The sequence below is a fragment of the Hemiscyllium ocellatum genome, chromosome 17, assembly GCF_020745735.1.
Source record: "Hemiscyllium ocellatum isolate sHemOce1 chromosome 17, sHemOce1.pat.X.cur, whole genome shotgun sequence".
NCBI classification, from domain to species: Eukaryota; Metazoa; Chordata; class Chondrichthyes; order Orectolobiformes; family Hemiscylliidae; genus Hemiscyllium; species Hemiscyllium ocellatum.
In genome coordinates, this window is record NC_083417.1 from 62,501,075 (window position 1) to 62,729,646 (window position 228,572).

The following is a 228,572-nucleotide window of genomic DNA, read 5'->3' on the forward strand; positions in this document are numbered from 1 at the left end:
GTGATCTCATTACAATCTACAAAATACTTAAAACGGATATTCAAGATAGGTGCAGATGTTTCTCCTGGTTAGAAAATCTAGAACCTGGGGTACAGTTTAATAACAGCGGCATTCCCCTTATTTTTAAAGGTCTGTTTCCGTGCTGTACAACTCCGACTATAGAGCAAGCTTAGTCTTTGAGACTGTGTAAGGTAGATGTCGTTTTCTTTACCTCAACATCTTTTTCTCACCTTATTCCATAACCCTTGATGATAAAATGAATCAGCCACGATGATATTGAATGGGGCAGGCTCGACGGGCGAAATGGCCTGCCCTTGGGTTCATCTTTCCAAGAGAGAGGAATTTTTTTTATTACCCCAGCTACAAAATGAGCGGTGCTTGGTTTTCCAGGAGGCTTTTGCCTTTTTGAATCTAGGGTGATAAGCATGTCTGACATCTATGTCCATGATTGCGTGTTTAGTTCAGATTTATCATTTGGCAGCGTATTATTTTGTTCAGGAAGGGGTGTCGAGGGCTCCTCCTTCCGTGTGGGTCTGTGTGTATTACTTATTATCTATTTTGTACAAGTTTTCTTGGAGTTTAATTTCCATGAATGACCATGGAGTTTTCCGGAACCCTGCTCGAACGGTTGCTAGGATGGCAGGCAGCGTTGCCTAGTGACAGCTGTCGCATGTTTCGGTTTCCATGGAAATTAGCCGCCGGCCTCGTTACACGCGCGGCTTGTTTCCATGGCTGCACGCAGAGACGCTACCTCGTGCGCGCACCTTGTTCTCGGATCCGCAGAAAGATGCAAATAAGCTTCTGTGGGTTTTAGTCCTACTTGAACGAAATACAAAAGGAGAACTCTGGCCCAAGGTCACTATTGTGTTTCTCTTTTCCCACAGCTATTCACTGGGCGCCTCTGGTATTTTCTGTTCTTGGTCAGACGACATTGAGCAATATGCAGTTCTCTGTTACGAAAAGGTTATTGAGGCATCGGAGAAGGTGGGAAAACCAGTTTCAAAGGGAGTGTTACCACCTTGTGGGTGGTTAAGTTATTAGCACTCTTGCCTCAGCACCAAGGACCCAAGTTCGATTCCAGCCTTTGGCGATTGACTGTGCTTTTCCTTCCACAGCCCAACCATGCGCAGGTTCGGTGGATTGGCCATGGTAAATTGCCCAATTCTCCAAGGTTACCAGAGAGAGTTAGGGGTTGGGGCTGGGCAGTTAGGTGTGGATTTGATGGCCCGAATGGCCTGCTTCCACAGCAAAGGAGATTAGGTTTATGCTCCATATTGTAGAAAAAAGAACGTTGCGGTGAGATTAGATTAAATTCCCTATAGTGTTAAAACAGGCCCTTCGGCCCAACCAGTCCACACCGACTCTCTGGAGAGTAACCCACCCAGACCCATTTCCCTCTGACTAATTCACCTAACACTATGGGCAATTTAGCATGGTCAATTTTATCTCACCTACACATCTTTGGACTGTGGGAAGAAATCGGAGCACCCGGAGGAAACCAGAGTCTGAGAAAGATCCATGACAAGGAGCCCCAGTACAATTAGAGTTGATACCTTAGAATCATAGAGATGTATCACATGGAGACAGACCCTTCGGTCCAACTCGTCCATGCTAAGTACCAGATATTCTAAATTAATCTAGTCTCAATGGCCAGCTCTTGGCCTATATCCCTCCCTATTCAAGTACCCATCCAGATGCCTTTTAAATTCTGTAATATTACCAGCCTCCACCACGTTAGCTCATGTCATACACGCAACCACCCATTGTCTGAAAAAAGCGACCTAAGGGGCAACTTTAAATCTTTTCTCTCTCACCCTAAACTTAGGCCCTCCAGTTTTGGACTCCCTCCCTCACCCCCCAACTCAGGGGAAAGACCTTATCTGTTTATCCTATCCATGCCCCTCATGATTTTATAAACCTATACAAGGTCACCCTGCAGCCTCTGACACTCCAGGGTAAACAGCCCCGGCCTATTCAGCCTCTTTCTTTCACTCAACCTCTGCAACCATGGCAACATCCTTGTAAATCTTTTCTGAACCCTTTCAAGTTTCACAGCATCCTTCCTACAGGAGAGAGATCAGAATTGTGCACAATATTCCAAAAGTACAGCCACATGTCCTCCCAACTTCTTTTACTTCATGCTCTGATCAGTAAAGGAAAGTTTACTAAACACTATTTTCACTATTCTATTTACCTTTGACTCCACTTTCAAGGAACTGTGAACCTGCACTCTTTGGTCTCTTTGTTCTTCGACATGCCCCAGAACCTTACCATTAAGGGTATAAGTCCTGCGCTGATTTGCCTTTCCAAAATGCAACACATCACATTTATCTAAATTAAACTCCATCTGTCACTCATTGGCCCTTGCAGTCATACATGGCACAAAGCAAAAAGGTTGTAGTTGTTGGAGATCTGTCTTTCAGCCCTAGGGTGTTACTGAAAGAGTTTCTCAGGGTAGTGTCCCAGTGTTTTCAACTACCTCAAACCTTCCTTCCTTCAAAGATTATAAGTGGGAATGCATGCTGATCGTGCTATACTCAGAGTCGTCAGGTATTGAAGCAGTTTATAGCAAAGCTTATCAACTCCCATCTGGATGTTTAAGTAACAATGATATTCATACCCACAAGTGCCAGGCAATGACCATCTCCACTGAAAGAGAATCTAGCCATCATTCCACTGACATTCAAAAGCACTACCATTGCTGAAGCCCACACAATCAACATCATGGAGTGACCATTGACCAGAAGCTGAAGTAGATCAGCCATAAAAATACTGTGGCTGCAAGATCAGCTCAGAGACCAATAATTCTGCAACAAGTAACTCATTTTCTAACTCCCACCATCTACAAGGCACAAGTCTGGAATGTAATGGAATATTCTCCACTGACCTGCGTGCATCTCCAACAGTACTCTAGAAATTTGACAACATCTAGGATAAAGCAACTAGTTTGATTGGCATGCAATCTGCCACCTTGCGCAGTCACTAAAGACAGTATTATGCTCTCACTGCAGTAAGTGTCGATGTACTGCTGTAACTCACCAAGGCATTCGACAATATCTTCCAAACCCACAACCTTTTGCACCTCAAAGAATGGAGGCTGCAAATACATGGGAACACCACTACCTACAATTTCCTCTCCAAGCCTTACAATACCCTAACTTAGAATTATATTGTTGCTCTCTCATAGTTTCAGGGTCTCACCCCAAAATTCCCTTTAAAACAGCATTCTGGATGTTGTTATGCCACACGAATGGCAGCAGTTCAAAAAAGCAGCTCTGCAACACTTCCAGGATATTTGCAGTTGGGCAATAAATGTTTGAGTGTGCAATTAACAAATGAAAAAGAAACTATGCTTGTTGACATCAATAAACATATACATTAGTAGTGCAGTGATATTTCATAAAAGTAAAAAATATATAATTTTAAGGTGTGTGTATGGGGTCACAGAAATACTAAATAACATAGAACCTTCTCATTTGAAAAATTGGCACACAGCCCTCGGCAGTTATCATCAATGCATTGGTGCCAGCAAATGGATCCATTTAATTTAAAAAAAAAGTTGCTAAACTTATGCAACTAAGTGGATAAGGAATGAATTACAGGTGATCTGTAAATGAGTGAAGAAAAGATAAATAGCCTTCCTTGTCCTCCTTGATCTTGTGTAGATCAATTTAACCAATGAAGACAAACCATGTTCTCTTATCCTATTTTTAAAAGTGTCAATGGCAAGACCAACACTTGGTGCTCATTGCTTATCCCTAACAGCCCTTGAGAAGGGTAAAGTTAGCTTACACCCGGACATCATATAACCACAGCAGTGAGGAAGGGAGTTTCAGCATTTTGGCCTCATGACAGTGAAGGGAATATGACACAGTTCAGGATATATGAAGTTCAATATGAGCAAGTGCGAGGTCATGAACTTTGGAAAAAAGAATACAGGCATGGACTTTTTTTATAAGGTTAAGAAATTCATAAAGCCAAAGTACAAAGGGATCTGGGAGTGTTAGTTCAGGATTCTCTAAAGGTTGGTTTGCAGGTTGAGTCCGTGATTAAGAAAGTAAATGTAATTAACAGGCCCTTCGGCCCAACAAGTCAACACCGACCCGTACATTTACCCCTTCACCTAATACTACAGGCAATTTAGCATAGCCAATTCGCCTGACCTGCACATCTTTGGACTGTGGGAGGATACCCACACAGACAGGGGGAGAATGTGCAAACTCCACACAGTCAGTCGCCTGAGGCGGGAATTGAACCCAGGTCTCTGCCGCTGTGAGGTACCAGTGCTAACCACTGTGCCGCCCACCATAGATTACCCATAGTGTGGAAACAGGTCCTTCGGCCCAACAAGTCCACACCAACCCTCCGAAGAGTATCCCACCCAGACCCATGAATGCACCGAACACTATGGCCAATCCACCCTAACCTGCATATCTTCAGACTGTGGGAGGAAAACTGGAGCAAACCACACAGACACCGGGAGAATGTGAAAACTCCACACACAGTCAGCCAAGCTGAATTGAACCCATGACCCCGGTGCTGTGAGGCACCATGCCACCAATTATCTTGAGGTTGGAATATAAAAGCAGCGATGTGTTTCTGAGACTTTATAAACCTCCAATTAGACCCCATTTAGAATACTGTGTCCAACTTTGGGCCCCATATCTCAGGAAGGACATAGTGGCACTGGAGTGTGTCCAGCAGAGACTCGGATGATTCCTGGAATGGCAGGCCTACATATGATGATCGGCTGAGGATCCTGGGATTTTATTCATTATAGTTTAGAAGATTGAAGGGATGTAATGCATGGTTTAGAAAGGGTGGACGCTGGGAAGTTGTTTCTATTAGGCGGAGAGACTAGGATCCGTGGGCACAGCCTTAAATTTAGATGGGGTCAATTTAGAACAAAATGAGACATTTCTTCAGCCTGAGAATGGTGGGCCTGTGGAATTCATTGCCACAGAGCACAGTGGAGGCCTGGACATGGGTGTCTTCAAGGCAGAGATTGGTAAATTCTAGATCTTGCAAGGAATTAAGGGCAACACCCATCAGCCATGATTAAGTGGTGGAGTGGACTCAATGGGCCAAATGGCTTTGCTTCCACTCCTATGTCTTATGGTCTTATGATTATGAGGTTTTGTGAGATACTTGTGTCTGCTACCCTTGTCCATCTCAATGAAGAGAGCTTGGTGAATTGTTGCAGTTTATGATATACACAGCTGCCACTTCATTGTTGAAGGTTTAATATGAGAAATGAGCCAATTAAGCAATCCACTTTTGTCCTCAGTGTGTTGAGACTTTTGAGTGTTTTTTGAACTGCATTGATCCAGGCAAGTTATTATTTCACATTTCTGATATATGCCTTACCATTGGTGAACAGGTTTTAGGGAGTTAGGAGGTGCATTATTCACTGTAGAATTTCTAGGTTCTTGTAACCATATGTACATGGCTGTTCCAGTTCAGTTTCTGATCAATAATAACCTCCAGGGTGTTGACAAGTGTCTTGGTGATTGTAATACCATTTAGTATTAAGGGGAAATGGTTACATTCTCATTGGAGATGGTCATTGCCATCATTCACGACTCGATTTGCCAAGAATGCTGATAGAATCAGAGTTATACAGCATGGAAACAGACCTTTTGGTCCAACTTGTCCATGCTGACCAGATATCCTAAATTGATCTAGTCCCATTTGTGTCAGCATTTGGCCCATATTCCACGAAACCCTTTCTATTCTTGTACCCGTCCAGATGCCTTTTAAATGTTAAAAATCACACAACCCCATTGTCCAACAGGTCTATTTGGAACCACTAGCTTTTGAAACGCTGCTTCTTCACCACCTGATGAAGAAGCAGAGCTCCGAAAGCCAGTGCTTCCAAATAAACCTTTGGACTATATCCTGATGTTTAGTGATTTTTAATTTTGTCCATCCAGTCCAACACCAGCATCTCCAAATCATGACTTTTAAATGTTGTCATTGTACCCACCGCCACCACTTCCTCTGGCAGCTCGTTCCATACACGTACCGCCATCTCATGAAAAAATTGTCCCTTAGGTCACTTTTAAATCACCTCCCCCCCGCCAGCTCACCTTAAACCTATGCTGTCTAGTGTTGAATTCCTGTACCCTGGGAAAAAAGACTTTTGCTATTCATCCTATCCATCCCCATCATGAGTTTCTAAACCTCTATAACAACAATCCACAGCCTCCAATGCTCCAGAGGGAAAAAAACTTATAGCCAATTCAGCCTCTAACTATAGCTCAGATCCTCCAATTGCTCTTTGATTAATTCCCTTGGTTATGAAATCATAATCCATAATAATAACTGCTTAGTTCTGTCTGTTTGCCTGCTGCTTTCATTGTCTGGCACGCATGCCTCTGCTTAGTCCTCTCCTTGCAAGGCAAGTTCAACCTTGCTGCTTCAGTCATTCAATAATTATTCAGTAGTTATTGATTGAATAGATAATTCTGAAAGAAAGCAGTACATTTTCCTGCCTTAAGTCTCTCTGAACGTATAATGGAACATTTTCACATTTCATACCTAAAAAATAAAAAAGAATGTAGGTTGGCGTGCATTTCCTTACAATAGTCCTCTTGTGGGATGAAACAGGAGGAACACCAATTATCTGATGTTTGTGATTCAGATTTCTTTTCAATATCTGAAGTTAAACAATACTTTTAGTTAAAAGAAGGGCATCACTTTGAAAGAAAAGTAGCATAGTACCCAAGTAATCAGTGCACTTATTAGAGAATCTGGCAGTCACAGGTAAGGAACCATATAAATCTGTCATCTATTTGATTAGAGTTGGACCAATAGCTAAGCTGGTTCTGAATCAGAGAAGTAAGGAAGGGAATGCCGCACAGCACCTGCAGTCCAAGTACATCTTGTATCTATTACATACAGCATCATTAGAATTCTTGTCCAGAAGGCATCAATGATTTTGATAGTTAGCAAGTTTTGAGAAGATTTGTAATTCAGGTTGAGGTTCTGGATATAGGTTTGCTCACTGAGCTGGAAGGTTTGTTTTCAGACATTTCGTTACCATACTAGGTAACATCATCAGTGAGCCTCTGGATGAAGCCGGGTGAAGGAAAATCACCTATACAGTGTATTCAAAAAGAATGGGTACCCAATGAACATAGTCCACTGATTGGCAGAAAAAAAACAATAGAGTAAGCATTAGGAAGAGTTTAAAAGTCAGCAAAGGAAGACCAAGAGATTGGTTAAGAAGAGGAAAATAAGAATATAAGAGCAAGCTTGTGGGGAACATATGAACTGACTATAAATGTTTCAATCGATATGTAAAGAGGAAAGGGTGGGAATAGGGTATCAGCTCACCCCAAAGCTCATGCTGTACTACTCACTAAAGCCAGCAACATTTTCCCACGCTCGCTGTCACCCATCCCAACCCTTTTAATCCTGCATGCTCTGAGCTGCCTGCCCATTTGCTCAGGACAGCAGCACACAAGTAACAGATGTGCTACTCTCTTTCATCTCCCTTAATACCTGCTCTCTGTCATTCTAGGAGGAGAACAGGGTACAAAATGTCAGGATGTGTGGTCAGCTGCCTACATTTAGTTCCTCACCCCTTATGAAGAGAGGATTCTGTCTCTGCTTAAAGCTGCTGGCTGACCATATCTTGGACTGGTATCAGAGGTTACCCTTGACTTACTCTGCCAGGAACCCCTGAGCTAAGGCTATATCTTTTGATTTGACCAAGGACTGCTGACAACCATAAAAAGCTTCCTGACTTTGTGTCTGTGTTAAGTGGCATGGCATGACTAGGCTAGGAAAGGCAAGGCAAGGTACTCTGAGCCTGGTATTCTTGGCTGAGAGGAATGGTGTGAAAAGGTAAGGCAAGGTTAGCATCCAGGTAGTCTGAGTGATTGAGTGTTATGAAAACAAAATAAAGAGCTTGGAGATGCAGCCCGGTCCAATCAATGAGCTGGTGTGTGTCCCTAAGCACAAGGCATCCTTGCTGCTGTATTACAAGGTTAGTTATTGCTGTGCTTATAAGTGCAGCATTGAAATGCAGAAGCATATTTGAACTGGATTAGAGATGTGATAGGAGGGTTCTTCAAGGCTAACACGCATCTGATGCCAATGTCTGTGGACATTGGGGGGGTGGGGGGGGGGGGGGGGGGGGGGGGGGGGGGGGTGGTGGTATGTGGCTGGTGCCTGTAGAACATGGTCTGAGTGTTGGTGCCGGAAGTCCAAGGTGGACGTCATTTGGAGCCAGCAGTGAGTCCCCAGGTTGCCACTCTGATTTGCATGTTGAGAATTCTCAATGTCTAGTTTGCTCAAGATTGGCAGTAGAATAGGATGTTGTTATATTAATTAGGTGAGTTGTGTAGTTAATTAGGTAAATAACAAGCAATAATCCTCTTTAACAGGCAACTCAGTGCTCTCTAGCAATTTTGCTATGTTGCCTGATACTTAAATGATGCAGCAAGTTTCTCATAGCCTCACAGGACTCTCCCTCATCCATGTCATTTACAGCCCATTCTACTGCTTTCATAATTACTTTCTATGCCTGCATACTAACATTTTTGCAATTCATGCAAAACACCAAGAACCCTCTGCATGTCAGTCCGCTGAAAATTCTTATTTTGATGATAATCTTCCAGCCAAAATGGACAGTTTCTAATTAATCCAAATTATATTTGGTTTGCTAATATTTTTCCCACTTGGAAATTATCTATATCCCTTTGTTGCCTCCTCATCTTCTCTTCACAGCTTAACTTTCTATCTAGCTTTATCAGTAAATTTAGCAACCACTCCTTCAGTTCCTTGATTGATTTACATAAATTGTAAAACATTGAAGCCCCAATGTTGAATCCTTGTGACATCTCTTGTTACAGCTTACCAATCAAAAAAAATTATACCTCTTTTTTGATTAGTTGGCTCACTGATCTTCTATTCATGCCAATATGTAACACCCTAAACCATGAACATAATTTTGGATTATAGCCTTTTTATGTGACACCTTACCAAATGCTTTCTGAAAGTCTAAGTACAGAAAATTCACTATTTTCCTTCACTGTATAGGCCGCTATTTCAAAGAACGAATAAATTCATTAAAGAAGATTTCCCTTTCATCAAGCCACGTGACTGATTCTAAATGCTCTGCAATAACATATTTAATAATAACTTCGAACATTTCCTCATAGACATTAAGCACCAAAGCTAACAAGCCTATAGTTTCCTATTTTCTGTCTCCTATTCTGAACAAAGGAGTTGCATTTGCAATCTTCCAATCCAGTAGAAGGTTCCCCACAACTAGGGTATTTTGGAAAATTAGAATCAACACACCAACTGTCTTATTGACCATTACTTTGAAGATTTGATGAAGTTCATCAGAACCTAAGGACTTATCATCTAGCAGCTCCCACAAATAGCCCAGTACGACTTCCCTGGTAATTTTAATATTCCTTTTGATCTTTCCTACATTCCATTTCCGAATTTACAGCTATCTCTGGCATGTTCCTTACATCCTCTACAGTGAAGAGTAAAGCAAAATACCAATTTAATTTATCTACCATTTCTTTATTTTTCATCATGAATTTCCCAGCCTCATTTTCACCTTGTTCACTCCTTTCCTTTTTAAATACCTGTAAAACTCTGATTATTTGTTTGTATATTTCTTGCTTACTTTCTCCCATGCTCTAATCTTTTTCTTATTAACCATTTAATCATTCTTTGCTGCATCGTTGTGTTCTGCCTAATCTTTTGACCTTCCACTCACCTTTGCATAATTTTGTGCACTTTCTTTAAGCTTGCAACTTTTTTACGCTTTTCGTTAGCTTAAATAATGAATCCTCCCATTGGAATTTTTCTGTTTCTGGAATGGAAGAAAATTTTTTTTTGGGAATGGATTTATAGATCGCAATAATAATTGCAAGACCATATACAATCCAAATTTAATTACAATTCTCAGTTCGGATGTGATTTCAATTCCAAAGAGAGAGTATCCTACCTTGCTTGAACAAGTAAAGGGTACAGATGTTGATTGACATGGTCCAAATCTCTTTATTTAACTATGCATCATAACACTACCAGTAATAAACTTCAAAACAAGATGGATCAAGCTTGTCCAACTTGCCAACAAGAAATTAATGTGCAGTGGGAAAAACTTGCATAAGAAAGAAAATAAACAGGAAAAATAATTTAAAAGTAAGATAAAATGTTACTTTATTATTTAATTCTGTTCAATTGCACTAAGATTTTGAAATACATAATAATCATGGATATACATATGCAGTACCAATGGAGGGCCTAAAATAATGCAAACCCATACAATTGCATTTCCATAGAATCCTCTTAAATATTTACTTAGAAACCAAGCAGTCGGAACCTAAGGGGAGAAAGTAAGTAAAAATTAGAGTAATAATTTAGAAGTTGCAAAACTGGAAACCATTTTTGTTGTGGTTCTGTTCGCCGAGCTGGAAGATTTTGCTGCAAACGTTTCGTTCCCTGGCTAGGGAACATCATCAGTGCTATTGGAGCCTCCTGTGAAGCGCTGCTTTGCTGTTTCTTCCGGTATTTATAGTGGTTTGTTCTTGCCGCTTCCGGGTGTCAGTTTCAGCTGTAGTAGTTTGTATGTGGGGTCCAGGTCGATGTGTCTGTTGATGGATGTTCTTGCCGTTTCCGGGTGTCAGTTTCAGCTGTAGTGGTTTGTATATGGGGTCCAGGTCTATGTGTCTGTTAATGGAGTTTGTGGATGAATGCCATGCCTCTAGGAATTCCCTGGCTGTTCTCTGTCTGGCTTGTCCTATGATGGTAGTGTTTTCCCAGTCAAATTCATGTTCCTGGTTGTCTGAGTGTATGGCTACTAGGGATGGCTGGTCGTGTCGTTTTGTGGCTAGCTGATGTTCATGAATGCGGATTGTTAGCTGTCTTCCTGTTTGTCCTATATAGTGTTTTGTGCAGTCCTTGCATGGTATTTTGTAAACTACGTTGGTTTGGCTCGTGCTGGCTATTGGGTCCTTTGTTCTAGTGAGTTGTTGTCTGAGTGTGGAAGTTGGCTTGTGTGCTGTTATGAGTCCTAAGGGTCGCAGTAATCTGGCTGTCCGTTCTGAGACGCTCCTGACGTATGGTAGTGTGGCTAGTCCTTTTGGTTGTGGCATGTCCTCGTTCCGTGGTCTATCTCTTAGGCATCTGGTGATAAAGTTGCGTGGGTATCCGTTTTCGGCGAATACCTTGTATAGGTGTTCCTCTTCCTCTTTTCGCAGTTCTGGTGTACTGCAGTGTGTTGTGGCTCTTTTGAATAGTGTCCTGATGCAGCTTCGTTTGTGTGTGTTGGGGTGGTTACTTTCATAGTTTAGGACTTGGTCTGTGTGTGTTGGTTTCCTGTGTACCCTTGTGGTGAATTCTCCGTTGGGTGTTCTCTCTACTAACACGTCTAGGAATGGGAGTTGGCTATCCTTTTCCTCTTCTCTCGTGAATCGTATTCCTGTGAGTGTGGCGTTGATGATTCGGTGTGTTTTTTCTATTTCTGTGTTTTTGATGATTACAAAGGTGTCATCGACGTATCTGATCCAGAGTTTGGGTTGGATTTGTGGTAGGGCTGTATGTTCTAACCTTTGCATAACTGCCTCTGCTACGAGTCCCAAGATTGGTGATTCATCCACATTGTGGCATTCATCCACAAACTCCATTAACAGACACATAGACCTGGACCCCATATACAAACCACTACAGCTGAAACTGACACCCGGAAACGGCAAGAACATCCATCAACAGACACATCGACCTGGACCCCACATACAAACTACTACAGCTGAAACTGACACCCGGAAGCGGCAAGAACAAACCACTATAAATACCGGAAGAAACAGCAAAGCAGCGCTTCACAGGAGGCTCCAATAGCACTGATGATGTTCCCTAGCCAGGGAATGAAACGTTTGCAGCAAAAACTTTCAGCTCGGCGAACAGAACCACAACAACGGACACCCGAGCTACAAATCTTCAACCAGACTTTTGGAAACCATTTTCCAGTATAAAAGTTGCAAATGTCACAATTCCAATAATCTATGAAGGTTAATGTCCATGTACTGACATCATTACCATATAGATTGTCATTTCAATGAAATATTCAATTTTAGAGGTACATTTTTAAAATCGATAATGTAGCACTGGTGCTGAGAAGGTATGTACCAATTCTAGGTAATCTGTGACAGTCAAGTTAGAAGTGTGATGGAATATTCACCAGTCTTATAACACTTAAGAAATTTGACACCCTCCAAGACACAGCAGAATTGTACAGGTATTTCTGGTATAACACGCTTTTCATCAACGCAAGTTGACTGTAACACGGCTGAGGAATAGTGGACACTATCTGGATAGCGCAAATTTCTATAGGGCAAGGTTGTGCAAGAACACAACCATCACATTATACCAGAAATATCTTTACTCAGTAAGAGATTCCTCTATTATTATGCGTGTGGCTACAGTATGTTTTCCTTCTTAGGCAGCTCCTCAAGATTAAGGATGATTTTATTCCATTATTATGGGTTCTGATATCACGAGGTGATCTGATACTGGATCTGCAGACACTGCAAAAGGTAGTATCTCCTGAAGTGAGAGGGTAGGATGCTTGGAATTGTTATGGATCTGACCAGACTGCCTCAAAATATTTTAAGAAGGCCGCCTAGACCCTAATCTTTTCTTATTTTAAAGATAGATGTGAAGTGTGTGTTCAAGATGTGGTGTGACTGGTCAAAAAACTCAACGTTAGGAAAAATACAATTTATTTAAACACTATAGTTAAAATAAATACTATAGTATTTATAAAGGAAGAGGAATTTAGAATAACTTAACTATTGAAAAACTTAACTGTATAATGGATACAGTACCTATCGGTAATTAACTGTTCAAATGTAATAGTTGAAAACTGTGGCACTGGAAAAGCATAGCAAGTGCTGCAGCATCCGAGGAGCAGAATAATTGATGTTTTGTGCATAAGCCCTTCATCAGGAATGTTGGGGGGGTGAAGGGGGCTGAGAGATAAATAGGGTGGGATGACGTAGCTGGGAAGGTGATTGGTAGTTGCAGATGGGGAGTAATGGTGGTGATAGGTTGGAAGGAGTTTGGAGTGGATAGGTGGGAAGGAAGATAGGCGTAGGATAGTTCAAGAGGGCGGTGTCGAGTTGGAGGGTTGGATCTGGGATGAGGTGGGGAGATGAGGAAACTGGTGAAGTCGACATTGACGCCATGTGATTGGAGGCTCCCAAGGCAGAAGATGAGGGGTTCTTCCTCCAGGCAAGAAATGACTTGGATTTGGCAATTGAGGAGGCCTAGGACTTGCATGTCATGCCAGAGTGGGAGGGGGAGTTAAAGTGGTTGGTCACAGGTGGTGGGGTTGTTTGTACGTGTCCCAGAGATGTTCTCTGAAACTTTCTGAGTTGGCATCCTGTCTCCCCAGTATAGAGGAGACCACATCAAGAGCAATTGACACAGTAGATGAGATGTTTGGATGTGCTGGATGTGGAAAGATCCTTTGGAGTCTTGAATGGAGGGTGTGTGTGTGTGTGTGTGTGTGTGTTGGGGGGGTGGTGGTACAGGCTTTACACCTCTTGCAGCAGCAAGGAAAGATGCCAGGAGTGGAGGGGGGATGATGGGAGGGGACACAAACCTGACGAGGGAGTTGCAGGAGGAGTGGTCTCTACGGAATGCTGATAGACGTAGGGAGGGTCAGATTGTAGGTGGCGGAAATGGTGAGACATACACACCAAACAACTCAACCACCCTGTGGCCGACCACTTCAACTCTCCCTCTCACTCTCCCAAGGACATGCAAGTCTTGAGTTGTCTCTACCACCAAATCCAAGCCACCCGACGCCTGGAGGAAGAAAGTCTCATCTTCCACCTTGGGATCCACATGGCATCAACGTCAACTTCACCAGTTTCCTCATCTTCCCTTGCCCCACCTCATCTCAGATCCAACACTCCAACTCAGCATCACCTTCTTGAACTGTCCTATCTGCCCATCTTCCTACCCACCTATCTGCTCCAACCTTCCCTCCAACCTATCACCATCATCCCTTACTTGCATCTACTTATTGCCTTCCCAGCTACCTCACTTCCTTCTATTCATCTCACAGCCCCCTTCCACCCTCCAACTTCCTGAAAGGCTTATGTCTGAATTGTCGATTCTCCTGCTCCTCGAATGTTGCCTGACCTGCTGTGCTTTTCCAGTGCCATACTTTTCAACTTTGATCTCCAGCATCTGTAGTCCTCACTTGCTCCTGTTTTAAAATAGTAGCATTCCATAAACATAGCCCTTGGCAACAAAAAAGCAAATTCAGACACAGATTCTTCGGCTCTCCAATCCAGGAGGAAAAAACATCATGGAAAATTCCAGAGAAAGTAGCAGCTAGCAATCATTCACTGAAGCTTCTAACTCTTCTGAGACCCAAACAGGTTCTGACTGCTGAAATCAAAAACTAGAAAGCCTGGTCTGAAAAAGTTGGCCATTCCCATTCAAGCTACTTCCATTGTTTCAACTTTTTAAACAATAACCTAGGTTGTATACTTAAGCCATCTTTGATAGTCAGTTCAGCACCTCTGTCTTTACAACCTCTCCAAAAAAAAACCCCAGGGTACAAGAACCTTTATAAAATGACAGCATCATCACAGTATTCAGCATGCATTTTCTGCTGTTTTCATTTTGACTTCCATCTATTAATGACTTTCAAAATGGTCAACAGCTTTGTGAGTGCTTTTTTACTGTATTGTGTTGTTTCATGGTACAGATTCCCACTGATTTATAGAGTATTGCATTCATCAAGGGAAGCTTCAAGAGGTTATTGAAGGGTTCCAACTGGTAATTACTAGTCATGACAAAGTTTGGTGTAGACAGCTTGCTTTGGAAGTCTTGTGTCAGGCATGCAGACAGTTTGGCCTGTCCAATGCAGCTGATTGACCATAGGCAATGGCTAAATACTGGGAATGTTGATTTGAGAAAGGTCACTAATTTTGGAGTGCCTTCTCTGCCAGTGGTTTTGCAGGAACTTGCACAGATATTTCTTATAACATTTCTGAAGGGATTTGAGGTATCTACTGTACACCATCCATGTTTCTGATGCAAACAGGAGGATTGATAACACTGCTGCTCTGTAGAGCTTAGTGTCAGGACTGTCCTCTGTATGATTAAGGATGCAGTTCCTCAGACAGCCAAAGGCAATGATAAATTTCACATTCAATGTCTGTCCTCACTGGAATGAGTCTCCCAAGATATGGAAGTTGATCCACATTGTCCAGTGTTCACTTTTTCAATTTCTTTTCTTTTTAAATACCTATAAAACGTTGATTATTCGTTTATATATTTCTTGCTAGCTTTCTCTAATTCTAATTTTTCACTCCTTATTAATATTTTAGTCATCCTTTGCAGTGTTTTAATATTCTGTCTAACCTTCTGACCTTGTACCCATCTTGATGGTGAACTAGCAAAGATCTTGATAATTGAGGGTCAGTATGGTGCAGTATGAGCAGGTTGGTGAAGGATCTTTGTCTTCTGGATGTTTAGCCTAAGGAGGAGAAAGTGAGGACTGCAGATGCTGGAGATCAGAGCTGAAAATGTGTTGCTGGAAAAGCGCAGCAGGTCAGGCAGCATCCAAAGAGCAGGAGAATCGACGTTTCGGGCATGAGCCCTTCTTCAGGAATGAGGACAGTGTGTCCAGCAGGCTTAGCTTAAGGCCAATTCTTCCCACCCTTTGAATGCATCAACGATAGGTTGGAGCTTAGCCTCACAGTGTGTGCACATGTATTCATCGACTGCATATTACAGCTAAACAACAGAGATTGAGAAGGTTTGATTCTGGCCAGGTGATAATGCAGATTAAAAAGTTTCCCACTTGTTCTGTAGAGGTAAAACATCATAGCAAAGAAGATGGAGAAGATCTCTGGTGCAATGACACAGTCTTGTTTGACTTAGTTTGCACACAAATTGGGTCTGTGGTAGATTCGTTGATGAGGATCACAATTTGCATGTTGTTGTGCAGCAGGTAAAGGATTGTGATGAATTTCTGCAAGCAATCAAAGTTGAGGAGGATGTTCCACAGTTTTACCTGGTTTACAGAATTGAAGATCTTTGTGACATCAAAGAAATCCATGTATAGAGGTTGCTTTTGTTCTTTGCACCTCTTTTGAATGGGCATTGCTTATGAAGATCATGCTCACTTTGCCTCTTGATGGATGAAATCTGCATTATGACTCCAGGAGGAGCTGTTTAGACACTAGGAGAAGGTGACTGAGGAGAATGTTTGCAAATACTTTTTGTCTGTCTGTCATTACTGCAATTGATCTTATCTCTCTTCTTGAAGATAGTAACAATTACTACATTTCAGAGATCTTCTGGCATGCAATTTCCCTTCCAGATGAGGATGTTGAAGTTTTTAAAGAATATTGTTTGTCTTGTCTTCGTATTTCAATAAGGATTCAGTCTGTGCCAGAGATCTTGTTCGTTCCTAAATGTCAGATAAACTTTTCAACCTCATTTCTGACTACGATTGTGCTGCGATGCTGATAAGTAACATGGTGATAAGATATGGTCAACGTCACTTACATCAGCAGAGTCTCAAATGAGGAGATCCTCAAAGTACACTTGCCAATGCCATCCGCTATCTCTGTCCTTGATGGATACAACTGTTCTTAGTTCTTACTGTGATCGGTCCTTGGGTGTTAGATGGTTTTGACTGCATTGAAGAATCCATGAATGTCAGGGCCATGTAAATTATGTGCTCTTTCCACCTATCATTTGTTCTTTTAGCTTTTTAGGTCATCAGGTTTTTGGTGCACCTCAACCTTCATTTGTCTATAGACCTGCTTTCTTTCCTTTGAGTATTAGTGGCGTTTCTAATTCAGGTATGCCTTGGTCTTGTGATTTAGTCACTCCTGCATCTCCTGGTCATTCTTGTTAAACCAGTCTTGATAATTTCTGGTGTAGAAAGCCAAATCTTGCTGCAAGTGCTGTTTATAGTGGAATTAAGGGCAGACCAGGCACTGTGGACATTCTGTAGTTCCTGTCCATTGAACATCATCAGGTTAACTGTAAGACACTGACTGAGTGGGTCTTCCTTCGCAGTGTTCTTGAGATCATCAACACTGCTTAGAATGCTGCTGCACTTTTCTGGCCAGGCTGATGGAGTTAGGAATCTGGAACAAGACATTGTCAGTCCAGTAGTCATCAGCTCCTGCCACGGGTGATGAGAATAACCTTGTTCATTCCAACCTCGCTTGGAATGGTAACATAGTTAAGCAGGTCCCACTGTTTGGAGCAAGAGTATTTCCAAGATGTATTGCATTTGTCTCTGTCGATGGGTGTTATGACTCGGTATTTCATCAAGATAGAACTCTGTTAATAGTTAACCTCCCTTCACTTTCCTTCACAATCACATCTTTCCAGAGGTTTGTGTAACTCTTGCATTGAAATCACCAAGGAGACCGAAACTGTCTTCCTTGGGACCTGGCTCAGTAACTGATCAGGATTGGAGTAGAATTTCTCTTTGATCTCACCTATTTTGGGATTTACACACTGATAATGCTGGGTTTCTGAGTTAGGGTGAGCCAAAGGATTGTGAGGCATTTGCTTATTGCACGGGAGGCTTGTTGATACAGTCAACTCATTAATTTTTATGACAAAACTAATCCTTTAGAGTTGATTTGCTTCTTAAAATGTGATTGCCACCTGGTTCTTTGAGGTGACCAACCCCTGCCTTCCATGTCTCACTCAAGGGTGATGTCAATGTCATAGCACTGGATTTCCCAAGTTACGTCAGCGGTGTGATGTTCAGGTCTGGTGCTGTTAGAGTTGTCCATGAGCGTCCTGATGTTCGAATTCCCAAACAACAGAAAGCAAAGAGAGGACATAAATGTGTTTTTTTTCTGACTGGCAATCAGAGGCTCATAGTATGCCTTGGATTAGTATTGGGTCTGCAATCGTTTACAATTTACATAGATGATTTAGAGTTTGGGACCAAGTGTAGTGCATCAAAGTTTACAGATGACACTAAAATGAGTAATGGAGCAAAATGTGTAGATGACACTGAGAATCTGCAGAGGGATATAGATAGATTACGTGAATAGGCAAGGGTCTGGAAGATGGAGTATAATGTTGGTAAATGTGAGGTCATCCATTTTGGTAGGAATAACAGCAAAATGGACCATAATTTAAATAGTGAAAAATTGCAGCATGCATATGTGCAGAGGGACCTAGGTATTCTTGTGTATGAATCACAAAATGTTATTTGCAGGTGCAACAGTTAATGAAGAAGGAAGATGGAATGTTGTCCTTCATTGCTAGAAGGATGGAGTTTAATAATATGGAGATTGTGCTCCAGCGGTATTTGGTTTTGGTGAGGGCACACCTGGCGTACAATATACAGTTTTGGTCTCCTTTTGGAAGAAAGATGTACTGGCACTGGAAAGGGTGCAAAGGAGTTTCACTAGTTTGATCCTGGAATTTACAGCATTGGCTTATGAGGAGAAATTGAGCAAACAGGGACTACATACATTAGAATTTAGAAGAATGAGGGGGGATCTTGTAGAAACATATGCAATTATGAAGGGATTAGATAAGATAGAAGCAGGGAGGTTGTTTCCACTGGCAGGTGAAACCAGGACAAGAGGACATAGCCTCAAAATAAAGGGAAGCAGATTTAGGACTGAGTTGAAGAACTTCTTCACCCAAAGGATTGTGAATCTGTAGAATACCCTGCCCAATGAAGCAGTTGAGGCTACCTCCTTGAATGATTTAATTAAATGAATTAAAGGTTATGGTGAGTGGGTGAAGCTGAGTTCATGAAAAGATCAGGCATGATTTTATTGAATGGCAGAGCAGGGCTTGATAGGCCAGATGGCCGACTCTTGCTCCTATTTCTGAAGTTCCTGTATTCCTTTTGAGGGTGTGCAATTTGCCTGTGTATAGGATCTTTTAACATTCGGTGACCATTGCACACCAATTACTACATGGTCTTGGTAGAGCAAATACTTTGTTCAATAACAGGGATAACTGAGATGAATGGAACCCAGGCTCCATTGCAGGGGCAAGGACTAACACAGACACACATGTTGTTGCTCCTGAACCCCCTGAGCATGCAGTCTTGTTTGAGAGTCAGTGTCAAATTGAACAGGGTACAGGTAGTTCTTCTATAAGGTTGTGTTCTTGTGCACCCCTACATTTAAAAAAAAACACTCTTTAGTAACAACACTTAGTGTTGGTGATGTTACAGCCAACACATGTTTTAAAAGTTTGTGCTTTAGAAACAGTATCACCAATTTGTCAATTGTGTTACAGTGAAATCACATTAACAAAATGTGTGCTTTAGCAGAATGACCAGTAGTCCTCATTGATCAGCCCCTTTATATCAACAAAGACTTCCTAATGCCACAGTATCATGATCCAAGCTCTGAACATCCCTTTCTCCACTATTTAAGTGGCTGGTTCTGCCTTTCTCCTTGCCTTTTTTCACACAAGCAGCTCTGGGTTCAAAGTTTGTGAGAAGATTTGTAGCTCGGGTGCTCATTGTTGTGGTTCTGTTTGCTGTGCTGGGAATTTGTGTTGCAGACGTTTTGTTCCCTATCTATGTGACATCCTCAGTGCTTGGGAGCCTCCTGTGAAATGTTTCTGTGATGTTTTCTCCAGAATTTATAGTGGTTTGTCTCTGCCGCTTCCGGTTGTCAGTTCCAATTGTCCGCTGCAGTGGCTGGTATATTGGGTCCAGGTCGATGTATTTGTTGATAGAATCTGTGGATGAGTGCCATGCCTCTAGGTATTCCCTGGCTGTTCTCTGGCTTGTCCTATAATAGTAATGTTGTCCCAGTCGAACCCATGTTGCTTGCCACCTGCATGTGTGGCTACTAAGGGTAGCTGGTCGTGTCATTTTGTGGCTAGTTGGTGTTCATGGATACGGCTCGTTAGCTGTCTTGCTGTTTGTCCTATGTAGTGTTTTGTGAAGTCCTTGCATGGGATTTTGTATATTACGTTGGTTTTGCTCATGCTGGATATTGGGTCCTTTGTCCTGGTGAGTTGTTGTCTGAGAGTGGCTGTTGGTTTGTTTGCTGTTTTGAGTCCTAGTGGTCGTAGTAGTCTGGCTGTCAGTTCAGAAATATTCTTGATGTGTGGTAACGTGGCTAGTCCTTTGGGTTGTGGCATGTCCTCTTTCTGTTGTCTTTCCCTTAGGCATCTGTTGATGAAATTGCGGGGGTATCCGTTTTTGGCGAATACATTGTAGAGGTGTTATAGAGTCATAGAGATGTACAGCATGGAAACAGACCCTTCGGTCCAACCCATCCATGCTGACCAGATATCCCATCCCAATCTAATCCTACCTGCCAGCACCCAGCCCATATACCTCCACACCCTTCCTATTCATACACCCATCCAAATGCCTCTTAAATGTTGCAATTGTATCAGCCTTCACCACATCCTCTGGCAGCTCATTCCATACACATACCACCCTCTGTGTGAAAAAGTTGCCTCGTAGGTCTCTTTTATATCTTTCCCCTCTCACCCTAAACATATGCCCTCTAGTTCTGGACTCCCCGACCCTGGGGAAAATACTTTGCCTATTTACCCTATCCATGCCTCTCATAATTTTGTAAACCTCTATAAGGTCACCCCTCAGCATTCTTCTTCCTCTTTTTGCAGTTCTGGTGTGCTGCAGTGTGTTGTGGCCCTTTTGAACAGTGTCTTGATGCAACTTCTTTTGTGTGTGTTGGGGTGGTTGCTTTCGTAGTTTAGGACTTGGTCTGTGTGTGTGGCTTTCCTGCATACTTTTGTGGTGAATTCTCCGTTCGGTGTTCTCTGTACCATCACGTCTAGGAATGGAAGTTGGGTGCTGGGTGGTAGCACCTGCTGCTCCCTCCCTATGCTCTCACTGCCTCTGCACCGCTTTTATCTTTGTTACTGTTCTCACTCTTTCCTGAAGCTCCTCTGCTGTGTTCCCATTGGCTCTGCACCACTTTTGTTTCCATTGCTGTGTTCTTGCTCTTGCCTGCAGCTCCCCTACCATATACCCACTTCTCTGTGCCACTTTTATCTCTGTTGCTGTTTTTGCTCTTTCCTGCAGCTCCCCTGCTGTTTTCCTGTTGCCTCTGCACCATTATTATTGTTGCTGATCTTGTGATATGTACTCATAAAAAGATACACTGCAGCACATTGAAGTCCACTTTGATAGCACCTGTCTCACCTGAAACTTCAAAACCGATAATAAGAGGAGCAATATAATGAGAATAACCAGAACTCCAAATCCTCCTCTACATCATACAGTATCCTAACATGGACTTTTATCTCAATTACTTCTTTGTCAGTTGGTCACTATACAGTGAGTTGGTATTACATGCAGAGATACAACACCATTACCACACCCATTGTAGTGGTTCAAGAAGGGTACCATTATTTGTGTGACTGTGTATATACTAATGAGACACAGTGTGTACATAGATACTTCTTTCCTAAGTTAATGTTCTCTTACCTCTTAGAACTCTGTAAACGTTCTTTAGCAGCAAAATGAGAACCAAGAATACTATAAGAGATTTTAGACCTGAATGAAATGTTTGTTGTTATAACGCATTATGTAGTTAAAGGAATGTAAGTGGGTTTTTATGCAATGGATACTTAAGAAATTTATATTATTTAATCTTAGCATGGGTTCTGAGGTCTGTCATATGCTGGGTAAGTTCGCATGGTAGATATAAAAGGAAAGGGTGGTGGGTACAGGGACTTGGGAGGGTGAGGGTGTGAGGGATGAAAGGTTGTTTTATGTTTTTTTTATCCTATTAAATTTTGAACACATTTCAAAGCCCATACGTGGTTTTTCTGAGTAGCCTTCCCCCACACCTGGCATATTTCTCATTTGTTCCAGGATTTCTTGGCCTAACTCACAGGGAACCTCATCACCTTGCAACGAAGCTTTCACTTTTGGAGCACTTTTTCCTGGATTGAGTTTGTGGAGCTAGAAATGTCCCCAGTGCACTTGACCCAGCTCTTTCATTGCATCAGACTAGGCTAAGTTTGAACTCAGGTCCCGGTGTCTAACTTTCTGCACCATCTAGTTACCCAATAAATACGGGTTTTATAGATGTAGAATATCTAAAGAGATAGACCTCTTATTATTAACATAGATTATAATTTTTAAAATGTGTATATTGCATATTTCATGATACTTTCAATGTAAACATTGCTTTGAAATCAAATTTACTATTTCTACTTACAGTGCATTTCAGATTATATATTTTAGTACATTATCAGCATCACATTTTATTTATTCCTAACATATTCCTTTTTGTCCTCCCTACTGTCTATAACTGTCAACTTATACATTTGATGTGTTTGGCAATTTTTCCTCAGTTCTAAGTGTTTCCAAATTCTGGAACACAGGGAGAACTACCATTTGGATACAGAACTAGCTCAAAGGTAGAGGACAGAGGGTGGTGGTGGAGGGTTGTTTTCAGACTGGAGGCCTGTGACCAGTGGACTGCCACAAGGATCGGAGCTGGGTCCACTACTTTTCATCATTTATATAAATGATTTGGATGTAAGCACAGTTAGTAAGTTTGCAGATGACACCAAAATTGGAGGTGTAGTAGACAGCGAAGAAGGTTACCTCAGATTACAATAGGATCTGGACCAGGTGGACCAATGGGAAGTGGCAGATGGAGTTTAATTTAGATAAATGAAAGGTGCTGCATTTTGGGAAAGCAAACCTTAGCAGGACTTATACACATAATGGTAAGGTCCTAGGGAGTGTTGCTGAACAAAGAGACCTTGGAGACCTTCAAGGTTCATAGCTCCTTGAAAGTGGAGTCGCAGATAGATAGGATAGTGAAGAAGGCGTTTGGTATGCTTTCCTTTATTGGTCAAAGTATTGAGTACAGGAGTTGGGAGTCATGTTGCAGCTGTACAGGACATTGGTTAGGCCACTGTTGGAATACTGCGTGCAATTCTGGTCTCCTTCCTATCGGAAGGATGTTGTGAAACTTAAAAGGGTTCAGAAAAGATTTACAAGGACATTGCCAAGGTTGGAGGAATTGAGCTATAGGGAGAGGTTGAATAGGCTGGGGCTGTTTTCACTGGAACGTCGGAGGATGAACCTTATAGAGATTTACAAAATCATGAGGGGCATGGATAGAATAAATAGACAAAGTTTTCTCCCTGGGGTGGGAGAGTCCAGAACTAGAGCACATTGGTTTAGAGTGAGAGGGGAAAGATATAAAAGAGACCTACGGGGCAATGTTTTCATGCAGAAGGTGTTATGTGTATGGAATGAGCTGCTAGAGGAAGTTGTGGAGGCTAGTACAACGCAACATTTAAAAGGCATCTGGATGGGTATATGAACAGGAAAGGTTTGGCGGAACATGGTCCGGGTGCTGGCAGGTGGGACTAGATTGGGTTGGGATATCTGGTCAGCATGGACGTGTTGGACTGAAGGGTCTGTTTCCGTGCTGTACATCTCTATGACTCTATAATGGGCATAAAAGGTATAAAGGGCAATCTGATTTGGAGAGGCAAGAATAGAATCTGAGGTAGGAAATTAGAATGATATACTGGCGTACTCAGTGTTCATCAGAGAATAGGGTAAAGATACATTATTGAAGCTCTGCACCTAATAATTGTTTCTGTTGTTGGTTGACAAAATTTGGACTAACAGTATGCATTCTTGAGATTTGGGTTAATCAATAAGGCTGGCATTTATTGTTTATTTCTAGTTTCTTAATATCAATTAGATACAATTTAGAGGTTTGTTACGCTACTGGAGAGGGGAATTAAGAGTCAGATATATGAGCATAAAACTGGAGTCACATGTATGCTAGATTAGGTAAGAACAGAAAGTTTCCTTCTTGAAAGGCATTAGTGAACCAGAATTGTTTTTTATGTCATTTGGATAGTCACTTTCAATGATGCCATTTTATTAATTCTATTTTAATTAATAAAATTCTCAATCTGCGAACATGGTGAGGTTCCCTCTGATTTGGGCCAAGCAATCCTAGAACAAGTAAGGAAGTGTCAGGTGAAGGGGCAGGCTGTGCAGAAAGCCTACCTCTGGGCTTGACTGTGCCAGCATTTAGTGCCCATCCTAATTGCCGAGAGGACAATTAAGAGTCAACCACATTGATGTAGGTCTGGAGTCACATGTAGGCCAGACCACTAATGTTCTTTTAAGTTTCCTTCCCCAAAGGACATTACTGAACAGATGGGTTTTTGCAACAATGAATTCATGGTCCTTAGACCCTTAATTCCAGATTTTCTTTTGAATTCCACTTTAGTGGGATTCAAACCTGGTCCCCAGAACATTACTTGGGTCTTTAGATTAATAGCCCTCCTGATGAAGGGCTTTAGCCCGAAATGTCGAATTTCCTGTTCCTTGGATGCTGCCTGACCTGCTGCGCTTTAACCAGCAACACATTTTCAGCTCTTTAAATTAATAGTCCAGTGATAATACTACTAAGCCATCTCACATTCTCTGGACCTTTGGTGTGAGTCTCTCATTTACTTGTTCAGCAACATAAGCGGCACTTTTTATAAGACCATAAGACATAGGGGTGGAAGTAAGGCCATTCGACCCATTGAGTCCACTCCACCATTTAATCATGGCTGATGGCCATTTCAACTCCAATTATCCACACTCTCCCCAGAACCCTTAATTCCTTGCGAGATCAAGAATTTATCATCTCTGCCTTGAAGACATTTAACATCCAGGCTTCCACTTTATGCGTCAGTCTTTATAATGGAGAATACTATGAGCATCCAATTAATACTAAAGAATATAGTGGAGTACCATCACCATTACTACAGAAGTAGTATTAAACCAAGTATTGAGGCTAAAGGCCCTTAGCCCTGATGGCTTGCATCCTGGGATCCTAGAAGAGGTGGCTACATAGATTGTGGATGCATTGGTTGTAATTTTCCAAAAATCCTTGGATTCTAGAGAAGTACCAGAGGATTTGAAAACTGCCAATATGACACCCCTATTCAAAAAGGGAGGGAGGCTGAAAGCAGGTAACAATAGGCCAAGTAACCTAACATCTATTGATGGAAAAATATTGGAATCAATTATTAAGGGAGCAATAGCAGAACATTTGGAAAATCATCATCTAATCAAAAGTCAACATAGCTTCATGAAAGGGAAATCACATCTGACTAATTTATTAAACATTTTTGAGGAAGTCTCAACCACAGCAGATAGAGGGGAACCAGTAGATATGTTGTATGTGGATTTGTAGAAGGTGTTTGTCAAGGTCCCTAATAAAGACTAAGTCATAAGGTAAGAGCCCATGGTGTTGGAGATAATGCATTGGCATGGATACAGAGTTGCCTAATGGGCAGGAAACAATGAGTGGAGTTGGCAACCTGTAACCAGTGAGGTTCCACAGGGATTAGTGCTGGGACCACAACTGTTTCCAATACGTATTATATCCTTGGCGGAAGGAAGTAGATTAGATTAGATTACTTACAGTGTGGAAACAGGCCCTTTGGGCCAACAAGTCTACACCGACCCGCCGAAGCGCAACCCACCCATACCCCTACATTTACCCCTTTACCTAACACTATGGGCAATTTAGCATGGCCAATTCACCTGACCTGCACATCTTTGGAGTGTGGGAGGAAACCGGAGCACCCGGAGGAAACCCACGCAGACACGGGGAGAATGTGCAAACTCCACACAGTCAGTCGCCTGAGGCGGGAATTGAACCCGGGTCTCTGGCGCTTGTGAGGCAGCAGTGCTAACCACTGTGCCACCGTGCCGCCCGTTAAATGTACTGTAGTCAAATCTGCAGATGACACAAAAGTAAGTGGAAAGGGAAGTTGTGATACGGATACAAATATATGCAGAGAAATATTGATAGGTGTGGTAAGTGAGCAAAATAATTTGGCAAATGGAGTATAATGTGGAAAATGTGAAGTTGTTCATCTTGAAAGGGAGAAAAACAAACTATTATTTAAATGGAGAAAATTGTAGAAAGCTGCAATGAAAAGGAGCTGTGCATGAAGCATAGAAAGCTAGCACACAGATGCAGCAGGTAATCACGGCCAGTCAGACAGCATCCGAGAAGGAGAGTTGACATTTCAAGCATCAGGAAGAGGTAATGCTCAAAACGTCGACTCTCCTGCTCCACTGATGCTCCCTGACCGGTTGTGCTTTACCAGCGCCACACTTTTTGACTCTGATCTCCAGCATCTGCAGTCCTCACTTTTTCCCAGCAGGTAATCAGGAAGAATAATGAAATGTTGGCCCTTATTTCAAAGGGTTGTGAGTAGAGAACTCTTACTGCAACTGTGAGAGGTGCTGGCAAGGCCACATCTGGAGTACTGAAATTGTTTTGGTAACCTTATTTAAGATATTATTTCATTAGAGGCAGTTCAGGGAAGTTTCACTAGGATGATCGCTGATATGGAGGGATTGTCTTATGGGCAAAGGTTAAACAGATTTGGACTCAACTCATTGGAATTTAAAAGAATTAGCGGTGATCTCATTGAAAAATATAGGATTCTTAAGGGCTTGACAGGATAATGACGATACAATGTCTGTCCTCATGAGAGACACTAGGTCCAGAGGGCATAATCTCAGAATTAAGGGGCACCAAATTAAGACTGAGATGAGAAGGAATTTCTTCTCTTAGAGGGTTGTGAGCAGAGTCCTTGTGTTTGTTAAGGTTGAAATACATTCTTGTTCAGTCAGGGAATTAAAGGTTATGGGTAAAAGCAGGAAAGTGGATATGGGTTTTGGATCAGCGATGATCCTCTTAAATGATAGAGCAGGCTCAAGAGGCAATATGGCCTACTCATGTTCCTATTTCTTATGGTTTTCTGGTCTTATTACCATAACCCTAACCTTTTATTTTATCTTTACCAGCTGATGCTTGAGTGGCAGAACCCAGGATGGGGATCTGGCAAGAAGAGCCAGAAACATGCTGAACTTTCCTTCCATTTATTTTAGTGGAAGAATAATCCATTAGATTATGTTGACTTGCAAACCAGCCCACCCACTCCTGCGCCTCGTCACATTGTTGCTCAATTCGCCTTATATTAAATGACACTCATTTCCTGTGTAGAGATAAAATATGTAAGTTGTGATAGGAAATTATTTATTTTTGCTGAAAACGTGTAATGACAGCAAACATAGAGCCTTACCTGGAGCATCATCTCTATGAAAATCCACATGCGGAACATATGAAGTGGTGCTGCAATTAGGTACTGAATCAAGAAAAATGTTTAAATGTTATACTTGTTTACTTCAAAAGGAACAAAAATGAAATGATTTGCATTTCATTCAGGCCAAAAATATGGACAACTGGAAAGAACAACATATATTATTAGATCAGTTTATAACTGGTAGTAGCACTAATATAGATTTTAATAAGTTTACTGTTCACACTAGTGACCAATTTGAAGGACATTCTTGCAAAAGTTTTTTGTTCATGGATAATGTCCTTGATTAATTACATGATCTAAAAACAAATAGGATTTCTTACAGTATCTGTAAATTGTGCAAACAAAACCATATGTAAGCAACAGACATTAAGTTCTGTTATCGGAGTAAGTCAAGGACTTTTTTTTAGGAAGATGTACAATTTTTCTTGTGTTCTTACATTTAATGATGCATGCAAATGTATTGTGGCCTGCCATGATTTGAGATTTCTTATCATTTTCTATTTTAGAATTAATTTTCAAAACAAAATACATTCATGTCTTTTTTTAACGAAGAGCAGGGAGTTGTATCTCTTGGCATGATTATTAAAGTTAAAAACGTAAAATATCAATCTTTATTGTAAATGAAAGAAGTATGAAAACAAACCCGTTAGTCCTTAGGTGCCTGGTTTATTGTGTTTGAGAAGTGAGATTAAGTTCAATGGAATTTGTGTCGACTATTTGCTCACTTACTGAGTGTGAATTAAAGCAGCTTAATGATTTGGATCTGGTCTTTGTTTCACCAAGAGCTTCAGGGGACATGTGAAAGACAGAGAGTATGCAGTTCATATCTTGAGATCCAGTTGTTACACCTGTTTATGTTGTGGATGTATTTAGATTTATAGCTATTATTAGCTATTTGACAGTACAGCTACACTCCTAAAATCTAAGATGGTCAAGACGTTTTGCTGAAGCAATCAGCACCACTGTTCCTGAGAACATATCTCAAGCCATTCCTAAATTTCTTAGAAGGCTGTTTCAGAGACATAGATTTTGGCAGCACTACATACTGAGAAGTAATAAAACTTGAGCTTTCTTGACAGCAAGGGGTTTAGGTGGATCTAAAGCTTAATGGTTATATAATGTAGTTAGATCTTTTTTGTATTTCTGGTATTAAGTTATTGACACTGGGAAACAGAGATTCACAAGTCATTTGTTAATCTCGTAGTCCATTAGGAAACCAACAGTAAAAAGACCCCAAGCTTCATACTATTTTTCTAAGTCATATACAACCATATGTTATCTTGGGAAGCAGAAGAGATGGAGCATAATGTATGTTATTACGACATCAATATTTTTGTCTAGTTGCTAGGAAACATTTTTGCATCAGGTTATAAACATAGTGTATGAAGTAACTTTCACAATTTAAAAATACAATGACATTAAAAGATAATTTTGTCACTTGCACATGGTCAGTATAAAAGGGGTATTCTGGGGCTTAAATAATTTCTTTTAACAATCCTGCTTAAAGCCAGTGTTCTCACATACCTCATGGTACAATGCTGACAGGACGTATACTGAGGCTTGTCCTTCCCACTTTGAATAACCCTTTTCAATCAGTGGTCTATAAATATGTCTATTGCACAATAAAAATAACTTTTGTTATAGCATCCAAACTAGTTATAGCTCAATCTGTCCAGCTACTGTACAGTTACAGTAAACTAACAGTTACATAATATATTAGATCAATTTGTTACTTATTTCCTGTTCTAATTATTTGTTCTACTTGCACAGTATTTCATTTTCACTGAAGCGAGTCCATAAGAGTTAAAACTGTATTCTTATTATCCAACAACACTCCAATTCTTAATTGATATAATGGTAGAATTATTAAAATCAACCAACTTGATTGTGTTAGAAGGAAAGATTGAATGCATTTATTTGCCAATGAATTCTATAGTCTTTCTCATTCACACAGATGAATAAACAAAAACATTTATTGGAAGTTATAGTTTTAAGGCTTTAATCTTGAGTTTGCCATGAATATAATGAGTGTTTGTAATGAATGCTAAGGTGAATTACAAGGAGCTGCTGAAAGAAGACATCAATAGCTGGAGGGACATAGCAGAGACGAGAAAGAAAAAGGAAGAATACAAGGCCAAACTATTTCAATAAAGATAAGCAGTGGGACCAACAAATTCAGTGAACTCTAGATGTCAAGGAATATCTAGGATTGGATAAAGAGGATAAGGGAGGCTTAAAACAGATACCAAGGGCTCAAAACAGCAGAAACTGTAGAGGAGTATAGAATGTGCAAGAAGGAATGTAAAAAAGAAACTAAGAGAGAAAAGGGGGGCATGAAAGGATAATTTCAGATAAAATAATGGAAAATTTTAATTTATTATACAAGTATATTAAGGATAGATGAATAAATAGAGAAAAGAGCAGGGGTAATGAAGGACCAGTGATTAATGTATGTGGAGACAAAGTATATAGGTAGGGTTCTTTATGTCGGTTTTGACTGTGAGAGGGATGATGTTGGTATAGAAATTTGGGAGAAAGACTGTGATATAATTAAAGAAATTAGCACAGTCGGGGAGGAGATTCTGCTTGAGTGGTAGACTTAAAAGTAGATAAATCACCAGGGGTGGGTGAAATATATCCAAGGTTATTAAGTGAGGCAAGGAAGGAAATAGTAGGAGCACTTGGAATAATTTTCAATTCTTCTCTAGCCACAGGATAGGTGCCAGAAAAATAGAGAACAGTCAATGTGGTATTGTTATTGAAGAAGGATGGCATAAACCAGGAAACTACAGTCAGTCAAACCTTAGTGGTGGAAAAATTATTAGAAGTAATTCTGACGGTCAAAATTAATTTACACTTGAAGTGATAGGAACTAATTAAGAACAGCCAGCATAATCTTAAGTAGAGGTCCTGTCTGACCAACTTGACTGAATTTTTCAAAGAGGTGACTAAGTGTGTAGATCAGGGTAGTGTTTGTGATAAAGTCTACTTGGACTTCAGCAAGGCTTTTGATAATGTTCCACTTGGGAGACTGACAGAAAAAGAAGAGCATAGGATCCAAGGCAAGTTGGTAATTGGATCTAGAACTGACTGAGTAACAGGAAGCTGAAACAATAGTTGAGGGTTGTTTTTATGACTGAAAACCTGTGTTCAGTGGGGTCCAGCAGGGATCAGTGTTGGAACATTTGCAGCTTGTGGCATATTTAATCAGAGAGGATATTACAGGAGGATTTATAGGAGTGTATGGATGGGCTGGTCAGGTAGGCTGATCAGTGACAAATGGAACTCAACCTGGATAATAGTGCGAGGTGATGCATTTGGATAGGACAACTAGAGCAAGGGAATACTTGTTGAATAGTAGGACCCTGGGGAGCAGTAAGGATCAGAGAAACCATGGTGTGCTTGTCCACTGGTCCCTTAAACAGTTAGGTAATGTGGTTAAGAAGGCAAACTGGATACTTGCTCGAGTTTAGGAGCAGGGAGGCTATGCTGAAACTGATAAAATGTTGGTTAGGCCACAGCCAGAGTATTATGTGCAGTTCTGGATTCCACATCATAGAAGAGATGTAATTGCTTTGGAGATGGTGTAGAAGAGATATACCAGGATGTGGCCGGGGCTGGAGAATTTTAGTTACGAAAATAATTTGGATAGACTGGGATTTTTTCCTTGAAGCAAAGGAGACTAAAGGGGTATATAATTGAGTTGTGTGAAATAATGGGGGAGTAGACAGGGTAGATGAGTGTAGTGATTGTAATGAGGTCAGCCAGCTGGACTTCATAGAATATGAGCTCCCTGATTGGGGCTGTTATTCTGGTCCAGTCAAGGAGCCCTGTCTGACAGACACATTCAGGAGTGTCAGAAATTCTTTCACTCTGAGAACTGGCTCTCAGGGAGCTAAATCAGTGTTAAAGACTCTCCATGTGCAAATAAAGGGTGACTTGGTGATGAGACCCTGGCCTCTGTGGAGTTATCTCAATGAGAAGAACCATTTTCCCTTAGTGGAGGGATCAACGACTGGGGGTATAGATTTAGGGTAACAAGCAAATTTAGAGGGGCTATGAAGAAATGTTTTGTCACCCAGAGGATGGTGGGAATCTGGAACTCACAGCCTGAAAATATCATAGAAGTAGAACATTCAAAAAATGTAGTAAGTATTTAAATGACACTTGTGATGCCAAAGGTAACGCAAAGTGTTGGAAAATGAGATTAGAACATTTAGGTGCTTGTTTTTGACTGGTGCAGACTTGATGGTTTGAAGGGGCTTTTTCTGTGCTGTAGACCTCATTTTTTCTGGCTCCAGATAGAAACATGGCTGGAGAAAAGAAGTATTTACATAGTGTGGAAGATCAAACACAAAGCAAGTATCTTATTTTCTTGTTAATTATTACTTATATTTTCAAATCAGTTCATAACTTTGCCCCTCTAGCTTAGCAACCAACTAAACCTCCTCCAGTTCTGCCCTCTTTTGTATCCCCCATTCCTCTGTCTTACTTTATACCTTTAGTCTTCTGTGCCCTAAATGCTCGAATTTCCTCCCTAAATTTACTTCTCACACACACTTTCTCTCTCCACTTCAATGAGCTTGTTGCTATTGAAAATATATTTTCATTGTTTACTCTATAAAATACATCCATGACATTTCGAGCAAACTTCCTTACAGCTTTCACTGCTTTAAGTGCAGAACAATCCCCAATTCTTCAGTCTTTTTTCCATGTTACACTGCTAATTCTATAGCTAATACTTTGGTATCAGCATTCTATCTGTGATCTACAAAATTAGACCTTCTTGTAAAGCAAAGTAATGGAGCATGCAACAGATAAAGATTTTCTATAATTGATTTTCTACCAAATAACAACTAGTTGAACATTTAGAGCACAGCTTGAAAATCTCAAAAATGTACTACTATTGATTATATTGGTAGTTGCTTGACTACATCACAGTTTAAAATATTGCAATCTCATTCCATATCACCTGTGCCCTGATAGGTATTGATGATTGCTAAACTGTCTTATCCAGTCTACTGCCTTCAGCCAGGCTCCCAAACAGTGGAGGTAACAGAAGCAGTGCAGCAAGAAAATTAATGGTGAGGGTCTCGAAGATCCATCCAAGCTCGTCCTAACTAGGTAGCACTTCAATATCAACCTCTCAGTTTCTAACCATCAGGAGCTACAGTGTGCCCTTAATACTAGGTCAATCCTAAAGTCAACATTAATAAGCACCTGTGAACACATCCATTCTTTCTATCAGGAAACATCACTACTGCTTTGACTAAAATGACCAAGAGATACAGGAACCAATCAGGCATAATTACAAAGCATTCATTGACTGAAAACATCAAAAGACGAAAGCTTAAGAGAAAACCAGCAGTCCTATAGACAGCTGAAGGCAATTAAAAAAAAGCATTAAACCTATGACATAGAGAACAAAAGATGGGTAGAACATGCACAGAGATCCAACAGATTGCAGATATCAAGAACATATGCAATTTCTTCAGTGTTGTCAAGACTATCTATGGCTCAAGCTCGCAAGGGCCCACACCACCTGATTGAGTTGTAAAGAAAAAAGTAGACTTTAGATAGAAATAAACCCTTACGGCTCTCCAACTTCCTAGCTTTCAGTGCAGGCTAAAACAGCATTCATTGTTTTGCAAGGCATCAGTGATCGCTGTGCTTCTATATGCTTTCACTGAAGCAATTACTCTACTCTGAAATTGTTCACAGGAGATATCCAGGAAGACAGCAAAATTATTCCTGAAGTAATCAAAAATGCCTATCAACTGATGAAAGATCCTGGTTTTGATTGATCAGAATAAAGAAAGCTAATTTGGGAAGGAGCTGAACACATAGAGATACTTCTACAAGACTGTGCAGAAACAAAGTCAAGGCATTGGAGGAAATGCACAAATCTTCAAACAACCCACTTAACCAATCCCCTAAGCACGTCCTGTGCCATGTACAGAGTCTGTAGATTGATTATAATTATTAATGATTATTGCATTGTATATAATCAGTATTATTATTTCATAGCCAATCAAGTGGAAGCCAATCACGCTCAATCATGAGACAATAGCTAAGAAATAAATTTAAAAATACACAGTTGACTTATCTTTTGCTTCCCTTGAAGGCAGTGATATTGCTAATTTCAGTCCTGCTCACCCTACTCACCATTATTCCTACAGACTTTGCCAGAGAATTAAAAATGACCATCCTTCTTCAACAATATGCCACTGTTGCTTCCAGATTGAACTATTTCAACATCTCGTGATACATCTTCCAATCTTCACAAATAAATTTAATTCAAGCTTTTAGCCAGCATATGTAATACTCAATTCTTTGACTTGGTCTCCATTTTTTCTTTCAGGTCTGTTTGAACGGCTTTGCAATGTCTTTTTGATCATAAAGGCAATTTAAATACAAATTGTAGTAAGAAGGTGTGATGACACTTCCTGCAGAAGCAGGCCTATATCTACTTCACATCATCTTTAATTGATGCCTTTAGCGTTGTAGAGTGCAGAAGCCATTTCCTTAAGCTGCAATTTAGCAATGTACGAGAATCATCTAGGCCACCCCACTCCGGCCTATCACCCTCACCTTGACCTCCTTCCACCTATCCCACCTCCATCGCCCCTCCCCCTAGTCCCTCCTCCCTACCTTTTATCTCAGCCGGCTTGGCTCTCTCTCTCTTATTCCTGATGAAGGGCTTATGCTCAGCACCGCCCTCCTAACCTGCAATCCTCTTCCTGACCTCTCCGCCCCCACCCCACTCCGGCCTATCACCCTCACCTTGACCTCCTTCCACCTATCCCACCTCCATCGCCCCTCCCCCTAGTCCCTCCTCCCTACCTTTTATCTCAGCCGGCTTGGCTCTCTCTCTCTTATTCCTGATGAAGGGCTTATGCTCAGCACCGCCCTCCTAACCTGCAATCCTCTTCCTGACCTCTCCGCCCCCACCCCACTCCAGCCTATCACCCTCACCTTGACCTCCTTCCATCTATCCCACCTCCATCGCCCCTCCCCCTAGTCCCTCCTCCCTACCTTTTATCTCAGCCGGCTTGGCTCTCTCTCTCTTATTCCTGATGAAGGGCTTATGCTCAGCACCGCCCTCCTAACCTGCAATCCTCTTCCTGACCTCTCCGCCCCCACCCCACTCCGGCCTATCACCCTCACCTTGACCTCCTTCCACCTATCCCACCTCCATCGCCCCTCCCCCTAGTCCCTCCTCCCTACCTTTTATCTCAGCCGGCTTGGCTCTCTCTCTCTTATTCCTGATGAAGGGTTTATGCTCAGCACCGCCCTCCTAACCTGCAATCCTCTTCCTGACCTCTCCGCCCCCACCCCACTCCGGCCTATCACCCTCACCTTGACCTCCTTCCACCTATCCCACCTCCATCGCCCCTCCCCCTAGTCCCTCCTCCCTACCTTTTATCTCAGCCGGCTTGGCTCTCTCTCTCTTATTCCTGATGAAGGGCTTATGCTCAGCACCGCCCTCCTAACCTGCAATCCTCTTCCTGACCTCTCCGCCCCCACCCCACTCCGGCCTATCACCCTCACCTTGACCTCCTTCCACCTATCCCACCTCCATCGCCCCTCCCCCTAGTCCCTCCTCCCTACCTTTTATCTCAGCCGGCTTGGCTCTCTCTCTCTTATTCCTGATGAAGGGCTTATGCTCAGCACCGCCCTCCTAACCTGCAATCCTCTTCCTGACCTCTCCGCCCCCACCCCACTCCGGCCTATCACCCTCACCTTGACCTCCTTCCACCTATCCCACCTCCATCGCCCCTCCCCCTAGTCCCTCCTCCCTACCTTTTATCTCAGCCGGCTTGGCTCTCTCTCTCTTATTCCTGATGAAGGGCTTATGCTCAGCACCGCCCTCCTAACCTGCAATCCTCTTCCTGACCTCTCCGCCCCCACCCCACTCCGGCCTATCACCCTCACCTTGACCTCCTTCCACCTATCCCACCTCCATCGCCCCTCCCCCTAGTCCCTCCTCCCTACCTTTTATCTCAGCCGGCTTGGCTCTCTCTCTCTTATTCCTGATGAAGGGCTTATGCTCGAAACGTCGAATTCTCTATTCCTGAGATGCTGCCTAACCTGCTGTGCTTTGACCAGCAACACATTTGCAGCTGTGATCTCCAGCATCTGCAGACCTCATTTTTTACACTAGGAAATGTATATCACAACCTAACTCAGTGGCAACACTTAATGCCTTTGAACTATGAAATTGCAGCTAATAAGCTTAACTCTGGGAAGTGAACTCAAACTAGACGTACATTTATTGCAATACTGATGTAGTACTGCATTGTTATATTCGCCATCATTTAAAGAGGAGATATTAAACTGAGTCCCACTTTGTTCTGGTGGATGCATTTAAATGGTACTATTTAATGACAAATAGGAAGTTTTCCTCTGGCATCCTAGATAATGTTCACTCTTCAATTAGCATTGTTCAAAATAGATTTTCTTTAGATCATTTTCTGCTTGAAGGACCTTGCTGCATGAAATATCGTTGCTTCCTTTATCTATTGGAAAGATGTCGCGAAATTTGGAAGGGTCCAGAAAGGTTTTACAAGGATGTTGCCAGGATTGAAGCATTTGAGCAACTAGGGGGTTCTGAATAGGCTGGGGCTGGTTTCCCTGGAGCATCAGATGCTGAGGGGTGACCTTATAGAGGTTTATAAAATCATGAGGGGTAAATAGACAAGGTCTTTTCTCTGGGGTGGGGGTCTCCAGAACTAGAGGACACAGGTTTGGGGTGAGAGGGGTAAAACTTAAAAGGGACGTAAGGGGCAACTTTTTCATGCATCAGTGGTGCATATGTTGAATGAGCTGCCAGAGGAAGTGGTGGAGGCTGGTACAATTACAACATTTAAAAGGCATCTGGATGGGTATATGAATAGGAAAGGTTTAGAGGGATATGGGCCAAGTGCTGGCAAAAGGGATTAGATTAGGTTAGGATATCTAGTTGTCACGGACAAGTTGGACCGAAAGGTTTGTTTCTGTGCTGTACATCTCTATGACTTAATGTAAAAACAGTGATTGTACTTTAAAAGTAATTCATTGAAAATTTTGAGGTATCCTGAGCTAACACTAAAATGCTGTATAAGAAAAAGTGATCTGTTACTTTCATACTGGATTTCTCAAAATGAACTTTTAAATTCATTCTTTGGAAGTGGGCGATGCTGGCAAGACCAGAATTTATTGCCCTTCTTCAATTGCCCTTGGTGGCAATGTCCTGCTTTTTAAACTGCTGCACTCTATGCGGTGACATATTCTCACTACTGTCAGTTGGGGAATTCCAAAATTTTGACCAGCAATGATGAAGAAACAGTGATGTGTTTCCAAGCCAGGATGATGTGTGAGTTGGAGAAGAACTTGAAATTGGTGCTGTATCCATGTGCCTACAGCCTAAGCCTAAGCCCTTTTGAGGTGGTAAAGGGTGCAGATCCAAAAGGTGATATCAAAGAAGCCTTGATGTGTTGCTGCAGTACAGTTTGCAGATGATACACACCACAGCTATGTGCATCTGTGATGAAGGGAATCAATGTTTAATTTGTTGGATGAAGTACTAATCAAGCTTTCCTGAGCAGCTCTTTAATAGTGTAGGGATTAGAGTTCACGCCAACAGTAATATTTAGTTCTTTTTTAAATGCATGCTTGGCTAAATCCAGTACAGTTAACCTTACCTCATGTACCACTTGTGAAGAACAATATTTGAGTTTGACCAGAAGTAAGTGAGAGTCTCTGAGTTCCTGTACAGAATATAGAAATGTTGAAACCCTCAGTTTTTCATAGTTTTATTTTCTTCTATGCATAAAGGCAGAATTAGAGGTTAGACAGTGAGATAACAGAACACTTAAGTGTTGTTTCATTAAGAAAATCAGCTAACTATACAAACGAGAAACAACATAAAATAATAACTTTTCCAGAAATACAGTACAGTCAGCTTGAACCACATGGTGTATGAGCCTTTTGGATTTACCAAGAGGTGATTTTCCAAAAGATCATTGGACCTACAATGCACCTTACTTTTTAAGAATTACAGTCTGCCTTTGACTGACTGGTTCTAATCTGGTTATGATTCTGAGCCTCTTGCTGAATGCTTGCTGCTAACAAATAGTGATTAGCATTGCAGCTATCATTTAAATGAGTAGCCAGCATAAAGCTAACAGATGCCTGCCATACATTGACATAGTATGGGTTAATTGTAAATAATGATTCCCATGCACTTTTCTGATAGAAATCAATTTATTTGTTAAGAACTGGCCAGTTTATATTCAGATTTAACCATCTTCTTTTCCAATTAATTCTCCACCTTCTTTCTTTTGAAGTCATTGGGGAAAATGTTGACCTTTGTACAATAATGAAAATGGGCATCAAATCTTCATAACGAAATAAAATATCAGCAGAGATATGAAATTACAGATTTTATGTCATTATAAAAAGACAAAATCTACCCCAATGCATCTTGCTACAGTACAGTCCCATCAATTTATATGCCCTTTAGTATCCTACCAAGAGGCCATTCTTCTTTTGTAAGCCTTGGTAGTCAGTTTCAATAGACTATTTAATTGCTAGGATCATTATAGCCGTACTTGATCTTGTGGTGGTCAGAGGCAGTTTCAGAAAAGGTCACTTGATGGGATTCCTTATTTTTCCTTCTTCAATCCATAGTGATGCTAAATATGTATCCATAACAATCCTGCAGGTTGAAGTCAGCTGCACCAGCATAAACCAATGGACTAATTTTGAATTTCTTGAGACTTTTTAAGTGAGTTACTTAATGCCCTAACAAAGCTGAATCACTGGGGATCTTAACAATTTTTGCAGGACGAATAGAAACTTGGCTGAAATTGACCCTGCATGGAGAGACCAGTCTCATTCAACACAATGTTAAACAAAGTCCAAATAGGGGTTATGAGATAATTTTCACTGTAGTGCATCCATTGAAGGTTCCATTCTTATTGCATATCATTGACCAAGGTTAGCCATTCGGAGATAATGAGGTCTGCAAATGCTGGAGATCAGAGTTGAGAATGTGTTGCTGGAAAAACACAGCACGTTAGGCAGCATCTGAGGAGGAGGAAAATTCACGTTTCGGGCCGGAGCCTTTCATCAGGAATGAGGCTGGGAGCCTCGGGGGTGGAGAGATAAATGAGAGGGGGTTGGAGCTGGAGAGAAGGCAGCTGAGAGTGCAATTGGTGGATGGGGGTGGGAATAAAGGTGATAGGTTGGAGAGGAGGGTGGAGCGGATAGGTGGGAAGGAAGATTGACAGGTGGAACAGGTCATGAGGGCAGTACTGGGCTGGAAGATTGGACCTGGGGGTTAGGTGGGTGGAGGGGAAATGAGGAAAATGGTGAAGTCCATATTGATGCCTGGAGTTGAAGGGTTCCGAGGCAGAAGATAAGGCGTTCTTCCTCCAGGCATTGGGTAGTATGGGAGTGGCGGTGGAGGAGGCCCAGGACCTGCATGTCCTCGGCAGAATGGGAGGGGGAGTTGAAATGTTCAGCCATGGGGTGGTGGGGTTAATTACCACCCGATGCCTGGAGGAAGAACACCCTATCTTCCGCCTCGTATCCCTTCAACTCCAGGGCATCAATGTGGACTTCACCAGTTTTCTCATTTCCCCTTCCCCCACCTTACCCCAGTTTCAACCTTCCAGCTCAGCACCACCCTCATGACTGGTCCCACCTGTCAATCTTCCTTCCCACCTATTCGTTGCACCTTCCTCTCTGACCTATCACCTTTAACCCCACCTCCATCCACCAATTGCACTCTCAGCTACCTTCTTCCCAGCCTCACCCCCTCCCATTTAACTCTCCACCCCCGAGGCTCCCAGCCTCATTCCTGATGAATGGCTGCGGCCCGAAATGTCTGCTCCTTGGATGCTGCCTGACCTGCTATGCTTTTCCAGCAACACATTCTCAACAAGGTTAGCCATTGTATATTTCAATGCAAATTACTTTTTAGGAAAACAACTGTCTTCTCCTTCATAGGCATGAAGGGCATATTGTGCAGTAAAGCACCTACCACCAGTCTCGATAAAATCTCCGATCTCCAAACCGCATCAGCTCAGCAATAAAGTTCAAAGTTGAATGGAAAAACCAATGGAAAAATATGAGCCACATGAAGTGATTGGGAATCTGGAGGAGAAAACAAGTATTATTGAATATTCTTTAATCTAATATTTTTTGTTATGTTCTTATTTAAATAGCCATGAAAACAGGTAATTCTGTACTGCTCTCCTGTATTATATATTTTCAGTTCTTTTGTTGCTTTGATATTGCATGCACCAGCTCATTTGCACTAGAAAACTGACATTGACATGGACATTGTTACAGAGACTATTATATTAATGTAACTTGTAAATAGTTGCTCAAAGACAAATTAACTATTTCTTGTTCTGTGTAAGAAACTTTTCTAGTTAAATTAACACATAATTGCCTCTATCATATTAGATGAAGCAAACCTGCTAGATCCCTAGACTTAAAGGAGATAACGGTAGCAAATCTATTACATGGTGAGATGCAGACTTAGAGCATACAACAAAGGACTATGGTCATATTATCCAATATTTAAGTATTCAACAGCACCAGTCAAGGCACAATGGAATCCCTTGTGAACTGAACTAGATATTGTATTTTTCAAAAACACCCTCAAACATATTTCTTCAGTGATTGTGAATCTGAATGAAAATATATTTCGTAGCGTGAAGCTGCATGCGTATCACGTCAAAATTTGTTTTATAATTCTTCATTAAGTAGATTGAATTGCCTTGGGGTGTTTAACTATGTTAAAGGGTTTCCTACTATAGCTAATAAGGAAGTTAAAGATCGCATTAGAGCAAAGGAATTGTCTTAAAAGGATGCCAGAAAAAGTGATAGGTCTGAGGATTTGGAACCCAGCATAAGATGACCAAGAAGCTAATAAATAAATGGAATATGAACGCAAACTAGCTAAACACATAAAAGCAGAGAGTAAAAGTTTCTTTTGGTATTTGAAAAGCAAAAGATTATTTGGACAAATGTGTGTCTATTATACTATCACTGTAACGCTGCAGCAAAGACATTTTGTGCTCAGGGACATACACACAACTCACAAACCGGATCGGGCTGGATCTCTTCAGTCACTGTCTTAATGTTCATTGTGAGCATACCTGAATGCTCACAGCATCTTTGCTTTGCCTTTTTGTGCTTTGCTCCCTCATCTACATTACTAATGTCATGCTGTGCCACGTACCATAGAAACAATGCCTGGCCTCAGTCCAATTAATAGGAATAACCTTCTGTCAGCACTGTAAGTCATCATAGCCTTCAATACCAAACCAGACCTCACTCAGGGCAGTCAGAGTCAGGGGTATCCTCTGCTCAAAATGATGAGGAGCTGTATCATGGGCAGCACAATACCTGTCTTGAGTCTTTCTGCCCTAATGTGGGCTGGTTTCCTCGTGGAATGAGAGAGAACCAAGTATTAAAGAAGAGGAAAGTGAGTGGGACAGCTGTTACTGTATTGTGATGGGAGGTTTCCTGAGTAAATGAGTAGTCAGCACAGAGGGTATGCAGCATTATTGCAGGTGCCATTTGGGTAGGTAAGTGTGATGTTGCAGGAATTAGTGGTTGAGTGTGATCCTTAGTGAGAAATGGATGCAGTAGCAGAAATAGAGTTTGTTGAGGCATTGGAGAGAGATATTGTACTAACCTTGGATTGCTGAAGGTCATTGAACTTCTTCCTTCAGTACTGGACATTCCTCCAGAAGGCTGAGACTGCTTCAACAGAGGTGGCAATTTTGGACAAGGATGGCATAGTCTGGTGTTGTAGTCTCTACTGCTTATCCAGGGGAAGGGAATGCCTTGCCCATGTACCACCCCATCGAGTAGGGTATGCAGGACCATGCCTGCAAAGTGGAGTGAGGATTTCCCTCTGTCAGCCATGTCTGCAGCAAACGTTAAGGTAGTTCTAGACTGATAGTGATTTCCCATGTGTAAAATGGTTTTAATAGTGGCGCTGGTAAGAGGAATGCCAGTCAATTCTGAGATCTCCAGTGAGCAGCAGGTTGCTGTCGGAATGGAGCCTCGTAAAATGCTGTGGAAATAGAGCTTGATTCTCACTGTGACTGTTCAAATGGCAATTAACATGTTGAATTTGGTAAGACATGGTGAGAAAAGATTCTCTGCATTATGGTAACATTTACTTTACCAAACTCAATTAGAGTTGCACTTGGCTGAAAAAAATCGTAAGATCGCACTCTTTGTGGATGGCTTCACAGAAGAAGACATGGAAAGCCCCTTAAAAATACTAGCCAATGAAGGGGCTTGTCAAACTGAGGAATAATCACCTTAAATCTGTGTCTCATTGGCCTGTTCGCTTTGGCCAAGCCCTTCATTATTTTGTATAATTCAATTAAGTCACCCCTCGACCTCTTCTGTTCTAAAGAAATCAACTGAAGCATCCTCAAATTTTCTTCGGAACTGCAATTTTCAAGCCCTGGCAACATTCTTGTAAATGTCCTCTGTACTCTCTTGCGAGCAGCTTTGATTTTTGAATAACAATGACTATACACAAAACTCCAGCTATGACTTAATCAGTATTTTATATAATTCCAGGATTACATCACTGCTTTTGTGTTCAATACTTTTCCAATGCAGGAAAGGTTCTCATGCTTTCCTTTATCTCTCTGCCCTGACACCTTCAGGTACATGGATACTCCATGACATTTCACCTGCTCTACTTCTCTCATTATCCATATATATGTGTATTAATTTGATCTGTTTGCCCTTCCCAAATACATAACCTTGCATTTCTCCAATTTACTTCTATTTGCCATTTTTCTGTTTACTCAACCAAACCAGTGTTGTCATCCTGGAGTGTGTCATGTGAGTATGCTCATAAGTTATTTTGATAGGTAAGGTAAGCAGAAGGAGAATGTATTACTGGTTGCAACACAGAGTGAAGAATCAAATTCAGATGATTCTGAATTGTTCATTCCTTTAAAGTAAATTAGACAATGAGGAAGTTCTCAAAAATTTGGATTAACTATTGAGTTACCTCCCAGAGGAAAATCAAAATGACCTGATGGAGTTACTACAATCACGGAAGGAGATATGTGGGAATAAGCTGGGAAGTACTAATCTAATTATGCATGATACTGATCTCGGAAGTGCAGTTCCAATTAAGCATTTATAGATTTTCACTTACAGATTTAATACTCAAAAGTTGGTACGGATCAATAAGAGATTAAACCCATGCCCAAAGACAATATAATTGAAGTGAGTTGTAGCAAATGCAGCTCACCCATATTCATATTATCAAAACCAGATGGTACCCAACGATTATGTGTGGACTATTGCAAAGTCAACGCAATTATGAAATCTGATTCAAATCCTATTCCACATCTGGAAGACTGTATTGAAAAGGTGGGACAAGTAACTTATTCCTAATTCAGTCTTACTCAGAAGATATAGGCAGGTGTTTAAAACAGCGGAGGAAGTTTTAGCTTTGTGATGCCGAATGGACTGTACCAGTTTAAAATCATGCCATCTGGTAAGAAAACTGTGCCAGCCACATATAAAGACTAACCAATGAAGTCATTTTGGGATTACCAACTGTGGATGTACATTGACGATCTGTTGATTTTCAGTCACACATGGAAGGAACATGAAGCATCTATCAGAATTGTTTGATTGATTTTGGTAGACAGGCTTGGTGATAAATCTGGCTGAGAGTGAGTTCACAAAAACTAAGTCACGTTCCTGGGCCATGTCACTGGACATGGAAAGATGGTCCCATGAAATGTGAAAACGAAGATTATTGGGGAATTTCCCATACCGTTGATGGGAAGTACTGTTATTCCTGGGACTGAGTGTTCTTTTCTCTGAAGTTGTATTTAATTTTAGCAGTGTGGTTGCTCCACTGACTTGTTGAAGAAGTGCAGAAAGGTTCAGTGGACAAAGGAATGTCAGAAGGCATCTGACAGTCTGAAAGCAATGTTGTTGACCATTGCCCCAGTGTTAGCTACACCTAACCACACAAAGTTATTCAAGGTGACTATTGATACAAGTGATGTATCCATATTGTATTTGTGCAAGAAGATCATGAGAAGATAGAAAGACATATTGGATATTTTTCCAGAAAATTTAATAAACATCAACCAAATTATTCCATGATTGAGAAGGAAACGTTGAGTTTGGTGTTGGCATTGCAACATTTCAATATTTATATTGCCAATAATGTGGCTGAGACAATTGTATATATTGATTAAAACCCCTTCAAGTTTTTGTGAAATTTTATTTTTAAAAATCCATACTATTTAGATGGAGTTTATTATTGCAGCCATTCAATTAGAAAATCATACAGATGGCAGGATGAGAGAGCATTACTGCTGATGCATTGTTGTGACTGTGATGAAACAAAATAGAAGTGTTCTGTGGCTGATAGAAAAGGACTGAAATGGACGGTTGTAGTGAATGTTTGCATGCATTGAGTCACTGTCATGTATATGTATTCTGGTATACTAATATAGGACTAAAGGTTTTTAAAAATGAGGCTAGCTTTGTTCATTGAAGTTTTTTTAAGTGTGGAGGTGTGACAATGCTACAGCTTTTAAGAGATGTATTTTGTCCTGGATTCTTTTGAAGAGAGGTTTTAAGGCAGAAGTGGCAAGCTGTCTATTTTAATCCAATAAACAGCTTGTGAGACCTTAGTTTTTTTTTAAGTTGGAACAATAGAAACAGCCTGAATTGACGGGGTCAAGCTCCCACAGAACCAGGAAATTTATTTTTAGTTTTTTTGGTCACAGCTGCTAGGGTCTTTCAACCTGGATGTGGAAGTTGTTTTTCCTCTCATTATTATAGCTAAAACCTGGGGTTATCTTCTTGCTGCTAGAATTGCTTGTGAGACAATCTATTTTAGTGAATTTGCCTTTGCCAAGGATGTGTAAATGGGATGTTTCTATATTGAAACAGTTAGTTAAATCTATTGTTCTGTTAAGTTTTCCAATAGAATTGTTATTTCAATGCCTTCTTTCATTTATTGTATTTTAACTATTTAGTGTATAAATGAAGTGTATTTTGCTTCAGGATTGGTAGTTTGACCAACTGCATCCCGAATGCCTTTAAAATAAGAAACAGTTATGTCTGGGCTATCTTTTTAATATATTTCGAGGGGGTTTAGTCTGGTCCACAGAACCTACTCTTAGCAAGAGAATGCTGTTTATTCCTGACTAATCATGACTTTTCAAGTAACAATTATTCCAATCCCTCAGTGTTGATTCTTGTGATTGTCCCACATCAAGATTAGATTGACTGGTGTATAACTTTTTGTCCCATCCCTCATAACTTTTCAAATAATGGTAAAATGTTTGCAGATCTTAAATTCTCTGGTAACTCACTTGTATTTTCTCTTTGAAATTAAGCTCAGAATTTAATTTGCCTTCTTATCAGCTGCTGAACTTGTATCAAGCATTTTGTGATTTATGCAAAAGTATCTCTATGGCCTTACACAGTCTCTCTCCACTTAAGTAATATTCAGCTCCACTATTCTTCCTGCCAAAGTACATAACTTTACGTTTTCACATATCCTACCTGTCAAGTTTTTTTGGCCACACACTTACCCTGTCTATACCCCTTCTACAGACTCTTTGTGCCTCCTCACAATTTGCTTTCCTACCTATAGTGCATCCACTTCCCAAATCCAAATCATCAATTGTACATAATTATTGCCTCAGCACTGATCCCTGTGGTACTCTGCTAGTTACAGGTTGCCATTCTGAAAATGCACCCCTTATCCCAACTCTCTGTCTTCTATGAATTAACTAATTTTCCACCTATGCTAATGTACTACCGCCAGTACATGGGCACTTATTAAGTAGCCTAATGACCTTTAGTAAACGTCTCGGGAAAATCAATTATATTACATCCACTGTTCCCCTTTAACTACCCTACTTGAAATTCTAATAAATTTATCAGGTGTATTTTCCCCTTCAAGAACCTGTGTATTAGTGTATTACATATTTCTAAATGCTCTATTACATCCTTTGTAACAGATCCCTGTATTTTCCCAATAACATGTTAAGCTTAGTGAGTTTTGAGAAGATTTGTAGCTCAGGTTGAGGTTCTGGATGTAGGTTTGCTCGCTGAGCTGGAAGGTTCATTTCCAGACGTTTCATCACCCTACTGGGTAACATCTTCAGTGGGCCTCTAGGCAGAGCACTGTTCATAATACCTTTCTATCAAATGTTTGGGTTTCTTTGGGTTGGTGATATCATTTCCTGTGGTGATGTTATTTCCTGTTCTTTTTCTCAGGGGGTGGTAGATGGGGTCTAACTCGATGTGTTTATTGATAGAGTTCCAGTTTTAATGTCATGCTTCTAGGAATTCTCGTGCTTGTCTCTGTTTGGCTTGTCCTAGGATGGATGTGTTGTCCCAGTCGAAGTGGTGCCCTTCCTCAACTGTATGTAAAGATACTAGTGAGAGAAAGGTCATGTCTTTTTGTGGCTAGTTGATGTTCATGTATCCTGGTGGCTAGTTTTCTGCCTGTTTGTCCAACGTAGTGTTGGCTAAACTCCTTGGATGGTATTTTGTAAATAACATTAGTTTTGCTTGTTGTTTGCAAAATACTTTTGCAAAACTAATGTTATTTACAAAAAAAATACTGTGCAAGGACTGTAACAAACACTACGTTGGACAAGCAGGCAGAAAACTAGCCACCAGGATACATGAATATCAACTAGCCACAAAATGACATGACCCTCCATCACTAGTATCCTTACATATAGATGAGGAAGGACACCACTTCAACTGGGACAACACATCCATCCTAGGACAAGCCAAACAGAGACAAGTACGAGAATTCCTAGAGGCATGACATTAAAACTGGAACTCTATCAGCAAACACATTGAGTTAGACCCCATCTACCACCCCCTGAGAAAAAGAACAGGAAAAAACATCACCACCGGAAATGATGTCACCACAGGAAATGACATCACCAACCCAAAGAAACCCAAACATATAAATAGAAAGCAGGAATTATCAACAGTGCTTCGCCTGGAGGCTCACTGAAGATATTACCTAATAGGGTGACGAAACATTTGGAAATGAACCTTCCAGCTCAGCGAGCAAACCTACATCCAGAACATGTTTAGCTGGCCTATACTTCCTTTTTCTGTCTACTTCCCTTTTTGAATAAAGGTGTTACATTGGCAGTTTTCCAATTCCCTGGGACTTTCTCAGAACCTAAGGATTTTTGGAGGATTACTACCAATATATCTAATATCTCTGTATCTTCCTTTAATATCCTCGGATACATCCCATCAGATCTAAGAGACTTAATGGCGTTTAGCTCTATTAGTTTTCCTAGCACTTTCTTCAGTCATTGTTAATTACATTTACTTCCTCTCCCTCTTTTTGCTTGACATTTGTATTATTTTTGGAAGGCTATTAGTATCCTCTACAGTGAAGACCGATTATAAAATACATATTCAACTCTTTTGCCATTTCCTTATTCCCATTTTTTATTTCTCCAGCATCATTCTCATGTATTGGACATAAGTGCAGAAAAAGGTTCATGAAAATGGTTCCAGGGTGGGGAAACTTCAGTCATGAGGATAGATCTGAGAAGTTTAGAATGTTTTCCTTAGAGAGCAGAATGCTGAGAATAGACCTGATGGAAGTTTTCAAAAGTATAAGAGATTTGGAAAACTTTCCTCCTTGTAGAAGATTGAGAAACAAAGGTCACAGTTTAAAAGCGTTTTGCAAAAGAACAAATGCAAGGTGAGAAAAAATTATTTTCATACAAAGAGTGATTTGAATTTAGAATGTGTTTTCTGGAATTGCAATGGAGGGAAGTTCATTCTATTTTGTGTTCATTCATGGCTTGTGGGTGTCGATGGTTGGGGAAGCTTTTATTCGGCATCCCTAATTGCCTTTGAACTGAGTGGCTTGTTAGGCAATTAAGAATCAACCATATTGCTGTAAGTCTGGAATCACTGTTGGAATATTGCATGCAATTCTTGTTGCTTTCCTATGGGAAAGAATTTGTGAAACTTGAAAGGGTTCAGAAAAAATTGACAAGAATGTTACCAGGGTTGGAGGATTTGAGCTATAGGGAGATGTTGAATAGGGTGGGGCTATTTCCCCTGGAATGTCGGAGGCTGAAGGGTGACCTTATAGAGGCTTATAAAATCATGAGGGGCATGGATAGGATAAATAGACAACATCTTCTCCCTGGGGTGGGGGACTCCAGAACTAGAGGGCATAGGTTTAGGGTGAGAGGGGAAAGATATAAAAGAGACCTAAGAGGCAACTTTTCACTCAGAGGGTGCTACGTGTATGGAATGAGCTGCCAGAGGAAGTGATGGAGGTTAATACAATTGTACCATTTAAAAGGCATCTGGATGGGTATATGAACAGGAAGGATTTGGAGGGATATGGGCCAGGTGCTGGCAGGTGGTACTAGATTGGTTTGGGATATATGGTAGGCATGAACGAGTTGGACCGAAGGGTCTGTTTCCGTGCTGTACATCTCTATGACTCTATGACATGCTGGCTAGATCACATAACATTGGCAGATTTTATTCCCTAAAGGACATTAATGAGTCACCTTTTTAACCACAACCTACAATGGTTAAATTAGGTGGAATCTTCCCAGACACTAAACAATCTGGGCTTTCACATATTTGGGAGAATCACATGAGATTGGCAGTGATGAGCAGCTTCCAGTCATTGACAGCAAAATGTTCCATTTTTCAACGAAATGCTGAACAGCAACACAAGATTCTTGCTAGTGAGCAGTAAAAAGTCTATTTGCATGCATTGACATCCTCATTATTATGTCAACTTGCCTCATTGATATGCAGCTGCCCATTCTCCCACCTGCCAGGTTGGAAATGGTCAGCAATGATTGTCGACCTGAAAGTGCGAACAGTCACCTAGCTCCTTCAGCTTGCTGCCTGTTTCTTCTGACCTCCATCAGTCACTAACATCTCAGGGTACATTCCATGGGTAGCAATCACATCCAAAAGGACCTCCAGATTCCTATCAACAATTACGCTCTGTTCAACATGCCCATGACAAATAAAATGAGCCATGAATGGCAGCTGCAGACTACTGTTGGAGATCAATTATATGGCATGTTCAAATGAGAAACTGATAGACTTCTAGAAACTAATGATATAATATGGAGGTAGTGCAGGATGGTGGATAATCAGACTTGGTTTAGCTGAATAGTGAAGCAAGCTCAACTAACCAAATGACCAATTCCTTTCTAAAATGTAATTTATTGTATTGTTAAGACATTTAAGAGTCAGAAAACTTTACGTACAAATCTTCTCAAAACTCATTTACTTAGCTCAATTTCACTCCTATTTCCAAATAACCCATCACATTTTTGGATAGGGTCTTGATTTTGCAATTATATTATCTTCCTTTCTTGATAACTTTTGTCTGTAAAAGCAAACCTCTCACAACTTTTCACCCCAGGCATAAACCAACACTTTATAGGGTTTGTTTTAAAGCTGACTGTTGCCAAATGTCTTCCTATGGTCTTATGGTCCTTCCATTCACATCAATTCCAGGAATCGCGATGGTGTCCTCAAAAATAAATTGCGCTTGCCACATTAGGAATTATGACTTAACTGGGAAGACTTTGACGGTAATTGTATCCCACTTTTCTACAAGTCATTCTACAATGTAAACAATTCTAATGTGAGCACAAAATGATCAATTTGCCTGCATGACCGATATTAAGGAAAATCAACATCAGATTTTGTTAGTGATAGAAAAATAACTATTTATTGTAACACGCGACTATAACAAAAAGCCTATAGAAGAAAGTATTGCTAATCTGCTGCTATGGAATTTAAACTATACTCTTCAATGGTCCAAATGAACAAACTAAATAATTTAAGACAAACCCAAGATACATGGTTTAACACAGGTACTATGGATGGGGAAAGAATATAGATAACGCAAATGGAATTCTGAGGATTGAAGGCCAGATTCCAAGGATTGGTTAAATGAAATCACATTGTCCTTTTGACTTGTAACACCAATGACACACTGCTGTCTGTAGGATAATGGTTGTTTTTGAATTGATAGTCTTTTCTTGTTTGAACTTATTCCTATAAATTTTCTTTGCTTCCTATTTTTTTCCCAAGAGAGTGACAGAATAAAGAGATGGATGCTTTCAGTTGCAGACTCTTTATTCTCTCTGCTGACCTGACACTTATACCTCAACCTGAGGGCTTTTGTTAGACAGATTTTCCTAACTTCAAAAGACTCTTGATGCCACTCAACTCTTGGATTCCCTCCCTCACTGCATCAAAAACAACATTGTATTGCATAGCTCAAAAATGCGTAGCAATTAATTTTCAAGTTGCAAAATATTTCTGGTACTTCAGTTAAGAAGGAATACAACTTCCAATTTATGTTATAGTCACAAAATAGAAAAATATGTGGCCTTTTGCATACGTGTACATACTGGTTGGCCACCTTAGATGAGAGCTGATGAATTACTTAATATCTTTGTGTAATGGACTCTCAACATATTACTCTAAAATGGTATGAGCTGTGATATCCCAAGATCAGTCTCATCCAGCTTTAACACATGCTTTTAAACTCATACTCTTTTAAATTGTGAAAATTCATTTTATTTTAAAACATCTTCTGTGAAAAAGATAAACTAAAAATTTTACTTAGATTTAACTTCAATCAAAAAGATTTGTTTTAAGTTGTTATCATTGAAATAAAGACCATTCATAAATATTAAATATACAAGATAGCGTATGACCCTGGTGTGATGCAAGGTGATTTCGATTATTATGCCATCAACTAAATTGCAAGCATTGAAGTAAGTCAGTATAATTGCAGAATGGCTTGGAGATGTTTAAAAACCTCACCCTCTACAGTCATGACAAAACAAAAAGATTGATGTATATAAACTAATGAATGGTTAAGACAAAGTATACAACTAAATGCTATGTTGAAATAAAGCTGAAACTAGTCATACCAGATAAATTGCTTAATGTAAAATTATGAGCTAAGCAAGGTAGTAGACATCTAGGTATTTACGTACTTAGAGCATATTTAAACTGGGAGAGCTGAATAATAGAGGAATAAATAGGCCAATGACCTGTTTTCATCCTTAGCCTTCCTAATTTTCTTAGGATATTGCATTTAAACAATCACTGTATATGGATATGAATTTTACCAGAAATCTGCTGAGTGTCAGTGGTCATCAAAGTTCATTGAGGGATTCTTCTCATTAAGATTTTCTCATGTAATCATCTCAAACTTGGCTTAATGATTAGTTATCACATCCTTATGATACCTTCCTGTCCAATGTTAACCCGATTCCTCCACTTGCTGTCACTGGAAGTACTCACCAATGCCAGGATATACTGACTTCTCTCGCACTGATGACATATTCAAAAGACCACTACACTCTCAGTCAAGTATTAGCAGCCTGGATCCACCCAGCTTAGCGATTTACACCCCACACATAGCAGACAAGGGAAAATCGGCATCCTGGTTGCAGGTATTCCCAAGACCAGTAGAAAAGCCACTGAGTTGAGTGCAGTCTCTGCAGTGTGGACAAACATGCAGCAGTGTAAGAAGAACATCAGTGACTTCTCTTCCAGGGTAAGTGTAACCATCTGATCTCTGCTATTTTACACGCTATTCCAGCATCGAGCAAGGCTCATGCTCGACCATGGTACACCTTTCTTCACTAGCTCAGCTCCCCAAACCATCTATATTGTTAAATCTGCATTGCCTGCTCAAACATAAGACTTCATCTTTTCCCTACCTGCACCAGTACGAACAACTATGCCACTTTCAACTCATTAAATCCCTCTCTTTCTTCCATTATACAAGAAACTAGCCAATAGAGGCAGTCCCCATTCTTGAGCTAACTCTCCCATTACCCCCACTGTGAATCTATTATTATCATTAACATCTACTCTTTGGTGACACTTCCTCTCTTTTGTCTCCTGTAGGTACCAATGGTATATCCATGGTCTCTGCAGTTAAGAGGGCAGTCATGCAAGATATCCCCTGCTCCACCAAACAGCTGGGATGCTGAAACTTGGTGGAATGCTGTCCAGAGCAAAGTCCAGAGCACCTGCTGGTCAATCCATCACTGCCATGTCTCTGTGCATCTGGTCAAGAAAGAAACATTACAGGTCACTGGCACTCAGAGAACTGCTGGAGACCAAGCACCTGGTCAGTCTCACACAGGAGAGGACCCCATGGGATTGGCAATTCAGAACTTCAGACAAATGCACAGCAGAGGGACCATGGAGTTCAGGTGCACGATTCTCTGAAAGAGGAGTCACATGTAGACAGGTCAGTGAAGAAGGCTTTTGGCACACTGGCCTTCATCTGTCAGGGCACTGAGTATAGAAGTTGGGAAATTATGTTGCAGTTGTACAGGACGTTGGTGAGGCCGCACTTGGCATATTGTGTTCCGTTTTAGTCACCTTGTCGGAACTCAACGGTCTGAGTTATAGGGAGAGATTGGACAAGTTAAGTCTTTTTTTCCTTAGAGAATAGGAGACTGAGGTGGTGGTGGGGTCTTATTAAGTGTATAAGATTGTGAAAAGCATGGATATCTGCTGCATATGTATAACAACCTGCATTCCATCACTTCAGCCACTGGGACAACAAAGGATGAAGAAACGTGACCTCATTCCAGACGGAGCCAAATATGCACCCCAGAAATTGCTTCTCAAGTCACTCCAGAATTGCTTGCATCTTTTACCTCCACCCTGCCTGCCACCATTAACCCTGTGGGAATTAAAACCAAAGAAGGTGCAGCTGCATCTATGCAGGACACAAATCTGGACCCTGGAGTCACAAATGCTCCTTGGGTCACATGACAAAACCTCCAAGCCAATGGTCTCCTTTGTAGAAAGTCTACATCATTGGTAGGCTTAACTCTGGACAGCATTCCCACCGAGTTTCAGCATCTCATGCAGTTGCTGAATCCATGACTGTACTCAGATGCAGCAGGAAGGAAAAATAAGAGTTCCTGAGGGCTCACAGACAGCATGGGTGACATGTCATAGTAAGTGAGTTTTAACATTTAGAGTCACATTGTCCTACAGCACAGAGACAGGCCCTTTGGCCCAAACTGGTCCATGCCTGACCAAAATGTCCATCCACTCTAACCCCATTTCCCTGCACTTGGCCCGTATCCTTCTGAACCTTTCCTATCCATGCATTTGTACAAATGCCTTTTAAATGTTGTTAAGACCATAAGACCATAAGACATAGGAGTGGATGTAAGGCCATTTGGCCCATCGAGTTCACTCCGCCATTCAATCATGGCTGATAGGCATTTCAACTCCACTTACCAGCACTCTCCCCGTAGCCCTTAATTCCTCGTGACATCAAGAATCCATCAATCTCTGCCTTGAAGACATTTAGCATCCCGGCCTCCACTGCACGCTGCGGCAATGAATTCCACAGGCCCACCACACTCTGGCTGAAGAAATGTCTCCGCATTTCTGTTCTGAATTGACCCTCTCTAATTCTAAGGCTGTGTCCACGGGTCCTAGTCTCCTCACTTAACGGAAACAATTTCCTAGGGTCCACCCTTTCCAAGCCATGTATTATCTTGTAAGTTTCTATTAAGTCTCCCCTCAATCTTCTAAACTCAAATGAATACAATCCCAGGATCCTCAGCCGTTCCTCATATGTTAGAACAACCATTCCAGGGATCATCCGTGTGAATCTCCGCTGGACATGTTCCAGTGCCAGTATGTCCTTCCCGAGGTGTGGGGACCAAAACTGGACACAGTACTCCAAATGGGGCCTAACCAGAGCTTTATAAAGTCTATGTAGCACATCTCTGCTTTTATATTCCAACCCTCTTGAGATAAATGACAACATTGCATTCTCTTTCTTAATCATGGACTCAACCTGCATGTTTACCTTTAGAAAATCCTCAACTAGCACTCCCAGATCCCTTTGTACTTTGGCTCTACAAATTTTCTCACCGTTTAGAAAGTAGTCTATGCTTTTATTCTTTTTGCCAAAGTGCAAGACCTCGCATTTGCTCACGTTGAATTCCATCAGCCATTTCCTGGACCACTCTCCCAAACTGTCTAGATCTTTCTGCAGCCTCCCCACTTCCTCAGTACAACCTGCCTGTCTACCTAACTTCGTATCATTGGCAAACTTCGCTAGAATGCCCCCAGTCCCTTCATTCAGATCATTAATATATAATGTGAACAGCTGCGGCCCCAACACTGAACCCTGCGGGATACCGCTTGTCACCGATTGCCATTCCAAAAAAGAACCTTTTATCCCAACTCTCTGCCTTCTGTCAGACAGCCAATCCTCAATCCATCCCAGTAGCTCACCTCGAACACCATGGGCCCTCACCTTGCTCAGCAGCCTCCCGTGTGGCACCTTATCAAAGGCCTTTTGGAAGTCTAGATAGACCACATCCACTGGGTTTCCCTGGTCTAACCTACTTGTCACCGCTTCAAAGAATTCCAACAGGTTTTGTCAGACACAACCTCCCCTTACTAAATTCATGTTGACTTGTTCTAATCAGACTCTGTTCTTCCAAGAATTTAGAAACCTCATCTTTAATGATGGATTCTAGAATTTTACCAACAACCGAGGTTAGGCTAATTGGCCTATAATTTTCCATCTTTTGCCTTGATCCTTTCTTGAACGAGGGGATTACAATAGCAATCTTTCAATCATCCGGGACTTTCCCTGACTCCAGTGACTTTTGAAAGATCTCAACCAATGCCTCCGCTATTTCCTCAGCCACCTCTCAGAACTCTAGGGTGTATCCCATCAGGGCCAGGAGATTTATCAATTTTAAGACCTTTTTAGCTTTTCTAGCACTTTCTCTTTTGTAATGGCAACCATACACAACTCAGCCCCCGACACCCTTTTAATTGTTGGGATATTACTCATGTCTTCCACTGTGAAGAATGACGCAAAGTACTTGTTAAGTTCTCCTGCTATTTCCTTATTTCCCATCACTTGGCTTCCAGCATCAGTTTGAAGTGGGCCAATGTCTACTTTTGCTTGTCGTTTGTTTCTTATGTATTGAAAGAAACTTTTACAGTCATTTCTAATATTACTGGCTAGCCTACCTTCATATTCGATCCTATCCTTCTTTATTTCTCTCTTTGTTATCCTCTGTTTGTTTTTGTAGCCTTCCCAATCTTCTGATTTCCCACTGCTCTTGGCCACTTTATAAGATCTTTTTCTTTAATACATTTCCTGACTTCCTTTGTCAGCTATGGCTGTCTAATCCCTCCCCGGATAATCTTTCTTTCCTTGGGGATGAACCTCTGTACAGTGTCCTCAATTATACCCACAAACTCCTGCCATTTTTGCTCTACTGTCTTCCCCACTAGGCTCTGCTTCCAGTCTATTTTTGTCAGTTCCTCTCTCATGCCCTCATAATTACCTTTATTTAACTGTAACACCATTACATCCGATTTTGCCTTCTCTCTTTCAAACTGCAGACTGAACTCTACCATATTATGATCGCTGCTTCCTAAGGGTTCCCTTACTTTAAGATCTTTTATAAAGTCTGGTTCATTACAAAGCACTAGGTCCAAAATAGCCTGTTCCCTTGTGGGCTCCATGACAAGCTGTTCCAAAAAGCCATCCTGTAAGCATTCTATGAATTCCCTTTCTTTGGATCCACTGGCAATATTATTTACCCAGTCCACCTGCATATTGAAGTCTCCCATGATCACCGTGACCTTGCCTTTCTGACATGCCTTCTCTATTTCCCAGTACATGTTGTGTCCCTGGTCCTGACCACTGTTAGAAGGTCTGTATATAACTCCCATTATGGTTTTTTTGCCCTCGTGGTTCCTTAATTCCACCCACACAGACTCCACATCATCCGACGCTATGTCATTCAGTGCCATAGATTTAATTTTGTTCTTAACTAACAAGGCAACCCCACCTCCTCTGACCACCTCCCTGTCTTTTCGATAACTTGAAAATCCTTAGAGGTTTAACTGCCAGTCCTGACCCCCCTGCAACCACGTCTCTGTGATGCCTACCACATCATAATTATTCACTGTGATCTATGCCATCAGTTCATCTGCTTTGTTATGAATGCTATGAGCATTCAGGTAAAGTGCCTTAATGCTAACTTTATCATTAGAGATATTGGAAGTCATAAGATGTCCTAAGTTATCCTTCCTTTTTGCTGCATTCCCAGTCTGCCTTGAGTTTAAATCCGCCTGCACATATGCTATCCTGTTGCTTATCTTTCCATTTAACTTCATACTCCCTGTCGCTTTCACTTTCCCTTCCCCCCAACTCAGAAGTTTAAAGTCCTACTGACCACCCTATTTATGCTCTTCGCTAGAACATTGGTACCTGATCGGTTCAGGTGGAGACCATCCCAACGGTACAGATCCCCCCCCTGTTCCAAAACTGATGCCAATGCCCCATGAAGTGGAATCCCTCTTTCCCACACCAATCCCGTAGCCACGTGTTTACTTCCCTAATTTTCTTATCCCTATGCCAATTGGCACGTGGCTCGGGCAGTAATCCGGAGATTGACCCTTGAGGACCTGTACTTCCATTTCCTTCCTAATGCTTCGTAATCCCCAAACAGGTCCTCCACCCTAGTCTTGCCTATGTTGTTAGTACCAACGTGGACCACAACAACTGGATCCTCCCCCTCCCACTCCAATATCCTTTCAAGCCGGTCAGAGATGTCCCGCACCCTGGCACCGGGCAGGCAACACACCATGCGAGACTCCCGATCCGGCTTGCAAAGGATACTATCTGTCCCCGTAATTATAGAATTCCCATATAACCACTACTTGTTGACTTGCTCCCCCCTCTTGAATGGCCTTCTGCACCATGGTGCTGTGGTCAGCTGGCTCATTCTGTCCAGAGCCCTTTTCCTCATCCGTACAGGGAGCAAGAATCTCATACCTGTTGGACAAGGTCAAGGGCTGAGGCTCCTGCACTCCTGAACTCAGGTTCCCCCTACCTGCCTCACTTACAGTCACATTCTGATGTCCCTGATCACTAGCTGAATGTGAATTACTTAATCTCCCAGGTGTGACTGCCTCCTGAAACAAAGCGTCCAGGTAACTCTTCCCCCTCCCAGATGTGCCGCAGTGTTTGAAGCTCAGATTCCAGATCATCAACTCTGATCCGGAGTTCTTCCAGCTACCAACACTTGCTGCAGATGTGGTCACTGCCGCCAGCCATCATGTTGCTATGGTCTGGCGATGCCCGAAACGTCGACTCTCATGCTCCTTGGATGCTGCCTGACCTGCTGCACTTTTCCAGCAACACATTTTCAGCTCTGATCTCCAGCATCTGCAGTCCTCACTTTCTCCTAGGCATCGCCAGACCATAGCAACACGACAGCTGGAGGAAGAGCGCCTCATCTTCCGCACAGGAACCCTCCAACTACAAGGAATGAACTTAGATTTCTCCAGTTTCCTCATTTCCCCTCCCCCCACTTTGTCTCAGTCAAATCCCTCGAACTCAGCACCGCCTTCCTAACCTGCAATCTTCTTCCTGACCTCTCTGCCCACCCCCACTCCGGTCTATCACCCTCACCATGACGTCCTTCCACCTATCACATTTCCAATGCACCTCCCCCAATCCCTCCTCCCTACCTTTTATCTTAGCCTGAACACACTTTCATCATTCCTGAAGAAGGGCTCATGCCCGAAACGTGGACTCTCCTGCTCCTTGGATGCTGCCTGACTAGCTGAGCTTTTCCAGCAACACATTTTCAGCTCTGATCTCCAGCATCTGCAGACCTCACTTTCTCCTACCTTCAAAGAGGAGATAGTTTGAATATAGTTGAGGTATATTGAGTCAACTTGGAAAGCTAAGACAAACAAGTCCTGACCTCCCTGGACGGCAAAGGTGACAGAAATTAAGGGAAAGAAGAGTCAATGTGCTTATGAAAACTTCGGGTAGAAATTCAATTGAGAGCCAAAAGGAATATGGAAGATTCCGAGGCGAAGGTGAAAAAGCAAATAAGAAAAGCAAAGAGGAATAACAGAAAATACTGGCAGCCAATGTAAAAGGGTGTCTCAAAATCTTCTATAGGCAAGTAAGTAGTAAAGGCATGGTAAAAGGAGTATGGCCAATTAGAGAAAAGAAGGGAATTTACACATCGATGCAGCAGGCATGGCTGAGGTGTTAAATGAATGCTTTGTATGTCTTGGTATTTGTCAAAAAGGGAGGTGCGACCTAGTCCTTGGTGATAGGGGGAAATGCACTAACAAAATTGATAAGGAAGAAGTGTTTGATAAACTGTTAGCATTTAAAGTTGACAAAGTACTTGGACTGGATGAGATGCATCCAAGGACTTTGACAGAAATGAGAGTGGAGATTGCATTATGGAGGTGACCATAATCTTTCAGTCTTCTCTAGGCTTGGCAGAAGTTTTAGAAGACTGGAAAATGGTAAATATTATGGCCTTTTCGAGTAAGGTTGTAAGATTAAGCCCAGCAATTATTACCAGTCCATATAACTTCTGCCCATTGTCCACTCCCTTCAGCAACTTAGCCGCCCATCCCCAAACCAGACTCCGAGCTGTTATGTGTACAGTTTCCAACTACCTACCTTTGATTTTGCTGACTGGATGTACTAGACCCACAAGGCTGATTGTGACCCACTCCCCAGATTAAAGAGGTGTGGACCCCCGACCCTGACTGCTCTAAGGTACAGAATTAAAGTAGAGAAGGATATTGCAAATGGATTGGAGATGCCATGATGATACATTGAGGCTGGTCCATGTTGGATGCCAATGTCTTTGGATATAGGGTGCTGCTGCCCATGGAATGGATATAGAGGTTGCTGCTGGATGTCCATGTTGGATGTCTGAAGGTGCAAGTGGCAAACTAGAGATGCCAGGTACCTGCTTAAACATTCATGTCAAAAATTTGTTACATCTAGTTCTTATCCCATAAATGGGAAATTGGAAGACTGCATATTAATGAGGTGAGATTAAGTTGCAATGAGAGTGATAATGAATGTTAATCCCCATTATAGGCCTCCCTTTGCTCACTAGCAAGAATCTTGTTTTGATTTCTTGGATTGGTTGACTTTTTAGCCCTGACATCATGAAAGGTATTGCTTCACCTCTCGCCCATTTTTCCCAATTTTTTCTTGCCATAAACCCACATTGTTCAGGGCCTGGGAAGGTTATACCTCATCCCTGGTCATATAGGGTGCTTAAAAATGTATTGCTGGAAAAGCGCAGCAGGTCAGGCAGCATCAAAGGAAGATACAGGGTGCTGTATGCAAATAGGTCAGCTGACTGGTCTTAATAAATGCACTGAAGTGAACAGTTTTATGAAAAAAAAGGATTACAAGCTGAAATAACGCCACCAAGCCCAGTATCCTGTCACCAAGTCAATCTTTATTTACACATGTACAGAACATGACATTGAACCAGCTAACTCAGAACTGGCACCCGGAGACAGCAGACCCTTGACACTCTCTGGTTTATATCTATCAGCCAGAACTTTCTGACTGGACCAGGTCATATTCTATGAGGTCCACCTGGCTGACCTAATTCTAATCACTACATCCCTACCCCTCTAAGTATTGGGATGTAGGCCTGTTCTTTTTACTATAGCATCTTCAGGGGCACTTTCGCACCAGGTCTGGTTCCTCTATCTTAGCCTCAGATACTAGCGGTATGTAACCTGTAACCTGTCTCCTGCGCCCAAAGCATCTTGGAAGAAATTCATCTTCTTCAGTTGGTAATGGCATCGGGGTTGTGACATTGCCATGTCCATCTCATCCTCAGAGGTTTCTCTGATGCTAGGCAGAATGATGTTCTGAGAGGCTGGATATGTTTTGCTCCTATCCCGTTTGCGAGGCTACAGATTTCAGTTCTGTCTCTTATCCGAACTTTGTGGATCATAGGAGCTGACCTTGCGTTGACCATGCCTTTTACCCATGCAGTGCCATTTCCATGGTTTCGACACCGAACATTGCACTCTGAAGTAAAGTGTCTCTCTCACTTAGCAGAGCCTTGTGACTGGCATTAGTGTTCCAGATGCTATTTCATTCTTCTCCACCCCCTGTCCAGAAAGATCAGATTTAACTTAGTGTGGAGTCTTCTTGACGAATTAACTCTATGGATGTCCAACCACTTTGAATGGGCTAATGACTAAATGGCAATGACTAAAAACATACTGCCCTTGTAAAGACCAATATATTTGATTTGTAACCTACTCCAGTGTTTACCTAGTCATTAACACAAATGTGGGGAGCTGCTGATGGTAATATTTGTTCTTGTGGCACTCTGGACATTGCCCCACCAATGCAGCTACATCAGTATCCAGTCTTGGCCATCAGACAGAACTTCTCGCCAATATCTTTATTTCAGAAACCCCTGAATGACTCTGGTGGAGTCCTGCTAGTATCTAATATTTAGGACAATTTATCTTGCTCCCCATAGGCCCTTTTGTTTTCCCATCACTATCAGCTATTTTAGTTTTGCCAGAACAGAGTCTTTGTGTCTTCAGTCTAACATTGTTAATGGTGAATGGAAGGGTGTCCAGAAAGTTTAAAATCAGAAATGGACTCTTTCAGTGGCGGTACCAATGGTAGTATATCTGCTACAGGGAGGGAACTCAAGGCATCCGCATTTGTTACTTGGCCTCCCAGTGTCCCAACTTGTGATTGTACACACTCAGAATGAGAGCAAACCGCTGAATTCAACCTGGTGGCATGGCCCTGTCCTCTTTAAGTAGCCCTAGCAGGGGTTTATAGTCTATTACTATTACAAATTTACATCCATAAAGGTATTGGTGGAACTTTCTCATACCAAAGATGCCTGCCAAGTGATCGCTCAGTCGTTAGCACTGCTGCCTCACAGTACCAGGGACCTGGGTTTGATTCCAACCTCAAGCAACTGTCTGCTTACACGTTCTTCCCATATCTGCTGTGTGTTTCTGCCAGGTGCTCCGGTTTCCATCCACGGTCCAAAGATGTGCATGTTAGATGAATTGGCCATACTAAATTGCCCATAGTGTTCAGGGATATGAAGTTTAAGTGCATTAGCCACAGGAATTGCAGGGTTACAGGATAGGGTGGAGGAATGCGTCTGGGTGGGATACTCTTCAGAGGGTCAATGTGAACTTGTGTCGAATGGCCTGCTTCCACATTGTAGGGATTCTATGATCTGGACGTATTTTCTTTCGGTATCAGCCAAAGTTCAAGAAGCATACACTATCGGGCATTCCTGTCCATTGGGTCACTGGTGCCGTAGGAGGAGGCATTGCATGTTTGAAATGCATTTTGTTTGGGATCATAGTGTGCCAACACCTTAGATGACAATAACAATTCCTTCACTCCTCTAAAGGTACATTTTGGCTATGAGACCATTTCCAAGGCTGATTATTTTTTAATAGCAAATGTAAGGCTGCCAGGATGGAGGCCAGATTATGTGTCAAATTCCCGTAATAATAATTCACCAGCCCAGGAAAGACCTAAGCTTCGATACAGACGTGGGAGCGGGGCAGCTTTGATCATCCTCACTTTATCTTCCAATGGGTGTAACCCGATTTATCAACTCTGTAGCAAAAGTAGGTCACTTGGGTGCCTAGAACATATTTTTTCCTCCTAAGGCCTACACCGCCTTACAGAAACATTTAAGCACTATGTCTAAGTTCTCTAAATGCTCTTTATTGGTCTTCTCAGTTATTATCACATCATCCACATAAATGGCAAACTGGGGTACACCTTGTAAAATGATCCCCATCACCTGCTGGAAAATGTCACAAGCTGACGACACCCCAAATGGGAGTCTCATATATTGGTGCAAATCCTTATGGTATTAATTGTAGCATGCTTCTAGGAATCCTCATCTAATTACAATTGGAAGTATGCATGGCTCATGTCCAACTTTGTGAAGCACAGCCCCCCCAGTCAATTTTGCACATAAGTCCTCTATGCCAGGGATTGGGTATTTATCCAGCTCCAGAAAGCAGTTTACCATTTGTCTGAAATCCCCACAAAGGCGAATCACCCATTAAGCTTCACTATCAGTACAAACAGTCTTCAACAGCAGGATCAAATGAGTCAAACTTCCCAAATAGCAGCAGGATGCCAGAAATGCTTACCCCAACTCAAAGATGACTGTTGCGAGTGAATCTCTTAAGGGGCGTTTTCTCTCATTGCCACTGAAATAACGCTATGAAAGTCAGCATTCCATCACTAAATCATCCATTATTTATACATGCATAGTATGTGACACTGACCCAGATAGCTCCGGGCTGATTCCTAAATAAATAGAACTCGTGAAAGTAGAGTCGCAGGTAGATAGGATAGTGAAGAAGGCGTTTGGTATGCTTTCCTTTATTGGTCAGAGTATTGAGTACAGGAGTTGGGTGGTCATGTTGCTGCTGTACAGGACACTGGTTAGGCCACTGTTGGAATATTGCATGCAATTCTGGTCTCCTTCCTATCGGAAAGAAGTTGTGAAACTTGAAAGGGTTCAGAAAAGATTTACAAGGATGTTGCCATGGTTGGAGGATTTGAGCTATAGGGAGAGGCTGAATAGGCTGGGGCTGTTTTCCCTGAAGCGTCGGAGGCTGAGGGGTGACCTTATAGAGGTTTACAAAATTGAGGGGCATGGATAGAGTAAATAGGCAAAGCCTTTTCCCTGGGGTTGAGGAGTCCAGAACTAGAGGGCATAGGTTTAGGGCGAGAGGGGAAAGATATAAAAGAGACCCACGGGGCAATGTTTTCACACAGAGGGTGGTACATGTATGGAATGAGCTGTCAGAGGAAGTGGTGGAGGCTGGTACAATTGCAACAGTTAAGAGGCATTTGGATGGGTATATGAATAAGAAGGGTTTGGAGGGATATGGGCCGGGTGGTGGCAGGTGGGGCTAGATTGGGTTGGGATATCTGGTCGGCATGAGCGGGTTGGACCGAAAGGTCTGTTTCCATTCTGTACATCTCTATGACTCCTGTTCTGATTTTTTTAACTGTAAAGTAACAAACTTTAATTGGCAATAAAGACTAGTTTTAGAATTGAACATTGGGCTAACTAGTGGTCAGCACTAAAATCAGAAGCAGTGCAACTCAAACCAAGTCAACTCCCTCAGTTCACCAGAATGACTCCTGTTCATTTTTTTTTGGAGGGGGAGTGACCTGGTTGTATTTTTTTTTTCTCTTTTTTTTGTAACTCGGGTAGTGCACACATTTTGAAATGACACCACAGAGGCTGATATCCTATCACCCAGTCCCCCTTTATTTACATATGGGGGAGACCTTGACACTGCTCAATCCCGAGTTTATTTTTTTTTCTTTTTTGTGTGTGTGCGCAGGTGTGAGACACAGTGAAAGACACAAAGTGCATGAATCTTTATTCAACTTCCACCACCAGAAAAATAGGAAAACACCCGAGTGGCCAGTGACAAGCAGTGCCCTTCACATCAAAAAGGGCAATGCTGTGTGATCAAACAGTGAAGGGGAGGGCAGGGACTAAATCAAAATAGAGTTGGAATGACTCCTGTTCATATCTGTCAGCCAGAACTACCTGATTGGATCAGGTTCACAACCCCAATCAGGGAACTCATAATCTATTAGGACCACCTGGCTGACTTTGTTCCAATCACTACACTAGCCAACTAAACATTGTTGAACTATCTAAATTTAGCTGTGTATCGTGATGGGTTAATTAGTTGAGTAGTGGACATTTTCATCCCTCTGGTTTACATTCTGGGTACTTTGCCTCATTATAAATGCATGATTGATGAAAAATAACATTACCTACCGCTATCAGCAGCAACTGATTAATCATCATAGTCAGGTTCATCTCCTAAAATTAGTTTAAATAAAGACAAGTTTAATCAAGATCAACTAGAGTTTAAAAAAAACATAATGCTGCAGGCAAAAGTTGAAAAAAAACAACTTACTTACAACAAAAGGCTGCATTGAGTTTCGAGTTACTGGCAAAACCCACTGGATGAAGAAAAATTAATTACTCTATTATTCTGTTTGTCAAAGCACAGTAAAAACTGTGAGTACAAGCAAAACTTCCAGAATCAAAGAATTGTTAACAAAATGAATAGGTACAGAATCAAATAGCTGTCAGTTGCTAAGTCGAAAACCCCACATCACCACCATTAGGTACTAACAGTCGAATTAAGCACAGATGTTACATTCCATGATAAGCAGTTTTGAAGTTACTGAGGGATAATGTAACCTGTTCCGTAAATTATATCAAAGTGCTAACAAGTTATTTAATTAATTGCTTCAACAATCCTGCTAACCTAATTACAATGCCAAGATGTGTTGTTTTCCACTATTTTAAAAACCTTAGAACTTTTATTTACAATCAGTTGTTTTCTTTTTAAAGTTGGTTAGCCTAGTTGTCTGCCCAACTGGTTCCTGATGTATTATCATGTCATCAGGGTGGAATTAGTTCCTGCACCAACTGAGTTAATCATGAAGGAATCTTCTTCTCAACTTCTTCCCTCACCTGATGCATGGTGACCCTCAGGTTAATCCACCACCAGTTTGTCTCTCTCAAATGAGAGCAGCCCTATGGTCTGATAGGACTATGACTACTTTATTTTATTTAAATTGCACAAATAGTTACTAATAATTTTAGTTAGCAATATTGATATACTTATTAAAAATTTTGTAATTTTTAGTATGTGATTATGTAACAATATTTTATCAATTTCCTTTGGAGAGGCATTGACCAATTTATAATAACTAGAATCAGCTCTACCCTGCATGACTAAAGTTCTATAGTATATATAAACATGTCCACAATATTGAAAATGGACCAATATTTATTAAATGAGATATTTTTCATGGGATGTGAATGTCAATAGGCAGGTTAGTATTTGTTACCCATCCCTAGTTCTCCTTGAACTGAGGGGCTTGCTAGACCACGAGGGTAGCCAAGGGTGAACCACATTGCCAGTCACATATATGTCAATTTGGATAAGGATGGCACATTTCCCTTCCCACACAACATTAGTAAACAAGATGCAATTTTATGACAATCAATGATCGTTTCATAGTCACCATAACTAAAGCTTTTAATTCCAGATTTTAATTGAATTCAAGTTCCAGCAGCTGTCATGGTGAGATTTGAAAACATGGTCCTGAAACAAAACATTTGGGTCTGTGAATTGTTAGTCCAATGAGCTATCACTGCATTTTCATCTTCCCATTTTAGAGATAATATTACTTAGATATTCCTCCTCCAATTTCTCCTGTTCTTTTGATGTGCCTGGCTTGTGCTGATTCCACAGGTGTCAGCAGTCCTTAATCCACATGACCATTCTTTAAATGTACCAAACAAACACTTAACAATTATCATTACTGAAGATAAATTATAGCCAAGTTAATGCTGTCTTCACCCAATGTCCAGATATCACTGGAACCAGCCAAATATAATGCCTATATGAGAAGTTTTTGTTATCACCACCATCCCCTTCAGCAGGCTAACTTGCTTTGAAGGACTCCCATCTGCTTAAGGTGAATGTTCCTCTCTATCAACATATTACATATAATGTAAGGCATTAAGAAGATTCTGCTTTCCAACTTTGAAACATTGTAGGGCACTAATTGATCCAAGTACCTGAAAATATGTTTTGAACAAACTGAAGTTCATTTTGTAGCTTTAACTTAAGCTCTAAGAGGGACTGCAGCGTAGGTTCACGAGGTCAATTTCTGGAATGGAGGGATTACCTTACACTGAAAGACTGAAGCGACTGGGCTTGTATACCCTTCAGTTTAGAAGACTGAGAGGGGATATGATTGAGACATATAAGATTATGAAAGGATTGGACACTCTGGCAGCAGGAAACATGTTTCCGCTGATGGGTGAGTGCCGAACCAGAGGACACAGCTTAAAAATATGGGGTAGTCCATTTAGGACAGAGATGAGGAGAAACTTCTTCACCCAGAGAGTGGTGGCTGTGTGGAATGCTCTGCCCCAGAGGGCAGTGGAGGCCCAGTCTCTGGATTCATTTAAGAAAGAGTTGGATAGAGCTCTCAAAGAGAGTGGAATAAAGGGTTATGGAGATAAGGCAGGAAGCGGATACTGATTAGGAATGATCAGCCATGATCATATTGAATGGCGGTGCAGGGTCGAAGGGCTGAATGGCCTACTCCTGCACCTATTGTCTATTGTCTAAATGGTTTTTGGCCTTAAGTTGATTACCCACAGTCAAGTCCAGGATCAATTACATAATTAAAAACAAATGAAACACTATAGATCAACTCAAAATGAAAACTTGATGTGTTGACACTGGAGAGTTTTCTAAGAACTGAATATTAATATTTTGGGCACTGACTACAAGTTGGCCATTTCAAGTGTTACACTTTCCGGCTAGCAAATGCAATCACACTTTGGTTGTATAGAAACATGGATGATTCTAGAGTGACCCTATTATTATTGTGTTGGTCCTTATAGGAGCAACTGAATGTTACGGAATGAGTTATGCTTACGTAGTTTTAATAATGGAGTCTTTAGTGCAGAACAGTAGTTTAAATTACCATGACAATGGTAATCAGTCAGTGTTGTAATTTCGGAAATGCAGCCAATTTGCAAACAACCAGCCCAGTTAAGAGCAATGAGTCAATGACCAGATAATTTGTTTTTGTGTTTATGTAGAATAAGATATAAGTATTTGGTTGGGACAGTGAAGTTAATTCCCCTGCACCATGCACTTGAGAACAAATCATTGCATAATCCGGACATTTTAAATCTGAAAAATACAAGAGACGTAGATAAATGTTTGAAGAGAAATGTTTATATTATTTGAGTATACAAATACGATATAATAATGGATACTCCATTGGATATATTTGTATGTACATATCATCTATTTCATTATACAGACTATCTTAGACTCTCGTGGCGATAAGTACAACTATACTATATGTTTTCTCTGCAGAGTAATATTAACCTTTTGAGATTCTCCCCAGCCCCAACCCCAAGAGATGTTCATTCTTCTTACATAGCTCCAGTGCCTTTAATTTTCTCCTCAAAGCTTTCAAACTTGGTTCAAAATTGGGTTGAACCATTCAGCATGGTACTGCTCATAATAACTTCTAGGTCAATTTGATATGATGTTCATTTTTCCTGCAGACCTTGAAGATAGCTTGATGAAAATGCAATTTTGTCCAACCAATATTGTGCAAGTACCCTTCTAATAAGTATATATTCAAAGAAAACATTGTCACAACGAAGTTACTACAATTTTGTAGCAATATTCAAAAATATGATCTTCCTGCTAATGTGCCTGTAGAATGCTTCCTAATTTACTGGAGTAACAAGGTTAACTGTCTTCATTTCCAGAGTTAAAAATCACTTAACACCATGTTATAGTCCAACAGGTTTATTTGGAAGCACTTGCTTTCAGAGCGCCACTCCTTCATCAGGTGATTGTTGAGGTTAAGATTATGCTCACAGAATTTATAGTCAAAGGAGTCCAGTGTCATGGAGATGTGATACAGTAAACAACCTTTGATTAAAACTTTAATCTTTTATAATGGATAAGCTGGTTTCTGTTCTTTTATATATAAATCTGAGAACTTCTTTTAAATTACATTCTCAAGATAGCTCAGCTTTTTAAACAATTGGTGTAAAGTCTGTCCGTGTTCCAATGCTATGTCAGACTGACAAACCCTCTGTACAGTTTTATATGGATTCACGCAGTTTTTGAACAAAATAAAACATAACTCTGCAAAAACAAATCCATGCCAAAAACTTATATATGTGCGCATGTAGGAGCAACAGACTGAGTGTGCCTGTGAGTGTGGGCATGAGGGTGTGAGTGCACGTGATCGAATGTGTGTGTGTGTGTGTGTGTGTGTGTGTGTGTGTGTGTGTGTGTGTGTGTGTGTGTGTGTGTATGACACCAATTGTTAAAGTTCACTTGAGAATGTAAGTTTTAAATGTTCTGCGATTTACATATGAAAGAACTGAAACTAACATGTTCATTCTAAAAGATAAGAGACTTAACAAACCATCCAGATTTTTTTCAATACGTAATTTCAGTTACATCACACTGTAAACTTTTGCCATAAATTTCTGTGTCTTAGAATGTTAAAATCCACAATCACCTGATGAAGGAGCAGGACTATAACCTGGTGTTGTGTGATTTTTAACTTGGTTAAATGTGTGTGTAAGATGGGTTATGTGTGAGAGGATGCATATGTTGGTGTGAATGCAGGAGGTGTATTTGTGTGCATATGAGAGAGAGCTTGTGTGTGTGTGTGTGTGATGCAGGGGGATCACCTGTAGTGTGACATGACCCCAAGGTCATCTAATTTAAAAGAAGTTATGGGATTTACATATCAAAGAACAGAGGTGAGCATATCCCATTATAAAATATGAAAGTTTTAATTGAAGATTGTTTACTTTATCTCATCTCCATGACACTGGATTCCTTTGGCTATAAATTCTGTTAGCATGATCTTAACCTCCACAACCACATGATGAAGGAGCAGCACTCTGAAAGCTAGTGCTTCCAAATAAACCTGTTGGATTATTACCTGGTGTTGTGTGATTTTAACTTTGTCCACCCCAGTCCAAAACCGGCACCTCCAAGTCATGTCTTGATTACAGTAATTGTACTCCAAGATAATAAGGAACAAATAATTCTCATTCAACTGGTCATTACTGACTTGAGATTTCTTTTCAGTATGACTGGAAATTTAGACATACACACCACATTATAATGTAAAATATATCTGCATGGTTTAATATATTTGGATCCATCCCAAATTAATTAGCTTCATTGTGGGTCTGAAGCTACTGGTAACTATCAAGTTACCTGTGTCTCGTAACTATCTTGATAAATCTAAGCTGTGAAATTAAAGTACGTAATGTAAAAACAATGGAAACCCTCAGCAGGTGAGGCAGTTTCTTTGAAGAGAGAAATATAGATTCTAGGTGGAATTTTTCCATTCTCAGTTGAAGTATGTTGTCCAGTGTGATGTTCAGCATCAGGAGAGTGGGAGCAAAGGTATTGAACTCACTTCAGTTGCCTCTTCCTCTCAACTACTCCTAGGGAGGAAGAGCCATACACAGGCCTCCTATAGATTTTTCTCGGGACATTCCTAAGGTTCCCGGCCCCTCCACTCCCACCTTTGATGCCAAAGCCTGTAGAAGTCCATGTCTGGAACAGTCAGCCTGAATCTGGGCAAGACACATCCAACAGGCAAGGGCAAAATTGATGCATTGATGTCCACTCCAGTTTTTCAGGTCAAGTACAGAGCAAGATCCCTCCATCCAGCGGTGAAAATTGACTACATTCAGATGTAGTGGGATGGAGAGAAAGGGGAAAAAAACTTCTGAGGGCATGCAGTGACACATAATGAGTGACATATAATTGTGAATAAGTTTTCGTGTTTACAAACTATATCCTCATTTTTATTCTTAACCACTTGTGTTCCAGTATCATTTTTGCTGTAGGACCTGATTAAGTAGCATCGATATAAGAGATTAAACATTTTCAGAATCATAAGAATGAAAGGAATTGAAATGGCCAATAATTGGTCATTTCACAAGCAACCAACTACTTGTTTACAGATAGCCTCAGATGTCATGAATCCTTTAATTGTGATGTTAACGACTGCAGTCGAGCCATTACAAACACTGAGGCTAATCACATTGTGTAAAGGTTGTTCTAGGTCAAGGCCTATACCCGTTATCCCACACTTGTGAGTAGGAGTACGGGGTCAGTATAGATTTCACACATTTCTGTGGGGAATGATTTAATCTATATATGAGCTTTTCAAGGGTGTGCACTGACCTTCAAGTCTGGGTGGTGTAAAATGGATAATTCACATATCCACACTCTCTCTTTGCTGAGAAAACTTGCACAAAGTGCTGGCTCTTGCAATAGCTACGCCTTACTACAAGATGCTCAAGCATTTCAACGCAATCCTTGCAGTTCATATTGAAAGATTACCAATAATGGAAGGGTCAAAAGGAGATTCCTCAGGATTCCTCTCAACCTGCAACAGACCTGGATGTGATAGCGTCATGGCAAACTTAAGAGCTAACTAACCTTATTGCCATGTGATGTTGCAGCACTGTCTCAGTGACTACTCTTTTTCCCCAGCGGTCAGTAGGACATGTCATGTGCAGATACTTAAAAGTGGGATCACCAGATGATGGATAACTAAATATTTATTTGGCAATAAAAAAAAACAAGGTTGCGTGTTCTTTGCTCAAAGCAGAGGTTATGTGTCATATTACGAACAAATTAATAAATTAAAAATAGCCCTTTTATCTTGGAAGCTGGGTTTGATGAACTAAACTGACTACCATAGCCAAAAATGATCTACAATTTGCAGATTACTGTACTGTTATCATTCACCCTAACAGATTTGCAGCAACATTTACATAATGGCTAGAAGGAGTTTGCTATCAATCATTCAAAAAGTGACAACTTGTCTATAAGGTGGATCATGCTTTGATTTCTTGAAACATTAACATCTTAATGATAAGGCACAGCAGCAACAGAAAATGAAAGAAAGCAAAACCAGCATCCCAGATCCCAATACCATACGGGATGTCCTGGCCATGTGCCTGAGTAAGAGAGTTGATAATCAGACAAGTCATGTGTTCACACATGGAACGGGAAGGTGGCAAAAGGAGATTACCTTAAATGCAGCCAGCACCATCATTTTAGGGTCTTAGGGAAGAAAAAAAATCATCACTATAAAAATCCAGTCTTCATTGTGGGGCAAATGTGGGGAAGGTTGTGTCACCTTTTCTTTGCCCCACTGCAACATTTTAAACCAGGAGCAGTATTTTAACTTTGCTTTTGGAGGATAACCATAGGACAACCATTCAGCACTCTTCCATTCACAACTACTCAAGACATTTTTTTTATTTGAACCTTTCTCAATCTCCTTAGCATTCTACCACCAACAGATTTCCCTTTTCTTCTTATTTCAACCTCCTCTTTCATTTACAACTTTTGCATTTCCACTTCTAATCAAATGTCTTCAACCTGAAACATTAACTCTCTCCATGGATCTTATCTGACCTGATTAATTATTTCTGGCATCCAGTATTATTTTGTGTTGGATGGATGTCTGTTACATCTAATATCTCCATGGATGTAGTTATTCACTTGATATCACAGCAGAAGTTCAAGTTACAGATAAGTAGCAAACTAGCCCCCTTACCAGTTACTTCATTGTCATATTTTTGATCCATTCAACATGAAATACTGATCCAGAGAATTGGATTCAACTCACAATCTAATATGACACTATATGCAATCAATTTAAAACTATTTTCATGAATCAATACTTGCTGCTGTAGAATATATAATTTGGCAATGCATATTGGGTATATTCTTATCTTACTGTCTGGACATTCAGACAAAAATCAATAGAAATAAAATTTTAACATTTCAATACAGGTGATGGTGATGGTGGTGGTGGGGGGAGCATTGCTAGAGAAGTAGAAAATGTCTTATGGCAACTGTAATACCTGTATCATCCAGGTGATAAATTGAACATGTAACGTATTGTATTTAGATAAGAAATTCTCTATACCGTGATCAAAATTTTTAATAAATCAGAATATTACACTAGCAGCCAACTTGAATTGATACAAAAAATATTATTTGCAAGTGGTCAATCTTACCTGCTGTATCAATCCAATAAAAACATGAATCAAAAATATCTAGAACATAGGAGAGAATTTTAAAATATTATCAAATGAATAACATTATTTTAAAAAATGTTTGTGCTAACATTGCACCTATTAACCTTGTCAATCTTACTGCTTTTTAAGTATCTTGTCACTCTGAAAGACTGCTTTTAATTTTAATTATTCTGAGTAATGCATGGAAACAGAAATCTCCCTCAGAATATTTTTGATGAGTTGGGAGTATACAAAAATTCAGATTGCAAATATTAAAGAGGGTATTTAGCTATTCACCTGAGCAAGTATTCTCTGTTCAGATTTGAGTAATAGAATTGTTAGATCACAAACAAGAGTATTTGGCACATGTGAGACTATGACATCTTTCTAAAAAAAAACCTTAGCCATTCTCACTCCATTGCTGTTTCACGACAGAGAAATTTTCAATCTTTGGGTCATTAACTAACTCACTTTTGAAAGCCTCAATTGAATTTATCGCCACAATGCTCTCAAGTAAGGATGTGAAAGTTTAGAGAGGATGTAGAAAATATTTATGAGAATGGGTTCAGGAATGATGAATTTAAGTCACATGACAAATTGGAGAACAGAAAATTGTGAAAAGATTTTATAGGAGGTTTCAAATGATGAGGGTTTTAGACTGAGAGAAAGCAACTGTACCCCCCTTGGCAGAGATGTCAATTAAAGGTATTTGGCAAAAGAAACAAAGTTACATGTAGCAAAATCTCTGCTATACTGTAAGTGGTATGATCTGGAATGCAATACTGAAGTTAACAATTCATATAAGTGCAGTGAAAATTAATGTGTATTTCACCTACACTTTGCAAACTGCTGCAAATGAAGTTAGATGCCATGTTATTTGTGGACAAAGAGTAATTATTACTTATACTATTTGCTTGGCCTTTGAATCCAAAGTCAAATTCATGATTATTATTATTTTCAATTAACATCTTATATTAATCCAATTAACTATGCAGGGCTTGCATTTGGGATTGGCTTCATTCTTGAGGAAATAAGCAACAGAAGATTCAAAAACAGGAAGCAGCTCCTTCAACACCTTTTGACAATAGGTTGAATCAGCCAGCTACATAGAGATGAGGAATTACACATACAATGCTTTCGTGTCCCAGAATAGAATGTTCATCTAGTGAGTTTACAGGGTTAAACCATATTTTTTGGTTTGATATGACATGGTACTTGAGGAAAGGGAGTGGAGAAATTAATTAGGAACTTTTAATGATCTTGGAAAAATCATTTTTCTGCCACATATATGACTAGTGATTAGAACTGTGGCTGCCCATCAAAAGTCCATCATTTACTGTTTAAAAAAAACCCAGCACTACAAAAATGTGCGAGATAATTGTTAATCCGTTTTTCTCTTTTATGATTGGAATCTGCTGTGTCTTTACTGTATTTTTCAATTTCATGTGCAATAGTAATTTTGTGCATAGCTTAACCTAAGGAAATTACAGTAGAGTGCATGATCTATGTTTATGATGGACATCCATCCCATACCTCTGCCATGTAGAGTGATTGCCCATGATTTATCGCTTCATATACTGCTGGCCTGTGCATTGCGTCGCTTGAGAAACCATGCATAACAATAAATATCTATTCCCATTAATTAGCATATTATCATTTTCTTATTTGAAAATTCATCCACCAACAGGGCAAATGTGTTAAGAGCGCGTTAGCAAACTTCAAAATAAACTGAGGTGACACAAATCAGGAGGAACTGCTAGAAGAGGGGCAAGGGTGGTGTCATCCTTAGTGTAGTTAGTAGCTTTGTACTCCATAAAAACACTGCAATTCCTCCTAGAAAACTTCAAATGGAAAACAAAACTGTGGAAACACTGTGGAATAGTGTGATCCTTGTTGCATAGGAATTTTGGAGCTAGAGGCAGACCTTCTGCTCTATATTGAGGCAAACTCATTACAGAACATAAATATTCAATTGTCAGTGTACCATATGCTAAAAACACAATATGATGAAGTCTGAACTATTTGCTCCCATTTATGACAGCAGAAGTTTAATTTTCCTCTACGTACGTATGACAAAAAAAAATAAACTGAGGTGACACAAATCAGGAGGTACTGCTAGAAGAGGGACAAGGGTGGTGTCATCCTTAGTGTAGTTAGTAGCTTTGTACTCCACAAAAACACTGCAATTCCTCCTAGAAAACCTCAAATGGAAAACAAAACTGTAGAAAAACAAAATGCACAAAATTACATGGTTGTTTGAACTTTGGGTTCAAATGTCATAGCTATACCCCAATGCTCAAGAAAAACAATACCATTTAATTAGCTTGAGTGTAAACTGTCCAGAGTTAAAAGCAGTATTAATTCAATTCAGTGGTTTTCATCTAATTAGCCAGACAATAGGATGGAATAAATAGTGGGATCCTTGGTGCATAGGAATTTTGGAGCTAGAAGCTGACCTTCTGCTCTATATACGTTATGACAGAAAAAAAAAATAAACTGAGGTTACACAAATCAGGAGGAACTGCGAGAAGAGGGACAAGGGTGGTGTCATCCTTAGTGTAGTTAGTAGCTTTGTACTCCACAAAAACACTGCAATTCCTCCTAGATAACACTTCAATCTTGCAGTCTAGGAGGTCTTTCTAGACTGAGTGTGTGCAGTTACTGCCTTTAGAGTGTGCTCTGAGATGTTTGTAACTGATAGAGGTCTGGAGGAGTAAATGGTGAGCTGGAGTCATCAGGTAACTGCTCTGACATTCAGTCTAGTTTCTATCTGGAATGTGAGCATGAAGCTTGCAGTAGTGTTAAATGTGTGAAAGAAACTAGATTGAGTGAAGTGCAGTCAGGTTCAATGAAATGTCATATTTCAGAAACTGTAACATATATGCTGAAGTTCCACATTCCCATCACTCACCCACTTGTCACGAAACTATGAATGTTAGATGCGCCATGATTGATGAGAGTTGTTGATGGGTGAGTGATGGAAATGTGGAACTTCTGCATGTATGTTATAGTTTCTGAAATATGACATTTCAGCGAACCTGACTGCACTTCACTCAATCTGTATTCACTGCTCACAATGCAGTCTCCTCGACACAGGGAAAGGAAACAGACTGGGTGACCGCTTTATAGAACACCTACATTCTGTCTGTAAGCATGACCCTGAGTTTCCAATTGTCTGCCACTTCAACACACCACCATGCTCCCTGGTCAACATTTCTGTCTCGGACCAGCTGCAGGCTCCAGTAAGTGCAAGCGGGAAGAACAGCATCTCGTTTTCCACTTGGGAACCCTGCAGCCTGGAGAAAGTGAGGACTGAAGATGCTGGAGATCAGAGTTGTGAGTGTGATGCTGGAAAAGCACAGCAGGTCAGGCAGCACTCGAGGAGGAGAGTCGACTTTTTGGGCATTTCCAGCACCATGCTCTCAACCCTCAGCCTTCATGATTCAATATCAAGTTCAATAATTTTAGAACTTGAACACCTTCTTCTATGTCCTTAACCAACCTTCGCTCTCCAGTTCCTGCCATGACATAGCTGCTTTTACCCCAAACTCCTGCCCCACCCTGTCTTTGGCATATATATATATATATATATACCATCTTCTCCAAGCTCCTAATAGATCTGAAGAAGGGTCATTGGACACGAAACATTAACTCTGCTTTTTTCTCCACGTATGCTGAGTTTCTCCAGGAATTTCTGTTTCTCTATATCATCAAGCATTGAGTTGACCAATGAGCAAATGATTCATGATGACTGTTTTGTTATTCTACGGAGTAGGATAGTTAGGGACAAATAATGTCGTACTCATGAATCACTACAAATTCCTGGGATCAGTAAATATTATGCTTTTTTGGCACGGGTATGGATATATATGGAGTTTATTGGTGTACACTAGATGTATTAAAGTGCTTAGGTAATTGTTTGATTTATTAAATGTAGCCTCATAAATCTTGATGACTGGGCTCAGCTTTGCCAGTCTTCCATTTCACGCTCATGATTTCCTTCTTCCACAGTTTACTGCTGCTTTCATCTTCTGCATTTTCTGCTGCAAAGTTACACAGTACATAACAGACATAATTCAATTTCTGTAGTTACAGACCAGGATAATAAAGTGATCTCTTTGGGGACCTTGCTCAACTGGACTATCACACTTTTCCAGACCTGTCAGGCCTCTGATAGGTTAAACAGGTGTTTGAAGAAATAGGAATGGGGATTTATGTAGTGGATTAGAATTGCTTCTGTGAAAGATAAACATCGGCATGAATTTTGGTTGAACGGTTTGTTTCCATGCTGTGATTTGTCAGGTTTTGTCCTTGTTAACAAGTGGTTATTTAAGCAATGCTTTGATAACCAACAAGCAACCTTAATATCTTTGTGGTCCTTAAGATAATGTTGGTGCCATTGACTGTTAGTTCACAATTTCTTGATCCTCTGTCATGATAATGAGCATTCATGTTCAGAATTTTAAATATTGCATAATTTAATTCTGTGTATTCATTCCTATAGTGTGTTCATTCCTATTCTCTATAGTCACAGATCTGGTGGATAATCATGTGATGGGCTTTTTCGTGGATGAATTTCATGGATGATAAAATATTTTGGATTGATGATAGGGAATCGGCACACATACTGTTAATTATGTCATGCATTCTAGAAAATATTTCCAAATAGTGCAAGTGGAGGGATCTTTTCCACTGCAATTTGCTCTTCATTGTAACATGGTAAATTCACTAACCCTGCAAACAAATATATTTGTGAATTCCTGATGCAAACATGCACTAAAAAAGATCTCCCTTTGATGTCTTTCCTCTGTTATAATCCATCAGCTAGGAAGTTTGTAATCAATTACTCACCTTCTGACTCCCAAAGTCTGGCACCCCCTGTCAGGTGAGCAGAATATTTGCCTCTGGCCTGGATGGTATAGCAGCTGTTGCAATATGGGCAGCACAGTGGCTCAGTGGTTAGTACTACAGCCTCAGAGCACTGGGGATCTGGATTTGAGCCCAGCCTCAGACCAAGTGTATGTACGGAGTTTTCACATTCTCCCTGTGTCTGCATGTGTTTCCTCTGGGTGCTCCAGTTTTCTACTACAGTCCAAAAATGTGCAGGTTAGGTGGATTGGTCATGCTAAATTGCCTATAGTGTCCAGGGTTGTGTAGGATGGGTGGCTTAGCCATGGGAAATGCAGGATCACAGGGATAAGACAAGTCTGGGTGGGAATCTCTTTGGAGGGTCAGTTTGGACTTGATGGGCTGAATGGCCTGCTTGCACACTGAACGGATTCTATGAATTCGCAAAAAATGTGATACCATCAAGGACAAACCATCCAGCTTGACTGACATCTCATCTACCACTTTGATTACTCATTCCGTCCACCATCGATACGCAGTGGCAGCAGTATGCATCATCTACAAGAGTCACTAATGCAACTGACCAAAACGCTTTGACAACTACAAAACTCATGAACTCTTAACACATAGAAGAACAAGGGTAGCAAATCCCACCTGCAAGTACCTCTCCAAACCACATACAATTCTGACGCCAAACTATTGCTTTTCTGGGCTCAAATCCTGGTACTCCCTTCCTTATAGCACTGTGGGTGTATCTAATCAATTTAGACTCAGCAGTTCATGAAGACAATTTGCTACCAATTTTTTAAGAGCATTATGAATGAGAAATCAATGACCCAGCCTGGACACCCACTCCCCATTAAAATAAAATTCAAAAGAAGCTGTAATCTTCACAGCACTGCCAGCTGTATAGCTTTACAAGGAATGATCTCAACTACACATGCAACAGTATGCCCAATTCTGCATAGCCTCTTTAATTTGAGTGGATTGGGAGCTATCTTCATAATGTTAAATGTACAAACAAAAATTCCAATTGACCACCTAAAATGTAAACATAACTATCTGATATGCTTTGCCTGGTTAACTTCGTGATGAAGAGCTTATGCTCGAAACGTCAACTCTCCTGCTCTCGGATGCTGCCTGACCGGCTGTGTTTTTCCAGCACCACAGTTTTTGACATTAATTTCTTTTGTCAGGCACTGTCATTTTGTTTGAGGCCTTGAGAAAGTCAGCCTAGGGTGCTTATCAGAAACAGACAAAAGCCTTATTTCAGTCAAATGAAAGCAAAATACTGTGGATGCTGGAAATCTGGAACAAGCACTGAAAATGCTGAAGAAACTCCACATCTGTGGAGAGAGAAACCGAGTTAACATTTTGAATCCTGTATTACCATTCTTCAGAATTGGCAGTCATATCATCTACTCAGTGGCATAGTCATTGTGTCACACAGGTGCTAACGAAATATTTAAATTCATAGACCTCACATTAACATGCAATCTCAGCTTAATTGTTTGAAGGTGGCTGAAGTATGGACAAAATAGACAAGCAGCCTCTGACTGACCCCTCCTTCCAGCTACCAACCGGATTCATTCCTTCTATCGACCAGCCAGGTCAAATCTTCTACCTGTGTTCACTTATCCCTACCTCACCACTACACATCTCTTCCCACCCAAAACCCTCCCTCACCCCTCTTTATCTGCAGCTCCCCTTACACCCCTAGTCCTAAGGAAGGGTTACATCCAAATGTTGACTTCTCCACCTCCTGACACTGCCTGGGTTGCTGTATTTTTTCAGCCTCCTGCTTGTCTAGCTTGGATTCCAGCATCTGCAGTTTTTCTGTCTCTAACAAAGCATGGTCAACCCAGTGGCAATACACAGAGATGAAATCTTTCCCCGCGTGTTAGCACATTGAACAACAGTGGCAAAATAAAATGTGGATTGTGGAATCAGCTGCATCCTTACGAGGCAAAATGGTTGGGCACTAATTGGTCTTATATCACTTAACACTGGGCCACAGAACAGCATGCACAAAAGCCTGCAAATTGGTCACCCACACACCCTCTCAGTCAAAGGTTGCAGAAAGGCTTCTAAAAGAGAAAGAGTGTTTGCACTTGTTGGTCTAGAGCAGTGCATTCTGCTTCTCACCATTTCTAATAGTCGTCTCAGAAGGAAACGTATCCGTATTTTTGAGGATCTTGGGAAATTCATCTGGTAACAGAGTGTTGGTGCAAACAAAAAATAGTAAAGATCTAAAAAGAAGATTCAGAAGAAATTACATTTCATTGACTAATGATAACAAATAATGTTAAACTAAAGTTAAATTTTGCTTTCCTTCATAATTGGCCCCAAAAATACTATCGCACTGACTGAAAACTTAGAAACATATGCTTATTATAGTATACACTGCGATATTAGTATATGAACCCACCAATTTTGCAAGAACTTTTGATGTTCGTTTTCGTTTAAATAACGGTACTAACTCAAATTTTACTATGGCAAAGTGTCATTTCAACCTATAAAGCATTAAACATTGTACAATTCAAAGTAAACACACAAAATGCTGAACTTAAAGGATGTAAGCTTGCTAGAAAATCAATATTAAATATTACATAAATATCTTCCTACAATGAGTCACTGACCTCACACGTACAACCATGAAGAAGAGTTGAACGGAGATCAAATGGATTCCCACAAATATCAGAGAAAGTACATTTTGGTAATATGCTTCAATGGATTTGTGGCTGACTCTATAGTGGCATGGCCAATAGTGTAGAAGCAATTTAACTGCACACTTTCTTGTCTAGGAATGAAGTTTAGCAGAAGAAAAGTGTATGAAGAACTAAATAAGTGAGGGACCACAGCGGAGGATCACTAACTTATTGATTTATTGAGTCATTGACTTAAAAATTGCTGTAAAGGAATATTTCTTGCAAAACATTTGTAGTTTTTTTCTTGAATAATACTGAAGAGAATCAACTATTGAACCAAAAAGACTGATACTTTTGCTTCCAGAAGATGTTTAACGTTGCTTCTGTGCAGTTAGGATTCCAAGGTATATAAAACACACTAAATGTAAGGTCATAACCTGAGCTGTCATTCTGATATTCATTTTCAAAATGTCCAATACCTACCTAAAATTGTCCACAAGCTATTAAGTGATACATCTACCAAGAATGGGCTTGTGTATGGGTGCTGTAGTTAGAGCAGATCTGACCCTACATGGCTTTAGAAAGCCTTAATATTCTGTATGTTCCATTACAATAGCTCCTTGAATCATTTCCAGTCAATATAAATTAATTACTGGAAAGAAAGAAGGACTTGCATTTGTTTTTGCACATTAAAGAACACCAAGTTTCTTCACAGCAATGGAATCCCACTATAGGAAATTGAAGCATTATTACAGATTAAATGTAGCAAACTAACTTGTGCACAGCAAGCATCCACAACAGCAATGTTCTAATAATCAATTAATCTGTTTCTCTGGTGTTGATTGAAATGTCAGTAGTAACTAGGGCACTAGACAGACCTCTATTGCTCTTTTTTAAAAACTATGCCACAGGATCTGAGAGATTAGCAACTCAATCCATAAGACAACATCTCAAACAAAGCAGCAATCTTGTAGTATTCCACAAGAGTGTTGCCTAAAGATTTGTGCTCAAGCCTTGGACTGAGACTTGAATCAGTTCTCTTTTGACTCAGAGATAAGAGTGCTACCACCTGAGCCACAGCTATTAGCAACAGAGAGTGTGGACTGCAGATGCTGGAGACCAGAGTCTAAAACTGGTCTAAAAGAGTAGCACTGTAAAAGCACAGCTGGTCAGACTGCATCTAAGGATAGGACTGTTGATGTTTTGAACATAAGCTCTTCCTGATGAACAGCTTATGTTCGAAACGTCGACTCTCCTCCTCGGATGCTGCCTGACCAGCTGTGCTTTTCCAGTGCTACTCTTTTAGACCCACAGCCAATAGTGTCAGCAATTGGTTTCTGCCCAAGGAACTTAAAGTCTAGATCCTGAAAATAAAACACCAAATTGGCATTTTTGGTGAACAAATTCAGAAACTTCAGGCCAACAGTAGGACTTTCACCATGTGAACTATACTGGCATCAGTTGGAGCAAACATTCTTAGCCAGACTTTAGTACTGTATAGAAATGAACAGATTTAATTTTAATGTAAATGGTCAACAGCACTCTTAATAAAGTTAGCATCTTCTGAACTGCAAGAATCAACATGGTCAAGTCCCCCAACTGGTAAGGAAATATGATATTTGACTCATTAAATGTTTGATTTAGTTTCATCATGTTTAAGTTTCTGGGATCTTTGGAAGATTACAACAATAAGGCTAGCTATTTACACTTATCCTACTGTCATCTTCCTTTTTCCTCTCTTCTATCTTTCTTGTTCCTATGTTGAAGCTGAAAGTCAAGTAACTACAAACTGGGGAGATCCAAGATGGCGGCGACTCAGCAAGTCTGAGTTTACAGTGCTCTTCCCAAAACCTGGGTAAAGTGAGTTACTCACCCCCACCACACTTACCAAACCACCCAAAAAAATTTTCTAACCTTAATTAGCTGCTTACTATTATATTTAAGCAGTTTAATATTAAGTGGATAATGAGTAAACCAAAGGGATCCCGCAGCTCTCAGAAAACAAAGACCCCTCCCCCACCCTCCTCTCCTCCTCCGGCTGCAGCTGATGTAAAAACAGGCCTTGAAGAGATGATTGCCAGGCTGGAAACGACACTCGTCAATTTCATCGCAGAATCCAGACAGAGATGGAACTCATTCGAAGAAAAGTTACAAAAGCACAGCCAGGCTATTGAGGAACTGCAGGGCCGAGTGAAGGGGGCGGAGCTAAAGGCCACGACCTCCGAGGCTGCAGCACAAACAGCTGCAGAACAGGTGAGAGCTCTGGAGCAGAGAATCAGGGCCTTTGAAATCTACATGGATGACCTGGATAATAGAAATCGGAGAAAGAATATCCGTCTTCTGGGCCTCCCTGAACAAGAAGAGAAGGGACAGTTAGCAGTATTTCTGGAGCGATGGCTGCCCCAGCTTTTAAACCTGGGGGCTGAAACTGATCGGGTTAGGGTGGAGTGGGCCTACCGGGTCGCAGTACGCGGATCTGGCCCAAACCAGCACCCACGCCCGGTCCTGTTCCGGCTGCAGAGTTATAGGGAGAGGCAGATACTCCTGGATGCCTCCAGAAATCTTGGAAAGGATCCTAAAGCCATGATCCATGAAGGATCCAAGATTATGTTATTTCAGGACTTCTCCCCGGCTTTGGCACGAAGGAGGAAGGCGTTTGATGAGGTGAAGAAATGTCTAAGGAACTTAAATATTCAATACACCTTACGCTACCCAGCGATGTTATGCTTTAACCACGAAGGATCCGAGTATAATTTTAGATCACCAGAAGAGGCTAAGGAACTTTTAGACTCGTTTAAATAAATCGTAAGAGACAATTTATGTTGGCTTGCCTCTTCCACACTCCGTGGGGAGAAGTGGATACTTTACTCTACTTTACTTTTGCTTCTGGGAGCAGGGTTGTTTTCCCTTGCTATTTTATGTTATTATACTTAACTGTAATTTGTTGGAGTTGTAATTTTATAGTTATGTGTGTTTGTACGTGGCATTGATGCTATCAGATATACTCAGGTATGGGTGGGGAGGGGTGGGAGTGGGGCGCTCACTGTTAACTCTAGCTCGGTATTATATCTAAATCCTATTAAGGAGCGCCCGGGTCAAGGGTGGGACACTGTTTGGGAGAGGATATGGTGGACCTTTAGAAAGGAAGTAAGGCCCCCTGAGAACAAGGGGGAGGATCTCCATTCAAACATGTTTTATTTTTTTTTGTTCTTATTGTTTGGAAATAGTTTTCTTTTTATTATACTGTTATGAGTGTATTAGAGAACATTTTCTCTTGTTTGAAGGATGTAAGTGACTCAACTATACACTCTGGATAATTGTGGATTCGATTAGTAGTTAACTGAGTTTCATTGTTTTTCTTTCTTCTTTAGTATCATTCCTTTGAATTTTGATGATTATATATTTAAGATCTATTTTTATATTAATGTTTGTGCTTGAAAGTTCTGTTTATTTTTGTAAATCTGTCAAAATATTAAATTTCTAATAAAAATATCTTTAAAAAAAAAGTAACTACAAACTAGCAAAAAGATCACTTGCTTCAAATGCTAAGGTCTCCTGGATGGACTGACAATGCTGTTTCTGGAACAGAGTCGAAAATGGTGGTGCTGGAAAAACGCAGCAATCAGGCAGCATCCAAGGAGCAGGACAGCCAACGTTTTGGACATGAGCCCTTCATCAGGAATGGTGAAGGACTTATGCCTGAAATGTTGACAGTTCTGCTCCTCAAATGCTGCCCGACCTGCTGTGCTTTTCCAGCACCACCCTTTTCGACTCTGACTCTCCAACATCCGCAGTCCTCACTTTCTTCCTGCTTCTGGAACATAAAAAGAACGGTATTTTCACAATTCTGGACAAATTACAGATAAAGTTACTATTTCAGAGATCTTTCTCTCCTTTTCCATTATATCATTCTTTGTTGCCTGACTATTGTGGATAGTGAGGAAGGAAGTGGTAGGTTACAGCGGGATATAGATAAGTTGTAGAGCTGGGCAGAAATGTGGCAAATGGAATTCAATGTAGCTAAGTGTGAAGTCATTCACTTTGGTAGGAGTAACAAGAAGATGGATTACTGGGCTAATGGTAGGCTACTTGGTAGTGTGGATGAGCAGAGGGATCTTGGTGTCCATGTACACAGATCTCTGAAAGTTGCCACCCAGGTAAATAGTGCTGTGAGGAAGGCATATGGTGTACTGGGCTTTATTGGTAGAGGAATTGAGTTCCGGAGTCCTGAGGTCATGTTGCAACTGTATAAGACTCTGGTGCGGCCTCATCTGGAGTATTGTGTGCAGTTTTGGTCGCCATACTATAGGAAGGATGTGGAGGCATTGGAACGAGTGCAGAGGAGGTTTACCAGGATGTTGCCTGGAATGGTAGGAAAATCTTATGAGGAAAGGCTGAGGCACTTGGGGCTGTTCTCATTGGAGAAGAGAAGGTTTAGGGGAGATTTGATAGAGGTGTATAAGATGATTAGGGGTTTAGATAGGGTCGACACTGAGAACCTTTTACCGCTAATGGAGTCAGGTGTTACTAGGGGACACAGCTTTAAATTAAGGGGTGGTAGGTATAGGACAGATGTTAGGGGTAGATTCTTTACACAGCGGGTTGTGAGTTCATGGAATGCCCTGCCAGTAGCAGTGGAGAACTCTCCTTCTTTATGGTCATTTAAGTGGGCATTGGATAGGCATTTGGAAGTTATTGGGCTAGTGTAGATTAGGTAGGATTTGGTTGGCGCAACATCGAGGGCCGAAGGGCCTGTACTGCGCTGTATCTTTCTATGTTCTATGTCTCCATTTTATCACTTATACTTTAGGCATTATCTGAAGCTATTTTTGTAGCAAATACACCGCCTTCATCAATTTCTTTCCCTTTGTTTTACTGAAATCATGATTCAGTCTATCTCTTATTCAGAACTATTCTCCTACCTCTCTGATGAAGAGGTATTCTGTCTTATGTCAAACCACAAGGAAATTATGGTGTTGAGGAGCTGGTGTTGGACTGGGGTGGACAAAGTTAAAAATCACACAATACCAGGTTATAGTCCAACAGATTTATTGGAAGCACTAGCTTTCGTTGCGCTGCTCCTTCATCAGGTGGTTGTGGAAGATCATAAGACATAGAATTTACAGTAAAAGATTACAGTATCATGGAACTCAAATGATATATTGAACAAACTTGGATTGTTAAATCTTTCATCTTTTAAAATGGTTTGCAGGTTTTGGTTCATTATTATGTAAATCCCAGAACTTCTTTGAAGTCACCTTCTCAAGATAACTTAAGATTTTTTAACGAAAGGTGACATCTCAGCTCAGACAATGCATTAAATCTGTGAGGTCAGGGTCTGTCTGTATCCCAATCTTGAATCAGACTGGTTCTGTTTCCAAAGCAGAATTTTAAAATATTACATGTATTAACTGCCTGCAGACTGTGTATTTTTTTGAGCAAAATAGAATGTATCTGCAAATACAATTCTGCAAATACAAATTTACCCCACAGATTTATATGTGCATGTGCATGCCTGAGACAGTGAGTGCGTGCATGTGAGTGTGAGTGCACGTGAGAGTGCGTATTTGTGTGTGTGGGTATGATGGACCCACTTCGTAAAGTGTGGGTGTGGGGAGTGTGTTGGGTAGTGGAATGTCCTCGTTGCATTATTTGTCTGCCAGGCATCTGCAGATGAAGTTATGGGGATATCCGTTCTTGGTAAAAACTTTGTAGAGATGTTCTTCTTCTCTTCACAGGTCAGGAGTCTGCAGTGTATTGTAGCTCTCTTGAACAGGATCCTAATGCAGCTTCCCTTGTGTGTGTTTGGGTGGTTGCTATTGTAATTCAGAATCTGGACCGTGTGTGTGCCTTTTCTGTACACTTTTGTTGTGTATTCCCCGTTCCGTATTCTTTCTGCCATACATCCAGGAATTAATTTCCTCCTCTCTTGTAAATTTGATCCCTGTGTGCATGCTGTTGTTAACCTGATGCATGCTCGCGATCTCTGTTCTTTTAATTATTACAAAAATATCATCCATGTATCTGATCCAAAGTTTGGGTCAGATTTGTGGGAGGGCTGTTTGTTCTAATCATTGCATCACTGCTTCTGCTATGAGCCCGGAGATGGGTGAGACCATAGGACCCTCCATTAGGACTCTGTTCAAAAGGGTTACAACACAATGCAGCACTCCCAACCCGTGAAGAGAAGAACACCTCTACAAAATCTTTGCTAAGAATGGATATCCCCACAACTTATCTACAGATGCCTGGCAGACAAACAATGCACCGAGGATATGTCACAACCCAACATACTAACTACTTTACCTAATGTAAAAGAAGTCTCAGAACTGATAGCCAAACTCCCGAACTACTCAGATTTATGACAACACAAAAACCAACAGCCACGCTCAGACAATGCCTCACCAGAACAAAAGACCCAATACCCATCATGTGCAGGACATATGTGGTATACAAGATTCCATGCAGAAACTGCATGACACACTATACAGGACAAACAGCTGACAACCAGCCATCCGCATTCATCGACTAGCCACTAAATGCCATAACCAGCTATCATTATCTATACACAGAGACAACAAGGACCACAAATTCGACTAGGGTAACATAACAATAATAGGACAAGCTAAACAGATGACATCCAGAGAATTCCTAGAAGCTTGGCACTCATCCAAGGACTCTCTCAATAAACACATTGACTTAGAACCAATATACCGACCACTGCAACAAATAACTGGAACTGGCAACTCGAAGCAGCGGGTATGAAACCAAATAGATTTCCAACCAACACAGTATGGTAGCACTTCATAAGAAGCTCCACAGCACTGAGGAACTGAATTGAATTCAATTTATTGTCACGTGTACCGTGACAATAGACACAGTGAAAAGCTTTGTCTTGCGAGCAATACAGGCAGATCACATAGTTAAGTAGCAGGGATAGTAAATAGTAGGTGAACAGTGGCAAAAACAATAACACAAGTACAGGCCAATGTTAAGAGTTTGTGAGTCCATTCAGTATTCTAGTAGAAACTGTTTCAAAACTGGCTGATGAGTGTGTTCAGGCTTCTCTACCTTCTACCCGATGGTAGAAGTTATAGAAAAACATTGCCAGGATGGGATGGATCTTTGAGAATTCTGGTGGCCTTTCCTTGACAGCAGGCCTGGTAGATGGATTCTACAGATGGGAAGTTGGACTTTGTGATTGTCCGGGCTGAGTTCACCACTCTCTGTAACCGTCTCCGATCTTGATTGGTATGGCTGCCATACCAGGTAGTGATATATCCAGACAGATTGCTCTAGATGGCGAAATTGGCAAGGGAATTCGCCGTCATGCCAACTTTCCTCAGCTGCCTGAGGAAGAAGAGACGTCATTGGACCTTTGTAACCAGTGCGTCCACATGAAGAGTCCAAGAAAGCTTGTTGTGGATGACCACTCCCAGGAGCTTGATACTCTCCACTCATTCCACCTCTGTGCTGATAATGTGTAGGGGACAATGAGTAACATCCCGCCGAAAGTCAATAATGAGTTTCTTGGTTTTGCCGGCATTGAGAGCTAGGTTGTTCTCAGTGCACAATTTTTCCAGGTCTTCCACCTCTCGTCTGTAATCTGTTTTGTCGTCATCTGAGATTCAATCGACTATGGTGGTGTCATCAGCAAACATGTAAATGGCATTAGTGTGGTATTTGGCAACGCAGTCATGGGTATACAGTGAGTACAGTAGGGGGCTGAGTAAGCATCCCTGGGGGGCTCCAGTGTTGAATGTTAGTGAGGATGTAATATTGTCCCCAGTGTTTACTGATTGTGGCCTGTGGGTCAGGAAACTGAGGATCCAATTGCAAAGAGTGAGGCTTAGTCTGAGGTCACTAAGTTTAGTAATCAGTCTCTAGGGGATAATAGTGTTGAAGGCTGTACTGTAGTCAATGAGCAGGATCATGTAACTGATCTTGGTGTCAAGATATTCTAGGGAGGAGAGAAGGACAAGTGATATGGCATCTGTTGTGGATCTGTTGGTCCGATAGGCAAACTGGAATGGGTCAAGTGTAGCGGGGAGGCTGGAGTTGATTAATGCCACCTAGCTGTCACCTAGAAAGGTGACAAAACATCAGCAAACCAAATTCCCAGCTCAGTGAAAAACTGTAATTGACACCCAAGCTACAATTCTTTACACAAAACCCCATTACTCCTACCACCACTTCACCAGATTTCACTGGACTCTCCAACCTCACTTTATATAATGGAACACTGTTCTTCTCACCATGAATTCCACATAAATCCACTTTTTCTGGCAACAGTCCTTCTGAACTACTTACCTCCTGACTGCTCTCCTGGCTATCCCCTCAGCTCTCTCAATCAAAGACTGACTTGCGCTTGTATCTCTTAAAATTTTAATTTCTTCACCTGCCCCTCCTGGTATACAAGTAAACCTTATTCAGGCAAGTAAATTCGTTAAAGGTTGTATCTTATTTTGCAGCTTTTGGCTTCCACTATGCTTTCCTTTACTATTTCAACAAAACTCACTGGCTTCTGTTTTCCCGCATCAGTCTTCCCAGTGCCTTTTCTGACCACAAAATCTGCATCTTTATGTGGCCTGCAGTGAAAACACCTGAGCTTTTTTTTCTTCTGTTTCTCCCTCACGGGTTTCCTTTTCACCTGTGGTAAATTACCTTTATTATCTTCCATGAGATCTCTCTTGCTCTTACCACCTGAGGATTTCCCTTTTCCCCAAATTTCTATCCTAGTAGATTGAAATTGATATCACAAGCCAAACTTTGATTTATGAACCAACTCATATTCGAGTCATTTCCGCTGCTGACCTTGCAGTCTTAACTCTCTGCACTTCCACATGGGGTCTCACTACTTCAGAAAATGAATTTTTGAGCTCCTCCAAAATAATCGTATCTCTAAGAGTGTCATACATTTGATCTTTTTTAATGTCCTATCCACCTAACAAAATTACTTCTCCATACACATTTGACCAGGTTCCCACCTTAAATTCCTAAAATGTTGTCTGTAGGCTTCTGGTACTAGCTCATATGCAATTAAGATGTTTTTTTATTACGTTATTATACTCCCCAGATATCTCCTGTGATAGTGATGCAAATATCTCTCTAGCTCTACCTACCAACTTTGTTAGGATCAACAATACCCACATGATCACAGCCCATTTCATTTGTTGAGCCACTTTCTCAAATGAAATGGACAAGGCTTCTAACATGCTTCTTGTCAAATAGAGGCAATGCTTGGACATATTTAAACAGATCCCCCCCAGGCCTTTGGCTACAATGGAATTGCTCTTGATCACTGTCCTCGGCACTACTCCTATATTTAACCTGTACCTCCCCCATTTTAAGTCAACTTTGAATTTTCAGTTATAATCTCTGGAGTTCAAAAACTCTCTTTCTCTCTTCTCTCTCTTTCTTCTGCTCGGGTCTTCTTCTCCTTTTACTTTTTTCTTTGGTTTCAATTGAAATTCAAGTTGTTTCATTTCCTTTTCATTTTGATGCTGCTTCATTTTCAGCCATTTTAGCCACTTTGAAAGATTCTGATAGCTTTCCTGGCAATTGTAAATGTTACATGATTGCCAAAATTATTTCCCCTTTCCTCATTGACATAGGTAACCCCAACTCTAGCTTGTTTGCCAGTTCTGAAAGCTTTGCTTTGATCACTTTCAGTAAGTCTCCCAAAGTGACTTCTTCCACCCCAGTGAACTCTTAGTTACTGAAAGAGCCATTACTACACAAGATACATCCTACCCAGACAAACAAATACAATACTCAAAATAAGAAAGTCTAACAATCTTAAACTCAATGTAGTATTAGAAACTTTTGATCCTGACAAAAGCCCCCAATTTGTTATGGACCAGGCCAATGCTCCTCAAGATATATTAAGAAGATAGCCTGGACCTAACTCTTTCTTATTTTAAAGGCAAGTGTCAGGTGTTGCATTCCGGATGTAATTTAACTGGTCAAACTATCAGATTTGAAGCAAAACATGCTTCATTCATACACTATAATTAAAATACAATGAAATAAACAAGAAATTGGAATAACTTAACTCTATTAGAAAACTTAACAGAATAGTAGATTATTTAACTCCTAAACAGTAACTGTTCCACTATAGTAACATCCATAAATACACAATTGACAAAGCAAAATTCAGAAAAACGCATTCTCTCACATGCAACTCCAGCAGCAGGAGGAAAACCATCAAGATAAAACTCTTACAGAGAGAAAGAGAGAGAGAGAAGCAGGGAGAGATGTACTGCGGTTTTGCAACCTAGTGTCAAGACCCAGCAGCTGCTCTGCTACTAAAAAACTAAACTTAAAAATCCTGGTTCTGCGGGAGCTTGCCCATCCATTCAGACTGATTCTATTGATCCTAATTTTAAAAACTAACCCAAGACCTCACAGCTGTTTACCTTATGGACTTTCAATGGACAGCTCAGTATGTCTGTTTTAAAATGTCTCTTTAATAAGAAAAAATCAAGGACAAAATACACCTCTTAAAGCCATAATATCATCACAGTGTTGGTACTGCCTTCTTGAACTGCTACAGTCCATTTGGTATAGGTGTACGCAAAATGCTCTTAGGGAGGGAGTTCCAGAATTTTGACTCAGCAATATAAAGGAACAGCAATATGTTTTCAAGTCAGGGTGATGAGTAGCTCAAAGAGGATGATGCAGATGGTTGTGTTCTCATCTGCTGCTCTTGTCCGTCCAGGTGGTAGTGATTGTAGGTTTACAAGATGTCCAAAGATCCTTGGTGAATTTCTTCATTCGGAGATGGTACAAGGGCTGTGTCAGCAGTACAGGCAGTGAATATGTGTGGATATGGTGCCAATCATGCAAGCTGCTTTGTTCTGAATGGCATTGGGTTCCTTGAGTGCTATTGAAGTTAAACACATCAAGACATCCATCTCATTCTTAACTTGAGCATTGTAGATGGCAGTCAGCTGAGTTAGCTGCCACAGGATTCCTAGCCTCTGACCTGTTCTTGCAGCCAAAATATTTATAATGATTAGTTTACTTCAGTTTCTGGTCAATGGTAACTCCACAATGTTGGCAGGAGATTCAACAATGGTGATGTTATTGAATATCAAAAAGTGATGCTTAGATTCTTTCTTGATGGAGATGGTCATTGACTGATATTTGTGCAGCACAAATGTTACTTTTCACTTGTCAGCCCAAGTCTGGATATACTGACTGTGTGTGTATCTGAAGAGTAATGATTAGATTAAATTTCCTACAGCATGGATAGAGTCCATTAGGGCCAACGAGTCCACACCAACCCTCCGAAGGGTAACCCATCCAGACCCATTCCTCTACCCTACATTTACCCCTGACTAATGCACCTAACACTATGGGCAATTTAGCACAACCAATTCACCTAACCTGCACATCTTTGGACTGTGGAAGGAAACCAGAGCACCCGGAGGAAACCTACACAGACACTGGGAGAATGTGCAAGCTCCACACAGACAATCGCCCAACAGACAATCGTCCAAGGCTGGAATTGAACTCGGGTCCCTGGTGTGAGGCAGCAATGCTAACACTGAGCCACTGTGCCGCCCATGAATGGTACTGAACATTGCACAATCTTTATCAAATAACCCAATTCAGACTTATGATTATGGGAAGTCAGTGATGAAGCAGCTGAAGATAGGTGGATCTAGGAAGATATTCTGAGGAACTCCTGAAGAGGTGAGATGATTTGTGGGCAGCACGGTGGCACAGTGGTTAGCACTACTGCCTCACAGCGCCAGAGACCCGGGTTCAATTCCCGCCTCAGGCGACTGACTGTGTGGAGTTTGCACATTCTCCCCGTGTCTGCGTGGGTTTCCTCTGGGTGCTCCAGTTTCCTCCCACAGTCACAAAGATGTGCAGGTCAGGTGAATTGGTCATGCTAAATTGCCCGTAGTGTTAGGAGTAGGGGTATGGGTGGGTTGCACTTCGGCGGGTCGGTGTGGACTTATTGTGCCGAAGGGCCTGTTTCCACACTGTAAGTAATGTAATTTAATGTAATGACCTTGATACCAAGGACAGTCACTTTTACTTCATGTCTGGAGTTCAACTTTGTTGTCCTTGTTTGAACCAAGGCTGTAATAAAGTCAGGTGTTCAGTGTGCTTGGTAGAACCCAACAGACCGTCAGTGAGCAAGTTATTGCTAACCGAGTACTACTTGGCTCAAAGGTAGAAGACAGAGAGTGAAGGTGGAGTGTTGTTTTTCAGACTGGAGGCCTATGACCAGTGGAGTGCCACAAGGATCGGTGCTGAGTCCTCTACTTTTTGTCATTTACATAAATGATTTGGATGAGAGATACGAGGTACAGTTAGTAAGTTTGCAGATGACACCTAAATTGGAGGTGTAGTGGACAGCAAAGAGGATTACCTCAGATTCTAACAGGATCTTGACCAGATACGCCAACGGGCTGAGAAGTGGCAGATGGAATTTAATTCAGATAAATGCAACGTGCTGCATTTTGGGAAAGCAAATCTTAGCAGGACTTATACACTTAATGGTAAGGTCCTAGGGAGTGTTGCTGAACAAAGAGACCTTGGAGTGCAGGTTCATATCTCCTTGAAAGTGGAGTTGCAGGTAGATAGGATAGTGAAGAATGTGTTTGGTATGCTTTCCTTTATTGGTCAGAGTACTGAGTACAGGAGTTGGGAGGTCATGTTGCGGCTGTACAGGACATTGATTAGGCCACTGTTGGAATATTGTGTGCAATTCTGGTCTCCTTCCTATCGAAAAGACGTTGTGAAACTTGAAAGGGTTCAGAAAAGATTTACAGGGATGTTGCAAGGGTTGGAGGATTTGAGCTATAGGGAGAGGCTGAACAGGCTGGGGCTGTTTTCCCTGGAGCGTTGGAGGCTGAGGGGTGACCTTATAGAGGTTTACAAAATTATGAGGGGCATGGATAGGGTAAATAGACAAAATATTTTCCCTGGGGTCGGGGAGTCCAGAACTAGAGGGCATAGGTTTAGAGTGAGAGGGGAAAGATATAAAAGAGACCTAGTGAGCAATGTTTTCACACAGACAGTGGTACGTGTATGGAATGAGCTGCCAGAGGAAGTGGTGAAGGCTGGTACAATTGTAACATTTAAGAGGCATTTGGATGGGTATATGAATAAGAAGGGGTTGGAGGGATATGGGCCGGGTACTGGCATGTGGGACGAGATTGGGTTGGGATATCTGGTCGGCATGGACGGGTTGGTCCGAAGGATCTGTTTCCATGCTGTACATCTCTATGACTCTACTTGATAGCACTATTGGTGACACCCTCCATCACTTTACTTATGATCAAGAATAGACTGAAAGGGTGGAAATTGGCTGAGTTGGATTTGTTCTTCTTTTTGCTGGGTTGATGCTAGTATTGTAGATGTACTGGAACACGTTGGTGAAGGGTGCACCAGGTTTTCAATCACAAATACATTTGCCAAATGTTGTCATGGCCTGCAGCCTTTACAGTATCCATTGTCTTTAGCTGATTCTCGACATCCCATTGAGTGGATCGAATTGGCGGAAGACTGGTATCTGTAATGCTGGTGACACCCGGAAAAAGCTGAGATGGATCATCCACTCAGCATTTCTGGCTGACAATTGTTGCAAATGCCTCTAACACGCACTGATGTTTTGGACATCCCTAACATTGAGGATGGATTATGTGTGAAGCCTGCTCCTCCAATAGTTCATTTAATTGTCCACCAACATTCACAACTGGATGCGATATGGTTGCAGAGGTAAGATCAAATACCATTGTTTGTTAAGTCTTGTGCTGTAGCTTCAACAGATTGATACTTCATTTTTAGGTCTGTTTGCTACTGCTCATGGCATGTCCTCCTGCACTCTCCATTGAACGAAGGTTGACCCTCTGGCTTGATAGGATTGAATGAGTAGGAGATATGCAGGTGCAAATGTGTTGCTGGTCAAAGCACAGCAGGTTAGGCAGCATCTCAGGAATAGAGAATTCGACGTTTCGAGCATAAGCCCTCTTTCCTGATGAAGGGCTTATGCTCGAAACGTCGAATTCTCTATTCCTGAGATGCTGCCTAACCTGCTGTGCTTTGACCAGCAACACATTTGCAGCTGTGATCTCCAGCATCTGCAGACCTCATTTTTTACTCGGAGATATGCAGGGCCATGAAGTCACAGATTGTATTTGAGTACACTTCTACTGCTGTTAACAGGCCACAATGTCTTGTGAAAATGCACACCAAAGTTGATAAATTTATCCCATTTCACATGATTGTAATTCCATACAACACAATCTAGGGTATCCTCAATTTGAAGATGGAACTTTGTCTCCACATTGATGAGGATGAGATCAAATATGAGTTTCCCCTAACTGGTTCCCTCATCACCTATCGCAGACCAAGTATAGTCCCTTAAGACTCAACCAGCTAAGTCAGTAGTGGGGCTGCTCAGCCACTCTTGGTGGCGAATACTGAGGATCCCACCCAGAATTCATTCTGCACCTTTTCTACATTCAGTGCTTCCTTCAAGTCATGTTAAATACAGAGAAGAAATGATTCATCTGCTATGGTGGTGGAGGGGAATGATACATGATAGTGAACATAATAGTGGAGATTTCTTAGCATGTTTGACTTGATGCCATGCAACTTCAAGTGGTCCAGAGACAATGTTAAGGACTCCTCGAGCAACTGCCTCCCGACTATATACCACTGTGCTGCCACCTTTGCTAGGTTTGGTGGAGGGACAGGATATACCTAGAGATTGTGATACCAGTATCTGAGATATTGACTGTAAAGTAATTTCCACAAGCACGACTATGTCAGAATTGACTAGTCTGTGAGACAGCTCTCCCAACTTTGACACTGGACCCAGATATCAATAAGGAAGACTTTGCAGGGCCGATAGGGCAGATTTTTTTTTCCGGTACCTAGTTGGATGGTAAAATTTCCAGTCTTAGGAAACTGAGTAGCTTACTCAGCCATTTCAGAGGTTAAGAGTCAACCACAATGCTGGCCTGAAGTCACACGTAGGCCAGACCATATAAGGATGACAGATTTCGTTCCCTGAAGGACATCTGTGAAACAGATGTATTTCTTATGACAACTAACAATTAGAATTTTAATTTCAGATTCATTTTACTTGAAATTTGTGGTAGGACTCAAACCCCAGAGCATAAGTTGGGTGTCTGGATTACAAGTCAAATGTCAATACGACTACACCACAGGGAATAGACAGCAAAGTAGAATTCACAATCAGAACAACCATGATCTTTTCAAAAGGTGGAGTAAGCACTCCCATGTCGTTTGTAATATTGATGGCCTCCTGCATTATAAGTTTGGTCTTTGTCGAGGTTTATCAATTTCAATTACCTTCCCTTCCAGCCATTTTTATAATATTATTATAATGGCTTTACAAAAGCAAGTTCAGTTACAAAATGTTTAAGCAAATTACTCCAAATTAAGGTCAGGATGCAGTAGTTCTAAACCTTTGTAGAACTTTCAGCCCTGCTGAGAGATTCCTGCCAGAAAAGGAGATGAATTTTGTATTTACCCCCTTTATTGGTTTGCTACAAAAAGAGAAATCCCTACTCAACAAGCCTTGAGTAGTGATTGTAATGAGGTCAGTCAGCTGGACATCACAAAAGATGAGTTCCCTGATTGAGGCTTTAAAGCTGATCTAATCTGGAAGCCCTGGCTGGCAGATAAAAAGAGGAGTGAAAGATTCTGACTCTGAGGGTTGAGTCTGAAGAGGCAGGAATAGAGTCAAGGACTATTCATGGGTAAATAAAGGGTGACTTGATTATGGGATACTGGCCTGTGTACTTATTTCAGTGGTGATGAGAGTAAATCATGTTCTTGAAGAAACTTGCTCACAGCAGTCATCTTCAAGTTGGGGTAAGCATTTCTTATACTTGTTTGACCCTGCTGTCAAGAATGTGGAAAAATGTTTTATGTTTTTCCAGGCAAATGATATTGTGGCAGATAAAAATCAATGAGTAATTCTCCTGAGAGCCTGTGGAACCACAACTTTTTCTGTCATTAGGAATCTGATTTTCCCTGAGGCATCAGATACTGAAAACTTTCAAAAATTGATGGACATAGTTAAGGAATTTTACATCTCAAGCCTTCTCTAATTCTGAGATGAGGTGAATGTGTTTTCACTCAGCAATTTGAGATCCAGGGGAATTTGTGGTGATGAGATTAAGATAACTGGCAGAAGCATGTAACTTCGGTTTAACCCTCAATGAGATGCTTAGATACTGTTTGGTATGTGGGATCAGAATGAAATAGAATCCCTACGGTGTGGAAGCAGACCATTCACTCCATCAAGTCCACACCGACCCTCTGAAGATCATCCCACCAAGATCCATCCCCTACCCCATCCCTGAAAATCTGCATTTCTTATGGCCAAACAACTTAGCCTGCTCATCTCTGGACACCATGGGCAATTTAACATGGCCAATCCACCTAACCTGCACATTTTTGGACTGTGGGAGGAACCCAGAGCACCCAGATGAAACCCACGCAGACACAGGGAAATTGTGCAAACTGCACACAGGCAGATAGCTGAAGCTGGAATCAAACCTAGATCCCTGGAACTGTAAGGCAGCAACGCTAACGCTGAGCCAGTGTGCCACCCAAATGACATATGCAAAAGCGCCTGCTAGCTGAAGCCCAACGGGATTTCAAATTGACACTACAACTGGCTTTATCATTGGAAAATGTGGCAAGTGGAGCATATGAGTTGCAGGGTATTTCAATAGAAATTCACATCCACTTGAGTACAGACAATTGCACAGTGTCATGCAGGGCATATCCTGATCAGAGGGACTCTAGCTCAGCCTACAGCAAAATCCTAAAACAAAACCAAGCCTCGGCCAAATGGTTAAAATTTTCTTCAAGATCCAGGCTGGCAAGCTATTGTAGTTGCTTCTGGTATGCGAACTTGAGACAGCTGAAGAATCCTTCTAGAACTAAATTGAGTAAGAGAACTCAAGTTGATATCCAGGAGAGTTCATACCCTGGAAAATCCAAATACATCTGGTTTGGAACTGCTAAATTACTTAGCAACATCAAAATCAGGACCAATCAAAACAAATATCTGATTTATTTATCAGATGTATAAATAAATAAATATTATATAATAATCCATTTCTCATGGGGGTCGATACCAACTCGGCTGTATTAGTGATGGGAGAACCAATTTTTAACAAAGTTTGCTCTGGACTCCAGCCTTAAGTTTGCACAAGGCCTTGGCTAGTCTGAGAGCCTATACGATGGAACCGTTATAGATTAAGGGTAGAACTTCAGTTCCGGTTTCTAATGATAAGGAACTGGTTCAGTTACCAGCGATTGTAAAAGGCTCAGGTTCAAGCTTGATGGGGCAAAACTGGTTGTGAAACAATCAGCCAGACTGGCTCAACATTCTTCAATTAGAAAATGGCTGCCCCAGTGAAGTCATATTAAATTTCTGGACGTCTTCCAGAAAGGTCTAGAGATTATCAGAGGAGCCAAGCATGTTGACCTGGAAGCAATTCCACAATTCTGCAAGGCCTGCCCAGTGCCATTGGCTTTACTGTCAAAAATAGAGACAAAAATTAGAAGACTGGAAAAAGAAAGAATCGTCAAATCAGTCCAATTTGCAGAATGGTAGCACCGATCATATCAATCTAGAAGTTTGACAGGTCAGTTCACCTTTATGGGCATTTTAAACAAACAGTAAGCTGTTTTTTTCAGCTAGATAACTACCCAATCCCTGAGAGAATTTATATGCAGGGCTGGCCGGTGGATTGGCCTTCATGAAGCCGGACATGAGCCGTTCTTACTCGCAGTTGCGTTTAAATAAGGATTCCTAGAAGAATGCAACAATTAATACGCATAAGGGCTTGACCAAAATACCAGACCATCATTTGAGGTATTGTCAGCCTGATCAATTTTTCACCTGTTAATGGGGAACATTTTGCAAGGTCCACCTCAAATCGCCAGTTACATAGAACATAGAAAAATACAGCGCAGTACAGGCCCTTTGGCCCTCAATGTTGCGCCGATCCAAGCCCACCTAACCTCCACTAGCCCACTATCCTCCATATGTCTATCCAATGCCCGTTTAAACGCCCATAAAGAGGGAGAGTCCACCACTGATACTGGCAGGGCATTCCATGAACTCACGACTCATCCAGATAATGTTCTAATACCAGGAAAATCTAACAACGAATATTTAGAGAACTTGGATATAATCCTAAGGCATTGGTCCAAGGCCGGCATCTGCCTAAGAAGAGAAAAATGTGTGTTCCAGACCTTCCAAGTGACCTAATTGGGCTACAGAGTCAACACGACCCAGTGGAAGATAAATTGTGGTTGATCAAAGGTGCCACGGCTCCTACATCTATCTAGGAGCTTAGGTCATTTCTTGGCCTGGTAAAATATAATGGAATGATCATACATAAGCTGGCCCCCTTCCTGGCACGTTTGCATCAATTCCAAAAAAAAAGGGTCAGCTAAGCATAGCTAAGACCTAGCTTTCAGTGAACAATTCTTTAAATGGTTATCATCCTCGAAGGTGTTGACATACAATGATCCCAAGCAAGATCTGTCATTGACATGCAATGCCTCCTGGATGGCATCAGGATGGTATTAACTCACAGGTGGCCAATGGAGAGGAATGCTCAGTGTATGCATCCAGAACTTTGGCTAATGCAGAACAGAAATATGCCCAGATAGAGAAAGAAGGATTGGTGGTCATATTGGAGTCAGCAAATTCCACCAATACCTTTATAGTCGTAAATTTGTGACAATCATGAACCACCAACCCCATTAGGCCCACTTAAAGAGGACAAGGCAGTGCCACCCATAACTTCGGGCTTTATTCAGCAGTGGGCTCTAATACCAAGTGCTTATAATTAGAATTTAGAACACCGTCCAAGACAATCTCCAATTAATATTCAATAGCATTAACGTCACAAAATTCCCAATCGTCAACCTTCAACAGTGAATTTGCAAACTTGCAACTCTACCATCTAGGAGGACAAGGGTGGCAAATGCAAGGGAGCACAGCCACTTGTAAGCTCCCCCAAAAGCCAAACACTTTCCTGACATGGAACTATATCACTTTAAAATCTGATTGAAGATTTGTAGCTCGGGTATCCGTTGTTGTGGTTCTGCTCGCCGAGCTTGAAGTTTTTGCTGCAAACGTTTCGTTCCCTAGCTAGGGAACATCATCAGTGCTGTTGGAGCCTCGTGTGAAGCGCTGCTTTGATGTTTCTTCTGGTATTTATATTGGTTTGTTCTTGCCGCTTCCGGGTGTCAGTTTCAGCTGCAGTGATTTGTATGTGGGGTCCAGGTCGATGTGTTTGTTGATGGATGTTCTTGCCGTTTCCAGGTGTCAGTTTCAGCTGTAGTGGTTTGTATATGGTGTCCAGGTCAATGTGTCTGTTGATGGAGTTTGGGGATGAATGCCATGCTTCTAGGAATTCTCTGGCTGTTCTCTGTCTGGCTTGTCCTATGATAGTGGTGTTTTCCCAGTCAAATTCATGTTGCTGGTTGTCTGAGTGTATGGCTACTAGAGATAGCTGGTCGTGTCGTTTTGTGGCTAGCTGATGTTCATGGATGCGGATTGTTAGCTGTCTTCCTGTTTGTCCTATATAGTGTTTTGTGCAGTCCTTGCATGGTATTTTGTAAACTACGTTAGTTTGGCTCATGCTGGGTATTGGGTCCTTTGTTCTAGTGAGTTGTTGTCTGAGCGTGGATGTTGGCTTGTGTGCTGTTATGAGTCCTAAGGGTCGCAGTAGTCTGGCTGTCAGTTCTGAGACGCTCCTGACGTATGGTAGAGTGGCTAGTCCTTTTGGTTGTGGCATGTCCTCGTTCCTCGGTCTATCTCTTAGGCATCTGGTGATAAAGTTGCGTGGGTATCCGTTTTTGGCGAAATACCTTGTATAGATGTTCCTCTTCCTCTTTTCGCAGTTCTGGTGTACTGCAGTGGGTTGTGGCCCTTTTGAATAGTGTCCTGATGCAGCTTCGTTTGTGTGTGTTGGGGTGGTAACTTTCATAGTTTAAGACTTGGTCTGTGTGTGTTGGTTTCCTGTGTACCCTTGTGGTGAATTCTCCGTTGAGTGTTCTCTCTACTAACACGTCTAGGAATGGGAGTTGGCTATCCTTTTCCTCTTCTCGTGTGAATCGGATTCCTGTGAGTGTGGCGTTGATGATTCGGTGTGTTTTTTCTATATCTGTGTTTTTGATGATTACAAAGGTGTCATCAACATATCTGATCCAGAGTTTGGGTTGGATTTGTGGTATGGCTGTATGTTCTAACCTTTGCATAACTGCCTCTGCTATGAGTCCCAAGATTGGTGATCCCATGGGTGTTCCGTTGATTTGTTCGTATATCTGATTGTTGAATGTAAAGTGTGTGGTGAGGCACAGGTCCAGTAGTTTAAGTATGCCGTCCTTGTTGATAGGTTTGGCCTCCTGTGTTCTGTTATGTATGTCCAGTAGGTTGGCTATTGTTTCTCTGGCTAGGGTTTTGTCAATTGAAGTGAACTGAGTTAAAAACCTCTCCCACAGGCAGCTCACAGACATGGAAAGAACTATACTGGCCAAGGGACTCAAATACAACCACAGGGATGCCAACACAGCAGACTTCCTAGCAGCACTAGAAAGCACACTCAGGAACAATGGACTGACAGAAGAGACACAACAAACAGTGAGACAAACGGTAGTACCCATGATGATAAGAAAACAACAAACACATAACCTCAACACCAAGGAGAGGGAAGCACTGAAAGCACTGAAAAATGACAAAAACATAATCATACTACCGGCAGATAAAGGCAGAATGACGGTCATCCTAGATAAATCAGACTACATCAGTAAAGCACAACAACTACTCGCAGACACCAACACCTACCAAATGAAGGATTCCGACCCCACACCACAACTCACCAATAGAATAAACAACACACTAAGGAATCTACAAAAAAACGGACAGATAACCAAAGCGGACCAGCAAAGAATGAAACCTGAAAGCAACAACACCCCTAGATTCTATGGACTACCCGAAGTACACAAACCAGACATCCCACTCAGACCCATAGTATCACTACCAGGGACACCAGCATACAAACTGGCCAAAGAACTACAACAAAAACTGAAACACCTAGTCAGCGGATCCAAACACTCCATACAATCAACACAGGAATTCTTGGACGTCATCAGGAATACACACATAGACAAAGAAGAAACCATGGTACCATTCGACGTGACGGCACTGTTCACTTCAATTGACAAAACCCTAGCCAGAGAAACAATAGCCAACCTACTGGACATACATAACAGAACACAGGAGGCCAAACCTATCAACAAGGACGGCATACTTAAACTACTGGACCTGTGCCTCACCACACACTTTACATTCAACAATCAGATATACGAACAAATCAACGGAACACCCATGGGATCACCAATCTCGGGACTCATAGCAGAGGCAGTTATGCAAAGGTTAGAACATACAGCCATACCACAAATCCAACCCAAACTCTGGATCAGATATGTTGATGACACCTTTGTAATCATCAAAAACACAGATATAGAAAATACACACCGAATCATCAACGCCACACTCACAGGAATCCGATTCACACGAGAAGAGGAAAAGGATAGCCAACTCCCATTCCTAGACGTGTTAGTAGAGAGAACACCCAACGGAGAATTCACCACAAGGGTACACAGGAAACCAACACACACAGACCAAGTCTTAAACTATGAAAGTTACCACCCCAACACACACAAACGAAGCTGCATCAGGACACTATTCAAAAGGGCCACAACACACTGCAGTACACCAGAACTGCGAAAAGAGGAAGAGGAACATCTATACAAGGTATTTCGCCAAAAACGGATACCCACGCAACTTTATCACCAGATGCCTAAGAGATAGACCGAGGAACGAGGACATGCCACAACCAAAAGGACTAGCCACTCTACCATACGTCAGGAGCGTCTCAGAACTGACAGCCAGACTACTGCGACCCTTAGGACTCATAACAGCACACAAGCCAACATCCACGCTCAGACAACAACTCACTAGAACAAAGGACCCAATACCCAGCATGAGCCAAACTAACGTAGTTTACAAAATACCATGCACAAAACACTATATAGGACAAACAGGAAGACAGCTAACAATCCGCATCCATGAACATCAGCTAGCCACAAAACGACACGACCAGCTATCTCTAGTAGCCATACACTCAGACAACCAGCAACATGAATTTGACTGGGAAAACACCACTATCATAGGACAAGCCAGACAGAGAACAGCCAGAGAATTCCTAGAAGCATGGCATTCATCCCCAAACTCCATCAACAGACACATTGACCTGGACACCATATACAAACCACTACAGCTGAAACTGACACCCGGAAACGGCAAGAACATCCATCAACAGACACATCGACCTGGACCCCACATACAAATCACTGCAGCTGAAACTGACACCCGGAAGCGGCAAGAACAAACCAATATAAATACCAGAAGAAACATCAAAGCAGCGCTTCACACGAGGCTCCAACAGCACTGATGATGTTCCCTAGCTAGGGAACGAAACATTTGCAGCAAAAACTTCCAGCTCGGCGAGCAGAACCACAACAACTATATCACTGTTTCTTCACTGTTGGTGGATATCATTTCTTAACAGCAGTGTGCACGTACAGTATAGCAGTTCAAGAAGGTATTTCACCACCAAGTCTTCATGGGTAATTAAGGATAGCCATAAAAGTTGGTCTGGCCAGTGATGCTCACATATCATGAATGAATAAACCATAAAAAAAGAAGGTTTCATTGAGCGGAACCTTAATAGAACAGTCACGTAAACACCGAGTAACACGAGCAGGTCACAGAGTTGACATTCTGTGGCAAGTAATTCACCAAAGCTTCTCAACTAGGTACAAGTCAGAAATGTGAAGGAATACTCCCCAAGTGGCTGGTTGCAGCACAATGCAGCCTGCTTGATTGGCACTCATCCATCTCCGTAAACATATACGTCTCCCACCATTAGCATATCATAGATGCTGTGCATACCATCAATAAGAAGCAATGTAACAACTCATCAAAGCTTCTTTGATAGAATCTTCCACACCTGCTATCTCCCTGCCTCGAAGAACAGGGTAACAGATAAGTGGGAATATGATTACATGCAAGTTCTCCTCCAAATCACAGATGATCTTCACATGGAAATATATCACTGTTTCTTCATCATCACTGAGTTTAAATCCTGGAACTTGCCACCTAAGAAAGTTTACCAACACCACTTAGAATTTAGTGGTTCAAGAAGACAGTTCATAATAGGTTCTCAAAAACAATTATGAATAGGCAAGAATTGGTAGCAAGGCATTCAAGTCCTTCAAATTTCCACTGAAGACCATAATTCTCCTCAGTACAATACTGCATTGCTGCATATGTAAATGCTTTTCTCAAAGTGGATTTTCATTCTATAAGCAACGTCTAACCTCATGTTACGGTAACCAAAAAATATAAGAACAAAAGTATAATTTTCCATTATAGGCAAGTAAGAAGAGCCTTTAAGAGCTGTGTTCCAAACAACCTATTTGGGCGTCTTACACATGTTCCACAAGCTGGAATCTGGGTGGCAAATAATGCAACTGGATGGTACTGGTCATAGGTTTGAGTCCACCTGCAGCTTCACATTTCCTTATTCCATCAATACTCTCTCAAAACAAAATGTTCAAGGTGGTTATCTTGAAAACAGTAAAAAAAAAGCAATTATTGACTGATCCAGTGCTTTTTCCTAGTATTAGTTCTCAATTTGTTGCATAAGCAGAAATATATTAAATTGATGGAGCATTTTAAAGCATATAGTAGCATATCTTACACATTGTTAATTTACTATATAGTATCATTAAATTATTAAATGCTTTTAAGCTTAAATTTACTTTAGAGTTCTGTGTGTATAAGATTTCAAGTGTAACTTACAGTTGTAATGTGTGCTTCATTGTCCATGCTGAAAGGGATGTAAGGCTATGCCAGGGCTTGACATGAGGCAACAGTAAAGATATTACAGTTTGCACGGCAATGGTATTGTGTTCATGACAGGTAATTTACAAATGATTCATTATACGCTAACAGCTTATGAGCACACCATCCTACTTCTATTTGTTGTCAATTGTTATAGTTAACATCAGTGTGCCTGAATACCATATATGTAAAGGTATTCTGCTGTACTGCCATTCATTGAGGGTGCTGTGAAGTACAAATGGTTCAAACATCATCATGCAGCTGCACCTTCAGCCATGCATTACTCCATTATTAGGTTAAACACTGTTTCTGCTTGCACACTATTGCATCACTCACTAGGTTTGCCGGACAATTTATTTTAAATAGCTTTTGGAAAGGCTGAAATGTATATTCCAAATATCTACACAACTCTTCAAAAGCTAATAAAATGCACCCCCAACTTCACTCAAAATACTTTTAAACATTTTATCATGAGGACTCACATCAGACTCAAGACGTGGAATATTTTACAGGTAACGAGGGTCTTGCTTGTCAGCTGGTGAACCAATAAGACATCTACATCGTCTCCTTTGAACAAGGTTCATTAAACGATGAGCCAAAAGGGCAGTGGAAAGTTAGCAGCAGACATTTGTCCAGAATCAGTACCCAAAGACTGGAAGCTGTATATACTGTGAGCTGCTGCCCAGACACTGGCAAGTCTTATGCTCAGCAGTACTGAATTATCTGCTGCAGAAGTGACACCGATTGATGTCCAAAATGGGCAAGTGATCCAGAGCACAGGTTGGCAAATGTGGTTTTTGCAGGGTTAGGGTAACACATGCCGGCTGTATATGAAGAATCAACAGCAAGACATGGGAGGGATGACTCCCAGTGCGCTATCCAAAAATGCTACTAGAGAAGACACAAGGCTCTAGCTCAAATGGACAGGGACCTCAACTGAACTACTTAATTTGTTGTTATACGTTAAAAATGGAAATCTATTGTCTTTGGTGTTTGACAGAGTCTCAAACGTTAATCCAAACCCAACAATGCAATGTCCAGGAGGTAAATATCCCAATGGAACTTCTGTGAAAACTCTAGAGTAATAGCATTTTAAAAAGTTTATTCGTTTATCCACAGTTTCTACTGATAACCCACTAAATTTATAGTGGAAAATAAAAATGCCCCTGCTTAAATTCCTGCTTCCAGTTTTTATCATAATTGCAAAATTATTGATTATGCAGCAAATCAAGTGTGTTAAAATGTTTAAGTGAGAATTCATATCAGCTGACATTTCCTGGAGTTCATGGGAACACAATTTAACGATCATTTAAAACCATAGGATAGATTAACTGCCATCTCTTTAAGTAAGAAGGACTTTCTCAATTAAATTTCCTTCTGTAATGCTTGTGGAAAGAAAAAGCAGAATTAAAATTTTGTATTCTTTATTCTCATTTGTCCATTCTCTTGATTTCTAATTGATTTACACTCAGCTTTTTCCATTCACATCACTTAAGAAGGTGAGGGGGGAGAGATGCAAGGGCAGAATTGTAGCTTTCAGCAGGTCCCTTATTTCCAATCCTGGATCCCTCCATCAATAAATGTGAATGAGAGGCCGTCGTCGAGAGGCCAGCAACAGGGTTTGCTTGTCATGCTCTTGCACAGCCAGTCCCCTGCCCACTATTGGGTTAGCAGCAGCGACGATGGGATAAGGTCTTGAGCAGGTATTAGTTCAGCTGAGCTCCCTGTTGAATGGGCATCTTATTCCAAGCTTAATTAGGGTGGTGGCAGCTACTTTCCCATCCCATTAAACACCCACCTGCCATCAAATTCACCACAAAAAAGGCACAACTATCCAACCATAAAACGAGGAGTAGGTCACTGACCCCTTGAGTTGTTTCCCCATTCAATTTCATCATGGTTGATCTGTGACCCAACTCCATATACAGTACCCACTTTGGCTTCACATTCTTCGATGTTTTCAGCCTATCAAAATTCTGTCAATCTCAGTTTTAAAGTTAACAAATTATCTAGTATCAATTACTATTTGCAGATGAAAATTCCAAATTTTTACAACTTAAGTGTTTCCTATTTCTCACCTGGAAGCTCTGATTCTAATTTTTAGACAAAACCATCTAATCTTATACTCCCTAAGTGGTGAAAATAATGTATCCTATCTCTTCCTCTTAAATCTTGGAAATATCAATCAAACCATAACTTAGCTTTCCTAAATCCAAGGAGAACTTTTTCTTGATATTTTCTAATCAATCTTTGTAGAGATTTTATTGCACACCTCTGGAACAGGTGTGCAACAGGGTTTGAACCTCATCCTCTTGGATCGAAGGTAGGGAAACTACTGCTGCATCACAAGAGCTCTAGGGAGTACATTCATAGACTATACAATGCTTTTCCATAATTTGGCCTGTGGAGTCCAGGTATCATACTGAGAACTCTACACTACATTCTCACTTCTTCTCATACATTCTAGGGTGTAGTACCCAAAACCACTCTCAGTTTCTCAGGTGTGGTGTAGCAAGGGCTTCTACTTCTTGTGTTCAGTTATTTTCCTGACAAAGGCCATTATCATTAGCCTTTTGATTATTTTCTGTCTGCTCATGATATTTCAATAATCTATGTATCTGGACATCTAAGTCCTTTTGGTCTTCATTGTTTCTAGCATTTTAACATACAGAATACAACATGTTTTAATAAATATTTTAAGTCCAAATGGATGACCTCGCAAAATCAATTTGACAAAGTTCAGCCCATTCATTTAATCTACCAATAATTGGAAAATTGCCAGGAAAATGTTACGTTTTGCTGAAGCTTCTCAGCTTGCACTCATCACGTCAATTTGTAAGAATGCTGTTACAAGACGGACATGAACCTCTCTGTGAATTAAACCAAACACCCAGAAAATCTCACCTCACTTCGTAATCTGTTAAAATATGAGTGACAGAGAATTCTCAAATTTCACTCTTTAAAGAAAATAACATCATTTTTAACACTAAAAGTGAACGTTAAACCACAAGTACTCACAACTCTAAGCCCCCTTTCTCGTAACTGCTTACTATCCGCCTCCAACTCTCTAACAATATGCTGTTCCAGTAAGACACTTATTAAAATTACATCAATTTAATTTCAAAACTACACAGCCATTATCTTCTCCTTGTCTTCAGTCTGAGGATCTCCTTGGGTTGTCTTCTTTCTTTTTACTATGAGTGTGTTTCACACGAAAAGGTATTTTTGATAGAGAATGTTTCTTAATTTCTTTGAGAGTAAGATATCAGTTCAGCAATTAGCTCACCAGTTTTTCTCTCTCTATGGCAACTGCTCTCTGACCAATTTTCGAAATGTCCACAATTTTTTTCTTCCCAACATTGGATTGTCTCATTGGTTTGATGTTGGCAAACCAATAAATTCAACCTCGATTGGGTTTTAATATCCTGGGACATAATTCAGACTGATAGGTTAAATTCAAATCATTGTCAAAACTTAGCAACCAAACTCAAGTATCTATTTCACAGCCAAATGTCACATTTTTCAAATTTTCCAGTACACTCTGGGAGTGCCATCTAGACACATATACAAGTGTGTGTAAGCTCTTAGTTCGGAATATCATGCTCTCCCTCTTAAAGGTACAGTATATGCCTTGAATGTAGAACACCTTCCCCCTTAAGAAAAAAATGAACCATCATAATGAAAAGATGATTTTATGGTTTTTTTCTAATCTTTACTCCCATTATGATGAAATATTAGGTCATTAATCTAAGTCATATTTTTCTGCACACATATATAACATTGGAATCATCAAATCTTGTTGACACATTTTTCCTCTAAATCTGCAATATCTCATTTGCTATCACATTTTTGCAACTCACACCGTGTACTATTTGCAAGTCAAAAGTCTATAACATAAGAGAACAATGAAATAGTCTCATATTTTTTGTCTTTATATCTTTCCAGGAATGTAACAGGCTTGTGGTCTGTGGACACAACCATCGTTGATACATTGTTCATCATATAAACATTAAAATGTTTGAAGACCAGTACCAAACTCAATAATTCTGAATCAAGGGTAGAATATTTTCTCTGGTGGTTGTTGAGTTTCTTTGAAAAGTAGCCAAGTGACCATTCAATTTCATCATCATCTTCCTGTAGCAGTACAACTCTAACTCCTATATTGCCAGCATTGATTGCAACTTTGAAGGGTTTCAAAAAATTTGGTATAGCTAAAACTGGTGCTGTGGTTAGTACAGGTTTTAAATTCTCAAGTGCCTCCTGGCATTGTTCTGTCCACCGAAATTGTGTTGTCTTCCTCTGTACATCTGTTAGCGGTACCACAGCGCTGCTGAAGATTGGAACAAACTTCCAGAAGAATCTGCTTAGTCCCAAAAATTGAAGTATCTCTTTCTTTGAGGATATTCACAGAAATTCTTCAATGGCTTTCGTCTTCACGTTCCTGGGGTCAACCTTCTATGTCCAATGTTATGACCCAAGAACATCACCTCCGCCTTCACAAATTCTGTTTTCTTTAAGTTTATTACCAGTTTTGCTTCTCATACTCGTCCAAAGAGTTCTGCTAACTGTAACATGTGATCAATCCATGACTCACGAAAGATCACTACATCATCCAGATAAACTGCACAATTTGTTAATTCTGCCACAACACTGTTTGTGAATCTTTGGAACGTGACTGGTGTATTCTTCATTCCAAAGGGCATCCCTCTGAATTGATATAGCCAACTTGGTGTTACAAACATAGAAATTTCTTCTGCTTTCTCTGATAAAAGTACCTGCCAATACCCATGCAGTAAATTCAATTTCATGATATAAGTCGCTTGACAAACTTTCTCTTTATAATCCTCCAATCTTGGGATTGGATAGGTGTCTGATTTTTTTTTACAGCACTGACCTCCTGATAGTCCACACAAAATCATTGATTCCCGTCAGATTTGGGAACTAACATGATCAGTGAACTCCACTCACTCTGACTCAGTTCAATGACATCTTCATTGAGCATCGCATCCACTTCCTTCTGGACTTGTGAGGTTTTGAGCAGATTAAGTTTGTAGAGGTGTTGTTTTATTGGAACAGCACTGCCTACTTCCACCTAATGCACAATAGTATTAGTCCTTCCCATCTTATTCTTGCATATGTCCTTAAACCTTTCAACTCGGTTATTTGTTTCTGAGACAGATAGCTCACTAAATTATCCGACTCCTCAAGGACTTCTTCATTTTTTAATGTATTTTGAGGGACATCAAACTCCACAACATCTGGATTTGATTTCTCATTCTGTGTCAATAACTAACACCTATTTCTCCAGTTCCCTGTCTCTATTGTAATAAGGTTTCATCATATTCACATGACATAGCCAATAGTTTTTTTTCTATCCGGCATTTTTACCAGATAGTATACCTGACTCAACTTTTTCTCAATTTGATAGGGACCACTAAACCCGGCTTTGAAGGGATCTCCTATCACTAGTAACAATACTAATAGGTCATCCCGATGGGAAAACATCTGAATTTTTGAGATTTTATCTGCCATCTGCTTCCCATTCTATGCTGTGCCCTTTTCAGATGGTGTTTACCTACTCAATTTAATGTTTCCTCACCTCAGATACATAATCCAAGTGTGAGATCTCCAACTTTGGTCCAACTTATTTTTCTTATTCATATTCACTTCATGTCCGAATATTAATTCAAAGGGAGTAAACTGAGTAGATTTGTTTGGGGCATCTCGAATGGCAAACAATACAAATGGAATACCTTTATCCCAATCAATCGGGTAATCCTGAAAGTACACTCTTAACATTGTCTTAAGGGTCTGATGCCACCTTTCCAAAGCTCCCTGAGATTCAGGATGGTAGTACACACTTGATTTAAAGTGCCGTATGCCTAATTATCCATGACTTCCTTAAATAGCCTAGTAGTAAAATTAGACCCTTGGTCTGACTGAATCTCTCTGGATAGCCCATACTGGGTAAAGAAAGCTACTAATTCCTCCACCACCCTTTTTGCCTTCATACTCTGTCACGGAATTGCCTCCAGAAATCTAATAAACAAATGTATTATCATTAGCAAGTACTGTTCCCACTTTTAGTTTTTAGGGAGGAACCTACACAATCAACCATAATCTGCATGAAAGGTTCTTCAATTGCAGGAATTGGCAACAAGGGTGCTGGTTTTATTAGTGGTTTACCTACCATTTAGCATGTATGACATGTATTGCAAATTTAACCATATCCTTGTGCAATCCAGGCCAATAGTTGGAAAATTGGACCTTAATCTGCGTCTTCCTCACACCTGAATAATCTCTGACTCGTTATTCATGTGCTACCCGTAATACCTCCTGTCTGTATACTACTAGCAACACAATCTGGTGCACTTCCATCTATTTTTCACTGCATTAACCTGCCGTGGTCTCCATTTTCATTTTAGGATTCTTTCTTTAAGATAATAACCCTCAGGAGTACGTTCTGATTCATTTTATGAGTATGCATCAATATATATACACATATACCTTATATTGTATTGTCTTTCTGTTGTAAGTCCATTAGCTTTTCAGGACTCAACACTTCTATTCAGGTTTTCCCTACACTATGATGTGAAACATGGTGTCAGCTCAGTGAACCTCATCTCTTTCGTTTTTCTCTTTAGTTTTTGCTTCTTGCTGTGACTTATGACAGTGGGAGCTTGTTATTACAGTCTGGAAAATTTCCAGGGTATTTGTCTTTTAACTCCTTGGTTTCCCAGTTTTCATTTACCTGCTCCACAACAAGGGGTGTCACTCCCACCTTGAATCCTGCCAGCTCATTCCCAAGAACAAACAGTATTCTTGGAACTGACACTCTGTCAATCACTCCCACTGTTACTTCCCCAGTCTTGATTTGGCTCTTCAACCTGATCTTACACAGTGGAACCACTAAATTTCTGTCCCTTTATCCTACAAATTACCACTCTCTCGGGTAACATGTCAGAAAGAGTGCAAATGCTTTAATCTCCTCAACTTTTCTTGTGGCTTCCTTTACTACTTTCACTAATCCCACTGGTTTAGTCTCTCTTACCATATCTTTTCCCGCAGTGCCTTTCTTCAACAACCAGCATTGTGACTTTGTGTGTCCCACCTTACCACAGTGAAAACACCTGAGACCCATCACCTCCTTTTCACCCTCTTGGGCTTCTTTTTTCACCTGTGTAAACTGTTCCCAGTGTGAACTACTCTTTGTTTAGAGTAGATTCTACCCAATTTCTCCCTTCTCTCAATTTCTATCCCTCACAGGATGAACTCCTTGCTGGAAGCTACATTTCACCTTGTGCACCAATGCATATCCATCTGCCATCTCTGCCGCTCTTCTCACTTCTTGAACTTTCTGTTCATTTACGTAAGTTCTTCTCATCTCTGGAAGTGAGTTTATAAACTCCTCCAGCAGAATAGTCCCTCTTAGAGCCTTTTATATCTTACCTATTTTAAGGCCCTCACCCATCTGTCAAAATTAATTCTTTCAAATTCAACATAAGTCTGAACTGGTTTCATCTTTATGTTTCTTAACCACTGTCTATACACTTCTAGTACCAATTCATAAGCACTCAAAATTGCCTTTTTGACATCTGCATAATCTCTTGACCCCTCATCTGACAGTGCTGCAAATATCTCACTAGCCCTACCTACCAGTTTTGTCTGAACTAGCATTACCCACAAGGTCTCTGGTCACTTCATCTACCTAGCCAATTTTTCAAATGCAATAAAGAAGGCTTTGACATCTTTCTCACTAAAATGTGGCAATGTTTTAACACATTGTATATATCACTACCTTCTCTCTACATTTTCATCCTGTTAACTTGACTTTTCTGACTAATTCACAATTTCTGAAGTTCAAATTTTTTCTCCCTTTCTCGTTATCTATTTTACCTCTCTTTTTATCTTTGTTCAGCTCAGAACCTTCTCTCCCTTTTTCCTCCAACATGGCTCTTCTTTCCCTTTCTTTATCTTCTAACTCCATTTGCCTCAATTATAATTTAAGTTTTTCTAACTCTATTCCACATGTCTGTTTTTCTGATACAAGTGCTGGAGCAACTGCATTACAATTTCAGCTTTCCTTTTGTCCCTGGTTAAACTCAACTCTAACCTATTTTCTAATTCTAAATGTAGGTCCTTCCTCGGTCTTTCAAAACTTTCTTTGCAAATTTGGGAAGCATCTTCAAACCCCAGAACCTCTTTAGCAACGTTAAGAGCTATTTTCCTCACTTTTAATTTTATCAACCAGAAGTAACTGAAATTAAACAAACTTTTTCACCAAAGTTTTATTTAAAGATCTCGGACACGAATCACCCATGGTTTAAATCTGCTTGGATCTTATGTACCCCAAATCAGTTCAGATCTGTCCAAATCTCAGACTGGATCTGTGTAAACCTGGCCAAATCTCGGACTCGAGCCCCTAAACTGTTACAACTCAGAGGTAAGCCCCTCTGTTAATTAAACCAAACACCCAGAAAACCTCACCTCGCCTCATAATGTTAAAATGAGTGAACATAAACAACAAGTATTCACAACTCTAAGCCACCCTTTCTCTTAACTGCTTATTACCTGCTTCCAACACTATAGCAATATGTTGCTTCAATAAGTCACTTATTAAAATTACAACAACTTAATTTCAAAGCCACATAACCACTGTCTTCTTCTGAGTCTTCACTCTTCTGGCTGAGGATCTCTCCAGGTTGTCTTTTTGCCTTTTACTGTGAGTATGCTTCACATGAAAAGCTACATTTGATGGAGAGTGTTTCCTAATTTCTTTGAGAGCAAGATGTTAAACGTGCAATTAGGTCTCCAGTTTCTCTCTCTATGGCAGTTGCTCTCTGACCAATTTTCAAAATGTCTGCATTTTTATGCCTCGCAACATTGGATTGTCTCATTGGTTCGATGTTGGCAAAACAATAAATTTAAATTCAATTGAGTTTTAGTATTCTGGGGCATAATTTAAACTCTAAGTGTGGCACTGGAAAAGCAGGTCAGGCAGCATCCAGGGAGCAGGATAGTCACATTTTGGGCATAAGCCCTTCATCAGGAATGTGAATAATTTAAACTGATTGATTAAAGTTAAATTGTTGTCAAAACAGCAGGCAAAACTCAGGTATCCATTTCACAGTCAAATGTTACATTTTTCCAATTTTCTAGTATACTCTGAAATTGCCATCTAGTCATATACATAGATGCTTGTAAGCTCTCGATTTCGAACAGCATTTTATCTCTCTTAAAGGTACAGTACATGCCCTCAACTTCATAACAACACCAATCTAAAATTGCTTGTTATCATAATCATTCACACACTCAGAATTATCCAGCAAAGCTTGAGCATGACGTTCACTGCTACTGAACAGCATCAAGGTAAGTGACATTTGCCATTAATAGGATTTACTATCAGCTCAAAAAGACATTCAGCTTATCAGAGGGGTGATGTGGTTTAGAAATTTCAGTACCAGTGTGATGTCAGATATCTAGGTCACACATCCCAAAGACTGGCAGTTGCATCAAACAGCATTCCTCTTCCACTTTTTGCAACATAAAATGTATTGATCATATAAAACCAGCAGATGCTTGCAAATAATGCCCAACATAACACAGTGTCCAACATTAAATGTGGTTCCATGAATGGAAAATATTTGCTGAATAAGTGTGCAAAGAATTACATTGACAACCAATTCAGGATTCTCAGTCAGGCTTGTAGTGTAGTACACTTGTGTGTACTGAAAAATGCATATATTAATAAGACGAACTCCATTTGTTGCAGACAAATACTACACCTGTTTCAATGCAGCAAAATAGGTGATAGACATTTTCTGTTTCATTTCTACAGAGTGCCTTGACAAGATTCAACCTGGTTTAAAAACTTGACAGTAAACTGTCAATCGTCATGAGTTGGTGCATTAAGGACAACACCGCCAGCAATCAGTTCAGTTTACCAACCAAACAGCACTCTCCTCTCATATAAATGATGATTTTCTCTTACACTGCTACTACTGCGAATTGTCCTGGTGAGTGCAAGATGTAAAGCTCCAACAAAATGTATGTTTTTTTCAACAATTCTGAAGTTTTTTTTATTTGCTTAGAAGTAACATAATACTAGAATACTTGTATTTCTACCAATATTGCTTTGTAAGTTTTGCTTCGATTTAATTTGCTTATAATGCTGCCTATTTATATGTCACTAGATGGACTTCCTATTTCATCATGTAAGACTTTGTTGAATACAATGAATTGCTGAGGCCCCAATACAAATTGCTGCAGGATACCTCTCGTCACATCTTTGCAATTGGAGCATCTACCCATTATCCCAACTCTCTGCCTTCTTCTGCACAGTCAATTTCCCAAATGGATGAATAATTTGCTTAGATTCAATTCCATTAAATTCAGCTTTAGTTGGCAGTTGTTTAAGAAGAATTTATCAAATGGTTTCAGGAAGCCCACTAAAATAACATTCATTGACATTCTCCAGTCCACTATTTTAGTAATTCTAAAATGATCAGATTCATCAGATATTATTTGCTATTTACCAATCCTCCAAACTCTTACGTTCTTTGCTGTGTTTGTTGCATTTTTGCTGAATGGCTGAAAAAGCAATATGTTGTTTGAATAATTTACACTTTAATTACCAGTCATAGCCATGCACATACTTCCAGCACACCTTCAATACTTTTCATTCTTCCTGCTTTCCAGAATATATCTTTCTCTCAAAGTAATAGCCCTCTCTTCCTTGTTGTAGATTCTCATCATTCCTTACTGCTTCCATAACATTGAACCATTATTTGTAAATTCACAACACTCTCAAATTTCCTCACATCACTTCAACAATGGAAGATTCCTTCATGTAGATATCCTAAATCCCAAAATTCCCATTTCTTCTTTTCCCAACCACACCATCCTTTCAATATTCCAATATCTTACTTCTTCTCACTGTTACTTAGACTTCAGTGATTCTAAGTAAAATCTATAGCAGTTTTCCTATGATACTTTTCTGGATTCTAGGTTTTAGTACAAGATATCGTGCAAAATGCACTCATAGGTAAACAATCACATTAATAACCCAAGGCATCAATGGATAATTTTGACAAGAATCACCTAACTTTGCAGAAACAATTGTTCTGAAAACAATCCTGTTTGAATATATGACAAAAGCTACTCTCATTATGAACAGAATGTGGCGTTGTCCCGTTTCCTCTCAGTCGAAGCAAAATGCTCAGAATCACAATGTAAGTTTATCTCCTTCATCTTTATTCTGAACCCTGGGGGGAGAGATAACAGTTGCCCAAGTGCACAGAGACATGAGTTCACAGACTTCTCTGGGACAGCAGGTTCTCAAAGAACTATATAGTCATTTTACAGGGAGGAGCATCCATATCAGGCAACATACATATTAATTGGGTGACTGTTACAATCAAAGAGTGTCAATAGTAAGGATTAAGCCATCTGCTGTTACACAATGAATAACTGGCTTTACATAATGAATACTTTTCCCCTTGTTAAACTGACCTCACATACTGAATTCTTCCAATATTGTTAAATGGCTCTACATACTGATTACTTTTCCATCATCCTTGTTAATCCATCATCCTTGCCTCCAGCACTCCATTGTTAATTGTAAGTTCTTATTTGATCTGAGTCATGCTCAGCTGAACCTGTTTCACAAAACACAAAACTTAACTCTTTCCCTGCTTGCTTATACCCTATACATATTCTCATTCCCTCCTTTTATCATTTCATGATAACCAATGGCACTACCAGCTTTCATAAGACTCTTGACAGCCAGTATTTAAGCAACTTATTGACACACAGCATACAATGATTATAACAACAAAACTTACTAGTCCATTACTGTAATTAGAATTTGAAGAATCCTCCCATGTAGAAAAAAAATCACCAGTAAAGTTCTTAAATCCACAGTCCTTAGTGACCACTCCATACCTTCCAAGTCGAGTGGAAACGAGCCAGTTCTCCAAAATCTCCTTCAGTAAGTCCAACCTGAAAACAAAGTTCACTCTGTCCTTGCAGACTACTTCACGGAGAAGTCTGATTTCTTGGATGAGGGCAGTTAAATGCTTCACAAAACTGACAAGACTTCCGTCCTTGTGGAGGTGCTTCAGATGGAGGATGCGTATCTGAATGTGCAGCAGCAGCATATTTGGATAATGCAGCATTCTTTGCTGCTTCTGCTCTACTGTTAAATATGACAAAGCCAACTGGCTGTTGTAATGTTAGATTGATCAGTGAACCTTCATATCCCTTAAATGATCAAAAGACAAGGTAAAGCTCACGTGGATTAATGTCCATAGGAAGGCCACTGATCAAAAGCAAATCAACCTCTTCCTCACTGTTGTTAGCTTCTTCACTTTTCATGCTCATGACTGGGGAGCTAACCAAATCCGTTGGGTCAGGCTGTGGAGGGGTGTATTCCAGAGTAGATGTTAGGTGTTGAAAGTATCCTTGCATTTCCTTTCTTATTCCCTCCTTGCCAAAGTAGTTATCAGGATGAAATCAGTCACACATTTAACTACACTGAACTGTGTCTGCCTATTTCAACATTCTTTGAATTCTTGAAATCTATTACTCTATTCACTATTTATGGCATCATCAAGTTTTGTACAATACATAGACTTCTAAATTGTACTGCCTAAAACAATTCAGTCAATTATAAACAACAATCAGTAATCCTAAAATCAAACCCTTGGGTGCTTCCATTCAGATTATTCAAAAATTATTTTCTTTTAACAAATTGAGACTGGGCTAATGTAAAAGCTGTCAGGAAAAGTATTTCAAAAGTCTGGAATAGTAAGCAAACAACAAAATGTTTCCTGTGCTTTAGCAATTGAAGAGGCGATTTCAGTTCAAATTTAAATGTCAAATATTTGTGGGAAACAAATGCTGAGTGTTTTAAAATATGCTCTCCAAATGAAACTTCCCAAATAAAACAGTCAAAATTACAGTGGCAACTTTGGCAGAGATCAACATTCTTTAAATTTGCAATATGAAGGGGGCCAATGAAGTCTTAACAATAATTAACAGAAACAGCTCAGCCTCAAGTTCTAATATTCTCTAAAATCCTAACAAAACATCAAACTCAGTATGTACTCTTCTTTTTGTGAACTCTCTGCATTAAAAACATAGCAGCAAAGTTATTTTAATACAATGCTCTCACTGGCTAAAGCATGATCACTGACCCATTTTTTTTTACAGGTATTGTAGAATTTCAAACAAATCAGGGGCTCAAGGCACTCAATCAATTTGCTTTAAGGTTACAAGTTTGATAATTTTAAAACAGACATAATGTTGTACAATTTCAATGTAAAAGCGAAATCTGCCCCATTAGATAATCCACAAAACACATTGAGACCCTAATTCAAACAAGGCAAAACAGTTACTTAAAAAGGATTTTCTGAACCAGTATTTTAACAAATCAAAAGTCTTAAACATCAAACACTCTCAGCATGGCACAATCTACATTGAAACTTTCCTTTTTCAACCCAAGTATTAGTATACCCTTAATTTCAGCGTTTTCTATTTTTTTGGCATCCTCTCACTGAAATTACTCCTTTCAAAACAAAAAATCCTCACAGCAGACCACATTACACTGCACTCCAAGCCACTCTCTTCCCCCAGAACAAAGATTCACAGAGTCTCGAATTTTGCCACTAGGGGAGTTTAACCCCTTTCTCATTTTACTCCTCACGGGGCTCAAACCCCAATTAAACACAGAGAACCTGAATCCCACTTAAACACAGAGAGCTCGAACCTCACTTAAACAGAGAACCCAAATCCCACTTAAACATAGAAAACTCAAACTTCGCTTAAATAAAGAGAGAACTCAAATCTCAATTAAATACAGAAAGCTCGAACCGTACTTAAACAGACAGAGCTCGAACCTCGCACAGCGGGAGGACTTCAACCTCAAATCAAGTCACCCAGTAGACTTGAACCCCAGTACCGCACAGAGGACTCGAATCTCACCCCAAACCACCCTAGGGGATTTTAACCCCAGTACCGCACAGAGGACTCAAACCTCAACCACATCCCTCACCCCAGGGACTCGAACCCCATCACTGCGCAGAGGACTCGAACCTCTGCCTGCCAGCGCGCTTGCGAAACTGTGTCTCTCGACTGAACTAATTACTGTCTGAGGAGTCCGTAGAATAGAGAGCGATCAAGTGAGGGGACCATCTCAGACACACAGGAATAGCGAGAGGGACCAAGGTTTAAAATATTACTTGTGGGCCCATCTGTCTCGAGACACCGATGCTCCAGGTGGCCGCTGACACCGTCTGATCATAATTATTTATTTGGATCCTTCTGACTATGCCAATATTGTCGTTCCATTTCCCCCTCAGTTGAAGCAAAATGCCCAAAGACACAGTGGGTTCTCAATGAACTATATAGTCATTTTACAGGGAGGAACATCCAGGTAAGGCAACATACATATTAATTAGGTGACTGTTACAATCAGCGAGTGTCAATAGTAAAGATAAAGCCATCTGCTGCTGCACAATGAATAAATAACTGGCTTCACATAATGAATATGTTTCACCTTGTTAAACTGACCTCACATACTGAATGCTTCCAATATTGTTAAATGGCTCTTTCACCTTGTTAATCTATTACCCTTGCCTCCAGCACTCCATTGTTAATTGTAAGTTCTTATCTGATCTGAGTCATACTCAGCTGAACCTCTCGTTTCACAAAACTCAGAACTTAACTCTTTCCCTGCTTGCTTATACCCTATACATATTCTCAATGGAAGACATAACTTTACACATCAGCTTAAACTCATACTTGGCACTAAAGCAATCTAGATCAATCTAAATTAAAATTGTGATTTCTTATACTAACTCACCAATACTTTTCTCCACAGTGATCAAATAACTGCACCTGCATTGTATTACCTGCAAAAAGAACGAAGGATAAAATCTATACCTTTTACTGTCAAATTGTCTGGAAAGGTAACCAGTTGTTGTAGATTGCCCCCACCAGTGTTGCTTGGATCAGATGCACATGATGAAATACCTGCAAGAGCATCAGGATTAGACTAATCATTAAGATAACATAAAGAAATCTGAAAGAACATAATTATAATAGTACTGAAGATGTTCAGGTTTGGTATACCTGGATGTTTTATAGATGATTTTAGACCAAGAGGTACCCATTCTTCACGAAGCCACCGATTCACCTCATGGTATGAGTACAGTTTCATGAACATGATGCTATGTATTCCCAAGACCAGAGCTGATCCAGCTGGTTGCAGGAATGACATAAAGGCAAAAAAGGAAAGAATGATAAGTAACAGTACCAGTCTATGACAAAGGAATATTCATTTGGCAGTGAGTGTCCACAAAGTTGCAGCACAAATCAAGGTATCAAATATGCAATTTTTACAATATGTACAATGAACAATTTCATATTAACAGCTGATAACTCTCTGTTCCAATGACTTGATATTTTGATTTGTTGCTCATTCCTACAATACAGACATGACACCAAGATACTATTGAATTCCTGCGCAGCATTCTCAGGCCTGAAGTCCTGACAGCCCCTAGATGCACGAAGGTTCCATTACGTTAGCAAATGTCATTCATTTGTTCAAAAAGTAAGAGATTAGTTAGCTTAACATCCTTCACAAGAAAATGTTAGAAGTTATTACTAAAGAAGTTATAGCAATGCACTTAGACAAGTTCAATTTCATGAGACAGTCAAAATGGTCTCTGTGAAAGAGAAATCATGTTTAACCAATCCACTGGTGTTTTTGAGTAAGTAACATTCTATCGTTAAATCAGAAGTGTTGAATGTACTGGCATCTATTAAAGTGCCATATTGAAACTTATTTTGAGTTTGAATTATTGGGGATTATATATATAAAATATAACATTGTCTTGGGACAGAATATGTGGTGGCTAGTTGGCAGGAAGCACAGAGTAGGCATCTTTGTCACGCTGTCAAGGTGTAACAAGTGGTGTGCCACAGGCATTAGTGCTGGCACCTCAATTGTTTTCAATTTATATAAGGGTTCACTCACTTTAGACAGACGAGAAGGAATTCCTTTCTCTCTGATTTAGTCAACCTATGGAATGTTTTACCATAGAGGACTGTCAAAACTGAGTTATTAAGTATATTCAAGACTGAAATACACAAGCTTTTAACTAAAGGAATCAGGGGCTATGGGAGGATGCAGGAAAGTCGAGTTGAGGATTATCAGAATAATTTTTTTGAACTGAATAATATTTTACTGAATGACAGAGTAGACTCAATGGACCAAATGGTTTAGCTCTGCTCCTAATATTTTATGATGTTAAATAACTTGAAGGTGTGGGAAATATGGTTGTCAAATTTGCTGATGACATAAATTAATATAAAATTGTCCATTTTCGCAGGAACAATAAACAAAAAGCATGTTACTTAATGGTGAGAAATTGCAGAGCTCTGAGATACAGAGGGGACTGGACATCCTTGGGCATGAAATGTTAGTGTGCAGGTAATGCAAGTAATTGAAAAAGCTAATAAAAGTTTATAACTTATTGTGAGGGACACTGAATATAAAAACAGGAAGGTGGTGCATCAGTTATATAGGATCCTGGTGAGATCACATATGGAATATGCACACAATATTGGTCACCTTATTTAAGCAAGGATATAAATGCACTGGAAGCAGTTCAGAGAAGGTGTACCAGACTTCACCTGGAGTGGGTCAGTTGTCTTATGAGAAAAGATTGGACAGGCTAGGGAAGAGATGAGATAGGATCGAGAAGAAGTCATTTGGTATGCTTTCCTTTATTGGTCAGAGCACTGAGTACAGGAGTTGGGAGGTCATGTTGCAGCTGTACAAGCCATTGGTTAAGCCACTTTTGGAATATTGTGCACAATTCTGGTCTCCCTTCTATCAGAAGGATATTGTAAAACTTGAAAGGGTTCAGAAAAGATTTAAAAGGATGTTGCCAGGATTGGAGGATTTAAGCTATAGGGAGAGATTGAATAGGCTAGGACTGTTTTCCCTGGATCATTGGAAACTGAGGGGTGACTTTATCGAGGTTTATAAATCATGAGGAGCATGAATAGGTTAAATAGACAACATCTTTTCCCTGGGGCAGAGGAGTCCAGAACTAAACAGCATAGCTTTAGGGTGAGAGGGGAAAGATATAAAAGGGACCTGAGAGGCAATTTTTTCACGTAGAGGGTGGTGCACGTATGGAATGAGCTGCCAGAGGAAGTGGTGGAGACTGATACAATTATAACATTTAAAAGGCATCTGGATGGGTATATGAATAGGAAGGGTTTAGAGGGATATGGGGCAGGTGCTGGCAAATGGGACTAGATTAGGTTAGGATATCTGGTCAGAATAGATGAGTTGGACAAAAGGGTCTGTTTCCATGCCATGCAACTCTATTAAAGCAATGTCTTTTAACAAACTGCCCTCTGGGCAATAAGTGATGGACAACAAATGATAGCTAGCCAGCAACACCCATACCTAATAACTTTGTTGACTCTAAATGGGCTTGATACAGTAAGTTTGGGGTAGATATTTCCCTTTAAATGGATAATCTGGAATTGGGGTAAATTTGAAAAGGGGTCAATTTAAAAAGAGACGAGACAAAAAAAATTCTCTCATAAGGTCAAGAACTCTCAGGAATTTTGGAACTCTCTTTCTAAAAAAACAGTGGGAGCAGAACCTTTGAATGTTTTTAAAGTGGAGGTGGATTGATTCTTGGTAAGCAAGGGTGTGAAAGGTAACCAGGGTAATACGACTATGACAGGAGGAATGCACTGGTAACCAAACCCACTATTCCACAAATCACACTATTAGTATAAATGTGTTGATTTAATCACCAAACTGGCCAATCATACCTCTTTTGAAGTACTATCCAAGATAAAAGAGATGTTAACCAGGCTTCCTTAATGAACTTAAAATAATCCATTTATTTTAAAACAAATCTTAGCATAAGTGGGAAAGATTATGTTTACATCTAAGACAAAATTATATCTCTGAATTAAAACTATATCTGATTAATCACAAGTATAGACGTGAACATAACTCAAAAAAATCTCTGCAGGGTGGATGTTTAGAAAAATACGGATTAAAGGGAATAAACGGCCCTTTGGGCCAAGCTTCCTCATATTAAAAAAAAGAATTTGTTGACTTCTCACAGTAGACAGGTTCCCTGTCAATGAAATTAAATTGCTGGCAGCCACTGACTGACGGAAGATTTTGAATTGAGACTAAAATCAATACAGATCTGAGCCTTTGGAAAGTGGCCACATTTCAACTTCTCAGGATTTATAAAATAGCCAGAAATACTGACATTTGAAAATCTTTTCAGGTTACTGAGAACTTTTATTGAAAGGAAGAAAGAGCTATGCACTTCTTATAAGGTTTTCTTTTGTACAGGTAGACGATCATTTATCTGAAGTTCCAAAATGCGAAAAGCTCTGAAATCTGAAGGTTTTTTTGTGAAGTTTTTTCTCATTAACAAGGTTGTTTGGCCTGCAAACAGTTAACCCAAGTCGGTACCCACTCAATGCATGTCACTTAGATGTGACAAGGCGGGGTGTGGCCCAGCAAAGGCAGGCATGGATTTTCTCTCAAGGCCAGTTTTAGTTAGTGCGTCTGCACCTCCAGTACGATTTTTTAAAAGTTCACCATCAAATTGTCACTTTATTTGAAATTCGAAAAATTCCAAATTCTTAAAAGATAGCTGGTCCCAACGATTTCGGATAAAAGATCGTCTACCTGTATTTGCTATTTAGATCTGTAACACAAAACCAAATCCAGAAAGAGCTGCGTGGCAACCATTGACATGTGGGAGGTGATGGTCCAGTGGTGTTATTATTAGTTTATTAATCCAGAGACCCGAGTAATGCTCTGGGTACCTGGGTTTGAATCCACTACGGCAGATGGTAGAATTTAAATTCCACACTTTTATTGAATTCAGAGTCTAATGATGACATTGAAACCTTTGCTGACTGTCAGTTAAAAAAAAATCTGGTTCACTAATGTCTTTTAGCAAAGGAAACTGTTACCCTTAACTGGTCTGGTAACAAGTGACTCCAGACCTATAGCAATGTGACCGACTTTTAACTGCCTTCTTGGCAATCAGGTATGTGTAACAAATGTTGGCCCAACCAGCAATGCCCACATCTAGTAAATGAATAAAATGACACAACATGCCATATGTTGTGGTATCACAGCTATTATTGAAACACATTTTAAATGTCTGGAATAGCACACAATATTACAGGGTTGTAGAGTGTTTAGAATGATCAGCAAGGGTGTAGCAGCATTCATTAAAGCAACAATTACAGCTGTGAGAAGATTAGTGATTGCAACAAGGTCAGACAGGTAGACATCACTGAATCAGAGTTCCCCGATTGGGGCTTTTAATCTGGTCTAATCGGGGAGCCCTGGCTGACAGATTTAAACAGGAGTGTTAAAGGTTCTGTTCACTCTGACAACTGGCTCTGAGGAAGCCAAACCACTGTCAAGTACAATGCACATGCAAATACGGGTGATTTGGTTACGCGATATTGACTTCTACGGAGCTATTTCAGGAAGGATGATACCCTAGAATGGTAATCAAATGAGTTGGATTCAGGAACATAAAAGAGGTGATCATCACAATACAATGAATTACCAAAGACAGAATAGCAATGGAATTGGAAAATTGTCGAGAAGTTCAAAAATAATAGGCCAGAAATATTAATCATTTGGTGAAACTTACGTTTAGAAAATAAAGACTGCGGCCTCCCTGCAGTTATGTGACATCTAGTTAAATAATCATGCTGTCCCACAATAATACAAAAATGAAGAGGGCACCAAAATTGGCAGCTGTCTTCCAGTTTTCAAAAACTAATTAAAGGCCAATTCAGCTTGCTAACAAACAAAAAGAATCATATTTTTATACTGGTGACACAATATTTCAGTGGATGCACAGTATGATAATACTGTGCCTTTAACAGGGGTTTGTTCAGTGCTGTCAGTGGTGCTGTCAGTGGTGGCGGAATGTCTGCTTTAGAAGCAGTTATGTTAACAGCTTTGAGCTTCCTTGAGTGTTCTTTTTAATTACACAAAAAATGCATGAGTGGGTCGAGTCAGGCTGACACAGATCCAAAGTTTTAGTTTTGCTTCCAGTTGAAATGGGGAGTTTAAAGCTGATAGATACAGCTTTCCCTCTGCTGCAGCAAAAAGTTTGAGTTCTCCCTCTGCTGCTAGACTTTTCTTTCAGTGTGCTTTTCTCCTGGAGGTGAGAAAATCCGTTTTGCTGACATTGTCATTACCAAAAGTGTGTTTATGGATGCTACTGATTATTATTATTATTAATAACAACTGATTATTAATGTTAAATAAAATATAGTATATTAAGTATTTCAACGAGTTAAAATTACGCCAATTTTTTTTGATGTTTGTATTTAAACTGCGTTGTAAGAATAAACTGTGTTTTGCTTAAAGCCTGGTAGTGAACTAATCAAATCACATCTGGAACACAGCAACTCACATTTGCCTTTAAATAAGATAAACTTTAGGGTCTTGCCTATCTCCTTGATATATCTTGAGGGGGCTTGACCTGGTCCATAACAACAGGAAAAGCATTTAGATGGAGTCACACCAGATATGAGGAGACATTACAGAAATGGATTTTAAAAAAATACATTTGGGATATGTTTTGGTTTTTGAAAAAGGTCTGTTAAAGAACCCTGGAGAAATGCTATCATAAAGTTATTTTGATAGCCATTTTGAATCTTCAATGGAAGATGTTTCCCAGAGAAAGATTTTAATGATTGGTATTAATTGAATTTCTTGCACCACAATATCGGGCCCTGAGAACACCGTCCCAGTGGGCATAGTATATTTTTGAGGAAGTTCCTCTTCCAGTGAGGAGAAGGAGGTAAGTTGACTAAGGTCGAGAAGGTTGTAGAACCTGCTGCTGAGCAAGGGCTTGTTGAGAAAAGGCAACTTTAGCAGGCATCCATAGGTAGGTGGAGACATAATCCTGCCAACAGAGCACACTGACAAAAGACATACTTACCTCCAAATGTCAGAGCACCAGTGTCCAAGACGACTATGGGCTGAATTTTGGCAGGAATCAGCTAAATATCAGTTTTAGGGAGTTCCATGGAAGGGTTCATTTGGTGAGCTCTAGTGAGTTTTCTCTCATAATGTTCCACATTTTGCCTCATCAGATGTGCACCATGTCTCTATGGTGTCCCATTCAAGCTATCATGCACTCAACAATGGCGGAAGTACTCGCCACTATGAAGACTTTCTGGGATTACCAGCGCTGGTGTCATTTTTAAAGCTCAGGTATGCAATGGATCAAGGACCATCAGCCAAGAGCTGTTCTTCACAGTGCATGGGAATGAAAAAGGAAACTTCTATGGGCATATAGATGGCATAGGTAACATATCATTGCAAGTACAAGTTCAATACTGCAGCTATAAGTGCTGGTCAGAGGCTAGGAATCCTCTAGTAAGTAAGTGACCTCCTGACTCCCGAAGCAAGTCCACCATCGACAAGACGCAAGTCAGGAGTGTCATGGAATACTCTACATTTGCCTATACGTGTACAGTTCCAATAACATTAAAAATATTTGACACCATCCAGAGCATAGCAGCCAGCTTGACCGACACCACATCACAAACATTCATTCCCTCTCACGACATTAACAGTGCTGGGTATCATCTATAGGATTCACTGCAAAAATTCAAAGCTCTTTCCAAACCCAGAACCACTACTATCTGGAAGGAGATACTTGGAAACACTACCACCTATAAGTTCTGCTCCAAGTCATTCACTTTCTTAACTTGGAAATCCCTTCAATATCATTTTGTCAAAATCCCCAAAGTCTCTCCTTAAAAGTATTGTGGGTGTACCTACACCAAATAGATTGCACAGTTTAAGAAGGCAGTTCACCACCACATCCATAAGGATAGCTAGAGATGAGCAAGAAATACTGGCCAAACCAGTGAGGCTCACATCCCTTAATACAAATAAAGTCATAAATGCGTTGCTCATTTACATCATCACCTATCTGATCAACTATCATTGTAACTGCAGCTACAACAAACAAGCTACACAACCTACATATCCTTAGCATCATTTTATCTTATAAAATTCCTGATTCCCCACATTCTTGATGAAGGGTTTATGCACAAAACATTGATTCTCCGGCTCCTCGGATGCTGCATGGCCTGCTGTGCTTTTCCAGCACTATACTTTTCGACTCATTTTATCTTAGAATACTGTCTAGAAATGGCAACTTTCTACCTTAGAGGCCAACGTAGCATAAGATCTCCTCACTGCTAAATGTGGGGATATTACATAGTGGAAAGGCTTCAAATGGTTAAAAATGTTCAGTTTTATTCAACAAAAGTGAAAGCATAGAAAAAAAACACAAAAAAAGCTGCATTTGCTTCTGGAACAGACAGGGACCACTTGCCTTTTGAGCAACAACAAACTTAAAGTCAATAAATGATCACTACAGCCAGCTCACACCTATTGCAACTGGACATCAAATACATTCTGTCTGACTTCTTGCACCTGATACTGCAATGCTATATTACGCTGAATGTGATGTTCCTCTTGCTCAATGTCCTCACTTCCCCCTCAGCTCTTCAGCATCCAACACATCCCCTCTTTGTGTTCTACTGTTATACCGAGCATAGTAGCCTGCACGTCTTGTTTGGATTGTACTGAAAAGCCTGGCCAGCCAATTCAAGCACTGGGACTTTACTTGAGCAGACCCTATCATCTGCTCTACGACAATCTAGTTGAAGAATGGGGTGCACTGTACCTATACCTGGCTTTAGTCAAGGGTTTGCTTAAATGTGTCATCACCACGATTGCAAAAGGTTTCCTATTTTCCCAGTAGCCATTATTGTAAGATAACTCAGCCTTGAAAGAAAGCAGGAAAAATGGGAGTTGTCAAGGACAAAGGCATTAGGCAACTTTCTGGAACCTACCGCATACTTCTAAGCTGTGATGCTGACAATCACAGATGGCCTACACTTTGATGCAATAGAATTCTCTATTGATGAAGTCTGTTGCATTATGATATGGCACTGTCACACTACGTATGTGAAGTCTACAGCACCCTGCAACTGGAGGAAATCTAACAATGTTGGGAGAGCCATCTACTTGAGCTGCAGGAATGACACCTTCATGGGTAATGAGGTAAAGTGCTGTGATCAGCACAAATTTCATCAATAACAGCCTTTGTGGGTTCAAGGTTGTGAGATACCACACAGATTCCTAATGGATTCAAGGAAGCAGCCAGTTGAATAAAGATTGGGCGCAAATGACTACCAGTATCGGATGGCCACCCACCCCTTCAAGTGACAGATCTTGCTGTAGCAGTTGGGAATAGGGACTCTGCATCAGTGTCCTGGGACATTCTTAGTCTGCAACAAAATTGTTTCATTTAGAGGAAATGGCTTTGAAAATAACAAACACTACTTCCTCCATTTCCTGAGAGGACCTTCAATGTGTCTTCTTCAGGTCTACGCTTTTTGGCAGCTGGTTGAACATTGCTGCTGGTCTTGGGCTTGCAGGTCATTTGATCTCCCTCAATTTCTCATCATCTTCATAGCATTGTGGCCACAGAAACGACAACCTCTACTGTGGTTAGATCCATTGGTCATGGTTCCAATGAATATGTATATGGAATATCAGAAACAGAACAGGTTCTTAATATGTAAGCAGTCAGCATTTGCATTGCACACAGATGATATGGTGCAACATATTAGACTCTGACAAAGAGGGCAATGGCATGTCTTTAAATGGACATTTGATATAAAGGAACCTTTGTCAGATGTATGCAGTATAAGCATTGTCACATAAATACAGCACAAGTATGTAAGACCTATATGATTACTGATACCTTGTAAACCCATCCTCACACCCCCACCCCACCATGCCACCCAGGAAAGATAAGATTACATTTAAAACTTTGGTGAATATTTATAGTTCAAAGTGAGAGGAAATTAGCTTCATGACCTTGCGTAGCCAATGGGTCTTGGATTGTCTTTGTGGATCGTGACCCCCCCAGTGAGACTTTTAAGGCTACCTGTCATTACCTCTGCCTCACTGAGATGACTATGGTTGATTTGTAATGATCAGTGACATAGTCAAGATTGCTTGTGGCCAGAATTTGTATCCCACATAATTGGATGCTGCATGAATTTCTCATGCAGAGTACTATGATTATCAATGTCTTCAATCTGCACTGTATAAGTGCCTGTTCAATGTAATCTCCCCTTCAAGGTGCTCAGATCACTCACAAGAGGAGTATGCAGAAAAAAAACTCTTTACTTTGTCCATTCCATGTGTGGTCACAGCCACTTTCCATTTCCTTTGCGTCTTCACAATATGGCAGGTCACACTTGGCACAGCAGTCACTATTTTAGGTTTAAATCAAGGGCTCATAGAATGAATCCCGACAGTGTGGAAACAGGCCATTTGGCCCAACAAGCCCATACTGATCCTCCGAAGAGTTAACCCTCCCCTACCTTATTACTCTACATTTCCCCCGACTAAGACATCTAACTTACACATCCCTGAACACTATGGACAATTTAGCATGGCCAATTCACATAGCTTGCACATCACTGTGACCGTGGGAGGAAACCGGAGCACCCAGAGGAAACTCACACAGACACAGGCAGAATGTGCAAACTCACACAGACAGTCAACCAAGGCTGGAATGGAACCTGGTACTCTGGTGCTGTGAGGCAGCAGTGCTAACCACTGAGGCACTGTGATGCCCTTTGGGATCCCCTCAGATCCTCCAAATTTCTTTCTTTCTTTCACTCCCTATTCAGCCCATCAGTACTGAGCTTCTACACACTTACACCCACCCTCCATCTCTCAACATCACACTGCAGCATTGCCTGCCAATCATAGTACTGCACTGTCCTCCCTTCTCAGATGGTTGTGACCATCAATGACCACCCAGACCCCAGTAGTAACCCATATGCTCCAAAGCGCTATTGTCTTCCACCCTAATATGTTGAATTGCCCCTGTTTCACAATCATCTTAGCATGCTACATCCAATCCTCAGAACTGATTTCCCTATGGTCCAGCCCCTCACTGAGATGTATAGCTCCTCAATTGACTTATGCAAATCACTGGACTAGTTGCATTCCACCTGTAGGACTGACCATGGCCCACTCTCAAGACTGGACAGATGCAGAACCCTTAACCTTCACCACTCTAAGTGGCCAACTCATCACATCCAAGAATTAGAACGATATGGGATGTTGATATTGGTTTTAATTGTCCTATACTCTCTGACTGAATGCTGTCTTACTTGACCTGGTTCACGACTACTGCCCTGAGATTTTGAGATATAGCCACTTGATTGAAGCAATGCAGTATGGTTTCCATGTAAACACCATGAACTTAGTGTAATTGCAAACACTGATGCAGCATGATTCTGTACAGCAACATATCCACTGCATTGACTGGTCACTGTTGACAAATACAACAAGCTTCCTGGATTTGTGTCTGCTCTAAACAGCAAGACAGGACAGAAGTACAGTGAGCCTTTAATATTGGATGAATTGGCACAGTGGAAAAGTGGCAAGGCATGACAAGACAGAGATGGTGTAAGCATCCAAGTGGATGAAAAGTGAGTGAGGGTGGTGAAGAAGTCCTGAAATGCACTCTGGTCCAGTCCAAGATGGATGTTTTGTTCTTGAGCACGAATTTCCTGGCAGTGGCCTTATAATGAAAGGTACACTTGTAAGTGAGCTGGGGATGTGCAACAATAATGCAGTAAGGCCGGTGTGTCTCCAATGCCAATGTCCATTGACGGGAGTTTGGGGGGGGGGCAGGTGTTGCTGTACAGATCTGACTTCCATGTTGGGAACTGTTGCTGTCTACTTGCTATGTATTTCTGGGAACAGTTGGAAAAGATATATCAGTGTGGCGACATTAGCTACAAAATGGTATGCAAATGCATGAAAATATGCCTTTCACATCTCACTAGTGAAATTTTCAGCATGTCGTGCAAATCATGGTTGCAGAATTAGAATTCAAGGTTGAGAATCTAATTTTTTCTCAACTGTCAATGTCTACATCGTTAAGGGGTTGGGAAGATTCTACCCTATGTGTCCATAGGGAGACAGTCATAACACTCCATGACATTTGGGCTGGCTTGGTGTCACATTGTGCAGGTGACATTGAAGGTTAGTAGCACTGTTTTTCATTTCAAGATCCACCCAAGCATCACTAGGAGACAATAATGGGATATTGCAGCCAACAGCCCATCACAGCATAACACGTTTTACATATGCTGTGTTCAGTCTTGCTCCCAAGTTCATTTAATTTTGCAAATACAACATAGTCAAGCAGTTAGAACTAGAAGCTTTGGAAGCATTACAAGATTGCATACCATGTGGCAATTAAAATGTTTTCAGGATAGCCTGGGGTATTAATTAATAGAAAAGGCTACAATTTTACCATGTACAGCTTGTATGTGACCATAAATAAAGGACAATTTGTGCGTAGATTATATGGACTGGGACAATGGAATTTCTTCTCCAATTTTTTCCATCCATCATAACACCTATATATTTTAGTCTGCATGTATGCGTGCATAGGGGATTTTAGAAGGATGGATGAAAGTTTTAACTAGTTGAGCTATGTGTCAACATTCAAGGTTGTTTACCCACGTTAGAATTTACATATTTGCAATACATAGTAGTTTTTGATAAGTACTGAAACCTATTTCCTGTTATCCTGGGTCTTTCCAACAGATAAACTGGGAACTTTGTGTGCTTTAGTAAAATTTTTTAACTTTGGTAACAACTTTGAGGATAGCAAGGCTTGATTTTGGTTTTTTTACCCCAATGAGGCATTCTGTAAATGGGCAATCTTGTCATACTGCTCACATTTGTAATTGGAGGATGCCCATTCAGAGGACAGGAAACGTTATTTAAATACTGCAAGCAACTTTCAAAGGTTGAAACCTTTAGTAGTTGATCAGTATTCTCTACAGATGTGTGTGTGTGTATAAAACCTAATCACAGATGCTAAGGTAAGACTTGTATTAACAACTTTCTTACAATTTGCACAACAGATATAACTTTCTTTCAAAACATTCTTACAACTTACCCAGGCTTCTATCAAAAGGCCATATTCACAGAACTGACAAAACTTTGTAGTCATGATTTCCACCCCTTTCCTCCAATAACAGCAACACCCATTGTGTACTTCTTTTTGTTTCCACTAGTACATTTGGTAAATGTTATCTTCCTCAGATTTATGAAGCCCATTTTTCGATACCAGGTACATCTCTTTCTCCTACCATGAAACCTATGCTAAGGTGCATATAGCTGCACATGCATTCAACAAGTTACAATTGAAAATTGCACCCACTCTACATGCAGGACAAGCTGCCTCATAAGGAACTCTTCAAATCTAGAAGCAGGCGACCATTAATAGATGCGGTCACACTGCTGATGATGGATGCAATAAATGTCACGAATAAAAGGACAACAGGGGACAACTTTCCCACAGGATACTTGATCTCCTTCTTTTGTCATGAAAAAAAGTTCTTGGATTTGAAAGAACTAAAACCAACACGGTCATTCTGAAAGATGAAAGACTTAACAAACAATCCAGGTCTTTTTCAATATATAATTTCAGTTACATCACACTGTAAACTTTTGCTATAAATTCTATGTTTTACAATCTTATACTCCACAACCACCTGATGAAGGAGCAGCCTTCTGAAAGCTAGTGCTTCCAAATAAACTTGTTGGACTATTGTCTGGTGTTGTGTGATTTTTAACTTTGTACACCTCAGTCCAACAATGGCATCTCCAAACCACATCTCTCTTTCACTCCCTTCCATGTGTGAAGAAGTAAAAAAAAATCCCTAGCAGATAGATAATCTCTATCACCTTTCAGCTGTGAGCTGCTCTCTTTGTAAATCCCCTTTTGAAAGAATAAACAAGAACTAAAAAAACTTCAAAGGCACTGACAAGGTGAATTCTTAAACAGTGAATAAAAGTTTGAGAATTAGTGTACCCACAACCTTGTGTCATCAACTAAGAGTCGGAGAGAATCAAAAGAAAACTCATTGACGTCCTTACTACGCTCTGAAGTCCCCACCTGCTTCAAGAAGACCACCATCATCCTGGTGCCAAAAAAAAAATCATACAGCATCCCTCAATAACCACTGCCCGATGGCTCTGACCTCCATAATTATGAAGTGCTTTGAGAGATTCATCATAGCTCACATCAATTCCAACCTACCAAACTGCCTTGACCCCTTACAATTCGTCTATTGGAGCAACAGGTCCACAGCAGACACCATCTCCCTGGCCTTACACTCATCCCTGGAACATCTGGATAACAAGAGTACCTATGTCAAGGTCCAACCTATTGACTACAGTTCTGTCTTTAACACCATATTTCCGAACAAACTTACCTCTAAACTCCAAGACCTAGGTCTCAACTCCCCCCCTCTCTAACTGGATCCTGTACTTTCTGACCCTTGCCCGCGATCAGTAAAAGTAGGCAACAATACCTCCGTCAGGATAATCCTCAACACCAGTGCTCGCAAGGTTGCATAATCAGCCTCCTATTATATTCCTTAGACAACTTGTGGTCAAATTCCAGACCAACTCCATTTACGAATTTGCTTGTAACATCACTGTCACAGGGCGGATCTCAAACAATCACGAGACAAAATACAGGAAAGAGATTGAGTGCTGAGCGACATGGTGTAAAGATAATAAACTCTCTATCAACATCAACAAAATGAAGGAGCTGGTCATTAACTTCAGGAAGTGGAATGGAGGGCTGCATCAATGGAGCTGAGGTGGAGATGGTCAAGATTGTCAAGTTCTTAGAAGTGAGATCACCAACAATCTGTTCTGATCCACCCATGTTGACGCAATGGTCAAGAAAGCACAACAACAGCTCTACTTCCACAGAAAGCTGAAGAAATTCAGTATATCCATAACGATTCTTACCAATTTTTACAGATGCACCATAGAAAGTATTCTACTTGGATGTATCCCAGTGTGGTTTGGCAACAGGTGTTCCCAAGACAGCAAGAAATCATAGCGAGTTCAGAACACAGCCCAATCCATCAGGCAAACCAGCCTTCCCACCACTGACTCCACCTATACTTGCTGCTGCCTCAGGAAAACAACCAACAAATCAAGTCCCTCCCATTCTGGTTATAGTCACTTCCACCCCTTTCGTCAGGGAGAAGGTATAAAAGTTTGTGTACACGTATGAATAGATTCAACAACAGCTTCTTCACTACTGTTGTTACACTTTTGAGTAGACCTCTCAAATTTTAAATTTAATGTTGATCTTGCTCTCTGTACATCTTTGCAGCCGTAACATTGCATTCTTCACTCTTTTGTATTATCCTGTGCACTTTGAATGGTATGATCTGTCTGTACTGCAAAAGAAACTTTTCACTGTACCTAGTACATGTGACAATAATAAATCAAATCAAACTAAATGAGATGGTGCCAGAATTGTGCTTCTGACTTTCTATTTCCCTTCCCCACTCACAGTATTTGTGTTTTGTCTTTTTGTGTGTATCCACTTGTACATGTAAGAAAAGGGACAGAGTTTAAGTTATGGGAATGTAAGTGAGCATGTGTGTTTTTTTGGTATTGATTAAAAACTATATATTGCAATAAATAGTTCTTTACTTTTTAATGGTGTGCATATTCTTTTAATTTGAACTATACTTACGTAGAATTGGTAATTCAGTAATTTAATCAAATTTTCACATTTGTGATAGTTCAAGAAACAGTTGTGCTTGATTTACAATTAATTGTGGCAATGTTTGGGGGCTTGTCTGAGTTCTTGTAAGAAAGAAAATGTAGGATAGTTGTGGAGTTAGTAAAGTGGTAAAAAATAAAGTTGTAAAAACCAGGTTTTACACCATAAAATAAGGCATTAGAAGTTGATAACACCTTCTTGCTGCTGAGATAAGTGTCCGTCATGAAGTTACACAAGATTCTAAAAACCAGGTCATAGAGTCCTGCAGCACAGAGACAGGCCCTTTGGCTAAAACTGGTCCATGCCGACCAAAATTACCATCAATGTTAGCCTCATTTCCTTGCACTTGGTTCATGGCCTTCTAAACCTTTCCTATTCATGTATTTTCCAAATGTCTTTTAAATGTTGTTAATGTACCTGCTTCAACCACATGCACTCATTCCACATATGTACCACCCTCTGTGTAAAAACGTTCCCCCTCAGATTCCCTTTTATTCTTTCCCATCTAACTTTAAACTGATGCCCTCTGGTCCATGATTCCCCAACCCTGGGAAAAAGACTGCGTGCATTCATCCTATCCATGCCTCTCATGATCTTATAAATTTCTATAAGATTCCCCTTCCCCCCACCCACCCCACCCAGTCTCCTACGTTCTAAAGAAAAAAGTCCTCGTTTGTCCAACCTCTCCTTGTAACTCAGACTGCTGAGTTCTGGCAACCATCCCTGTAAATTTCTTCTGCACTCTTTCCAGTTTAATATCCTTCCCATAGCAAGATGACCAAAACTGAACACAATACTCCAAGTGCAGCCTCACCAATGTTCTGTACAACATAACTTCCCAATTTCTACACTCAATGCCCTGACTGTTGAAGGCCATTGTGCCAAGAGCCTTCTTCACCGTTCTGTCCACCTGTGAAGCCACGTTTAGAGAATTGTACACCTGAAATCCACTGTTCCACTACACTCCTATTCACCATGAAACTCCTGCCTTGATTTGACTTTCCAAAATGCAAGACCTTACACTTATCTATACTAAACTCCATTTGCCATTTCTCAACCCACTTCCCCAGCTGATCAAGGTCCTCCTGTAATTTCAGATAACTTTCCTCACTGTCCATAATATCTCCTATTTTAGTATCATCAACGAACTTACTAATCATGCCTTGTACATTCTCATCCAAATCATTAATATAGCTAACAAATAGTAATGGGTCCAGCACCAACCCGAGGCACCCACTAGTCACAGGCCTCCAGTCCGACAGGCATCCTTCCACTATTACACTCTGCTTCCTACCATCAATCCAATTGTGTATCCAATTTCCCAGCTGCCCCTGGATTCCATGCGATCTAACCTTCCAGAGCAGCCTACCATGTGGAACCTTGTCAAAGGCCTGACTGATATCCATATAGACTATGTCTACCTGCCCTGCCCTCATCAAAACTCTAACGAATTTGTGAGACATGATCTCTCAAGCAAAAAGCCATGCTGGCTATTCTTAATAAAACCCTGTCTTTTCAAATGCACATACAACTTACCTCTCAGAATCCTCTCAAGTAACTTAACTATTATAGACATTAGGCTTACTGGACTATAGCTCCCAGGCTTTTCTTTGCAGCTCTTCTTAAATAAAGGCACAACATTCACTAATCTCCAGTCTTCCGGGACCTTACCCGTGGCTAACCGTGATGCAAAAATATCAGACAGGGCCACCGCAATTTCTTCTCTAGCCTCTTGCAACGTTCTTGGATATATCTGGTCAGGACCAGGAGATTTATCCACTTTCATCCATTTTAATATATCCAACATCTCCTCTACTGTGATGTGGACTTTCCCCAAGTTCGCAAATCTTCACGTCTTTCTCCATGGCAAACACAGAGGAGAAATATTCATTGAGGATCTCACCAATCTTCTGCTGTTCTACACCTCCTTGAGAGGTCCTATTGTCTCTCTAGTTATTCTTTCTCCTTTAATAGACTTAAATAACCTCTTTGGATTCACCCTAATCTTCTCAGCCAAGGTTATCTCATGCTCCCTTTTCAGCCTACTGATTTCCTTCTCTAGTGAACTCCTGTATCCCCTATATATCTCCAAGGATTCCCTTGATCCCAGCTGCCTATACCTAAACCATACTTCCTTCTTTTTTCTGGTCCAAGCCTCAATATCTCTTGTTACCCAGGGTTTCCTATTTCTGCCAACCTAGCCTTTCACCCTTAGAGGAACATACAGACCTTGAACTCTAGCTATCGTACTTTTAAAGGCCTCCCACCTGCCAGAGATCCCTTTGCCAACAAACAGACCACTCAAATCAACTCCTGCAAGTTCCTGTTTAATTCCATCAAAATTCGCCTTCCCCAATTTAGAACTTGAACCTGTGGACCAGTTTTGTCCCTCTCCATAACTATTTTAAAATTAATACAACTATGGTCACTGGTCCCAAGTGCTCTCCCACTGTCACCTTACTCACCTGTCCTGCCCTATTTCCCAAGAGTAGGTTGGGTTTTGCCCCTTCCTGAGTAGGACCTTCTAGATACTGCTTGAGGAAACTTTCCTGAATGCATTTAACATATTCCACCCCTCTTAAGCCCTTCACATTCTGGTAGTGCCAGTCTATGTTAGGCAAATTAAACTCCCTTACTGTGACAATCCTATTGCTCCTGCAAGTCTCTCAATCTCCCTGCATATTTGTTCCTCTAATTCCAGTTGACTATTTGGGAGCCTATAATGCAACCCCAATAACATCACCATCCCCTTCTCATTTCTTAGCTCCACCCATAAAGCCTCACTGGATGATCCTTCAGTTACTTCATGTCTGATTACTGTAGTGATACTCCCTTAATCAAAAATGCAACACCCCCTTCCTTCTTTCTACCACCTCTGTACCACCGAAAGTACTTGTACCCTGGTACATTAAGTTGAGTCTCTCCTTTAGCCATGTTTCTGTATTGGCTATAATATCCCAATCCCACATACGTAACCACACCCTAAGTTCATCAGCCTTACCTGTCAGTCCTGTTGCATTAAAATAGATGCAATTTAATCCAACAGGTTTTCCTTGCTCCGTCATGTTCCAGCCTGACCTGTCTCTTCACTTTACTATTTCTGATTACTGTATCTCTTTCCAGCCTTACACTTGCCTCCCTGCTGTTGAAGATCTCCATCCTCCCCACCAATCTAGTTTAAAACGTCTTTTGTAGCACTAGCAAATCTGGCTACCAAGATATTGGTTCCCTTCCAGTTCAGGTGTAACCCCTTCTTCTTGAACAAGTCACCTTTGCCCCAGAAAAGATCCCAATAATCTAAAAATCTGAATCTCTGCTCCCTGCACCGTTCTTAACCACACATTCATCTGCCATATTTTCATACCCTCAAAAGCACATTGTACTGTAAGGAATTCAGAAATTACCACTGCGGTCCTGGTTTTAAAGTGTTTTCCTAGCTCTCTATGGTTACTCCACAGGACCTCATCCCTATTTCTACCTATATCATTTATTCTAATATGCACAATGACTTCCAGCTGTTCATCCTCCACTTGAGAACATTCTGCAGCTGATCTGAGACGTCATGGTCCTTGGCACCTGAGAAGCAGAACACTATCCTGGATTCCCGTTTGCAGCCACAGAATCTCCTGTCTGTCTGCCTAACTATAAGTCTCCTAACACGAGTGTCCTATTTACCTTTACCATTTCCTGTAGTGCCATTGATCTGGCTACTGCTGCTTTCACCTGAACGGTCATCCACAGTATCAAAAATGGTATACTTGTTTTCAAGGTAAGTGGTCACAGGGGATTTTACTGCCTTTGCCTTTTCTGGTGGTCACCGAGCTACCCTCTGCCTGCACCTTAGGTGTAACTACCTCACTAAAACTCTTGTCTATGAAGCACTCAGCATCGCAGATGATCCTCAATGCATCCAGCTCCAGCTCCCTAACACAGTCTTCTAAGAGCTGCAGATTAATTGAATTGACAATAAAACTACAAGCAGAATTGCCAGTTGGGCCTGAGAAAGCACATGATTAGATTAGATTCCCTACAGGTGGAAACAGACCCTTCAGCCCACTAAGTCCACACCGACCCTCTGAAGAGTAACCCACCCAGACCCATTTCCCTCTGACGAATGCACCTAACACTATGGGCAATTTAATATGGCCAATTCACCTGACCTGCACAGCTTTGGATTGTGGAGCACCCGGAGGAAACCCACGCAGACATGGGGAGAATGTGCAAACTCCACACAGACAGTCGCCCGTGGCCAGAATCAAACTGTGAGGCAGCTGTGCTAGCCACTGAGCCACCTTGCCACATATATAGCACTTAATTGAGAACTTAATAGAGAGACACTAGAAAGACCAAGTTCTTCAAGTAGTGAGACATCAGAATCTGTTTATATTGAGTTAAAGATAAGGCAATGTGAAGATAATGAGAAAAACTGGAGGTGGAATCCCAAGTGGCAGAGCAAGTCACAGCATCATACAGCATGGAAACCGTTCCCTCGGTCCAATTAGCCCATGCCAACCATGCTCCCAAATTAAACTAGTCCCACTTGCCTGCATTTGGCCCAAACCATTCCTATTCATGTGTTTATCCAAATGGCTTTTAAACGCTGTAAGTGTACGACATCCACCGTTTTCTCTGGCAGTTCATTCCACACATGAACCACTCTATATAAAAAAGATTGCCCCCATGTCCTTTTTAAATTTTTCTCCTCTCACCTTAAAAATATGTCCCCTAGTTTTGAACTCCTCCACCCTAGGAATAACTCAGCTTACCTATGGCCGTCATGATAAGGTAACCCCTCAACCTTCTGCTCTCCAGTGTTACAACAAGATCTTGACCAGATGGGCCAATGGGCTGAGAAGTGGCAGATAGAGTTTAATTCAGATAAATGCAAGGTGCTGCATTTTGGGAAAGCAAATTTTAGCAGGACTTGTACACTTAATGGTAAGGTGCGAGGGAGTGTTGCTGAACAAAGAGACCTTGGAGTGCAGGTTCATAGCTCCTTGAAAGTGGAGTCACAGGTAGATAGGATAGCGAAGAAGGCGTTTGGTATGCTTTCCTTTATTGGTCAGAGTATTGAGTACTGGAGTTGGGTGGTCATGTTGCGGCTGTACAGGACATTGGTTAGGCCATTGTTGGAGTATTGCGTGTAATTCTGGTCTCCTTCCTATTGGAAAGATGGTGTGAAAAGATTTACAAGGATTTTGCCAGGGTTGGAGGATTTGAGCTATAGGGAGAGGCTGAACAGGCTGGGGCTGTTTTCCCTGGAGCGTCGGAGGCTGAGGGGTGACCTTATAGAGGTTTACAAAATTATGAGGGGCATGGATAGGGTAAATAGGCAAAGTCTTTTCCCTGGGGTCAGGGAGTCCAGAACTAGAGGGCATAGGTTTAGGGTGAGAGGGGAAAGATATAAAAGAGACCTATAGTGCAACGTTTTCACACAAAGGATGGAATGAGCTGCCAGAGGAAGTGGTGGAGGCTGGTAAAATTGCAACATTTAAGAGGTATTTGAATGGGTATATGAATAGGAAGAGATTGGAGGGATATGGGCCGGGTGCTGGCAGGTGGGACTAGATTGGGTTGGGATATCTGGTCGGCATAGACGGGTTGGACCAAAGGGTTTGTTTCCATGCTGTACATCTCTATGACTATGACTCCCTCCATTCCTGGTAATATTCTGTAAATCTTTTCTGAACCCTATCCAATTTAACAATATCCTTCCTATAGCAAGGTGACCAGAAGTGCACTCAGTGCTCCAAAGTGGCCTCACCAACATCCTGTACAACCTCAACATGACATCACAACTCTTTTACTCAAAAGTCTGAGCAAAAAAGGCAAACATGCTAAATACCTTCTTAACCACCCTGTCTCTGAGACAAATTTCAAAGCATTACGTACCTGAACCCCTGGGTCTCTCTATTCTACAATACCACCCAGACTCCGACCAGTATTCGTATAAGTCCTATCCTTATCTCATTTACCAAAATGCAATACCTTGCACTTATCTAAATTAAACTCCATCTGCCACTTCTCAGCCAACAACAATAAGAAAAGAGCATTAAAAATTAAAGGAAAATAAAAGGGAGATGGAACTAAAAAGGATTAAAATGGAAATGAGAGAAAAGGAAACTGGAACGAAAGAGGATGAAAATGGAAATGAGAAAGCAGGAAGTAGAGATACAGACAGCACGAGACAGAGAAAGGATTTATGTAAACCTCAGTAACCAAAGAAGGGGAAGTGAAGCCAAAGCTGATGGGAAAAAAACCTATAATGAATTAAAACTTAATGGAAAAATGATAAACGATTATATAAACTTTGTACAGGGATGAACAGATGCAAGCCTCTCATTTTGTTACCTTCTGATGAAGCACATTGTTTCAAATGATGTTTAATCTCCCTTAATGTTGGGAGGCATTTGTGTACTGTAGACTAAAAATGGGAAAGATACGGCTTTCAAACAAGGTAGCTAAGTAAGAAGGTATTTGCATTCATAAAAACAAGTCACTGGAAAACATTGTGAATTTTGTATAGAAAGTTGCTGCCGTGTTATATTAATGAGGGTGAATTTCACACAAATCGGCACTAGCTGATATAGGTTTCAGAGAGTTCAACATAATAACAAACTCCTGATCAGTTTCTGGACAGGTATCTACAGACTTGTGTGTGAACAATATATCAGAAACATCTAGTTTGCAAAGAGAAAGCATCCATCTCTCTTTCTCTCTAAAAAGAACCCTAGCAAATAGCTATTCACCCTCACCTCTTGTCTGTGAGCTGTTCTCTCTGCAAATTCCCTGTTGAAAGGAAAAGGAAAAAAAACCTTCAGAGGTACTGAAAGGACGATTCCTCAACTAGTGAATGACAGACTGAGAGTCAGTGTACCCACAACATTATGTCATCAGCAAGGGGTTGGAAGGAATCACAAAGTAACAAAAGAAAACAACTCATCGATGTCTATGACCTAGAGTTGTGCCAGAACTATGCTTTTCTGATTTTTTTTCTCACTTGCCACCAATAATATTTGTTCCCTGTCGTCTCTTTGTGTCTGTTTGTATGTGTATGAGAATTTTTAAATGGGTAGAAGTTTAAGTTATACAGTTATAAATTAGCATTTTTTTGGATTCATTAAAACAAATTCATCTGCAAGAAATGGTTATTTACTTATAATGGAAAAAACTTGGCATGCATATTCTTTTGACCTGAATTAGACAGTTAGGTAGAATTAGGTAATTTGGTGGTTTAATTGCATTTCCACATTTATGATGTTTCCAAGAACAGTGGTCTTGATCTATGGTGCATTCAATTGTGACACTATGGAATTCACTTTCAATTTCTGTGGGGTCATCGTACATTATGGTAATTAAGTCACCCACAGAGCATGTGCTCATTTCCAGGACTGTACAATGGGTTTCCTCAGTTAACCACTAACAGCATCACTTCTGACAATACTGTTAGAAACTCATTTTGCTGTCACTCTGGTTCTGGGTTTCATCTCTACTGCTGCCTTCTATAGTGACCATAAATGCATAAAAATTCTAATGCCACTACACTCTCCTCGAATTTGCTTTACCACAGATCGTTAAGTTATAGTTGGACGAGTGGCAGTGGCACCAGAGTGAGTGACATACTTAGCCTCACAAACTCCTGAATCAATCTATGTTCTAGAACCAGAAAGCAATTGAGACACTCTGTCCTGCTAGTATGCAAGCCTTCAAGAATCACTGAGAAGCCATCTTACATTCCCTCATTAAAGTACAACAAAGTTCCACTTCCCTACCTGAAGCAACTGAAGTAGCACCTTATGAAAACATCTCAGTCACCACCTGGTCCTGTATAGGGATGATTATGACTTAATTAATGTGTTAATTCACATTATATATGAGTCATTTACAAATTTTGTGGTGTGCTGTTTATGTGGTATTTATTGATTCATTGAAACCCCATAATTGTACAGGAATACAATTCTAGAAATGACGGAAGTACTGGGGCTACTGACTAGAGATAACTATAAGTGCAGAAGTACAAGCAGTAGTTTGGCAAAATGCTAAATAATAACCTGCTACTTTAATTAAGCTGGATAAATGGGCCAGCTCTTAATAATCACACTGCATCTACCTGGTTTCATACTCTTTGTCTCCACTTCTTTCTTTGTAGGTGGCTTGATGGGTTGCATCATTTGTACTACAAAGTTGGGAAGCATGGAACAGATGCCAACAATATTGGAGAATCACTGAGGACATTATAACCTAGTATATTCAGACCTATCTAGGCAATTAAAGCACTGCTTCAGGATACCCACTGTTTGCTTGATCAGGACTTTGAACATATCTCATGTTTATAACTGTGCACAGATGGGGTATGTGTAGTGTACGGTGGGGAGCTTTTTGTCATCTCAGCCTTTTACCCTAATTAGGGCAACGAAAGTTGTAACTGATGATTGGTGAAGCATTAAGGAATCATTACAGTTGTGAGGATAATTCGTACAGACCTACATAATGCATTGCATCGCAACTGCACAACAGCTGCATGTTGAACAAGTTGAAGCCCTTTTGGTCACCATATACAATGCCCCAAAACTGTGTGGTAGCTGATGATCACTCACATTTAGTTACAGTTCTAGAAAAGCCTAGTGCCCTGCCTTTTTGCTCCATAAGGAAAAACGTAATGTAATAAAGTAAACAAATTCTTTAATCGTGTAACATATGTTGTTGATAAAAGGGAATTAGTGTATGTACTGTACTTAAATTTATACAAGCCATTTGATTGAGTGTCATATCAAAGGTTATTGTGGAAAATAAAGGCTGATGGTTTACAGATAGCGTACTTGCATGGATGGAACATTTGGCTATATAACAGAAAGCAGGTAGCAGGCGTTAAATAGGTCCTTTTCAGGTTTGCAAGATGTAATGAGTAGTGTAGCACAGGGATTGAAGTGGGACTTCAATGGTTTACAATTTATATGAATACCTTGACTGAAGGGACAGAAGAAATGATGGCTAAATTTGTTGATGACACAAAGATAGTTAGGAAAGTAAGTTGTGAAAAGGACATGAGGGCACTGCTGAGGAATACAGATGTCAAAAATCAGGCAAATGGAGAATTTTGAGTGGTTTAAGTTTTTTGAAATATGGAAATATGTTGAATATAGAACCTGGAATTTTCCTCCTGATGCAACATTAAATGAACCTGGGATTTTCTGGTCATTAATATCCAATTTTCAATCATGTTTGAATTGCTAATCTCCGCAACTCGCTGGCTAGGTTGAAGTAGAACTTGTGATACAATATCATAGGCATTTCAGCCCTCATTCAGTCCAATAGGATTTTGTGCAAAAAATGAATGCACCCAAATTACTATCCTATGAGATCAGAAATTGACTGATCTTAGAGCAGAAGAAAAGCCACATTGAAAAATTTCCATTAATCATGCCATCCTTGCAGACTGGTGATAGCGAGGCGAATACACTGTATAGGTGTTTGGCGAATACATTGCATAGGTATTCTTCTTCCTCCCATGGGACAACCAACTCCCATTCCTAGACGTGATGATACAAAGAACACCGAACGGAGAATTCACCACAAAGGTATACAGGAAAGCCACACAGACCAAGTCCTGAACTATGAAAGCAACCACCCCAACACACACAAAAGAAGTTGCATCAAGACACTATTCAAATGGGCCACAACACACTGCAATACACCGGAACTGCAAAAAGAGGAAGAAGAACACCTATACAATGTGTTCGCCAAAAACGGATAACCGTGCAATTTCATCAACAGATGCCTAAGGGAAAGACAACGGAACGAAGACATGTCGCAACCCAAAGGACTAGACACACTACCATACATCAAGAGCGTTTCCGAACTGACAGCCAGACTACTGCAACCACTAGGACTCATAACAGCACACAAACCAACAGCCACTCTCAGACAACATCTCACCAGAATGAAGGACCCGATAATCAGCATGAGCAAAACCAATGTAGTGTACAAAATCCCATGCAAGGACTGCACAAAACATTACATAGGACAAACAGGAAGACAGCTAACGATCCACATCCATGAACACCAACTAGCCACGAAACGACATGACCAGCTATCCTTAGTAGCCACACATGCAGATGACAAGCAACATGAATTCGACTGGGACAACACTATTATTATAGGACAAGCCAAACAGAGAACAGCCAGGGAATTCCTAGGCATGGCATTCATCCACAGATTCAATCAATAAGCACATTGACCTGGACCCAATATACCGGCCACTGCAACGGACAGCTGGAACTGACAACCAGAAGCGGCAGATTCAAACCACTACAAATGCCGGAGGAAAGAAGCGCTTCACAGGAGGCTCCCAAGCACTGAGGATGTCACCTAGACAGGGAACGAAACATCTGCAACACAAATTCCCAGCTCGGCGAACAGAACCCCAAAATCAAATGCTTTCTCCAAATGGCTGAGAGAGTGAAGTGAAACTTTGGAATTTTAAATATAGAATACAAAGAGTGAAAAATAAGAAGAAAATAAAATATTCCTAACCTGCACCAGTTGCACTCAGTGTCTTAAGAACACACAGTGGAAAAAATAGAACTGCTCCAAGATTGATCATCTGTGCAGCGTAACCTGATCTTTCACTCATTGAAAGCTGTAATATATAAATTAAACCTTTTTTAAGTTCACTACAATTCTTAACCATTCCCAAACAGTTAATATAATTATTTTTGTCATAGGTAATTGAGGGTTAACTGGAAAAGAAAATACCTTAAATTTGAAAATTGTATACATGGCGAGACAAAGCATTATATTTATCCCAATAGGAAAATCTTGTACCCACTACAATGTTTTGTATTAGATGAATGTAATATTTGGGAGAATTTGTAGACAATTATGTTAGTTCATAATCTTAGTTTGAAAAGCAATGCAATTATCAGCTGCCTGGAATTCAGAATTTTTGATTCTATGGTAAAATTTAAACATAAGGAGATACTTGACAAAACAAAACTGGAGATGAGGCAATTCATAATAATGAAAGACTTGATTAATATTTTATTCTAATTTCTGAACTAGAGTACACACTTAAAAGTATATCAAAAACCATGTCAGTGGTCTTTACCAAGACGTAATGTACTACTTTAAGCTAAAATAGGAAGAAGATATGTTGTGGTTTTCATCTATATTTCTGCTTGTTTTTGAGTGTACAAACTGAAACACTTTTGGGGGCAGAAGTCACAAAGAGAACTTCTCTTTAATACATTTGGATGGGATGATATTGGAAATGTCAAGTACGCTCACAAAGTATATCTCAAGAATCAAGAAAACTTCAGTTTATTCTAATGGATATTATTAATTATTTATTTCTGTTATTATTTACAAATAAACCTAAGGTCTGTCTTTTACGTGTAAGGCCACTACAGGCAGTGAAGCAAATCAGGTCATTTTATGCCAATTATCTTAAGGGAAAACCAAATACAGGACTTCTGCCAAGGAATTGTAGCCAAGCAAACACGATGCCAATTGATAAAAACTGAGGAAGAGATAAGTTAGGGCACCATATACCTGAAAGCGTGATATTGGAAATTTAACACAACGCAAGTATGAGTATTTAATCACCCAGTAATCTGTCCGATTTGCATCTCAATATTTGTCAAACAATACAAATTACATATACTGAAGCAAATGTTTGCATCTGAAAAAGTATCCAGAATTTGGTAGGCTTAAGTAAGTGTTTTCAATTAGGATTGAATTCACAAAGCAGCACAATGACAACTCTGTGCTTGGTTGATAAAGTTCAGTTAGAATGTTAGAATGAAAATCCTGTGTTCATAATGAGGTTTCTTGTGGTGGGGTGGCAGGATTCCAATCTCTGAGCTAGAAGGCCCAAGTTTAAGGCCTAACTGCTCCAGAGGTTTGTCATAACATCCCTGGACAAGTTGATTAAAAATACCTGAAGCAACATAATACAATGATGACTTCAGACAAATCAGTACTACGTCAATGCACGTACAGAATCAATTTACTGTTGGCTAGCTGTGATGATGCCTTTTCAGCTTTATTATCCAAATTTTATATCAAAATATAGAAATTAAAATTCAACAAGGTTCTTCTGTAACTCCAGAAGACTGTAAGAACCCAAACAAAACTTCAGATCCCTTTAATTTATTCTGCATAGAAACTAGATTTTCTGTTAAAAATCATACAACACCAGGTTATAGTCCAACAGGTTTAATTGGAAGCACACTAGCTTTCGGAGCAACGCTCCATCAGGTGATTGTGGAGGGCTCGATCGTAACACAGAATTTATAGCAAAAATTTGCAGTGTGATGTAACTGAAATTATACATTGAAAAATTGATTGTCTGTTAAGCCTTTCATCTGTTAGAATACAGTGATAGTTTCACTTCTTTCATGTGTAAATCACAAAACCCTTTTTTTAAAGTTGCATTCTCGGGTTAGCTGTTAACAATGGCGATAGCTAGACAATATGTTGAAGGTGTTAGCCCCCTGTGTTCTCTGTCTATGACCTGATGTTTAGATTAATTATAATCTAAAAAGTGAGATAACAGTGTTTTGCATAAATTGCTGCAGTTTTTGAGCTCAGAGTTCTACATGAATGTATGTAGTTTTTGAGCAAAGTGCAATGTAACTCTGCAATACAAATTCACCACATAAAATATATGTGTGCATGTGGGTCTTTGTCTGTCTGTGTGTCTGGGGTGGGGGTTGTGAGAGAGAGTGTGTGTGTGTCTGTCTGTCTGTCTTAAGTCTGTGAGGTGGTGCATGTGTGAGTGTGTGTGTCTATAAGGGTGCGTGTGGGTGTCTGTGTGCGCGTCTGTGTGTACCTGTGTCCGTGAGAGTGTGTCTGTTTAGGAATATCTGTGTATGTGTCTAGTGCAATGGTGATCACCTGTAATGTGGCATCAACCCAAGGTCCCGGTTGAGGCCCTCCCTATGGGTACTGAACTTAGCTATCAGCCTCTGCTCGGCCACTTTCCTCTGCTGCCTGTCCCAAAGTCCACCTTGGAGGATGGTCACCCGAAGGTCCGAAGCTGAATGTCCTGGACCACTGAAGTGTTCCCCAACTGGGAGGGAACCCTCCTGTCTGTTGATTGTTGTGCGGTGCCCATTCATCTGTTGTCGTAGCCTTTGCTCGGTTTCCCCAATGTACCATGCCTCTGGGCATCCTTGCCTGCAATGTATAAGATAGACAACGTTGGCTGAGTCACATGAGTACCTGCCATGTACAAGGTGGAAGGTGTTCCCACGCATAATAGTGATATCTATGTCCACAATCTGATACGTCTTGCAGCGTCCACCGTGACAGGGTTGTATGGAGTTGTCCTGAGAGCCGGGCAGTTTGCTATGAACAATGATCTGTTTGAGGTTTGGCGGTTGTTTAAAGGCAAGTAGTGGAGGTGTGGGGAAGATCTTGGTGAGGTGCTCATCCTCACTGATAATGTGTTGCAGGTCACAAAGAACATGGTGTAATTTTTCAGACCCTGGGAAGTACTGAATAACGAATGGTATCCTGTCAGTTGCAGCACGTGTCTGTCTCCTGAGGAGGTCATTACGGTTCCTTGCTGTGGCACGTCGGAATTGACGGTCGATGAGTTGAGCATCGTACCCCGTTCTTGTGAGGGCATCCTTGAGTACTTCCAGGTGTCCGTCACGGTCCTCCTCATCTGAGCAGATCCGGTGTATGCGTAAGGCTTGTTCATAGGGAATGGCTGTTTCAATATGTTTTGGGTGGAAGCTGGAGAAGTGTAGCATTGTGAGCTTGTCTGTGGGTTTGCGGTAGAGTGTGGTGCTGAGGTGTCCTTCCTTGATGGAGACGCATGTGTCCAAGAATGAGACAGACAGTCGAGAGTAGTCCATAGCCCACTACACACACACACACACACACACACACACACACACACACACACACACACACACCAGACAAACTGACACACACAGACAAAGACCCACATGCACACATATATTTTATGTGGTGAATTTGTATTGCAGAGTTACATTGCACTTTGCTCAAAAACTACATACATTCATGTAGAACTCTGAGCTCAAAAACTGCAGCAATTTATGTAAAACACTGTTATCTCACTTTTTAGATTAGAATTAATCTAAATATCAGGTCATAGACAGAGAACACAGGGGGCTAACACCTTCAACATATTGTCTAGCTATCGCCATTGTTAACAGCTAACCCGAGAATGCAACTTTAAAAAAAAGGGTTTTGTGACTTACACATGAAAGAAGTGGAACTGTATTCTAACAGATGAAAGGCTTAACAGACAATCAAAATTTTCAATGTATAATTTCAGTTACATCACACCGCAAATTTTTGCTGTAAATTCTGTGCTACGATCGAGCCCTCCACAATCACCTGATGAAGGAGCGTCGCTCCAAAAGCTAGTGTGCTTCCAATTAAACCTGTTGGACTATAACCTGGTGTTATGTGATTTTTAACTTTGTACACCCCAGTCCAACACCGGCATCTCCAATATATAGATTTTCTGTGGTATTGTTTGATGGAAGTTTTGTTAGAGAGCAGCTGTAACATACTTGATATTAAGCGATGTAGACTAGGAAATTTCCGTTTCATTTCATTAACATGGGCCCTTTGAGTTAACTTCTCTAAACAAGTAGGTGAATGCAACATTAAACTTTGGCCACAGGTTTCTTTGAGCAAAGACGGTGAAAATCACAGGGGGGCACCACTTAAGATTACAGTTGAATTATCTATACCAGTGATGTGTGAATGTCAGATAGAGATTAAGATTAGTTATGGAAAGGAACATTGAAACAGAAAAGATAAAAGTACTAACTGGAAGAGATTCAATTACCTCGTCAAGATGGAATGCAGCTTGGATTGCTAATGGGGTCTAGGTTGGAATTGTCAGCTGTGTGACCACACATTTTGAATTCTTGTTGGATATGGGAATGGTTCCAGAGAAGTAAAGGGTTATAAATGCATGCTTCTTCAAGAAACAGGACAGGGATAATCCTGGTAAATACTATCAAATCAGTCTAACATCATCAGTCTGAAATCTACTAAAGATCACTGACAAGGTCAAAATTAACATTCACATGGTTGAAGAAGGGAAAACCAGAAAGGACTTACTGAAAGGCAAATTATGTCTAACAAACCCAAGTTGAGTACTAGATCAAGAAAGAATCAATGAAGGTAGGGCATGTATGATAATAAATTAATTTTCAAAAGGCAATTGACAAAGCACCACTTGACAGGTTTATTGGGAAAATATAAGCATGGGGTTTTAAAGGGGTAGTGGTTTTCTAGTTAGATAATTGGCTATGTAGTTTCCCTCGAGTTGGTATTAGATTTATTACTTTTCTCATTATATACAAATGACCTATGTTTGGGAATAGGGAACATAATTTCAGAGTTTGTGAATGATATGAAGTCTGACAATATAGTAAATAATGTAGAAGGCAAATGTAAGAAGTGCAGATAAGCATCATTGATGCACGTCAAGGATAGGCAGTCTAATGTCTTCCCCCCTCCCCTCTCCCCAAAGAGCAATTGTGTTCCTTTGTTCTCATTGTCCAGCTCACCATCGTCCACATTCAAAAGATTGTTCTCCGGGATTGAGGCTACCTCTACAGGATGACAACACTATTTGCATTTTTCCCAACCCTCTCTTGACAGCGTTTTGCAATACTGCTCACATCACAACATCGTGGTCAACTTCTCAGTCACTCCCAACACCTCTTTATTGCTCTCCATGGCATCTTCCCAAGCAATGTCAGAGGGTGAAGCATTGACCTACTTGTATTTCTTTCAATCTAGTCTACTATAGAATAATTGAGACAAAATGCAGATCAAGTGGCTGTTTGGGGAACACTGCCACCTTGTCCACAATAATGACCCTTAACACCTGTTCTTTTGCAATTTCAATACCCCAGCTTGTTTTCACGCCAATATTTCTGCCTTAGTCTGTTGCAGTGTTCCAGTGAAGCCCAACACAAAGTGGAGGTAAAGCATCTAATTTTCTGCTTAGGAATTCCACTGCCTTCAGGACAACATTAAAATCAATAACATCATACCATGAATTCTCTCCTCCATTTTAATATCTCCTTCCCTGACAGTGTCTTATTTTCACGGGTTCATTCACAGTACAGCTTACCCATTTTCTATTAAATCCTACTACTAACACCTATGCTTAATCTATAATCTCTCTTATTTTACTATTAGCATTCCTTGCCTTTAACCTGAAGAACCTTTACCACATGTTTCACGTGTCCCTTCTCCACCTTTTTACTACAGCATAATACCCATTTATTGTCAGTCTCTGTAGTGCAATTGATTGGTGTGTTCAGCTATTAACGAAAAGATTGGTGGTTTCATGCCTTCCAGAGACAACAGTCCTATGGTCTCTAATCCATTGTCAGTCTTTGTCACGAAGATCTGTGTTGTCAATGGGTATAAGAAGGTATTAAGGGGTCTTGTAGTGCAGTTACAGTGTCCTAATCTCTGGATCAGAAGGTAATGGCTCAAGTCCCAACCTATTCTAGAGGTGTATGTCATAGCATATGTGAACAGATTGATTAAAATAACCAGTATAATTGTTTTCCAGACCCCATCATTTCCAAAGAAGAGCCATCTTGGACTTGAAGTGGTAACTCTGTTTCTCTCTCCACAAATGCTGCTTGACCTGCTGACCTTTTCCAGTCCTATGATTTATTTAAGATCGCTAGCATTTACTTTGCTTTAGTACTATAAATAACATTATTTTGAAGAGAGACTTCAGGTATATACATCTTTATGCACCATAAATCTTTGATGGTTGCAGGAATGTTGATAAGAGTGTGTTAGGCCTCGACTGGAGTACTGTATAGAATTAAGCCCATTTCTCGGCATCATAGTTTTGGAAAGACCGTCAAGGACTTGGAATGGATACAGAATTTTACAGGACAATACCAAGAAATGAACTGTTTCAAGTTATGTGGTGGGTTTACAGAAAGCGAAATTAAAACCTTTCAGTACAGGGCACGTTAGAGTAGGAGATAGTGAGGACTGCAGATGCTAGAGCAGTCTGAGTTGATAAAGTGTGGGGCTGGAAAAAGCACAGCAGGTCAGGCAGCATCTGAGGAGCAAGAGATTCAATGTTTTGGGCTTAATCCTTCATCAGGACTGAGGAGTGGTAAGGTAGCTGAGAAATAAATGGGGGGTTGGGGCTGGTGAAAAGATAATTGGGATGGCGATAGGTTGGCGAAAGTGGGAGGCGATTATGATAGGTCGGTGGAAAGTGTGGAGTGGATAGGTGGGAAGGAAGATGAACAGGTAAATCAGACCAAGAGGGCAGAGCTGAGTCAGAGGGTTGGATCTGGGATTGGATGTGGGGATGGGAGATTTGGAAACTGGTGAATTGTAGGCTCCTGAGGCATAAGACATGGTGTTCCTCTTCCAGTTTTGCGGGTGGCCTTGTTTAGCTGGTGGAGGAGGCCCAGAATAGACATGTCTTGGGGAGAGTGGGAGGGCAGCAGACCAAATAGAGATATTCAAAATTATGAGAGGAATAGCAGTTTTGATAAAAAAAAGGTGAAATTTTTTCCCATTAGTTCATGGGAAATGTTCATTGCTGGCTGGGTCATCATTTATTGCCCATCCCGAGTTGCCTTAAGAAAGTGGGGGTGAGCTGCCTTCTTGAACTACTGCAGCCCATTTGCAGGGTAGACCTTCAATGCCATAAGTGAGGGAATTCCATGAATTTAACAAAATGACACCGAAGGAACAATGATATATTTCCAAGTTAGGGCTGTAATTAGCTTGGAGGGAAACATGCAAGTGGAGAGTTCCCATGGTGCCCTTGACAACCTAGATGGTAGTGGTTGTGAATCTGGAAGGTGCTATCTAAGCAACTTTGGTGAATCTCTGCAGCACAATCTGTAGATGGGATACATTGATGCTGCTGACCCCTTGGTGGAGGGTTGAATGTTTGTAGATGTGATGCCAATCAAGCAGCTCTGTTTCTCTGGACATATTCAAGCTTCTTGAGTCTCATTGAATGTTCACTAATCAAAGCAGGCGGGGAGTATTGCATTACTCACTTGACTTGTGCCTTGTGGATGGCGGATTGGCCTTGGAGAATTAGAAAGTGAGTTACTCACTGGAGGATTTCTAGCCTCTGACCTGTTTTTGTGGCCACAATATTTCTATGACTAGTCCAGTTCAGTTTCTGGTGAATGGCAACCCCCAGGATTTTGATAGCGGGTTTTCAGCAATGGCAAAAAATAAATAATGGTCTCTTGTTGAAGAGGGTAATTTTGTAGCATTACTTGCACTTGTCAGACCAAAATTGACAGTGCTCAGGTCTTGCTGCATTTACACATGGACTGTTTTAATATCTGAGGAGTCATCAATGGTGTTGAAAATTCTGCAATCATCAGCAGGTACCTCCACTTCTGACCTTATGATGGAGGGAAGGCCATTGATGAAACAGATGAATATAGTTGGACCTAGGACCCTACCCTGAGAAACAGGCAAGGTGGATGAGTGGTCATAAATTTTAACTAAATTGCAAAAGAACTGAAATGGGAAACAAGCAGAATGATTAAGATCTGGGATGTATTAACTGAAAGAATGATGGAATACGATTTCACAGGAACATTCAAAGGCTGCTGACTCTCTATTTCAAGAAGCCAAACATGTAGAATTATGGGTTACAATCTGAATGTAGGACTGAATTGGACAGTTCTGTCAAAAGGATTTAGAAGTATGATGGGAATAAATGCCTTCATGTGTTGTAAAATTCTGTGACAGGCGAGTTCTGTCAATGTCATTCTTTACAAAGTAATAATCTGTGGGGAGATTTAATTTGTGACACAATATTGATCAGTAAAAACCTAAAACTCATTTCTGATTTCTGAAAAATATTCTTTTAAATGTAAATTTGAGTAATAGAGATACACTTACTACTGATAGGGATCTTTCTATATGAAGAGCAACAAGGACAAATACATTTGACACTGAAAGAGAGAAAACTTAGTCACATTGCTGACTTGACTTGAAATGTATATTAAGAAAACATTATTCATTAACCTAGATGATTGTCTTACAATAACAATCCCAAAAAGATGGCATTAATAAATTTAATCACCAAGATTAAATAGTGGATTTCTCTTTATTGTTTCAGAGTTGTTTTTAAGCAATTACTACTTCAGGTTAACTACTTTGTGTATTTGTTTGCACTACATTTTATCATGATTTTCACATGCTATTAAAAAAAGTTCCATTGGTACTGTATCAATCTCAACAGAAATATTTACCCTCTCAGAAACTTTTATAATTTTGTACACATCTATTTAATTTTCCCTAATTTTCTTGCTTAAAAGAACACAGAATCATATTAATTTTCCCTTGAGACCATCATTCCTAACATTTTCCTGGAGAATTATACAATTCTAGTACATTCCTATGTGTGTGTGTGTGTATGCATGTGTTGGGTGGGGAGGCAATTACTTACATGCCTGAAGTTATGCTTTCCGCCCAAAGAAAGGCATTCTGCCTTCAATAATTTCCAGTCAATCAGAGTGCCAGCAGTCCCAAAAGTGTCATCAGAAGCAGTGGCTACTGCGAGGACTGCAGTCGTCTCCAAATAACTGGAGCAAGTGTGGAAGAAATGTGGGGTCTGGGATCAGCAGCACCGATCACGCAGGTGTAGCAGCCTGGAGTATCAATCATATGCATGGGGAGGGTATTTAACGTCAGCTGGCCTGTTTCTTTGGGAGTTTGGCCTTACTTGCGACACCATAGATGGAATTCTCCCAGCCTGTGAATAGCATGGGTGAATCAGTTGGTAAAATATACAAGATTTGGAAAAATGAGGTTTTTGATGTTGAGAACAAAAAAGTCCAATTTTCATTTCAAGGTTTGAATGGCAAGATGAGAATTTCACTAGTGAGCAGCAAGAAGCCTATTTACAGGCATTAACAGCTGTTATTATCTATTCTCGCCTCACTGATATGCAGTTTAGAATCCTCTCACGCTACAGAGAGAAACTATTCAGCAACAATTCTAATCATGAAAGTCTGAGCAGGTACCTGGAGGTTCCAGCTCGTCACTAGCTCCTCCAGCTATCCATTCTCGGCATTCAGTCTTCATCATCTCAGGGACACACTAAGGGTAGCAACTGTCTACTTCTTTGTACACAGAGCCTGGCATCAGACATGCACCAGCCCCTTAACATCATCATAGCACATTCATCTATTCAATGCTGCACTTTGGGTAGCATATGACAAGTTTTTCTTTTGCAATGGTGTTACCAGGCCACTTTACACACCGGGACAGGAACCCACGTCACACATCAGAGTAAGGTGCAGTTTAGAGGAGTTAACTTGCTCTTTTAGTGCTCACTCACTTTGTGTACACTTGAATGATCAGCGCATCTCTGCCTTGCCTTATTGAGCTTTGCTACCTCACTCAGAAATTATTCATATTTGTCTTGCTTTGTCTTTTAGCACAGCCACGAACAGACTCAGCTTGTCATGTTTGTCAGGAAAGATCAGTCACGCCAGTGGACATGTTGCTGTACAGCACAATGCTACATCAATGCCCAGAATGTGCTTGAACCAAACAGCCAAGTCTAAAGTCTTGCAGGAGTTGTGTTTATTCAGTTCAAGGTGGACTCTCATTAGTCAGTAGGTAATGGCATGGTTAAGTCAACGGCATTGTCCAGTATCAGTCTGGTGCTTGGTCATGGTCAGTCATGTGCTTGGACGGATCAGTGTCAGGAGACTGATTCACTACAGTTCAGGGAGTCACTCTAGTTATTAATCAGTTGGGTCTGTCTTTCTAAGCCAATCCTCTCTTTCTATGCCAGTCGGGGAGTGGGCCTTGGTCAGTCTGGGGTCTGTTCACTGTGTTGTGGACCAGACCAAACCGCCTCAGAAAGGTAACTTTCAAATAAGAAAATGTTAGGATCTGGGTTAAGTGTAAGGTATTGTGTTCCAGATGCAATTTGATTGGTCAAACTACTTGATGTTAAGCAGAACACATTTTATTCTTACACTGCGGTTAAAATATAGACAAAATAAAAATAAAAGAATTAATTTAACTATAACTCTGTTGAAATGCTGAACAGAATAATGTCCTTTGCAGAAGGAAACTGTGGTCCTCACCTGGTCTGGCCTACTTGTGAATCCAGACTTACAGCAATGTGGTTGACTCTTAACTGCCTTCTGGGCAATTAGGGATGGTCAAGAAATGCAGTCATCCAGTGAATGAATAGTACTAATTAACTGTTCCAGTATAGTACTTTCCCATCAACACACCTTTGGCAAAGGCAAATTCAATAAAACAAATTGCCTCACATGCAATTCTAGCAGTAGGAAGAGAACCTCAGCTTTTAGATGTAACAGAGAGAGGATTAAGAGCTTTCACATCTAGCTTTAAGACTCCAGCAACTGCTACTGAAGGCTAAAACTAAAAAACAATTCTGCTTCTGTGGGAGCTTGATTCACCTATTCAGACAGCTTCAGTCATTTCAACTTTAAAAAAACCCAAGGCTTCCCAAGCTGTTTATTTTATTGACTTTGGAGCAGACTGCTTTCCACCTCTGTCTCAAACTTTTGTTCCTGAAAAAGGGACAAAATACACTTCTTAAATTCATACGATCGTCACAACTGAGTGTCAAGGGGAATTACCGTGGCCATTGCTGTACCGGAAATGCTGGGAATGTGAATTGTCAGAATTGGAGGTAACATATGGGCATGCAGAGGGGAAATAGTTGTGAAGGGGAACAACTAACACGTTAGGGTAGTAGACAATAGATTGTGGGAGGATAAAAAGTGCTGTGGTTGGAGGAGGGCATCATCAAAAGTCACCATCAGTCACCATCAACCTGGTTCAATGCAGATGGATTGTGCATAACTTTGCCATCTAAGCTGTATGTCTTCTGGTCAAGGGATAAAGTGAGTGATAAGTAATTACATTAAAAAGTTGTGAGGGCCATTGCATTCTAACAATAAAAATGAGGTCATTCTTTAAAAATAACATCTTTAGTATCCTACAGTGCATCAGCATTGGCCTAACACAGGCAGAAGATCCTAGTGAAGCTTGTTCAATAGAATCAAGTTGTTTGAAGTCACCTTTCACAGACTGTAAATGTTTTGATATTGCAGCAGCCAACATCATCTGTTTTAGTCCTAACTGGTGGTACCACTTACTGGTTTGACATGTTTATGCTTTACCTGCTGGTTTATTAAGGATGGATTTTATCATATACTTCTGAATCAGGTCAACAATGTGCAAGGTCCATTTATGGACATCCTATTGCACTTCTTGTTGACACCTTCATGTCTCAATGTTTTGAGAATGCTGTTTAAATGTTATTTTATGCATGCTATGACTGAGGAGCTGCTCTTTCTGATAATGCCTATATAAGCTCATTAGAAACAACACCACAGGAAACAGGCACAAAAGCTGCTGCCATCTGTATCCACTGCACAAACAGTGTCCACATGCAACTGGAAGCCTAGGACCAACATTAACCAACAGCGGAAATGGTGCAGCCTCTTAATGCACAAGTTCCAGCCAAAGGTGTCCACATGATGCAGCAAAAGTGCTGGAAACCCACAATTGTACATCTTCCATTGAATACCGTAAACATGAGAGAAAGGCAGTGGTACTATACTTTGTTTAGAGGTGGTGGCCATACTATGATGCCCAGCATTTCTGCAATGCAACATTTTCCTCCACTGGCGGCAACTTGGGAAATAAGATATCTCCTCAACATGAGAATTCCCTGTTGGTTAGGCCTGGTGCTTCATTACATTTTAGTGCAGATTGTTTATTGCTTAATCCTTGGATGCTTTGCTCTGGACAAGTACAGGATGTAACAAAGCTATATGATGGACGATGATGTAAGGAGATTGTACATCAGTGACAGCTTCACTGTTGGTCAGAGCAGCACTGTCAGCCAAAGCAATTCAGGCATGACTTGTCAATCTCTTCTAATGAAATTGAATTGCGTGAAGTCGTCTTTCATAGACTGTTAAATGTTTCGATGCTGCACATCCCAAGTGTAATTCGAACTGTAATTGCAATTTACTGAATTGACCATTTTACACTTTACCTGTTTAATAAGAGTTAAGAATACACTTGATAGTCCATCATTCAATCCTGCCAAAATTTCATGCGAACATGGGTGCTATGGAAAGGACAGCAATCATGCAGACAGGGTTAGAATATCATCTGGCATGAGGATAGTACCTTCATTCTTGTCGTTGCAGCTGAAACGACAGTTTCACAGCTGATAATGAAAAGTGAACATTTATTTACTAATTTGATCATGTATTTACAGTGAAGTTTCACACATGCCACCTATGTTCTCTCGGAATATTTCTATTTTTCTTTTTCCTCCCACTCAAAGTACTCCACGGCTTACAGCTGAGTTTCAGGGAACCTGTCAAACTTGGATTTTGGGTGGATTTTAGTGGCTAGACAGTCCAGACCTGCTTGTCAGCTTGCATTCCCACAGAATTGCAAGCAGGATGGAGATGGAGGGGCTGGTCATCTTTGGATTGTCCTGACAGCAGACCTCTGGGGGATCTGTATATGGTTCCACCTGCAACTGTGTGCCTACTAACACCTCTTTTGACTAATTGAGAGGTAGTGTCATCTGGAGGAGAACGTCTCTCATTATCCTGTTGTTTTGCCAATGTTACGGAGCTCCAATGGTTAGAGCAATGGAGTACAGGTCTGTGTGCCTTTCTGGCACACACTTTCAATTATTATCCAGCCACTATCTTGTATACATTCCTTGGTACTTTCTTTCTTTTATACATGATTTTTAAGGTCACGTTGATTGTCCCTTATAGCTCATAGCTACCAAAATGCTCACTAATATTATTCTTTATTACATCACAGGAGGTTTTTCTTTCAGCAAACTGCGGCTAACCAATCTGGAGGTACCTGATTCATCCATCTCCTTTTTTGAAAAGGAGATGTAAAATTTGAGTGGTCGATGGAGTTTAATTTGGATAAACACAAGGTATTGTATTTTGGTAAAACAAACAAGGACAGTGAAACAACACCAGAGGTCAGTATTCTGTCACCAAGTCACCCATTATTTACACAAGGACAGTCCTTGACACTGATCCAGCTCCCTCAAAGCCAGCTCTCAGAGTGAATAGGATGTCTCACATTCCTGTTCTTATCTGTCAACCAGGGTTCCCTGATTGGACCAGATTAACAGACCCAACCAGGGAACTCATATTATAACTCCAAACCTGCCTCTGATACTGGCAGTGTTTAAAGCACAGTAGCTCACCTCTTGCGCCCAGAGCGCCTTGGAAGAAATTCATTCCCTTCTTCAAGCATCAAATGCATTGAGGCAGTGACATCTGCTGTGTCCATCTTAGATTCTGAGATATCTTCAACACTTGATGATGAGGGAGAACCCAGAACAGTCAGAAAGGCAGTCAAGGAGGCCGGCACATTTTGCTCCTGCATTATTTCCAATTTTTCATCATTCATATGGTCCACAGGCTTGCTCAGGACCGTCACACCTAACCAAACTTTATACATCACTGGACCTGATCTCATGTTGATCATGCCTCTTACCTATGGTGGGCAATTCCCATAGTTCCTAAACCAAACTTTGTCCCCTGAGAAAAACCGCCTCTCTCTTAGCAGAGTCTTGTGTCCAGCATTGGCATTCCTGATGCCTTTTCATGCACCCCCCAACCGATGTCCAGGAAGATCATATTTTACTTCATGTGGTCTCTTCTTCCCATTAGCAACCTTGTTGGAGTGATCTCTATAGTTGCTTGAGGGGTGGTCCTATTACCAAATAGGAATTGGGGCAGTTTGATATATAGTGAAGCTGTAGGCTGTTTCTTTAAGGATGACTTCAAAGTTTGGAGTGCTTTTTCTGCCAATGGATGATGGATGATATGGAGCTATCCTTATATGTTGAATACCAGTTGATTTTAGGAAACATTCAAATTCCCTGGACAAGGTGGATTGACCATTGGAAGTGCAGGGTTGCAGCGGTGGGTCTGGACGGGGTGCTCTTTGGAGGGTCATTCTGGACTCAATGGGCTGAATGGCTCGTTTCCACACTGTGGGGATTTTGTGATTCTGTGATCGCTGCTTGTAAATGTGACCAACACTTCCGAGAGTCTGTGCATTGCAAACAATTCTTTCAGTTCTTCTATCATCATCCTCGTGTTTGACGAATGAACAGTCCAGCCACTTTGAGTGGGAGTCCACAATGATTAAGAACATCAAGCCCATGAAAGGATTTGCATAGTCAACATGTAACTAAATACAGGATTTACCTGGTCATTCCCACAAATGTGAGGACCTGCTGGTGCTAATATTTGTCCTTATTAGCACTCTGGACATTGCCCCACCAGCACAGCTGTGTCTGAATCCAATCCTGGCTATCAGACATAATTTCTCAACAATAGCTTCATTCTGGAAATCCCTGGATGACCCTGGTATAGTTCAGCCAGTACCTGGCGGCAACCATTGCTTGGGATAATCACTCTCGCACTCCATAGTAATATGTCATCTTCTACTGTGAGCCGGTCTCTCTTGGTCCAAAAAAGTTTCAATTGCAGTTGTGACAGCTCTTTGATTCCCCCATTGTCATTTCAGTTTTGCTAGGACCAGATTTCTCTGTCAGAAGTCTGATATTGTCAGCTGTGACAGAGTATGTCCAGAAAATTTAAAACCATCATGGAATCTTCGAGTGGAGGTACCACCAGTGATATATCTGCCAGTGGGAGGCAGCTCAATACATCCACATTTGCTACTTCACCTCCCAGACAGTTTTTTAAAGTTCTAATTATATACACTTCAATTATAGCCCACTGCCGAATGCGGCCTGAAGGTATGGAGTAGCACTGTCTTGTCCTCTTTAAGTAGACCTAGCAGGCATTTGTGGTCTATTATTATTACAAATTTATTTTCATAAAGGTATTGGTGGAACTTCCTGTTTCCAAATATGACCATAAAATCTTCCATCTCTATCTGTGTGTATTTACTCTGCAGTAGCCAAAGTCCTGAATGCAATTGCTTTTGGGAGTTTCTCTCCATTGGGACACCTACGAGTTAATGCTACCCTAATGCTGCACTGGGAGGCATCGCATATCAATACCAGCTCTTGCATGGGATTACAGTGCGTCAATGTCTTAGAAGACAATAGCTGCTTCTTCTCTTCCCTGAAAGTTACACCTTGTTACAAGATCATTCCCAAGGTTGATCCTTTTAAAAAAGTTGATGCAAAGGTGGTGGCCAGGTTATTTATGGATTTTCCATAATAACACACTAATCCAAGGAAAGACCTTAACTCTGGTACAGACATGGTAGCCCATGTATCTTTCATCACCTTCACTTTATCTTCAGGTGTAACCTGGTCGTGTCGATTCTGAGGCCTAAGTAGATCATTTGGGGTGCCTGGAATACAGATACTTCCCTTCTAAGGCATACATCCACCTGGAAGAAATGTCAAAGGGGCTATGTTCAAGTTCTCTAAGTGCTCCTTATTCGTCTTCCCTGTTACCAGCACTTCACCCAGATAAATAGGATCTTGGATAACCTTGTAAAATGTTCTCCATCATCTGCTGAAAAATTGTACAGGCTGACAATACCCCAAATGACAGTCTTGTATATTGGTACAAACCCTTGTGGGTATTAATTATAGCATTTTTCTGAGAATCCTCATCTGATCACAGTTGCAAATACACATGGTTCATGTCCAGCTTCAAAACGTTCAGCACCACTGTCAGCTTTGCATATAAATTCTCTATCCAAGGGATTGGTGTTTAGTAAATTGTAAAAAGTGGTTTACTGATTGTTTAAAATCCGCACAAAGGTGAACCAAATTATCGGACTTCACAATCGTTATGAGCAGTGCAGCCTTTACTGCAAACTGGACTGGTTTGATGATTATTTTGCTTTCCAACATTCTGATTTCTAACTCTATTTTTGCATGCAAGGCAAATGGCACTGGTCAGGCCTTGCAGAATTGTGGGATTGCTTCCTTGTCAACATGCAAGGTAGCCTTTGAGACTTAGACCTTCCTGGTATTTAAACGTCTGTGTATTTAATTAGGATTCCAGTCAGGCAAACATTTTCTCATCGAAAGATGTTCAGCCAATCTAGGTGAATCTCCCTCAACCAATTTCACCCCATTAAGCTTGAGCCCAAGCCTTTACTACAATCACTGGTAACTGAACCCAGCTGCTTCTCATAAGAGACTGGAACCGAAGTTGAATCCTTAATCTGTAAAGGTTCCCCGGCATAGGTTTGCAGACTAGCTGAGGTCTTGCACAAACTTCAGGTTGCAGTCCAGAGCGAATTTTGTTAAAGACTGGTTCTGCAATCACTGAATTGGCCACACCAGTAAGACTTCCATGTGAACTGGGTGACCATTTGACAAGACGTTATATTCTGATGGATTCTGATTTGGATGTTATTAAGCAATTTAATTGTGCCAAACCATTGTAGGTGGACTTTCCAGGCTATGCACTCTCTTGGACACCAGCCTCTTACTCAAATTAGGTCTAGTGGGACTCTTGCTGTCTCAAGTCAGCATACTGGCAGCAATTACTATGACTTGTTAGCCCGATTCCTGAAGAGAGTTTTTTTTTGTAAATATATTTATTAGCAAATTTCTTTTAACTTTACAAACATATAAAATTATTGAAAAATACAATCAACTATTATCAGTATAATAAAAGAAACAAAAGTACAATACAACTACTGTGTCCTAACTATTAACCTACCCTCTAATACAAAACAAACCATAACACTGTGCAAAGCAACACCAAAAAAAAGGAAAGCAAAAAAAAACAAAAACCCCCACAAAATACAGAACTGTAATGCTCGGCATAAAGCTGCCAAACAAAGGAATGGGAGCATTGTATATATACCCGTATTAACTCGGGAGATCCCTTGCAGGGCCCAGGGCTTGACAAATCTAACCATCCTAGTTAAACAAATGCCCTAGTTAAGACAACTGATAAATCTATTTCCAAATAACTCAAGTAGGGCTGCCATGTCTTATAAAAATGGTCTGTTGTGTGGTGCTGAAAATGTGTTGCTGGAAAAGCGCAGCAGATCAGGCAGCATCCAAGGAGCAGGAGAATCGACGTTTTGGGCATGAATGAGGAGAGTATGCCAAGCAGGCTAAGATAAAAGGTAGGGAGAAGGGACTTGGGGGAGTGGCATTGGAAATGCAATAGGTGGAAGGAGGTTAAGGTAAGGGTGTTGGGCAGAGTAGGGGTGGGGCGGAGAGGTCAGAAAGAAGATTGCAGGTTAGGAAGGTGGTGCTGAGTTCGAGGGTTGGGACTGAGACAAGGTGGGGGAAGGGGAAATGAGGAAACTGGAGAAATATGAGTTCATCCCTTGTGGTTGGAGGGTTCCTAGGTGGAAGCGCTCTTCCTCCAGCTGCCATGTTGCTGTGGTCTGGCGATGGAGAAGTTCAAGGACCTGCATGTTCTTGTTGGAGTGGGAGGGGGAGTTGAAGTGTTGAGCCACGGGGTGGTTGGGTTGGTTGGTCTGGGTGACCCAGAGGAGTTCTCTGAAACGTTCCACAAGTAGGTGGCCTGTCTCCCCAATATAGAGGAGGCCACATCGGGTGCAGCAGATACAGTAAATGATGTGTGTGGAGGTGCAGGTGAATTTGCGATGGATATGGAAGGATCTATTGGGGCCTTGGAGGGAGGTAAGGGGGGAGGTGTGGGCACAAGTCTTGCACTCCTTGCATTTACAGGGAAAGGTGCCGGGAGTGGAGGTTGGGTTGTTGGGGGGTGTGGACCTGACGAGGGAGATGTGGAGGGAGTGGTCTTTCCAGAACGCAACCTCCGCTCCCGGCACCTTCCCCTGCAACCGCAAGAAATGCAAAACTTGTGCCCACACCTCCCCCCTTACTTCCCTCCAAGGCCCCAAGGGATGCTTCCATATTCGCCACAAATTCACCTGCACCTCCACACACATCATTTACTGCATCTGCTGCACCCGATGTGGCCTCCTCTATATTGGGGAGACAGGCCGCCTACTTGCGGAACATTTCAGAGAACACCTCTGGGACACCTGGACCAACCAACCCAACCACCCCGTGGCTCAACACTTCAACCTCCCCTCCCACTTCAAAAAGGACATGCAGGTCCTTTGACTCCTTCATCGCCAGACCATAGCAACACGACGGCTGGAGGAAGAGCGCCTCATCTTCCACTTAGGAACCCTCCAATCACAAGGGATGAACTCATATTCCTCCAGTTTCCTCACTTCCCCTCCCCCCCACCTTGTCTCAGTCCCAACCCTCAAACTCAGCACCACCTTCCTAACCTGCAATCTTCTTCCTGACCTCTCCGCCCCCACCCCAGCCTATCACCCTCACCTTTACCTCCTTCCACCTATCGCATTTCCAATGCCCCTCCCCCAAGTCCCTCCTCCCTACCTGTTATCTTAGCCTGCTTGGCACACTCTCCTCACTCCTGAAGAAGGGCTCATGCCCGAAACGTCGATTCTCCTGCTCCTTGGATGCTGCCTGACCTGCTGCGCTTTTCCAGCAACACATTTTCAGCTCTGATCTCCAGCATTTGCAGTCCTCACTTTCTCCCTGTTGTGTGGTGCACCATGTTTGTAAAAAGGGAATGTGCTCCATAATTAATTTTTGCCATCACAGCAAGCCCGGCGGGTTCTCAAACACCCAATTCATCAGAATATTCGTCCGTGCACAGTATGCAAGAAAATTAAATAGTTTCTTCCCATGCCCATCCAAAGATGGTAGATTCGGTAGACCTAAGAGAAGGGATATCGGGTCTACTTTGACTTCAGTCCTCAATACTCTCCCTATCTCTCCCACCACAGCGCTCCAGTAAACACTGAGCCTGTGGCATGAACAGAAGCAATGGGTAAGAGTACCTTAACTTATTTTACATTTGGGGCACACTGAAGATGCCCCTTTTAAAACTTCGCCAGACGGTCTGGTGCCAGATGAGCTGAAAATGTGCTGCTGGAAAAGCACAGCAGGTCATGCAGCATCCTGAAGAAGGGCTCATGCCCGAAACGTCGATTCTCCTGCTCCTTGGATGCTGCCTGACCTGCTGCGCTTTTCCAGCAACACATTTTCAGTTCTGATCTCCAGCATCTGCAGTCCTCACTTTCTCCTGGTGCCAGATGAGCCCTGTGCAGAACTTTCAACTGCGTAGCGCAGGTCCTATTACAGATTGAGATATTTTGAGTATTCTCCCAGATGTTCTCCCATGTTTCAGAAGAGATCTCCACTCCTAGTTCTTGCTCCCAGACCTCACATAACTGGTTAATATCCTGCCAAGCCCTGCCACCCAGCAGGCGATAGAGGGCACTGACGTGCTTGTGGAACGTAGCAACAACCTCTCTGCATCGGGCTTATAGGGCTTAGTGAGAAGCGTAGTCTTCTTCTGGGTGAAATCCCTAACCTGAAAAAAAACCGGAAATGATCTTTGCTGGGTAACCCGTATTTGCAGCTCAGTTGCTCAAAAGACATCATAACCTCCTCCTCAAACAAGTCTCCCAAACTAGAAACTCCTCTCGCTGCCCATACTTTGAACCCTAAGTCCATCATCCCTGGTTGGAACCCTGGCATGCCAACTATAGGTGTAAGTGGCAAAGTCTTGGATAAACAACCCTCACTCTGACACATCGCCCTCCAAGCCTTGACTGTACTAATGACAATGTGGTTCCGGCAGTGGTCCATAACTGTCCTCATCTTATCCATGAACAACAGGTAAATAAGAGAGCATTTTGCTTGGGAGGCCTCAATATCTAGCCATATTGAGTGTGGATCGTTACCTACTCAATCGCAGACAAAGGACAGCAGGGAACTCAACTGATACCTTCTGGTGTCTAGGAAATCAACTCCTCCCCCTCCTTGAGGCAACTGCAATTTAGTAAGTTTAATGAGGGGCCGCTCACAATGCCAGACAAAGGAACCAAACCACCCCATAAGCTTCTGCAGCATTGACATGGGAAACATTATAGGAAGCATACGCATGGGATAAAGTAAACAAGGAAGAACATTCATCTTAATGAGAGATATTCGACCCAGCCACGAAACTGGAAGAACCTCCCATCTCTAGAGATCTCGCCTAATATTGTTGAGCAAGTGAGCAAAGTCAGTCCAAAAAGCAGATCAAACTTGGGGGTTATAAAAATGCCTAGGTATCGGAACTTGCCCATGACCACTTAAAAGGGAACTTAGGGTCACTTTCAACTTCTTGCACATCTTTAAGGTTCCCCAAAGGTTCCCCATAGCCTCCGATTTTGCAAAGTTAATCTTATATCCTGAAATAACCCCAAATGAATTGATACATTTTATCAAATGGGGTACGGAGGTCATCGGGTTCGATAAAAACAGAAGGACATCGTCCGCATACAGTGTAATCTTGTGTGCCCTCGATCCCAATTCCGGAGCAGTTATGTGGACATTCTGACGAATGGCGTCTGCCAGCAGCTCTATCACCAATGTAAACAACAACGGTGAGAGGGGGCAGCCTTGCCGACTACCCCTACCAATCTGAAAATTCCCAGACTTCACCCCGTTGGTGATGACTGCGGCCAGGGGATGGCGACATAAAATTTCCACCCACCTAGCAAACAGTCCACCCAACCCGAACTGTTCTAAGACGTAAAAAAGATATGACCATTCCATCCAGTCAAATGCTTTCTCTGCATCTAAGGAAATCACCAACCCCTAATCAATCATTGCTGACAAACTTGGACCACATTCAGCAACCTTCTAATATTATTAGAGGACCTACAGCCCCTTATAAAGCCTGTGCGGTCCTCTTTAATAATATGGGGCAACACCCTTTCCAATCTCAGCGCCAGGATCTTGGACAGAATTTTGAAATCTGAATTTAATAGAGAGATGGGCCTGTATGAGGCACAATCCTCAGGAACCTTTCCCTTCTTAAGAATTAAGGAAATATTAGCTTCTCTCAAAGATGATGGTAGGCATTCATGTATATGGGAGTGATTGTACATCTCCAACATTGGCCCTGACAGGATCTCTATAAACTCCTTATAAAACTCACCCGGAAGACCATGAGGGTCAGGCGCTTTCCCACTCTGAAGTTGCCTAGCTGTCTCCTGTATTTCCTGAACTATCAAGGGCGCATTAAGGAGAGAGGCCAGTTCCAAGGTTTCCCCTGGGAAGTCCAGGTTCTTAAAAAATGTCTCCATTTTAGCACTCCTGTCTTCGCAACCTTCAGACCGACAATTCAGAGTAAAAGCTCCAAAAAGCCTCATTAATCTTTTTAGCATCGTATGTAAGGTGCTGTCTCTGATTGCAGTAATGGATTGGGGAAAAAGTTTTTTCCTAGTCAGGTATGCTAAATACTTCCCTGGCCTATCCCCATATTCGAACAGCCTTTGTCTAGCAAAAGCAAGTTCTTTCTTTGCGTTTCGTGTCAGAATTGAATTCAAGGCAGCCCGAAGGGCCGTGATCCGCTGTAGCTTAGTCACTGAAGGTTGCGCAAAATGTGCATTCAACCGCGTCTCAAGTAGGTACTGCTGTTCTTCCTTCTGTCATTTCCAGCTAGCTGAATAGGAAATAGCTAATCCCCTAGCAAAGGCCTTAGCAGTCTCCCATAGCATAGACGGACTACTAGCCATGCTTGAGTTGAGAATTCCTGAAACTCCTTCAAAACATATTCCACAAATTTGAAATCCTTAAGGAGAAAAGGGTCCAAATGTCAGTGCCGCAAACCTAGCCCTTCACACTTGGCCTTAACCTCCAAATATACTGCCGAGTGATCAGAGATAGCTATATTCCCAATTTTGCAACCCATAATTGAATCCAGAAGGGCCAAGCGAGCCAGAAAGAGGTAAATCCTTGTGTGACATTTATGTGGATTTGAGAAAAAGGTGATGTCCCTGATGGTAGGGTAAAGACATCTCCAAATATCCACCAGCCCCAACTCCTCACGTAAGTCAACACCTGCTTGGCCTACAAAGAAATAGTTGGGGGCCCACAAGGCATCCTGTCCACTGTCGGATCAAAAAGACAATTAAAATCCCCCTCTATAATAATGTGCCGTGTTCCAAAAGCACTCAACTTAGGGAAAGCACTAATCAAAAATTTGAGGGGATGCACTGGAGGACAGTAGATGTTTAAAATACCATATTCTTCCCCATGTATCAGGGCTTTAAGTATCACAAACCGTCCCTGCTCAACTTTCACCTGCTCTAATAATATGAACGGAAGAATTTTCTGGATACGAACCGCCACTCCCCTACTTTTAGTAGTAAAGGATGAAAAGAATACCCGGTCATAACCCCCTGTTGTAATTTCAGGTGTTCCCCATCATCAAGATAGGTTTCCTGCAACAAAGTGATATCAACCCTTTTCCTCTTAAGGCTAGAAAGCACTTTTTTCCTATTAACAGGCAAATGACTTCCCTTAATGCTCCAGGTGCAACATTAATAAGACACTTCGCCATATCCCCTTTCAGACATCCTTGAACCCCTTGGAGGGAGAACCCTGCTTACAAAGCACCGAACATAATTAAATAAACTCATAAAATCGAAAAACTATATATACAAAAACTACTCTATCAAAACCATAAACAACTATTACTACCAAAAAAACTACAAAGAAAACCAACTATAAAATCTTGAATGGAAGACTTTTCCCTCTGCCCACAGGGGGAACTCACCCTATCCATCCCCTCCTTCACAACTCCTTCAAACCCGGACAATACCCCAGTCTTAGGCCAGAAAGAAAACAAGGAGGTGATCCTTAAATCAACAGAAAAAAAGACAAAATCATAATGAGCACTCCACCCATCCCTGGCTTCATGTCAACCTACTTGGGACTAAAAGAGAAGCAGAACAAACAAAAAAAATGCGGAGAGACAACAAAGAACATCTACAAAATTTCCCATCAGAAAATCCAGTTATTAAAAAAAAGGAACAACTTATTCCAAAATCTTTTCCCCCCTTTCCAAAAAGGAAATTATTAGGTAGAAAGAAAGTGAAAAAAAGGGAAGACATGGGGAAATATAGAAAAGAGAACAAACATTAACCGTATTCTTCAGGCCAATCCGTCTATTTTAAAGCGTCCACAAAGTTTTTAACTTTATCCGCTGAGTCAAGTATATAAATTGAGTCCTTGTGGCTGAAACTAAGTACTGCGGGGTATCTCATGGAGTACTGGATGCCCAGGTTCCTCAGCTTCTTTTTAACTTCATCGAAGGACTTCCTCTTTCGGATTACAGTTGCAGAGAAATCCTGGGAAAACATGATTTTTGACCCCTTGTACAGCAGTGCCTGCAGATTTTTTTCCAGGGATCTACAGCTTCTATGACTTTTTGCTTGTCCTAATATGAATGGAAGTGCACTAGGACCGAGCGGGGGCACTGCACTGGGCCTGACCTGTACACTGTAACCCGATAAGCCCTTTCAATCTGAAGCCTACTGGACTCGGTGCAAGCCCAAAATCTTTGGTAACCAGCTTTGAAAGAAGCTGACTGGCTACTCATCTTCAGGGAGCCCGACAATTCAGAAATTTATCCTCCGACCTTGATTTTTGAGGTCGTCGATATAGTTTCGCAAGGCCCACACCTCTTGTTCCAGCACATGGATCCGACTGGATGAGGATTCAATCACAGCTTCCGAGGCCTTAGTTCAATCCTTCACCTCTTCCAGCCTCTCCCCGAGGCCCTGGCCTGCTCATGCTTCTGCAGCATGGATGTGATAGTTTGGACCTGGGCACGAATCTCCCCATGGATTTCCTCAATCGCAGCCCCAAGGTAAGTCAAGGTAAGTCTCTCCATCGCTGCAGCCAATTCCTGTGAGTCTGTCAGGTCCCCGGGGGATTCAGGAGAGGCTGCTGCTGCTGCTGCAGTCTCTGGTATGGTAGGTGCTTCAGAGGAGTGTCCTCCCTGCTGCTGTTTTCTTGCTCCTTTTCCCTTTGGCATCCTTCCCACTCCCAAATATTAACAAATATGTGTTCTGTAAGGTTTTAAAGTAATAATTCCACCACATAAGTTGGCCAGGGATGGCAAAAAACACTGGTATGCCTTGACTGTTAGGCAGAGTGTTCACTGCAGTTCTACAGAATCGCCTCCATCTTGCCGGATCCTCTTGAAGAGAGTTTTAACCATTTGGCCAAGGCTTGACTTTGTTTTGGGGTTTTGCTTTGGGCCAACCTAGAATCCCTCTGCTCAGGACATGTAGTGAACGAGGCAATGCAATTGGCTACACTCCAGTGGTGTTCCCAAAGCTCAGACAAATTGGTAAGGGTGTCCACTTCTATCTGAATGCCGTCTACTTGCTGCATGTTCCAGGGCTCCCTAATTGGGGCTGCTAATCTGATCCAATCAAGGAATGCATATTCTATGAGGTCTACCTGGCTGACCTCATTACAATCTCTACAGGGAGGGCTTAAAAATCAATGGTTGGGCTCTGGATAGTGTTGTAGAACAGAGAGACCTAGGGGTTCAGATGCATAATTCCTTGAAATTTGGGTCACAGGCAGACAAGGTGGTTAAGAAGGCATTTATCTTGCTTGTCTTCAGTGCTCAGATTTCCGAGTAAAGGAGTTGGATGTCATGTTGAGGTTGTACAGGATGTTGGCGAGGCCTTTTCTGGAGTACTGTGCACCGTGCTAGTCACAATATTAGAGTCATGGAGATATATAGAATGAAACAGACTCTTGGGTCCAACTCATCCATGCTGACCAAATATCCTATATGAACCTATTCCCATTTGCCAGTATTTGGACAATAATCCTCCAAACCCTTCCTATTCATATATCCATCCAGATGCCTTTTAAATTGTATAATCGTATCAGCCGCCACCACGTCTTCTGGCAGCTCATTCCATACACTAATCACCCTCTGCATGAAGAAGTTGCCCTTTAGGTCCCTTTCATATCTTTCCCCTTTCACCTTCAACCTGTGCCCTCCAGTTTTGGTCTCCCCCAACTCAGGGAAAAGACCTTGCCTATTTACCCCATCCATGTCCCTCATGATTGTATCAAACTCTATAAGGTTACCACTCAGCCTCTGATGCTCATAGAAAATAGCCCCACGGTATTCAGCCTCTCCCTAATGCTCAAACCCTCCAACCCTGGCAACATCCTCATAAATCTTTTCTAAACCCTTTCAAGTTTCACAACATCCTTCCTATAGGAGGGAGACTAGAATGCACGCAATATTCCAAAAGTGGCCGAACTAATATCCTGTACAGCTACAGCATAACCTCCCAACTCCAATACTCAATGCACTAACCATTAAAGGAAAACATAGCAAATGCCTTCTTCAAAATCCTATGTAACAGCAACTCTCTTTTCAAGGAACTACGCTCCTACACACCTAAGTCTGCTTGTTCATCAACACTCCCCAGAACCTTACCATTAAGTGTAAAAGATTTGCTCTGATTTACTTTCCCAAAATACAGCACCTCACATTTATCTACATTTAACTGCATCTGCCACTCCTCAGCCCATTCACTCATGTGATCAAGTTCCCCATTCCACTCTGAGGTAACCTTCTTCACTGTCCCCTACACCTCCAATTTTAGTGTTAAGTGCAAAGTTACTAACCATACCTCTCCTGTTCACATCCAAACCATTTACATAAATGACAAAAAGCAGTGGACCCAGCACCAATCCTTGTCAGAGGCCCCCAGTCTGAAAAGCAACCTTCCACCACCACCATGTCTTCTACCTTTGAACCAGTTCTGTATACAAATAGCTACTTCACCTTGTATTTATGTAATATAACCTCGCTAACCAATCTACCATGAGGAATCTGGTTGAGCGTCTTACTGAAGATCATACAGATTACTTCCACTGCTCTGCCCTCTTCAATCCTCTTTGTTACTTCTTCAAAAACTCCAATCAGGTTAATCAGACAAGATTTCCCAAGTATAAAGCCATGTTGACTATCCCTCATCAGTCCTTACTTTTCCAAATAGGTGTTAATTCTGTCCCTCAGGATTCCCTCCAACAACTTGCCCACCATCAATGTCAGGCTCACCAGTCTATGTGCCCTGGCTTTTCCTTACCACCTTTATTAAATAGTGGCACAACGTTTGCCAACCTCCAGTCTTGTGGTTCCTCACCTGTGGCTATTGATGATACAAATATCTCAGCAAGGAGCCCAGCAATCTCTTCCCTCATTTGCTACAGAATTCTAGGATATATCAGATCAGGTACCAGGGATTTATCCACTTTTATGCATTTTACGACATCTAGCACCTCCTCCTCTGTAATTGGAACATTTTTCAAGATGTCACTATTTATTTCTTTAGGTTCAATATCTTCCATATCTTTCTCCACAGTCAACACTAATGCAAAATACTCATTTCATATCTCAACCATCTTCTGCAGTTCCACACATAGGAGATCTTGTTGATCTTTAAGGGGTCCTATTCTCTCCCTAGTTATTCTTTTGTCCTTAATGCATTTGTAAAAACCCTTCAGATCCTCCGTAACCCTATTTGCCAAAGCTATCTCATATCCCCTTTTTGCCTTCCTGATTTCCCTCTTAAGTATACTCCTACTGCCTTTATATTCTTCTAAGCATTCATTCAATTTCTGCTGTCTATACCTGACATATGCTTCCTTCTTTTTCTTGATCAAAACTTCAATTCTTTTAGTCATCCAGCATTCCCTACACCTACCAATCTTGCCCTTCACTCTAACAGGAACATACTGTCTCTGGATTCTCGTTATCTCATTTTTGAATGCTCCCTATTTTTCAGCCATCCCTTTACCTGCGAACATCCATCCACAGTCAACTTTTGTAAGTTCTTACCTAATGTTGTCAAGATTGGCCTTCCCCCAGTTTTGAACTTCAACTTTTAGATCCAGTCTGCCCTTTTCCATCACTATTTTCAAACTAATAGAACTATGGTCACTGGCCCAAAAGTGCTCCCCAGCTGACAACTCAGGATATTATTAAACTGAAGAGGGTTCAGAGAAGTTTTACCGGGATGTTTCTGGGAATGGAGGGCTTGAGTTAAACAAATCGGCTGTATAGGCAAGGACTCTTTTCAATGGGGCATACAAGGTTGAAAGGTGATCTTATAGAGGTTTATAAAATCATGAGGGGCATAAATAAGGTGAATAGCAAAGACCTTAATCTATAATAGTGACTGGAGTGGGTTCTTTTTGATTATATGTTTTTATTGAGATCTTTTCCTTGATTAAAGTTTAAAAATATAAAACATAGATATTAAGTTAGCCTGGAGGAATGTTTTTAGAGCAGTAAGACTATGCTATTTTCTGGGTCTGTAGATTAAGGCACAAAGAAGGCCTTTAGTAGAATGGTGTGCTCTTCAGTTGGATGTGGGAGATTAGTGAGAGTTTCCATGTTTCTGATGGTTGTGTGTGCAGTAAGTGTGCTTAGTTGTGAATCCTATCATATTGCATGGATCGATTGGAGCATCGTTTAGAGGCAATGAGGAATTTATAGGAGCTAGAGGTTGTAATTAATGGCAGTTGCAGGAAGAAAGACAAATCAAAGATTCAGTCAGGTAGATGGATGACCTTCAGGAAAGGTAGGAGAGGGAGGCAGATAGTGAAAGAGTCTCCTGTGGCTAACCCCATTTCAAACAAAAATGCTGTTTTGGAAAATGTAGGGGGTGATGGACTCTCAGGGGAAATGTAATACTGACAGCCAGGTTTCTGGTACCGAAATTGGCTATAATGTAATGAGGACCAGATTCTAAGCAGTCAATTGTGATAGAGAACTCTCTGGTCAAAGGCACAGACAGGCATTTTTGAGGCTGACAGTGAGACACCAGAATGGTGTGTTGCATCCCTGGTGGCAGGATCAAGGATATCTTGCAGAGGATGCAGAATATTCTCAAAGGCAAGAGGGACCAGCAGGAGGTTTTTGGAACATATTGGAACTAAAGACATAGGAAGAGATTAGGATGAGATTCTGAGGAAAGAATATAGGAAGTTAGACAGGAATTAAAAAGGAGGTCCTCAAGGGTAGTAATATCTGGATTTCTCCCTTTGTCACAAGCTAGTGAGGGTAGGTATAGAAGGATAGAGCAGTTAAATACATGGCAGAAGAGCTGGTGCGGGGGTAAGGATTTTTGGATTACTGAAATCTCTTTTGGGGTAGAAGTAACCTGTATAAGAAGGACATATTGCACCTAAATTGGCAGGGAGATTTGCTAGAGCTACTCAGGAGGATTTAAACTAGTAAAGGTCGGTGGGGGTGAACCCAGGGAGATAGAAAGGAAAGATATCAGTCTGAGACAGATACAGTTGGGAAAAAGAGTAAGTCAAACAGCCAGGATAGGCAAGAACAAAGCACAGAACAAGGTAAGACTGACAAATTAAAGTGCATTTATTTCAATGGTAAGGCAGATGAACTCAGGTCATGGTTGGGAACATGGGACTGGGAGATCACAGCAATGAGAGATGCGACTCATGGATTGACAGCTCTGGCAGCTTAATGTTCGAGGTTATTGATGCTCCACAAAGAATAGTAAGGGAGGGAGAGAGGAGGGGGAGTGGTGTTTTAGATTAAGGATAATATTATTGCTGTACTTAGGAAGGATACTCCTGGGAATATGGATAATCGATGTTTCAGGCCAGAGCCTTTCATCAGGAACATTCCTGATGTAGGGATCCAGCCCAAAATGTCAATTTTCCTACTCATCAGATGCTGCCTGACCTGCTGTGCTTTTCCAGCAACACACTCTCAACTCTAATCTCCAGACCTCACTGTCTCCTATTAATGGGAATATATCGAGGCAAGTTACTTGGGTGAAATAGAGAAGTAAGAAAAGGATGATCACCTTATTGAGATTGTACCATAGACCCCTGTCTAATAGTAAGCCAGAAATTGAGAAACACATTTGTAAGGAGATCTCAGTTATCTGTGAGAATAATGGAGTGGTTATAGTAAGGGATTTTAATTTTCCAAACATAGACATAAACAAAGCCATAGTGTTAAGGGCTTGGATAGACAGGAATTTGTTAAGTGTGCACAAGAAAATTTTCTGATTCACTATGTGGATGCACCTACTGGAGAAGGTGCAAAACCTGACCTACTCTTGGGAAATAATATTATTAAACTGGAGAGGGCTCAGGAAAGTATTGTCAGGATGTTTCTGGGAATGGAGGGTTTAAGTTATAAAAACAGACTGGATAGGCTGGGACTCTGCAGCGTAGGAGGTTGAGGGGTGAGTTTATAGAGGTTTATAAAATCATTAGAGGCATAGATAAGATGAATAGCAAAGGTCTTTACCCTAATGTGCATCAACATTCAAATTATTAAGTCAGCTTAAGCCACCTCTCTGCTCCTTGTCCACAGTGTAAATTCTATGAACAGCACTACACTTCTTGCGCTCATCAATGGTCAATCAGTTTGCCAAGTTATTTATGGGGATGCTAGAAGATGTTGCATGTGCAGCTGAGTCACATGACCTTGAGAATACAAATCACACCATACATGTTATCATTCAATTAAGCCTGACTTCTCACACACCACTATGTTGTTGCCTATGCAGGTGAGATGACTTCAAGTATATTCAGCAAAGATTATCAATAATGAATTATCAAGTACAATACTGGTTCTGAGGATGTCACAAAAAAAGCACATGATGCACACAGTAATCAAGTGAACAAAATATAACATGAAATGGAGAATTATGTGCATACATTTATTGTATCTCAACATCGTGATACAGTTTTGACCTTAAAAGTTTTCATTTATGCTCATTATCCCTTGGTGTGACCAACATCAACAGTTGATGATGAGGCAGGCAGGCTGAGAGAGATGCAGTGTTGCATGCAACAGCCTTGATGGATATTCTTTGGAGGATCGAAGACTTGTGTTGGGTAATGAAGTCCCCTGCACTAAGGCAGTTACATCTTCCTCTACCTCATCTATTGGGAGCTCTGGTGTAATTGACAGTTGATGAGGAGTATTCACTCACCCTGGAAATACTTAGATTAGATTAGACTTACAGTGTGGAAACAGGCCCTTCCGCCCAACAAGTCCACACCGACCCGCCGAAGCGCAACCCACCCATACCCCTACATTTACCCCTTACCTAACACTACGGGCAATTTAGCTTGGCCAATTCACCTGACCCGCACATCTTTGGACTGTGGGAGGAAACCGGAGCACCCGGAGGAAACCCACGCAGACACGGGGAGAACATGCAAACTCCACACAGTCAGTCACCTGAGTCGGGAATTGAACCCGGGTCGACAGGCGCTGTGAGGCAGCAGTGCTAACCACTGTGCCACCGTGCCGCCCTACTGGGGCTGAAACCAGAGGCTTGTTATTCACCTGCCACTCAACATATACCCAACCCCTGCAGTCTTTCCACTCACTGGGACTTTAAGTAACACAGTCTCCCTCAGTTGCTGGGACATGTTTGACATGGATTGTCAACATGTGCCCCCATTTCTATACATGAACCCTCCAAATCGACAATGATGTAACCAAGTTGTGAAACAATGGGAGAGTGGTAAATTAAGGTGAGTGTTGTTTCCCTTTGTTGAGGTGAATTTATCAGCTTTTGCTACGGGTTTTAACTTCCTTGGCCTATGGCAATGCCCTGCAGTTGTGAACATGATAGATGGGAAGAAGAAGCGTACTAAAGGGAGGATGAGGCAACCATGGCTAACCAAGGAGGTCAGAGACAGCATAAAAGCAAAAGAGAAAACATTTAGTGTGGTGAAGGGCAGTGGAAAGCAGAGGATTGGGAAGCCTGCAGAGACCAATAGAAGACAACTAATAAAGTAATAAGGAGGAAGAAGATTAAATATGAGGGTAAGCTACCAGTCATATTAGGAAAGATTGCAAGAGGTTCTTTAGATATATAAAGAGCAAAAGAGAGGCAAAAATGGACATTGGGCCACCGAAGAAAGATGCTAGAGAAGTAGTAATGGGGAACAAAGAAATGGCTGAGAAACTGAATAAGTATTTTGTGTTAGTCTTCTCAGTGGAAGACATGAGTAATATCCTAAAAATTCAAGAGTCGGGAGCACGATGAGTATGATGGCCTTCACCAAGAAGGTGTTAAAAAAAACTAAAAAGTCTGAAAGTGGGCAAATCATCTGGACCAGATGGGCTATACCCTAGAATTCTGAAGGAGATAGCTGAAGAGATGATGGAGACTTTAGTAATGATCTTTCAGGTATCACAGAAGACAGGGAGGGTCCCAGAGAACTGGAAAATTGCTAATGTAACCCCCCCTCCCCCGTTTAAGAAGGGAGTAAGGCAAACAATGGAAAATTACAGGCCAATTAGCCTGACCTCAGTAGTTGGTAAGATTTGGGAGTCCATTGTGAAGGATGAGATTTCTGAATACTTGGGAGTGTATGGGAAAATAGGGTAAAATCAGCATGGTTTCATCAAGGGGAGGTCATACCTGACGAATCTATTAGAGTTCTTTTAGGAGCTAACGAACAGGTTAGACCAAGGACAGCCAATGGATGTTATTTATCTGGACTTCCAGAAGGCCTTTGATAAGGTATTGCACAGGAGGCTGCTGAGTAAGATAAGGGACCATGATGTTGGAGGCAAGGAACTGGCATGGATAGAAGATTGGCTGTCTGGAAGAAAGCAGAGGAGTAGAGATAAAAGGGTCCTTCTCAGGACGGAAGCTAATGACTACTGGTGTTCCACAAGACTCAGTGTTGGGACCTCAACTTTTCATTTTACACAATAATGGTCTGAATGTAGGAACTGAGGGCATTCTGGCTAAGTTTGCAGACAACACAAAGATAGGTGGAGGGGCAGACAGTATTGAGTAGGCAGGAGACTGCCCAAAGTTTTAAACAGTTTAGAAGAATGGGCAAAGACGTGGAAGCTGAAAGTGTGAGGACATGCACTTTGGTAGGAAGAAGAGAGGCATGGACCATTTTCTAAATGGGGAGAAAATTCAGAAATATGAAGTGCAAAGGGACTTAGGAGTCAGAGTCCCGGTTTCTCTTAAGGTAAATTTGCAGATTGAGTCGGTAGTTAGGAAAGCAAATACAATGTTATCATTCATCACAGGAGGAGAGAATATAAAAGCAGGGAGTAGGTCCAGAGGATGTTCTTGAGAATGATCCCAGGAATGAAAGGCTTAAAATATGAGGAACATTTGAGGACTCTGGGACTATACTTATTGGAGTTTAGAAAGATTGCAGGGATGGGGGAGAATCTTATTGAAACTTACAGAATACTGAATGGCCTGGACAGAGTGGACATTGGGAAGATGTTTCCATTGGCAGAAGAGATGAGGAGCCGAGGGCACAGCCTAAGAAGTAAAGGGAAGACCCTTTAAAACAGAGATAAGGAGAAACTTCTTCAGCCAGACAGTGGGGAATCTGTGTAATTCACTGCCACAGAAGGTTTTTGGGGCAAGGTCAATTGAGTATATTTAAAACAGAGATAGATACGTTCTTGATTGCCATGGGGATCAAAGGTCATGGGAAGAAAGCAGGCAAATGGGGCTCGAAAACCTATCATCCACAATTGAATAGCAGAGCAGACTCGATGGGCCAAATGGCCTAATTTCTGCTCCTATGTCTTATAAGACCATAAGACGTAGGAGTGAAAGCAAGGCCATTCAGCCCATCGAGTCCACTCCGCCATTTAATCATGGCTGATGAATGCTTCAATTACACTTACCCACACTCTCCCCATGGCCCTTAATTCCTTGTGAGATCAAGAATTAATCAATCTCTGCCTTGAAGACACCCAACGTCCTGGCCTCCATTGTGCTCCGTGGCAATTAATTCCACAGGCTTACCACTCTCTGGCTGAAGAAATGTCTCCTCATTTCCTTGTGCCCACGGGTCCTAGTCTCCCCGCCTAACGGAAATACCCTCCCAGCATCCACCCTTTCTAAGCCATGCATTATCTTGTAAGTTTCTATTAGATCGCCCCTCAACCTTCGAAACTCTAAAGAACACAATCTCAGGATCCTCAGCCGATCATCATATATTCCGCCTACCATTCCAGGGTTCATCTGTGTGAATCTCCGCTTGATATACTCCAATGCCAGTACATCCTTCCTGAGATGTGGGGCCCAAAATTGGACACAGTATTCTAAATGGGGCCTAACTAGATCTTAATAAAGTCTCTGAAGCACATCGCTGCTTTTATATTCCAATCCTCTTGAGATAAATGATAACATTACATTTGCTTTCTCAACCTGCAAATCCACCTTTAGAAAATCCTGGACTAGCACTCCCAGATTTCTTTGTACTTTGGCTTTATGAATTTTCTCACCATTTACAAAATAGTCCATGACTGTATTCTTTTTTCCAAATTGCAAGATCTCGCATTTGCTTACATTAAATTTCATCAGCCATTTCCTGGACCACTCTCCTAACTGTCTAAATCTTTCTGCAGCCTCCCCACCTCCTCAGTACTACTTACCCGTCCACCTAACTTTGTATCATCGGCAAACTTTGCCAGAATGCCCCCAGTCCCTTCATCCAGATCATTAATATACAAAGTGAACAGCTGCAGCCCCAGCACTGAACCCTGCGGGACCCCACTAGTCACCCGCTGCCATTCTGAAAAGAACCTTTTATCCAAACTCTCTGCCTTCTGTCAGACAGCCAATTCTCAATCCATGCCAGTAGCTCACCCTCGATCACCATACTCAGCAGCGTCCCATGAGGCACCTTATCAAAGGCCTTTTGGAAGTCTAGATAGATAACATCCACTGGTCTAACCTACTTGTTACCCCTTCAAAAAATTCTAACAGGTTTGTCAGGCATGACCTCCCTTATCTAAATCTGTACTGACTTGTTCTAATCCAACCCTACACTTCCACTTAACGATGGATTCTAGAATTTTACCTAAAATCGAGGTGAGGCTAATCAGCCTATAATTTTCATCTCTTGCCTTGATCCTTTCTTGAACAAGGAGGTTACAAAAGCCATTTTCCAGTTGTCGGGAATTTTCCCTGACTCCAATGATTTTGGAAGATCACAGTCAGAGCCTCTGCTATTTCCTCAGCCACCTCTCTCAGAACTCTAGGATGTAGCCTATCAGGGCCAGGAGATTTAGCAATTTTTAAACCTTTTAGCTTTTCTAGCACTTTCTCTTTTGTAATGGCTACCATACTCAACTCTGCCCCCTGACTCTCCTTAATTGTTGGGGTATTACTCATGTCTTCCACTGTGAAGACTGACACAAAGTACTTATTAAGTTCTTCAGCTATTTCCTTATCTCCCAGCACTAGCCTTCCAGCATCAATTTGGAGTGGCCCAATGTGTACTTTTGCCTCTCGTTTGTTTCTTATGTATTAAAAGGAACTTTTACGGTCATTTCTAATATTACTGGCTAGCTTATCTTCATATTTGATCCTCTCCTTCCATATTTCTCTATTTGTTTTTGTAGTCTTCCCAATCTTCTGATTTCCCAGTGCTCTTGGATACTTTATAGGCTCTCTCTTTTTCTTTGATACATTTCCTGACTTCCTTTGCTAGCCATGGTTGTCTAACCCCTCCCCAAATAATATTTCTTTTCTTTGGGATGAACGTTTGTACTGAGTCCTCAATTACACCCAAAACTTCCTGCTGTTGTTGCTGTAATGTCTTCCCCACTTGTCTCTGCTTCCAGTCGATTTTTGTCAGTTCCTCTCTTATGCCCCTGTAATTACCTTTATTTAACTGTAACACCATTACGTCTGATTTTGCCTCTCTTTCAAACTGCAGACTGAATTCTACTATATTATGATCGCTGCCTCCTCTGACTCATTATGTCGAACTCAGTGCAGAATAGCCTGCACCCCTGTGGGCTCCATCACAAGCTGTTCCAAAAAGCTATCCTGTAATCCATGAATTCCCTTTCTTTGGATCCACTGGTAACATTATTCACCCAGTCCTCTTGCATGTTAAAGTCCCTCATGATCACTGTGACCTTGCCTTCTGACAGGCCCAATCTATTTCCTGGTATATCTTGCGTCCCTGGCCCTGTTGCTGGGGGTCTGTACATAACTCCCATTATGGTTTTTTTTGCCTTTGTGGGTCCTCAACTCCACCCACACAGACTCCACATCATTTGACCCTACGTCATTCAGTGCCATAGTTTTAATCTCATTCTTAACTAACAAGGCAATGACGCCCGTTCAGCCCATCTGCCTGTCTTTTCGGTAAGTTGTAAATCCTTGAATGTTTAATTGCCAGTCCTGAATCCCTTACAACCACGTCTCTGTGATGCCTACTACCTCACAATCATTCACGATGATTTGTGCAGTTAATTCATTTGTGTTGTTACAAATACTATGAGCATTTAGATAAAGTGCCTTAATGCTAATTTTCTTATCCTCATGATTTCCAACATCTCCAGTAATATGTCCTAAATTATCATTCCTTTTTGCTTCATTCCCAGCTTGCTTTGAACTTAAACCCTGCACACGTGCTAACCTGCTGCTAATATTTCTACTTGACTCTGTACTCCCTGTTGCTTTCCCTTTCCCTTCGCCCCAACTCACAAGTTTAAAGTCCTAGTGACCACCCCATTTGTCCTTTTCGCCAGAACACTGGTTCCAGATCGGTTCAGGTGGAGATCATCCCATCGGTACAGATCCCTCCATTTCCAAACCAATGTCCCATGAAATGGAATCCTTCTTTCCCACACCAGTCTCTTAGCAATGTGTTGTTATGTTCTTATATTAAGGAGAATCTCAATATATTAGGAAGCCACAGCTCATGCATGTCTTGAATGTGCCAATATTTCAATACTAGATTGGAGCCACTCTCTCTTTGCTGGCTGGTTAGTCCAACCTGGCAGTCTCCCACCAACTGGTTTTTCTGCTCGACCAAGGCATCCTCTTTACTAAGTGACGTTTTGAAGTTGGCAACAACCCTCCTAACTTAGGCCTCTCCCTGGCATTAATGGTCTCCTTGTTCCTGAAAAGTGAGAAGTCAAATGCAATTTATCTTCCTCTGTCCCAGTTGTTTACCATGTCATAAACTGGTCACACATTATAGCTGACACACAATTGCTTATAACCGTCACATGATTTGACCTCTCTTGCCATGTGGTCTTGATGATGACTATTTCACAATCTGGTCTTTCTGTCCACTTGCAAAATTTCTTTGCTAACTTCATGAAGCTCTTGGATGAACATTAAATTATCTTGGATGAGATTGTTCATCATTCCCATTGTGCTTATCCATAACCCCAAAGCTGCTCACTCCCTCTGTGAGTTCCATCCAGGCAAGACAATTTTCCTATTATCCCTGTTGTATATTTTATGTTTTTAACTGTCCACTCCCAGAAACAATATTCTAGGTAATACAGGTTAACTAAACGATTGTCTGGAATTTTATTTCATTGTTCTATTAATTCAAACATAAATACAAGCGGAAGACTACATAACTTCGTTTATGAAAAATATCACTGGTTATTATTAACTTGCAGAACAAAATTTAAATCCATTTATGAAGATGAAATCCAAAAGGTTGACAAAATGTAAATCTAATGAAACAAAAATTGTATTGAGTATCTGTCTTTTTTTTATTTACATGCTGTCACTCACCAATAATCAAATATGAACCAGGCCACATGTTGGGGTCACTAAAGGTAAATGCTATAATCTGAACAGGATCCACGAGGAGTCCATACCTGTGAAGATACTTTAGTTATCGGTAATATTATATTTGAACGTATAAACTAAACACTGTGCAGAATGAGAAAGTTGCGATATAAAATTTATTGAGTTGTACACCAACTACAACAAAGAGGAAAGGAAACGTGGGATGCATGCCCTATATTTTTGCTTTGATGTTTTTTCTTTAATTCCATTCATAGAAAACAAGAGTTTTGGGGATATAAAATGACTGCAATTCAAATTATTAAGCTTTTATCGAATGTATTTTACAAATTTAATCAAATACAGCCTGAAGAGAACAATAGTTTAAAATTAAACAGTACTGATTCAGTTTATATTTAAATAACAGGTACAATTCAAATCTGCATGAGACCTTCAAAACCCAGGAGTCTTGATAATTCTTTCCTGGGAAACCTCGTTCAAAATACATGAACCTATTTGAATTAACAAGGCAGTTTGAAAAGTCTCTGAGAAATGAAAAAAGCCAATTTGCAAATTCCTTTGTACAAAGATTAATTTGAAACTTATATTGACGAAGGTCCTGTTCTGTAAGAAATGCCACAAACACAGTTTAATATAAAAGAAAATTATGGCTGCTTAGTCACAGAGGAGTTTCCATTTCCCACGGTTTTTCCAATAAGCAGTCAAGTGGAAGAATTTCATCAGTAAAATATATAATATATAATACTTTAAGTATAGCCAATGGGGAAAGACTGCTCAACTCATTTCTCTACTGTTTCTAAAACACCCTAGTTCCACATCTAGCTGATTTAGAGGTATACAGGCTCCATGTTTATCTTGTCTTTTAGCCCAGGAGAGGCAGGCAGCTAGTGGTGATGGGGAGCACTGAAAAGAAAATGTTTCATCATTCTGGCACCCTGGGTTCTTCAAAAGTAGAGTCAAGAGTGTTTGGGAATGGGAGTGGTGATAGTGATCCTGGATCTATGAGAAAGGGGTATTAACAGTAAATTTTTGAGGATGAGGATCAAGACATCAATGAGGTGGACTGATTAAGACATCATGTAAGAGCAATGCTTTGTTGAAAGTGAGAAGCCAGACAGAACCTCAATGAAACTAGCTTCTAAGTTAAATTATGTGGGTTTGAACTTCCTTTAATTGAGGAATTTGCCGGCACATGGCACACAGTTCCCACTTAATGCAAAAGACACACAGATCTTGTTGTTTTTGTACAAAGATTATCTTTTCTGTTGCAGAATAAATGTCTAGTTATCTATCTGCTTATACACTTGATATCTTTGGGTGATCCCATTTTTAAGTATCTATACATAACATGTCCTAATGACCACTGGGGAAAAAGCAGAAGTTATTGAGACAGTGCAGTAACATTGCACAGTGCCATGGAGTCATAGTCATACATCACAGAAACAGACCGTTCAGTCCAACTCATCTACTCCGACCAGACACCCCAAGCATTTGGTCCATATCCCTCTAAACCTTCCTATTCATATACCCATCCGGATTACTTTACAATGTTGTAATTGTACCTGCCGCCACCACCTTCTGCATGAAAAAGTTACCCTCAAGTCCTTTTTAAATCTTTCCTTTCTCACCTTAAACCTATGCCCCCTAGAAAAAAACACCTTCGCTATTCACTTTATTCATGCCCCTTGTTATTTTATAAACTCCTCAGCCTCAGATACTCCTGAAAGAAGCCCCAGCCTATTCAGTCTCTCTCTGTAACTCAAACTCTCCAGTCCCAGTAAATCTTTTCTGTATCCTCTCAAGTTTAACATCCTTTCTATAGATGGGCTACAAGAACTGTACACAGTATGCTAAAAGTGGCCTCACCAATATATTGTATAGCTACATTGTAATGTCCCAACCCCTACACTCAGTGTTCTGACCAATGAGAGCAAAAATGTCAAATGCTTTTTTTACCACCTCTCTACCTGCAACTCCACTTTCAAGGAACTGTACACCTGAACCCCTGAGAAGTGTTTGTCAACATTTCCCATGACCTTACCATTAACTACATAAATTCTGCCCTGGTTTGCCTTACCAAAATGCAATACCTCACATTTATCTAAATTAAACTCCATCTGCCATTCCTCAGCTCATTGGGCCTTCTGATCGAGGTCCTCTAAATAATCTTCGTCTCTGTCCACAATGCCACCTATTTTGGTGTCATCTGCAAATTTACTAACCATGCCTCCTATATTCACATCCAAATCATTTATATAAATGATGAAAAGCTGTGGATCCAACACTTATCCTTGTAGCATACAAGGTCATAGGCCTCTGGTCCAAGAAGCAACCCTCTACCATCACCGTTTGCCTTCTACCTTCCAGCCAATTTTGTATTAATTGGTTAGCTCCACCCCATGTGATCTAAGCTTATTAACCAGTCTACCATGTGCAACCTTGTAAACCGCTTTGTTGTAGTATATCTGGACTTCTAAAAGGCATTTGATAAGAAACCATACAAAGATGAATACCCAAGATCACATGGGGTTAGAGGTAATTTATTAGCAGAGGGTCAGGAAAAATGTAATTAATGGGGTGCTAAAGGGGCCTTGAGACACAACTATTTGCAATCTATAATAATGACTTAGATGCAGGGATAGGAAGTACTTCAGCGAAAGACACTGAAATAGATGGGAAAGTATATTGCAATGAAGAAATAAGAAAGTTACATGTAGATATGGATAGGTTAAGTGAATGGGCCAAAATTTGGCAGATGAAGCTTAACATGGATATATTTTCATCGGAGGAAAAGAAAGGCAACAACTTACCTAAGTGGAGAGAAACTTCAAAATGCCTTGGTGCAGAGGGATCTGGGTGGCCTTGTGCATGAATGAAAGAAAACTAGAATGGAGAGGAAGGAAAATGGAATTTTTACTTTGATGGCTAAAGGAATAGAATATAAAAATAGGGAAGTGTTGCTCAACTATACAAGGCATCAGTGAGTGCACCTAGAATATTGATAAAAACTCGAGTCAATGCTGTGCCTTCAAAAAGGATGATCAGCAATGTAGCAAGAAAGTAAATGAACTTCTTTGCTCCTAAAGGGTAAGTGGCACCATCTGTCTGCTGCTGACATTCAGGCTTATTACTCAAACTTTGCCACTGCACACAAAAATCATGAAAGGTGATGAATCACAACCCTTAGCCTCATATGCATCATGTCCACTCAAAGCCTCACACTCGCCTCAGCCACAATATATAATAACCTTTCTTGTTATTTGTGTCTCCTACTCACTTACTAAGTGAACCCTTACAGCATATGTATGGTCATTACCTACTCTTGTATACTTAATCCCTCCTTTTGTCTCATTCCAGGAAAACCTGTCCCACAACTGAGTATTGGGATGTTGGACCTGTTCCTCACTTTTTATGAATAGAAGGCATTTAAGCTGACTGGGGAAGATCAGGATCACTCAGACTGACATGGGGTACTCCACGATCAAAGAAACCAACAGGCTTCATAATGCAATGCTTCTCTCCAATTTTCTCCAGTGCTAACTCATTTTTCTGTCCCAGCTTTTAGAATATAAGAACCATGAGCAGGAGTTGGCAATTCAATCTCTGTGCCTGCTGTCATTTAACATGTACATGGCTGATCTCATCTCAGCCTCAACGATATTCTCTTGCCCACTCTCGATAACCCTTCAGCCCATTACTGGTTAAATATCCTCAAATTGATTCAAAGTCTCAGCATCCATCACACAAATCCATAGGTTCACAACCTTTTGACAAAAGTAATTTCTCCTCATCTCAGTTTTAGCATAAGGGTTAGCAGATTTAAAACCGCTCATTCTAGATTGCCTCGCCTGAAGAAACATCCTCTCAAAGTCTACTTTATCAACCCCTTTTAGTATCTTGTATACCTCAATCAGACCTTGCATTATTCTAAATTCCAGAAAGTGGAGACCTAAACTGCTCAATCTTTCTTCATAAGACAAACCCTTCATCACTGGAATAAACATAGTGAGGCTCTTCTAAACTGCCTCCAAAGCAACTACATCTCTCCTTAAGTAAAGGCATCCTCTTTACTAATGTGCTAAATTACATGAAGCTAACATGTTATACCATATGTTGCAAAATGCCAACTGGATGTACATTGCCAAATGGAATCTAAAATAGATCAATGGCAGGTTTCTGGTCTCTAGACTTACTTCTCATAAAAGAAGGTTTAAGTCCATTTGTTACTGCTTGCCCAGCTGACCAGTGTGTTGATATCCTATTGCCATTCACAGATGCCTTCCTCACTATTTGCCATCATACGAATTTTCATATTACTTGTAAACTCCTTAATCACAACCCCTCCATTCAAGGCCAAATCATTAATGTGCACCACAAATAGCAAGGGCATCAAGCCTTAGGAAAGACTTTTCTCATCACAGGAACATTGCTTTATTACCACTCTTTGGATCCAAAATTGTTTGAGAGTCAGAAAGCAATCTGCCATTTTGCCTTGGATCCCATGCACCATTACTTTCATGGCCAGTCTGACATGAAGTGCCTTATGCAAAGTCTTGCTAAAGTTCATATTGAGCTGAAAATGTGTTGCTGGAAAAGTGCTGCAGGTCAGGCAGCATCCAAGGAGCAGGAGAATCGGCGTTTCGGGCATGAGCCCTTCTTCAGGAATCCTGAAACGTCGATTCTCCTGCTCTTTGGATGCTGCCTGACCTGCTGCGCTTTTCCAGCAACACATTTTCAGCTCTGACCTCCAGCATCTGCAGTCCTCACTTTCTCCTAAAGTCCACATTGACCACATCAAATGCATTGCCTTGATAAAAACTCCTGGTTTCCTCCTCAAAAAAATTGATCAAGATTGTCAAATATAACCAACCCTAAACAAATCCATGGTCACCATCTCTGATTAGTCCATGTATCTCCAAGTACAGATATATTCTATGCCTCAGAATTCTTTCTAATAACTTGCCAACTACTGATGATAGACTAACATGCAATTTCCTGATCTATCACTTCCTCCCTTTTTCAAATAATGAAACAGTAGCAGTCCTCCAGTCACCTGTGGGCAGAGATGATTTGAAATTAGTGATAGGGCCCCAGCTATCTTCTCTCTTGTCTCCCTCAACAGCTTGGGATACATCTCACCCAGGCCAGCAGCTTTATTCACATTTAAGGCTACTAACCCTGATGTCTTAATTTGTGCTGTCCAATTCCGTTGTGAAGACCAATGCAGAGCTTTCGTGTCCATGTCTTCCAGGTCCATGCATTGATTATCCTTAATCAGCCCTACTCTTGCCCTAGTTATGCTCTTGGGTATATACTTTTAAAAACACTTCAGGCTTTCCTTTTTTCTACCATTTCTACTTTTTTAATGCATTCTCTTTGTTTTCTTAAATTTCTTTTAATTTCCCTCTTGTACTTTTGTACTCCTGCATTAAACTCTCAATATCTGCCAGAAGTTCCTCTTTTACTTCTTAGTCCTAACCTTCATGTCCCTTAACACCCAAGGTTCTCCAGTCCTAGTCCCATACTTTGACTATATAGCAGCATACTTGCCCTGTACTCTTGCTGTTTCCTCTTTGAACGTTCTGACAGTTTTATCTGCAAGTAGTTAATCCCATTTCATCAGCGACAACAGGAACCTCTGAGGCTGTTGTACAGCCTCAACAAGGAGATACAGTAGGTGAAGATCCCCACAGGATGCACAGGAATATGTCCATACCCTTCACTAGAGACTTCACTATCATTTTTTTCACCTTGTGGAAACACAGTGGAGGTGTAGAATAATAATGTCCTGAGTTTTTTTTTATTTCACCGTGAGGCAGCAGTGCTAGCCACTGAGCCACTGTGCCACCCTATTTACATAAACAATTGGTTCTGTTATAAGATGTGTTTCTTCAACACATTTTGGCTTTAACATGATCAAAGAATTTAGACCTTTACTCATATCTCATGAACCTTACTTGTATCGGCTATAATGCGATTCCGGCCCCATTAGTTAAAATTGCAATGCTGTTGTGCTATTTCTTATAATGCAAGGTTGCACAAGAACAGAACTATCGCACTATATCAGAACCAATTATATTTGAGGCATTAGGGGGGTCCGATAACTGAATGGATCCCCATTTACCTTCAGCAGAAAGACCTCGGACGGGGGTCTTTCTCCACAGCACCTTGGTGGCAGCTGCCCCAAATATAGTGCTGAGGCATGCACTGTAGTCCTGGACCTTGGAATTTGCAGTTTGCAACACAGTTGGGGCCAATTCCTTGTTCTGGAAGACCAACAAAGTTTGGGCACACCAAGTAGCGCCTTTCATCAAGTTGATGGTCCTCCAGGCACAGTTGATGTTTGTCACGGTGTGCATCCTGGGGAACAGAGTATACAGCATAGAGTCTCGCCTCACAGAGCTGCTTGGGACAAACTTCAACAAAAACCACTGCATTTTCATCCAGAACTTCTTTTGCAAAGGAACATTTCAGGTGGAGATGTATGACAGTCTCAACCCACCCCCCTCCCCGCAGCCACGTTGTGGGCAGCATGCAGTCGTGCAGGCTGACCAGCTGTACGTAAAGGATCTCACAGAATCTCCCTTTTCATCACCAGCCAAATTATGTCTTGGTGCTTGTTGAAAAGTTCTGGTGATGAGGCATTTTGCCAAATGACAGAGTCTGCTCAGGGAGAAATAATGACTTGTCCAGTCTCTCCTGCATGCTGTTGTCCAAGGCCTCCATGGTAGAGGTCAGGAATGACTATATCCTACAGTCTGGCATACAAGGATTTGCTGATTCTCAGGATGTCAGACTGAGATAATGCTAACGAGCAATCTTCTTCCCTCAAAACGCTGAAGACCGAGCTCTCCTCATCCTCTTCTAGAAGATGTCTCATCCTGTTCCACAGTGCTGACTCGAGACCAGAAGATTATTTTGGAGGCATCGGAGGCAAAGAGCAAGGCTTGCTGGCTCGTCACCTCCTGGAGATCCTCCATGACATTGACCCTCATTGTTTGCAGCAGGAGTAGGATCTGCATACTGTTCTGTAACTTGGGCAGTTTTGCTCGCCTCTCTCTCACCTTCTGAACACCTTTGACAATAAAGAACCTCTTCATGTTCCCTTTGATTGTTTCCCACCAGTCCACTGGAGATTCAAAGAGGGGCTTCAGAGATCTCCAACATGTGTAATCCCTATTGAGCCCCTCAATCTTTTAAGGGCAACAATTTAACTTCCACATTCCCTTGCCAGCATGCCAGTCATCCTGTATGTGACAATCAGCCAGCAGGAGGCAGAGGCCAGAGAAGAACACTGGCTTGACATCCGTGGAGCTGACCAACAACGTACGGGATGTAAACAGGAAATCAATGCTTCAGCAGATGGATTTGTCTGGCTACAACCAGGTGCTACTTCACTGCACTCCATCTGCAGGTGTACGGAAGATGTTGCGCAGCTTGGTGACTTCAGCTATTTCCATCAGGAATTTGGATGTGGAGTCCAGTTCATATCAGCACCTCCGGATTGTCCAACCGCATCAATGATGCAGTTGAAGTTTCCAGCCAGTGACTGGTCTGGACGTTGCCATGAGCAGTGGGAGCTGCTGCAGGACAGGCAGCCATTCGCTCAGTTCCACTAATGTCTACATATTAATTAATCTCAGAGGTGTATTTCGGTGTGTAACGTCTGCTACAAGGATACATCTACCCACCATCTCCTTAACCTTGGGTAATGGTTAAATTGCCTTCTCGCAGCAGAATATACAGGCCAGAAGAATGACTATTGTTTTCCCCAATCAAATTGAAAGCCGATGGGCCGATAGGCTCAACCATCTCCTGTAGTTGCAGAGATGTGGTATACCACAATCCTGCAGAAACAGGAGGTCTGCTTTGATGTTGGCCAGGTAAGCCAATGTGGAAACACATTACATAATAGATTTAATGCTGCACAACTTAATACTTGCAATTTTAATACCTATTTTAAAGGTTTATTGAATTACCCAATGTCCATTCATCCACAGTCTCGTCACTGGGGAATCCCTGCATCCCCATAATGTCGGCACGCTTCTGGATACTCTCTGCTAGTCTGGGGTGGTACAGTGGTTAGTAGTGCTACCTCACAGAGTTCAATTCCAGTCTTGGGCGACTGTCTGTGTGGAGTTTGCACATTCTCCCCACGTCTGCATGGGTTTCCTCCAAGTGCTCTGGTTTCCTCCCACAGTCCAAAGATGTTAGATCAGATGAATTAGCTATACTAAATTAGTGTTAGGTGCATTAGTCAGACGAAAATGGTCTGGTTGGATTACTCTTCAGAGGATCGGTGTGAACTTGCTGGGCTGAAGGGCTTGTTTCCACACTGCAGGGAATCTAATCTAATCTCCACAGTGACGTAGCTGTCCCGTTCCTCTTTGGAGGGATTACCCTGCTCTGGTGTCATATGGGCGAGAACAAAGCCAGCAGGGTTTAGTTCGGAATCTGACACAGGGACTATCAGAGCTCCCAGTTCTCTAGAGCTGTGGTGCAGTGGGTATGCTCCCAGAAACAGTGCTAAATCAATAAATGAAAGAAAAGGAGGAGCTCAGGAAAATCCCAATCACTAGAGAAAGGGTAACAGTCCACTTTTTAATTGTTTCATTTCTTTTTGTTCCCCTTTCTTGTCTTTTATTCCCCCATTTTTACTTACCTCTTGTTGACAAGCTCTGTTGCAGCAACAGCATCAATAGCGATGTGAAACTAGCAGAGACTATAGTGGGCCAACACAGACGTGAGTAGGCCCAGAAGCAAACACTCAATGGCAGCAGGTTCCTCATGGATTCTACATCAACATGGCAGCAACTGCATCCAGTACAGATTATGCAGGCAGCTACAGAGGAGAGCTGGTCCTAGTATGAGATCCAGTGGCATTAGCAGCAGCTGTATTGGCGATGTGGGCCCTAAGTGGACTCATGGCAGCAGAGTAGAGTTTGAGCCACTGGCATCTGCATTAGTGAGATCCAGAGGATTCATTGTGGCAATTTTCATTCCAGCAGTGACAATGCTGCAAAGGGGAATTGTGCTGGCCAGCAGATCCATGGCAGAGCATTTAACAAGAAAAACTGTAAGGTTGATCACTATTTCATTATTTCTTCACTTTTCTGCCTTTACATTCCATGTTTTGGTGTATTTTTCTGTGTTTTAAGATGGCACCAGAGAGTGACAACACTATACGTGCTGTTGTACTTTGTAACAAAATAGATGCGACAATAAATGAATCAAATAAATTGTTGCAGCCGAAGGCTGAGAAGGGCCCAGGTCCTAATAGACTTCATGCTAGTGTCTGAAAAGGAGGTGGCTAGTGAGATATTTGGCACATTGACTTTAATAATCCAAAACTCCCTTGTTTCAGGAACAATCCCATTATATTGAAGACAGTGAATGAAAACTCTTCATTCAAATAAAGGGTAGGAGACAGAGAGCAGAAAACTGCAGATCAACCACTTAATCTGTCAAAGGTGAAGTGTTGGAAGCCATTATTAAATAAAGTTATATTAGGGCACTTGGATAAGTTCAAAGTAATGGGGCAGAGTCAGCATGGAGTTGGAAAGGGAAATCATGTTTGAACAATCTATTGGAGTTTTTTGAGAAGGTAACATTACTGTGGATAAAAGCAGATAGACTGTACCTGGAATTTCCAGATAGTAACCTAAATGATATCTCTGGATCAAAAAGGATTGTAAGTGTTTACCATTGCCTCCTTTGAAGGATCAAAGACTAACCAGACAAACAGACTAAAGCAGATAATATGTTAAAGAACATTTTTAATTTTAAAAACAAATCCTGTTACCAAACATACACAGGGATACCACCGATGAGTCTTCTACATATTTTCTGTGGAACTTTAGTAGAAACACCAGAGTAACATCTATTTTCAGTAATTTATTTCATTTTGTTAGGGTTGTTTGCTAATAATTTATTACTGTAGACCAGTGGAATTTACATTTTAATGTTTTATATCACTAATAAGCAATTTACCTAACAATATTTACTAATGTAAAGGCATAGCAATGCTGAACAGTACTAAAATTTCCTGATCAACATTAGTGGCGATGGTCTTCTACCAGATGCATTTCTGACAACAAAAGCAACAGGACAGGCTCGAAGGTAGAAGACAGAGGGTGGTGGTAGAAGATTGTTTTTCAGACGAGAGACCGGTGACCAGTGGTGCATCACAAGAATCGGTGCTGGGTCCACTGCTTTTCATCATTTATATAGATGATTTGGATGTGAACATTTGAAATATTGTTAGTAAGTTTGCAGATGACACTGAAATTGGAGGTGTAGTTGACAGTGAAGAAGACTATCTCAGAGTACAATGAAATCTAGATCAGGTAGGCTAATGCGCTGAGGAGTGGCAGATAGAGATTAATTTAGATAAATGTGAGATGCTGTATTTTGCAAACATAAATCAGGACAGGACACACACAATTAATGGTAAGGTCCTGAGGGGTATTGCTAAACAAAGAGACCTTGGAGTGCAAGTTCATAGCTCTGTGAAAGTAGAGTCGCTGGTAGATAGGATAGTGAAGATGGCGTTTGGTAAGCTTGCCTTTATTGATCAGTACAATGAGCATAGGTGTTGGGAGATCATTCTGCAGCTGTACAGGCCACTTTTGGAATACTGCGTTCAATTCTACCTGAAAATGTGTTGCTGGAAAAGCGCAGCAGGTCAGGCAGCATCCAAGGAACAGGAGATTCGACGTTTCGGACCATAATTAGAAAGTGCATTCAAACAATTACCAATCAATTAACAAAGTGGTTTTATTGACGGCAACTCAACCCAATGATATTTCCTGGAATCCAACTTTTGTTTTCCAACACACAAGCCATTTTTATCTCATGAACCGAAGGTTTGCATCTGCACTTGAGATGAGAACAACTTGGGGGGAGAGAACAACATAGTCCAAAACTTGAGGGCATAGGTTCATGGTTAGCAAAGAAACACTTAAGGGACCGAAGGGGTTGCTTTTTCATGCAGAGGGTGGTGCATATATGGAACAAGCTGCCACAGAAAGTGGTGGAGACTGGTACTGTAACGGCATTTAAAAGGCACCTGGATGGTATATACATTGGGAGGATTCAGACAGATATGGGCCAAATATGAGCAAATGGGACTAAATTAATTTAGGTTATCTGATTGGCATGAGTGAGTTAAACCAAAAGGTCTGTTTCCATGCTATATATCTCTATGGCCCTATAAAAAGAGAAATGAGAACAGGAAGATCAGCAAGGTGGCATTTGTGTGGAGCCACAGAAAATGGGGGAGATAGTAAATGAATATTTTGCATCAGTATTTACTGTGGAAAAGGACTGGAAGATATAGACTGTAGGAAATAGATGGTGACATCTTGCAAAATGTCCAGATTACAGAAGTAGTGCTGGGTGTCTTGAAACAGTTAAAGGTGGATAAATCCCCACGACCTGATCAGGTGAACCCAAGAACTCTGTGGGAAGCTAGAGAAGTGATTGCTGGGCCTCTTGCTGAGATATTTGTATCATTGATAGTCATGGGCGAGTTGCCGGAAGACTGGAGGTTGGCAAATGTGGTACCACTGTTTAAGAAGTGTGTTAAAGACAAGCTACTATAGACCAGTGAGCCTGACCTCGTGGTGGGCAAGTTGTTGGAGGGAATTGTGAGGGACAGGATGTACATGTATTTGGAAAGGCAAGGACTGATTCGGAATAGTCAACATGGCATTGTGCGTGGGAAATCATATCTCGCAAACTTGATTGAGTTTTTTGATGAAGTAACAAAGAAGATTGACGAGGGCAGAGCAGTAGATGTGATCTATATGGACTTCGGTAAGGCATTCGACAAGGTTCCCCATTGGAGACTGATTAGCAAGGTTAGAGCTCATGGAATACAGAGAGAACTAGCCATTTGGATACAGAACTGGCTCAAAAGGTAGAAGACAAAGGGTTGTGCCGGAGGGTTGTTTTTCAGACTGGAGGCCTGTGACCAGTGGAGTGCCACAAGGATTGGTGCTGGGCCCTCTACTTTTTGTCATTTACATAAATAATTTGGATGCGAGCATTAGAGGTACAGTTAGTAAGTTTGCAGATGACACCAAAATTGGAGGTGTAGTGGACAGCGAAGAGGGTTACCTCAGATTACTACAGAATCTGGACCAGATGGGCCATTGGGCTAAGTGGCAGATGGAATTTAATTCAGATAAATGTGAGGTGCTGCATTTTGGGAAAGCAAATCTTACCATTAAGTGTATAAGTCCTGCTAAGGTCCTAGGGAGTGTTGCTGAACAAAGAGACCTTGGAGTGCAGGTTCATAGCTCCTTGAAAGTGGAGTTGCAGGTAGATAGGATACTGAAGGCAGCATTTGGTATGCTTTCCTTTATTGGTCACAGTATTGAGTACAGGAGTTGGGAGGTCATGTTGCGGCTGTACAGGACATTGGTTAGGCCACCGTTGGAATATTGCGTACAATTCTGGTCTCCTTCCTATTGGAAAGATGTTGTGAAACTTGATAGGGTTCAGAAAAGATTTACAAGGATGTTGCCAGGGTTGGAGGATCTGAGCTACAGGGAGAGGCTGAACAGGCTGGGGCTGTTTTCCCTCAAGCGTCGGAGACTGAGGGGTGTCCTTATAGAGGTTTACAAAATTATGAGGAGCATGGATAGGATAAGTAGACAAACTCTTTTCCCTGGGGTCAGGGAGTCCAGAACTAGAGGGCATAGGTTTATAATGAGAGGGGAAAGATATAAAAGAGACCTAAGGGGCAACATTTTCACACAGAGGGTGGTATGTGTATGGAATGAGCTGCCAGAGGATGTGGTGGAGGCTGGTACAATTGCAATATTTAAGAGGCATTTGGATGGGTATATGAACAGGAAGGGTTTGGAGGGATATGGGCCGGGTGCTGGCAGGTGGGACGAGATTGGGTTGGGATATCTGGTCGGCATGGACGGGTTGGACCGAAGGGTCTGTTTCCATGCTGTACATCTCTAAGACTCTATACTGTTTATTGGTTGTAAAGACTGATTTCTCATCTTTTTAAATTAATGGAGAGAAAATTGGCCAGACTCTGTTGAGGCATGAAATCCTCCATTCTGGTTTTCCTATGCAAAATCACATTATTCAACACACACAGGTACAGTAGCTAGAAAGTCAGTACACTGGAGTTAGAATCTAAACTAATGGATAACTTAGTTAATTGTAATCTTACTGACCTTGGACTCTGTCAAAATAATAATGTGAACCAGTAAACTCGTTTTTTGATAAATTCTAACATTTGGATTTGACAGAAGCGCATTCATTTCAACTGAATGCATCTCCGGGACCCACTTTCTCATTGCAAACAAGGTAGAAAGCTTTCTAGTCACAAAGCCAAATAATAATAAACACTATTGAAATATTTAAAGCAGAAACAGTTCATAATCATAGGTATAATACATACGTGATCAAATTTTCCAAAACAATATGTGCATGAGTCAATATCTGAGTAAGAATAAGAAAAATAATATAAATACATTAATAAAAGTTAGACTTTAATTAATTCTATTGCATCTGTCTAATAAAAGATATGGTATGTGCATTTAGTCCTGTCCACTATGTCCTCCGTGAACAGATCTATAACATTTAACTCTTATTTAAAGAGAAGTTAGCTCAGGAGCATTTTCCTAATAAATTCAGGCTGCTGAGTTCAAGCTACTCAATCCCACAAAATGTTTTTCTTGCATCTGTAGGATTAAGACAACTATCTCACAATAGAAGATGCTAACAAAGAATGTTACATTCCTCCAAATGAACTCCTTAATTTTGATAAGCCTTAGATATGCTGTAAACATTGCAGATATTTATTGGGTCTAGAATTTCTCTCCAGAATATATTTATTACTTTTGGAGTATACAAGAGTTCTGAAGAAGTGTCATACAAGACTCAAAATGTTAACTCAGCTTCTCTCTCCTGATGCTGTAAGGCTTGCTGAGTTTCTCCAGCACTTTGTTTTCATAGAATCTCTACAGTGTGGAAGTAGGACATTGAAGGACTGAACTCCGTGGGCCCAAAGAGCTTTCCAGTGGACCCCCACCCCCGCAAATAACCCTGCAATTCCCACAGCTAATCAGTGGGCAATTTATCACAGCCAATACACACACACACACACACACACACACACACACACACAGAGTCATGAGAGTGTAGAACTGAAGCCAGGCCCCTGGCACTGAGATAGCAGTGCTAGCCATTGAACCAATGTGCCTCTGTCTTTATTTCAGATTTCTAGCATCCACAATACATTGATTGAGAGTTGAGGCTTGTTTATGTTGTAACAGCGAAAACTTACTAACTTTACAATTTTAGTGTGTTGCTTGATAATCTCGGTCAATAAGTTAATAAGTAAACTGCTATGCCAAAAACCACTAAAAAGACAAATCTAACAGAATCCAGTTTGATGTCCTTTGTAATTATTCAAGAAAACTGAATATTTAAAAATATTCAAAATTAGTACACCAACATTTAAAACAAGTTTTACCTTAAATCACTGAATTAGTTAAATATCTTCTCCCAGTAAGCATTACCTGAGGGTTTCTAATACTTCTAAAATTTCAGTGAAGGGATCTTATTTTCATATTGTTCAGATACCCCCTGCTTTGAAAAAGTGGGTGCTAACTCTCTATATAGGTTTCTCCTACATTCATGTAGTCCTACATCATGAAACATTATTCCTTAATTATTTGGTGACAATTCCAGAATGAACTTCTGAGCTTTTTTTCAGTCAATTTGTTGTGATGCCTTTCGCTCTTTTACTGAAATTTCTTTCATCTTATTTATTTATTCTTTCAATATTAAAAGAATCCTAAAACAAGATCTGTTAAGATGTTTCATTTCTCTATTTTATGAGTGCCACTTGAACTTGGCATTCAATCTTATTTATGTGATAAGGATCTTTACTATCTTTTTACAAGTTGACACACCTGGTTTTAAACCATTGCAAGATCTTAATTAGATTAGATTACTTACAGTGTGGAAACAGGCCCTTCAGCCCAACAAGTCCACACCAACCCGCTGAAGCGCAACCCACCCATACCCCTACATTTACCCCTTACGTAACACTACGGGCAATTTAGCATGGCCAATTCACCTGACCCGCACATCTTTGGACTGTGGGAGGAAACCTGAGCTACTGTACTTAACATTTTATTTTCACATGGGTATGGTGGAATCGTCTCTTTTCAGTCATTAACATATCGTCTGTACTAAGTACTGTTATACTAACTTTAGTCACAAAGTGCATATTGTCTCCACGTATCATTTAAATGTATGTAAATTTCAAAGTGAAACTTGCTGGCTTCCCCTGCTAGTTGTGAAGGAGCCTTTAAATGATGAACTTCTTGCATACAAATCTCATCTTCAAATAATTTTAATATCTGCGTGTGTGCTTCCCTACCTAATTAGTTCCACTTACCTCTCAATCAAAGCTACATTTTTAAGCCATATTGTATTTATTGCAGTACATTCATTTTGTTTCAAATGCATTCGGACAAAACCTGTAGTTTTGTCCTTTTTTGTCGCTGCTGTTATTTTTTGGCATCCAGTCTTCTGATTTATTCTTCAAACTGCACTTCAATGGCACAAGTCAGGAGCGTGATGGAATATTCCCCAACTGCCTGGACGATGCAACTCCAACAACACCCAAGACGCTTGATACCATCCCGGACAAAGCAGTTCACTGATTGGCATCACATCCACAAGCATCCACTCCTTGTCATATCCACATGACCTGTCTCAGTCTTGAATATGCTTAACAACTCAACCTCAAAGGCCCTCTGCAGTAAAGAACTCCACAGATTTATTACAGAAAAAATATCATGGGTGACCCCTTACATGAAGATTATACATTCTGGTCTTGATCTCTCCACAAGGTAAAACAATCTTTCAGCATCTACCCTGACAAGGCCCCTAAGAATATTGTATGTTTCAATTAAGTCTTCTCTCATTCTTCGAAACCGAAATGAGTAGAAGCCCAAATTATTCAACCTGTCCTCCATACCTGGGATCAATGAGTGAACCTTCTCTGAACTGTTTCTAATATGAATATATATTTTGTTAGATATGGGGAAAAAGATGATCACAGTTTTCCACTTAAGATTGGATTAGTCCCTTGTATAAGTTTTCAGCAAGAGCATCCTTATTTTTATACATTATTCCCTTTGAAATAAAGGCTAATTTGCCTATTATTCAATGTTTTTTGTAATTGATATAAATGATTGGACAGGAGAAAGTGAGAACAGTAGATGCTGGAGTTTAGGGACAAGTGTGTGGTGCTGGAAAGGTACACCAGGTCATCACAGGAGCAGGAGAATCGATGTTTCGGGCAGAAGCCCTTCATCAGGATCGATTCTCCTGCTCCTTGGATGCTGCCTGACCTGCCATGCTTTTCCAGCACCATACTTTCGATGAATGATTTGTATGTCAATATATGAGGAATGGCCACTAAGTTTGCAGATAACACCAACGTTGGTGGTGTAGTGGACATAAAGAGGAGTGCAGATGGGAGTTTAATTTAGATAAATGCGAAGTGTTGCGTTTTGCTAGGGAGAACTGGGCAGGACTCGTACACTTAATTGCAGGGTCTTGGAGTGTGTTGCCGAACAAAGAGACTTGGGGTGCAGGTTCATAATTCCTTGAAGATGGAGTCACAGGTATAGACAGGATAGTGAAGGTGGTGTTTGGTATGCTTGCCTTTATTGGTCAGTGCATGGAATATAGAAGTTAGGATGTCTTGTTGTAGCTGTACAAGACATTGGAATATTGCGTTAAATGGTGGTCTCCCTGCTACAGGAGAGATGTTTCTAATCTTTAAAGGGTGCAGATAGATTTACAAGGGGTGTGAGCTATAGGGAAGAGACCGAATAGCTGGGGCTAATTTTCTTGAAGCAACACAGGCAGAGGTTTATAAGGTCATGAGCAGACTGGATAGGGTGAATAGGCAAGATCTTTTCCCAGCAAAAAGGAGTCCAAAACTAGAGGGCATAGGTTTAAGGTGAGAGTAGAAAGGTATAGGAGGTATCGTAAGGGGCAATTTTTTCCACAGAGTGGTGCATGTACGGAATGAGCTGCCAGAGGAAATGGTGGAGGCTAGTACAATTCCAACATTTAAAAGACATCCGATTGGGTATAAGAATAGGAAGCTCTGAGAGGGATATAGACCAAATGTTGGCAAGTGGGACTAGATTAATTTAGGGTATCTGGTCAGCACGGATAAGTTGGACTGAAGGGTCTGATTCCATGCTGTACAACTCTGTGACTGAACTTGTATGGTAGTTTTCTGTGATTTATGAAAAATGACCCCTAGATACTTCTGTAATGGAGCTTTCTGCAGTTTTTCTGTTTAAATAATAAGAAGCCTGGTCTCCACACATCTGTGCAGGCCTAATGGCATGCACTTGTAACTAAATGATCACCTTTTATACATTTTAAAATGGTAATGGTACACAGTAATTGCCTGGGGCAGCCATGACTGAATCCATTCTCTGCACCCAACCCCCTTAACATTTTCTTTCCTAGTTTTGAATGTAGTCCTTGCGCCCCATTAAACATAAATGCCACTTTAACAATCTCTTAATGAGTTCTCCAAACAAATGGGGATTTTGGCAGGTTCACAGTCCTCCCCTCCCCTAAAGATGAAATCAATACTGGAAAGCCTGTAATCTGGCCCTGTGTCAATATTTTTCAGTCCTGGTGAGTATCTATTACATCCCTGACAGAAACAGAAAGGCCAGTCCAAGGATTCTGAAAAGGGATGTAGATGGGTTCAGTCAGTAGGCAACAATGGAGCAGGTTGGAGCATAATGTGAAGAAATACTTTGGTAGGAACAATAGAAGAAAAAAACCTTTTCATAATTTCTCAACATCCAAAATACTGATGTTCAGATTGCAAAGAATGATACCACTACTCTACCTTTGCCAATATGCTTCACTGAAATATATTTTCAAAAGACTAGTTTGGCTAAATGATCAAGTAGAAAATGGTGGTGAGTGGTAAAGTATTGGAGGTCTGACTGTGGATTTCAACCAAATTTTCTACTTCAGTGTCTCAAAATGGCACTTCAATCCACAAAATGACTTTTTCAGGATGTAGAACATGGCTTTAAGAAACCAGAGGTAAAAAATGAAATTCGTCTACATTTTTCTTAAATTCACACACAAAGTAGTGGTAAAAAAAATCCAGCACACTAATTAATTGGCTGGTGCAGTTAAAATGGTGCTGTGTGAGATAATCAAAAAAGAAATCTGCTGTCTGTGGCACTCCCTGATATGACATCCCTAGGTCAGCAGTGCATCATGTTGACAAAAGAAAGTGCAGTTAAGTTTTAGATGAATTTACTAAAAAAAAATCTAGAATTAAGTATCTATTAAGGACTGTGAAACTATTGTAAACTGTCTGGAAAACACCATCAGGCTCACTAATTTCCTTCAGGGAAGGAAGAGGCTTGCTAGGCCATTTCAGAGGAAATCTGTCATCCTCACATGGTCTGGCCTATATGTTACTTCAAACCCACAGCAATGCGGTTGACTTTCAACTGCCCTCTGAAATGGCCTAGCAAGCCTCTTCAGTTCAATGCAGCTAGAATGAGCAATAAATGCTGGCAAACCAGCTTTGCCCACATTACATGAGTGAATACAAAAAAAAAGTCCCGAAACGTTCTCACAACAGATGGGAAGATTCATATCATCAGCATCATTGTTAAATCTTCTCTTCATCCTTTCAAGGTCTTGACATCCTTCTACAAAATAAGGAATCCAGAGTTGAACAGAAAACTAACAAACAAAAAAAAGTACAGTACAGGAACAGGCCTTTCGGCCATCCAAGCCTGCGCCAATCCAGAGCCTCTAACTAAATCTGTTGCATATTTTCTAAGGCCCTATACCCTGGTGCTCCCTGCCCATTCATGTATCTGTCGAAATACATCTTAAATGACACTATCACGCCTGCCTCTACCACCGCTGCTGGCAACGTGTTCCAGGCACTCACCAGTCCCTGCGTAAAAGAACTTTTCACACAGAGCTCTCTGAAAACTTCTGCTCTCACCTTGAACTCGTGACCCCTAGTAACTGAGTCCCCCACTGAAAAAGCTTCTAGCTATCCACCCTGTCTACACCATTCATGATTTTGTAGACCTCAACCAGGTCTCCCACCACACCCTCAACCTCCATCTTTCTAATGAAAATAATCCTAACCTACTCTATTTCTCTTCACAGCTGGCACCCTCCATACCAGGCAACATCCCAATGACCCTCCTCTGCACCCTCTCCAACACATCCAGAGTCTTTTGGTAATGTGGCGACCAGAATTGTACGCAGTATTCCAAATGTGGCCGAACCAACTATACAACTGTAACATGACCTACCAACTCTTGTACTCAATACCCCAACTGATGAAGGAAAGTATGCCATATACCTTCGTGACCACTCTATCGGCCTGCATTGCCACCTTCAGGGATCTCAACACCCAGATCTCGCTGTACATCAATTTTCCCCAGGACTTTTCCATTTACCATATTGTTTGCTCTAGGATTTGATCTTCCAACATGCATCACCTCACAACTGCCTGGATTGAACTCCATCTGCCATTTCTCTGCCAACTCTCCAATCTATATTCTGCTGCATCCTCTGGCAGTCCCTTTCAATATCTGCTATTTGACTAATCTTAGTGTCATCTGAAAACTTGCAAATCAGACCCTCTATACCTTCTTCCACGTCTTTTATGTGGATCACAAATAACAGTGGCACAGTGGTTAGCACTGCTGCCTCACAGCATCAGAGATCCAGGTTCGATTCCCGCCTCAGGCAACTGACTGTGAAGTTTGCACATTCTCCCCGTGTCTGCATGGGTTTCCTCCGGGTGCTCTGGTTTCCTCCCACAGTCCAAAAATGTGCAAGTTAGGTGATGTGGCCATGCTAAATTGCCTGTATTATTAGGTGAAGGGGCAAATGTAGGGGAATGGGTCTGGGTGGGTTGGTGTGGACTCGTTGGGCCGAAGGGCCGCTTTCCACACTAAGTAATCTATTCTAATCTAAACAACAGTGGTCCCAACATGGATCCTTGTGGAACACCACTGGTCACAGTTCTCCAGTTTAAGAAACTCACTTTCACTACTACCGTCTCCTGCTGCTCAGCCAGTTCTCTGTCCATCTAGCTAGTACACCCTGGACCACATGAGACTTCACTTTTTTCATCAGTCTACCATGGGGAACCTTATCTGAAATCCATGTATATGGCATCTACAACCCTTCTCTCAATCAACATCGTCATTTGCTCAAAGGGTTCTATTAAAATGGGGAGACATGACCTCCCTTGCACAAAACCATATTGCTGATCACTGATAAGCCCATTTTCTTCCAAATGTAAATAGATCCTATCCCTCAGTATCTTCTCCAACAGCTTCCTTATCACTAACATCAGGCTCACTGGTCTATAATTACTTGGATTATCCCTGCTATACATCTTAAACAACAGGACTACATAAGCAATTCTCCAGTCTTCTGGGACCTCACCTATGTTCACAGGTGCTGCAGAGATCTGTTAAGGCCACAGCTATTTCCTCTCTTGCTTCACTCAGTAACCTGGGATAGATCCCATCTGGACCTGGGGATTTGTCCACCTTAATGCCTTTTAGAATACCTAACACTTCCTCCCTCCTTATGCCAACTTGACCTAGAGTAATCAAACATCCATCCCTAACCTCAATATCTGTCATGTCCCTCTCCTCGGTGAATACCGATGCGAAGCATGATCAAGAATCTAACCCTTTTTGTCCTGACTCCATGTGTAACTTTCCTCCTTTGTCCTTGAGTGGGCTAACCTTTTCTCCAGTTATCCTATTACAACTCCCCCACTCCTTTTACATCCCCTATCACACCTAAAATATCTAAATTCAGGGACATTCAGCTGCCAGCCCTGTCCCTCTTTCAGCTAAGACTCTGAAATCGCAATGTCATAGCTTCAAGTACCTCCAAGTACTAACCAAAGCTTAAAGTCTATCTACTTTGTCTATTATACATCTCACATTCAAATAGCACCCCCCCCCCCCCGCTCTTTTCAGCAACGTTTCTCTGCCTGTTCATAGTCATGCTTGCCTTCGTTTCTATCTCTCCCTCGATTTCTGTATCTATTGTCTTACCCCTCTGGTTCTAATCCCTCTGCCACAATAGTTTAAACCGTCCCCAAATCAACTATTCTACCAAGTACCCCCAAAGGACATTAGTCCCAGTCCTGCCCAGGTGTCGCTCGAGCAGAGGTGTAATGAAATACAATAAATTTGATGCTATTACTATGTATGCCTCTATATATAATTCAAGAATTCTGTACGCAATAATATCAATAAAAACCTTACAGAATATATAGATTGAACTTCTATTGATATCCACGTATTATGCATTGCACAAGTTTTACATAATTTGCAGAAAAATATATTGGTTCAACTTTAAGTAAATTTTCCATCATGGACCAAAAGTTTCATGCTTTAGGTATTCTGTGTTTGGAAATCAAGGTGGTGAAATATTCCCTTCTTTACACACATAAACCAGTGTGTTACGGGGTTCCTCAGAGTGATATGACAAGTATCACCCATAAAGTATTAGTAAGATCACTAAGTGTTCACTAAGAAACACTGCTAAAAGCATTAAAAAATAGATATGACCCATGTGACTGCCCTAAAGGAGCCTTCCACATCCAAAGTTTTACCTGCACATCCACCAATATCATTTATTATATCTATGGCTCCCGATGCAGTCTCCTCTGCACTGGGGAGACTGGATGCCTCCCAGCAGAGTGCTTTAGGGAACATCTCCAGGACACCCGCACCAATCAACCACACCGTCCTGTGACCCAACATTTAAACTCCCCCTCCCATTCTGCTGAGGACATGGAGGTCCTGGGCCTCCTTCACTGCCGCTCCCTCACCACCAGACGCCTGGAGGAAGAACGCCTCATCTTCCGCCTTGGAACACTTCAACCCCAGGGAATCAATGTGGACTTCAACAGTTTCCTCATTTCCCCTTCCCCCACCTCACCCCAGTTCCAAACTTCCAGCTCAGCACTATCTCCACGAATTGTCCTACCTGCCTATCTTCTTTTCCACCTATCCACTCCACCCTCTCTCCTCCCCCCCGACCTATCAACCTTCATCCCTCCCCCACTCACGTATTGTACTCTATGCTACTTTCTCCCCACCCCCATCCTCCTCTCACTTATTTCTCCACCCTTCAGGCTCTCTAACTGTATTCCTGATGAAGGGCTTTTGCCCAAACCGTCGATTTTACTGCTCCTCGGATGCTGCCTGAACTGCAGTGCTTTTCCAGCCCCACTAATCCAGAACCATTAAATTCAGTTAGAGAATATTAACAATAAGTTATAGAGTCATACAACATTTAAAACAGAAGAGTGTCCCTTTTTTTGGATAGGAGAATGATACCTACCAACACAACCACAGCCCAATTCAGAATCCCACGATAGTTGAAAAATCCACTGGAGGAGCTAAGTAAGGATTCTCGATTTTTATGGCAACTAGAAGAACAAAATCAAGAAATCATTCAACTGAAATGGTATGAAATAGCAGTATCTTCCCCTGGTGTCAAATGTAATGATCAGTAAATTCCACGTGTCACCACATTTCCTTCAATATAAACATCATGTACTGCATTACACAAGGGAAAAACAGGCAGCTTATTACAGTATGCGAATTTGAGAACAGGGAGGAGTAGACTCAGTCGAAAGCTAACTATTGTGGCACTCGGGGTACTCTACAAACATTGCACCAAACTAAAAAAAACCACTCCTTCTGGAAACATCATATCCATGTTGCTATTGTCCTTTTATTCCACAAGCTATAAATCAACGCATAGAATGCAGCACTGTATCAAATGTTTTTTTGAAGTCCATGTAACTCTATCATGTTAGAAATACAGTTATCCCTCAATGTTGGTTTCCCTTAATTAACATGTATTTGTCCATGAGACATAATTTTGTTCTAAACTAGGCAAGATATGAAGCTATTGAGTGAATAATGAAAACATTCATGAGAATGTCTTCATTGCTGGAACCAGACTGGTAAAGTTGGGATAGTTTTCCTGAGAAATTACTAATAGAATATTTGAAATGTGACTATTTGCGGAAAGATTAAAAATAATGGAATGGATATAAAGCAGTTAGCAAACAAGGAATAACTTTTCTACAACAGGCAGTTAAGACTTAATAACAATGTTGCAGAGGCAAGTTAAATCATAATATTCAAAAGGAAATATTACTGTTATTAGAAAGGGATGAATGTACTTCCTCAAGGCAAACCAATATAATTGATGATTGGTCTAAATGGAAAGGTAGTGGCCTAATGGCATTAAGTGAATTTCTCATTCACACAACTGAGAACACAGATATAATGGGTCCAATGGCTTTGTTCTGCACTGCAACAATTTCTTGTTTCATTCACAGTTGTTAGCGAGGGTGAATAAAGATTTTAACATGCTGGTTATTGTATTGGGGTAAAAAACAACTCCTGTTAACTATTACAATCAATGAGACATTGAGAGCTCAGATCAGAGTTTATTCCATAACAGGAATATATTTGCAAGTTTAGTTTTGTTGTTGATGGTGATCATAAGGTTTGGAAATGGTCAGTATTTGGAGACATTGTACACTAAACCTGGATTAGTTGACCACTAAGGCATGACAGTGCAATAACATTTTTTAAAAGTTCCTGAGCACGTGTACCAGGACTAACATGGACAACTAATATTTTAGTTTGAATAGCCCACTGGGAAAACAAATCTCACAAATCTGGGTAAAACATTGCAGAAAAACAAACAATTAAATATTTTACTTGTGATTTTTGTTCCAGTTGCTATAATTGAACAGATGTACGGTTTATAATGAGATATTGACATTCAGGGAACTTACAGCACGGGAGATCATTTTCACACTTTCTATATGCTGGATCTTTGTTATACTTAGGTATTATGCTTAGTCTCACATCAGTTCTTTTTGTTATAACCCTGTAAATATCACATTCTCAAGTACTTGTCTCAAATACTTTGAAATTCCCTTCCACCACATCTTTACTTAGCATTCCAGATCCTAATCGAGTGAATTGGGTACAATTTAAAAATAACAGAAAACATGAAGGCATTGTGAAGTGTGTCAGGAGAACTTCAGTAGAACAGACTTCAAGAGGACAGTCTTGTGAATAGTGGACAAGTGGAAGATGGAATTGAATGGAGGAAAGTTTAAATCTATTTTGTAGGAAGAAAAAGGACAGGCAATGTAAAAACAATATAATTCTAAAGGAGGTGTAACATATAGAGACCAAGGAAAAATATTTATCATAGTTGTGGGTATGTTCACCAAGCTGGGAAGTTGACTTGCTGGGGTTTCACCCAGTCTAGGTGACATCTTCAGTGCTTTGGAGCCTCGTGTGAAGCGCTGCCGTACTGTGCCTTCTGAAATTTTTTTGGTTCCATTCCTGCTGCTTCCAGTTGCCAGTTCTGGTTGTTCACTGAAGAGTCAATAAATTGGGTCATGGTCTATGTGTTTGCTGGTGGAGTCTGTGGATGAGTGCCATGCTTCTAGAAATTCTCTGGCTGCCCTCTGTTTAGCTTGTCCTATGATTGTTGTGTTGTCCCAGTCTAATTTGTGGTCCATGTCATCTGCGTGAATCGCCTCTAGGGGCAGCTGGTTGTGGCATTTAGTGGCTAGTGACAGCAACGACCCGAACACACAAGAGAAGCTGCATTAGGAACCTATTGAAAAGGACTACAACACAGTGCATCACTCTCGACCTGCGAAGAGAAGAGGAGCAGCTCCACAGAGTCTTCACCAAGAAGATATGAACATCTGCAAATCAACTTCCCAGCTCTGCGAACATACTTAGAACTAGGACAACCGGCACCTTAAGTACAAATTTTCCCCTCCCCCACCTTGCCCCAGTTCCTAACTTCCAGTTCATCACCATCCTCATGACCTGTCCTACCTGCCAATCTCCCTTCCCACCCTCCCCTCTGACTTATCACCTTCATCCCTACCCCCATCCACCCATTGTACTCTTGCTATCTTCTCCCCAGCCCTACCTCCCTCACCCATTTATCTCCACTCTGGAGGCTCCCTGTCTCCATTCCTGATGAAGGGCTTTTGCTCAAAAAGTCGATTTTCTTGCTTCTCAGATGCTGCCTGACCTGCCGTGCATTTCCAGCACCACTTTAATCTACAAACCTTTACGCAAACCTTGAATGTATGTTTATGCATCACTGAAGATGGCAGTTAGTAAAGCTCACAGTATCCTGGATTCCTAAAGATGTAGAGTACAAAAGACAATTAAGTTATGACAAACACTTATAAAACATTTAGGCAGAATAACGGAACCATTCTAACAGCCAAATTTTAGGAAGGACGCAGAAGCATTAGAAGTGGATGCAGAAGAGATTCACAAGAATGGTTCCAGGATGCAAAATTTTATCCTAAGAAAATTAAAGAGGAGTTCAAGAGAGGTGTTCAAAATCATGAGGAGTCTGGGCAGGTTAAATAAAATAAAAACTGTTCTCACTGACACAAGGTCAGAGAATCAGCGAAAACCAAATTTCATACTATTGGCAAAAGTGGTAAGAGTGGCGTGGGAAGGTTTGGATGTAGAGAGCGGTGGAGATCTGGATTGCACTACATGCCAATATTGTGGAGTCAGATTCAATTGAAATAATCAGAAGACGGGGGGAACTGTGAAATTGGGTGAAGTACCCTTGCAGAGCCCACAAACAGAAGAGTCTCCTCCTGCTGTAACTATCCCATGAATTCTCCAATTGGACTGAATGGACGCGATGGTCATGCACATGCGCAGCAGACAGAACTACTCAGGAACGACCTTGTCCTCGAACACTCACCACATTTTCCGGCGCATCTCCTCCACCAGGTCCTCGTAGAACTTGGACCGCTCGATGGTCCGAGACCTGACGTGTATGTTAGAAAATCGAGGAGTACTCTTCTTTCTCAACTTTGGTGAGGTGTCACGAACCTCTGAGTGACTCGCCATTCTTATGCTGTCCTGCTCCGAGCCTCACTGGGTCCGTTCTCTGCCTTTCCCTCCCCCCACCTTACTCCTTCCTTCCGCCAAGCGCCGCCCGACCCTCGGTCACGCGTCCTTTCCCTCTTCAAAATCTAACCGCCAATCTGCCACGCGCTGGATCTGGGAGGCACGTGAATTCGCCGACATCATCGCTGTACCTGCTTCTACATTTTATCAAAAACATATACGTGCGTATGTTAAGGATGACGGCGGACTACTAATAGTTGGCACTGAAACTTTTTTTGCGGACGCTTAAGCTTATCGTGCCTTCCGCTAGTGTGTTTGACAAAGGTTACGATTTTACTGCTCGTAAATCATTATCTGCTCGCTCGTTACGTAGTTGCGAAGTGAGTCTGCGTCTGATCGCTTCTGCCTCGCGCGCTGGGCGGGAGATTTGAACTGAGCCCGTTTCCGGCGGCTCGAGCCTGTCGCCCCTCCTCTTACCCAACAAACTAGTTAGGCGGCCTTCTTAATGCCGCGCGCCGAGTCCTATTTGCCGGTGCCTCCGGGAGGCCTGGAGGAAAATTTCTTCAGCTTGGATGATATCCTGATGACACAAGAGAAGGTTCCGTGTCGGACTGTGATGTTGCTGCCGCGACTGGGCTTTCTAGACAAGAGCAGTGAGGCCGATCTCATCCCCGAGGTAAGGGAGCGGGCTGGCCGCCGTCAAGTGGGAAGGTGAAGGGGTCGTTTCGCTGCTTCCGGGACCTGTCAGTTAAAAACTAAAGAATAGTGGCGATGTGATTGAAATGTGGTTCTCTAATTAAAACAAGTATGGAACAGAAGTGGCTTTGTTGTGCCCGAGTAAGTGGGTTCTGACTCTAATTTTGTATAATTCAACCAGTAAAACGTTGACAGTCATTGCTCTTTGGCAAACAAAAAAGAAAACTAAAATATTAAGATCCTTTCTTCCCTCGAAGCAAGACAATGAAAATTGTCTGTATATCTCGTAACAGGTGTTTTCGATTTCTAACTGGTCAGAGCTCTTTCTCCAAAGTTATATTGCATCGCAAATACCTCCAAGCAGATCCGCAGATTTCCATTCTCTTTGCGTATAGAAGCCTACTTTTATCTTTTTGGTTTGTGAAGTTAATGAATGAAGCAAGTTTCTGGTTAGTTATTGTGTTTTTATTGCTAGTTCCGTGCAGAAAATTTCCCAAACGTCGGCGTGTCCAGCTACCGTTAACTTATTCAAAACGGGTGACCGAGCGTTTTCTTTTGTTGTTCTGAGTCTTGTAATCCAGAACCACTGAGCTTATCCTGGCTATTTCCTAATACAGATGAACCTCGATTATCAGAATATAAATTATCCAAAGAAGATCTCAATGTCCCGATAAAAACATTACATCAAAGAGGTGTTTCCATAGTGTTCACGTCTTTTGTTTACAATCATTTAAAAATGAAATGCTGCCAAGAACAGTCATGGATATCGTTAGTGCACAGGCGCCATCTCCAAATAACTGACTGCCCACGTGTGCTCTCTCTTCACCCCCCCCCCCATTGTCCGGTATGGCTGCCCTGGAGAGGGGGTGGGGGTGGTGAGTCTCAAAATAGTGGGTGTACACACCTTTTTACTGCAACTTGTTGACAGGTTCCACCTTTTGCCCTGTTCAGGACAATGTTCTGGGGTGGCTGGGATAGATGGAAGGGTGGGGATGGAAGGGGCCTTGCTGGGGTGGACAGGTGGGGGGGTGTAATTGGGAAGTGGGGTGAATGGGGTTGTGGGTGGCATTGGGGGGGAAACGGGGGTGGTGTTGGACAGGGCAGTCTCATGCGCGGTGTGCTGCTGCCAATCTCCTGAACAGGGAGTGGACTTAACAAGTGCTCACTGTGTCAATCCCTTTGAACTGATTTGGGTGGATGGAGGGAGGCTTCCGCAATGCTGCAGGTCCCTTACAGACAAGTGTCTGCTCAGAAATAAATCATGAGATAGCAAGGCAGGCGGAGCGAGGGGAACAGAAACTTCAGAACATTCCGAGCCCCAGAGGAGAGTCATTGAATCGATTTAACCGAATAATCAATTATCCAAATGAAATAGTGTCAACTCGTTTGGATAATCCAGGTTCTTCTGTATATGGAGCATGAGAACAGAGTATTGCTGACCATGCAGTATTATCAATAATAAGAGCAGGCTGGGAAAGACTGAATGAGGCATTGAGATTTTGAGAATAAAAACTGAAGATCAGTGTCTGTCAGATACATTGTCATTGCCCCAAAAGCTGTGTTGGGAAGAACTTAGGCATAAACCAAATATTGGACAGAGTTGGGCTTTATAAAGGACGACTGGATAAGTGGCACTAGGATGAGGAAGAATGAACTGTGATAGGAGATTTACTTTTTATAATAGTGGTGTAGTGTATTCTGAGAGATGTGGTGCTAGACAAGCACAACAGGTCAGGCAACATCTGAGAAACGGGAGGATTGCAGTTTCAGTTAAAAGCTCTTCGTTGGGCATGTTTCATTGGAACAGTTGAATGTTCTTGAAGAAGGGTTTATGACTGAAATGGCAATTTGGATGCTGCCTGACCTGCTGTGATTTTCCAGCACCATACTTTTTTTTCCCCCAACTGTGATCTCTAGCATCTGCAGTCTTCATTTTCTCTTTTATTCTCTGCGATCCAATTACGAGGTCTTGCACTTTGGCAAAAAGAATAAAAGCATAGACTACTTTCTAAATGATGAGAAATTTAGTAAAGCCAAAGTACAAAGGGATCTGGGAGTGCTAGTCGAGGATTCTCTAAAGGTAAATATGCAGGTTGAGTCCGTGATTAAGAAAGCGAATGCAATGTTGTCACTTATCTCAAGAGGGTTGGAATATAAAAGCAAAGATGTGCTACTGAGACTTTATAAAGCTCTGGTTAGGCCTCATTTGGAGTACTGTCTAGTTTTCGTCCCCACACCTCAGGAAGGACATACTGGCACTGGAATGTGTCCAGCGGAGATTCACACGGATGATCCCTGGAATGGTAGGTCTAACATACGAGGAACGGCTGAGGATCCTGGGATTGTATTCATTGGAGTTTAGAAGATTAAAGGGAAATCTAATAGAAACTTCCAAGATAATACATAGCTTGGAAAGGGTGGACGCTAGGAAACTGTTTCCGTTAGGCGAGGAGACTAGGACCCGTGGACACAGCCTTAGAATTAGAGGGGGTAAATTCAGAACGGAAATGTGGAGACATTTCTTCAGCCAGAGAGTGGTGGGCCTGTGGAATTCATTGCCACAGGGTGCAGTGGAGGCCAGAACGCTAAATGTCATCAAGGCAGAGATTGATAGATTCTTGTTGTCTCGAGGAATTAAGGGCTACGGGGAGAATGCTGGTAAGTGGATTTGAAATGCCCATCAGCCATGATTGAATGGTGGAGTGGACTCGATGGGCCGAATGGCCTTACTTCCACTCCTATGTCTTATGGTCTAGTGTATTAGGGCTGTGCATACACAGGAACACTCCATTTGAAATATGGATAAAATTTTTAAAAATCGCTTGCAAAAGAGGGTCAATTTGCTTTCAAGCTGCATCTTTCACGATAAATTCAGGAGTTAGAAAGTCTGGTTTATACTTGTCCACAGATTTTTCATGGGTTTTTGCTATGGAATCAGAGTGCTAATTGCGAATCTAAAATCATATGATGCCCTCTACATGGGGTCTATCCCTTAAGCAGATTCAAGATATCTTAACAGTGTTGTAGGGTATAAACCAGTCAAGAATTCGATGCTACTGCTTGTTCAGAAAATTGCCAAAAAAAGCTTGCATTAGTTTAGGATACTTAATGATCTCTGGCCATCTGAACGTGTTTTAACAGCTATTGAAATTAGACACTGGTGTATGTTGGAAATATGGTAAGCAATTAGTACACAGCAAGGTTCCACAAAAATGTGGATGAGATACATTGATTTTTTTTTTGGTTGTTCGTAATTGGATGAATATTGGCCATAACAGCAGGGATAACTTATCTGCTAGAACTGCAAATGCTGGAAATAGAACATCAAACTATTGGAGAAACTCAGCATGAGTAGCAGCACCTGTGAAGAGAAAGGAGAGTTAACGTTTCAAATCCAGATGAAGGGTCACTGGACTTGGGGAAATCTTAACTCTACTTACTTGCTGAGTTTCTCCTATTTCCCTGCTGTTTGAAATACTGCCAAGGAAGCTTTTACATCACCTGAGGGGGTAACAAGGCCTCTCCCCTTGATCGTACTCAGTATTATACTGGAGTGTTTGCTTAAATTCTCGAGTAGAACTTGAACACTGCAACCTTCTGACTCTGTTACATGGCTCCTCGTAAATTTTAAATGCTCTGTCACTGCAAAGCATGCTGCACAAATGAGTACAGTTGAGAAGGACAGGGACATGGGATAATCAGAACAATACAGATTTTGTTTTAGAAACTTTAATTTAAAATGTGGAGGAATGAAACTATTTTAGAAATTTAATTTTCATTTCAGAACTTGTTCTACAATAGTCAAGATTTTACTTTTATTTTTAAAGAGTAAATAACTCGAATCTTTTGTGGATTCCTTGCAAAAGTTATTTGCAATGCTTGTTTGCTGGACTTTGATATCTGATAGTGCCTTACTGACCTTTAGGACTCAAATTTGTACTACTGTGTGTTGATAAGGTAAGTGGCAATAGTTAATGCATGTCCATGATAAACAATTAATTACAGAAATATTAATGCTGATGTTGTTTAGTGTATACAATATCCAAAATAAACGTTAGTGTCAGGAAAGTCTATATACTCGATGGGATGTAAGAATCTAATGTGACCTCCGCTCTATCTTTGTATTCGCCACCTCAAAATCTGAGACCTCTACATTCATCCAGTTTATCTGGTGCAGCTCAGATTTTTAATCCTTCTAACATTGGTAGCTATGTCTTCAGCTGCTAACGTCCTAAGCTCTGTTCTGTCCCTAAACCACTCTAGCTCACTACCTCAGTTTTGTCTTTTACGCTTATTATGAAGGTGTGTACTGAACCTTTTTTGAAAGAAGGGAAGCTGGCAAGGACTGAGTGAAATCAGTATGCTGAACAATTTCAAAAAGTAATATTTGGGTGTGAAAACAAATGGCTGAAGCTGTGTTGCTATGTTACACAACAAATTTGAATTTGGCCAATCAGTGTAAATTATGCCCCAAGGTACCAAAATCCAATCTAATTTGAAGTTTACTCTTTTTGAATGACATTAATCCAATGAGATGGTCTGACGTTTTGAGGTATATAAAATCCAACATTTTGAACAGTTAGCCAGAGCGGCAGAGAGTATCAACAAACACAGATGGCCTGCAGAATCACTCTGAAAGGTACCTTTTTTTTGTATGAAATTTGTGTAGCTGAAGAAAAGACCCAGGTAAGTACAGGTGAAGATACCAATGGAAAAGCAACGACTGGCTAATTTTGAAATTTTGTTTGTTTTTTTTGTTAAACTTAATTGTGTTTATCAGATCAGTGTATTGTTGTAGAATAGGAGGTAGATACATTGATTAGACAAAGGAGGATTATGATGTAGATAGTTGGTGTTTAATTTTTTTTGAGTTAAAGAAAATTAACAATTTATTCTTTTTAAATATAAGGATTTTATAGTTCTTGGTTACTAATACTTTAACAGATTACAAAGGGTGGTAACCTTTTCTGGGGGTCTGGTTCAAATTAGCAAAAGGGTTCACAACCCCAATGTTGTAACACGCCACACTGGAATTTTGTGTCTGACCAAGCTTTAGATCATCTGCTGTGATCCCCTGCCCCAACTCAAATTTTGTTTTATGTTCCTGTGATGCATCTTTGGATGTTTTGCTGTGTTCAAGGCACTTTGACTCCCAAGTTGTTAATTTTCTCATTACCTTCCACCTCACCTAAAAGCTTGAGCTTTGAGCCACCTGCATGCTGTTTGTGTCCTAGTGTGCAAGTCATATTATCATTCTTTTTCAATTGATCAAAATCTGATATCTGCATCTTGCTGCCATTTGTCTTGTCTGCATTGACTTCCATTCCTGTGTTGAATCCATTGACTTCAAATAAACAATATATATTTTTGTCATGCCTTCCTATGTCCTCAGGATATCACAAAATGCTTCACTGTCAATTGTTACTGTGTATGTGTTTTACATGGACAAATCGACCAATACTTTTGCATCCTTTGGGAACTTTTCACAGTGGATGGTCAGGGTCTTGCTTTAGCACCTCCATCTAAAAAGTTGTATGTCATACAATGCCAGTCAACACTGCACTTAAATCTTCAGAACATTGGAACAGACATGGAAAGTTCAGTCCATTGAGTCTGCGCTGCCATTCGGTACAATCATGGCAGATCAAACACTTTAATACTGTTTATCCACCTGATCCCCATAACGCTGAGTGCCACTGACAATCAATGATCTATCAATCTCTACCTTAAACAGACCGAAAAGATTTGGCTTTCATAACCCTATGGTAGAAAATTCCAAAAGGTCACAATGCTCTTAATTTTTAAAAATTCTTCCCCTCGCTCCCAAGTGGTATTCTCTTACACCTTCTGACTGAGATAAGAGCATTACTGCCAAGCTATGATCATTTTTGTTCTTGTTCACAAATCCTTATGTGACTGCAGTCTCATCCAATGATGTATGGGAATCTATGTTGTTTTATTTATTTTAATTCACACTGTCTTCCACCAATTTAGATCTTTTAGTAGTTTGAGTGTGACAGTTGAATTTTGTGAAGAGTTGCCAAAAAGTTAACTTATTTCTTTCCACAGGTGCAGCCAGACCTGCTGTGTTTCTCCAGCAATTTCTATTTGCTATTTCCAGCATCAACAGTTCTTTGCTTTACTTTTGTGATGAATTACTGTTCTAGATATGATTTTAACTAATAGTGGATTGGTCATTGCTACCTCCCTATCACCAATTGAGGCAAAATATGTAAACTGTAATATAAGAACAACTATTTTGGGAAATTGCCTTCTCTTTAAAAACGTGGTTTGTGCAGTTCATGAGCCTAAAGTGGCTGAACAGAATGCCTCTTGAAGTGCAGATGTAATTAGTCATAGAGATGTACAGCACAGAAACAGACCCTTCAGTCCAAGTCGACCAGATATCTCAACCCAGTCTAGTCCCACCTACCAGCACCTGGCCCAAATCCCTCCAAACCCTTCCCATTCAGATGCCTTTTAAATGTTGCAATTCTACCAGCCTCCACCACTTCCTCTGGCAGCTCATTCCATACATGTACCACCCTCTGTGTGCAAAAGTTGCCTCTTTTATATCTTTCCCCTCTTACCCTAAAGCTGCCCTCTAGTTCTGGACTCTCTTTTCCCCCCCCACCCCCAACCGCATGGAAAGGGCTTTGTCTATTTATCCTATCCATGCCCCTTGTAATTTTGTAAACATCTATAAGGTCACCCCTCAGCCTGTGACACTCTCTTGGGAAAATAGCCCCAGCCTGTTCAGCCTTTCCCTATATAGCTCAAATCCTCCAACCCTGGCAACCTCCTTGTAATTCCTTTCTGAACCCTTTCAAGTTTCACATCTTTTTGATAGGAAGGAGACCAGAATTGCATGCAATATTCCACTAGTGGCCTAACCAATATCCTGTACAGCCACAACATGACCTCCTGACTCCTGTTCTCAATACTCTGACCAACAAAGGAAAGCATACCAAACTCCACCTTCACTATCCTATCTACCTGCGACTCCACTTTCAAAGAGCTATTATACCAAATGTGCCATATTGAATTATCTATGCAGCATTTTTTTTGATATCCGAATCTCTCTGAATCCAAAGGTACCAAAATTGCTTATGTAGTCAGTTATCACATTTTCTGACTGGACAAATTTGGTTGCTACATATGCATATATGTATTCATTATGAATGGCTTCGTTTATGTAAATTATGCTTTGTGTGAGTGGTATCGCAAGAAACATTATCTGTTCATGATCATGTTACTTTTTTGTTCTATGGAAATTAGTTTTGGTATTTCCAACATCTGGCACTGACCATATTTGAAAAGCATATAATTGCTTCTAAAGCACATAGTGACATCCTGTGGTTATGAAAAGTACTATCAGTGCAAATTTTTATTTTCTGTTCTTTGTTTGGCTTTGACAAATAAGGACTCCTACCTTACCAGGAATTGCCAGCCATTCTGTTTCATTTGAGCAGCTTTTGTGGTTTATTGTGAGCTGAATTCTTACTTTAGTTTTTTTTGTTCCAAATAGGGTACAAAGATGGAACTGCCTCTTTGGATGGCCAAAGGGCTATGTGACCCTAAACGTCGCATCATTTCTGCCGGTACACCAAAAGTGTACCAAGGTTGCTGGCGGACAATTTTCAGTGCTGATGCAAAAGTTGTTGACCTGCACAAATTGGGGCCGTATTATTATGGTTTTGGAACGCAGCTGTTACACTTTAATAATCCAGAGAACACTGAAATTGCTCAGACCATCCTACAGGTGACTGTTGCATTTGTACTACTTTCAGTGGCCCTATTTTTTTTCATTTGAGAACTATCTGAGTAAAAACAATATTGTTGATGTTGAAAATCTGAAGGAAAAGTGCAAATTGCTGGAAATATTCAAGAGACAAGGTAGTATCTTTTGGGTTGGGGGAGGTGGGAAAACAGTTAAATTGTCAGGTTGATGACCTTTTTTATTTAGAATTAGCTTTGCATGAATGTATTAACATCACAATGCATGCATCATTGACTAGGCCACCATTTATTGCCCACCTCTAATTGCACTTGGGAAGTGAAGATGAATTGCTTCCACTGCTTAAACATTGATCTAGTGACAATGAAAGAATCTTGAAGTATAATTCCAAGTTAGGATGATGGCTGGTTTGGGGAACTTGAACATGTATTTGGTGATCTTAATCAACTTCCCTGATAGAGGTTATGCCTTTTTTAAACTGTTGCCAAAGAAGTTTACATGAATGCTGCATAATAGCCACTGTCAAAAGGAATGAATGTACAAGGAAAGAAGGAATTTCTTTTGTAAAGAAACAAAAGATGAAGATGTAAATGGCAACAAAAGGATTACTAGCCCATTTGATGTCCTGAAAAAATAGGAGTAATTGTCTCTTGTTTCACTGATACCCTTTTGCTTGCCATCATCATCTTTGCCTTTGATTCCATCCTGCCTTCCATCTGATCATAGATTTTTTTCCCCCTTTTATTCTTAATCATCCCCACTCACACTTTACAGCCTATTTGTAGAAAGATTTTTATCTCAAATTTTTACCACTTCTGATGACTTTTATCAGCTTAGCAATAAAACAGAATTACCACGATCTTGCTGTGTTTTTTCAGCACTTCCTGTGAAGTTTATTTAGTGTAGTGTTTTTTGAATAGGATTGACATTCAACTGATCTAATTTTGTATAGATTCAGATATGGGCTGTGATCTCTGTATTAATTCTTAATTGTTGCCTGTATAAAAGGAAGAAATAGAAGTTTGCTTTCATAACATTTTTATCACCGCTCTTAATGACCCATTGTGGCCATATGTAATTCATTATTTTAAAGAGTGATGAGTTATTCTGTGACCTCAACAGATGCTTTGACAGAATGTCCAGGCTTTTGGTCATTCAATTCAACCTGTTTATTCTAGACCCTGAAAATACATGGCAATTCAAGGAGTACAGAAGTCATTTAAGGTACAGCTGAGTTGCTAGAACAGGCAAGAAGATGGTTTTGGTGGTTTAATATTGCCTTGATGGCACCTTTGACACTGACAAACAGCAGTTCTGAAGAAATGTTACAATCTAGATTAAAGGCTTAAGTCCTCAAGGAATCTTGAACCACAGCTTTGACTCCGTATTGAGAGCAATATCAATTTGACACAGAACACTTTAATATGCATGTATTTGTCATGTCAGCATCTGACTTCATAATACATCTTATCCAGTATCCTAAAAGTTGGAATTACTGTTTAAAGAAAAAACATTAAGTACACAACTTCATTCCAAAAGGCAGGAACACTATAGTAGTTCCTAAGCTCTCCCTCTACAGTACTCTGAAACTAGTAAAGGAGGTAGGGGCTTTTCTGCCATGTACAAGTCTTTCTGCAGCTTTCCTGCTCCTCCATAATCCATGACCAGGAATGAGTAGGCATCTGGAAGATGTTTTTCTCACAGTGGTTTGTGACTTCCCAAAATTGTTTTATTTGGGACTAGATATTCCTGCTGTCATTGTGTTGCCAAATTTGTTTTCTTTTGTTCCAGTCAGTTGGAGTACAATGATCCATAGTTCTAGCATTGTATTGAATGCATGTTTTATGTTGGAAGGTATTATTTTAATGATAAAAGCACTTCAGTTTTTCTGCAGCAAAACTCTCTATCTTTTAAAATTTTTACTGATTTCAGTTAGTAGCAGTATCTCTAACTGGAATTTCGCTGATTTACAGCAAGCAAATCTTGTGAGCAAAGTTGTGAGCGGTCTTCTGAAAAACAAGTGTTACTCATTCTGGCATCTAATACAAATTAAATCAGTAGAAGTGATCACAGGCACTTAATTGCAGTGTAGTCTCAATGCATACTTGACTGGGGGTATTGACCAATCACTCTTTCTAGCCAGGATTTGTGATCATCGCATGAAGCTGTTTAAGCATGCTATTCCTGTACTGTACTGTTAACTAAAATTTATTCTTGGCACAGACGTTTGTCACCCGCTTTCGTCGGATCATGGATTCCTCCCAGAATGCATACAATGAGGACACATCATCACTTGTGGCTCACCTGGACGAGCTCGAGCGAGAACTGTTCCAGTCTGGTCAAAAAGGCTTGAATGAGTTTCAGAAGTGGGAGAAGGGGCAGGCCGAGCAGATCACCACTTCCAATCTGGTTCAGAGCTATGGTAAACGAAAGTTTGCAGATATGGAGGCCTGAAATGGAACTTGAGTCAGAGAGATGCTAAAGCAGATTGTTACTATTCATATTCCTCACCAATATATAATGGAGTTTCCACTAAGATGAAACTGATTCTGCAGGAGTTACAACTGTGTAGTTAACAGTGCAATCACTTTGGGTGAAAATTAAACCAGTACTGCACTGTGAAGCAGAATTCCTCATGGATTTTTTTTCCTTCTGGACTTCTGCTTGCTTCCTACATGACAAAGCCACTTGCAAAAACTTTCTGCAAACCAACTTTTGGTTCACTAAGCATTTTGGATCTTCAGGATTTTGAGTCCGTTTCTGTCAGAGTTGCAGCTGTTTTCTCTGACTCTTCCTGGTATTCAATATGGGACCCCCTGCAGCACTTGTGGAAGAGACCGTTATAAACAATTTGTTCAGCAAAACAAACTGGCTGAAGGCCAGGCTCTTCGATAATTTTAGAAAGGAAAAACAGACTATAAAATCTGTCTATTTCCCTCTAAAGCCAAAATCTCTCATTGTGTAGAATGGCACATGATTAACTATATGTATTATAATAATTTGTTTAGATTTTAAAGTTTTTTGTTTCGGTAACCATATGACTAGGAATTTTGTGCGCTCCTCAAACACTGAATAGATGCATAGACTTTGAGTATCGTGTTTTATTTCCAAGCTTCACTCGTGCATGAATTTTACTGATGTTCCCCAGGACTTGATTCATTTTGTTCTGAATAGATCATTCTTCATCTCCGAAATGGACAGGTCACTGGCGTGGTGTTCCTATTAACTTGAGTGAAGTTTTATTATGCTAGAGTATTTAGTTACAGATGTGCTTCCCTGTACTCTAATTTTAAAAAAAAATCCAAAGTCATCATTGGCTCCTTGACTTTTGGTAGCTTTATGCTAGAGCTAGTAACTGAGCTACAGAATACATATGCATGGCAATCTAAAATATCTTGCTTCAGAGTGTAGTATCCCTCTTTCTAATGGGGGCAGCAGAGATGCAGCTCTAAGCGGTTGAGTCAGGTGCTGCTAACACTAACAATGTAGGTAACTGAAGTATAAATTCTAGATTAACATTAAATCTGCAAAGATTTTTTTTAAACCAGCAAATTCCACAGACTCTTACAAAACACTGTTGGGTTTGTGTTGCAAGAAAGACAGGAAAGCTGACCTGTTCTCCTAACTTGATCAATAATAACTTTCAGATTGAAGTTGGAATAAGATCCAGCTCTTCTGATGACTTGACGAAGCAAGTCTGAATTATATAAAGTTTTTTTTTGTATTCAAACTGATTTTTTGTGGACCTCTGATATCTGGATATGTCAGCTTTTTAATGTTGTATTTATTGGCTGGAGGCCCTAAAGTTGAAATTGTCATCTGAGGATGGATTTTTTTAAAATAAAGTTTTTCAACTATCTAATGAATGCTTACTAAGTATATTTGCATAAACCATGTCTGAGCCTTTTATACAAACTTCATTTTTTTTAATAATCACTTGGATTTTCAAATTTACTTGTATCTTTACACTGATTTTAGAACATGCTCAACTCAATGGGTTCATTGTGCTTGTGCCAGCTCTTTGAAAGAATTATCTAATTAATTCCACTTTTCCCCATGATCCTGTAAATATTCTGTCTCAAATGTGTACCCAATTCTTGTTTGAATTATATCTTTGTTTCCACCATGTTACAGGTCTGGTCTTTTTTTAGATGAGTAATTTTTAAAATTTCTTCATATTCCCACATCAGTTCTTTTGTTACACAACTCTGCAACTGACTTTGACTAGCATCTTGTATATCTGTGGTTTCATGTCCAAAATACTGTGAATAGAATACTACTTTACATATTAGTTCTTTACCGTGAGAATATAGGCTTAAAAAAGGAGACAAAAGTTGTCTTTGGGGTTACAACAATCACAAATGTTTTGTTTACCTTGGCTAACTTCTTCTTATTGACGGGACAAAGGCAGAAAACCATTTCCAAATGATAATCTTGCTGAGAGACAACACCAACCAGGTTATGAAGAGGATGAGTATTTGTGCTATTATTAAGAGGTGCTGCTTCTAAGATTTAGGTCAAGCCTGTTGTTGAGGCACCATGAAGAACCATGTTCAATTTTTGTAATCAAATTGGTATTTCCTGCAACTTGGCTAGATGGAGCAGATTTTTTTTGCTGAAGATATGGGAATGGCTCCCATAAGGAGTGATTAATGCAACTACTCTGCATGCATTTCAGGGGAAACTGGACTAGTGTTTGAGAGAGAAAGGAATAAATAGGTGGTTGAGAGTAGATTTAAATGAGAAAATATGGCAGGCTCAAGCAGAGGAGAAACATTGAATTGACTGACTTGAGGTTGCTGACCTATTTTCTGACCTATATAGCCTGATGACAGCTGCTTGAGGTTTGCAGACCTTTCCTTAAATGCACACCTGGGCTCCTGTAACAATGCTGGATATCAAAAGCCACAATAACACACTTCCCTCATCCAGAGCAGTAGCCAAACATATTTTCCACTCTCTATGCCCTAACTCATTTATGCAGTATAACTGGAGCAAAAAATGTAGAACACTATATGTAATGGAAAGTGCTCTTATCCCCCTAGTTTAAAATTAATTTTAAGAAGTTAACTTCCAAAAGTTAATCCTTATTCATCCAGTCAAATTCTTAGAAACTGCTCTGTTCTTCCATAACTGATTGCCATGTTTGCTTTTGGGGGGAGGGGAAGCAACACTTATGATCACTAGAAATTAACTGAAATTCCAAACATTGACAGTAACCATGTCACATACTGAGCTTTGCATCCCTGATTTCAAGGAGTTTATCCTTTGACTAGTGAGGAATAGTGATATTGCAGCACAACAATATGTTTCATGTTATGGTGTAGCACTGCTTCAGAAGCATTGGTTTTTTTTTCCCTTTTTTAGGCCTTTTAACTTCATGCTGTGATGGGTTATCAGGGACAGTGACCTAGAATTTGCTGATTAGTGAGCCATTACGATGTGGAGCAAATGTATTGAACTGCATTAAAACCAACAATATGATGCTCCATTTGGATAACAGCATATGTTATATAATCCATTAGCTGCCAGTACAAAATGTACTGTGTTGCTATGGCAATAGTCACATAATGGTTTACACCTTGTTTGTTATTTTTCTTTCTGGCATTGCCCTTTTCACCTGTGACTGCAGTAATCATTTAACAGTTTGGATCACAAGAAGTTGCCATTCTCCATTGGCCTACCATAACCATGTCCCCCGTGTTTGTTTGTTCCATGGGCTCCACCTTCCATGCCTCCCCCACCTCCAAAGTAAGAGATGCTGTCAGAGCTGGAAAACATTTGATTCCTTACTACTCAATGACAGAAGCTAAATATTTTTTTTTGGGAAACCGAACAATTGCAGCCTTTAAGCAAATAAAAGGGCACCATGCAAAATTACTGATTTTCTTGGTTTCTGTCTCTGTCATGATCTCTGGGCTGGATCCTAACATTCTGATTTAAAAGCAAATCTTGAATTCACACCTATCAGGAACAGGATAGGCTCAGTTAAAAATCTCAACACCAGATTATTGTCCAACAGGTTTAATTGGAAGCACAAGCTTTCGGAGCGACGCTCCTTCATCAGGTGATAGTGGAAGGCTTGATCATAACACAGAATTTATAGCAAAAATTTGCAGTGTGATGTAACTGAAATTATACATTGAAAAATTGATTGTCTGTTAAGCATTTCATCTGTTAGAATACAGTGATAGTTTCACTTCCTTCATGTGTAAATCACAAAACCTTTTTTTCAAAAGTTGCATTAAAAGCTAAACAATATGATGGTGTTAGCCCCCTGTGTTCTCTGACCTGATGTTTAGATTGATTTTAATCTTAAAAAGTGAGATCAGAGTTTTACATAAATTCATGCAGTGTTTGAGCTCAGTTCTACATGAATGCACTTTGCTCAAAAACTGCATACAATGTAACTCTGCAAGTACAAATTCACCCCACTAAATGTGTGTGCATGTGGGTCTTTGTTTGTGTGTGTCTCTGTCTGGGGTGGGGGTTGAGTGTGTGTAGTAAGTCTGTGAGGGGGTGCGTGTGGTATTCACATTTTGGGGCATTGTATTTCCCTAATCGTAACTGTTTTAATTTACTTCAATCAAATTAAAGGTGATTTTGAAGTGTTGAAAAAAAACCTACGCCAAGTAAGAGTTATAGCTGGGGGCAGGGAAATTATGATGCGGTGAGGCATGACTTAGGATGCGTGGATTGGAAAAATAGGCTTCAAGGGAAGAACACAAATGATATGTGGAGATTGTTCAAGGAACAGCTATTGGGTGTCCTTGATAAGTATGTACCAGTCAGGCAGGGAGTAAAGGGTCTTGTGAGGGAGCCGTGGTTTAATAAGGAATTGGAATCCCTTGTGAAAGGGAAGAGGGCGGCCTATGTAAAGATGAGGCGTGAAGGTTCAGTTGGGGCGATTGAGAGTTATAAGGTAGCCAGGAAGGATCTAAAGAGAGAGCTAAGAGCAGCGAGAAGGGGACATGAAAAGTCCTTAGTTGGTAGGATTAGGGAAAACCCCAAAGGCTTTCTATAGGTATGTCAGGAATAAAAGGATGACTAGGGTAGGTATCGGTCCAGTCAAGGATAGTAGTGGGAAGTTGTGCGTGGAGGCGGAGGAGATTGGAGAGACACTAAATCAATACTTTTCGTCAGTATTCACTCAGGAACAGGACACTATTGCTGATGTGAATATTGAGTCACAAGTGATTAGAATGGATGGCCTTGAGGTATGTAGGGACGAGGTCTGGGGAATACTGGAAAGGATGAAAATAGATAAGTCCCCTGGGCCTGATGGTATTTATCCTAGGATCCTCTGGGAAGCTAGGGAGGAGATAGCAGAGCCATTGGCCTTGATTTTTAAGTTGTCATTGTCTACGGGAATAGTGCCAGAAGACTGGAGGATAGCGAATGTGGTCCCCTTGTTCAAGAAGGGGAGTAGGGATAGCCCGAGTAACTATAGGCCGGTGAGTCTCACTTCTGTTGTGGGCAAAGTCTTAGAGAGAATTGTAAGGGATAGGATTTATGAACATCTGGATAGGAATAATGTGATCAAGGATAGTCAGCATGGTTTTGTGAAGGGCAGGTCGTGCCTCACAAACCTTATTGAGTTCTTTGAGAAGGTGACTAAGGAGGTGGACGAGGGTAAAGCAGTAGATGTGTATATGGATTTTAGCAAGGCGTTCGATAAGGTACCCCATGGTAGGCTAATGCAAAAACTACGGAGGTATGGCATTGAGGGTGCATTAGAGGTTTGGATTAGGAATTGGTTGGCTGGAAGGAGACAGAGGGTAGTAGTTGATGGAATAGGTTCATCTTGGAGCGCAGTTACTAGCGGTGTTCCACAAGGATCTGTTTTGGGACCATTGCTGTTTGTCATCTTTGTAAATGATCTAGAGGAGGGGCTTGAAAGCTGGGTGAGCAAGTTTGCGGATGACACGAAAGTCGGTGGAGTTGTGGACAGCGAAGAAGGATGTGGCAGGTTACAGCGGGATATAGAAAAGTTGCAGAGCTGGGCAGAAAGGTGGCAAATGGAGTTCAATGTAGCTAAGTGTGAAGTCATTCACTTTGGTAGGAGTAACAAGAAGATGGATTACTGGGCTAATGGTAGGCTACTTGGTAGTGTGGATGAGCAGAGGGATCTTGGACAGATCTCTGAAAGTTGCCACCCATGTAAATAGTGCTGTGAAGAAGGCATATGGTGTACTGGGCTTTATTGGTAGAGGAATTGAGTTCCAGAGTCCTGAGGTCATGTTGCAGTTGTATAAGACTCTGGTGCGGCCTCATCTGGAGTATTGTGTGCAGTTTTGGTCGACATACTATAGGAAGGATGTGGAGGCATTGGAACGAGTGCAGAGGAGGTTTACCAGGATGTTGCCTGGCATGGTAGGAAGATCGTGTGAGGAAAGGCTGAGGCACTTGGGGCTGTTCTCATTGGAGAAAAGAAGGTTTAGGGGAGATTTGATAGAGGTGTACAAGATGATTAGGGGTTTAGATAGGGTAGACACTGAGAACCTTTTTCTGTTAATGGAGTCAGCTGTTACTAGGGGACACAGCTTTAAATTAAGGGGTGGTAGGTATAGGACAGATGTTAGGGGTAGATTCTTTACTCAGCGGGTTGAGTTCATGGAATGCCCTGCCAGTAGCAGTGGTGAACTCTCCCTCTTTATGGTCATTTAAGCGGGCATTGGATAAGCATATGAAGGTTATTGGGCTAGTGTAGGTTAGGTAGACTTTGGTCGGCGCAACATCGAGGGCCGAAGGGCCTGTACTGCGCTGTATTTTTCTATGTAAGGATGTTTTGGAGCAAATGCTTGATCAGAGGTAAGTGGTGACGAGCATCTAAGAGGGAGGTTTGGGGAGGAAATGATGGCATGGGACCAGAACTGAGAGCTTTGTGGCTTTCCAAATTTCTGTTCAACCTCCCTCATACATGTATTAACACAAAGCTATTTCACTTGTGCAATGGAGTTTGGGATAGCCTTAAGTCTTAACTTTCCTCCCCCACTGAAACTGTAGGGTGTAGATAGTGGGTGGAGATACTTGAACAACTCCCAGTCTAAGTGGAAAATGAATTGGCATAATTACATCCAAGTAGCCACTAGGAACAACCACCACTGGAAAGTAATGAAGTGTACAGCAATGACTCTTAATACACAGCATTATTTTTAAATAGTTTTGTACTTCTATGTTAAACCTTCTCCATTATTTAGGAGAAAGAACGTACAATTAGTTCATTCAATCCAACTGATCCATATCAATGTTTATACTACACTACACCACTTCCCATCTAAATATTGATGTAATTGTTTGATCCCTTCTCCAGATTTGTATCCTGTCCAGATTGCTCTTAAATACTTTTTTTATGCTACCTGTATCAGTTGTAGCCAGAGCAAACTTTCTTGCAATCGTTTGCATGAAAATTTCTTTTTAAATGCTGGTGACTATCCTATGTTGATGGATGCACATTGTGTGGAAGTTTTTTTTAAATGTGTTTTGAACAATGTAAACCATAGTGAGGTGTGTAATAGAATCAAACATGAAGTCTAGTTGAGGCCTATTCTTCATGGCAGAAGCAACTCACTGTTTTAAGCTTTTTGCAGGCTGCATGCTGAGGTACCAATTGAGGGGGAATTATTGCTCACCAAGTACCTTGTTGACAAATCAATTTGCTTCATTTAATATTGAGCTTTCTATTTTACCATCTGGCTAAAAAAATTGGATCCTCCAAAGCATGACAAGAACAGCAAACTGCAATGGAGTACAATCCATGGGCACCAGATGCATGCACCATCTCCCCAGGAGTTGGCATCTGCTAGTCTTGAGGAACCATCATGGTACCTTTTTTTTTGATTCAGTGGCAGGCTCCTTAGGAAACCGACTTTCATTGCATAGCACACTGGTACCCAACATTTAAAAGGATGCAGCGTGGATGCTTTTCATGTATGGTACAGGTATTTGGCTCAATGCTTGAATCAAGACTGCATCATCTGCCTGCTTTCTTTGCACTCTCAATTAGCACCATCTACTTGCTCACCAGTAGTGCTTTAGATTAGATTAGATTAGATTACTTACAGTGTGGAAACAGGCCCTTCGGCCCAACAAGTCCACACCGACCTGCGGAAGCGCACCCACCCAGACCCATTCCCCTACATTTACCCCTGCACCTAACACTACGGGCAATTTAGAGTGGCCAATTCACCTAACCTGCACATTTTTGGAGTGTGGGAGGAAACCGGAGCACCCGGAGGAAACCCACGCAGACACAGGGAGAATGTGCAAACTCCACACAGTCAGTTGCCTGAGGCGGGAATTGAACCTGGCTCCCTGGCGCTGTGAGGCAACAGTGCTAACCACTGTGCCACCGTGCCCCATTGTCTTGTTATGCCATACCTGTTAGCATGTTGCTGTTCCAGTCCGTGCCAAAGACTGTCACTACTAGGAGGTTCTTTTTGTGCAGAGAAACACGCTGGCTACTCGTGAGTTTTGAGAAGATTTGTAGCTCAGGTTGAGGTTCTGGATGTAGGTTGCTCACTGAGCTGGAAGGTTCATTTTCAGACGTTTCATCATCATACTAGTAACAACATCTTCAGTGACCCCCAGACAAAGCACTGCTTTCTAGGGGGGAGCTGGGACAACACTCTCTCTAGTATCCTTACATATGGATGAGGGAGGACGCCACTTCGACTGGGACAACACACCAATCCCAGGACAAGCCAAACAGAGACAAGCACGAGAATTCCTAGATGCATGGCATTCCAACTGGAACTCTATCAACAAACATGTTGACTTGGTCCCCATTTACCACCCACTGAAAAAAAGAACAGGAAATGGCATCATCAACCCAAACCTATAAATAGACAGCAGCAAACATCAGCAGTCCTTCATCTGGAGACTCATTGAAGATGTTACTTAGTATGGTGATGAAATGTTTGAAAATGAATCTTGCAGCTCAGCGAGTAAACTTACATCCTGACACTGGCTACGTATTAGAAAGGATCTGTTGTGAGGGGACCATTTTGGTGAATGCCATATAAAATAATCAAAGTAACAGTATTTCAAGGAGAGGTTATTTGCCTTTGTCACAGACAACCGAGCTGCAATAACAGTGCTCTTTCTTTTATCTTGTGGTACGTGCACAGTGAAACCATGGTTGAATATCTTGTGTGGTTTTGTGGTTCACTGTCTCTTAAGCATTAATCTTAAGTATCCTGGAATTTCAGTTAGACCTCCACAGTTCCTCCATTTGAAGCTCTAATTTATGGTATTATGATTCAGCTCTTCAACAGTTAATAGGTTCTGCTTTATTTGAATTGATCTGCTGCATATCACTTTGGTCCACTTAAATGAATTCAGATAATTGCAAAGGTGTCCTAAGTAGGACTCCTGGGTTTCTAATTTGGTATATTGTGGTTCTGCAAAAAGTGAAGGTTCTGTTAGCAGGAAGCGAATTGATTTGAGTCCTTTAACTTTCTATAGCTTTGCTTAACTTTAGTCAGAAGTTAGTTGATTATTCAATTTTTAAATTATACACCTTTTTTATTTTCATTGCTGCTTTCAATTCATAATCACATACAAGTTAGAAACCACACAATGACTTTGTGAAATAATTAAGCTGAAAGCTTGTAATGTTAAAATCTATACTCTTGAAAGCAAAACCAAGCAGTCCCTGGCATTGTAGGAATTAAATAAATTCTATCATCATTTGGAGCAATAAATTTGGTTTGGCATACTGCATCGTATGCTGAATACTAGGACTTATACATTATGAATGCACACCCTTGACCAGATTATCACTGGAAATTACCAAGGCTGGAGGAGGGGCCAAGTAGTGATTATGTCACTTGCCTAGTAAACTAGACCCTCCAGTTAATGTTCTGGGGGCCATGTGCTCAAATCGCACCATGGCTAATGATGAAACTTGAACTCAGTCAAGACTGGAATTTTAAAAACTAGTCAAATGAAAATCATCAGGTTCTGTTGTCTAATTTGGGTAGGGAAATCTGCCATCCTTACTTTGTCTGACCTACATGTGATTTCCTAGCAGTGCTTTTGTAATTTTACTCCCTCTGAAATGGCTAAGTTACTCAGTTTTAACAGATTTGATACCAAGTCTAGAGAGCTGTTCTACAGGTTAGTTGAGTAACCACCTCAATAGAATCATAACTTGCAGACTATGTTCAAGGTACAACACTAGAAGATAGAGTGTCCTATCCAGTAGGCATAGCAGACCCACCAGAGTCATAGGTGCAGTGTTGGTCGGAGGAGGCAGAGATCAATTCCGGTGCTGACTGGAATCTGCTGATTGGGCCCTGTTCAAAAAGTCCGCAGGTACCTTGGACACGTACGCCACCACCGTCACAGACTTTATCAGCAAGTGTGTGGAGGACTGTATACTGAGAAAGTCAATCTGGGTGTTCCCCAACAGGAAACCCTGGATGAATCAAGACATACAGAACCTGATTAAAAACCAGGCGTGAGGCCTTCAGAGCAGGAGACACACTCAAATATCAGGAATCTAAGTATGACCTTCACAGAGCCATTAAGACAGCCAAGGACCAATACCAATCCAGACTAGAGACCCAAACAGACACCCGGGGACTATGGCAAGGACTGAATGACATCATAGGTTCTAAAAAGAGGCAGTGCAAAATAGCAGACCCGATGACATATCCCTCCCAGATCATCTCAACGCCTTCTATGTTCAATTTGAGCAGAATTTAGAGGTAGCACCTATTCTGACAAATCCTGATGAGCTTATCCCAACAGTCACTGCACCAGCGGTCAGATCCATTTTCCTTCATGTGAATCCAAGGAAACTGATGGGACCAGACGGAGTACCAGACTGTGCATGCACAAATTAACTGGCAGAGGTCTTCTTGGACATCCCTACCGTCCCTGCCTGTTTCAAGAGGGCCAACAGCATCCCTGTGCCTAAGAAGGTTCATAAGCGTCCCTCAATGACTACCACCCAGTGGCCTTAACTTCGGTGGTTATGAAGTACTTTGAAAGGCTGATCATAGCATTAGAGTCAAGACTAGAGTGGTGCTGGAAAAGCACAGCAGGTCAGGCAGCAGCAGAGGAGCAGGAAGATCAATGTTTCAGGCAAAAGCCCTTCATCAGGAAGCTGCCTGACCTGCTGTGCTTTTCCAGCACCACTCTAGACTTGACTCTAATCTCCAGCATCTACAGTACCCACTTCTGCCTAGTCATGGCATTAAGCAACTCCAGCTTCCTCACTACTCTTGACTCACTCCAATTTCCCAACGGACCAACACATCCATGTCAGATGCCATATCAGTTGCCCTTCACCCCTCCCTAGAACATCTTGATGCCAAGAACGGCTACATAAGAATTCTACTCATTGACTAGAGTTCAGCCTTCAACACTATTATCCCCTCGAGGCTGATTAATAAACTTAGTGATCGCAGACTAAACCCCACTCTCTGCAACTGGATCCTCAGCTTCCTGACCCACAGGCTACAGTCAGTGAAGACTGGGACAATATTTCATCTTCACTAGCACTCAACACTGGAGCCCCCCAGTGGTGCGTGCTCAGCCCCCCCTTCTGTACTCATGACTGTTGCCAAATACGAAACTAATGCCATTTATAAGTTTGCTGATGACACTGTCATAGTTGGTCGAATCTCACATGGTGACGAAACAGACTACAGCTGGGAGGTGGAAGACCTAGCTCTCAATGCCAGGAAAATCCAAGGAACTCATTATTGACCTTCGGCGGGATGTTACTATGCCCCCTACACATTAACAGCACAGAGGTGGAACGCGTGGAGAGTGTCAAGCTTCCGGGAGTGGTCATCACAACAAGCTTTCTTGGACTCTTAATGTAGATGCACTGGTTACAAAGGTCCAACAGCATCTCTCCTTCCTCATGCAGCTGAGGAAATTTGGTATGGCGGCAAATACCCTTATCAATTTTTATAGGTGCCCATTGAGAGCATTCTATCTGGATGTATCACTACCAGGTATGCAACTGTACCATTCAAGATCGGAGATGGTTGCAAAGAGTGGTGAACTCAGCCCAGACAATCACAAAGTCCAGCCTCCCATCTATAGAATCCATCTACTAAGCTTGCTGTCAAGGAAAGGCAGCCAGCATTTTTAAAGATCCATCCCACCCTGGCAATATTTTTCTACAACCTTTGTTGTAGAACGATGGTACAGAAGCCTGAACGCACGCACCAGCTGGTTTTGTAACAATTTCTACCCGACTGTTGTTAGAATACTGAATGGACTCACAAACTCTGAACATTTGCCTGTATCTGTGTTTTTGTTTTTGCTGCTGTTCATCTATTATTTACTATCTATGCTACTTAACTATATGATCTGCCTGTATTGCTCACAAGACAAAGCCTTACACTGTGCATCTGTACATGTGACAATAAATTCAATTCAATTCAATGAGCTGAGTTGAGTCAGTGTGAACAGATAGCAGCTTGGGAAGCTGCTGAAATTATAAAAATTTACTTCATGGATTTGGGACTGGAGCTGAGCAGGAGTGAACAGAGAGCAGCTGGGAAGGTAGGATTTTGATTTGAAACTGAAG

At 41.0% G+C, this 228,572-nt stretch overlaps 2 protein-coding genes across 2 annotated transcripts; one reads left to right on the forward strand and one right to left on the reverse strand.

The window, feature by feature from the left end:
- Window positions 1-10,198: 10,198 nt before the first annotated feature.
- LOC132823598 (diacylglycerol O-acyltransferase 1-like) lies at window positions 10,199-205,971 on the reverse strand. The gene is made up of 17 exons (XM_060837516.1): window positions 205,436-205,971; window positions 201,989-202,076; window positions 192,963-193,003; window positions 179,522-179,607; window positions 150,965-151,017; window positions 135,834-135,984; window positions 117,445-117,536; window positions 117,219-117,330; window positions 77,772-77,875; window positions 70,779-70,817; window positions 63,062-63,103; window positions 62,916-62,960; window positions 39,179-39,291; window positions 36,834-36,899; window positions 28,675-28,762; window positions 27,130-27,192; window positions 10,199-10,354 (listed from the first exon to the last, which is right to left on the reverse strand). Exons 1-17 carry the CDS (start codon window positions 205,582-205,584, stop codon window positions 10,199-10,201), a joined length of 1,488 nt encoding a protein of 495 aa, XP_060693499.1. The 5' UTR covers window positions 205,585-205,971.
- Window positions 205,461-218,146, forward strand: gins3 (GINS complex subunit 3). The gene is made up of 3 exons (XM_060838236.1): window positions 205,461-206,260; window positions 213,809-214,042; window positions 216,242-218,146. Exons 1-3 carry the CDS (start codon window positions 206,090-206,092, stop codon window positions 216,470-216,472), a joined length of 636 nt encoding a protein of 211 aa, XP_060694219.1. The 5' UTR covers window positions 205,461-206,089; the 3' UTR covers window positions 216,473-218,146.
- The last annotated feature ends 10,426 nt before the right edge of the window (window positions 218,147-228,572 follow it).

What these genes read in the sequence shown, in the direction of transcription:
- gins3 (XM_060838236.1), top strand. Translation starts at nt 206,090, where the DNA reads ATGCCGCGCGCCGAGTCCTATTTGCCGGTGCCTCCGGGAGGCCTGGAG. An exon ending in AGGCCGATCTCATCCCCGAG is followed by an intron (nt 206,261 to 213,808) that starts GTAAGGGAGCGG and finishes TGTTCCAAATAG; the next exon opens with GGTACAAAGATGGAACTGCC. An exon ending in TTGCTCAGACCATCCTACAG is followed by an intron (nt 214,043 to 216,241) that starts GTGACTGTTGCA and finishes TTCTTGGCACAG; the next exon opens with ACGTTTGTCACCCGCTTTCG.
- LOC132823598 (XM_060837516.1), bottom strand. Translation starts at nt 205,584, where the DNA reads ATGGCGAGTCACTCAGAGGTTCGTGACACCTCACCAAAGTTGAGAAAG. An exon ending in GGTGGCTTCGTGAAGAATGG is followed by an intron (nt 117,331 to 117,444) that starts GTACCTCTTGGT and finishes CTTAATGATTAG; the next exon opens with TCTAATCCTGATGCTCTTGC. An exon ending in AGATTTTATCGAGACTGGTG is followed by an intron (nt 36,900 to 39,178) that starts GTAGGTGCTTTA and finishes TATTCTGTACAG; the next exon opens with GAACTCAGAGACTCTCACTT.